The sequence below is a fragment of the Lissotriton helveticus genome, chromosome 9 (assembly GCF_964261635.1).
Source record: "Lissotriton helveticus chromosome 9, aLisHel1.1, whole genome shotgun sequence".
Taxonomy (NCBI): Eukaryota; Metazoa; Chordata; class Amphibia; order Caudata; family Salamandridae; genus Lissotriton; species Lissotriton helveticus.
The window spans coordinates 895,374,102-895,662,459 of record NC_136070.1 but is presented as its reverse complement, the minus strand read 5'-3'; positions in this window follow the sequence as shown (position 1 = coordinate 895,662,459).

Genomic DNA, 288,358 nt, shown 5'->3' with positions numbered 1-288,358 from the left:
GCTCGTGGAGTGGGCACTTGGCCCACGCCACGAGCAAGTTCTCGAAAGCCACCAATTCTATTTTGAGCTTGCCTCGCCCGAAGAAAATAGGTGCCACAAGAGCTATCTTAAAATTTTTTAGATTACAGTGCCTACCAGTAGCCTCATATGGAGCTGAGGTTTGGGGGTTGGGAGGTAGCCCATGCATTCAGCGGGAAAAAAGCCGTTTTTGCAGAAAAATACTGGGCGCCCCAATCTCATCTTCTGATTTTATCTGTCATAATGAACTAAACCTCCCCTATGTATGTGATTTTATCAGAGCCAGACCAGCACTATTTTGGGTTAGGGTTTGGAGGAACAACTCAGCCACCCTGACACAAAATATTATAAAGGACTGCCTAAATTGCGACCGTGGCATGGAGATTCCATGGCTCTCAGGAGTCTCTAAAACACTAAGTGCCGTCGACAGAGGTAATCTTTTCTCCGACCCCACCAAGATTGAGCTCAAGGACAATATTGAGGTTAAACACGCACTGTGTGCACTTTATAAATGGGAAAGGATGGGAAGAGAATTATCAAAATCAACTGTTGTAAAATATATGGGAAACGAACTGTGTAGGCAACCACTCCCACCCTACCTTACTCTACCCACGACCAACTGGGAGAGATCACTTTTGTTTCGTCTAAGAGCGGGCTCAGTGAAATTTTTGTTGTCCTTCCCTTTGGGCTATCGACATAGCACTGACTATAATCCATGCCCGTGTGATGGTGTCAGCACACAGGATGATTTGCACTTCCTATTCTTCTGTAAATTTTATCTAAGATATATTAAATGGTTTTTAACCCCATATTTTAGGAAACAAAGACCCCTCTCGCTGGAGGAGTCTCATTTAATGTTGGTTTCCCTGGACTCAGATAAACTAATCTTTCGCACTAGCACTTTCCTGAGACTGATAACACGAGTGCGCAAAATGATGGAAAATCCTTGAAATTAGCCTCATCAGAACTGTATTACATTTTTAATCATGAATTTTTGTAATGATGTGTTATGTAAATGAATTGTTTATGTGGTACTTTTATGAATTTTATGAAATTCGAATAATGGTCTTTTGAACTTGAACTGAGCCTAACCAGCTCCCTCGAGGGAGGGGCAAGGCCGCTCAGATGTAAATCTAAATAAGCATGCCAGAGGTATCTCCTGAAGGACCCCTTGCACCCTTCAGAGAGATGAGTATTGGCAGCAGGGCTATGGCTTGGTTCCCTGGTGCAGACCGCACCGCTCTCACACCCAGGGGCCACAAGATGGTGCTATCAGCTACTTAGAGTGTCAGAAACAGCCGCTATGCGCCTATCCTCTGGCCCGTGCCAAGAATCAAATCTCAAACATCCCCACAATGTTCAAATATACAGTCAATAGTAAGATGACAAGTTAACCTGTAGTATCGCTACCAACCACGGGCCCACCCCAAGGCTGGCCATGAATCACCTACCATTAGGCCTCCCACAAACTAATGCCAGGTATTGAGATGCAAACACAACAAGCATTTGCAATGCAATAGGTCTCGCATTTACGTGACTTTGAGCTATTGGCATTGTAAATGACAATGCCTTTTTTTATGTTTTGGTTTTAAAAACATAAATTTAAGGCATTGTCCCTTACAATGTCAATAGCTTAAACTCCCAAAAATGCGAGACCTATTGCATTGCAAATGCTTGTTTTTTTTCTCTCTCTCTCTTCCTTGTCCTTCTCTCTCTTTTTCATCTACTTTTAGTATGCTCTAATTTTTTTCTGTCTTAATTACGATGTGACCCAAAGGTGTGTGGGTGGGGGGAGGGGGGGGATGTTGGAAAACAAAAAGTGACGGTAACTTTGTAACTTCTGGCTTTTCTTTGTGACGAAAAAATAAAAACTTACATTTTTTTTTTTTAAAAGGAACTTAATGCACAAAGCACTTTAGTATTGTCTATGTTGCACGTCATCGACTACATTTTACATCCGAGGTATTGTTCGATAGTATTTCACTTCCAAGAAAGACGGCACACTACCGGAGCTAAGGAAGTATCCTTTTAATCCGTGGTGGCTCGCACAGGTGAGAGCAGTGAGGGGGGTAGGTTGGGGTGGGTGTGGGGGTGGGTGGAATTTAACAGATGACGGGATAAGTAATATTAAATAATTAAATAAAACCACTTACTTTGCGCTCGCTGCATCGCAGGCACGGTGATGAGGTGAGTGCAAACTAAGTGGTTGTATTTATTTATTTAATATTACTTATCCTACCGTCTGTCGAATTCCACCACCCCATCCCGCCACGCCATGCACCCCTTGCCTTTGCGAGCTGCTACTGATTTTAATGTGTACATCCATGATGTTTTATATGAAATCTACGGATAGTGAAAGGCAGGCACGGCCCATGACGGGCGTGCCACTGGGCAGTGACGTGGGGCGGGGGAGGGGCAGGGTGGGGAGTTGTAAAATGCAGGAAACGGCCGATTTCAGGTAAGTACTGAAAAAATAAAATAAAAGGAGTTTCGTTGCGCGCGCTGCATTGCCAAATGTGATGCAGCGCGGGCAACATTTTTTTTTCTTCGGTACTTACCTGCGAATCGTTCATTTTCCGTATTTTACAACCCCCCACCCTGCCCCTCCCCCGCCCCACGTCACCGCCCGGTGGCACGCCCGTCACAGGCCATGCCTGGTTAAAGGCCAGGTATGTTCATTGGGTACTTGATTGGGGGAGAGAATCTAGCCTTACTGACTAGAGCGGTCGATGTCGAAGCTGGGAAAAAAGGTTTGCGTGTGTCAACGACGCTCAACATCCTGTGATTCTGGGCAAATCACTTAATATCCCCGTGCGGAACAAAAATGAATGTGTCCTTGTGTACCGAAACTGATGCTATGTAAAGCGCTCTGATACCCGACATCTTTGGTTCTAGTTCGGCATATATAAAACGAAAAAAAGATATGTTTTATTGATTGTACGTTGTATGTTTGTCTTTTTAAAAAAAAAACATTAAGAAAATAAGAATTATTATTATTCTCATACATTTTGAACCAGGGAAGGCCACATGAACCCCTAGTAGTATCATACCACTCCAGTGTGGAAAAGAGGCATAGATAATTAAAAATTTGCTAACATTCGTGCCAAGAATTTTCAATTCTATTAAAGACAGGAGGCGAGGATTATGCTTTTCTCTATTTCTTTACTGAGAAAACAACAGCAGCCAATTAGAACACAGTAAAGACAAAAACTACAATACCCATGAGTCCACTGCTATTATAAATAGGGTCACAGAGGTCATAACTTCCTCTTTCTTGTCCAACAGTTAAGTCATAATGTCAAAAACGAAGAAGGAAAAACCAGGGGTCCATAAAGAACATCCGGCCGCAGGACATCCAGAAGGCGAGCAAGCAGGTAAAGCCAAGAACCAGGGGAACGAGCCACAGCAGTAGTTGCAGACGCCGGATCCAGAGCTCACTTGAGGTCGGAACCTGAAATTGTAAACAAAGTCGTAATATCTACACCCAAATGGAGAAGGATCAAATGCAATAAGGGTGGGAAATAATGCATTACAGTTCATAACAGAGGTATATATAATTCAGCACAGAACAATATATGAATGCATCAACAGGCAGAATAGCAAGGGTGGGATAATCCTCGCCTCCTGTCCTTAATAGAATTGAAAATTCTTGGCACGAATGTTAGCAAATTTTTAATTCTATGGCAGGACGGAGGCTCAGATTATGCTTGTTTAAAGCTGCGCCACCACAACAGATGCAACATTAACTATCGGTTTAAAATAGAAAGTTTTGAACACAGATTCAGAGGACCAATCCGCAGCCTTCATGATGTCGTGAAGGCTAGCACCCATAGAAAAAGCCTTTGAAGCCATCGCTCCTCTAGCGGAATGAGCCCCGAACAAGTTAACATCAATGCCCGCCTCCTTCATGAGCCAACGTACCCAACGTGCCAAAGGTGCAGGAGTAACAGGCTTGAAAGGCTTCTGCAAACCAATAAGAAGTTGACCTTGTAAATCATGTCTTAAAGATGCAGTGCTTACCTCATAATCCTTGAGACATTGGACTACACACAATTGAGGATTGTGGGGAAACAAAGGATAAGAAACAGAAGAGGTATTACACTTCGTTCGTCTGGAAAGAACAAAAGTGACACCTTCCGGCGAAAAAGTTCGGCCGGCGAGATCCAAGGCTCGCACATCAGAAACCCGTTTGCAAGAAATCAAACATAGAAGCATAGTGAGCTTTGCAGAAAGTTGTTTACGGGTCAGGAACAAATTGGAGGGCCAAGACGACAGAAATCTCAGAACCACAGACACATCCCATAAGGCCACATATTTGGGACAAGGAGGTTGTACCATCCGAATGCCTTTAAGTAATTTAGAAATCAAGGGATGTTCACCCGCAGGCTTGCCGTCAATCGGAACATGACCCGCCGAAACGGCTGAGCGGAAATCGTTGACGGTCCGATAAGCCAAACCAGAAGAGGCCAGAGACGCCAAAAAATTACTAATCAGAGGGAGATCCGCTGAAACGGGATCCACTGCCCGTTGTGCGCACCAAGCACGCCATAGTTTCCAACTGGACGCATAACGCTTGCGTGTGTTGGGGGCCCAAGCCTCATTGAGAAATCTGGTAGATTCTCCCGATAATCCCGGGACTTGCCAGCGTCCCCCGAAATCCTCCAAGCCACCAACAGAAGTTGATTCGATAAAATCAGAGGATGAGGATTGTGCAGAGGATCCAAGAGGAGGTTCCACAGAAGTGGAAGGATGAATGGGGTCGAGCAACTCATCTCCAGAAGAAGCGGAAACCACGCTTGGGCCCTCCAAAGAGGGGCGATCAGAATGAGCTCCGAAGAGAACAGACGTGCCCGGGCAAGAACCCTGGGAATTATCATGAAAGGAGGGAAGGCATAGCACAGGGATGGAGGCCAAGGCTGGAGAAAGGCATCCGTCGCCAGGGCCTCCGGATCCGGATGCCAGCTGAAAAATCTGGGAAGCTGGGCGTTGAGACGAGATGCAAAGAGGTCCAGATGACAGGACCCCCAGAGGAGAGTCAATTTTTGAAAGACCCGAGGATGCAGCCTCCAATCGCTGAAGTCCCGGAGGTGACGGGAATTCCAGTCCGCAATCTGATTGCAAGAACCCGGTAAGTATTCTGCAATAATCGTGATCTTGCGTTGCAGACATAGGTGCCAAAAGTCCTTTGCAATCTCTGAAAGCAACTTGGACTTGGTCCCCCCCAGTTTGTTCACATACCGAACCGCAGAGATGTTGTCCATCCTGAGTAGAATGCAGCAATTCGCTTGCTGAGGGGATAGGCATCGAATTGCAAAGGAACCCGCGAGAAGTTCCAGGCAATTGTTGTGGAGGGACAGTTCCTCCTGCGACCAACGACCCCCCGTCGACACAGAACCGCAACGGGCTCCCCAACCCCAGAGGCTGGCATCGGACGCTATCACAACATCGGGGGTCTTCCCAAACAACGCCCTGCCGTTCCAGGCTTCCATGTGGTCCAGCCACCACAACATCTCCGAGCGAGCATCCTCCGAGAGAGGAACATGATCCGAGTAACGCAGACCCTTTTGAAGATGCCGAATCTTGAGACGTTGAAGAGCCCGATAGTGAAGAGGACCTGGAAAAATCGCCTGAATGGAGGAGGACAGAAGACCCACAATGCGGGCCACGGAACGCAAGGAAACAGTCTGTTTGGCAAGAAGGAGACGTAAGTCCCGCTTGATCGCCCTGATTTTCTGTCTGGGAAGAAGGAGCTGACAAGAGACAGAGTCTATCCGAAAGCCCAGGAAATCCATCGACTGAGATGGAACAAAGTCGGATTTCTGAGGATTCACCAGAAAACCCAAAGATTGTAACAGATTGATTGACCATTGCAAATGCGAACGAAGGAGAATGGGACATTGCGCCAAAATAAGGACATCGTCCAAATAAACAATCAGTCGGACTCCACGAGATCTCAGGGACTCCATCACAGGACGGAGAAGCTTCGTGAAGCACCACGGAGCTGAGGAAAGACCGAAGGGGAGAACTTGGTACTCGTACCAAGTCCCCAACCATTGAAACTGAAGATACCGACGATGAGGGGCAAATATTGGCACAGAGAGATAAGCATCTTTGAGATCTAGACGAACCATCCAGTCTCCCTCTTGCAGTAAATCTCGTAGAAGATGAATGCCCTCCATTTTGAAATGGCGATAGACTACTCCGCCGTTGAAGTCTTTCAAGTTGAGGACCAAACGAGACCCCCCCTTTTTTCTGAACCAGAAAAACGTTGCTGACGAAACCGTTGGGGTGAGGAGTCGTCGGGGCAATGGCTCCTCGGGACAGAAGAGAGGTGATCTCTGCGGAGATAAACTCTTGATCTTGTAGGGAAAAAACAAGAGGACGCGGCCGATGATGCTGGAGAGGGCGAGAGTAAAACTCGATCTTGAACCCCTGCACCGTTTCCAGCACCCAGGCATCTTTGGAGATCAACTGCCAATTGTGGAGAAAAAATCGAATTCTGCCGCCCAAAACCACATCTGAGGCTAGAATCAAGCTCACCTGAGGCGGAATCTGGACGACCTCCTTGGTTACCGTTGTAATCACCTTTTCCGAAGTTGCCTCTACCCTTTTTGGAAGGATAGAAAGAAGACTTGGTGTTGGAATAAGACTGGTTGCCACGCTGGGACTTGTTGCCTCTCTGCAAGGCCTGGTCAGCTCCACGGCCGGACGAACGTCCCCTTCGTCCCACGGCCGGACGAACGTCCCCTTCGTCCGGCCCTGCCAAAAAGTGGACGAAAGGCACGTCGGAGATTGGCTTGGGCTTTGTCCAGCCCACTGAAGGTGGAAACGAACTTAGTCAATTCCGTGAGGAAAGGCCCACCGAAAAGCAAGCCTTGCGCCTGAGGACCAGATTCAGAGGAAGCCAGGTCTGTTAATCTGGGATCCAGTTTCATAAGTATAGAACGGCGACGTTCTGAGGAAAGGGCGCAGTTTGCATTACCAAGAATGCAAACGGCACGTTGGGACCACCCAACCAATTCGTCCGGGTCAAGTAAAGCACCAGATTCTTTGGCGCGGAAGGCCATATCCAGGATTTTGGTGAGGGGCCCCAGCAGATCCAAAAGTTTGTCCTGACATGAACGCCAAGAACGATCCAAACCCTTGGTAGGATCCTTCGAATATTTCTTCATGTATGTGATCATAGTGGGATCCACTTCAGGAGTAAAGGCCAACTTGTTAGAAAGATCAGGGCGAGGGCACTCAGAGCGCAAACGCGCTCGCACCTCCTTCTCAAAAGGAGTGCGAATATGATCCTGAATGTAATCAGCAACTTCAGGAGAGGGCAACCAGGATGAAGAATTTGGATATACTATATCCGATGGATCGAAAGTCAACACCAGAGGAGTTGCGGGGACATCCACGTAATGTTCCTTCCTGGATTTCTTGGAAGGAGGTGGCCTCGCCGGTTCAGAAGAGGAAGAGGAAGACGATGAACCATCATCCGACTTCGAAGAAGGGGAATCACGAGAAGGAGCTGAGCGTTTTTTAGCTCTTCGCGCCGATGACAAAGACTTCGCTAATTTTGCAAAATCGGAACGATGTGGATTCTTAGGCGACTTACCACTGCGCCCAGAGGAAGGAGGCAGCCAGCCTTGTTGGGCAGCATAGTCAGATAAATGTTTCTTCAGTGGCGCAATCGCCTGAAACAGAGCTTGTCCCATGAAATCATCCATTGAAGCAGAGGGCTCTTCCTCATCATAATAGCCATATTCATCCTCATCATAGTAATCAGCCATAACTGGGTATGGAATCAAATGGCCCACAATTTGAAGGATCGAAGTTCCAAGTATGAAAGGCTAAAGCCAAATTTGGGGGAGTGGAACCCCTAATGCAAGCAAATATACAAAACCTGACTAGCAGGGCACAATTCAATTGAAAGTGGAGGGAGGGCTTGCACTACAACAATTTAACCACTCTAGGCAGAGCCTATGCGATCATTTTACAACCCCTGTAATTCTGAATGTCAATAGGGGCGTAATAGGGCTCAAGCGGCTGGCGGAATAGGGCACGGCAAACCAGAAACCAGAAATTCCAGAAATGCCTCAGAAAGATTCCAGCGTCACAACGAGCGTCGGAGAAATCAAAACAAATGTTGACGCGCATGCGCGTGCAGCAGCCAGCCGATAGGAGGGACGCGCGACACACGCGCGTCTCTCCAGCCCCAGGAAACCTCCCGCTCCACCAAAAACCAAGACGCAACAGCGCGCGTCTTGCCGAGAGGCGAACACACGCGCTCTCCAAACCAACGCCGAAGCGAGCAAGAAACAGTCGGAAGACCGGGAATAATAAACCAACAACGCGCCGGCAAGACAAAGCGCGAAGGAACCAACGAAGCGCACAAAGCGCGAGCAATAGCACAACAAGCAGCAAAAGTGTACAGCAAACACAATATGAAGGTACACAAGTAACAATGAGTAACAAAAGTAAATGCACTTAACTGGCTGCGAAACAGCAAAGAAAGAGGAAGTTATGACCTCTGTGACCCTATTTATAATAGCAGTGGACTCATGGGTATTGTAGTTTTTGTCTTTACTGTGTTCTAATTGGCTGCTGTTGTTTTCTCAGTAAAGAAATAGAGAAAAGCATAATCTGAGCCTCCGTCCTGCCATAGAATTGGGAATCACCGTGCTTTTTAGGGAGAAAGGGTGGGGACACTACAAGCACTGCTGCATGGTTACTGAATACTGTGCTGAAGTTGGAATGTTTCAGGGGAGAGTTCTACATGTCATTATGTTGAATGGAATTATATACACCACATCCCGTTTAAGAGGGCATTACCTCTACGTCCCTCGTCCTCGACCCAGTCATCACACATGAGGTATTCCACACGACAGGAAACAAAACAGGAAACGCTTTTAGACTCCACCCACCCTCCTGTCAGGTGCTATAACACACCTCACCACCAGAAGCAAATTCTGTTTTGTTTCCTGTCGGTGGTTTACTTGATGGGAGACGCTGGGGTGAGTGCCGGGCGCTTACCTGCTTCGTTTGTCCTGTGGATCCTCCACTGCTGGGCTCTGGGGGGACTCCCATGGACCGTCGTGGGATTCCTTGGAGTGGGGCTGCTGGGCTTCCCTTTCTCCTCCTGGGCTCAGGTGACCTGTGCTGCTTGGCTTCATGGGTCTTCCTGTTTCGTTTCCTGCCCTGGTCTCTGTTCCTGCTGCTGGATGTGCTGTGGATCTTCCGGATTTCCTGCTACTCGATGTCCTTTCCTGCCTGGTTCCTGGATGCAGGTAGGGGTTTGGGGCTGTGAGCGCTGGGCTGTTGTGGAGCGCGCTCCTCCCCTTTGGATTCCCCGTTCTCGCCAGTGCCTCTTTGTTTTGTGGGGGCCCTGGCGTTAGCTCCTGAGTGTGCTTGCGGGACGAGTTGTTCTCCCTGCTGCACTGGGGCGGCCGGCGGCGGTGCTCTGCCGGCTGTCTTGGCGGCGTCCTCCTGGGTTTGCACGCATGCGCTTTGTCCTCTTTTCCACCCGTCGGCAGTGTTCGGTGTGCCGGGTGCTGGTGTGGGCGGCTGCCCGGGTGGGCTCCGGGCGCTCCGGTTCTTGGGGCCTTTCCTCACTGGGCGGTGCCATGCCTGTTCGGTGTTTGTTCACGGTTGTGTGGCTCTGAAGATTTGACATTGCAGAAGCCTCAGCCTTGTGCCTGTACGGAGCCTCCTGGAGCTGCCGGGGATTGCATCCGGGGCCTCTTCCATGCGAAGCCTGCGCTCTTCCGTGGATGTGGATGTGGCCATGCTGTTAGCGCTTCAGACTTTGGTGCTGGGATTCACGGTTCGTTGCTCGCCTGCCCCGCATCCGCATTGTCCCTTGATGGTGCCCTTTTTACTGGAAGTGAGTGGATTTGCACTTTGTTCACTGTGCTACGTACTGCCCTCTGATGTTTTTTACTGGGGTAGTTGCACGCCGGCTGTTTGGAAACCACTCTGCTGTTGGTTCCGCTTGGAACCCTGGTCGTGTGCTTTCTCCGTCATGAGGGAATGTGTTTCTCTCCTGTACCTCCATTTCCCCTTTTTCCGGTGGGGCCCCTCCCCTCTCCTGTGGTGCGTGCCTGGAGGTGTGCTGATGCCCGGATTGGGCGTCTTCTTCTGGGGTCTTTCTGTTGTTGGGGCTCATCTTTTGCTTGAGGGAGGGGTGTGGCGCAGTGGCCTGGGCGCCTGCCTCCGGGCCTGGAGGTTCATGGTTCGTTCCCCGGCGCTGGCCGCAGGTTACTTCAGCGCCATGTGACTCTGGGCTTTTGCTTGCTTACTCTTCCTGCCGAACACCTGCGCCTTGACGCCTATTGCTCATGCTGGATTTATTTCCTTTCTTGTGCTGGGACCGGCTTCTTGTTGTCCTTTTGTTTTCTGTTGGGGTTTCTGCCTTTTCGTCGGATTTCTTCCTCTGATGTATCTAGTGGGTCTTCGCTTCCTACGGTTGCGCTGCCGGGCATGTCCATTTCCGGGGTACACTTGTCTTTCCTCCTTTCCCATGTATGGATTGCCGTGGGGTTTCCTGAGGGTTTTGTGCCCATCTCGTTTCTGGAGATTCTCTTGCCGCACTTCTGGGGGCCTGTTGCCTCTTCTCTGCTGGTGCATCTTTTGTGTCCTTGGTTCTGTTGCAGGTGTGGAAGGACCCGGATCTTTCTCCTTGCCCTGGTTTGTGTTCTTGCTTTCTCCGTTATGGGTTTGGCTGTCGCTTTGCCTTTTCCGTTCCTGTGGACTCTGAGGTGGCCTGTCTTGTGGGTCGTCCTTCCATGGCTGCTGGTCGCATTCTGAGGGACGGTGTGGGCGAGTGGGTGGTTTCTGCCCTGTGGATTTCTTCTGCCGCTTCTCATCTGGCTGTTCGTTCTAGCATTTCTGGGGAGTACGTTGCCCGGTCTTTGCTGGCCGTTTTCGAGTCCCTGTTTTCGTCCATGCAGGCAGGTGCCTGTTGTCCGGAGTTGCTGGAGTCTATGGAGCGCCTGGTGGACTTTCTGTCGGCCGTCGCCTTTGTTTCTGTATGGGAGACTTCTGCTGTGTCCTGTGGTTCCTCTGTTGCTGCCCACCGTGTCCTGTTACTGTGGGATTGGATTTCGGACGCGGCCCCGCGTTCCATGGATTTGCGGCTGCCTTTCGCTGGTGCCCGTCTGTTTGGTGTCTCACTGGATGCCGTTTCTACTCGGATGTCCTCCTTTCGGACTCATCGTGGCGCTGGACATTCTTTCCTCCGGTTTTTCTCTCATGTTCCCAGAGGGGTGCCGGGTCTGGTCCACGGCGTTCCTGCCTGGGCCGCCCTTGAGGACGTTCTCGCTGTTCCCGCCACCTGGCCTTGTTGTACGGGGTCTGGACCTGTTCGTACGGAAGTTCCCGTTCCTGATGGTGGCCCTCCAGATGGTTATTCTGTTGATCCAGTCGGGTTGGGTGTTCTCCGCGCTCGACCCCCAAGATGCGTATCTGCTCGTCCCGATGGCTGTGTCGGATCAGCGTTTCCTGCGGTTCTGCCTGGTGTGTCGGCACTGGTGGTTCTGCGTCCTTCCTTTTGGTCTTCAGTCCGCCCCCGGGTGTTCGCCAAGGTGGTGGCTCCCTTGGTGGCCCATCTCCATCTCCTGGGGGTGTCTGTGTTCCCATTTTTGGACGACTGGATGGTTCGGGCTCCGTCCCTGGAGGTCATGTCTCACCGCCTTCACTTGGCCATGTCTACGCTCAGGGACCATGGGGTTTTGATCTCCTTGGCTCTTGTCTACTGGAGCCTGCGGCCCGGAGGACCTTCTTCGGACCCGTGTTCGATTCTGTGTTGGGCAGGGTGTTCCTGCCGGACGCCCGGAGTCGTCGCCTGCAGTCCTTGCTGGGGTAGTTGTTGTCTCGAGCCTTTGCTCCCCTGCTTCAGTGGCTGGGGGTTCGTGGCCTCATGGCTGCTTCTGTTTTCACCGTGCCCTGAGCCGGGGTTCATCTGGGGCCTCTGCTGTGGCTTGTGCAGCGGTGGGTCCACTTTCCTGTCTGGGATTTTGCGGTTCTTGTTCCTGTGTCTCTGGATGTTGTGTCTGCTCTCCTGTGGTGGCTGGACCCATCCCGCTTTCCGTGGGGGTGTTTCGTCTCCCTCCTCCTCTGGTTATGACAACGGATGCCAGCGCCTCGGGCTGGGGCGCGACTCTGGCCCGTTGGGTGGTGCTGGCGCGTTGGCTCCCATCGGAGTCTCGCAGGTCATCCAACTGGAGGGTGTTGTCTGCGGTGGAGAGGGCGCTTCGCTCTTTCCGTCTTCGTCTGGAGGGTTGCCATGTCCTGGTGTGCTTGGACATCACGGTGACTGTGGCGTATCTGATTCGCCTGGGGGCGGGGGGGGTCCCGCCTTTCATCCCTGATTCTGGTGGCCTGTTCCGTCTCGGCTTGGGCGGTGCTTCATCTTCTAGCCCTGTCTGCTCCACACATTGAGGGTGTGGACTATGTGGTGGTGGACTCCCTGAGTCGGTGGTTTCCCTCTTCTCTGTCCCTGTGTGTGGCTCCCGGGTCTTCCGGATGCTTTGCCTGAGGTTCGGGACTCCGGCTCTGGCCTTGTTTGCCTCGGGGTTCATTGCCCTGGTGCCCCTGTTCTGCTCCAGGTCTCCGGAGGTGGGCGCATGGGGGGTGTTTGCCTTGTCTCTCCTTTGGCCTCCCTGGTTTTTCTTTGCCTTTCCTCCCTTTCCCTTGATTCCTGCTTTTCTGTTGCTGGTTCTGCGGGTGGAGGCTCTGGTGGTGGCAGTGCTGCCTCGCTGGCCGTGGAGGTCCTGGTTTCCTCTGCTGCTGGCCCTGACGGTGGGGCCTCCTTGGCTTCTGCCCCGTCCCCCCTCTCCTCTGAGGTCTCCGTCCCTCTTTCTGGTTCTCCTCTCCTTGGCGGTTTGGGGGTTGTTCGGGTGTCTCTTGGATCCCGTGGTCTGCCCGCCCTCTTGGTTTGGTGTTGCGGGCTTCTCGTAGGTTGTCTGCCTTGTCTTCCTATTCGGAGCGCTGGTCTTCTTTTCGAGGTGGTGTTCCTCCTCTGGTTTCCTTGTTGGGCCTTTAGGCTGCTATCCGTGCCTTCCGGGTCCCGGGTTCCTTTCTTCCGTCTGATGGCTTGTTGGGTTTCTCGCCTTTTTTTTTTTTCGGGGTTTCTCTCTTCTCCTTCTGTTCGCTGCCCCCTTGGGGTCTCTCCTTGGTGTTGGGGGTTTTGCAGTCTTCCCCTTTTGTCACTTTGGAGTCTGTGGGCCTTGCATTTCTGTCATGCCTGGTGGCTTTCTGTTCTTTCTTTTGGCCTCGACCGTGCCTTGTACATTTCTGTGGCTCGTTCTGGGGTGTTTCGCTCTTCTGACTCTCTCTCCGTGTCCTTTGGCTTGGCTGGTTTGGCTGCGGCTGCTTCCTGGCTCTCTTTGGATCGCTGGTTTATGGCGGTCTTTACTCTTGCCTGTCTTGGTGCTGGTTTGCCCTGTCCGACGGGTGTCATGGCACGTTCCGCTCGGGGCGTGTCTGCCTCCTGGGCTGTTTACCTGGGTGTGTCTCTTCGTGGATTTGTCAGGCTGGGTCCTGGGCCTCCGAGTCCGCATTCGTGCGGCACTATTGGTGGGGTTGTGCCTTGTCCGACCGGACCGGTTTTTGGTCGTGGGGTGTTGCTGGCTGTGGGGGGGTTTCCCCTCCGATGTGATTCTGTTGTTTCTTGCAACATTGTCTTGCTGCACTCCTTTGTGTCTGGTCTGTGTCTTGTTGTGTGTGGGTTGCCAAAGGCCTGTTTGGGCGTTGCTTTGGTATGCCTCATGTGTGATGACTGGGTCGAGGACGAGGGACGTAGAGGTAATGCTATGATTACGTATGGTAATCCCCATTACTCTTAGTCCTACTCGTCCTCGACCCAGTCATACAACCCGCCCGCCCTCCCTTTCCAGGCCTTTGGTGCTTGGTACATCAGGATTTGCTTCTGGTGGTGAGGTGTGTTATAGCACCTGACAGGAGGGTGGGTGGAGTCTAAAAGCGTTTCCTGTTTTGTTTCCTGTCGTGTGGAATACCTCATGTGTGATGACTGGGTCGAGGACGAGTAGGACTAAGAGTAATGGGGATTACCATACGTAATCATAGCATTAGAGGGCCTGGGGTCAGTGAACAAACCTATACAGATTACTGTTGAGTACATACACTCTGACTTCCACTCAATGATTACACTTGTTTCACATAACCGGGTAGGGTCTGAACTCTTCTCACCACAAAGTCAGACTCTGAAGTCCTCTCTGGGAAGAGAGATGTGACATTATAACCTTACAAGAGACAACCTTTGGAGGCAAGACAGGCTCCACCACAAGCATAAGCAATAGCAAATAGCTATTAGACCTCCTCACAAACAAAACACTATGGACTCTGTCTCTTATTTCACAAATCCCAGCGGTTTGCACCTATGGTGAGTGAGAAAAATAAAGCGGGGAAGTGGTTTATGTTCGTAGGACACATTTAGTGCAGATGAGTCATTATAGTCATAATGATGACCAGGTCACCTTCTTAGTGGCCTTGTCTAACATCTTGGCTGGCATTGCAGAGCGAGGCATAGAAATAATGGGAAACTGCAGCCCGGTCTGGGACATTTAAAAGGATAGATCAGGTACTTCCATCACACAGTCGGGTGCTTGCTCTAACAATACTTACGAATATGTAAAAAATCCCTGGGCTCGTATTAAGCTTGGAGACAACTGAGGCAAACAGAGAGTATGGTGACATATAACTCCCCATTGGTTCGGTCCTCACATAGTAAGAGGATAAATTAGAAGCTTTTCAAGACTTCAATGGTATGTTATACTCTTCTTGCCCTCTCCCTGAAGAGGAGCAATCCACACCTATCATGTGTCTCTCTCCTGCTCCTAAGCCATGACAAAAGAGATAAGCTTGAGGCTCATCATCAATTCTTAACTGCTGGCAGCTATAAAAACCATCAAGATACACAAAGCACCTGGCCAAGATGGCTTCACTGGAGGCGTTTATAAAATGTTTGTTAACTCCCCAACCATATATTTCATCAACCTTTTTAATAAATTTTTAAAGGAAGGGAAAGTGACCACCACTATGGGTGACGTAAACATTTCCTGAACTCCAAAGCCAAGAAAAAATCTCAATGTGTGTTTTGTAAAGGCAGATGGAGCTGCTAAATGTCAATGCTAAAGTGATTACAAATATTCTTGCAACCATATTGGACTTTCTCTTCCCCGACCTGATACACCCCTACCAATCAAGGTTTATTAAGGGCCAGCAAATGCCTGGTGATATTCACCCATATAGTCCACCTGACCGAAAAAGTCAGAAGCAAAATGATGCCTCCAGTACTAGTTTTGTTGGATGCAGAAGAGGCATTTAGCTAGGTAACGCGGTGATTTTTTTCTCAAAACACTCCTCAAGATTGGATTAGGGTCACCTTTATATTCATGGCAATTGATCAAGTATCCCAAACCTACTTTGAGGTTCTGCATTAATTCCAAACTGTCACTCTCGTTTGAGCTGGGAACAGGTATGTATGCATATAAAGGTTCCCCCTTCTCTCCACTGCTCTTTGCCCTCAGCATTGTGCCTTCCACAGCACACATCAAAACAGATAAGACCATTGAAGGCACCAAACGTGTACAAAATATGGATAGAATCACTGTATTTGTAGGAAGAGTCCTACTAATCCTAACTGTACCAGACACATCCATCTCACAACCTCCTTCCCAGCGTTTGGACTTAAATTCCCTAGTTTTAAGATTATAATGTAATTGGAAATTGTGTACTTGATTTTATCACCAGACAGGGTAAACGCACTGACATCTCAGACTGGGGAGATCCATTTGATCAAATGTTGGACCTCTACAAAGTCAACTTTTTGCATGTTTTGCATCTCTTCATAACAACTTTGGGAGATAGTCAGCTCTCTTTCACTCATGGTTGGGCAGGATAAATACCATCAAAGTAATTGTGCTCACAAACTTTTTTTACATTATTCAAGTCATTGGTCTCTTAGTTAATAGATTGTTCTACAAGGATATTAAAAGAGAACTTTGAAAGTCACATGGCAAAGGACACGAGCCAGTTCAGCTTTTAGAGTTGTACGTCAACCTGAAACCAATCCATTGGTGGGGGGGTGCAGGCTGCTGTTTCACAAACTAATGCGGCATAGCGATCCACTTACTCAGGTTTGTCACTCAAAAAGACTTATAAATCCGCCCCCACATGGATTCGGCAGTGGTAGGCATGACTCTTAGGGACTGGGGTAGAATCCCCTAGGCATTTATATATGCATCTCCACATACACTAACTTACAGTCTGGTACACCTTAGCAAAATGCTTAAACCTAACTACCTTTCCCTCACCACAAATCACTATACTTTACATCCCTGCTCTGAGTACAGCAGCATTGAAATCAGGCCATTTTGATAAATGCAAATAAGGGAATTGCTTCATGATGTCAAATATGTTCCATTGCGGTAACATTTAGTCATTTGAGACATGTAAACAAGTTTTTACATTACAAGAGGTTAAGACACTTGGGGCTGTATTTCCTGACTGCACCGGGGACGCAACAAGCTTTTGCGCCTGCTTTGTGCGGCCCCGGGGCACTTTGGTACTACAGAAGGGGTCGCAGATGCTTGTCCGTCCCCTTCTCTAATACCAATAGGGCTGGCACACATAAAGCGCCATTGCTAACAACAGAGGGCGTCCCCTCATTTGCATGAATGAGGGAATCTCTTTGCTTCTGCGTCCGCACCTTATTATAGATGCGGGCGCAGCAGTAACAAAGCTGTTAGTGCGCCCACCTGATGGCAGCCTTCTGGAGGGGAGGAAAGGGGTCCTATAGACCCCCCAGTTATCCCCTTGCAGGCGGGTGCAGTCTCTCACTGCACCCACCTGCAAGGGGAGCTCTAATTCCCTTTAAAAGTGCAGGAGGGTTATCACCTGTACTGCAAATCATCGAGCGGCTTCAAAGCAGTGGCTCTGTTTTTCACCTGAATGCACTGCCCCCAGGGCAGTGTGAGTTCACATCGCAGTCACTATAATGCGGTGCATTTTCCTGGTTAGCGTTGGTCGCACCTTTTGAGCGGTGCACCCAGCGCTAGCCAGGAAAATGTGCCACATACCTTAATATGGCCTCTGGTGATGAATCTGAGATTTTTTAAGTTAATGAATGTGCTGTAAGCAGAAACCCACAGACCTATTAAAACAATGGGATTATGACACGGCCCCTGTTGCACAAAACATCCAATAACACACGTGTTTTATGCAATGTCGTATTGTGCTCTGTAGTATCGAGTGCTGATCTTCTGAGCCGTGGGCTGCAATTGATAGCCCTTCAAAAAAAAAAAATCTTGGGCCATATGATGAATTAATTCTCTATGCTGCGCCGATGCATAAAGGGTCTGTTAATTTCTTTTTGCTGACTACAGTGCAAAGATTAACTTAAGGAATCTCTGAGTACCTGGACCGCAGACGGCAGAGCTCGGAAACAAACATCAGTGCTTAATCTTTGCATGTTTCCAAGCTTTGCTGTGTCTCTCGCATGCACTAATTCAGGAGATAGTCAAATTAATGTATGCACTAAAAATTTGAAAATGGGGAAACAGCCATTACAATGCAGTCATAGCCACGAATGACCATTACCATGCATCCTTTACAATGATCATGCCTTTAATACAAATGTCCGTTACCACAAATTATCTATCATGAATATGTCTTAACCATGCATGCCTTTACTAAGAAATCAGGCATGCATGGTAAAGGCAAGCGATGACCGCGTTGTAGTGGGGGTGGGTGCCCCGACCTTGACATCCACCCAGGGGCAAAGGGTTTTAGGGTTCAGGGCCGGGCAGACAGCTGTGGAAGTGGGCGGCCAGAGCCAGGAAAAGGGGCAGTTTCAGTGTTCAGGGCTGGGCAGGGGGTGCAGCGGGGGCAGTGGAATTAGGGCTTAGGGCTAGGTAAGGGGTTTTACGATTCAAGGCTGGGCACTGCTGTACCCTGCTTGGCGGCACAGAATCAGGCAGGCCAACTGCTGAAGAGGGAAAAATGCCACACCTGCTGGATTTGGCCAGGCTCTCCTTGATGCGCACCGACCCCTCTGAGCTTCCAATGTAGGGGCATATTATCAAGCGGCAGCGATAATTATCGCTGGCCGCGCTTAGCCTGTAATTTTTTATCGCCGGCTATCGCTGGAAATTATCGCCATGCTAGTGGTGTATTAACAACGCATAGTGCAATGGCGATAATTATTCTAGCGATAGCGGTGTTTTCCATGGAACATCGCTGGTTTTCCAGTGATGTTCCATGGAAAACGGCGATAACCTTGCTGATACGACCCTGTGGTCGTATGAGCATAATCCACCCCAATGGTAAGTATATGTAAGTCAGCGTTTTAGCAGATGTTAGTTTTTGGCGAAAACTGCGGTTTTTGCCAAAAACTAACGTCTGCTAAAATGCGTGGGCCTCCTTATAAATATTGCAATGTGCACGTCAGCGATAATTGACATGCAGTACTGCCCAGTGACGCCCACTTTGCTTCTCATTAGAGATGCAAAGTGAGGCATCGGGAAAACGGGTGCTAACATGTGCTAATACATGTTAGCGCCCACTTGTAAATGGGGCGATAATTTTAACTCTGCTTTTTTGGCTTTTAAAGCCAAAAAAGTGGAGATAAGGACCTTGTTGACATGCCCTGTAGCTGGCTCCCAGCTGTTTCATGCTGGCTCCAAGCTGTTTCGTGCTGTTCGCCAGTTCACCCCGTCCCTTGTGGCATACCACGAACAGGTGTTCCCCAGCAGGCTGAGGAGACCGCTGCTCAGCCTCTCCCTCTGCTTTCAAAGGTCAGAGGCACGTCCTGTTTGAAAGCTGAGCCCCACGACAGTCTTGGCAACAAAAAGTTAAGAAGTGAGGGACATTGAAACACAACAACGTTAAGTAATGACAGCGTGGTTGTATGTGTACTTTTGTAAATATTTACAATGCATATGTTTTTACCAAACATGCCTTTACAACAACATTTTCATAGTGAAGGCATGCGTGGTTAAGCCATATGCATGGTAAAAATGTTTGTTGTAAATGCATGTGTGGTAATGACGCATGCGGTGCACAGTCAAAATATCGATTCCTAATTATCGAATTACATTAATATCGAGTTTAAAATATCGAAGGTCAAGAATATCGAGGTCAATAATATCGTTGGACAGAATATCGACCCTAAGGTAAGTAATATCGATTTTTTTTATATCGATGTAAGTAATATCGAAGTTAGTAATATCGATATCAATTATATCGATGTTACTAATTTCGATGTTACTAATATCGATATTTGTTTGTTACTATGTATTTTATTATGTATTTTAAATGTATGTGTTATATGTTTTTTTAAAGTATTTTATTTGTTTTAAATTATATGTGTACTATTTTTTGTATATTAAAAATGTTATTTTTAATTTAATTTTATGCTTTATTACTGGAGTGGGTTGTGGGTTTATAGGGGAATAGGCTGGGAAGTAATTTAATTATAGTAAATTATGTATTAATTTTTAGTAATTGTAAGTCAATTTTAATTAATTTTTGCGTTTAAGTTCTGTAGCGGGTTGTGGGTTTATAGGGGAATTGGCTGGGAAGTAATTTAATTGTAATTAAGTAATTATTTATTTTTTATTGGTATTGATATTTTTTATTTCTAATTATTTATTAATTGCTAAATAATTATTTTAATTGCTAATTGATTTTTCTATTGGTAATTAAGGTTTGTAATTGGTAATTACATTTTGTAATATGGCAATTAATTTTTTATTTGGTAATTAAGGTTTTTAATTGGAAATTAAATTTTTTAATTTTAATTAATTTTTTTTAATTGGTAATTAATTTTTTACAATTGGTAATTGATATTTGTAATTGTTAAACACTTTTTATTAATTGGAAACCTATTTTATTAATTGGTAATTAATTTTTCATAAAAAATGTTTTTTATTTTAAAAGGGATTTATTGTTTACCATTTTTTAATTGTTAATCAATTTTTAATTATCAATATGTTTTTGAAAAATATTTTAGTGTTCAATATTTATTATTTGGTAATTTATATTTATTAATTCATATTTATTGGTATTTATTGTTAATTTCGTGTTAATTCATTATTCATATATTTTCAGTAATTATTAACGGGTATTTCCAAATGATGTAGAGTTATTTAAAAATTAAATGTTTTAATATTTTATTTACAATTATTTATAAGTATGTTATATTTAACTTCTACGCTATCCAATGCTTTCCCTAATGTTGCACTCTCTGGAGTGGGAATAGTAATTTTTACCCCTACGCTATCCAATGCTTTCCCTACTGTTGCACTCTATGGAGTTGGAATAGTAAATTTTACCCCTACGCTATCCAACACTTTCCCTACTGTTGCACTCTCTGGAGTTGGAATAGTAATTTTTACCCCTACGCTATCCAACGCTTTCCCTACTTGTTGCACTCTCTGGAGTTGGAATAGTAATTTCCCCTCTACGCTATCCAATGTTTTCCCTACTGTTGCACTCTCTGGACTGGGAATAGTAATTTTTACCCCTACGCTATCCAACGCTTTCCCTACTGTTGCACTCTCTGGAGTTGGAATAGTAAATTTTACCTCTACGCTATCCAACGCTTTCCCTACTGTTGCACTCTCTGGAGTGGGAATAGTAATTTTTACCCCTACGCTATCCAACGCTTTCTCTACTGTTGCACTCTCTGGAGTTAGAATAGTTATTTTTACCCCTACGCTATCCAATGTTTTCCCTACTGTTGCACTCTCTGGAGTTGGAATAGTAATTTTTACCCCTATGCTATCAAACACTTTCCCTACTGTTGCACTCTCTGGAGTGGGAATAGTAATTTTTACCCCTACGCTATCCAACGCTTTCCCTACTGTTGCACTCTCTGGAGTTGGAATAGTAATTTTTACCCCTACGCTATCCAATGCTTTCCCTGCTGTTGCACTCTCTGGAGTTGGAATAGTAATTTTTACCCCTACGCAATGCAATGTTTTCCCTACTGTTGCACTCTCTGGAGTGGGAATAGTAATTTTTACCCCTTCGCTATCCAACGCTTTCCCTACTGTTGCACTCTCTGGAGTTGAAATAGTAATTTTTCCCCTACGCTATCCAACGTTTTCCCTACTGTTGCACTTTTTGGAGTTGGAATAGTAATTTTTACCCCTACGCTATCCAATGTTTTCCCTACTGTTGCACTCTCTGGAGTTGGATTAGTAATTTTTACCTCTACGCTATACAACAGTTTCTCTACTGTTGCGCTCTCTGGAGTGGGAATGGTAAGTTTAAGTTCTATGCTATCCAACATTTTTATAACTGTATTTTTTTTACTTATGAATTTTGAATAGTATTTTTATTTATTTAGTTATTTAATTTTTTTTGTATAAATTTAGATAATGTAGTATATTTTATTTATTTATTTATTTATTTATTTATTTAAATTTATATAACAGCGCGCAGCTACCCCAAAGGGTTTCCCGGCGTTGACAGAGGAAGCAAGATGAAAAAAGAAATAAGACTATTGGCTGAAAAGCCAAGTTTTGATGGATCTGCGAAAAGATAGAAGATCAGATTGTAGCCGAAGGGACAGTGGGAGCGAGTTCCAGAGAGTGGGGCCGATATAGGCGAAAGAACGACCTCCCATGCGGGTCAGTTTAATTCTCGGGACTTGGAATTTCGCTTGGGTTGAGGATCTGAGTGTGCGGGCAGGAACATAAGGGGTGGCAAGCTGTTGTACGTATTCGAGAGCCTTGGCATGCTTGATGCAGAACATATACGTGAGGGCTTTGAATTTTACGCGGTTCTCCACTGAAAGCCAGTGGAGATCAGACAGTGACTTGGATGCAGAAATTGTTTTAGGAACTCGAAAGAGTAGTCTCCCAGCAGAATTTTGGACTCGCTGAAGTTTGCGCGTTATTTCCTTTTTGGTACCCAGATAAAGGATATTACCGTAATCCAGCCTGGATGTAACCAGGGCCTGGACCACGGTTCGCTGGGTGTAAGGAGGGAGCATCCACACTATCTTCCTTAACCATTTCAAAATGGTGAAGCAAGTGGCTTCAACCCTAGTCACTTGCTGCCGCATAGAGAGAGACTCATCTATAATAAAACCCAGGTTGCGTACCTGAGTAGCCGGTTGAGGCAGCGAACCCATTTCTGGGGGCCAATGTTGGGGGCCCCAGAGGCTGCGGTCCTTGCCAAGGATCAGTACCTCAATCTTGTCGCCATCAAGTTTTAAAAAATTGGCGCTCATCCATGTCATAACTTTACTGAGGCCGGCTCTAAGTGCTGAGGGCTCGGATGGTTTATCTGATGACAGAGAAAAGAGAATCTGGGTGTCGTCAGCGTATGAAAAAAGCGACAAACCAGATTCTTCCACTAAGATAGCAAGCGGTCGGATGTAAATATTGAACAGCAAAGGGCTGAGAATTGAGCCCTGGGGAACCCCAAAAGGCAAGGGATGGGATTTGGATTTGGAGGTGGATGAAAAAACCTGCAAAGCTCGATCAGAAAGGAACGAGCTAAGCCAGCTCAAGGCTGTCCCTGTAACACCCGAGCACTGAAGGGCCTTAAGGAGTACGGTATGAGAGACCGTATCAAAAGCCGCGCTCAGTTTATAATTAATTTTAAAAATATTAAAGGTATATTTAATTTTTTAGTTTATTAAACGTAATATCGAAACAAGCCAGATTACACCAATTATTCCTCAATCACAATAAGAAAAGATTCATATGAAATTGTAAGATCAAAAAAGATGTATCAGAGAATTTGTTGTGAAATGCGTTACAGCTGCTATCTGATGTTGATGAAATTGACATTTGAGTCCCCTTTCAAGCCAAAGTAATAGGTGAAATCCTCCACAGGCTATCAATTGGCAAATTGTGCACAAGGGTTTGATCCCATCAGAGTTTCTATCTTTTTTTCAAAATTCTTGAGTTCGTTTATATTTTAATTGGCAAATAGGTTGATGACTTGGAAATCTTCCCCATTGTCCTTTAATAAAGGACCAATAGTTTTGTTAAATGGGGAAATAAGCTGCAAACATCAACAGGCCGGCGGAGGCGGGTCCACCGACACCCATTGAAGCGGTCCGGCCACCGGATTGCGATCAGGCCGTCAGAGGCATCTGGGGGAGGGGCTGACCGCTGCTGTTCTGACGGGCTCTTTAGATCATTGTATCATACATTATTTTTCTTCTTTTTCTACACCACGAAATATGTAATTTGTTTGTACAATTCATCCTAATAAAAAAAAATTTTAAACTGATTTAATATGCTAAAGCATGCATACACATGCATGAACAAAGGAATATACCTGTGTTTATATTAAATATAGGGTTTGCCAGTGAGAATGTTTGGGGGTGGGTAACAAAATGTGCAAGCACTGCACCTAGTGACCAAGGAAAAAAGTCCAGAGAACTTCCACAAATGTATCAAGGGTGAATGTGATATTAGCACAAGATAAATTGTGAGATGGTCAAAATAAATAACAAACACGCGTTCTCCTTAATACATGCATGGATAGCACCATTGCATCAATCACATGTTATGTGCATTTATAATCAAAGCCCTGCTACTTTTAATTTTCAATGTGTGTATGTGCTTTCTATCTTTTGGTGGTTTGGGTGTCATTGCTGGCCCAGATTCCAATTATTAAAGAAAGAGAAAGGTTGAGCAGCAAAAGTATTGATGTGTGAAATAAACACGAGGCATCGTTCACAAAGGTAACTTACACTATTGTGTAAGTTTACTACATTTTGGTACTCACAAACTGCATGTGGAATTTTACTTATGTGTGTGGAGTTCTTGGCCGCGACTGCAAAGTTTACCTTTGTGAATGAGGCACCTGAATTGGAACAGTGTCACAGATCCCACTACTAAACTCTCATGTGTATAGGAACACCAAAACCCAGTTAAGCAAAGAAAGATCACATATAAGCTACCCCACAGACAGTGGGGAGGTTAGATGTCTAAACCTTCTGTGTGTTAGGATCCTAATAAGGATATATTACTGTAAGAAAATGGAACCGGGTTTCCAGAAGGGATGGCTAATTATATTGGACACTCCTCAGGGGTGTGCCCATAGCTCTTAATCAGGAAAGAAGGGTCTCAACAACTTGGATTTGGGCAGCGAGATGCACTGTGGGATTGTTTTGTACAAACTCCACAGGAAATTGTCAGAAGTTGTATGGTTGTCCCACGGGAATTGTAGCCCTGTTAGCTAGAGAGTCCTTGCCGTCCACAAACTCTAAATTGGAATAAATGTAGCACCCCCAGCTTACAGCCTTAGAACACCGCTGACCTCAGAAAGGACAGAAGAAGAACTTCACCTGCTGAACCTGTGGTTTTCAGAAAGGAAGGCTGCACCAAGGAAGACTGCACTTGCTGCTTCTTTTGTACCAAGACGGGACTTCTGGAAGAGAAGGGCTGTTCCTGATGTTTTTTGTGGGAAGAGACCCAAAGGGCTGAACTTTCTTCCACTCGTGCCAGGGACCAGACAGTGGGCTCAAAATGCCAATTGGCAAGCCACTTGTTGGGCTTCAGGGGGGAAAAAATGAAGAAGCTAGCACCTGTAAAGTACCAGCTGACCACGAGCCACTGGGCTTACAATGGACTCCACCGCTGTAGCCCATGAGATCCAAGATGTGCCTCCCAGGTCCTAGAACCATGACTGCTAGAGTGCACTCTTTCTTCCCACAGAACTGCAACTTACAAGCCAAAGGCAAAAGAAAACTTTTGGGGGGGACAGAGTCTGAGGCTAATATATGTTCCCTACTTTCCAGTTTGCATGTAGCTTCGCATGTTGTCGAGAACCAAGACTTCACTGGACTTTGACTGTCCCTTGACGTAGAGCCCAACGCCGGCCTCAAGATGCATAGGATGCTACAGACATCACTGTTGACAAGATAAAGAACCAGAAAAATTTCTCAGTGCAAAGGTAGAATTGTGACCGGGACCAATCCGGCTCCCACATCCAACGTGACTTCTATCGTGATTGGCCTCAAACGTCGGCTTTGCCCTGGATCCTTGCATTTGATGCTCATAGACTTAGTGAAAAGAGTGAAAAGCATGCTATATAAGTCTTTCAAAACTTTTAAGAGTGAAAAGCAGTGATTTTTTAAAATCTTGCCATAATCATAACTCCGGTTCCCTTCATCTTATTTTTGTTGTATTTATGTCTATTTGAAGATAACATTAGATACTGTTTTACAAATTGTACTGGGATTTTAATTCTTTTGAGTTTCTTAAATATTTTCTGTTTTGGCACTGATAAATTCTAACATGTGTTTTCCTTTTAGTTAAGGAGACAGCTCTGTGCCACAGCTACCCAGGGCTGAGCTAAGGTTTGATTTATAGAAACCTAAATGAACCTGATACATATTAGTGACATTAGTACTTTGTGAGGTCTCACAATCACCCCAACCAATAATCCACTTTTATCACATCTACACTACGGCAGATGAACTCTACAATGCATGGAAGCTATATTAGAGGACAATGCTGAAAAACGCTAGTGAAACGTTATGAAAAGAATGGGTAGTAAAGTAAAGATTCAATAAAACGCAAATTTAAAGCATCTTCACATTTTCTTAAATGACTAGATGCCTTCTTGAGCATGAAGATTCGCTCTATTCAAAAGCTTATGTTGTCTCATTAAATATGTATACGGCGTGGTTATGCATATACCTGAAAAATGTAAATTGTCCATTTTACATAAAAATATGAGCGTGCACCACCAGAATAAGGAATCCCTCACAACTGGTAAGAGCAGGAGCCTGTCATCAGAGGGAAACGGCCTTTACAACGAAGCCGTTTTCACGAAATCTTTAACCACGCATGCAGTACAACGCCTGCGTGGTTACCACTAAAGCCTTTACCACGCATACCTTTACTACGAGGTTTGTAGTAAAGGTATATGTGGTAAAGGTAAAAAGTAAAAAAAAGGGGGGGTTGGGAGGTCTCCCCCCCAAATAAAAAAACTCACCAGAAGTCACGTCGGGATCGGCACATAATCAGCGTTGTTTAAGAGAAATCAGAAAAAAATCAGTTTTCTCTTAACGACGTATGACGTCACCACGCAAGTAGTCGAAGTAAAGGTTATGTGTGGTAAACGAATTCCGTTGTAACGCATGCGTGGTAAAGGCATGCGTTGCAACGGAATTCGTTGTAACGTCATACATTCGTCATCAGAGTTGATGATGAGCAAACAGCAGCATCGGACAGAGGGGGCAGTCAGGGCACCCGCAAAGGAACCACAAAGGGGCTTATTAATGAGAGCACTGCCTCACTTTAGCACCACTTAAAGCAGTACATGTGTGACGGAGGGCTCTCATTTCGATTTATGAAGCAACGCAAAGTCAATGTGCGTGGCTTTGAGTGGCCTCATAAATCATGAGTAAGGTGACGCAGCACAAACCGCTGCATCAACTAACTCCTATTCCTGGAAGGTGTTCCTTGGGTATTTTGGTGGGTTTTCTGACGCAACACAGATGGAATTTGATGTTGTCCCAGATTTACAAGGTGACGTAAACCTGCAGAAGTGCCAAATCAGTCCGCCTTGCGAGGTGAGGCATAACGAGGAGAAATAGGTTTATTTCTCCTCATTTTTTTCCTCTATTCATGTGTGGTGCATTCTGGAGGACAACATCTCTTAAGATTGTTTTAGTGCCAGGAAGGTGTCCCTTCCTGCCAAAAAACAATCCTGTATGCAACATAGGTACCCTTGCACCATGGTGAAAGGGTACCTACATTGGTGCTCGGCTGCTGAAATGATGCAAGTGCAGAAAGAGTAAACAAGGATGCACCGTACTGTTTAAATACGGTGCATTCTGACGCAGGGTTCGAGCTACAGGTTTCCCGAGGCGAGAGTCATAGATTCACCCATTCTGTTACCTGGATTTAAAAAGCGCATTTTAAGAATATATGAGTGTCTTTCCTAATAGTTATTTTTTAAAAGTTTGAACGAAATTTCTGGGCATGAGGGGAGGAGCAGATCAGGTACAGAGATCTGGATGTGGCCTAAAACCGTTGAATAAATCGAATGCGTTCCGTGTAGACCGTTTGTGAGGAACTTTATGTTGAATATGTCATTAATTTTAAGTGAGAAAAAAAAGTACAATCTAAAATTGATTTGAGAAATCTTTAATATAAATCGAATGTGCTCTGTGCAGAGAGTTTGAGAGGAGGAGCATTATGCTGGATATGTCATTTATTTTAAATTGGAAAATAAAACGTACATTCTAAAATTCTTTTGAAATAATGTCAACCTGTTTTCTTTCTTTAAATGATTTTAATAAAAAGGATTTCAAATTAAATGTTGAAAGCGGCCGTGCCTTCACAGCATCACCAGTAGCTGTACTGAACACGTAAGAGATCACGGCCCTGCAGCGTGATGTCTGGAGACCCTGGTATACGTGCACAGGGGAGGCTTCCACTGCGGCAGAGAGAAAAGCAAACCTCTATGTGGGATATTATATCGGGTAGCATGCTGTCTTTTGTTCTTTGTTTCAGGTTCATGTCTGGATCATTTTTAGTGACAGGGGCGGGGCGGGATCTCGTCAACAAATCGGATTGTGAATTTGCCTGGTCCCCCTTGCTATCATGAAACACGTGGTTTCGCCCACAGTGCTGATCAATGATGACGTGTTGAAGGGGCTTCATTGTGACGTGTCCTTGGAATAAAAGGCTGGTATCCAGGGACCAGCAGCATTACACACAAGAACGCCAGACCGGGGGGGACTATTGCAGATGACTGGAGCTGGGTCACTGAGGAGGAAGCAGCAGAGGCTGAGCAGGTTCCAAAAAGGATGGGGTCGGGGTAGGTTTATGGATAGGGCTAGGGGTGGGGCAATGGTATAAAGTCAGTAAATGAAGCAAATGAAAACTGAACTGAAAACCAAACTAAACTGGAAACCAAACGGAAACCGACTCGAAACCCATTTTATCTACTATACTTTAATCCTTATTTTCTTCACCTCATTCTCTTAACTCGCAGCCATGTCTACCCAGTCCTTCATTTCTCAACCTAATATTTCTTCAATGTATTTCCTTCCTTTCTCTCCTGTTCTCTTGTTCCCCTTCCCTTTATGTCCTCTCTCTCTGCTTCCCTTCTCTCTCCAGCCTACCCCTGCCCTGGTCTCATCCAGTCCCTTGTTCGCTGTTCCCTCCCAATTCCACACATTCTTCTAATTCCTAACTACATCTTGCTCTACTCTCATCTCTTTCCCTCTCCTCTCCCCTTTGTTTTCATTTGACATTAGTTCCATTTACTTTCCACCCCCTCCCATCATTTGCAGTTGTCATCTTTTTTGCCCTCTTTGCCATTTCCTTCACATCTTCCCTTCCTTACCTATTTTCTCCATTTCGTTCACCACAACTTACTTTCAACCTTAACTCTCAAATTCCTTTCCTTTCCTTCCCTCTTTTCATTCAACATCAATGCCCTTTACACTCTTCCATTGTACACTTCCCTTTACCCCCTTCCATTTCCTCATCGAACCCTTCAGTACCCAGCCCATCCATTGCTCTACCTTTTCTTCTCATTATCCTTCCCTTTCATAGCCCAAACTGCCATTACAGGATCCACTTTTTCTTCCTTGCTTCTTACTTACCCATACCTACACCTTCAACCTTTCTACCTTTTCTGCTTTTCTTTTCCTTCTTTCCTTTCCATTACCCACTGCAGTTTACTTTCTCTCCGCATTCTTCTTCTATTCAATTCCCTCTGTCTTACAACCTAACATTCCTTTCTACCTCCATCTATTTTAAGCTCAAACCATCCCCTCCTGTTCCCTAGAAAAGCATTCTCTAACATGCTTTTTCCTGTCCATCATTTACTCTTTTAACTCCTCCACTTCCCTTATGCTCCCCTTCACTACACCTCCCTTCCTTTCTCTTGTATTCCACGTCTTTTACTTTTATATCCTGCCTTCACCCGTTTCTTCTTCCCCTACCCCACCCCTACTCTTGCTTCCTTCCCCTTCGCTGCATACCTCCCTCCCTTATCTCCCCTCCCTTTTCCTCCTCTCTCCTCCTCCTACCATTTTCTCACCCTCTCCTCTTCGCCATTCTCTTTACCTTTTCTCATAGCTTGTCTCAGCTTATCTCCCTCCCATCTTCTCCTTCAACCTACGTTCTCCTGTCCTCTCCTCTCCTCTTGTCTCTCTTCATCTCCTCATTTCCCCTCTGTCATGTCGTAGTAGCAATAACGACTGACAATTCTTTATATTTATAAGAGCTTTATTCTTACATCTTCCTCTGACCCTGTCCCTACTCTAACTGCCCTTTCCTGATCCTGCTCCGCCTCTTCCCTCAACCCCGATGCTCCTCCCATCCCAGCTACTAGACTGCACAACATTACATCTCCCCCTTTGTTAACAAAAAAAACTTGAACCGCTTCTAGTCCATTTCTTCAATTAGTCTCTTTGGTTTGACAATGTCTCTTCGTGGCCTGACACAGGGTCCACTGTCGGTCAGCGCATTTCCCTGCGACTGGCCAAACCTCATCGACGGGCTTGGTTGATTTGCTTCACCAGTGTCTGGTTGCACTGTGTCTTTCTCAAGTATTTCCTTCATACCTGGTGTGCATCTCTGAAAGTGAGATGCATTGCGAGTAATTCTTCTGTGCTCCGACTCAGCCGTAATCATGGTGCCTTTGTGCTGGGTAACGGTGAGGGGTTCATCTTTGAACCTACAGTCTGTCTTCTTGGTCTGTTCCTGTTTGACCACTACACAATCTCCAGTTTGCAAAGAGGTGTCTTGGCATGCCGTCGGGCATCAGCAGATATTTTCATTCTATTCTTCTCCGCAGAGTCAGCCTTGGCAGTTTCGTGATGAATGCGTGTCGGGGACACCGGTGCCAGAGCTCCTTCCCACGTAGGAATCCTTGTCCTGATGGGTCGACCTAACATGAGTGTGGCAGGGCATTTTCCAGTGGTGGCGTGGGGAGTGGTTCGATATGCCCTTAACACTTCATTCAGAGCCACCTGCAGATCTTTCTTCTCTAGCGTAGCCTGTTGGAAAGTCTTTTTCAAAGTGGCCATAAATCTTTCAATGGTGCCATTTGCTTGTGGCCACAAGGGGGTAACCTTCCGATGTCGAAAGTTTAGGTGTTTCGCAAAATCACTGAATTCATGGCTATTGAAAGGAGGGCCATTGTCCGTTTTGAGTTCCTTGGGAACGCCCCACGCAGCAAACACTACTTCATCCAGTACCGCTATTGTACTGGACGCATTGATGGATGGCACAAATTGAGCTATTGGGAATCGCGAGTATTCATCCATGATTGCCACCACATACCGACCAGATTGGAGGGGTCCATAGAAGTCCATGGCGAGTTCTTGCCATACTCCGTCCGGCAGTGGGGTCATCTGAAGGGGAGCTGGAGGCTCGCCTGATTTTACCAGTTGGCATTGTGGACAGTCTTTCAAAGTGGACTCAACTATTTGATCTAGTTGCGGGAACCAAACTCTCTCTCTTAGTGTTCTTTTGGTGGCAACCACTCCTCTATGACCTTCGTGCGCCAGGTTAACTACTCCTTGGCGTAGCTGTCTAGGTATGACAATCCGGTGGTCCCTCAGCAAGAGCCCCTCTGAGGTGGTTGACAGCTCATCCCTGACGTGACGGAAGTCTTGCATCTCATGACGGATCTGTGAGTCTTTCATTTCGTCTTCGCTCTCATGTCTCCATCGATGTGTGCACAACCGGCGCATTACTTTCTGGAGGATGTTGTCTTGGGCCTTCGCCTCCCTGATTGCCTCAAGGGGAACTGCGGGCGGTCGGGCTACACTTACCACAAAATGTATGTATTCTTCGGCCATCGATGAGCGTGATTCATTAGATGTCTGTGGATGTCTGGACATGTAGTCCGCAGGATTCTCACCCTTCCCGGGTTTGTGAATGATTGTGAAGGTGTATTCCTGCAATCTCAGACCCCACCTCTCAATGCGGGGTGGCATCTTGGCCTTGGGGTTACCAAAAATAGTGACAAGAGCTTGGTGGTCCGTGATCGTGGTAAAATGTTTGCCAAAGATGAATACATGGAAATGTTCACATGCCCACACAACCGCTAGGCTCTCTTTCTCGGGCTGCGAGTAGGCTTTCTCAGTGTCTGAGAGGCTGCGGCTGGCGTACACCACAATGTAGCATCTCTCCGTGTCGTTGTCGTATTGAGCCAGAATCCTGCCAAGACCTACTGGACTGGCATCCACAGTTATTTCCGTCTTCCTTTTGGTGTTGAAATAGGCCAGATTATCCGCTGACTCCACTGCTTGCTTGATTTCTTGGAATGCCCTCTCACACGAGGGGCTCCATACAAATGGTTGTCCTTGCTTTGTGAGAGCACGAAGGGGATGACTGATCGTTGCATAGTCTTTGTTGTATCTGGAGCAGTAGCTGGCCATGCCCAGGAATGACCGAACGTCGCTGACATCTTGAGGGCTCTTGGTGGTGTTGAGCGCAGTCACTTTCTCGGGGTCAGGCTTTATCCCAGCTCCTGAAAAGACGTGACCAAAGAATTTGAGTGTTGACTGATGGAACTCGCACTTGTCTTTGTTCAACGTTAGGTTTGCTTCCAGGAGGGCATGACACACGCGGTCCAGGGCCTGATCATGTTCTTGAGTATTTGACCCGTACACCAGTATATCGTCACTGTAGTTCAGTGAATTCGGGATGTGCCTGATGGTTTGACGGATCACTTCTTGAAAGATTTCCGCTGCGGAAGAGATTCCGAAACGTAGTCTTTTATAGCGAAATAGACCCAAATGTGTTGCGAACGTTGTGATGTATCTCGATTTTTCATGTAACTCCAATTGATGATACCCTTTATTGAGATGTAATTTGGAGAAGACCCTGGCTCCATTTAGCGCTACTATCATGTCGCTCAGGTAAGTCCTGGATGTCGTTCCCGTTCAATTGCAGTGTTGGGGAGCCTAATGTCCACACATAATCTTACTTTCTCAGGGGTGCCCTTTTTGTGGACGATCACAACGGGGGACACCCATGGTGTGGGACCGTCTGTTTTCTCAATAATGTCTGCTTGAAGCAGTTCCTGAATCTAGTCCTCCACTGCCTGTTGTAGGTGAAAAGGGACTCGCCTTGGATGTTGAGCAATAGGACGCACCTGGTTATTTATGTGTAGGCGAATCAGGCACTTATTCATTTTGCCAAGTCCCTGGAAGAGCTTGGGAAACTTCCGGACAATGTCTGGATTGTCATGTATTCAGTACAATATTTCGACCAGTTTGAGTCGCTCAGCTGTGGGCAAACTGAGGAGACAATCAGCCTCTGGTCCATGGATGACGTGAATGTAGGCTTGAATTTCCGTGGACTCATGTTTAAGTGTTGTGGCGAACTTGCCCAGACAGTGAAGTTGTTTTTTCGACATCCAGGTGAATACTCTGACATGCGCAGGGCTTAACGTGGGCTGCGGTCTCATCTGGTTGTATTCAGTCACTGGCATTTAGTTTAGTGACGCTCCACTATCAAGTACAAATTTAGTGGCGTGAGTCCCCACTTCGATGTCCAGCGGAGGATATTTTTTTAGTTGATCCGGGTCTGCCACCATGCAGACATATTCGTCGGTGTATTTTGTCTCTCGAGAAGTCGACCTTGAGTCCCTGGACGTTGACCGCCTAGTCCAGTGCGAGCTGTGAGACTCTCTGCTGGAATGTGACGAACCAGAGGACGACACTGCCCTGTCTTGCACAGCCTTTGCATGGTGTCGCCTTTCATCCGTCCGAGATCTAGTTTTCTCACTCTTCCTCTCCGTGTTGTATACTCCACACATGATTTCGAAATGGTTCATGCGTCCACATTTACGGCACTGTTGCCCCATCGCTGGACACGTATCTGTGTGTGGGAAATCATACCCACATCGATAGCACTTCCTTGTACGTTCTGGCTTCCCTGGTGTAGCTCTATCTCTTTCCTCTCCTTCTCGAGTCGTGGCGCTGATGACTTCGACTTGTGTGTCTAGACACTGGGCGAGACTTTCGCTGATGGTCACCCGACCTTCTCTGAGGGCCGGAGTTTTGAGTCCAGTACGCCTGCTCCTTTTTCTCGCCCCGTCCTGTCTCCATGACCTTTGTATGTTCTTCTGCTTGGTCATGCACTCTTGTCATCTCTTCAATCTCATCGAGGTTATGACTCTTTCTCAGCAGTCGCCTGCGAAGGATTTCTGAATGACAACCATCGATGACTTTCAGTCGGATGGCATCGTCAGTTGAAAAGGAGTCAAAATTGCAGTATTGTGACAGTCGACGCAGTCGTGAGATGTAGGTGCTCATCATTTCTTCTTTATCTTGACGGGCCTGATGGAACACATACCTCTTGTAGTCCACATTTCTTTTGTGTACAAACTTTTTGTTAAGTGCATCACGTACTTTATCATAGGTCCCTTTATCATCTGTTGGTAGTTCTTTGATCACTTTCCCAATTTCTTTGCCAACAAGATTGCGGAGTGCAATTAGTTTGTCTCTGTCTCCTGTGACTTTCGACCCTTCTAGGTAGTCCTCAAGGTCCTCCAGCCACTCCTGCCACCGAGGACCCATACTTCCGCCCGCCACCAGGGTTAATGGTTCTGGGGGGCGTAGATGCGAGACGAGGGGCACGACTGGGGCAGTTGCAGCCACTGCTGCCCCACCTCCGTTCCGGGATGGTGAAGTTGACATGGCTGAGTTGATGTCAACGACGCACCGGTCTTCTGGCTCCTTCTCACCTTGGAGAGTTCAATGCTTGTTACTGCACCAGTCACTCTTTTATTATTGCGTTACTTGTCCTCTTCACTTGCATTCGCCAATGCTTATTTGCATCTGTCAATGCTTGTTTGCTTCTCCAATGCTTGTTTTGCCTTGTAACTGTCAATGCCTGACTTCAAAATGGCCGCCCATTCACTTCATAGGGATGTCCTTTACAGTCGCCTGACTTCAAAATGGCCGCCCCCAGTCATCCACGAGGCTTGAGCTCCTCTTCAGCATCAATCACACTCGGTCTCTTTCTGCACTCACCGAGGGTCTCTTCTTCCAGCAGCAGGGATTTTGCAGCTCCACCTCCACTTCTAGGCCACTTCCACCGTTCAGGTAGGCCGGGGCAGGCTCCAACGTCTTGCGATCGCCGCGTGCCGCTCCTCACGCATCGGGGGTGAGAACCGATGTCGGCAAAATCGGCACTTTTGTTCTGGCGCCTCTGCGGGCTTCACTCGCCTCTCGCTGCGCTCCTCACTTGGGCAGGACACTTCGGGAAGGCTGGGGTGGGCTCCAGGTCCCTTCCTTCTTGATTCAGTCTTCGGGACACACTCCCGATTTTGGCGTGAAAATAGCGCCGGACACCGGAGGGGCAGTGCTTCACTTTTCACTGCTCTGGAATGGCCTCACACGATCTCCTGGTCGGCGGACGACTCCTCCACCGCTGGCCTCAGGCTGTAGGCAGCGGCGACCTCAGGGCACAGATGTTGCAAATAGCGATCACGTCTTGCTGGTGTCCGGGACAGGTCATTTCTTTCTCTTGCTCTCCAGCAGGACTAGCAGGTCACTTGGATCCCACCCTCGTCGCCAGTTGTCATGTCGTAGTAGCAATAACGACTGACAATTCTTTATATTTATAAGAGCTTTATTCTTACATCTTCCTCTGACCCTGTCCCTACTCTAACTGCCCTTTCCTGTTCCTGCTCCCCCTCTTCCCTCAACCCCGATGCTCCTCCCATCCCAGCTACTAGACTGCACAACATTACATCCTCCTCCAATCCTCCCCTCCGAATCAGTCTGACCCTGTGCCTCATGGGAACAGTCGAGCCCGAACTGCCAAGCCATGCCTTCCCTGGACCGGAAACAAGCTTCCTAGGACCGGTTTCTGGCATTTCAGCCGTCTTCAGCCAACTTATGGCGAACATAAACTTTGTTTTGTTCGCCATAAGTTGGCAGGGTATGCTCAGATGTGAGTCCCTTGCTCACTTTGCCACTGGATTCAAGCAAGCCTGGCTGAAAACGGCTGAAATGCCAGAAACCGGTCCTAGGAAGCTTGTTTCCGGTCCAGGGAAGGCATGGCTTGCAGTTCGGGCTCAACTGTTCCCATGAGGCACAGGGTCAGACTGATTTGCATATGGGCATGTCTGAACTGGGGTGGCAGAGTGGGCTAAAGAACGGTGATGGATTAAACCCAGATCTGTTGACTGGGTGTGAGTGTTTGATTGGTTCAGATGCTCTGTCCATCACCATCCCCTTTTGTACCGCTTTGTTCGCCATAAGTTGGCAGGGTATGCTCAGACGTGAGTCTCTTGCTCACTTTGCCACTGGATTCAAGCAAGCCTGGCTGAAGACAGCTGAAATGCCAGAAACCGGTCCTAGGAAGCTTGTTTCCGGTCCAGGGAAGGCATAGCTTGGCAGTTCGGGCTGGACTGTTCCCATGAGGCACAGGGTCAGACTGATTTGCAGATGGCCATGTCTGAACTGGGGTGGCAGAGTGGGCTAAAGAACGGTGATGGAATAAACCCAGATCTTTTGACTGGGTGTGAGTGTTTGATTGGTTCAGATGCTCCGTCCATCACCACCCCCTTTTGTATCACATCATGCAATGTCATCATACCATAGTTTTACCAATATACTTTTGGCCATATTTGATCTACATCGAACAAACGTATTTTGTAATTTTTCAACTCACAATTGACCCCAAGTGGGCATTGTTCATAAAACGTTTGGCCCTGTGTGATCAGCATTCTACAAACTTATTCTATCATTTTTCAACTCACAAATGAACCCAAGTGGGTCATGTTCATCCATATTGGTATATTGAACTATATTAAATCAAGAATACTCATTCCATATAAAATGTACATTAATTAAACATGATTCAAACAAAAGCTAAAATAGTATGACTGAACAATCTTATACGAATGCTCTTGATATAATTATATATCTTTCTTCATCCTTCCTGACCACATTATTATAGCCTAAGTGACTTAAGGAAACAGAGAAATTAAACGCTACCCCTACTATAATAATGTGTGTAAAACCTCCCCTAGGTTCAACCCATTGGGTGCTTAAGTGTCTAGACTGATAATGTACTTGGCTTCTGCTTGCTTGAGTACTCGCTCTCGGTTGCCTCCTCTTAGGCTTTTTGGTATCACATCAACTACAAAATAGTAATGCATTGAATGTTATTGTCATGAAAGTATATGGCAGTCAACCAGATATGTTTGATCCTTTTTATTCACTGCCCTCATGTGCTGTAAGATTTTCAGAATGGACTTGCAGTATAGTACTGTTTATATACCTTAGTCTGCAGACACAACTCAGGATATACCTTGCAAATTCAGTTTTGCAATTGAAGCTTTCATCACTCTTGATCAGAGCTTCATTACAAGGAGAATAATACTCAGATGTGTTGATTCCTCCGCTGCAAGCCTTGCAGCCACTGCACCTACGGAAGCCTCTCATTGGTTGCAGCCAACTAGTTTGTTCTATGACTTCCGGGCTTCTCCTGACTAAAGCGTCTTTCATGGAGAAAACCCTCCTGTATTTTATGGCAGGGGATCTATCTCTGATAGGTCCAAGAAGTGCATCTTCCCTATCAAGATGCCAATACTTTTATAAAACAGCTCTGACCTCTCTTTCCTGTCTGTTGTAAGTAGTTATTAACCTGATTGGTTGGTTTTCATTGTCATTTTTTTATGACTGAACAGAATGGACGCTCTGCATCTACTTTATGCAAGGTTTTCACCAGATTTTCTTTATTATTTCTTCTCTCCATGAATCTATGAATAGTTTCTTCCTGACATTTTTAAGTTCACTTGGATTGCTGCAATTCCTTTCCAATCTAAGCATTTCTTCATAGGGACGGTTAGCCATGAGATGTTTAAGGTAGGAACTACTAGCATGTAACATGGGGGTCTCTGCTGTTTTTTTACGATGTAAGTGGTCTGTTTACTGCCCGCTTCTATGTACACCACCAGATCCAGAAAGTTCACCAGCCTCTCATTGATGTGTGTGGTGAACTGTAAGTTGATGTTATTACAATTTATTGCTTCCACGAAAGCTTAGGCTTCCTCTTATGTGCCCTTCCATTCCACAAAAATATCGTCAATGAAATGCAACCAATTTACCACATGATTATTCCACACTTCAACGTGGTTTGTGATGTGCTACAGCTCTTCCCACCAGCTCATGTGCAAGCACGAGTAACTGGGGGCGAAGCAGATGCCCATCGCAGTACCACACATCTGCTTGTTGACCTCTTTGTTTACCAGGAAATAATTATTTTCCAGACACCATTCCACCATACTGATTAAGCATTTTGGTGTGATTGTACAGTCAAAGCGGTCTGCTTCTGAGGAAACGTTGAATAGCATGCAAATCATAAAGAACATATAAAGATTCCCCCGTGGTCAATACATACTTTCTTATGTGGCAAAGCTCATCAGATTAATCATTTAGCCTTCTTATTAGCATAGGTACAACACAGTTAGTACTTTCATTTTGTATATTTTATTGGTTTTTTCTTTTTCTGTAGTATATCAAAAGTATTTTTCTTTTTGGATAATTTCTTATGTATACATTAAATTCATAGCTATTAGTTCTAATTCAATCAATTTTAAAATACAGTGAGACATACCATGATCTTTACAGCATATTTATAATTCAAATGTTTTTACAATACAAGACAGAGCCCTGTCTCTCACACATCAACCAACAGACACGCTTATTCATTCATACAACTTCACACTTATTCCCCTCCCAACAAAAAATATTCCTAAGGTTGAGGTAACACAGATGTTGTTTGTGTGTTTTTCCACGCCAGGTCTAAACGCGTTTCGGTGGGTTAAGACCACCTTCCTCAGGACCAGAACAGAAAGAGTTTTATTCTCTCCTCAGCGTGTGTGTGCAGGGTACCTAAGTTTCGGTGATTGGCAGAAGTATCTGGATTCCTTTATAAATGGAAATTATCTTCTCACTGACATTAGTAAACAAACAAACAAACCCCTAGGTTTATCATAAAAATATCACTTGGGGAGTAATCCTTATCTTGGTTTGTGTAGCGGAGCAAGAGGTTTTCTGGTGTAGTCCTCATAATGATTCGCCCTTTGATTTAGATGGAAGAGTCCGGTCTTTGGTCCTCATTTATGTTCATAGTACGTAATCCATGTCGGCTTTCTTTTGTTTCCTCACTCTCATAATTAGGATGGTCTATTCCTGTTAGTTTAACCGAAGTGCACGGTCGTCTTGCCACGTCTCTCCAGCTTCGATAGATGCAAATCATCACATTGTTTGATGTTCGTGTGCAGAGCGGTTGCATCTAGTGAAATCAAAACCAAGCCATCTTGCCAAGGGATATAATAGATTCTTTTGGGGAAAATACCCTTTGTCTTTTATGAAGAATGGCAAATTCCTGACATGTTCCTGTAAGAAGAAGTCAATGTATCTTGAGGTGTTTTCAAATAAACATTCATTGAACCATATTCTTGGTCTTTCCAGAGACTGTTCCCTATTTTGTGTGTTTTGGACATGAAATATAGTATTGGCATTTTGGAATGATCATTTTTTAAGTACAGATACTCATCTTGAGTTAGCAATCCCTAGCTTTTTTCCATTGTGACAATATGGATATGTAGTTTTTTATAACTGACGCACTTGCTCCCAAATGCTTTTGGTATAGTAGCTGTTGTTGATGAACAGCCTGTTTGCCTCTGCGTTGTACAATTCTGCCGGCCAGATTATGATGTTTCCTCCTTTATCCGCATTGCGGATGACCACCTCTTTGTGCTGTTGTAGTTTCTGCATTCATTACTGAATTTTTTTTCCTTGAGATTGTACTTCTTGTTCCATTCTTGTGTGTTTTTGTAGAGCTTTTTTAGATCATCAATTGCTCTGTCATTAAATTAATCTGTTCCATCTCTAGTGGATATTGGTCAAAAGTTGAGGCATGTTTGAAGTATGTATCCTCTTCTCCAGGCACATTAAGGCACATCCAGACCTAAGGAATCAGTGATGTCTTGCTCGACAGCGGACTGACCAAGGCCTATTTCTTCGCTTTCATTTATTTTAATTTTTGCATCAGCCTCAAATCCGCAATGGAAAGTTTATCATGCTTAGATTTCTAGGTCTGTTTGCTGCTCCTCATTTATTTTTAAGATGGTGGTGCTTGGTCAGTTTTATTTTTCTGATTTACTTGTAACTGTCCACCCTAGTTTGAGTACAGTTAAAAGAGCTTTTAGGGCAAAATCACAGTCCCAATGTTAAATCTGCTATTCTGCTTTGCCTAGCACTATCCCAGAAAGATTGATTATCATATCCGAAGGGTCCTTATTTACTTGTGTTTCCATTTTTGTTTGGGCTTTGTCCCTCCTATTTCATTTTCTTCCTCCTGCTAGCAACATTTTTCTAATGTTGGTGGTAGCCAATCCAAGCACTCGCTCCTGGGGGAGAATGAATTGGCCCAATGGAAAACAAGCTCCCTGGGCCTTTCAGAATGCTCTATTTTTAATTGGCATTCCTGTAACACCCTTAAGAGAGTCCCTCACAGACCTAACCTCCCAGATAAACTATTCTTTTTTAATCTTCATTTCTTAAAAATTACTGTACAGAGTTACACCAAATCACAAAAAGCACAATCTACGGACAGAGATCCACCTTCCTGACAAATTTGGTGTAATTTAGCTCAGAAGATTTTGCAGGAGCACTGCCTAAAGAAGTCTGTGGAAAATGCATAGGAAAATTTGCTTTTAGGACCCACCTTTTTTACGGCCCCAACGTGGAACATCGTTTACAATGAAACTTTTACCCCACACTACCATTACAACGCAGGAATTACAACGAAAGTCGTTACAACGACTTTCGCTGGAGGGCACTGTTGGATAGGAAATAGTTTAATTTTCGATCCAACACCTTCCCTACTATCCACGGGGACTGGAGTTGGAATATAAAATTAAACTATTCCACTATCCATCGCCCCCCAACGCAAGTCGTTGTAACACCTTGTGTTTTAATCCCCGTGTTGTAAAGGCATGCGTGGTAAAAGCATGCGTTGAAACGACATACATCTGACCCCAACTGAATGGATCTCCCTGAAACTTTCCAGGAAGGAGCTGAAGTGAATTTGCTTTTTTGGAAAGTTTTGTGATGGTTCATCAAACTGCGCCAAAGTTATTAGCCCACCAAAAACGCTATGTCAATGGAAATAAAATCCTAACTATAACTAACCCGAGGCAACCGTGCTATATATATATCTAGACAGGTACATCTAGAAATTCTTTACATACTTGCCTGTTGATATTTTTGTCCATGACATTATTCTACAAAATGCCCTACTCAATATGCAGAACCCACACCCTTGCAATCAATCAATCAGGAATTATAGTACGCAACTAATCACTTGATATGGTACCGGGGCACTTGCAAGCCCAGGATGCTCATTCGGACAATCAGGTCTTGAGGTCCCTTCCGAATTCAGGAAATTAGATGATGGTCCAGAATTTTGTGGGGAGACTGTTCCAGGTCTTTGTTCTGCGATGTGGGCGAAGGGGTGTCCCCATTTCTGCTTCAGTAGTAGCAGGGAGTGTGGGCAAGTGATAGGAAGGCACATCCTAGTCTTCTCTGGTTGCTAGAAGTTCAGGCGGTGTTTAATATAGGGTGGTCCTTGCAGTGTAGAGACTTGTGTGTGGCATTGTGTCTTTAATGACCAGGGGGCAAAGGGACTCTTTTGTTGACAACATCTTACTGTCACTGCTTACTCTTTGAACTTAGGAGTGTTAGTGGTTGATCATGTTGTTCACCATAGATGAGTTAAGGTTGAAGGAGGGCCTTCTGTTTTTGCCTATCATTTGTGTAATCACTTATCAGTCTCTCTCCATTCTTTTGGGAATTATGGGTCTTATTTAGCCTTTAGCAGAGACTGTAATCTGTTGCAAGGGCCACAAGTACCCTCTCTACCTGTCTAGTCTGGTGGAACTTCCATACATAGATGTGGAGACTACCCCAACTCCGCTCCCTACATACAGCTCGAGGTCAGACAAAGTAAAGGTCATCAAATATTTCCCTTGTATCCAGTGGCCAGTTTTCACTGTCTGCCACCCCCAGGAAAAGCCTGGCATTAATGGACACTGAAAACTAAAAAATGACACACATGCCATGGGAGAAATCTCCCATGGCTAGAGAGTCTTTGATTTCTTTTCTTTTAAAAAAGAATATCCCTCCTTGGGATATTCTTTTTGGAAAAAAAAATTAAAGTTTCAAGGACGGCTTCGTTAGGTTGACAGAGCCATCCGTCAAACTTTCAAACCATTTACAGGAACAGCCCTGAAGGCGAGAGATGTCTGCCAGGTGGGTGGTTATATCCTAATTTGCTGAGAGAAGTATACTCGCCGTAGTTGGAATAAAAGTACTCCACCATGGCGATAGTACTTAATCCAGTCCCCAACATATATATCATACCTGCCGTTTAGAATTAACCACTTATGTTACTCCTGCACCTGCTTGATGGCAGGTTGACGATGGTCAAGTACAAGCAGTAAGAGCCCTTCAGATGTATGTGTGTTCGAAAATGTCCTCAATTGATTTCTTCATTCAATCAAAATACATGCAATTTAAATTCATTTAAGCTTAAGGTTAGTATAAGGATTAGAGTAAGGCTAATCAATTTAATCTTTAATTCAAATTGATTAAGTTAGCATAGGGTTTATTTAGTTAGTATCAGTGTTAGGTAAGTATAGTTATTTCCTTGCAATTGAACTATTTAAGGGCTATGGTTAGAGTTGGCATCAGGGATGGGATAATTATAAATATTTATTTTATTTTAGTTTACGTTTATTATTTAAATAGGTTCATATTGGAATTAGGGTTAAGTGAAGGATACCTACTTATTTAAAGTTGATGTCATTTAAAATAATTTAGACTTATGGTTAGTATTAGCAACAGGTTATTGATAATCATTTAATAAATTGTAATGTTAATTAAAGTTACTTATATTGCATTAATTAAAGGCTAAGTTCCCTGCTATTGTTATGCTAAGGATGGTTATTCAATTTAATTTCTGTTTAATTGAATCATATTTACATTAAGGATTAGGGTTATTATAAGGAATGCATTAAGGCAAATAATGTATTTTAATTTAAATTAAGTGTTAGATTTGGGATTAGGATTATTGTTAAATTAAGGAGAATTACCTAATTAAATCTAAATTAATTAAAAGTTAGGGTTAGTATTAAGGATATGTTTAGGATCATTATTAAATTAAGTTTAAATAAATATGGGATTATGGTAACGATTCAGATAATTAAATACCATTAATTATACATTATTGAAAATGATTTTAAAAGGTAAAGGCATTAAGGTCAGGGAAGTGGCACCATGGTAGTGGTATAGTTTATGTAAAACGTTTCTTAATGTTGTAGTGGCGTTTCATATAATGGCATTGATACGGTGACATATAAGTGCGGTAACCTATCCATGTAGTGTAATTTATGTAGTAACATACAGTCACCTAACATTGAACTCTGTCCCTGGTGAACCAATTTGACTCATGTATAAAGTTATTTGCCATTTATTTGCCCAAGACTTTGGGCCAGATTTAGAGCTGAATAGTAATGTGCATTTGTCAGATTCACATGAAGGGCACTAAATCCAGAGGAGTATCCACCGTAGGAATTGCTTCCAACATGCAATCCCTAAGAACAGAAAATACACATATAGTATGCTCTCTAAGGGTGAATTACTGTTTTTCTTCTTTGATAAACGAAGTGGATCATGGTGCAAACCAACTCACTACATGGGAAGGTTCAACTGTTTGTGCAGTGTCCTTGCTTCTCTCCGGGCTTCATTTTGCTTATAAAGAAAAACCAAATGAACTGCACACAAATGACTGAAAGACACTAGTTCATCTGGGTTGTCTGCAGAGTAAATTGGTCAGTTTATATAGCCAAATTTTGCAAAAACAAGCAGATTAAAAAAATTGACAAATTTTGTTTTTCACAATTCAACACATTTTTCACCTACCTCTATTCTCAATATATAGATCTTCCTTGAGGATTTTCCATACCTCCCATCGCTAAATCAGGCACTTTGTCTTTTAAACATTAATACCAAATGGTCTAACAAAAGAAAAGACATAGCTCAATTTTGCCTTGAACTTGCACAAACACCTCTTTATTTCCTGCGTGTGGCGATTTCACAAACTATTCAGAATAACAGTAGCTCACTGGTTGGATCTCCCTTTTGCACCTACTGAATTCCCATGTCACCCCTCTATAAAGAGTTCTAGGGTGAATAGCACTAGTGCTTAACCCTTCACAGATGAAAAAGAATGAGCCACACATACATACAGATACTATCAAAGGGAGACAATAAACAGACAAAGAGAGTAGGACCCTTCTTTTCCCTGTAAACAAGTATACAATCAGGGATGGTGTAAGAAACTGAGTTACTGGTTGAGCGGGGTGAGACCCTACTCAAGAAGTAACCACAATTCTTGTCAGGGTGAGGCTGCAAGCAAACTCCTAACTAACCTGTGCCCAACCCTGTGGTAGCTGGGCAGAGAGCAGTCAAGCTTAACTTAGAGGCAATGTGTAAAGTATTTATGCAGTCCTTCAAATGTAATAAAGTAAAACACAACACAAGAACAATCCTACTCTGATATAGAAAGATAGAGTAACATTTAATAAATAAAGCAAGACCAAGACAACAAAAGTCAAATTACGAGGAACTGGAGATATGTAATTTTAAAGATTTAAGTGAAAATAGCACCAGAAGCCCAAAGTGCCATTCCCAGCTTTCTATTTGTGCAAGACTGGTAGAAAGTCACTAGTTCAGGCCGACCATGATGGAGCATAGGTCAAATACAGGCGCAGGTTAATACAGCAGAAATGGTATCTTCTCAGTCCAGTTCATAGAGTCCCATTCGCAGTGGAGGGGCCTGTGAGGAGCAGGGATGTTTTGTGGACAGTCATTAATGTGGCGTGAAGAGCAGGCCTGGTGTCGTGGATGGGTTTTATTGTAGTATGAGGATCCTGTTGTCGTTGCAAATGGTCCGGCCGATGCGATGGCTCTCTCCGCAGCAGTCGATGCTGTAGCATGAAGGGTTGGACTGACGGAACTTCATGTTGGCAGGCTGTGCAAGGGACACGTTTTCGGCACCAACCAACCTGTTTGTGGTAAAGAAAAAAACTTCAATTCAGCCTCTCTGAGGCCACACCAAAGGCCCAGGGCTTGTGGGGGCACCACCTGCGGTTAGTTGCTTGCTCCACCTGGATCTGGGTGCTGATTAAGGTGTTTGGGAGCCTGTTATGTCCCTGTGGCTCTGAACAGGAGGTCAAAAGACTAGCCCTTGGAGTCACTCTGGGAGTACTGGGCTCAGGACAGAATACCCTCTGATTCAGACAGGAGGGCAGCTGGGAAGCAAGGCAGCTGTCCAGGAAGGCAATAATCTAGCAGGGCCACAGTCCAGCAGAGTGGCAGTCCTTTGAGAAGCACAGTAGTCCTTCCTGGCTGGGTCTCCACAGGTCCAGAAGTGTAATGAAGAGCTGGTGTCTCAGATCCAATATGTATACCTGGTTCCTTCTTTGAAGTGGGATAAGCTTCTAGAGGTTTCCCTTCGAAGTCCACATGCTTCTTGCGTTCCCTGCCCTGGCTCCAGATTAACTACGGTGGGCATGTGCCCTTTGGGTGGAGGCAGGACACAGCCTATTCAAGTCTAAGTAGGGCTGTGAAAAAGCTCCCCCACTGATCATGCTAGTCATGGCCCATCCAGACTCACTTTAGCTCTCTATTGTTGTGGCTGTCTAGAACGAATACACAAAGACCATCTCTCAGTTTCATCCAGTCAGCAGGCTACAGGCACCAAATGCCTAAGTATGGAAAATGCCAATTTTCTAAAAGTGGTATTTTCATACTGTAATGCAGAATCTGACTTTACCATAAGATAGAATTTTGCATTACAATTCCAATGACACCAAACATAAATTGGTTAACTGTTCCCCTTTGGAAATACAGTTTATTCAATGTAATGAGATAACCCTCAAGTTATCCTATAAGAGAGGCAGGCCTTGCCATAATGGAAAGCAAATGTGTGTGTTTTCACTACCAGGACATAAAAAATGTAAAGGTTCATGTCCAACTATTTAAATACACTGCACCCTGCCCTTCAGGGCCTACCCTAGGGCTGACGTATATGCATTAAAATGGGAGGTCTGGGTCTGGCAAACGGTTTATTTCACCAGGCCGAAATGGCAGTCTTAAAATGCATACACAGACTTCAGTGGCAGGCCAGAGACATGTTCAAAGGGCTACTTAAGTGGGTGGCACAATCAGTGTTTCAGGCCCACCTGTAGCATTTCATTTACAGGCCCTCTGTACACCTAGCACCACTTTAGTAAGGACTTCTAAGTAAATTAAATATGCCAATTGGGGAGAAGCCAGTGTTACCATGTTTTGAGGAGTGAGCACATGCACTTTTTAGCACTGGTTAGCACTGGTAAAGTGTGCAGAGTTCCAAGGCCAGCAAAACGAGATCAGCAAAAATAGAGGTGGAAGGCAAACGTTTTGCAGGAAGACCACCCTAAGGCTAACAGGTCTAACGGATGGGCAAAAAACAATGAAGTGATCAAAATTAACTGACCGTTCACTGGTACAATAAAACTATGATGGGAAGGTCATGAGTTTGAGATGCAACAAACCTATAATGGTAAGGTAATGAGTTTGAGATGCAACTAAGCTGTGATAGGAAGGTCATGAGTTTGAGACTAGCTCAGTCTTCCTTCCTACTGAAGGTGGGTAAATTGAGTACTATGACTGGGTAATAATAATATCTGTAAGTTACAATGCTTACAAAACGTAGACCAGATATATATATATAAGTTGTTAACAGATGTATGTCGCAGTCAGGCAGAAACGTTTGAGACACAGTCCAAAAAAGGCAATCCTCATTGAAAAACTCCCTACCACAGACACAAGCCGAGATAAGTAAATTACGTAAACAGCCATAGAAAGGCATAATCAGGTACTCTTTGAAGGAAAAAGATATCCAAGGGCATGCAAAAGCATGTATGCATTGCACAGCACAGCACACACACATTGAATTGGATTCTTTTGAGGTTGTGTTGGCATACACATTTGTACTGAAGAGTATGCATTGAGTACACTTTCACACACACTCACCTATGCGCCATGGAGAGGGGCTTTGATTTGCACAAGGCAGACAAATTAGAGCGTCAGCACAGGGGGCGACAGCAACAGCAGACCAGTGTTAGCAGATATGGCTCTGAACTGTGTTTTCACCCTTGTGCAGCACAGCAAATGTGGTTGCTATGCTGCACTGCATGAAAATGTAGTAAATCTTTCTCAAAGTGTCAAGGAAACACAACAATGTAAATATATGAAATATGTAGCACTAGTACTGTCTTCCATCCACCTCACTCACAAACAAGTAGCGAAGCAAACACGCACACACATATTCATACATACAAACACCATACATACAAACACCGCAATGACACACAGAATCAGGCACTCGAATATGACTGGGCACCGACAGACATTTGAATAGATTGCAATGCTACTTCCCATTGCAGGCACACAATACACACCATAGGCATATTCGGGGGTGGCTCCTACGCTAAGGCGGAGGAGCGTTGCCCCACTGCTCTGTGAGCAGTAGTTAAAAGAAAACTAAAATTAAAATAACCAGCGCTATTATAATTTTAGTTTTCCATTTCCTTGTGTAGGTGGGGCTGGACTGCCAGGTAAGGGGACAGGAGGAGGAGTGGCGGGTCCACCCTAAAGTGCACATAACTGTGTGGCAGGCCCTCTCGGGGCGACCATAACAGTCATGCGCAATTTGCATGTTCTCCATGCATTCTGCATTACAGCCTGCCTAGAGAAAATGCCCAGGCCCCGATTCCCCGTCTGAGCGCCAAACCACGGCACTCAGACCAACCACAACGCTGCTTTGTAGCATTGTGATTGGCTAGGGGAGTCAAGAGCCTGGGTGCTTCCTGGTTCCGGCTTCCTGCGAGGGAGGGCAGTGAGCGGACTGAGAGGCGGCCGAACGTGTGGCAGGCCTGAAAGTAAGTGTTTTTTCAAATATTATTTCAAGGTCCCCCCCCTACTACCACCACCCGCCACCCCCACTAATAATGGCCGCCATGTGCATCCTGACAAGAAACTAATGGCTGGGCAGCCCATAAGCCGGCCACCGTAACTTATCATACTCGCACATACTGTAGGCCGACACAGTGGCATACAACTTATACATACTCACAGCCAAGGGCGTTTGTGCAGCTCATACTTTATTTGCACACCACAGGAAACAGCAACAAATATCATGAAACGTCAGGCTGCTAATACGATGGGAAGCCAACAAAGGCGCAGGATTCACCCACAGCCAAAAGAATGTATTGAGCGGGAATTACCTCCGTATCCACGTGCCTCGTTTCAGCCTTACCGGAAAGGTTCCCCTGCACCTCGGGCAGGCACCCATCTGCCTGTGCAAAGGACACGATGGCTGGCCTCTGATACACTGCCAGACCCAATGCCACAGACCATGTCTTGCCTGGGGCGGCGAGTTCTTCATACGCCAATGTTTATTTATTGCTAGGTTCAGGAACATCAGTTTAAAAAAGTGCATTTTGTCTGATGACATCGCTGTAACAGTTTCACTGCTCTCTCGCAGGCGAGATAATACACTGTTTTAACTAAAATGAAATATATTCAAAACCAAATAAAATTAAACAGATTAATTGAAGAAGTTCACCTAACGGAGGCAAATTATGAGCAGTGAGTGTGAGTGAGTGTAAAAATTCATCACAAAGTGTCAAAGTTCAGGACAAAAATTCAGGGCAAAAAGTTCAATTTTGTGGACCCATCTGTGCAGCAAAAACATGATTATTTAAGTATTTTTGTAAATAGACACCTAACAAAAGCCCAACTCCAAACAGGATTTTATTCTTTGGTCTGTATAATACATTACATCATTGAGCAAATATTAATATGTAACTGGGCTAATTTAATGGTTAAAAAAGAAGCAAAAACCCCACTTTCTCAGGGATCATGGGCCACATATTTGGATGCCCCTGCATAACAACCATCCTTTGACTACGCAGCATGAAATGAAATATTGTTGGATTCATAATCAGGCACCATGGAAAACTGCCAGTTAATAGAAACAATTAATACTAGAAAGAGTTGAGTGATAGAAAAGTTGTTGTAGCCAATGGCTACACCCTCAACTAACAAACCTTAAAAAGAATATTTGTGAAAAATGTCCAATTGCATGGCAGATCTGTTCCTATCGTTGAATAGTCATTATCTGGGAGCAACATTTGTACAGGAGTCCTTTTCCCCACTGCATCCATTTATTAAAGAACATAGATGGAGGGCACCCTTTTATTGTCAAGTAAAGAAGGGACGGACAGAGGAAGAGAAAGAGAGATAGAAACATGGCGGCATATTAGCAAGAAGAGGCGATAATAATCGCTAACCCAGGTTTGCGAAATTTTTTTATCACCGTCTATCGCTGGATTTCATCGCCGAGATAGCGCGTTATTAGCAACGCTTATCTCTAAGGCGTTAAAAAAATCCAGTGATAGCGCGAAAACCAAAAATAGCGCGAGAATACCGGCACTAAATTAACTGCGCTAATGAAAAGCTTGTTAATAGGCAAGTGTGTACCTAACCTAACAATCCACCGCCATTGACAAGATGGCTAAGTCAAGTTTTCATCAGGCATTAAAATCAAGCGATAATCTCGGTTAGCGAGACTTTTTTAATCACTTTGTGGGCATTGATAATAGGAGGAAGTTGTGTTTGCGACTGTTTCCCTTTACTTTTAGTGAGGAATGCCTACTTTGCATGTCATTAGCGTTAAATATTGCTGACATGCAAAGCGTCAAAAAAACGGGCGCTATTGCCAGTACACTGTCTCTAACAGCTGTTAGCGACAGCTTGCTAATAGGGCGATAAAAATATCGCTGCTTTAGCAGGCAAAAGTGCCGCTAAAGCGGCGATACAGCCCTTGATAATATGCCCCATAGTTTTGTTTAGCAATGTGCCCTACTCAAATTAATATTGCCTTTATGCAATACCATATATTTTTTAAGCTTTAATCATATGTTGTGCTGCTCTTTAACGCAAAGGATCCAAGTATGTGTTATACAAATCTATGACATTCATTCTGGCTGAATGCTATCTTTTATAAAGGCCTGTTTAAGTGAAGACAGCCAGGAAATTCAACCTCAAAATGTGCTGTGTGAAGCATAATACCTCTTGTTCCCTAACAAGCATCTTCTGACCTGCCAGTGTGTTCAGAGTGCCTACTTAAATGCAAAGTGTCCTGAGAAGTGGTCATGCATCAGAGAGCACTTGACTGGCAGAACACTAAATGATTTTGAAAAGTACATGCCCACACAAGCAAACATGGATGGCACATTAGTGCACTGCATGGCTATGCAAGAGATACCAAGAAGTTAAAGGGGCCATCCAGTGAATAATTTCACAGAATGTCGAAAAACACAAATTGACTCAAGCTAACATAAAATGAAGTTATGTCCTAGAATGCTTATTGTTGGTGATTGTTAGCAATGCCAAACTGAGCAAAGGGAGCTTGATTCCTTTAACTGGGTGGCCCCTGCAACGCATGCTAGGTAGTAACAAATACAAGAACATTGGCAAAACAACTTTTCAACAAGACAAACAACAGGAGGAGGACCGTAAGGGAGTCACCCTCCTAATTAAATACACTTTGGGCCTGATTACTAGTGGGTCAATTAATTCCAACTCATGCATAACACCCTGTTTACGCATGGGTGGGAATTATGAGTAATAAACACATTCAATAATTATCAGAGGCCTTAAATAATTCAACCTTCATTACATTTCAGCAAGTCAAACCTGGTGCATTAAGTATAAAAATCTGCATGTTATTCCCCACAAACTCGTAATAGGTGTTATCACTCCCGATAAATAACATGCCCCCTGGTGTCGTTATCTATCAGTTGCATTGAATAACACTTTAACTTGTAATCAGGCCGGCAATGTGAGCAAATTGTCAAAATTTACCCTCACTGTGGAAGACACACAGTTTAACATCAACATCTGGACAACTAGCTGGGTCTGGTGTCTCAGAGGACTAATGCATCCACTGCAGGGGCCTGTGTTTGACCTCTTGGTCACAGGTTCAAATCCCGGTAGGTCCACTCAGCCTTGCATCCATCTGAGGTTGATAAAATGAGTACCATTGAGTTGGGTAACAATAAACATCTGTCATTTAGCGCCAAGATGCCCCATCAGGGGTGAATGTGCGCTGTACAAATATACATACTGGAGGAGGTGAACGCATTGCTCTGTATACTGATTTACCCTACCCACAATGTTATTTCCTACTTGCAATACCTTCTTGTATTTTTGTGTGGGTCATATGTTTTTCTCTTTTAACAGGGTACAGCGCTGTGGCACCAAGGGTCCAAATGTGTTCTTTACAAAACTGTAAAATAGTTCATTTTATGTCAATCTGCTTCAAGCACATACCCTTGCATCTCCCTTTCCTTTCGCACACAGAAAATCATAAACTGCGGCCCAGAATGAAGAATCATAGAAACACTAAGGTCAGCAGATATATTGGAATTAATTATATTATATGATAGATGGATTTATATATTGTTTCATATCCTTGACGATGCGCGGTATTATGTAGGGAAGTCTGCAGCACAGTCGTACATAAAAATAATTCACTGCAGAGGATGGTGGTACAGAATATCGAGTGAGGTTCCAGACTATCATGGCCAAAATATGGAGGGGCTTATTTATAAGCCCTTGCGTCACTTTTGCTCCGCTGCAACGTCACTTTTTGTGACGCACCAGCAGGATAAAAAATGTGCCACGCTGCGTCATATTTACAAAGTGACACATCTAGGTAGATGCATCACTTTGTAAACCCCTCCGCCACATTATACCTGCGCCAGGTATAATGTATGCAGGGTGGGCGTTTTGACGCAAGTAAGCCTCGTAAAAATGACATAGTGAAATCTATGAGATTTCACTGCCTCACTTCTAGAACGCAAATGCGTCATTATCTTACGCATGCCTCACAGCGGGCGTAAGACTGACGCAGGTACATTGAAATGGGACTTGCCCATGTTAAATGGCCCATTGCTGACGTTGTGTCACTTTTGTGACACACTCCAGCAATGCGTCATTTTTGCGCCTACAGATACATCAGAAATACTGACATATCTGTAACTCCTTGCAACATGATGCGTCATATTGTAAATATGACTCATCCAGCATATCGCAAGGAGGGTGCAATGAAAAGTGGCGCATCGCTGTTTTCACGCAGCGATGCGTCACTTTCCATAAATGAGGCCCGGAGGATCTAAATATTGACAGGTCAGTATTTATAGGTAAACATACATTTACTATACTTAGGGCTAGATGTAGGTAAGTGGTATTTACCGATTCATAAATACCAAAATTTTACCGATTCGGTATTTATGAATCGGTAAATATGAAGGGGGGAGATGTAGGTAATTCCAGATGTTGAAATACAGAATCGGTAATATTCGGTATTTACCGATTCGGTAAATACCGAATCGGTATTTCCTATTGATTCCTATGGGCTGTAAAGCCCATAGGAATCAATGGGAAATACCGATTCGGTAATTACCGAATCGGTAAATACCGAATTCTGCAAGGGTGCAGGGGTGTCACTTTGACATCCTCTGGCACCCCAAAAATAGGCATGTGCGCCATGTGGCACACAGACATGCCCTAAGGGCATGTCTGTCTGTCACATGGCTAGGTGAGCATGCACACATGTGCATGCACACCTGAATTCGGCATTTTAACACCCAATTGGATTGGGTGGTAAAATACCGAACTTGTAGGGCCTTTGGGACTCAGAAGAGTCCCACCTACATCTGAGATTTACCGAATCGGTAAAAATACCGATTTGGTATTTTACAGAATCGGTAAATTTACCGATTCGGTAAATTTACCGATTCTGTAAAAATGTGCCCCTACATCCCAAAAACCCATTTACCGGTCGGAAATGGCCGAAATCGGCCGTTACCGGCCGGTAAATGGCCACCTACATCTGGCCCCTAATTCCAAATACATGTACCTTGACGATATGTATATATCTTCAATGTACATAGACGTGGAGTTATTAGTCATTCTATATCTACCTCTATGTGTTTACCTCCTCAATACTTTGGTCCTCAATATTTTGTCTACGTTATTCTAGTATCTGGATATTCCAAACTCAATATTGAAAACTACACAGCCACGGCCCATGCAGGTAAGAGCGGTGCAGAGGTGGGACCGGGTGGGGGGGATTTCGACAGACAACGACGAGGGAAAAATAAATAAATAAATAATTTTTCCTCATCGTCTTCTGTTGAAATTGCCCCCCCCACGCGGCCCCAGCTCTCCACCGCTCTTACCTGGATTACCCACAGCTGAGACTACAAGCTCTGAGGAGGATTACCCTGATCGATGTAAGACAGCATCTACCTCAAATGCTGGTTTTCCAGTGTATGTTGGAAGGACTGAGACCTTTGTGTGGAGCACGGGGATATTCTTTTGAAGGCAGGCATTGGCCAGCTATCTCAAACAGCACTCAGATGGGGCAGGTGTTTGCAGTGGTCTCTAGGCACCCAATTTTGGGGACCAGGAGTTATTTTTTATTATCAGATTTCAATCCAGAACAAGAGGATGAAAGATCATGGAAGGGAAAATGAATGAAGAGAAAGATAAAAAGCAACGACAAAAAAAGATGTAAAAACAGCCTGCAATAGTGAGATAAAGAGGTAGAAAGGGCAGGTAGTGGATGAATGGTGCATGAGGAGGAAATAGGACTAGGCAGATTGGTATTTGGCACCTTTGGTGTTAGAAATGGGGATCTCTAGTTGGCAGAGGTGGGTACCTTTGTCCAAATAGGGACCATTGCCTCTAGTCAGGGTAAGGGGGATACACTTCTAAAATAACCCCTGCTCACACCCTTGGTAGCTTGGCACGAGCAGACAGGCTTATCTCAGAGGCAGTGTGTTAAGCATTTGTGAACACATACAGTAAAACAGTGAAAACACTACAAATGGACACCACACCAGTTTAGAAAATAATAAATCTTTATCTAAGCCAATAAGATCAAATACAATAACAATCCAATATACAATACTCTTGAAAAATAGTACTTGTGAAAAATAACATTTAAATTGCAGGAAAATCAATAAAACACAGTTCTTCTGACTCAGTAGCTCCTCCTGGGGCTCCCTCAATAGTGAATACTACAGAGTCTAACAATTCCAGCCGACTGCGTCGATGCAGGCCAGCTAAAGCATCAACAGACTCGGACACAGTACCTTTCTCGTTGTGACCAACTGTTAGGAATCAGGCTTCAGATAACGTAGCTGGGGTACACAAAATACTGGAACAATAATGCATGGCCAATGCTTCAGTAGTCCACAGGGCATGTAATTTGATGACGGTCCCTAATGCACATAATAGGCCGTCTCCTCAGTCAGCCGATGATTGGCTTACTGATTTCCTGTTTGGTGACCACGCCCCCTACCTTTGTCAGTCGAGTTCCTGTTTGCTCCCTGATCTCAGTTGATTCTCTTCAGAGCAGTCGAGATACCTTTCCCGTATTCCCTCCAACCTTGTGGCTTTGTTAAGGTATTTTCGTTGCCATCCAGCCCCTTCCATTTTCGTGTTGAATTTACTTCCCGCATTGCCCAGTCTTCTTGTTTTTGGCATCGGGGAGACGGCTCCTCTCCACTGCCTCTCTCGGAGCCGGTCAGCGTGCCACGTTTTGTTTTCCCCCCTTTGCGTGTGCACCGCTGCTCCACTCCACTGGCCCTTTCGGAGCCGGTCAGCGTGCCACATTTTTCCCCCATTGTGTGTGCACCGCTGCTTAGCTCCACTGCCTTTCTCGGCGCCGGTCAGCATGCCACGTTCTTTTTTTTCCAGCGCGTGTGCGCCTCTGCTCCGCGCTTCAGCCTTCGGAGCAGGTCAGCGTGCCACGTTATTTTTTTTTTGCATTTCCTCATTGCGTGTGTACTGCTGCTCCACTCCTCTGCCTTCGGAGCCAGCCAGCGTGCCACTTTTTTATTTCTACCCCCGTGTATAGGTGCTCCGCTCCGCTTCTCCCTCGAGCTGGCCACTCTACCACATTTCTTTTTTGTGTTATGGGAGACACCCACTGTCCAATTATCCCTACAACTACTTGAGTGTGGAAGAGTATATTGTTCTCCTGTCCCTCGTTTACTCAGACTCTTCTTCGCTCCAGGCTTTCAGCAGCCCTTCCAGCATAGATCTTAAAGGCCTGTGATATTCCAAGAGACTTGGGGACAAGTTGCCTGGTAAGTGGACTATAGTTATCGGATATTGGCATGCATTAATGTTCTAGTAGCTGCTATATACTATCTGCACATAGCCAGTAAGAGCACCCTGTATTTTTCTCTTACAGCTCTCTGTCTATTCAGCTCCACACTACTACATTGCCTATTTCAACATCAGGGGAAGAGTGGTGGTCACTCCTGGTTATTCCTCTCACTTTTCGGGAACAAGTTCTCGAGAGGAAGATATATAACTTCATTCCTCTTGGGATTGTTTTCTGGAGGTGTGGGAAACAAGCATCTTCGCTCCCGTGGAATCTTGTGTGGATCTAGTTGGAAAGCTGACTTCAGACCCGACACCAACACATCGATGGGAGTCAGTAGGGTCAAACGTTGTGGTCGCGTTTGAGAAACGGAGCGTTGCGGCAGACGATGTCCTCATCATTCGGTGCAGGCAGCGGCTCGTTGGCGTAGTCGGTGAGACCATGGCTTGTTTTGAAGGGTGAGACGATGCTCACTGCGTTGCTGGCAGGTCATGGTGCGGCAGCGGCGCTGGTCGATGTTCAGGTCAGGCAGCGACGGAGTCGGTGACGTCCTTGAAGCATGAAGCGAAGCATTGCGGAGTGTGATGCCCACAGGACGCGGTGCAAGCAGCAGCTCATTGATAGAGTCGGTGAGACCAGAGTTGCATTGCAAAGCGAGGCGTTCCTCCCGGCGGAGCATTCAGGACACGGAATCCTGAGACGGACTCAATGAAAAAGTCAGTTACCCTTTTCTTCTGCAGAGACGGTGCCCACAGACACGAAGAGGTCTTTGCTGTTCCTGATACCTCGAGAACAGGGGGCAAGCTCAGTTCAAACACTTGGAGCTCTTTTCTTCAAGCAGGGGACAAAGCACGCAGTAAAGTCCTTTTCTCTTTTCCTTGGCAGCAAGTAGCCACTGCAGGCCAACCCCAGACAGCAAACAGCACAGTAGCAGTATTCCTCCTCAGCTTCTCCAGCTCTTCTCCTTGGTAAAGGTTCCTCTTGATTTCCCAGAAATGATCTTAAGTTCTGGGGTCTGGGCCACAATATTTATATCACAAAATCCTTTGTTCTCTGGAGGCAGAGATGCCATGTGCTTAGTCAAAAACGGTTCTGTCCTCCCTGGTGCAGCTTCATGGCAGGAGGTGGAGACAGCATTGTCCTTGGCAGACAAGGCCCATTCAGGTGAAAAGAAATCTCCTCCCCCTACTGTAAATGCAGCCCAGGTCTATTCATCCCAGCCCTGACTCATCAGGCTCTCTGGAGCCACTGCCCCTCTCCAGCCCCTGTCATCCAAAAGCCAGACATGCAATAAACAAACCTAGCAGAGGCACACCGGATGGTTAAGAAAGTAAATGCTTACTTTCTAAAGGTGGTATTTTTAAACACAGAATGTAAAAATCACTCTCACTAAGAGATGCATCTTAACATTCTGAGTTCAGGCACACTGAACCTTATTTTCCTACCTTGTTCCCAGGGGTAGTTATGTTTATAAGATGTTATAAACAAACAACCCATTCTGTCCTATGGGACAGGTAGCCTTGCAATAGTGAAAAACTAATTTGGCAGTAATTCGCTATCAGGACATGCCACACAAATCAGGGCATGTCCTACCTTTCACATACACTACACCCTGTCTACAGAGGTACCGTGGCCTACCTTAGAGGTCACTCACATGTAAGAAAAGGGAAGGGTAGGGCATGGCAAGTGGGGGCACTTGCCAAGTAGACATGGCAGTACCAGACTGCACACAGGGTCTGCAATGGCAGGCCACAATTACATTTACAGGCTGCTTATGTGGTTGTCACAATCAGTGCTGCAAGCCCACTAGCATCATTTGATTTACAGGGCCCGGGTACACACGGTGCACTGTAGTAGGGACTGACTAGTACATCAAAAAGCCAATCAGGAAAACACCAATCCATAACAACAATTTGAAGGGAAAGCATCTGCACTTTAGCGCTGATCAGCAGTGGTAACGTGCCCAGAGTCATAAAACCAACAAAACAGGTCAGAAATAGGAGGGCAAAAAGCAAAAAGTTTGTGGATAAACCCGCTAAAAAAGCCAGGTCTAACACCTGGCATTTGGCTGCACTGGCGAAGGGCCCGTAAGAAAAACTTTTGTCCTGTGCTCTTTCTTTTGTTTACAGCTTAAGTACAGGTCCTCAAGTGCACCTTATGCAGACACAATAAATATATTTATATTTCATCATGTTTGTTTTACCAGCATGCCTGATAGTGGTGAAAATGATTTGGTAGATCCTTAGAAAGCATTGGGTTTGCCTGATAGGAGTAAGAGACACTGATACCAATACACCTTCTCCTGGTTGGTAGCTCAGATGTACATGTGATGCTGCTAAAACAGATAACATTTATATAATATTCTAATTCAATCTCTGGAATATGAATGGCCTCCATAGTCTTGTTAGGACTTTAGCTTATTTAAGATGCTGCCATTCACCCTTTGGAGGCTATTATTCCCAGCAAATGTTGACAGGTCAAATCTGCGGAAAATTACTTTAAGAAAACATGCAGGAAAACGCCAATATTTACAGGATTTGGCACAGGAAATATTGTTTCCACATCTGATAAACACTGCACCCTTGAGTACTGAAGTCTACTGGGTTTGTAAGTATCTCACCCTTTACTAGCCTACTCATAATCAGGTCCTAAGTCAGAAGTCAGTTTCCATTAGGATGCAAAATCTGGAAAGAGCCTAGATTATGAGTAGGCTGGTATTTACATGTATCACTCTCTTATTTGGTTTACATTCATGGATGTCATTGCAAGGAACGCAACATAATGTGGTGTGTGATCCGCCACTCCCTACATCATCCCAGGGATGACTTTTTCCTTCCATGTAAAATCAACAGCCTCCTATTGACTGCTAAGGAGCTGTTGCAATACCCGCATGCTGTCTGTTCCTGTTTCTGCTTTCAAGACCACTATGACCAAGGATAGCGAAGGGCAATGCCAAGGGCTTCAAAGGGCAAGCTAAAGGTAGGAGCTGATAAACCAAGTTACCTTTAATTGACCACCATTTTTACATTTTGTGTGGTCAGTGACTCCATCAACAAGGAAAGCTTCTCTGCTTCTGCAAGGGAACAAAAAGAGTGCAAGCAAGTCTTCTGGGAATGACAGCACCATGGCTAGCTAAGAACCATGGCTGGTTCGAAGATAGACCAAAGCTGTACGCCGACTATGACATCTCCCAGTGGGGTGCATATTTGGCTCTACAAGCAGGGGCACCAACAATGGAGGGGTGGAGTCAGCTAGAGCTCTGCTCAATGAAAATTTCAAGGCGGCTATGCTACCGGCCACAAAGAAGGCCTGACAAAATGAGATGCACATTCATGCACACCTCGATCACTGGCTGCTTCTGGTGTTAATTTATCTCAAGGGCATATCTTCTATTGGTGCAACAGGTGCAGTGGCACTGAGGTCCTGGGGCTGAGGGTCCCACTGTACTCTGATTATTGCTGCATTTTACAGTTTAAACAGAGGCCATAGCTATGTCCTTCCTTGCACCAGGTCAGCAAGGAAAATCGAAACAGACAGCACACTGCTGGGTGCTACTGGTCCTTGTGGGCTCTCTTTTCCAGGTTCATGATCAGGTCTACATAGCACGATTTGTTCCGGAGGAGGAGAAGGTAGCTGACAGGAAGCAGGCAGAATTCAGGTAAGCTATTTTCCCAAGATATCTGATGGCAGCCTACTGCCCAGATCCCAAGTTCTTGTGATCCCTGTGTACTGTATAAAATTTGACTCGCAGACCTTTTTTCTGTGCTGCTTCAAGAGCCATATTTTGATGGGCTTTTCTTGGGAAACATTGTTTACAAAGCGGGGATTACATCGCGATCTCATTACATCGCGGTTTTTACAACGCAAGTCGTTACAACGACTTGCGCTGGATGGCGCTCTAGGACAAGGAATAGTATAATTTACTATCCAACATCTTCCCTACAGAACGTAGTCTGGAGTTGGAATAGTAAATTATACTACTCCTAAGTTCAGCGCACTCCAACGCAAGTCGTTGTAACGGCTTGCGTTGTAAAAACCACGATGTAATGTACAGCGATGTAAATGTGTGCGTTGTAACGTCATGCATCCGCTTTTCATGCACAGCATAGAGCCTGCAGGGCATAAAGTGATTTCATTGAACCCAATATTTCCCTGAGTTGGCATTTCATTTTCAGACAGCACAGCTCAGATGCAGAAAGAGACAAATATTGTTTACGAGCTGTAATATCTGAAAATAAAGCACTGCCTAGAAGAAATATTGAATTAAATGAATTGACTTCATGCCATGGAGGCGCACAAAACAGGTGTTTGACTCTGCGCCAGAAAAGCCCATCACGATCCTATCCTCAATGGCGTTTTGCTGTTTCCATGTATACTGCACAACGCAGCACACATGGAAACAGCAAAAATGAGGAGAAATTAAACATTTCTCCTCGTTGCACCAGGGTGAAACCATGTTTTCTATATGTCTAAATTTTGGTGCTGTCCCATATTTTTGCACTCTTGCAAATATGGGGCAGCATCAAAATCAATGGGTGTTGCAGTGGTACTCCCACCTCAACAACCATTTTCCTCCCCTTTCAAGCTAAGTATAGTGTGAAAGGGTGCCTTATTTACAAGGCAGTGTTAAGCCATGTTAGGTGGCTTAGCGCTGCCTTGTAAATAAGGCAAAGCCCTTATCGCCACCACAACGTTGTGAAAAGTAACATTGTGGTGGCCATAGGGGTTTGTAAATATGCCCCATAGTGTAGAAACACTAGACCGTGATCAGTCGGTCACTACAGTAACCAAGATGTCTAGTTGGCACGCCACAAGGAATAAGTAGATTGTGATTTATGCATACGTAAGGCATACACACCCACACAGGTATAGACATTCATACATATAAAACATTGGATGTATGTTTTGGGATTTCTAATGCACAAACCCAGCTGGTTAGCAAACAAAGGGGCATCTTGACAAGGGCTTTATCTCTGCTTTCTTGGCTTACAAAGCCAAAAAGGCAGAGATAATACCAGAACCCTATTTACAAGAGGGTGCTAACATGCATAATCGCATGTTAGCACCCTTTTTCCCAACGCCTCCCTTTGCATTTCAAATGAGATGCAAAGTGGGCATCACTGGGCGTACACCAGATGGACTACCGTGTAAATATTGCTGATGTTTACATCGCGATATTTACAAGGCAGCCCACTGATTTTAGCACACATTAGATTTTGGCGAAAACTGCAGTTTTTGCCAAAATCTAACGTCTGCTAAAATCCTGACTTAGCCATCCCTAACATAGGGGGTGGATTATGTTATGTTATGTTATGTTAAGCTTTTATTTATATAGCGCACGGCTACTCACCAAGAGTGTCCCGGCGCTTTAAAAGGGCGGCTCAGCAATTAAAAAACATAACAGTAGACAGAAAAGAAAAAAAAAAGAAAAAAAGTAGAATAGAAAAGAAAACAACCTAAAGATTAAAAAGCCACGTCTTCAGGTTTTTCCTGAACAGGAGCAAACTAGGAATGCTGCGTAAAGCAAGGGGCAGCGAGTTCCACAGCTGGGGAGCCTTAAGGCTAAAGGAACGACCCCCGATGCGAGCCTTCCTCACGCGGGGCACCACGGCCATGAACAAAGATTCCGACCGCAGAGAGCGGGCCGGACAGTAGAAGGCCAGTCTGCGCTGCAGATACTTAGCTCCGGAGCCAGAAAGTGCCTTATGCACCAGCGTCAGTGTTTTAAACATTATCCGCTTACGGATGGGGAGCCAGTGAAGTGACTGTAGCACCCCAGATGTTCTTGCCCGCCTGTGAAGGCCGAATATGGCGCGAGCCGCAGAGTTCTGCGCCACTTGCAGCCTTTGGATCAGATACTCCGGAAGCCCTAAGTAAAGAGCATTAGCATAGTCCAGTCTAGATCCTATAAGAGCTTGGACAATGATCTTCCTATGCTCCTCTGTAAGCAGGGGTAGGAACTTCCGGAGCATCTTAAGGATGCCAAAACAGGTGCCCGTCAGACCAAGAATGTGCGATCTGAACGTAAGGCCATTATGCTGATACGACCCTATAGGTCGTATCAGCAAGGTTATCGCCCTTTTGCAGGGAACATCGCTGGAAAACCAGCGATGTTCCCTGCAAAACTGCGATAACCTCGCTATCTCTGGAATTTTTATCGCCCTGGAGTAAGTGTTGTTAATAACGTGCTACCAGGGTGATAAATGCCAGAGATACTTCCTTCATAAATCAATTCTGGGGGGAGAAAGAAAATTGTGATCCGTCCAATTTCCTTTGTATCTAATGTCATAAATCACTAACAGGTGATGTGTACGTGAATGAACAGCGGAGAACCAAGATATACCGCTACTTCGAACAACTTCACACATGCATGAGGGTTTTTTATCTTCGGACATACACATCACCTGTATACCCAGGTTATGCAGGACAAGTGATCCCCCCCCAAGTGATTTATGACAAATGCCAGAGATAGCCTGCGATAATATAATTATTGCTAAGAACGGCCAGCGATGATTATCGCTGGCCGTTGTTAATATGCCCCAAAGCGCTGTACAGAGGCAAGCTCCAGGGAGACACATGAGTGGAGCGGACATGCAACTTTGTGGCTCCAAATGAATGTTTCATTTATGTGTGTGTCTGGACCTCCTTTCAGGCTGCTGGTGTGGCAGCTTTTGGATCTAAGAGGCTGTTTAAGAAATCGCTTTAACTAGGTGATCGAATTGCATTGGGGTGTGGTTCTCCCTTGATATAAAACTTATTCTATGTTAAAATCCTGAATGAGGACTGAATGTGCAAAAATGGACTTCTTCAGGAATTGAAGAAGGGGCACCTGACCAGGGCCGGACTGTGAACAGCATGCAGCCCTGGCAGATTGCTGCTCGACAGGCCCTTGGAGGAGGGGAGTGCTAGCAAGAAGCACCGCCCCTCCTTTTATTACAGGGGGATTATATTGCAGCACTGCTGCAAAACCTGCCCCCGGCGACAAAACTGGCCCCCACTGGCACAAAACAGGCTCCCAACCCTCTGGCCCACTGGGGAAATACCCGGTGCCTGCTACGGCCAGTCAAGCCCTGCATCTTACACCACAAATGAGACTCAAACCCTAGCCCAGCGACCAACCTGTGCCTATATACCTGTTTCCTCCATTCCCCATTACGTTGATCAAATTGAGATAAGTGCAGTTGCATTACACTGCATTGACCTAAATCCAGGTGATGACGGGCTAATTGTTTTATAGTGCAATAAACTATTTACCACACCTTTTTTATCTACCAAGTTGATTTCTCTCAATATAACTAATAAGCCACTTCCGGTGACATCAATTCCTCCTCTGTCATGTCCAGTGATGTTGCAGAGGTCAAAGATCTTGCCTCACAGGTCAGCCAAACTCAGGAAATTAAGAAGTTGTTTTTCCTTCCTATTAGCAGCAGAGATTGCATTGATCCTGGATCAAAAGTGAATGGTGTGTACATGATGAAAGAGACGGAATGTATGGCTACCTCAGGCTAACAGTGTATTCAGTGAAGTACACCCTTGTTTCCCCTACACAGGGTTCAAATATACAATGGGGCAGATTTACAAGAAAGTGCTGCAGCGCGGCAACCCAAGGCCTTTGGCTGCGCCACGCTGCTGCACTTTCAAAGCACAAGAATGTGACATATTTACAATAATATGTTGCATTCCTGTGCTCTCCCCTGCACTGGTGCACAAACAGCTGCAATGTTCCGGCGCAGGCACCCTTGCACCATGGTACAAGGATGCCCGAGACATGGGGAGATTGTTTTTGTGAAGGAAGGGGCACCTTCCTGCACAAAAATAATCACTACAGGAATGTTCTTCTTTCAAGGTGGGGTGCCGCTCGAAGTCGTTTCCAGGCCAAAGCGGGACGTACTTACTGTTTCTGTTACTCCGAGTGCTACTGTGGAACTGTGTGTGACAGCGGGAGCCGGCGTGCTCCACTCCGGGTTTTCCTGACCCCAACCACAGGCAGAGGACTACTCCAGCGTGAGTGGGACTGCGAGGCCCACAGGTGATTGCGCCGGACCAGCGCGCACACCTGCTGCCTCTTCCCGCCCACTCCCCCCCGAAGGCGCTCAAATACGACTCGCAGCCCCCGCTTCCCGGGTGCCGCTCGAAGTCGTTTCCAGGCCAAAGCGGGACTTAATTACTGTTTCTGTTACTCCGAGTGCTACTGTGGAACTGTGTGTGACAGCGGGAGCCGGCGTGCTCCACTCCAGGTTTTCCTGACCCCAACCACAGGCAGAGGACTACTCCAGCGTGAGCGGGACTGCGAGGCCCACAGGTGATTGCGCCGGACCAGCGTGCACACCTGCTGCCTCTTCCCGCCCACTCCTCCTTCCACTAGACCCCGCCCATTAGCGCGAACGCGGGACGCCCGCGGGTGAAGCGCGGGCGAAGACCGGGCAAAGAGCGGGCCGTTTGAGGCCGTTCGAGAACGTTAGAGACCGGACTGGGCCTCCTTCTATATATTCTGCCTGACCCCATTATACGTTTATCTGGCCTTTCCCTGCATCCTCAAGATATATTGCACACCATGAGTAAAATGGAGACGAGGAGCAAAGCGAATCTGGCAGCCACTGGATCTACGACAAACGCTCCTGCCCAAGGTAAAATTGATAAATATTTCCTCAAGGCAGGATCTCTGTTGATCGACGATATCACTCTTTTAGAAAGACGCATTTCGCGAGAAATAGAGTGGGTTCGGAGGTCGTCGATGGGTACCATAGCAATGGCAAAAACTCCTGAGGATAGACGGATTGTAGACGGTTCGCAACTTGGAGCATGCGGAGAGGTCCAGCCAATGACCAGCATAGATCTCTCAGTGGAAACCTTAAGCGACCTTGAAGACATGAGTCTCCTCTCATTGCCACTGACACAAATTACGCAACCACTTAATAAATCAAACACGGGTGAAGATATGGAATTTACTACACATAGCCCTACTCCACCAAGGGAAGAATCTCCACCTATAACAAACACCCCAAATTTAACAGGGCTATTAAACACCGATCGGGGGGTGAGGGAGGGCGCGATCCAAAAAAGAAAAAAAGGGAACCAGACCAACAAGGAAAGGAAGGCAGTAAAATCAAATACAGGGGTAACACACAACATACCCAGCATTGTTAACATTACACAGGTTAGATCGCCATCCGAGACATTGAATCCCCCTCTCATGGAAGCTGGCAGCAATACTACTTCTCTTTTGTCAGATCCTGTACTAGAACATAATAATATCGAGCCACCTGAAGAGGACATAACATTAGCAGACATAGGAAATCTCCTTAAGTCAATTTTAAGTCCCCTAGAAGCCCGTCTTATAAAAATAGAAGCGAGGCTAATTAAATTTGAAAAAACTGCCTCACAGTTCATGGACTGTTGGAAACCTGGGGTTTCTTGTCTCACAGCCCCTATTACGGACTCGAAACACAAAAACAACCCTGACCCTCCGAAAACTGCTAAAGCCAATGAGGCCGTAATAACATCAACTGGCAGCAAAAATTCCAAACAACCCAGTCACCAACCACCGAGCCTGAAAGCCAAACATCTATCTCAACGACCCCAGCAGGTGCCCTAATAACCAACCTTCTAGTGCACAACAGACATCTTCAGCCACCGATATCACGCACTCCCACCCACAGCATAAAAGTTCACCTAAATCTTCATTAACTACTAACCACAATTCCCAGGACCCTAAAAACATTGCGCCAAAATTACAAAAAACAGTTACTGTCAATCTCCCGCCAGAGGTAGCTCCATATACCGTCATCTTAGCTGGAGTACCTGAATTAAAATCGGCTGCAAGCGAGACAGGGGTATCATTGAAAAATAAAGTAATCAATTGGTTATCCACACATAGACCGCTTCCCAGAGGTATGACCAGCGATATTCGCATGGTAAGAAGAGTATCGTGGGTAGGAAAGAGACCTAAAACAATCAGTGATGACTGTATACTGGTGAGCTTCAAAGAACCAGGAACAGTCTTATATATCTGTGGTTCCTTTTTAGAGGATGAGGGGAATAACATTCACCCACTCCCCCTTTCGTTTTTTTATCCAATAAACACCCACATAACCAATGACCAGAGACGAGGGTACCACCAGAACCCACGAGAGAATCAGGGGGGCAACCAGGGTGGGAGGAGAATCCATTATTATAATCAAATGCGAACACCTCTTGATTATCCGACAACTTATGATGATTTCCAGGGGTGGGAGACTGTAAATAGAAGAGGAATGGGACCGGGTGGTTTTGAAAGAGAAGTAACCTGGCCGCCCAGACATTATCAGCCACCGTTTCTATCGCTTTCAAACCGATACGATTGTCTTGAAATGGTGGACTGACAAATGGCCCCTAAAGAAAGGGCACATAGGCAAACATCAGGGCAGGATGTAGGCATTCAAAATATCCACAACCCCACCGATGGGGAGGTGAACTCTCCTGTTAGAAATGTAGGTTCTTCCCAACAGAGAGAAGAAAGGGGAATCACTCTGGAGGGATCCTTCAGGGGTCAAGTGCAAACACAAAGGCTATCCCAAACAGACCATACAATACAAATACCTAATCAAACCACGATGCAGACTGGGCACCACGTCTCTCAAATAATTAAACTGCTTTCATGGAATCTGGCAGGCCTGGCAAACAAAATAGACTCAGACTCATGGGCTGAACTAATAAATTCACAAAGTATCTGTCTCATTCAAGAGACCTGGGCAAGGGAGGAGACCATGTACAGGGGCTTCCAGACATTTTCGATACAAGCTAGCTGGGGAGGGAGAGGCCGACCATCAGGAGGGCTGGCAACCTGGGTGACTTCTGACCTAGGTTGCTCAGCTTCACGATATACCGTGGATTCGGAGGATAAATTGGCTGTTCTACTCGAATGGCCAGGACTTTACAAATTACTTGTAATAAATATTTACTCTAGGCCAGTCCCAATAGCTGCCTCCTCTAAAACCACTGAGGCACTGTCCCGCCTTCTAGAAACCATCTCAGAGGATATACCATACCTAATAGGAGGGGATTTTAATTCACATTTCGAACCGTTACCTGGACTACTTGATGGACCCTCCCTAGAGGAGGATTCAAGTTGGCAGGTTCCCTCCACAGAGGCCCCACCTCCTAGAGCATGGACACCGCTGGCCGTTCAAATAAACACACTAAATCTCACCTATGGTTTGAGAGCTTGTAACGGCCGCACTAGGTCTGATATCCCGAGCAAATGTACGTTCAACAAAGCCGGGAGGGAATCCAGATTAGATTACTTCCTGGTACAGTTGCACGCTTGGAAAAGGGTGATGGATTTCAGAGTAACGCCGAGACAGGACAGTGATCACAATGCATTAATATTAGAGTTTGCTATTCCCTGTCTGGAGGAGAGTGCGTTAAGTGGGCAAGAGCCCAGAGTGGGACACCTCTTGGAAAATAACAAGAGGAGGATAAGATGGGAAAATCTTGTATCCAGCGAAGATAAGTTAGCCTCCCTATATGCTGGAATTATTCCAACCCTAGAGGAGGCCTTCCATCTATGGAACTTAGACTCCACTAAGGAAATTAGTGAGGACCTCGCGCGGGTACATGAACACTTAATTAGGAAGCTTGAAGCTGATCTTTTCAGCATCTGACCACCCAGAACTCAGGGACTGAATAAAGGCACTTGGTTCAACAGTGCTTGCCGAGCTGCAAAACGTGACCTTCTATCTATCATAAAAGCAGGTGGTCCGAGGGAAGAGATCTCCTCTAGAAGAAGGGCCTACAAATCACTTATAGCTAATGCCAAGATAGAGTGGGACATACATCACTGGGAGAATCTATCGGAGTCCCTAGCAACAAGAGACTCCCGTAGATTCTGGAGAATAATTAATCACGGAAGCGGGGATCTTCCCACGGCTATTGAACCTAATATTGCTGCAAATGTCTGGCAAGAACACTTCGAGCAGTTATACTCCCTAGAGAATGAGGGGACAGAAGCAGCACTGCCTATTACCCCTCAGGGACAGACCGCCGAACCCTTCACTATAAAAGTTATTAGGATGGCGATAGCTGGGCTATCCTCTGGGAAGGCACCGGGCTTGGATGGGTTGCCGGGCGACCTTTTTAAGCACGAACCGGGAATCTGGGCACCCTACCTCACTATTGTATTCAATGCAGTGCTGGGGGGAATGAAAATACCAGATACTTGGCTGGGAGCGGAGGTGGTCCCGATATTCAAAAAGGGGTCGCCCCTGCTCCCAGCCAACTATCGCCCAATCAGCCTCATTGATGTGTCCCAAAAGTTGTTTGGCAGATTAATTCTTAACAGGTTGCTGAGCTGGATGGAGGAGACTGACATTTTAAGCCCTCTCCAGGCGGGATTTAGAAAAGGAGTATCAACAGTCGACCAAATACTTAGACTGAATATTATATATTGGAAGACGGTACTCTTAGAAGGTGGGACATTGTATGCGGTATTTGTGGACCTCCGCGCCGCCTTCGATTTAGCTCCCTGGGCTAGATTGTGGGCGGTGCTGGCTGATCTGGGCGTCCCGGGAGACATCCTCCATATCTTAATCAGGCTGCACTCTAACAACTACGCCTGAGTCAGATATGGAAAGGGCGGCAAGCTGACTGATAGATTCCCCGTCCGCAGAGGGGTGAGACAGGGCTGTGTATTGGCCCCGACCCTGTTTTGCTTATTCGTGAACGGGGTGATAGAGTACTTGAACAGGATCATTAACACCGATGCTCCACAATTGAACGGCAGCAGGGTGCCAGCAATTATGTTTGCAGATGACACCCTGCTGCTGTCAAAAACACCGATGGGGCTCCAGAGGGTCCTGAATGGGTTTTTGGGGTTTTGTAACGAAAGAGGTCTAGAAATAAATCCAACCAAGACCAAATTCATGATTCTCAGCCCCAAACCCAAAAGCTGCCCAAATCCTCGCCTGGGACTTACAACCCTAGAAAGAGTCCAAGTAATAGAATATCTTGGCATAACCCTCAACCAGAATTTGACTTGGTTGCCACATAAAACAAAAGCAACGACAAAACTGGTCCAGAGGGCAGGTGCCATTACAAGAATCGCCAAAAAATCACCCTTACGCCCATTGACACATCCATATTTACAAAACCCAAGCCAGGGGGGGCATTATCTATGGGGGTGAGTTATGGGGACATATACCTTTACACACGGTACAGGTCGCAGAAAACAACTTTATAAGACAACTGGCTGCTCTCCCCCCGAGTACTCCACTCCTCCCCCTAAGAATGGACTTGGCTCTACGACCAATCACGGAGGAATTGGGCCTTAAACCTCTGACCTATTGGAGGCGTTTGTGGAGCAGTGAGGACCTGGTACACTACAGAAATGAACTGCAGGAACTCCTTAGATCAACCTATGCCACTAAAATCCCGTGGATAAGTACATCAGGGACATGTGTATCTACCTCGGAGTTCCAGAGTTATGGTCCAACCCGGAAGTAGCGTCCGTAAGGCTCTCTAGAAAAGAACTCTCAAATTTATTTTACAGCGCTATGCTTCAGAAAGCTATGAACTCTCTCCGGGAAGGATCCCTAACCGACACATTCACTAAGATAAAAGATTCTTACAGCCCTGAATATGTTCTGGACGGTATGACACCTGTGTCTGTACGGAAGATCTACATGCAATGGAGGTACGGTTCTCTCCCCCTGAGGTCCCTTACCAAATCTTGGGAAGGTAATCTGGACTCAGGGGCGTGCCCAGCATGTAATTATAAACTGGAAAGTGATCTTCACGTGGTCCTGTTCTGCAGAGCCTACAGCAGAATTAGGAGTTATTGGTTGGTCCCTCACTTAAGGAACTTGGGCTTCCGAACCTTTGCTCCGGCCTACAGAGTCCTCAAGACAGACTTATCGGCTCCAACTGTGTTCGTAATGGCAAAATTCCTGACGGCAATGTGGCGATCACGTGCATTAATTATCAGGGACACTAAAGCTACATGAACACCACCCTTTCTTCCTTTTTCTACACAATAATGTACTTTTTAGCAATCAGACTTTAACTATGAGCCTTTTATAGCATATTTTCATAAGTTTTTAATGACAAAAATTATCTGTATATCTTTTATGATCTTTTATGGTCGAAATAAAGATTATTTGAAATTGAAATTGAATTTGTGCTGTAAAATGCAGCATGCATTGAAAGAGGAAAAAACGAGGAGAAATTAAAACTTTTCACCTTGTTGCGCCTCCCTACGCCTCCCCTGGGGAGGCGTAGCATTCACACGCATTTCCAGATTTACGAGAAAGTAAATCTGGAAATGTGTCTGGTTCCATGAGTGTTGCGTGGGCACACCCACAGCAACACCCATGGAACGCCCCTTTCACGCAAAGAGCTGTGTGTAAAGCGGCCATATTTACATGGACAGGAAAAGCCACGCTGGGTGGCTTTTCCTGTCCTTGTAAATATGGAGCAGTAAAATGTGCCACCAGTGTGTCACTAAAAGTGACGTATTGGTGGCACAGGGGGCTTGTAATCTGCCCATAATTTTACATCACAGTGCTGTTGTAACTAAGACAGTACTATGGTCCTCAAATTAGTGTGAGTGGGCGAACTTTGCGCCTAGATGACTCTGTCATATGTTTCTTTGGCATTGCTGTACTTAAAGAATCCCAGTTCCTCCACGCCTGCATTCAAGCCCATACATCACTGAGGCACAGGAGCAAAAGAGAGAAATATACATCTGCATAATGACTTACTGTTCTGTAATAAGCAATTCCTAGGAAATGATAGCTTTAAGCAGTCCCTTAATATTTCAGTTTTATTGATATAATAAGTAATAAACAGTACATCAGTGTGCATCATCATTATAATTTTTAGCATTTGAACTAAGAGAATAATGCATAGCCCTTCCAGTGTTACACATTAAGGGCCGTCAAATGAATATCCTTGGGGGAAGCATACACCCTTCATTGTAATGCGGCAAAATAGCACATTCTTTCTCGTCATGACAGGAGGGAGGATACTGCTACTGCACGGAAGTATTATGTCCCTACATGGTTTTACTAACCAATTCCAAATTTTGCACCTGAAAATGGGGATAAACAGCCATTTTTGGTTCACAAATTTCCCCCTTATTGGCCAGTTTCCCCCATGCAGAATACCTAAAAAATATCAATTGCTGTTAGAGAGCACCTTGCAACCTATTCGAAATATAAAGGTGGAATCAAACCCTAATATATGTTTACCATGGGACTCAGATTTTGTCCCAAGGGACATTTTTAATGTGATGGCATACTCTTGCGTAATTTACAGCATATTGAGTTACTCAAATTATGAGAAATACCTGAGAATATGCAATTAAGCCACGCACAGTAATTTCAAGTCCGTTTGGCGAAAGCTTATTTCAGGGTCACAGGAATAACGTGAATGAAGAGAGCACGAGCAGCTTTATTTGAGGCCCATGTGTTTCTTTTTTTTTTTTGTAAATTTTTTTTATTGACAACTCGAGAAGAAAGAACAAAGAAATACAATCAAATTTGAGCAATATAGTAGAATGGGAATACAAACAATTACTATACAATTTAGATTAAAGTAATTAATAGCAAATAACAAAACAGAATTAGACACAATAAATACGAAATGTTGCAGGATATTTAACCCAATACTTCTCAAAAATTAAATAAAAACCAAGGAATTTTACATATTTACAATTTTGCCTACCTTCAAGGGTGTCCCAGACTTGCAAAGGGCATGCAAATGGCATGTACACAGTGACTGGGACACACAACATGACATGAAGAGGGTTGTCTGAAAAGTTAGAATGCTGGGGTCTTTGCCCATGCCCGGCGCGTTTCACAGCCCCGTGCTCATGCTACGAAATATATTTATGGAATAAAAAACAATGATTGATGCCGCATGACAGCCATAAAACTAGACAGCGCCAAATGATGCTTGCTGTCTGGTAAAGTTAGTCTTTCCCCAGAAAACATTGTTTTTCTTAGAATAAGGTGACCATTGTCTGAAACAAGAGCGGGGCCTTGCATAAAGTTTTTGGCCGTGGCCCCACATTATCTTTGACATGCCTGGACTGAGCTACTTGCAAAGCATGCCTGGGTAGTAAGGTATTCGAAAGAGCTGAACCCGAGTGAAGGAAGAATCTCCATGTGCAATAGTGAAACAGTGCACAGTTCAATAAAAAATATTATGCAAGGCAAGAAAAATATTGATAGTCTTTAAAAAAAAACGCTGCTACCAACAGCAGCACACATTAAAAAATACAGCAGGGGGGGAGGAGCTACGCTACGAACCAAGATGGCAGCGTAAGCTCCCGGCTCCGCCGACCTCCGCCAGCAGCTCGATTATCCTGTCTTCAATCCTGACCTTACGCCTGATCTCCTTGTTTATGAAGGTCTACTGCTTCTAAAGGTGCAATCCCGAGATTTCTACCTCATCGGCTGACGAAGATACGCCGTGTTTCCATTCTCGGCCTAACACCGTGTGGAAGCCGGGGCCTCGATTTCTGGACTACCCGGGTCAGAGTTGAACAACATCGGCCGTGAGACCTGGACTGAACCTGGTCTCCCGCAGAGTGCCTGAATTGTTGTCTTTTTGTGAAGATCCTTTGAACGATCTACACCGGGGACAGGCCAGCGTGTCACGCCGGCTGCTGTGGTGGGGGCCCGGTGCCCGGAGACCTTGCTGCCTTCCCGGGGTTGACGGGCTGGGGCCCTCTCTGACGGCGAAGGTGTGTTCTGTAAGACGAGGAGCGCCCATTATTTGATACCAGATTTGCGTGGCCTGCGACTCCGGAGTAGCCGGCCTCCGGGGTTCAAGTCCGGCTCTGTCGCCTACTGAGAGGGGATGGAGCGGACCGAAGGCACGCCGTCGCTGCAGGCCGTTGTGGCCGCCATTGGGGTGCTCCATTCGCACACAGTCGCTGTGTTCCGGACACTGATGGTGAAAGTGGACGGTATCCTGGAACCGGAGGACGACACCTCGTTTAGTTTCCAGCTAGAGGTGGTACCAGCGGTGCATTGCCCATCAGAGGTCGAGGTCCCCGTGCATAACCCGGAATTCATGTACCTTGACGGTCCCCTGTTACCGACGAGCCAGCCCGTGCTTCTCGCTAGCGTATCTTGCCTGACCCTGCGGCCGCCCAACGCATCTATAGACGGTCTTCCATGTGGCTACGAGTTCCTTGGTGATGGTTCCGGATACTCGCTGTTCTTGGACACCTTTCCTCGTTCGAGCCGTGAACTTTTATCCTGTATTCGATCCTCCTGTGCTGTCAAGAACTTTTATGGACGCTTTGCCTTTACCATCAAAATGGCGGCTCGAGTGGTAGAGACTTTTCTGACGGACCGTACTGGCCAGGGCTGAACTCTATCGATGGGGTTCGATATAATAGCTTTTGGCAATGCCGGGGTTGTGCCTATATTGTGACGGAAATTGGGTGGTTGTTGTTTATCCTCCCCTGACTGGTTTGTATAATTGCTAAATATTGATTTTACCATGTCTCGGGGTGGTCGCTGTTGGCGGGGGGTATGGGAGACCGGGAGTGTGCTTGCTTTCTCCTCCTCCGCTTTCTCTTTTCCCTTCCTTTAGGGTAGTTCTTGGGCGACAGGCACGCTGCTAGTGGGGTTAGGCCGTAGCCATTGCAGGGGTGCAGGGTGGGGGGTTAGGGGTGGGGTTTTTTATTTTGCCTTTCTTTTGTTCTATGGCCCCTTTTGTCTTTCCCCTTTCCTTCTACGAGAGATGGGCTGTTTATTTTTCACGGATCCTTTATTGTCTGGGTGTGTTCGCTGGCTTAATTATCCTGTAACATTGTGGACGAGGTCGCACGGGTGGGATTGCTTTTTAATGGATTGCTTATTTGCTTATTTCCTTTTTCCGTTATGTGTACCCGTGATGGGCCTTATACTTTTTACAGCGATTCTTGTTTGTATATTTCCCCCGCCTGGCCCTGTACTGTATTTCACTGCGACACACCTGATGTCTGTATTGCCTACTCTTGTCTTACTGTTAAAATAAAAAAATATATATATAAAAAAAAATACAGCAGGAAGAAATGGGGGCATGTTATCAACAAACAGCGATGATTATCGCTAAGCTTGCTTAGCGCGCTTTTCCTTATCGCCGGGCATCGCTTGATTTAATCACCGAGATAGCGCGTTATTATCATCGCTTATCTCCAAGGCGATAATAAATCCAGCGATAGCAGGGAAATGCGGTAATATCGCATGTACTCCAGCAATAATAAGTCAGAGATCGGTAAAATCCTTGCTAATACGACATGGTGCACTTAGCCTGACAATCCACCTCCCATAGGATAATATTGCCAAGTCAGGAATTTTGCAGACGTTAGATTCCAGCGTTAAGGGGAGCGTAGCATGATTTTAATTGTCGCTATGCGGGTCCGGGGCATCATTGTAAATATTGCGATGCTTCGTTGCTGATGTGTTCCCATTGAAGTTATGTGAGGAATGCCTACTTTGCATCTCATTAGCAATGCGATGCAAGGCATTAGTAAAACGGATGCTAGCACAAGGAAACACGCGCTAAAGCATGTTAGCGTGTCCTTGATAATACTGCGATGAAATTATTGCCGCTTTTCGGCCAAAAATGTCCGCTGAATCGGCGAAAATGGGCTTGATAATATGCCCCTCGGCGTTTTCTTGTCTGTAAAAAATGTGAGCTAAACATACTCTGAGGCTTATTTACAAGCCCCTTGTGCCACACGTACGTCACTTTTCCCATATTGAAAGTGACGCACCGGCGACGCAAGGGGCTTGAAATAAGCCCCCAAGGGTTTCCTGCATGCTTTCGAAAGGTCGCTCCCCACGTGGTACATTAAGATGGCTTTTGTCAATCAATGTACTTTATTGATCATGTCTGTGGTCAATATGCGTTACCTGTGTGCGCGTGCTCTTTAACATCTCCATACAGCTCTCTATTGTGCCCAAGAACATGGCTTCCGCTACAGAAAAATAAAAAAAAAACACAAAATGCTGAAATAAATGTAAACATCACAACTCAAGGATACCGAACATTTTTAGTATAAATTTAAGGTTTGAATGCACATTTTTTTCCATCATTGACTCTGCTTCAAAATGACTCCTGCTTAGAAAGGGGGTGGGAAGAACAAAGGCAGATCTGCCCTCAATGATGTAGTAACTAGGGAATACCATCAATGTCCACAAATGAATTCATAGAGTTGGCGCCTCATGCTCTGAAAGCAATCTGTACATTATCAGTAGGCTTTCATATTTTCAGTTTCTATTTTTGGTAAATTCTGGTGGGGTTTTTTCAGTGTTTTCAAGTGATTTTAATACCTTAAGAAAACAGTTGGTATCAGTGGTTACACATTTTTGCGCCACTAAAAACAACAGAAAAAGTGTTTTTCCGGTGTTTATCAAACGTTTTGCTTTTATTATTGCTTGCTTTCTGCTCTGATAGCACATGGTATATAGACAGTGTGCATATAATATATATGAGGTCCAAATAGATTTTTGCAAATTAAAACTTATTGTAGTACACCATGCAATACTTCTTCAGTGAGATTTTGGTCATGTGCGCTCGTTCTTTCTTTCCCATGTAAACTTCTGTGAAAAGGCCCTCTCAACATTGGCACTTGAGACGGGCAACGCCAAAAAAGCCAGTACACAGTTTGTTAACTCTGGCCACTGACATAGCTTTCCATGCCAATACTGGTGCACGTTAAGATTGCGATTCTCTGGGCAGGTTCTGCCACATTTGCGTTGAGCTGGGCGCTTATGGTCTCAGAGTTATTGAAGCGGTCAGAAATTAAGCAGCACTTTTGAAACTACGGAGGAAATTCCCCTTAACTGAAGGGATCTAGAACTTGTACAGAGTACCACAGTGAGGTTTCATTGACTTCAAATGTCATTGGTGGCAAAGGGACATTGCTATGCATCATTGTAAGCCATTTCTCATATATTGTAAAATAAACGTTTCTGAATTGCTCTTCAACATTGCTTTGCTTTCCAAGCGGCAAGCAGTCTAATATGGAACATGTTGCAGTGCCAAAGTCACTAAAGGTGTCGCACAGCCTACTCTCAGGGGGATGTTTCACATCTACACCAATTCTGCTGAACACTTGGCAGACAAGGGTTTTTTTCAGACTCTAGTTTTTTTATAATGTCCACTACAGCAGTTATGTTTTCCTGTAAAAATCTAAGAAAGCAGTAGAGTGTACTTTTTTTCACATCACAATCATTATGGGACCAAAGATCCTCACTTTTCTTGCCTTTGGCATTCTCACTCAGCAAAAATTCTGTAATCGGTTGCCACATGGATAATATAGCATTCATAGCCTCTTGGATCGAGTACTATGAGCTAAGGGACACCATTGGGATGGCTCTTTCCTTGAAGCCACACAAAGCACCAAATGATAAATATTTGCGTTTTAGTTCTGTGCATAAGAAAACAGTGCACCAGAATGGACGAAAAATTCAATAGCATCCCTCATTAACTCGGAAGATTGTAAAGATGCTCTCAGCCTACCATCTTCAAGTGGCAAGGGTCCCTTACAGGGAATCACTTCAGCTCAGGTACTAATGTTGACAGGTCATCACACAACTTTTTCATATACGTAGCTGAATCACTGCAAATACAAACAATATCACTCCAATCTTTGTTGAACTTGGAAAGAACCTTTTTTGCAGAGCATTCCAAGTGACACTGCATTCCATGTTTTGGTGTCCTGTTTTCACCACTATCCTAGTTGCTTGGTGATGGCGCTCTTTTTACATATACTTGTCACTATACCTTGCATTGAATGTTTAAAGCCTGAGGCATTTGCAATTCACCTACTATCAATACTGACCCACTAGATGTATTAAGAGCTTTTACCCATTCTCTGTGGGTAAATGTGATGCCCCATATTATGAAAGATTCTTATGATCCAGCCACTTTACCTATCAGTGAAAGAATCAAACGCAGCCAAAATATCAAATATGATTTTGATATTTCCTGATTCTCTTCAGTTTATAAAATAATTAAACACAACCTAAACCATGCCTCTAAACCCTGCATCTTTAGACCAAAGACCACACAACTGAAAAATGCAAAAAGAAGAAGAAAAAATATTTTAGTGGCATCCCTAAACAGCAAAACTCATGCAGAATAATGTTAGCCCAGGCTTTCTTACTGCTAGCTTGTATAACAAAGTTTCATTGTATTGGCCCCTTCAGGAAGAAACAAATGTCTCTTTCACTCTCTTTTTCCTTTCTTTGAATGGCATTTATTTTGTGGCTGTACTGGTGTTTTTTCAGTGTTTATATGATTTCACGGTTGATGGCCATTCTTCTTTCAGTGGGGTTTTATCAGTTATTATAGGTTTAAACCTAAAACCCCACAGCCTAATTATCAGTTAAGGAGACGGAAACTCCCGACGTGCGCATCGAGACCAGGCTGAACAAAGCAGTTTGCACTGAATGATTCAGGAATGTTCCACACCCCAAGCGTGTGCATTTATCCAGTAAATGCAATGAGGGTGAGGATTTGCCCAATAAGCTGTGCACATTGGTCACCTATGTTCTAGTCACCACATTTAAAGCTCTCCAAACAGTCAGGGGCAGATTTATAAGCCCTTGGGCTGCCAGTGTGTCACTTTTTGTGACAGACTGGTATTGCATTTATCTGCCCCATATTTACAAGGACAGGAAGAGGCCCCCTGCGTGGCTTTGCCTGTCTTTGTAAATGCGGCCCCTTTACACGCAGCACTTTGCGTGAAAGGGGCGGTCCATGGGTGTTGCTGTGGGTGTTCCCACGCAACACCCATGGAACCAGACACATTTCCAGATTTACGAGGATTAGTAAACATAGAAATGCGTCATTATGCTATGCCACCCTAGCGAGGCGCAACGAGGAGAAATGTTTTCATTTCTCCTTGTTTTTTCCTCTTTCAATGCGTGCTGCATTCTACAGCATGCGTTGAAGGTGGAAAATACCTGTAGTGATTGTTTTGTGCACCCTGCACGAAAACAATCTCCGCATGACGCAGGAATCCTTGCACCATAGTGCAAGGGTGCCTGCGACGGCGCATGGCAGCTGTTTGTGCCCCAGCGCAGGAGAGAGCACAGGAATGCAACATATAATTGTAAATATGTTGCATTCCTGTGCTCTGAAAGTGCTGCAGCGTGGCGCAGCCAAAGGGCTTGCGGTGCCGCGCTGTGGCACTTTCTTGTAAATCTGCCCCTCAATGTTGATGAAAACTAGTTATTCTTTGAAATAAAAATCAAGGTTATGTGTAAATATTCTGATTGTACTGTGCCGGATTGGAGATTGAAGGTGTAATGTTCTGAATTCAGGGTTATAAATGTACGTTTCTGAATATAGGATTTTGAGTGTAAGGTTCGGATGCTGAGGATCATGGTTTGAGGTTCTAGTTATAAGGGTCCTCAAGTATGTGCTCCAAAAGAGGTTCTAATTAGAGATTCCTTCTATGGCTTACTGAGTCTAGGGTTTTGAAAGTAAGGTTCTGAATATGTGATTGTGAACGAATATCTAATTCAGCATTTTAAACTATAAGATGCTAGGTTTTTTGAGCTATAGACTTTAAAAAACTTTTCCGATAGGGTTCTGAACGTATGCTTGTAATGAGAGGTTCTGTAAGTGAGGTTCTGAATATAAGGTTCTCAACCTTTAGTGCTAAATGTTAGATTCTTGATAGAAGTTTCTAACTGCAAAGCTCTTTATGGAAGAGTACGTACAGAAAATTCGGATCTTATTGTTTTGATGTAAAGTTCTGTGTCTAAGGTTTTAAAAAATGAAAAGTCTTGCACACAAAACTGTTGGCGAAGGCCTCTTGATGGATGTTATGGTCTTGTTTTAGGTTTTAAGTTGTGACTGCAAGCTTCTGCGCCTCTTAAATCACTTGCCTCATGTTGTTTGTCTGTGATCTTCATACCGGACATTTGTGTGCACCTGATGATCATATGATTAATCTCCAAGGTAATCGATGCAGCCATACTTTTCTAATTATGAACCTGAGTGCGACTTTAAGTTTGTAGACCTGGACCCTCTTATCACAGTGTTTTTAGATGTGGTATTCTTTAGTGAAGCATTACTTCATGTGCTTTCATCTGTTTTGACCAGAGCTCTCAAGGTTCAGGCATGGGCAGTTTATCCAGTTCGGGGTTTTGCTTTGAATTCTGGAACTTGTAGTCCTGTGGATCTCATTCTAAAACAGGACTGGAAGTCCTAGAATGCAAAGCAAAAACCTGTAGTGGATGGGCTATTCATGCATAGACCTGGTATACTTGACAGCTCTGTTTGACTATTACACGTGGTTCACTCTCTACACATTTCATACTTCTCACAGCAAAGGCTAACTTCCATAGGTTGTTTTTCGACCAGTCAAGAGAGAGGACAGAACACATGTTTGTAAAAGGCACATACGTGCTTTTCTACTACAGAGAGATGATGGTCCTGTGAACTGTGCTGCGCCATACAATGAAGTTCTGATAATTTTCATGAGTTTTTCTCCAGGATTCTCTGAGAAATGTGGGTTTTTTGATCCCATCAATTATGGAAACTGCACAATAAAATGAAGACCCAATTTTGCAAAAACAAAATCTTGGGTGGAGAACCCCAACCACCCATGAGTTCCAGACCTGCCAACTTAGGGCCTGATTACGATGGTGGTCGGACGAGCGTCCAACTACCATTGCCTTGGGAATGGAACCACCCAACATGTAGCCTGCAGTTCCACCCGCCTAGTTATGATGTTTTCGTAGAAATGTAATTTTCCATTGCAGCTTGCGCTTCATCCCAAAAAAGAGCAGTAGGACAAGCTTCAATGGAAAATGCCTTTTTGTAAACATCCATGCACTGTGTGCCAGGCACTATGTGATGCCTGGCACGCAGTGCATGTGTATTTGGGGGACACCACATGTGCCCCTATGGGCCCATAGCAGAGGCCCACGGATGACGGGGCCCTGCTAGTGGGCCCCCAAAAGTCCGATGGGTTCCCAGATTGTATTTAGAGGTTGTGCACAGCCGAATTCCATTGTGGGGTATGAGCCCCTCCCCCCCACCCAGAACATGTGCCCCAACATCAGAAGTTGTTGTCTTTTTTCTTGGTGGAGGGTGGATTGGTCATCAGACTGTGCTTTGCACAAAGCTACCCCCCCTCCAAAGCCCTCTCACCTCCTATCACAGGATAGAAAGGTTTAACAAGTTTGCAGGGTTGGAGTCCACCCAAATACATCTTATAGAAGGCTTGGCTTGCTCAATGCACTTACACGAAGCAGTATGAGTCTGTCATAAAACATTAGACCGAGTTGGTTTTGACTCTAGTTCAGCCTCCATGTTTCAGCCAAACAGAACATAGGGGCTCTTTATGATGGTGGGCGAACATCAGTCCGCCCGCCATCATAAAGGTGATGGGACCGCCCGCCAGACATGCGGCGGTTCACCAGCCCAATTAGAATGCACCCGGCACACTAGTGGGCGCATCCTGGGCTTTCAACATTGCGGGTGGTGCTGCTGGCTGCAGCGCCGTCCGCAATGTTGAAAGTGCATGTTCCGCATTTCCCTGCACCGCGTGGCAGGCACCACGCGGTGCCTTCCACTTGGTGCATGGAAATGCAGGGGCGTACCATGGGTACCCCCCAAGTGCAGTCACACACCCCCAACAAGGGGGGCCCGCAACGGGCCCCCAAACCCAATCCCAGCCAGCCTTTCCATGGCGGCATCTACATATTGGTGGCCCTGCTCCGCCCGCCAGGCAATCGTTATGATTGCCACAGGCAGAAAAGTGGTGGATGGACTTTGCGTCCACCACGATACCCACTGCCATCCTCATATAGCGGTGGGTAAATCTCATTACGATGGCGGAACGATCGCCACCGACGGTCCGGCGGTGGCGATCATTCCGCCATCGTAATGAGCCCCTTAATTTGTGATTCCTGCTTAAGTAAAGAGCTGGTCCCAACCTGTAATTTGAATGGCTGTTTGGTAAAAATGAGCTTGGGCACATATAATGTATGAGAATCTCTATTCCCATTACTGGCATGAACTTTTCTTTAAGGAAATTGTGTTCACCAAACAGGAATAATAATATAAAGCCGCAGGAAAATTGAGAATCACCTAAAGCCCGCTAGATTTTCTAGCAAACTCAGGGGTTTAAAGGAATGCAGAATGGATCCTAAGTCATTCAGAGAGGTTTTCGGTTTGTTAAAATTCAATAAAGAAAGAGAGACCGCCTTAGCAGCCCAGAAGAGCTGAAATCTCTTGTCTGTGGACGCCACCTCCTGAGGGACCCAGCGACTCTGTCGGTGCACTCTCAGTGAGGGCTTTCATCTACAAGAAGGCTCTAATTATCTCCCTTGACCCGCTTGTTCTGATTTGTGGTCTCTGAGTAGGCTGTTGCTAGGGCGAAATATCCTACATCCACTTTCAGGAACACACATCGGTAATGAGCAACGTAGAGCCACTCAGAAAGCATGCAGGCATCTGTGTACATGTGTGGGTGGGTGCCTTTCTGGGTCTGTGTGTCCACAAGCTCTTGTCCTTTGCAGAATTAATGTAGCAGAACACCTTGACAACATGGCCGCAGTCCATAACATCATTAGCACTAGTTTCATGCTTATGTGTTCAGATCCCTGAACTGGTGACTCTCTCTGCTTTTTTTTGTTCAAAACATTTTTCAGTGAATATATAGCGTGTAACATAATTAATACAAAATATTTATTTTACATCATAGAATTTTTTAAAAATATTTTAAATGTATCACTAAGAATATGTACACCGACACCGCCAAAAGAGTAAGCAGAATAGCTTAATTGTTGGCTTTGGGACGAGGAGACCCTAGCAGTAATATTTACTCCTCTATTTGACAAGTATGATGCTAGAAATCATGGTTCCTCAGGTCAATATCTGCAAGAATTGTGAACACCCAGAAACGAACATGGTAAAGCATTATGAAAAAACAGTTCAGATCCCGTGTTTTTTTTCATAATGCTTTACCATGTTCGTTTCTGGGTATTCACAATTCTTGCAAATATTGACCTGAGGAACCATGATTTCTAGCATCATACTTGTCAAATAGAGGAGTAAATATTACTGCTAGGGTCTCCTCGTCCCAAAGCCAACAATTGAGCTATTCTGCTTTGTCTTTTGGCGGTGTCGGTGTACATATTCTTAGTGATACATTTAAAATATTTTTAAAAAATTCTATGATGTAAAATAAATATTTTTTATTAATTATGTTACACGCTATATATTCACTGAAAAATGTTTTGAACTAAAAAAAGCAGAGAAAGTCACCAGTTACTGGGCGGCGGGGGGTGGGGGTGTTGGCTGCAGACTCTGCAGCAAGCCCCCCGCCTCCATACAGCCAATCCCACGCTGCGCACTGCTGTACCTGGCCCTGCGGACCCAATCCCCCAGGGCTGTTTGTTTGTTAATTGAAGGAGAGGGGGCCCTCCTCCCTGAGCCTTGTTAAGCCCTGGAATCCCCATCCCGCAGCAACATTTCTAAAAATACTGTTATGGGGGCCTGTGCAGCCCCACTTCCTAGGCCCAGGGCTGTGTATTTTTTTAAGGGGGAGGGGGCCCATACCACCCTCTTCTCCTAGCAGTTATTCCCCCCCAAGCCACTTATATAAATAAAGGGGAAGAAACGCAGAGGCCTCCCTTCCCTGGGCTGATTTCGGCCTTGTCCACCCCATTCCCCGCAGGGCCTGGCATTCATTTGAGGGGTAGAGGAAACACATCCACCTTCCCAGGCCAAAAAGGGGCCCCAGGGACCTCATCCTCCGGGGTCTATTGTTCTTTTGAAGGGGAAGGGGCACTTGTGGCCTCCTTCCTGAGGCATATTTCAGCTCTTGGAACCCCTTCCCCGGGGCCAGGCATACATTTTAGGGGAGGGGGCACATGGACCTCCTCACAGGGCTGATTTTGGCCCCGGGGACCCCAGCCCCTGGGGCTGGTTGTAATTTGCATGTGGAGGTGTGCATGCGGCCCCCCTCCTCAGGCCGACTTTAGCCCCAGGGATCCCATTCCCTGAGGCCCGGGCCACGCAGCTTACCCTCTCCTATATGAACTCAGCTCCAGGCGTAGGCTCCCCGAGCATAAGCTATTTAAATTTTAAATTTGCACACCCATCATTTTTATTTCCCAAGCCCACGAAAGTCTGGCAAGACCGTGGCATTTTTTGCTGATTTTTTTCCTTTTTGTCCCAGTGAGGGTCCCTTTATGGTGCCTAGGGTGTCAAGGTATCCATACCCTAACACCTTATATTATTTATTTTTTTAACTGCAAGACAGGAGACTAAATCCCTGAATTCTGTAATGGATTCCAGCAGCATTCTTCTCATGTTTCTGGCAGCCAATCAGAGCACTCACTCTAACCGCAGTCTCAATCCCATGGGAGCAAGATGGCCCATGAGAAATAAAGCTACTCAGCCAATCAAAATTCTGTATTATTAAATTGGTGCTCCCACAAGAGTCTCTCAAGATTCGCGCTGACCCAACTGCCGACATATACAATTATTTTGTACTCTAAATTTCTACAACCACTGAACTGATATACACCAAATCACAAAAGGTACAATGTGCGAACCAAGATCTTGCTTCCAGTCTAATCGGCTGTAATTCCGTTCAGCAGTTGTACATGTAGCCCTTTTTTGAAAGAAGTCTTTGGAAAATGCATGAAGATTTTGCATTTTGGGACCCCCTTTTCTCTCGATCCTAACTTGACAGATCAACCCAAAACTTCCAGAAAGGAACTGAGGTGGATGAGCAATTTTTCAGTGAAAGTTTTGCGAAGATTCGTCAAACGGGGCCAAAGTTATTAGCAAATCTATAAGCTTGTGTGTATACAAATACTGAACATTACTAAAATGTGTGTAACAAGCGTGCAGCTAATCTCACTTAGAGAGAATATCAATGACACACTATGTAATGGCGCTCGTAAAAGAGTCGGAGTCGTAAGTCCCTGGTTGCACAGCAGACCTTGCCTAATTAATAGGAAGTGAGGACGGGACTGTTCAAATTGTGGCTGGAGGGAATGTAATTATGACTGGCATTGAGAAAGGCTAGGAAGCTGAAACGCGTTTGCCAATAAAATGAAATTCTGACACCGCTGAGTGCTCCAAAGGTTTGATGTGAAAAAACAAGCAAAAATCCATACTAATATAATAAAGAGAGAGACCAAACCTTTGAGGCGGGTAAGCTCTGGAACCACAGCGCCAACCGGAGCGCCGCATGCAGCATTGGAAAGGTGAGTCAAAGCAGATGGACATAGGCTATACACCGGCGCAACATATACTATGGAGGGGACAAAGCACGTTGTGTGACAAAGTAGTCCATTGGAAGTAGCGCCGGCTCTGAGGTGGGCGTGTGCAAACGTTTGGAGCGTGTGAATAGCGTTCTATCGCGGCGGCTGAGTACGCCATCGGGTGACGTTTGGAGCGTGTGAATAGCGTTCTATCGCGGCGGTTGAGTACGAAGTCGGGTGACGTTTGGAGCGTGTGAATAGCGTTCTATCGCGACGGCTGAGTACGCCATCGGGTGACGTTGACACGGCGTGTGGTGTCTCAGTGCATCACGCCGTGTTGTGGATGCAGAGCCCGGGCATGATATGCACGGCAGGACGGCAAGAGGCACATATCGCTGGGGTAGACTGTGAGGCCAGAACTTCAGAGCAGGTACACACGCGTCGGCGCCTGCACATATCGCTGGGGCGCATTCTAATTGCAGACATGTCTGTCATACCCGGACAACGTCGGGTCGGGCCGCTAGTATATATATATAGATATAAGATATATATGTATATTATATATGGATAGATATACATGAAACACACACACACACACACATATATATATATATATATATATATATATATATATATATATATATATATATATATATATATATACATATATATATATATATATCAACAACAAAGATTGCCCAGGTGGAGCAAGCCACACAGGTAAGTTGCAGTTCCAGCGTGAGGGTGCAGCGAATGGGGCAGACACACCCAGCATCATCATCTGCCAAACGTGTTTCGGGCTCCCGCCCGTGGTCACTGGCAATTAGGACTCGCACACATGATTTCTTGCAGTCTACTACTTTATTCGAAATAAGCTCCACCCCTGGCTTCCGGGTAAGGGTGGGCGTAAAATCCGTTTCGCGGGCGAATTTGCGGATTTTCCGTTATTTCGCGATCCGCGAATCTCGCGAAATCGCGGTAAAATACGCGAATCAGCGGGGACGAATTTTCAGCCAAGCAAGGGTTACAGCAGCAGGTGCAAAAGTTGAACGTGTGAATAGGGTTCTATCGCGGCGGCTGAGTACAAAAGGGTTACAAAGAAATTAACTTCAACTTGGACACCTGCTGCTAAGTGCTTCCTGGCGCCTCATTGCCTACTTGCAACTATTCTCTGACCCTGCTCTGACCCTTGAAGCAGGGTCAGAGAATAGTTACAAGTAGGCAACAAGGCACCTGTCCCAGGAATTAAACCTCATCAGGAAGCACTTAGAGATATAAAAAAAAACAGGAAGAAGGGAGAGGATGGCAAATACACCCATTTTGAGTTGTCAGGAGGGGTTAAACTAAAAGAGACCTTTACAGCACAATTTTCATATGCATTTTGCTAAAAATAAAAAGCTGTATGCTCTGTAGGAGCAACTCAGGAATCTGGCCCTTCAGAGATCCGGCCTCTCTTTCTTTCTCTCGTTCTCTCTCTCCCTCTCTTTCTCTCTCTTTCTCTCTATCTCTCTCTTCCTCTCCTTTCTTGCTCTATTTATCTCTTTCTCTCTCTCTTTCAAGTTCTTCCTCTTTCTCTGCTTATCTCTTTCTTTCTCCGTTGTTCTCTCTCTCTCTTTCTCTCTATCTCCCTCTCTTTCTTTCTCTCTCTCACATCCTCTCTTTCTCGCTCTCTCTTTCTTTCTCTCTCTTTCTTTCTCTCTCACTCTCCCTCTTTCTCTCTCTCTTTCTCTCTCTCATCCTCTCTCTCTCTCTCCCTCTCTGTGTGTCTTTCTCTCTTTCTCTCTCTCTTTCCATGTCTCTCTCTCTTTCTCTCTCTTTTACTTTCTTGCTCTTTCTCTGTCTCTTTCTTTCTCTCTCTTTCTCGCTTTCTCTCTGCCTCTCTCCTCTTCTCTCTCCCTCTCTTTCTCTCCCTTTCTCTCTCTCACATCCTCTCTTTCTCACTCTCTCTTTCTCTCTCTTTCTTTTTCTCTCACTCTCCCTCTTTCTCTCTCTTTTTCTCTTTCTCTCTCTCATCCTCTCTCTCTCTCCCTCTCTGTGTGTCTTTCTCTCTTTCTCTCTCTCTTTCCATGTCTCTCTCTCTCTTTCTCTCTCTCTTTCACTTTCTTGCTCTTTCGCTGTCTCTCTCTTTCTTTCTCTCTCATTCTCTCTCTCCCTGTTTCTTTCTTTCTTTCTTTCTTTCCTTCTTTCTCTCCCCTCTCTCTCTTACTCTCTCTTTCTCTTTCTCTACCTCTCTTTCCCACTCTCCCTTTCACTTTCACTTTCTTGCTCTTTCTCTGTCTGTCTCTCTCTTTCTTTCTTTCTCTCTCTCTTTTCTTTCTTTTGTTCTTTCTTTCTTTCTTTCTTTCACTCTCTCTCTCGCTCCCTCTCTCTCTCTATCTCTCTCTCTTTCTCTTTTTTGAAACATTGCAAAGATCTCGTAGATGACAAAGTACAAACAAGCATTTGCAATGCAATAGGCCTCGCATGTTTTGTATTTACGTGACTTAGCTGTATTGATATTACAAATTACAATGGCTTTTAATTTTTAAATAATTAATACTTAAATAAAAGTGATTTTAATTTATAATGGCAATAGCTTAAACTTTTGTAAATAACTTTTGTGAAGAATATGTTCAGTGTATTTTATTGTGACGAAAATCCAAGCACAGAAGTGAAATATTAACATCTTTTTGTGACATTTGTAATAAAGTTTGAAACATTGAGAGAACATATTTGAAACAGTTGTTGTTGAATGGTTGCGCAGATTGATGCTGGGGTGGTGCTGAGTGGTGCTGTGGTGGTGCTGAGTGGTGCTGTGGTGATGCTGAGTGGTGCTGTGGTGGTGCTGAGTGATACTGGGATGGAGCTGAGTGATGCTGGGGTGGTGCTGAGTGGTGCTGTGGTGGTGTTGAGTGATGCTGTGGTGGTGCTGAGTGATGCTGTGGTGGTGCTGAGTGGTGCTGTGGTGGTGCTGAGTGATAATGTGGTGGTGCTGAGTGATGCTGTGGTGGTGCTTAGTGATGCTGTGGTGGCACTGAGTGGTGCTGATTGGTGCTGTGTTGGTGCTGAGTGATGCTGTTGTAGTGCTGAGTGATGCTGTGGTGGTGCTGAGTGGTGCTGTGGTGGTGCTGAGTGATAATGTGGTGGCACTGAGTGATGCTGTGGTGGCGCTGAGTGATGCTGTGGTGGCGCTGAGTGGTGCTGTGGTGGTACTGAGTGGTGCTGTGGTGGTGCTGAGTGATGCTGTGGTGATGCTGAGTGGTGCTGTGGCAGTGCTGAGTGATGGTGTGGTGGTGCTGAGTGATGCTGTGGTGGTGCTGAGTGATGCTGTGGTGGTGCTGAGTGGTGCTGTGGTGGTGCTGAGTGATGCTGTTGTGGTGCTGAGTGATGCTGTGGTGGTGCTGAGTGGTGCTGTGGTGGTGCTGAGTGTTAATGTGGTGGTGCTGAGTGATAAAGTGGTGGAGCTGAGTGATGCTGGGGTAGCGCTGAGTGATGATGTGGTGATGCAGAGGGCAGAAAGGCACAAAAAGCAGTCTAACAAAGGGCAGAAGGGCAGAAAAACAAGGGAAAAACGAGTCTAACAGAGGGCAGAAGGGCACAAAAAACAGTCTAACAGAGGACAGAAGGGCAAAAAAACAAGGGAAAAACGAGTCTAACAGAGGGCAGAAGGGCACAAAAAACGAGTCTAACGGGGCAGAAAGGCACCAAAACGAGTCTAACAGAAGGCAGCAGGGCACAAAAAACTAGTCTAACAGAGGGTAGAAGGGTAGAAAAACAAGGGAATAACAGAGGGCAGAAGGGCACAAAAAAACGAGTCTAACAGGGGGCAGAATGAATCCCGCCCTGCATGTTTGTCCACGAAGATGCCACCTTTTTGTGCAATACCTCTACTCAACTGGAGTACTTTCTACTGTCTAATCAGTAAGTGCTCCCTCGTTGGCTAAATGTATAGGGGCAGATTTACAATAACTGGCGCATCCCCAGGGATGCGCCAGTTATTGTGCGCCGCAGCTCCGCCACCCATGGTGCTGCGCACCATGTCGCAAAAACGGCACAGATGCGTCACGCATCAGTGCCGTAAAAGCAGCGCATTGCTGGAGCTGCGTCGCGCTTGCAACGCAGCTCCAGCAATGCTCTGGGGGTGCACTATCTCCACAATGCTGCATCAAGCCTTGCGCCTGCTTCAAGCAGGCGAAGGGTTTTGACGCAGCATTGGCCTAAAAGTGACTGAGTGAAATCTTGTAGATTTCACTCAGCCACTTTTAGGAGGCTGAGTCGGAACGCCTCCTGATGGCGCAGGGCTTTACAACGTGACGCATCTCACAGAGAGATGCGTCACGTTGTTAATACCCAGCACCATGGCGCATCTTTTGTGCTGCCGCTGCGTCACAAAAGGTCTCGGTAGAGGTGGCAGTGGTGAACCAGAGGGTGGCAGTGATGAACCAGAGGGTGACAGTGATGAACCAGAGGGTGACAATGCTGAACCAGAGGGGGTGGCAGTGCTGAACCAGAGGGTGGCAGGGGTGAACCAGAGGGTGGCAGGGGTGAGTCAGAGGGTGACAGTGCTGAACCAGAGGGTGGCAGTGCTGAACCAGAGGGTTGCAGGGGTGAACCAGAGGGTGGTAGAGGTGAACCAGAGGGTGGCAGTGATGAACCAAATGGTGGCAGGGGTGAACCAGAGGGTGGCAGTGGGGAACCAGAGGGTGGCATGGGTGAACCAGAGGGTGGCAGTGGTGAACCAGAGAGTGGCAGTGGTGAACCAGAGGGTGGCAGTGCTGAACCAGAGGGTGACAGTGGTTAACCAGAGTGTGGCAGTGGTGAACCAGAGGTGCTGTGATGAACCAGAGGGTGGCAGTTGTGAACCAGAGGGTGGCAGTGGTGAACCAGAGGGTGACAGTGCTGATCCAGAGGGTGGCAGGAGTGAACCAGAGGGTGCTGTGATGAACCAGAGGGTGGCAGTGGTGAACCAAAGGGTGGCAGGGGTGAACCAGAGGGTGGCAGCGGTGAACCAGAGGGTGGCAGTGGGGAACCAGAGGGTGGCATGGGTGAACCAGAGGGTGGCAGTGGTGAACCAGAGGGTGGCAGTGGTGAACCAGAGAATGGCAGTGGTGAACCAGAGGGTGGCAGTTCTGAACCAGAGGGTGACAGTGGTGAACCAGAGGGTGGCAGTGCTAAACCAGAGGGTGACAGTGGTGAACCAGAGGATGACAGTGCTGAACCAGAGGGTGGCAGTGGTGAACCAGAGGTGCTGTGATGAACCAGAGGGTGGCAGTCGTGAACCAGAGGGTGGCAGTGGTGAACCAGAGGATGACAGTGCTGAACCAGAGGGTAGCAGTGGTGAACCAGAGGGTGCTGTGATGAACCAGAGGGTGGCTGTGGTGAACCAGAGGATGGCAGGGGTGAATCAGAGGGTGGCAGTGGTGAGCCAGAGGGTGGCAGTGCTGAACCAGAGGGTGACAGTGGTTAACCAGAGGGTGGCAGTGGTGAACCAGAGGTGCTGTGATGAACCAGAGGGTGGCAGTTGTGAACCAGAGTGTGGCAGTGGTGAACCAGAGGGTGACAGTCCTGAACCAGAGGGTGGCAGGGGTGAACCAGAGAGTGACAGTGCTGAACCAGAGGGTGGCAGTGATGAACCAGAGGGTGGAAGGGGTGAACCAGAGGGTGGCAGGGGTGGATCAGAGGGTGGCAGTGGTGAACCAGAGGGTGGCAGTGCTGAACCAGAGGGTGGCAGTGGTGAACCAGAGAGTGGCAGGGGTGAACCAGAGGGTGGCAGGGGTGAACCAGAGGGTGGCAGTGGAGAACCAGAGGGTGGCATGGGTGAACCAGAGTGTGGCAGTGGTGAACCAGAGAATGGCAGTGGTAAACCAGAGGGTGGCAGTGCTGAACCAGAGGGTGACAGTGGTTAACCAGAGGGTGGCAGTGGTGAACCAGAGGTGCTGTGATGAACCAGAGGGTGGCAGTCATGAACCAGAGGGTGGCAGTGGTGAACCAGAGGGTGACAGTGCTGAACCAGAGGGTGCTGTGATGAACCAGAGGGTGGTAGTGGTGAACCAGAGGGTGGCAGGGGTGAACCAGAGGGTGGCAGTGGTGAACCAGAGGGTGGCAGTGCTGAACCTTAGGGTGACAGTGGTTAACCAGAGGGTGGCAGTGGTGAACCGGAGGTGCTGTGATGAACCAGAGGGTGGCAGTCGTGAACCAGAGGGTGGCAGTGGTGAACCACAGGGTGACAGTGTTGAACCAGAGGGTGGCAGGGTTGAACCAGAGAGTTGCAGTGCTGAACCAGAGGGTGGCAGTGGTGAACAAGAGGGTGGCAGGGGTGAACCAGAGGGTGGCAGGGGTGAACCAGAGGGTGGCAGGGGTGAACCAGAGGGTGGCAGTGGTGAACCAGAGGGTGGCAGTGGTGAACCAGAGGGTGCTGTGCCCATACACGACTGCATGGGTAACTTCACCATGCAGGTGGCCCGCGAACACGCAAAAAGCCTTGCGAACATGCAAAAAAACCCACGAACACGCAAAAAAACCAGTGAACGCGCAAAAAAACAAAAATCCGCAAATTCGCACGAATTCGCGGATTTTGCGGATTCGTTTTCGCGTGAATTCGCGGAACGCGAATTCGCAAATTTCGCCCATACCTACTTCCGGGCATCATGGTCATTGTATCAATCAATCAATCAATACACTTGTAGAGCGCGCTACTCACCCGTGAGGGTCTCAAGGCGCCGGGGGGGTGGGGGAGTGCCGCTACTGCTCGAAGAGCCAGGTCTTACGGTGTTTCCTGAATGTGAGGTGGTCCTGGGTCAGACGTAGGTGGGCGGGGAGGGAGTTCCACGTCTTGGCCGCCAGGTAGGAGAATGGTCTTTTCGGGCCGTGGTTCTGCGGATCCGTGGGACAGTGGCGAGAGCGAGGCTGGCGGAGTGGAGTTTGCGTGTTGGAGTGTAGAACGTGAGGCGATTGTTGAGGTATTCGGGGTCTATGTCATGGAGCGCTTTGTGTGCGTGGGTGAGGAGCCTGAACGTGATCCTTTTGCTGACGGGAAGCCAGTGCAGGTCTTTCAGGTGGGCTGATATGTGACTGTGGCGGGGGATGTTGAGAATGAGTCGTTCGGATGCGTTCTGTATGCGTTGTAGTCTTTTCAGAAGTTTTATTGTGGTTCCTGCATATAGGGCGATCCCGTAGTCAAGTCGGCTGGTGACGAGGGCCTGGGTCACCGTTTTTCTAGTTTCGGTAAGGATCCACCGGAAGATCTTACGGAGCATGCGCAGGGTGTTGAAGCATGAAGATGAGATGGCGTTGACTTGCTTGCTCATCGTGAGAGAGGAGTCCAGGATGAACCCCAGGTTACGTGCGTGGTCAGTGGGTGTTGGTGCAGTGCCTAGTTCTGCGGACCACCAGGAGTCGTCCCAGGCGGGTAGTCTTGCATGTATGCCTCAGTGGGATTGCATGTGGCGCCGCTTCATTGAAATCAATACACCCCAGTGGGTTGCTGCGTAGTCTTGTCTCCCACTGCGCTGCCAATACTTAACCCCCGCGGGGAGGATGTATGACATTACAACGCATGCTTTTACAAAGCATGCTTTTACATCGCAGTTTTTACAACGCATACCATTACAATGCATAGCGCTTTGTGGTGCTGGATAGTGAATAGTTTAATTTACTATTCCAACTCCAGTCCCCGTGGATAGTCGGGAAGGTGTTGGATAGTAAATTAAATCTATTCCCTATCCTAGAGCGCCCTCCAGCGCAATGCGTTGTAATGGTTTGCGTTGTAAAAGTTGCGATGTAAAAGCACTGCGTGGTAAAAGTTTTGTTGTTAAGGATGTTTCCCCCGTGGGGAACACTAACCTGCCGTGAATACCAGAGGGTCCAGTGCTCGTGATCCGTCATTACGCGGCGGGCAGTCTCCGTGACCGGGCCGGCCACATTCAATACCAACAACAAGGATTGCCCATGTAGAGAAAGCCTCACAGGTAAGTTGCAGTTCCAGCGAGAGGGTGCACCGAATGGGGCAGACACACCCAACATCATCATCTGCCAAACGTGTTTCGGGCTCCCGCCCTTGATCACTGGCAATTAGGACTCTCACACATGATTTCTTGCAGTTTACTACTGTATTAGAAATAAGCCCCGCCCCTGGCTTCCGGGCATCATGGTAGTTGTAGTCCTGCATGTATGCCTCAGTAGGATTGCATGTGGCGCCGCTTCATTAAAATCAATACACCCCAGTGGGTTGCTGCGTACTCTTGTCTTCCACTGCACTGCCAATACTTAACCCCCGTGGGGAACACTGACCTGCCGTGAACACCAGAGGGTCAGGTGCTCGTGATCCGCCATTACGCGGTGGGCAATCTTGGTGACCTGGCCGGCCACATCCAATACCAACAACAAGGATTGCCCATGTGGAGAAAGCCTCACAGGTAAGTTGCAGTTCCAGCGTGAGGGTGCAGCGAATGGGGTAGACACACCCAGCATCATCATCTGCCAAATGCGTTTCGGGCTCCCGCCCTTGGTCACTGGCAATTAGGACTCGCACACATGATTTCTTGCAGTCTACTACTTTATTCGAAATAAGCTCCACCCATGGCTTCCGGGCATCATGGTCATTGTATCAATCAATCAATCAATACACTTGTAGAGCGCGCTACTCACCCGAGAGGGTCTCAAGGCACCTGGGGGGGGGGGGGAGTGCCGCTACTGCTCGAAGAGCCAGGTCGTAAGGTGTTTCCTGAATGTGAGGTGGTCCTGGGTCAGACGTAGGTGGGCGGGGAGGGAGTTCCACGTCTTGGCCGCCAGGTAGGAGAATGATCTTCCTCCGGCCGTGGTTCTGCGGCTCCGTGGGACAGTGGTGAGGGCGAGGCTGGCGGAGTGGAGTTTGCATGTTGGAGTGTAGAAAATGAGGCGGTTGTTGAGGTATTCGGGGTCTATGTCATGGAGCGCTTTGTGTGCGTGAGTGAGGAGCCTGAACGTGATCCTTTTGCTGACGGGGAGCCAGTGCAGGCCTTTCAGGTGGGCTGATATGTGACTGTGGCGGGGGATGTTGAGAATGAGTCGTGCGGATGCGTTCTGCATGCGTTGGAGTCTTTTTTGAAGTTTTATTGTGGTTCCTGCATATAGGGCGTTCCCGTAGTCAAGTCGGCTGGTGAAGAGGGCCTAGGTGACCGTCTTTCTAGTTTCAGGAGGGATCCACCGGAAGATCTTACGGAGCATGCGCAGGGCGTTGAAGCATGAGGATGAGATGGCGTTGACTTGCTTGCTCTTATCGTGAGAGAGGAGTCCAGGATGAATCCCAGGTTGCGTGCGTGGTCAGTGGGTGTCGGTGCGGTGCCTAGTTCTGCGGACAACCAGGAGTCGTCCCAGGCGGGTAGTCTTGCATGCATGCCCCAGTGGGATTGCATGTGGCAAATCAATACACCCCAGTGGGTTGCTGCGTAGTCTTGTCTCCCACTGCGCTGCCAATACTTAACCCCCGCGCGGAACACTAACCTGCCGTGAATACCAGAGGGTCCAGTGCTCGTGATCTGCCATTACGCGGCGGGCAGTCTCCGTGACCGGGCCGGCCACATTCAATACCAACAACAAGGATTGCCCATGTGGAGAAAGCCTCACAGGTAAGTTGCAGTTCCAGCGAGAGGGTGCAGCGAATGGGGCAGACACACCCAGCATCATCATTTGCCAAACGTGTTTCAGGCTCCCACCCTTGGTCACTGGCAATTAAGACTCGCACACATGATTTCTTGCAGTTTACTACTTTATCCGAAATAAGCCCCACCTCTGGCTTCCAGGCATCATGGTAGTTGTAGTCCTGCATGTATGCCTCAGTGGGATTGCATGTGGCGCCGCTTCATTAAAATCAATACACCCCAATGGGTTGCCGCGTACTCTTGTCTTCCACTGCGCTGCCAATACTTAACCGCCGCGGGGAACACTGACCTGCCGTGAACACCAGAGGGTCAGGTGCTCGTGATCCGCCATTACGCGGCGGGCAGTCTCGGTGACCTGGCCGGCCACATTCAATACCAACAACAAGGATTGCCCATGTGGAGAAAGCCTTACAGGTAAGTTGCAGTTCCAGTGTGAGGGTGCAGCGAATGAGACAGACACACCCAGCATCATCATCTGCCAAACGCGTTTCGGGCTCCCGCCCCTTGGTCACTGGCAATTAGGACTCGCACAGATGATTTCTTGCAGTCTACTAGTTTATTTGAAAAAAGCCCCGCCCCTGGCTTCCGGGCATCATGGTCGTTGTAGTACTGCATGTATGCCTCAGTGGGATTGCATGTTGCGCCGCGTCATTAAAATCAATACACCTTAGTGATCACGAGCACTGGACCGTCTGGTGTTCACGGCAGGTCAGTGTTCCCCGCGGGGGTTAAGTATTGGCCGCGCAGTAGGAGACAAGACTACGCAGCAACCCACTGGGGTGTATTGATTTGCCGATAGTTGGCAAAAACATCAGGGTCTAGAGTAGGTTTCTTAAGAAGAGCTTTGACCATGGCCCGTTTCCAAGAAGAGGGAACGAGCCCAGAGGAAAATGAGATGATGATGACGTCCAGAATGACTGAAGCAACAGAATCGAAAACCTGATTTAGAGTAGTGGAGGGTACAACATAACATGGAGAGCCGGATTTCAGACGGTCAAGGTACATTTTTAAGGATTTCATATCCATGGGAGGGATTGTCTCCATAGAAGGATCCAATAATCGAGGTAGGTCATCTGCAGGGGGGATTTACAGAAACTGATAGAGGGGGAAAAGTGGAGTAGATGTCTTTAATTTTTTTATAAAAGAAATTTACCAAGTTATTGCAGCGACAAAGGAGCAGAGGGGGCGTAAGAAGGGATTTCGCAATTTGAAAATTTACACGGGAGAGTTAGAAGCTGAAATAATCTTATATTCATAGTACCCTGATTCGGTAATTCTAATTTCTGCCTTAGAGGCTTTAATGGCTTTTCTAAATTTTGATTTCTCAATAATAGAGAACTCCTTTCTCCAGCTTCTCTCCAGACGCTTACTTAGTTGTTTCAACTCTCTGAGCTTGGGAGAGTACCAGGCTACACAGTGCCGGTCTTTTTACTGGACATCTATTTTTTGGGAATCAGAGTATCTAACGATTATTCCAGCCATTGATTAACTTTGTTGTTAGCAATTTCGAGGTCACTTCCTAAAACAGGTCCGGTATTATCAAGAGTTGATGCCCAAGCATCAACAGACAATTTAGACCAATTCCGACTCCACATTGTTACCCTTTCCCGTAGCTGGCCGCCCTCCTGTTGGGTCCAGACTATGGCAGGGAAATGTGCTTTTCCACAACAAGGCTGTCAATGTTGGAGAAAAGCGGATGAAGAAGGTGGCCTTTTTGATGGGTGGGGCCGGACACTTTCAACTTCAGTGCCAAAGCACCCAGATTATCAATTACAGTCTCCGCATTATAGTGAACAATTTTTTACCCTGATATTTTTGTACTTACTATTAATCCCTTGGGTTCCTTGGATGTAGTGGTTACACCCAGGCCCCCACTCACGGGAACGTGCTGGCAATCAACCCATGGGCCACTAATTACGGGGCCCCCACCTGAGATGGCAGCAAAAGAGCTTCTGCTGCCACCCCGACCCCCACCATGGCGATCTGATAACGTTGGTGCACGCACAGCACACCAACGTCTTCCGAGCAGGTCAGTCATGCACTGGAAGCAGCACATAGGAGGAATTGGTGGCACCTCACTTGTGTGGGTGGGCCAAGTGCCTGCGACAGGGAAGGGCCAAAACGTGTAGATATTTCTGGGGGAACCAAAGCGAGTTCAAGAGGGCATGTTTTTTAAATATGTTTTGGATTGACTCTGTTTCGGGCACCCTCACATGTGTGGTATCATGTTAATCAGGAGACCAAGGAGAACGCTGGATGGTAGGAAACTTGTGAAGGCATGGCGATCCCATGCAGAAATGTGAGGAAAATGTGATTTGGTAGCTAAATTTGAGATTTGCAGGGGATTCTGGGTAAGAAAACCTTGAGGAATCCATACACAATACCTTCTTGGACTCCCCTGGGTGTCTAGTTTTCAAAGGTATCTGGGTTTAGTGGGTTTCCCTAGATGCCCACCAAGCCCAAGACCAAAAACGCAGGTGAGCCCCTTGCAAAACCAAGTTGTTTTGTGATTGATAATTTTGACGCCTCCACAATACATTATGTGCCCTTTCCTGTTGTGAGTACTTGGTGCACCCACACAAGTGAGGTAGCATTTTTATTGGGAGACCTGGGAGAATGCTTGGTGGGAAGAAATTTGTACCGGCCCAGTAACCCCACTACTTTCCCACACAGAAATGTGAGGAAAACGTGTTTTCTGTGCTAAATTTGACATCTGCAGGGGATTCTGGGTAAGAAAACATTGGGGGATACACACGAGCCACACCTCTTTGGACTTCCCTTTGTATGTAGTTTTCATACATTGTTTGGTTTGGTAGGTTTCCTTATATGGCTGCTGAGCCCGGGCCCAAAAATAGAGGTTACCCCTTTGCAAAACCAGCTCATTTTGTGATAGCTAATTTTGATGCCTGCACAATACATTTTGAGCTGTTTCCCGTCACGGGCACTAGGCCTTCCCACAGAAGTGAGGTACAATTTTTATTGGGAGACATGGGGAAATGCTAGGTTGAAGGAATTGTGTGGCTCCCCTCAGATTCCAGAGCTTTCCACTACAGAAATGTGAGGAAAATGTGTATTTTTCGACACATTTTGAGGTTTGAAACGGATTCTAGGTAACAAAGTCTGGTGAGAGCCACACAAGTCACCCTATACTGGTTTTACCTGGGTGTCTAGTTTTAAAATATGTACAGATTTACTAGATTTCCCTAGCTGCCGACTGAGCTAGGGCCCAAAATCCACAGTGAGCCACATTGCAAAACAAAAAAGGGTCAGTTTTCAGTGGAAAAATGTGATGTGCCCATGTTGCGTTTTGGGGCCTTTCCTGTTGTGGGCACTAGGCCTAGTCACACAAGTGAGTTACCATTTTTATCGGAAGACATAGGGGAACACAGAATAGTAGAACACATGTTAATACAAATTGTCTTTCTATGCATTTTTGCCTTCAAAATGTAAGACTGTGTGTAAAAAAGGAGTCATTTTGAAAAATGCTCTCTAATTCGTATGCAAGTACGGGCAGCCAGAAATTCAGAGATCTGTAAATAACCACTGCTTCTAAACTCTGTGTTTTGTTCCAATTTTGGAAATAAATAGGTTTCCATGACACCTGTTTTTGAATCTTTATATTTTACCAAATGAATTGCTGTATACCCAGTACATAATGAAAAACGGTTGTAAGGTGCAGCTCAGTTATTGTCTATGGGTACTTCAAGTTCTTGGTGAACCATCAAGCCCTTTATATCTTCGCAACCAGAAGGGTCCTATGGACATAATTTTATATTGCTTTTAGAAATGTGCCATAGCTAAGAGGAGTTACAGGTGAAAATGTAGACACAAATAGCTGTTTTTTTCAACTCAATTTCAATATTTTTTTTATTTCAACTGTTACTTTCTATAAGAAATCTTTCAAGATCTACACAAATGACCCCTTGCTATATTTAGAAGTTTGTCTACTTTTCAGAAATATATAGCTTTCCAGGATCCATTATTGGTTTCACACACATTTCTACCACTGACTGGAAGGAGGTTGGAAGCACAAAAAAAGGAAAAATAGGCTAAATCCTAGTAATATGCCAAAACTGTGTGAAAAAAATTGATTTTCTGACAAAAGTCTGCCTACTCCTCGAAGCTTGGAAGATGGTGTTTTAGCACCACAAACCTTCGTTGATACAATTTGCTGGAAAAAAAACAGACCCTTTCTTCTGCAGCACTTTTGTCCAATTTTTCACAAAACCACAAAATGTTGCTGTACTTTGGCTAATTTCTCAGTCCCCTCGAGGGGAATCCACAAACCCTGGGTACCTTTAGAATCCCCAGGAGGTATGAAAAAAGGACTTAAATTTGGCAGGGATACCTTATGAAGACAAAACGTTATAGGGCCTAAGCGCGAACTAACTCAAATAGCCAAAAAACACCTTGGCATGGCGGGTGGTGAGGAGGGTTGACAGCGAAGGGTTATAAGTAGAGGAACACAATATTGTGCTGAAGTATATTTTTGACACTATATTTTTGTTAACAATAATGGTTACCACAATTTTGTGTCAGTGATCTTCTTTTGTCAATACCTTAAGATTTACATAGAGCGGGATATATCTCCACCTCACATGATGTATCTCTCTCAACTGGATTGGCCTTTTAAGTATGTCCTTCCTCTTTACGTTGCAATGAATGAGGACCTATTTTACAATCTGAAAAGTAAACTCAGTCATTACACGTACCATTCCTGTTGTTATACATGTTTTGCATGCATAAAGCAATCAATTGTACTGAAGGCTTCCTGACTAACTGCCTTTCAACAAATGTAGTGAAAACAGGGAAGGCTTGGGTCCTGTACTCCGCCGACTGGACCACCAAAATATTGAAATCACAGAAAGGTGTCAAGGGAGGTTTATTTTAATTATTCGCTTTAAACCTGAGACCACTAATTCTGAGGTTTTTGAGCATTTATTCTGCTTAGTTTTGATACTTCAAAAAGACATTCATAAATCAATTGGACATGTCTTTTAAAAGGAAACACCACATTAGTAAATCACACAATTGCAACACATTTGTATGCGTGATTTAGAACCATTTCTTTTGTGAGAATATATACAACACATACATAATAGAAAAATGTTATTTGTGACAAAAATGTATACAGCAAACCAATAATCACAGGACAAACATCGATAAATTATGTGTGCCAGCTGAAATAAACCAGTCCTGCATTTGGACTGAAAACACGAGGCGGACAATTTAAAAATGGTCCAGGATCTTGAGACTCGTGAATTGTAGTTAGAGCTCAAAAACCCAATGAGAGGAGCGAGATGATTTTCTAATTACTTTGGCATGACGGAAATGAAAGGAAACAGTCAGGATTATTGCAGAAGAAATTCTGCAACACCTTTCTGTGATTTCAACAAATGTATGCAGGACTATAATGGAAGCTAGAGTTCCTCCTACACAGTCCTCCGCCAAATGTTAAATGAAGATCCAAAATACACTACATCAATTCTAGCATTAATGTGTTAATGTGTATAATCACAGCCATGCACAAATGTGCATGTGTATGTCTGTGATTGCACATGTTCCACCTTAAAGTCAGACGTTTCAGTTTTTCCTGGCTTATTTATTTTTATGTACTTTGTTGACAGTAGATGGTGTGCTTCATGTGTTAATGCTTGGTGGTAAATAACTGAAAGCCCCTACTCTGGTACTCTTCCTCCACTTGTGCTCTATTGCTTTGTTAAAAACATGGGTTTCCCAAAGCAAAACCTCTACATTGGATTATGGCCAATAGACAATCATTTTGTTCTACTGCTGAGCTGAAGGCAGAAGTGGACACACTTTCAAAAGAAAAATAATTCTTAAAGCTGTACAAAAATGCAACAGAATCGCTGAGGGTTTATAATTTAGGAGTACAACTGAAAGAGGAGACAGCCAAGCAAGTCTCACTGGGGATCACACATTTGGTATGCTGTGCCGAGATCTGTTCCGCTAAACAGAGGTTAGGGTGAAAGGCTACACATAGGGCTTTTGAGAATGTGACTACCCTTGCCTCGTGACAATTCAATTTTAGGCACAAAAAATTATGGAGATGAAGAAACATTTGCAAACAGACAACACTGTGCCTCAAGCGGGCAGATGATTTGGCAAGCTTGACAAGCAAAATCTGATGGGGTGTCTTCGGCCATATTATTTTGTGGTCTCCACACATGGACCTGGGTGGAAATATAGGTAGAAATAGGCAAAGCAGAGGCGCATGTTTGAAAGAATAAGTGTGGAAGAAATGCAGATCAACGGTGGTGCAGGAAATCAAACAAAGGGTTCAAAGGGAAATGCACAACACTTACTGTGATAAGAGGTTAGTATAGGGTTAAAAGGACTCGAGGGGATCTCTAGCAGGGGGGCCACAAGGATTCCAACCAGAGGCAATTTGAGGCTCCAAAGGGATAAGGGAAGCAGAGTGCTAAAGAAGTTCAGGTGGCACTAAACAGGAATGAAATGATGGTGGAGGTCATGGAAGAAGAATATCCACTGAGCAGCTGTATTGTCTGCATCTGACAAAGATGGAAACAGGCGTGGATTGATGCAGATATCCCTCTCTGCTGAGGGCATGGGTTCTCCACCTGGTCATAGTAAGCGACAGGGCTGAATCAATATAGCCAGCACTACTATCCCTGGATATCGATGCATGCTATAATGAATGCGAAGATGGGAGAGAGAACATAATCTCTAAACAAATTCTCTTATATGTTTTTGTGACACTCAAAACTGCATAGTAATAACATTTTTAAGGGGTAGCAGCTGAAGCATGTTACTTTTTTCTGAAAATGACTGTGCAAATCAGGTTCTTATGTTGTATACATGATTTTCGAAATGTTGTGGTTTTAAAAATATTTTATAACAAATCATGCAAAATAGCTAGTTACTAACACTCCCCGTTAACATTTTAAGTAACTTGCATTGTGTCCTGCGAAATGCTAGTTTTGACAATGGAAGTTTGGGTACATTCCAAGATGGCCGTTGTTCTGATGTGCACTGAGGAGGAGAGCTGCGCTTCCACACCTTGCTTTAGTCATATATTTTTAAAATGTACCGCTGGCCACCTACCACACAGTTACCGCTCTATTGCAGAATGGGCGTGGCTCAGTTGCCAAACCTCTTCTTTGTGAAACGCTTGGATTTTTCACAGTCCCTATGATTTTGGTGAAACATTGATGGCAGCACTCCCAGTCTGAAAATTGTTCCAGCACTACTGGCATCTTTAAGACATCGCTTCCAAATTGAAATACGCAGGGCAAAATATCAATTGTTTTGTGACAATGTTGCAAAACATTGGGAAGCTACAAACTCCTGAATTGGAGTGGTAACCTGTTCCTTTTTGTGTTAGAAAAAAGGATCATCAGCTAGCAGGTGTACCACTGCCTACTCTGAAGCAAACGTTTCAATATCTTTTTTTTAAATGCTGCCAGGTTTTCTCTAAAGAAAATGAGCTGCAGTGAAAAAGATATATATATATTTAAAAAGTGACAACAGACTAGTGGTCTACTGATGCAAGCAGGCCACCTGTGATGGCTGCCAATCAAAGTGAGTTACAATTTGTGAACTACCTCATGAATAGTAATGAGGAAAGTTTGAGTAGGAATTTGTTGAACTGACCTATTATTACATGGATAGTTTGGAAAATTCTATTCCATTTGCCAAATGTCAGTATGCAAATTGGGGATCCACTTTTTGTGATTGGAATTTGCATGTATCTGGTCCATAGCTGTCAATTAGCAAACATATCCATTGGGATCAGCTTATCTGTGAGATCTTGCATATGCCTATCATATATGCAGACTTACAACAACTGATATAAGGCAGTGGTGTGATTTTAACACTCTCACGGGCCATCAGCTAAACCTCATCAAGTGCAAAACTCTCATGCACCTGAGGTGTCTGCAGGGAAATATCAGGTTTGCCATACTAAAATCAAGGGGCGTAGGTTCCACTGGTGCTATACGTGTGTTGGCACTGGGGCGCAGAGGCCTTATGGGTCACTGAACCCTGAACATTGCTGCACTTCGCAATTACGACAGAAGTCAGGGGGTCTATTTCCTTCCTTGCCCTAGGGCCTGAATAGGACACGTTACAATGCAAACATTTACAAAGCATGCCTTTACAACGCAGTTTTTATATCGCAACATCCATTACAACGCATGATTTTACAACGCATGCCATCACAACATTTTTGGAAACAACACTTACAGCGCATTCTGTTTCAACGCATACCATTACAAGACATACTGTTACAATGCATAATACTTTTAGGGCAACAGTAGTGTAAGTATTGGATAGTGTAGGGTAAAAATTACTATTCCCACTCCAGTGAGTGCAACAGTAGGGTAAGTGTTGGATAGTGGAGAGGTAAAAATTACCATTCCCACTCCAGTGAGTGCAACAGTAGGGTAAGTGTTGATAGTGTAGGGGTAAAAATTACTATTTCCCATTACTTAACTTATAATGCTTTGTAATGGCATGCATTGTAGTGGCATGTGTTGTAGTGACATGCGTTGTAGTGACATGCGTTGTAATGGCTGCGTTGTAACTGCATGCGATGTAAAGGATGGTGCGTTGTAACTACTGCGTTGTAAAGGTAGTGCGTTGTAATGACTGCGCTGTAAGAGTTGTTTCCCCTAGAGCCTATGACACACTAGCAACACCACTGCTGAAATATTCCTGAAATCAGGAAGTAGTGTGTCTTAATTTCTAGCAGAATTGCCTAAGCCTCTTTGTGCAGCTATTCTTCCTTTGTCAAATCACATTCTGATTGGAAAATGGTGAGACTCGGAAACATAGTGGTAACCGTGTGCAAATCACTCCATATGGCTGGATCACATCTGTTTCCGCCACAGTCTCTATAAAAATCACTCTGCATGTCTCTAAAGTGCCTGATGAAAGCATAAAAGGGAAAGTTAGGGGCAGATTTACAATAACTGGCGCATCCCTGCATATCAGCAGGGATGCGCCAGTTATTGTGCGCCTCAGCTCCTCCACCCTGGATGCGCCGCATTTACAATGCGGCGCACCACGGGGCAAAAACGGCACAGATGCGTCACGCATCTGTGCCGTAAAAGCGACACATTGCTGGAGTTGTGTCGCAAATGCAATGCATCTCCAGCAATGCTCTGGGGGGGCCATATCTCCACAATGCTGCGTCAATCCTTACGCCTGCTTCAAGCAGGCGCAGGGTTTTGACGCAGCATGGGCCCAAAAGTGACTGAGTGAAATCTTGTCGATTTCAACTCAGCCACTTTTGGGAGGCGTTCCTGTGCCGGAAGGCCCCCCCCCGTGATGGAACGCCTCCTTCTGGTGCAATGCTTTACAACGCAACGCATCTGGGAGATGCGTCACATTGTAAATACCCCACACCATAGCGCATCTTTTACGCCGCTGCTGCATCGCAAAAGTGACGCAACGGCAGCGTAAAAGAGGTGCAGGGGGCTTGTAAATCTGCCCCTTAGTATTTATACGCACACAAGTGCCTTTATCACAGCATTAAATAAACACTACAAATCTGTTAGCCCCCCTTGAAAGGGAAGGACATGAGAGGAACAAAAAAGAAAGGGCATGCTTCACTACCAGATATTACACTCTCAAACAGCTCTGCCATATGAGCTGGCTGGGGTGGGGGGCAAGAGAACCCATCCAGGGTCATCTTCAGCATCTCTGACGACCCAAATTTAAAGGAGAAGGCAGCACGGATCCTGCATGTACAGGTGTGTAGATGTAGGAAACTTGCATGCCCCTGATTTTGTTTGGAAGAACACTGCTGCAGGGTGTTGGCACTAAATGATTGTAGCACACCAGGAATTTAACACCTTCGATGCTCATGACGAGGTTGGCTCGTCATGAGCCACGGTGCTCGTGTGCTCATAACGAGCTGAGCTCCTCATGACCGCTGGAACGCTCGCACGGTGGGCTAATTCCCCTGCTGTGCGAGCATTCTACAGGAACGGAACGACCACCGTGTCTCATGACGAGACGAGCTCATGACGAGCTGAGCTCGTCATGAGCACTGGGGCGCTGTGCGCACCCCCCTCCCCCATCACAGCGGGGGAATCAGCCCCGCATGCAAGGGGTTAATTTCAGGTGTCTGTGGTGCAAAACTACACAGCAAAAGTGTGCACTAAAGTAAAGTCATAGTGTATCCCATTTATATAGTGCTTTATTTGTTAACGAATAAGTGAGGGTCCCAAAGGTTGGCTCAGAAGCCTGTTAATGTTATGCTTACATGGATCATCATTCAAATCATCTCCCATATCAAAGTGTTGCATTTACAAACAGCCGGCGTCTTGCACTCAGTGGCCTACAGGCAGAGTGCCATAGTTATGACAGAAATATACAGCTATTTGTTTAAATGGGAGGAATATAAAGTGAAGAAACATGCTTTATAAAATATTAAGATCCATTTGGCTTAATTGAAAGTAGAGAAAAACATTGATTCAATGTTTCATATAAATATTTTTCTTCACTTCAAATTTCACCAATTTAAAAAAAATGACTATATTTATATATATCATATATAAAAATGAATATATGTCTGTCTGTCTGTCTGTCTGTTTGTCTTTTATGCATTACTACACCATTTATCCGATCGCCATGAAACTTTGGGAAGTTGTTGAGTACACCACCGCAAAGGTTTCTGGCATAAAACATTTTTAAGTATCGAAGCAAGATTAGAAGCTGTTCGAATACAAACTGATCAAGCCCATTTTTCTCAAATTAACGACCATCGAGAATTGCTCCAATGGTGAATTCCTCCAATGTAACCCGGCCCTCCGCGAGCGCAGCTATGCGCGTTGAGGGGGCCGGAGAAGCTGCCCAAACATGTCGAATCAGTCTTCGTTGTGACAAGACGGGGTGTTGGCGAGACGGTGCGGGATCGGGAATGAACCCGAGTCATGATGGGGCCGCAAGTTATGAGCGTATAAGCGCTGTGCTCTCGCGCTCGCGTTCAAAAGTATACCAAATGCGATGAGGCCTAATCCGGTTCGAAATAGAACCGAAGGGGAAGTAGTCTAGGGTGAAAGACACAGGGGCCGATATCGAGTGCGAGACACAAGTATCATTAGAAAGCGTACACAAACCAGAGAAAAAAGTTAAAATTTCACCTTAAAAGGCCATTCAGAGGTATTCATTAGATATAGGCCAATCCCAGAAAACATAGGAAACTGAGATAATTATCTTTCTGAGCAGCAGCAACATTCCTTTCTTCTGAGATCAGCAGCATCGCGCGACGGGTAAGTTAGTATATATATATATATATATATATATATATATATATATATATATATATATATATATATATAACATAGTGTCTATTGGCCACTGAATGCAAGAAGTCGCTGCTTGTAAGACACTTTAAAATGAAAATCATTAAGGTAACTTTTCATTTTCTCCCTTTTACGAGCCTTCAGAAACATAATAATTTTGTTTTCACACTCCGAAACTGAGTTGAGACAGTGCTCCAGTACTTCACCTCTGTGCTGTGGGTCATACATCTGACTCCAGCTCTGCTTATTAGCAGGACCTGCTATCAGAAAACCTGAAGATAATAATGTAAAATAAACACAGCCTTCCCTTATTTGTGAAATGAAAATGTGACCTTGTGCTTATTTAAAAATGAACTCAAGGGGTTGAGCTACTCTGAAGGTGTCCTGTGATCCACTGTTTGAAGACAACTGCATTAGCTCATTATGTTTTTAAAAGTGTATGGGAAAGTGAAACACTGAGCTGGTCTAAAAGAAAGTTAGATAGCACCATCATGTGGCCTACTGTCATGATAAAGTGCCAGTGCTTGTATATGAGTGCCGTGTTGAGCACTGTCAAACATCAGAGTAAATTAAGCCCTGCCTGCAGCTCAGCTCTCTGATTATAAAAAATAGGGAATTTGAGATGCTCATTAGAATGTTGCACGGTCTGCTCCAGATCCCTACATTACCTAATTCGAGTGAAGAATGAGGAAACACCTCTGTGTCATATGCTGAAAGTATGCGTAGCATATCTTGGAAATTATACATGTTTAATGTTGTCGCTGATAGAATGTGTTGGGAGGAAAAAAACAAGTCAGAAAGATTAGAATATTTATCCTTACTTGTATAAGCATGTTACAGGGGAGAGGAATGACTAGGTGCAAATTTGACAGGACAGATGAGAAGGGTCTTCCGTTTTCCAATCTTTATTGTCTGTGGTAAACACACACAATACATGAAAACACTTAAACTGCTTGTTAAAAGCAGGAAATAAAATAATGGTATAAACCTTATGAAATCATAGTATAAATCATTAGCTGATCAACAGAATATCCTTATACTTAACGTTAATACACCCACACCTTAAAACGTGTCCCTTGTTTGTAACCAAGCTACCATGTGGCAAATTCGAGCTGTCAGCCATATTTGTATTTCTTAATTCCATTGTTCTTATACAGGGTAAGAGTATTCTGCCTCAATGACCTCCAATTTTTGTGCCAATAAAATGGAAAAGGTTTTTAGTTCTGGCCAGGGTACAGTCACAATTCCCCTGAGAGTTCTCGTTTGAGCCCATTGTGCCTCAAAGACGCACATTGAAACATCGCCCATTTAATGCCCACCCTAGATGTTATACACCAGATTGGGGTTGCCTTATTCAAATGCCTAAAATCATCCAAGTAAGAATCAGATCCCATTTCAGTCTTAACTATTAAATACTCATATAGAATAGGACCCCTCTTACTAGCTTGAACTAATATTTAATTTTTCCTGCCTGATAACATTCCTTGATCACCTTAACTGTAGTTCTATAAATAGGTTTTGGATTTGCCCAGAGATCCCTGAATCTAACCCCTTTAAGTGTTATCTCTAAACAGCCTAACTCTATCCTCTTTGTTGTGTAACCCTAATGTGAGATTCCCCAGTCTTTCAATACATTCCCCTGTAATGATTGACTTATAGTCCGACCCACAAGACAAGTTTAGGGTAATCACATCTTAGGCGACGTTGAATAAAGAAACTAATTTTTAAGAAAAATCAAGTTGGGGGGAGGTTCTGTGCATTATGTTATCCAAGTGTAATGCAACAGTATAACTGAATTTAATTTACTTTTGCATTATCTTTGACTATTAGTGGGTGCTGAGTCATTTGTCTACATCTGAAATACAATTAATTCCCAGTGCTAGTGTTATCAGATCGAGTGAGGTGCCTGGGCCTAATCTGAGGGGAGTTCTCAAAAATTGATTCTCTATTTTTGTATTATAGGTAGTATTACTGGGGGTTGCTAGTGAGCCCGAAGCAAGATGGTCGCACATTAGTGCAGCTCTGCTGGTCGGGGCCACAATCCGTCATTTATCCTACAGTACCCCATGCCATCTACACTGGAGAGACAGCACATTGAAATCTGCCTAGTTTGCTGCATTGAATTCTGTGTTCTATAGACCTGATACGGCAGGGGCAGTCTACGATACTATAACCTCTGTTGGTAAGCGGTCAAAATGGTGACTGTCGAGAGCTGAGGCTGGTGGCAAGCTATCCTACCTGCGCTGCTCCTACCTGTGATCGGTGAGCAGCCTGTGGTGCAGAAGGTGACTGTTGCCTGAGGGTGATGCTGGTCCATTACCGGAGCGCTTGGACCTGATTTCTGCGTGGCAGCCATCAAACTGCGGGGATCGTGCTGACGGCGGGACAGCAGCAGGGCCTGAGTGAGAGCGGAGGATTGCCGGCTGGAAGGTGCGCGAAGGCCGGGCAGGCCGCTGCAGTGCGGCCCGGCTACACCGCAAGTGGTTGCTGTGTGGGGGGGACCAAACGTCCTGTCAGCCTTGGGGGCGCTGTTGACGGCTTTGGCTGGGGACGCTGCTCGGCTCTGTGGGTGGAGGGTGCTCCCTCGGCTGGTGACGGGCGATTCATCGAAGCGGTGAGTACTGTGCCTGTGACAAGCGGCGGTCATTGAAACTGACGAATTAAACATAGCTGCTGTTCCGCTTGGGAAATGAGAGGACTAGCGGGCCGGAGCTCATAGCAAGGACGGGCTGAGCACGTTCCTTGAGGGAGGAGAGGACCGTGCTGGAGACCCCCTGTGGGGCCCTGCAGGAGTGCACAGGATTGTGCTAACGGTCACCTTTCCTGGCAGACATTAATGGCGGTGCCTGTGCTGCATGCATGGCTGGGGGTTCCAATTTGCTTTGTCTAACTGCCTGCCTGCTATTAGAAGACAGAGTGGACATCGGGGAGTGCTGGATACCCTGAGTCTGGCTGACTTGGTGACATGTGCGGCGTAGACTTACTGCCAGGTAAGGCCATTACCACCATGTGTGTCAACAAACTGTTTTGGGCCTAGACAGCTTGGGGGCCGACTGCTGCCTGTTCTTACTACAGTGCAGTGGTGGCGCTGTGTGGTGTGCTGGTGGCTCTGCCCTTGTGTGTAAACATCCTGGTAAAAGAAGCGGCGCAGGAGAGGTTTGTGGAGTACTGCTGCACTGGTATTGCGGGGGAGTTGCCAGAGACCTGATACCGGGTTGATATGCACTAGTTGCTTTGGGACTGTGCCACAGAGAGTAGCTCCTTGAATGAGCTGTACCTGACTTGGGTGGATTGCTGCATTTCCAGTGAGTTGTGCTGCTGGCTAGCCGGTCAACTGGTGTTCGGGGTGCAGAAGTTACGGATTGTAAATCCTGGAGGGTAAACCGGACAAGCACCTGCAATCTACGCTCTCCTTTGAATCAAAGCGGCTAAAGAAAACTCAAAAGCAAGCAGTGTCTGATACGGAGACAGACATGGAATCTGGCGGTAACTCCAAACTGGAAAAAATGCTGTTGGAAATGCAGCAGAGTCTTCATACTATAGATGGCAAAATAGATAATCTAAATCTGCGTATGGACACCATGTCAGCAAAACTGGACAAGCACGGAGTGCACCTCACGGAGGCGGAGCAGCGCATCTCAAATGCTGAGGACAAGGTGGAACGCGTCACAAAAACATGCACTGAAGTGGAGAAGATACTAGAGGTAATACGGGCTGAGAACGAGGATTTGGAGGCGAGGTCGCGCCGTAACAACTTGCGCGTCACGGGGGTGGCCGAATCCACCGACACTGGCAAATTGGAACTCTATGTGGCGGACATGCTCAAAGCCATGCTGAGTGTGGAACATTTTTCCAATGTGCTGGTAGTGGAGAGAGCTCACCGGTCACTTGCTCCGCGTCCTGTCCCGGGGGCGCCTCCGCGTCCGATCATTGCAAGACTTTTAAATTATTGCAACAGGGATGTGGCCCTCCATCTTGCAAGGGAGCTGGGCACCACTAAATATCAGGGGTTGGAGGTGGCACTGTTCCCAGACTTTACGGTTGCGGTGCAACAAGCATGACGGAAGTTTCAGCAAGTGAAAAATAGATTGCAGGATATGGAAATACCATATGCCATGCTGTATCCTGCTCGTCTTAAGATAATGTATGGGAGCAAGCCGCGGATCTGCATGACTCCGAAAGATGCTGTGCAATACATTAGGCAACTTGAGAAACGTGCTGCGGCTAGACTGGCTGGTGATGATGCAGACAATGAAGATTAGCGTGCCACTACAGGTCATAAGCTGCTCCTGTTTGATGTAGATATGGTCAACCACAATTTGGGTAATTGTTGCTAATGTTGCTTCTTTCCACAGCCAGAATGATGCTTGTCTGTGTCAGTTGTGAAGGACTATACAATATAAAGTTATTACATGAGTAAGGGCGTATTGGAACTGTTGGTCTGGCCAGGATGCATTTACAAACGTGAGTTTTACATGAGATGCTATCTTATTGGTGGTGTCGGTCATATTGTTATGTATGCTCGTAATATGTTCAATATGGGATAAGATGAGGGGATGGGCGGGGTGGGATACTGTGATTCACACAAATGTATTTACCTGTTTCGCGTGCTTCATTCATCCCACTGATCTCTGACACGCACGGGTAGGGCTATTGAGTGATACATTATGTAGTTCTTTTTGCTGGTGTGGCTATGTAATTGAATGCTCAACAATGGCTGCAACTGTCTTGTTTATAAGTATGGAATCTATGTAAGTTGGATGTGCTAGGGGGAAAATACAGACCTGCCCTGACCCCCCTAGGTACCACCATGGGGTCGTTGGGCAGCTGGTGTCCTCCAGGAGGGTACTACCCTCACAGTTTTTTCCAAGAGGGGTGTAGGTTGTGAGAGGGTTAATGTCTCACGACGGAAAGGGAGGGGGGCTTTGGTTCGGACGCTTTTTGTATTGGGGCACCTTAGCATGATTGGGATGCTTACGTGGGTGGGGGGCTTTGTTGGGGAACTGACTCAAGGTTGCGCTTTGCAAAACAGAATGCAGGGGAGGACAGAGTATATCAAACATGACATTGGTACACAGGGTATAACTACTACTGAAGTTCTGGGCATCACGGATGGCACTAGAGGGGGGTAAAGTAACGTGTATAATGTGGAATGTTAGGGGGTTAAACAATCCAAAGAAAACCAGGCAGGTACTAGCGTTCCTAGACCAGCATAAGGCACAGGTGGCATTGCTGCAGGAAACCCACTTAACCAAGCAAGCGACAGATAAAGTGGCCACTAGGTGGGCAGGTGTGAAATTTGAATCGTCTTACTCCTCTTATGCGAGGGGGTTATGATTTTGGTTAAGAAGAACCTCTCATTTGAAACATCACATGTGGATATTGACAATGATGGTCGGTACATAATAGTGCAGGGGAAACTGTGTGGCATGATGGTTACTATCATAAATATTTACGGCCCCAATGTTGATGATCCTGATTTTTACGAGGTGTTATGGCCGAAGGTCTATAGACTGCAGCCAACTGCTATCATTTGTGGCGGAGATTTCAATGTAATTTTGAATCCAGCTCTAGATTGATACACCAGCTCAGACCCCGCTGTCAGGAAGGCTGCTCAAGCTGTTCGGGATGGTATGCACAACCTATCCCTCATAGACATCTGGAGATTGAGACACCCTGGGGCGCGGGAGGGTACTTGTCACTCTTATGCACATCAATCCTGGTCCTGCTTGGACTACTGGTTGACCACTAATGACATAAACTTGTTGGTTACGAGCGCTACCCATTTGCCTTGGACACTTTCTGATCACTCCCCCTCCTTATTCACTATGGTCATTCCTATGTACACACCACCAATGTTTCAGTGGCGATTGCAATCCTCTGCTTTACAGGATCAAGTGTTTCGGGAGGGCGTCAGGGAAGCCATTTTGCAGTACTCTGAATACAACTCAGGCACGGTTGAAAGTCTAGGCACTTTGTGGGAAGCGTTCAAGGTGACAATCCATCGGGCGTGTATAGGGCTCCTGGCTGGGGTCCTGAAATCACTTTGGGGATCTATGAAGGCTCTTGAACGGAAACTACTTGGGCTTGAGAGACAGTATGAAAGTGAGCTGGATGAAGCTACTTTAGCGATTATTTGATCAAAGATCACTGAATATAACGAATTGGCAGACCTGGAAGTGAAACATATGGCAAGGCGCTGGACGGCTAGATACTATGGTGAGGGAGGACGACCAGGAAGAGCGCTGGTGACAAAGATAACTGAACCCTGGGCAAGACACAGTACGGTCTGTTCAATTAGTGTGGATGGGAATAGGCATTGTGATAGCGAGGGCATCATTGACTCATTTATCACGTACTATAAGGGAATGTACAGCAGAAGGCAAACTGCTGAGGAGGCGGAGATAGCGGAATATCTTGCAGATGTGGCTTTAGTATGGCTATCAAAGGGACAGCAGGATTTCCTAATGCATCCGTTGACCCTGGATGAAATACGTGACGCCGTCATTGCACTGCCGAATGGCAAAGCCACAGGTACAGATGGACTCCCTGTGGAGTTTTACAAAGAATATCTCGATGTCTTGGCACCCCATCTTCAGGCCATGTTTGAAGATGCATATGAACAGCAGCGGCTGCCTGATACGCTTCGAGAGGCACTAATTATAGCCCTATATAAGCCAGGGATGGACCCAGATCACTGCGACTCGTATCGGCCGTTGTCTTTAATGAATACAGATGTTAAGATCCTTGAGAAAGTTCTCGCAACTAGACTGTAATTGTTGCTGCCTGTGATGGTCCTGCCTGACCAGTCAGGATTTGTCCCTGCCCGCTCCCCAGCGCTCAATTTAAGAACACTATTTGCAGTAATGCACCTCCTGGAGCTCACTCTGCCTGCAGCGGCAGTCTTATTGGACGCCCCAAAGGCATTCGATTCTATCTCCTGGCGGTATATGCTGGCGGTGCTGCATCGAATGGGGGTACCGTTCATATTTACTAATTAGATCAGGTTGTTATATACGGCTCCAGTGGCCCATGTCCGCATTAATGGTAGAATTTCTGGCACATTCCCGATTGTGCGTGGGACAAGACAAGGATGCCCCCGGTCACCTCTTATATTTGCTATAGTGTTGGAGCCACTGGCCTGCATACTGCAACAACGGCATGCAAAAGCGGCGATACGCTTCTACCAGCGACCATTGGCGGTGTCTATGTACGCCGATGATATGGTCTTGTATCTGCGTGCACCTGAGGCGCATTTAGAGCAGCTTATACGGGAATACGTTAGATTTGAATGGTACTCAGGTTTAGGCATAAATTGGGACAAGTCAGTTGTGTTTGCTTTAACAGCAGCTACGAAACGAGTGCAATTAGAATACCCAGTGGTGTGGAGTGATGAGCCTATCAAATATTTGGGAATCTGGGTTCACAAAGATCCACAAACTGTTATACGCGAGAACTATGGGACTGCGATAACTCGCTTAGAAGACAAGGTTGCTAGATGGATACAGCTTCCGTTAACATTTGCAGATAGAGTGGCAGTGCTAAAAATGGTGGTCCTCCCGAAATTTTTATATTTGTTTGTAAATATCCCTATTATTTTGCGGCAGCATTTTTTTAATACATTGCGTGGGATACTGATCACCTTGGTCTGGGGAGGGAAAAAGCCACGCATTAAGTGGGAAGTGCTGACGCTCCCATATGAGAAAGGTGGGTTCCCTGTGCCAGACATGCAGCTATACTATCTGTGCGCACAGGCGCAATATGCGTCGTATTGGCAGAATGCGCCGCCATACACGCCGCATGTGGCGGTTAAGGCAGGGGTGTACACCCGATACCGCTGAAAGCAATGGTGGTTAATGACACTACTGTCTTTGAGAAAGATGAGGTTGACACTGTGCAATGCACAAACCACGCTTCGAGGGAGCTTGGGAGGCGGGCCGGGCGTCTGCCGCTATATGCGCCAGCAACGCCGCTGCTCCACCACGGGAAGATATCTGTAACGTGTGAAACAGGGGCATTGAAAATGTTGCATGCTGCGGGTAAGCGCACTATGGGTGATGTATTCCCGGGTGGTGCATTCATTGATCTGCAAACCTTCTCAGAAGACGGGGACGGCTCGGTTATGGCCACATTTATATATAGTAGACTGCAGGCAGCGATTAAAGCTTTATATCCCTGCTACCCTGCTGAACTCCCCACCCTTGCGGCGCTGCAGCACGTTTATGCTACTCAATCCAGGGCTAAACTGATTACACGTTTATATAACGCCTCACAGGCAGATGAAGTGGATGGAAGTGTGGGCTTGGTGGGTAAATGGAATGATGTATTGCCACAAGCGCTGACAGAAGATGACTGGGATGCATGTTGTAAACTAACTGGGCAATTCGCTGCGAATGGGAATCTGCGCCTGATTCACTATAATTATAACCATCAAATGTACTATACGCCAGTGCAACTTTATAAATACGGATTAAGGGATTCAGGTAGCTGTCGGCGTTGTGGGGCAGAGGGTGCAGATTTTCATCATCTAGCATGGAGTTGTTGTAAGGTAGTTTTGGGGGAAAGTAACTGAAGCATTAACGGCTATGGTGGGGGAACCTGTGCTTTGTACCATGACTGTTTGCCTTCTAGGCAATATGCTGCACCTTAAAGCGTGTAATCGTAAACTGGTTTCTTTGGCGTTACTACTGGCTAAACGCAGAGTCTCAATGCATTGGAATGGAAGGCCGGCACCAAGATTTTCACACTGGCTGAAAGACATTGCCTACTGCCGTGACCAACTACGTGTTATTGGGAAGAACTACCAAGTGCCTCCAGGCCGAGAGACATTTGGGGGCCATTCACTACGTATGCATTGGCTAAATCATCTGATTGTTTACATCCTCTACAGTATGATTATGGCTTATGATGTAACTGTGACATGGGTGATGTTCTATACCACAATCGTTTATGACGAATCTATACCAATGCATAGTTGAACTAATGTATCATTTTGATGCCTTGTATTCTGTAAGGTAATACTACTGTATGTATTTTTTTCTGCTGTTATATTATGGAAAACTGTCAATAATTTTTTTTTTTTTAAAAAGGTAGTATTACTGAATCCCCACAGATCAGCCCCATAAACAGAATATATGACTGCCTTCATCCTATAAACCTGAATAACTGAACTGAGTCCTCACTGAGTTTATAATTTGATAATTTGTTTGTAGGTTTATTTAATTCAATAACAGTGATGGAGTGTGTTTCATGGGAAAACAGTGCAAGCACACAGACATTCTAAATTAGGGAGTGCTAGAGGAATAGGTGATCAGATCCTGGCCGAAGAAGCAAATTCAAGCCAAGACTTGATCTACCAAGTTTAATGGAAAGATGATCTAGTGGCTAAGGGCAAGGGCCAGAGCCAAGCATAAAAATGAAACAAGGGAGCTCTGAAAGGATTTTCTGAATCTGATGGAGATGGCAACCATTCTATTGGCTCTGAAGACTTCCTAGACAGGGAGGCAGAAGAAATAAGGAGAGGCATGAACAATGTTGTGGATATTAAGAGTAAGGGTGATGGTGTCAGACAGAAATTATCTTGATTGATAAGGTGCAGATAACAAAAGAATGTTTGATTGGAGGACTTGTGTATTGGATTTAAACTCACAGGCATCTGTAAATTAGAAAAGATTAGAGAAAATACACTTTTGCAATCTTTTCATTGAGACTGGAATGTGCAAGCGCTTAAGCATCTATAGTGTCTCTGAAAGCTCCAAAGCAAGAAGCTAGTTTTACAGGATGGGACTAAAGCAACCATTATGTATTCCCACACATATATTCTTGCCCCTTATGAGTTTCAAGATGGTAGAAGAGGGCTCTGAGTCATCAAGCTGCCTACCCACAAGGCATGATATCTTCTTGAAATGCCCAGATCTGTCACCTCTTAACTTTTTTGGAGATGTTACATCTAGACCCAATTATCTCTCTTGCTCTCCCTTCTGTTGGCTGGTTTCTGCTGTGGCAGCCTCTTGGTAATACAATGTCCTCAATTCCAGACAAATTCAATGAGTCAGAGCCTAAAAACGGGCACCTCCGCTATCAGGATCTTATAGCCATCAAGAAAGGCCCAGAAATGCCAATGATTTGACCTGAATGTCCTCTCCCTGGTGCACTTGGGGACAGATTTGGGATCAGTGGCAGCTGCAGCCCCGTACACCATTTCACAATTCAGTCTCTCTCTTTTTTAGGCCTGATCAAAAGGCAGCTTTAGCTGTCTTGCTAGCCTCTTGTTTTAAAACAAAAAGCATAATGAAAAAAAGTGCATATAGAAAACATTTAGTAAATTCTATTTATCCATTGGGATACTCAAATGTCATGCAAATTAAGAGTGACGGCCACTTCAATCATTAAACGCATTCACTTTGAAAACTGAATTGTTCTTGTGCATATCGATGCATCCACCATAACAAATAAAAACCACCCCAATATTAGACATTTCAAGACACTTGTTTTACCAGTGACTAATAGCAGGACTCATACTTAGGGGCCGATTATGATGGCGGACGGACCTGAGTCCGTCCGCCACCATAGAGCAGGAGGGAACCTCCGCATTGCCTGCGGAGTTCCCTCCTGTGCAATTAGGATGTGACCGCCACCCTGGCGGTCACATCCTCTATTTTTACCATTGCGGCGGGTGCGGCTTCAAGCTGCATCCGCCGCAATGGTAAAAATACACACATTGCATTTGTATGCAGAAAGCGGCAGGCACCGTGCGGTGCCTGCCGATTTCTGCATACAAATGCAGGGGGGTACCATAGGTACCGCCCATGTGCACCCGCCACCCCCCTTCACCCAGGGGGCCCGCAACGGGCCCCCGCAGTGAAGTTACACATGCTTTTCCACGGCAGAAAATCCGCCGCGGAAAAGCATTTTTTAAAGCCCTTCCTAATATGGTGGACTGTGTCTGAGAGACACCACCACCATATTAGAGCTTTTCCGCCGCGGTTGTGAGCCAACCGTGGCGGAAAAGCTGCGGACGGAAACCAGGACCCACCAGCCATCCTAATGTGGCGGTGGGTCTTTGGTGGGTCCGCTGCGGTTTTTCCGCATCCTCAGGGCTGGCGGTGGCTTCCGCCGGCCCGGAGGATGCGGAAAAAATGCCATCATAATCGGCCCCTTAGTACGATAAATATCCAAAACTTTGTAGAAATCTGTAATACTCATTATCTTCAATACCTGACATATTTATTTATTGTAAAGAAAACAAGCACAAGCCATTAAAATCTCAAAGGTTTATAAGTATGTTTATATGTTGAAGCCATACACCCTCCGTTTAGTGAAGTTCATTTGAAACACTAGTATATGTTATGTTGTTATGTTATGTTAAAATAATTAATTAAGCTCACGTTCACCGGACGGTTTCTTGGCGCTAAGCGGGATCGGTTACTAGGACAAGGCAGTGGAATTGATTGTACGCCTGGGCAAATACCATGTTTTGAGAGATATCCTGAATTGGGTGTTGGAGGTGGCCAGATGCAATTCAGGAGGGAGGGAGTTCCAGAATTGAGGTGCAAGAGTCGAGAATCTTAGACCATCGTGTTTTTCTGCTTGAATGGGCAGGGGGTCAGTAAGTTCATGTTTGAAGAGCGTAGGTCACGGGAGGGGACATAGCGCTGTATTTTGGTGGCGATAAAGACCGGGCCACGATCCGAAAGGGCTTTGTAGATGGTACAGCCTAGTTTGAAAAGACAGCGATGAGTCACGGGGAGCTAATGGAGGCTCTTCAGCAAGGGTTTAACATGGTGAGATTTTGGCTAACCATAAACAAGCCTTGCGGCTTGGTTCTGCACCAATTGTAGCCAGCGTAATTGGTAGGCTGGAATGCCAGTATACGAAGAGTTTAAAGAACAAAACAGTTGCCAATGCTGAGACTGACTCCTCCTTAGTATACGAAGAGTTAGCTTAATCAATACGCAACATTACCAGGACAAAAATGATCAAGGCCTCAGTGGTTAGATATCTGCTTATTTTCCGAAGTCTTCGCAAGTGGAAGAAACAAGCCGAGACCACTGAGCTTATCTGGGCCTTCATGGTAAGAACATTGCTATCAAGATTTCCAGGCTTTTAACCAAGTGAACTGGGCAGGGGGGCAGCCCAATGGTTGAGGCCAGAAATTGGAATTCCAGGAGTTGGGTGAGCCCCCAATGAGAATCAGCTCGGCTTTATTGGGATTTAGTTTTAGCTGATTAATGTTCATCCAGTTGCTGATGAAATTCATTGTAGACTGAAAGTTCTCCATAAATGAGGGCGATGAATCAATGTTAAACACTAGCTGGAGATCGTCAGCATAGTTAAAGGTAACGACCTCTCTTTTGCGAAGGGCCAGAATCAGTGGGAAGATATACAGATTAAAGAGTCTAGGGGAAAGGGATGAGCCCTGTGGTACCCCGCATGTCAGTCTTCTTTACTCAGCTGAAAAACTGTAGAGGCGGACTGCTTGATAGCGGTCCCTGAGGAAAGAAGAGATCCACTTCAGTGAAAGGCCCCGGATCCCGGCGCCTTCGACCCGGTCGACCAGCACATGGTGGCCAACCGTGTCGAAAGCGGCTGATAGATCCAGGAGCACTAGGGCTTGCGTGGTGTTCTGGTCTGCCCCCCTTCTTAATTCGTCGAGAGCTGCTAAGATGACGGACTCTGTAGAATGTTTGGGTCTAAAGCCTGCTTGGTGTGAATCTAGGTAGTGAGAATGCTCTACAAAGGTGCTAAGGCAGTTAGCAACATGGGCCTCTAGAATTTTTCACAGGAAGGGCAGCAACTCAAGAAAGACACCTCGTAAACACTTGAGGCACTTCAGCTTCATGAAAGAATTTCCAGTCTTTGGCATCTGACTCGAAAGGAGACAGTAACGACGAGGTTTGCCTCTCGTTAGATACAGATATATATAGATAGATATATGTAGATGTAGATATATAGATATACGAACAAAAGATATTTAATCAAATATATTTATCTATTGGTTTGCTCCACTGATATTGACATTTTGTTCTTCCAACCACAGCACACAAAATAGGACCATGCGGTTTAGTACATCTAAATGTAACTATTGCCATACACATATAGTGTCACCTAAAAACTGTTTGCTAAAAAATAATGTTTAAGTAACTTGAACTTAGCAGTGATTTCTTGTAAAGTATATATACTAGAATGTCATCCCGAGTCTTCCTCAATAATCGAGACATTTGTTAAAAGTTGCTAGCGTCAAATATTTTTAAAAATTCATTTTAAAATATATGCTCTTTAGAAGTTTTTAATCAACTCTCTTAAGCCATAGTGTGAGTTAAATATCATTCAACATATGCTCTCTCCCTCCACATTGCACAGGTTAAATGTAGAGCAGCAAGTTTCAAATGTGTCTGGTTGTAGAAAGCATAGGTTTTGTACTAGAAGGAGTCCATGCAAGTACAATAAGTATGCATTATGACATATCCTATTTTAAGCAAGATTTTGGTGAACTTTATACTTTCCCTCAGAGTAACTACATTTTTCATAGATATACCTCTATATCAGCCCTACAATGTTAAACATTTAAAGGCACTTTCATATACCACTGACTAATAGTACCTATGTACTATTATTTCTTCAATAAAAATTAAATTATAAACTATAAAACCCAGCATTATTGACTAAATATCATAAACCACTTAAGCATCTTTATTTACTCTATTGAAAAACTCAAAATAGCAAACGTTTAGATGCAAATGTATATGTTCAAGCCACACACCTCAGTGTTGTGGAGGTAATTTGAAGCACTAGCACCAGACTCAAGAGTGACACCAAGTTGAGGTACATCACCTTTATGAAATAATTATTTTGATAATTCTATTTCCTGTGTGTGAGTGTCTGAGTGGCTCTGTAAGTGGCTTTGTGAGTCTCTTAGTGTGTCTGTGAGTGGGCGAATGGCTCTGTGAGTCTCCTAGTGGGTCTGTGAGCGGATGAATGGGTGCTTGAATGGATCTGTGAGTGGGTGCATGAGTGCATGAGTGAGTCTGTCTATGTGTGTGTGACTCTCTGCGTGGCTCTGTCAGTGGGTGCGTGAGTGGGTCTTTGAGTGGGTACGTGAGTTTATGAGTGGGCCTGTCAGTGGGTGTGCAGTAAAAAGAGAAAGTGGCACACAGGATCAGGTCCTCGGGCCAGTTCCCCTTGTGACGGTCCTCCTTTTCGGCTTGCCTGCGGTCCACTACCATCTGCTGCCTTTGGCTTTGTGCCTGCTCCGCTTGTTTTCGGCTCGTTTTTCTGCCTCTTCTCTTCTTCTTTCTGACCTCTATTTTGCCTCTTCCTGCTTGTTTCTGACCTCGATTTTGCCTCTTTCTGCTCTTTCTACCCGTTAGTTTGCCTCTTTCTGCTCACTCCTGACCTTTATTCTGCCTCCTGCTGCTCGTTTCTGCCCGTTTTTCTGCCTCCTTCTGCTCATTTCTGGCCTTTATTCTGCCTCTACTGAATCAATTCAATCAACCACTGACGTAATGATGACCCGGAGGGAGACCCTCATACACCACAAGACACACAATCGCAGATACAGGCCGCGAACAGGGACGCCAGATCCCTTCTCACAGCACACATTGAAAGTCTTTAGTTTTTAGTGTTATGTGATTCAATTGACAGCCGGACCCCGGAGCTGGACCGACCACGCCCCCCCTTGCCCCTAGAAACACGGGGAACCACCATTCACCGGGGCATATGCCGCCCTAACACCTCAAGGACACCTTACCCAAGATTCCATGAACACCACCCAGGTTTTTTTTCCACCCATGTTATGTTCAGAAATTCCCTAGAAAAACATCAATAGTGACAAGAAACTTGACTAATAACTTTACGAATAACAATGCATTATGCTATAACTGCAAGGATATGTGATTTGATGAATCACTACATGATGCAAAATGTCACTGTAAATACAAAATAACAATAATAATATGTTAAAAAAAAATTGATGACCGTTATTCTGCCTCTTTCTGCTCATTTCTGACCTTTATCTTGTCGCTTTCTGATCATTACTCACCTTTATCTTGCCTCTTTCTTCTCATTTGTAACCTTTATCTTGCCTCTTTCTGCTCATTTCTACCCTTCATTCTGCCTTTTGTGCTCCTTTTTTACATTTATTCTGTCTCTTACTGCTCATTTGTCACCTTTGTCTTGCATGTTTCTGCTCATTGCTGACCTTTATTCTGCCTCTTTTTGCTGGTTTCTGACCTTTTTCTTCCTCTTTCTGTTCGTTTCTCACATGTATTCTGCCTCTTTCATCTTGTTGCTGACCTTTATTCTGCATTGGGAACATCCCAAGCAACCTGGGACATAACAGGAGCCCGCCCTTTTGGGTGGCGGTCCACAGGGCCATCATTGCTCCAGGAGAGGGGTCGTGTGGCCTCCCTCCTTCTCTTTTCACATGCCGGCCCTGGGGAGGTGGTGGTCCCTGGGGCCAAATATATGGCCCAGGAGAGAGGCTGTGTGGCCTCCCCACATGTATTTTACTTGCTGTTCCAGGGAAGTGGTGGTCCCTTGGGCATCTGCGTGGCCCCTGCAAAATTATTCATATTAAGTTCTGGTGAGATAGTGGTCTCCGGGGCTGAAGAGAGCCCATGGAGGGGGATTTACACGCCCCCCCCTGCAATATGAAAAGAAAACCCTGGGGAGGTGGATGTCCCAAGGGCTCTAAAATCCTTAAGAGAGGGGCTCCGTATGGTTGTAATTAGGTCCACGCTTGAAGGTAGTTTTCATGTAGTTTTATTGAGCAGTTAAGTTAAGTCAGGTACAAGCTCAATAGGAGACTTAAGGGACCTAGGGGAGACCCCACCAGGAGCATCTATCCTGGTGCTCAGCCCATCTAACTGTCACTATCCAGTCACAATACTAACATTCTGACTGCTGCATTTATGAACATTCTAAAGATGGTAGAATTGTATCACATTGGGAATAACAGGATATTACATATCCCCTTTTCTTATATAAAATTTAAAAGTTAGAAACATCATTTTAGAAATAGAGAAATGAAAACAAGAAAAGTGAGCACAAGAAGGAAAGAACTAGTGAAAGAGGAATACTTGTCAGAGTAAAACATCAAGAGGAAAGTAACTAGAGAATTAAAGAAATACGCAAGAAATAAGAATTATATGAAGGAACCAAAGAGAAATCCAGAAATAGGAATAGAAGAATAGAAGAAATATGAAAATTAACTCCAACGCACACCTACTGACCAGAACAGGAATGATTGGAGAAAGAAAGAAAATTGAAAATACAGAACACAGAAAAGCAGAAAAGAAGAATAAATAGAAAAGAAGATGAGGAACAAAAAGAAGAAACCTCATCTAAACACTATTAACGAAACATAATACAAATCAGTAATGTAAAGGTAATAGTGTAGAGAAAATAATCAAGATACGATGAAACAGAACATATTTAGCAATAATTGCATGAAGGCACTTAAATAGAACTAAACTTAAGCTAAATATGATTTTAACACCAAATCTCATTTGCTTAGTGCATGAGAATATGAACATAACTTACAAGTGTTGCAAGTATTAATACACAAAACTGTGAATATACACAGCAGAAATGAGTAGAATTTAATACAAGAAAAGTAACATTTTTAAACTTTTCAATAAATTCTAATAAAATAAGCACCAATAAAATCTATGTGAGGTCCATGTGAGGACTAATGTAGTGCTATTAGAAACTGCATTATTATAATCTTTAGTAAAACACAGAATCAAAATTTCGTTTTAATCTGTGTGTATACATTAGATGTGCACTTAAACTAAAGGGAGTATAACCCTATTTAATTACAGACAAACTAAATCCCGTGTGAATAACTGAACTAAAGGGACTGAAACCCTACGTAACATAGAAAGAGTCTGTATATCGAAAACTGTCAAGCAGCACTGAAAACTGAAAGGTACTGAAACCCTAAGCAAATATAACTATTTTTGTAAAGAAAACACACAGCTGTAATAATATGAAGGTTGGATACTAATTTAAGTGTAATGAAAATTAAGTCACTGCAACAACAAAATTACTGCCAAGAAAAAAAAACTCTCTGTGAAATGTATAATTAACAAATATTAGGTACATAAAGAGAGGGATCAGTGAAAAAGTGTGCGCATCACTTAATACTGAAGACAAACTAAGATAAGGAGACCAGCTCCCTCATTCTACTAAATGTGCCTAAATAATACCAAATTGAGACATTTCACATACATATCACGAACATAGGCAGCTAATAGCAGTGAACATTTCAAAAGACATATCATCAACCAGAATGATAATAAATAAGAAAAAGAATGTTGTTAAAATGCACATTACTTTTGATGTATTTATAATAAATGGCTAGAAATATTAATGCGTTTCTAAGAAATGGAAACATGAACCTGGAAGAAAATAATTAGCCTAAAATTGTGCATTCTAAAACTAAAACTTGTCATTATCAATTTGTGAAATGTAAATAAATGTATAAACAACATTGGTTCCGGTGAGTGATGTCTCACCCGAGGTTCCGTGTATACCGTTCTTTGTTGACGCAGATGAGTATCCAGAAGTTGACGTCGACTTTGGTCAGTCGAGTATAAATTAATTGTTTCCATGAGTGAAGATTCTTCTATACCATTGTTCTTCGAATTATTTATGTGAAATTGTATAGTTAGTACCTTTGAAGAAAATTCATAGATTTAAATATACACTGGTGTGTATATCACTGAAAGAAAAGCAAATGTCTTTTGATTTACGCGTAGACTGTAAATATCGTGATTATGTTGTTGTTATGACGACTTTTACATACACAAGATGGCTGCCACGTTGGTCGTAGTAGCGTGAGATGCGTGAAAGACGTGTCTGCCAAGGTCGGCGTTACAGGCGTCACAGGACCTGAGAAGAAGCTGGCTTCACTAACTCCCTGGTGCATTCTACAGACGTCATCAATGGGACGGCAGGTGGGAAGGAGGAAAGATAATTTGTAACTAACTGTCGATCAACAGACATCCAGGAAGGTGAGTAAACAAGTTTCGAGCGGCGCTGGAAATCGAGACCATCCAGAGTTTATACTCAGCCACAACAGTATACCGCTTCCCTGAAAGTGTTAGAAGGCACCTGAATTTTGAGAGTTGAGGATTTCTAGACAGCAACTCTTGTTACAATAGCGCAGCGCTTCTTCTTCTCCTTATGAATGTGTCATGGGGTATTCTTTCAAGGCGTAGCAGACTGTAGAATTTTTCACAATGGAAGAGTAGTAATTGTGCCGATATCAGAACGTGCTCAACTGTACTATATATTTTAAATAGTAAAGAATTTGTATATTACTATAGTTTGTTGAATATATCAAAACGAAACAGTAGAACAGTCAGAGGTTGATGTAATGTGTAGTAAGCTCTTTGTAGGTAGAAAATTATGTCGAGTAAATAGTCAGTATACAAAATTCATAGGTGTACAGGAACACTTCAGAAAGGTGAAATACACGCCTTGACGAGACGGTTGAATGAGCAAGAGTACAGACTTGTAGAGAATGGCTATAGTCAGAGATTTGACTCACCAGACGCTTGTACAACTGGCAGGTTGCTGTGGGCGACCGATGTCAGGTCACTGGTGGGGTCTCGGTGCCAGTTGGGGTGTCTTGAATGAATTTCAGAATAATTTGTTCCTGTAACTTGCTTGTAGTATTCTGTAACTTGCTTGTAGTAACTTGCTTGTAGGTTCTTTTAAGATCGTCGCCAAAATAATGTTGTAATTAGGTCCACGCTTGAAGGTAGTTTTCATGTAGTTTTATTGAGCAGTTAAGTTAAGTCAGGTACAAGCTCAATAGGAGACTTAAGGGACCTAGGGGAGACCCCACCAGGAGCATCTATCCAGGTGCTCAGCCCATCTAACTGTCACTATCCAGTCAGAATACTAACATTCTGACTGCTGCATTTATGAACATTCTAAAGATGGTAGAATTGTATCACATTGGGAATAACAGGATATTACAAGTTCTGGTGAGATAGTGGTCCCCGGGGCTGAAGAGAGCCCATGGAGGGGGGTTTACACGCCCCCCCCCCTGCTATATGAAAAGAAAACCCTGGGGAGGTGGATGTCCCAAGGGCTCTAAAATCCTTAAGAGAGGGGCTCCGTATGCCCCCTCCTGTTTTTTATAAATACCCCCGGAACCTGGCCCACACAGGGGCTCTAATCAAAACAAGCACGGGAACCCATGCTTGTTTTTCTTTTTCTTTTTGCCGTGGATTCGTGGCTCCATCGCTTTCCCTCTGAAATTTTTTTTAAAGTGCTTTTTGGCCCTGTCTGGGTCACAGGGGGACCCCAGGACCACAGTTAGGGAATATGGCAGTGGTTCCCAAATGTTTTCGACCTGTGGCTCCTTTGACCTAATTGGCAGTTGGCCGTGGCTCCCCACCATTTTGTACTGGTGGGGGGCTGTAAGCCCGACCTCGGGACTAGTTCCAGTGTTCTCCCTGAAATTAATTGGGATGAAGCCAATGAAGGTATGTAAAAAGACAAACTACAAGTGCAAGAATGCACTACTAAAAGCTCAAAAAAGAGCCAAATAGCAGCTATAAGGGAAGCTTGCATTGTTGCAACCTCTGTTGTATCTGTTTTATGGTCAGTTAATGACACTTTGTGAAACTTTCAATTATGAAAAAGCCTGCTAAAAGCATCTTCTTGTTGTTGCATTTCCCCTTCAGACATTCTTTTGCTTCTCTCTCTCTGCCTTCATGTCCTACTTAACTTCTCTTCCCCTTTGATTCTTTCACACTTTGTTTTATCCCTGTGTATTCCTTCTTCCACCTGCTGCTTGCCCTCGTTTTCTCAGACTGAAAGTCTTGGTGTCACTTTTAGTTTCCTGTATTTCTCATCCCTCTGCGCACTCATCTTCCCAGAAATAAAACAAATGTGGACCAGTCTCCGGCCCTCCCCTGGCTTGCTGAAAGAAAAATACATTTATATGCAGCTGCTTTTATGTTATGGGCTCATAAATACACAGATACGTGCTACGTTGCTGCGATGCCCCGCTACAATCAGGGTGACTGGAATGATGCAGCCGTGAACCGCCAGATTATAGGACAAGAAAGGGGGCATATGCGGTAAACATGTGGAACATCTTTTCATTACAAACCACCTCTATAGAACATTAAGCACATTTTATATTTATTATGTCTGTCTCTCATTAGGAGGATTGCTGACAATAAAGAAAAAGGGGCATAAAAAGATGCAACATGTTTGAGATTCTTCGATACTCTGAGCGCCTGTTAAGATAAGTGCATTAGTAAGAAGAGTGTCAGGGGGGTAAACATGGGTGTGTGTCAATACTTTAATAAACGTACTAATGATAAAGAGGGAATCACTGACCCGCCTGCCCCTCGCCCGCCCCTCACATCTTCCATTGAAGTGTTTCAGGTTTTTGTTTCCTGGTGCAGACAAAAGCCCTCCCACAGTACATCAGGTGGGAACGGTCACATCCTTTGGACAACATTTTCAGCTCTTTAAAATACAAATTACAGCAATCAGCAGCACCCCTGGCTACTCTTAATGGTGCACTAGGGCGCCGTGGCGCACAGTTTGGGAACCACTGGGATATGGGTATTCCTACCCTGCCTCCTTTTCTTTTGTAACAACATTTTTTATGGGACTCAACTGAAGCTGAGTGCCAAGATGTTTGTCAATACTTCCTGTTTGAAGTGTTGACAGTCATCCAGATTTCAGCATGGGGACTGTCGGATCCTTGGAGGATCTGCGTCCCTATATAAACTTTTTAAAAAAAATTCCCACACTACTGAACAGATTTACACCAAATAAAAAAAGGGTTCTTTCTAGACCAAGAGCTACCTTTCTGCCAAATTTGGTGTAATTTCGTCTAGTGCTTCTGGTTCTAGTTGCAACGAAAATCTATATGGAAATGAAGTTTGGAAAAAACATATTTTCTTTTATCCACATACCACCAGTAGCATCGGTAACTTTCAAAACCGATCGATCTATCCGCCCGCTGTCACTACATTTGTCCTGATAGAAACCAAAACAGACCTACGCCATTGTCGGTGCCTTGGTGTAATCATTGGAAGACATGTACAATTCCTAAATTTCTGCACCACCTCGAAATATCAGTCCCTAGATATAGGGGTGGCTCATTTTGACCCCAGATCCGCGCACCATATCGAAATTGACGCCCTAACCCAGTCTTCTACATTCGGGGGGATGGGTCTGACCACTTCTTGCAAATTTCTCTTGCAATTAAAATCAGATAGAAGAGCAGCCCTCTCTGCTTCCATAAGAGGTTACTCATTATCTTGTCCACACCCAGGAGGGCAAGCATCAAGCTCATACTAATTTCTGTACAAAAGATGTCTTTCAAGGTGAATTCTGTACCTCCCCAGTACTTCTTTAGCCTAGGACATTCGAAAAAGATATGAACATCGTTTGCCAAAAAAGATATGAACATCATTGCTTTGGCACAGCTGCACCTTTTACACTTGGACGTAGACATTGGGGCAAATTTAGCGATTTTTTGTGGAGTCCAATAGAGCCGATTAACAGTAAAAAAGTGGTTCCTCTTTAAATTGGCTTGCTTGACGACTGTATAGAGGAGCCTCAGGGATTTATCCCATATATGTGTCAAATCCATCTCCTGGAACACTTACGTCCAGACTAAGTGAGGGTAATTTGATCTTTTCTCTTTGGCTTCCAGGAGTTTCCCATACCACCTTGCCACCTCCTTACTTCTAGGGCTTACATCCTGCAAGAATGCCTCTAACTCCCAATCCCCCCCTATCTCACATTTAGATGCAGCAAACAAGGAGGATAATTTAATACATTTAAACTTAGAGCGGTCATTCCCCACTTTTGCTTTTAGAACTTCCCTGGGGTGTAACCCCTCACTCGTCATCAAATCTTCCCATATTGCAATACCTGCCCTCCTTATTGCGAGACTTAATCTACATTTCATACACATCGGGGTGCCGGAAGAATCCCATACCAGGGCAAAATCGGAATAATAACGTAAGCCCAACATTCTCCTGATCTTCTACCACACATTTGCCGCAGATCTCAAGACTTTTAAGCTGACTTTTTTTGAAAAATCTGGGGCCCCCAAATTTATATTGAAAACCCTCCCTGCTCAGATCTCTCACCATTTCTCAGAGTAGCTTCCCCCAAGTGGTACTCTTTGGCTTCCCTAACAACATCGTGCATTTTTAAACTGGAATGCTACAACGTACAGATTAAAATCGGGGAAAGTCAGACCTCCCTTATCAAGCCTACGTCAAAGCTTTTTCCATGCTAACTTAGGCCCCTTATTGGCCCAAATAAAACTAACTGCCTTCCCCTGAATTTTATCTATACTAGCTTTTGGGAACACAAGAGGGACAGATTTAAAAAGATAAGTCAACTTAGGGAGGATCACCATCTTTATTAGATTCACTCACCCGAAGATTGTTAATGGTAGGCTTTTCCACCTAGCAAGAAGACAATCAATCTCTCTAGTTACCCTTTCAAGGTTGCACTGTGGAATTTCCTCCACTTTGTTTATGATTGAAATCCCTAGATATCTGAGATCTGAACTGACTCTCCCAGACAGCCTTGGATATTCCAACACATTACCTCAGTTTTAGAGGAATTGACAACATATCCCGAGAGCTCACCTAATTCTGCTAACAGATGTTCCACTCGCAGGAGAGTTACAGCAGGTTCAGATGTGTAGATCAAAAATCATCTGCATAAAGTGCCACCTTACTGCTATAGAAGGGAGAGCTAAAGGGGACGACCTGTTCATCTAATCTTAAACGTTGTGCCAATAGTTCTATGTAGATGTCAAACAGAAAGGGTGACAGTGGGCAACCCCACCTTGTTCCTCCTAATATATTAAAGCTAGGAGCCAACACTCTATTTGGCAAAATCTTTGCTGATGCCCCCTCATAGAACATCTGAAGTGCATGTAAAAAGCCTGGGCTGAATCCCATAGCTCTCAAAAACCTCCCAGAGATACACCCAGCACACTCAGTCAAATGCCCTGGCTGCGTCTATAGCGATCACAGCCAGGGCGACCGTGCGCATTGTGGCAAGGTCTAGTGTGCCGATAAGTTGTTGCGTCAATTCCTGTATCTGCATCCTGGGAAAAAGCCCTTCTGATCTGAGTTAATCAGCTGCGGGGCCAGCTTGGCCAATCTCCCTGCTAAAATACTCGTAATATTTTATAATCTGCATTAAGCAGGGAGAATGGATGATAAGAGTCTCCTCTACTAGGATCCCTAGAGGGTTTTAGGATTAAAACTATAGTGGACTTCTTGAATTAAATAGGTTTTCCAAGATTGGAAGAAGTTCCTCTTATAAAAGTTTAAAAACTTAATTCGGCAGCAGCCTTACTGTTCCTACTCTTTGCTAAACATAAACAGATCTCTTCCTTAGTTATAGGGGCATCAAGATCCTCCCCACTGTCCACTGTGAAACTTGGTAGTTGTACTGTACTCAACCATGTTTTAAGATAAACTTGATTAGGGGAGACCTCCTCCATGTATAGATCTGAAAACAAGGATACAAGATAGTCTCTAATTTCTTCTAACTTATCTGAAACATCACCCTTCAAGTTTATTACTGACTGTCTAATAACATTTCTCTGTCTGTCTGTTCTAGCTTTCCACACCAATAGTGCTCCTGCTCCTGCTTTCTCCCCATATTCAAAGTTCTCAATACAGCCGGCTAGCCACTGCACTCTACATTTTTTATCCAATTTAATCCTACAATTTTGCCTTGCCTCTTCTAATAACCTCTGTATCTGTTCCTTCTCAGAACTTGGCCCAGAACCAGACCAAAGATGGTCAGCCTCCAATGCTCAGACTATATCCTCCAGACTCTTCAGGCTTAAGCTTTCAGAGTTCGTTTCATAACATGCCAGATTTTGCAAAACCCCTCTTATATATGCGTTAAAGGTATCCCAAACCACATCTCGGGTGGTAGACCCAATATTATCGGTAAAATAAGCCGTGCCAGCCTGTTTTAGCACCTCTGCGATCTTAGGGTCCAATAGATTGGCCCTTTTAAATGTCCATCTTGCCCTCTGCGTTCTACCATGCCCGACTAAGGACATGATGATCGGAGAATGATCTGATATATGGGCAGGTAAACTACTCAGTGTTGTTATTGTGTCTATAATGGCCCTGTCTGTGAAAAAATAATCAAGCCTAGAAAAGTGGCCTTACTTTTTACTGTGAAACGTGAAGCCTTGTCTAGCACCCATCTTATGCCTTCAGGCGTCCACTAATGCCAGATCGTACAACATATCTTCAAGGGCCTTCCGCAACAGAGGGACATAATCATGGATCCTCATATTAGATCTATCCTGTGTTGGATTAAGTAAAACATTGAGTCACCCCGATTACTATTGGGGATACAGCCTCCATTAAATTCCATTCTAGTTTAGGTATATGGGATGGGTCATCAATATTAGGCCCGTAAAAAACAGCACACGGTAGGTCCACCCCTCCACAGCCCAGGGCTGCTATTATCCACCTTCCAGATTTATCAGATTTTGATGATTTAATATCACATCCAGCCCCCCTCCTTATTACGACTGCCACACCTGTACAGTGCTCAGTCTGCTCTGACACTGAAAAACAGTATATCCACCGGTGTTTTGAAAAGAGGGCCTAACTTTCACAGGCGTATAGGTGGGTTTCCTGTATCAAGCTTACATGTGCTTTGCTTTCCGTTTAGCTGATGGCTGCCATGTTCCCCCCTTCCATGTTCTACATGATGTTGCCAGAAAAACTTTTTTTGACCCCCTCCTCCTTTTTCTCTGGAGCATTTTGCAAACATTCGTCAAACGGCACCAAAGATATAGGCAACTCAAAAAACTATTTTTCTATGGAAACATGGTCCTCACTATACCTACCTACTGACCGCGGTTGTATGTCAATACAACGCGGTGTTTACACCGCACTACCATTACAACGCTGGTTTTACAACGGAAGTCGTTACCACGACTTGCGCTGTAGGGTGCTGGACTTAGGAATAGTAGGATTTACTATTTCAACACCAGCCTACGTACAGTAGGGAAGGTGTTGGAATAGTAAATCTACTATTCCTTAGCCTAGAGCGCCCTCCAGCGCAAGTCGTGGTAACGACATGCATTGTAAAACCAGCGTTGTAATGGTAGTGCGGTGTAAACACCGTGTCGTAATGAATGTTCCCCACTGACCGCCAGTAGGTTATATATATATATATAAAACATCGTGAACATGCAGGGACGGGAACCTTTTTTGAAAGAGAGGGAAAGGGATAACAGATGCCATCCATTCATAAGTGAAGATACAGTTGTATAAAATGAAAGACATGATTTCATTTGCTGCCTTTCTCATGATCATATAGTGGAAAGTTTAAGAGGTTGCCATTTTATAGTTGCTTTCTATGACAGTGGTGTACCATTCTTGTGCTTAGTTTTCACAAATTTAACAGTGTCAAAACTATCCTGAAAGAGCTAAAAAAACAATATATTCTCTGAACTCAATTCATTGGTATGTATATAACTTTGTAATTATTTAAAAAAAAATTAGAAATGAAGATGTATATGGGAGTTTGATAAAAAAAAGAGTATCACAGTGAAAAAATATATATCAGATGAAGTGTATCCGGCAGCGAGTATATGTTTACGATGTTAGTACTGTTGAAGGTTTCCACGAGCAATGCCTTTAAAAATGACAATGTGTTATATGTCTAAGCATCATGTGCAGAACAGACAGATCTATATTATTTGCATTCTGGGAACTGTGGTACTTTAGTCACAATATTAAACAGGAGTAGTGAAGTCATGAATAAAACATAAGAAAAAGTGCTGCGCCTGTATATGAATTATAACGTAGTAATACTTGTTAGGTATGTATTTGGAAGTGTTTGCCAAAGTGGTTTTTAACTTATATGACCGGTTTGCATATGTTTAGATCGTGATATGTTTAGGGGGTGAGAAATGTTTTTTCTGGTTGCAGATAGTTATATGTACGATGAGACTCTTGAGTTTACTTAAAGATGTACAGGACTATAGCTTTTTGGAAAGATGGCCTGAAGCAGTGGTGGCCGGCACAGGAAAGCACAGTGAGGCAGTGGGGTGGAGCAGGGCGGTGCGCGGTGAGGCGGGGGGAAGTCGACAAATGACGGAATATGTATTATTAACCATTCACTTATACAATCACCAAGGCTGTACTTATGCCGCTATTTAAACACCCAAGCACAACCCATACACTTATCCAAGCACCCACTTACAACCTATGCACTTATCAAAATACTGAGGAACAACCCATGCATTCATCCAATTACGTAGGCAGTACCATTGCAGTGAACCTATCACCCATCCAGTACCTATGCACTCATTCAAGTACTGAGACCATAATGTTGCACTAATACAATCACCCCAGTAGTACACTTGCTTTCATGCAATCAGTCAAACTTTAACAATGGACTCATGCAATCGTTCAGACACCAGTCATGCACTCTAATCAGCCAGGCACTACTGATGCACGTATTCAATTATCCAGGAGCTACCCATGTACTTATCTAAACACCCAGGTACTACCCGTTCGCTCAACCAAAAACACATCGGCAGCAGCCATGTACTCATCTAGTCACTGAAACACTACTCATGCACTTAGCCAATCTGCTAGGTGCTATGTATGCACTTAAACAATCACATTTGCACTATCCATACACTCTATAAATCACCTATATAGGCGTCGATTCCGATCCGGTAAAATATTCCACCGTACGAATCGCATTCGTATCCGAATCCGTGCGAATGGGAACTTTACGTCCGACCTGCGAATTCGAATCCGTTCCCTTCGATTTCCGTACGAATATCATCGAACCGTCCGAATCACAGTCGATGATCCGTACAAATATGCATCAGGAATCCTACTGTACGATTCGTAACCAGCCCTTACAAACACACAAGTACGATCCTGTACGAGAAGCCTGACAGCGATTCGGACGGAACAAAGTTATCACACTTGAATAATGATTCGTACGGCAAAATTCGGCTCGCATCAAGCAGCGTCTACACATACCACACGCGTACCCCTCGCTCACGCACAAGGAGGACATGCACCACCCCCAAACAAGCCCACGCGAACACCCCCACCCGCCAACGGCCCGTACCTGTCAATCGCACGTACAAGTACGACACGCACACCCCCCCAACAAGCCCACGTGAACACCCCCACCCGCCAATGGCCCGTACCACTCAATCGCATGCACAAGTACAACACGCACACCCCCCTACGCGAACACCCCCACCCGCCAACGGCCCGTACCAGTCAATCGCACGCACAAGTACGACACGCACACCCCCCTACGCGAACACCCCCACCCGCCAACGGCCCGTACCACTCAATCGCACACACAAGTATGACATGCACACCCCCCCAACAAACCCACGGGAACACCCCCACCCGCCAACGGCCTGTACCAGTCAATCGCACGCACAAGTACGACACGCACACCCCCCTACGCGAACACCCCCACCCGCCAACGGCCCATACCAGTCAATCGCACGCACAAGTACGACACATACACCCCCACAACAAGCCCACGCGAACACCCCCACCCGCCACAGGCCCGTACCAGTCAATCGCACGCACAAGTATGACACGCACACCCCCCTACGCGAACACCCCCAACGGCCCATACCAGTCAATCGCATGCACAAGTATGACACGCACACCCTCCCAACAAGCCCACGCGAACACCCCCACCCGCCAATGGCCCGTACCACTCAATCGCACGCACCAGTACGACACGCACACCCCCCTCAACAAGCCCACGTGAACACCCCTACCCGCCAACGGCCCGTACCAGTCAATCGCACGCACAAGTACGACACGCACACCCCCCTATGCGAACACCCCCACCCGCCAATGGCCCGTACCAGTCAATCGCACGCACAAGTACGACACGAACACCTCCACAACAAGCCCACGCAAACACCCCCACCCGCCAACGGGCCGTACCAGTCAATCGCACGCACAAGTACGACACGCACACCCCCCTACGCGAACACCCCCACCCGCCAACGGCCCGTACCAGTCAATCGCACGCACAAGTATGACACGCACACCCCCCCAACAAGCCCACGCGAACACCCCCACCCGCCAACGGCCTGTACCACTCAATCGCACGCACAAGTACGACACGCACACCCCCTCAACAAGCCCACGCGAACACCCCCACCCGCCAACGGCCCGTACCAGTGAATCGCACGCACAAGTACGACACACACACCCCCCAACAAGCCCACGCAAACACCCCCACCCGCCAACGGCCCGTAACAGTCAATCGCACGCACAAGTACGACACGCACCCCCCCACAACAAGCCCACGCGAACACCCCCACCCGCCAACGGCCCGTACCAGTCAATCGCACGCACAAGTACGACACGCACACCCCCCTACGCGAACACCCCCACCCGCCAACGGCCCGTACCAGTCAATCGCACGCACAAGTACGACACGCACACCCCCACAACAAGCCCACGCGAACACCCCCACCCACCAACGGCCCGTACCAGTCAATCGCATGCACTAGTATGACACGCACACACCCCTACGCGAACACCCCCACCCACCAACGGCCCGTACCAGTCAATCATACGCACAAGTACGACAGGCACACCCCCCCAACAAGCCCACGCATACACCACCACCCGCCAACGGCCTGTACCACTCAATCGCACGCACAAGCACGACATGCACACCCCCCCAACAAGCCCACGCGAACACCCCCACCCACCAACGGCCCGTACCAGTCAATCGCACGCACAAGTACGACACGCACACACCCCTACACGAACACCCCCACCCGCCAACGGCCCGTACCAGTCAATCGCACGCACAAGTACGACACGCACACCCCCACAACAAGCCCAGGGGAACACCCCCACCCGCCAACGGCCCGTACCAGTCAATCGCATGCACAAGTACGACGCGCACACCCCCCTACGCGAACACCCCCACCCGCCAACGGCCCGTACCAGTCAATCGCACGCACAAGTATGACACGCACACCCCCCCAACAAGCCCACGCGAACACCCCCACCTGCCAACGGCCCGTACCTCTCAATCACACGCACAAGTACGACACGCACCCCCCCCCAACAAGCCCACGCGAACAACCCCCCCCGCCAACGGCCCGTAACAGTCAATCGCACGCACAAGTACGACACGCACACCCCCCAACAAGCCTACGCGAACACCCCCACCCGCCAACGGCCCGTAACAGTCAATCGCACGCACAAGTACGACACTCACACCCCCCCAACAAGCCCACGTGAACACCCCCACCCGCCAACGGCCCGTACCAGTCAATCGCACGCACAAGTACGACACGCACACATAACGCCAACACCCTAACCAGCACAAGGATTTTGCAAACAAGTCGCACAACAAGACTGAACATGTCTCCTGTCTACACACCCTAGAGAATCAATGTCCTGGTCACAGCCAAACAGAGGTCAACACTAACACCCACCCCATATAACACACACGCAACCAATTCAAATTAGGCCACACCCACTATTTGACCAATAAAAGGGTCCACACATACAACCCATCATCCTTTGCAACATACCCATTCTTGCGAAGAAACAGAGAGCACACCAATAATTCCAGCCACATACCTTCACACATACACCCTATCACATCTACACCCACACCACCCACTTCACAATCACAACCACACACCCTCATCCATACACACCATCACCCCCTCAATCACATACACCCCACACCATGACCACACCCAAGAATCCAAAGTTCACTAACCCGGAGAATGAGATACTTACAGATGAAGTCATCAGAGTCGAGCCACAGCTGTTTGGCGCATTGGTCAGACAGACCAGCCTGGCCGAAAAAACACGCCTGTGGGAGAGGATCGCACTAGGGGGGAATGCCAGTCGAGGTGGTATGAGCTGCGGAGGATGGTCAAGAAGAAAATGGACCAGGACTACTCCTCTGCACACCACACTGGAGGTGGTGGTCCCCGCAGACCTCCTGTATACCATCCCTGGGAGGAGAGTGTCATGGCCCTGCTGCCACCGGTGGGAGTACATGGAATAGAAGGAGCCGTTGAGTCTGGTGAGTGTACAAAAAATACATGTTACATGGGTGGACTTACAGCAGTGCCCAGCAGCATGGGGTGGGTGGCCATGAGTCCTAGTAGGACACAACTAAAAGTGGTTTGTTGCAAGTGGGAGCCACAAAGGGTGGAAGGTGGAGGGTAGGAGGCTGCTTTCATCCCATATGTCCCAGGGCCTCACCCAGGCACCATGCCCAATGTACAGGGATAGGGAAATATCACACAAGATAGTAGACCACAGCTCCTAAACAATTTCATGTTGCGGACACACCTTCCAAGTATGCTATATTTTGTGTCACAGTAAGGCAGTGTAGCAAGCGAGCAAGCACAAACAACCTGTCTCCATCCCTGTCATCCTCTCCCACAGTCGCCATCTCCTACTGTCGCCCTCTCCCTCTGTCGCCCTCTCCCTCTGTCGCCCTCTCCCACAGTCGCCCTCTCCCTCTGTCGCCCTCTCCCACTGTCGCCCTCTCCCACTGTCGCCCTCTCCCACTGTCGCCCTCTCCCTCTGTCGCCCTCTCCCACAGTCGCCCTCTCCCACTGTCGCCCTCTCCCACTGTTGCCCTCTCCCACAGTCACCCTCTCCCTCTGTCGCCCTCTCCCACTGTCGCCCTCTCCAACTGTCGCCCTCTCCCTCTGTCGCCCTCTCCCACAGTCGCCTCCTCCCTCTGTCGCCCTTTCCCACTGTCGCCCTCTCCCACTGTCGCCCTCTCCCTCTGTCGCCCTCTCCCACTGTCGCCCTCTCCCACTGTCGCCCTCTCCCACTGTCGCCCTCTCCCTCTGTCGCCCTCTCCCACAGTCGCCCTCTCCCTCTGTCGCCCTCTCCCACTGTCGCCCTCTCCCACAGTCGCCCTCTCCCTCTGTCGCCCTCTCCCACTGTCACCCTCTCCCTCTGTCGCCCTCTCCCTCTGTCGCCTTCCTCTGTAGCCCTCTCCCTCTGTCGCCCTCTCCCACTGTCGCCCTCTCCCACTGTCGCCCTCTCCCACTGTCGCCCTCTCCCTCTGTTGCCCTCTCCCTCTGTCACCCTCTTCCACAGTCGCCCTCTCCCACAGTCGCCCTCTCCCTCTGTCGCCCTCTCCCACAGTCGCCCTCTCCCTCTGTCGCCCTCTCCCACAGTCGCCCTCTCCCTCTGTCACCCTCTCCCACTGTCGCCCTCTCCCACTGTCACCCTCTCCCACTGTCGCCCTCTCCCTCTGTCGCCCTCTCCCACAGTCGCCCTCTCCCTCTGTCGCCCTCTCCCACTGTCGCCCTCTCCCTCTGTCGCCCTCTCCCACTGTCGCCCTCTCCCACAGTCGCCCTCTCCCTCTGTCGCCCTCTCCCTCTGTCGCCCTCTCCCTCTGTCGCCCTCTCCCACTGTCGCCCTCTCCCTCTGTCGCCCTCTCCCACTGTCGCCCTCTCCCACAGTCGCCCTCTCCCACTGTCGCCCTCTCCCTCTGTCGCCCTCTCCCACTGTCGCCCTCTCCCACAGTCGCCCTCTCCCTCTGTCGCACTCTCCCACTGTCGCCCTCTCCCACTGTCGCCCTCTCCCACTGTTGCACTCTCTCCCTCTGTCTGCCTGCCTCCCTCTGTATCCATCCCTCAGTGTTCCTCCCTCTGTCACCTCAACGCAGCTCCCTGGGCACACACACAGTTGAACACAAGCACTGCACAGGCCTTACAAACACCATAGAGCAGAATGTTTAGGGATGTCTCCTAAGTACCAGCAGTCATCTACTAAGTGCCTGCAACACACCCACCATTTGCAGTCAACACTGTACTGTGTCAGGACACACATCTCGGAAAGCTCTGTAGTACACAATGGGCACAGGTGTAGGCAGCACAAGTCTCTCCTGTGATCACTGCAAACACAAACACCAGGACAAGGTCACACATCCTGTGCATGAACACAAAACCACGAATATGCCAGCATGCTACATCAGGGGGCAGCCAAATAATGAACGATGGACGCTTGCAATTCACACGCAAACTACTAGCATGGCCTGTCATACACCCCCCTTACAGAAACTCATCCCCTGGGGACAGGCATTGGAGTGCAACACTGTCCCAATTGTCATGTACCACAACAAAACACTCACTCATATGAATACGCATACAACTCATACATGCACATTGCAGATGCTCCAGTCCATTGTGCCTCTCAAACAATGCACGTGCCCCATCTCATGAACGTTGTGGATGCACTTAAGTACCAACATGGACATGGGTATTGACAAGGTGATGCATCTCTGAGAAGTGCCAACTTATAAAAGCATGATCTATAACTGTGTGTGTACAGGTCCAGGGGTGTTGGCATTGTTTGGCCATCACGGAACAGCAAAAGACATCCAAAGTAGTAGATGACATGCAAATCAATGATGCTCTGTCTCTTACATCAACATGCTGCATCTGAACTCTGTGCATGCTTGACGCAGACATAAGGATTTACACCGTATCCTGGATGTTGCGTGAACCTGAGCAATGCTTCACACGTGTTTTGCCGGCAGACAAGACACAGCAATGGCTGTGTCAGTCATTGTCAAGAGAATGGAAGAATGAAAATACCCCAGAGTACATGTCAATTTACTACCACTACATACACAACTGAACAATGTAAAGCTTGTGGAACTGTGATGCTCATAATGGATAACTAAACAAGATGTCACTTGATAGTGCCTTAACAGAGTCTGTCTCTCCCACAAACAGGGGAACGTGTGGATCCCCCCCCAACCAGGGGGAGAAGGATCCCAGTCCCAGGCTCAGCAGGACCCAGACCCCACCGACAGCGCCGCCCCTCAACGCACTGTGGATGACCCCAATCAACCTGGCTCCTCTGGTTCCCAAACCCCTGCACCAACTGTACCAGCTACATCTCAGCCAACCACCGGACCCATTCCCACCACATCCCAGCAGACAGGTCAGAGCCCTGCCCATGATCCACGAGAGAGCCAGTCTGAAAATGAGGGACACCCTTTGTCGGGCGCCCCTGAGGATGCTGACGACCTCCACCCTGGCAGCACAGCGTCAGCAGGTGTAGACTACAGCTACTGTGTTCTAAGCTAAACAGCAGCTACAAAGCCATCTACCTCACCCACAACATAGTATTCTAGCCTTCCCCAACACCATGCGTGTGGTCACTCTACAGGTAAACACATAATAAGCATAAGCTAACTTCATGCCAAATAGTATACATGCACATTAGAAGGACATGTGCGTTGACATCAAGGCGGCACAATATTCTGTAGAAGTCAGACGTCATGCACAACATGATTATTTACATTGTGAGCCCATAGAGCATTATCAAACATACATGTGCATTGGCAAGAAATCCAAATAACACTTAATGATGTCACCTGTAATGCAGCAGTACTATTGGCTACAAGCCTGTCAAGGACTGGCCGTACCTTTCTTCATCAGAGTGGTGTGATGCTCAAAAGGTTCCACCTCCAAATAGCCCCTTGGTCTGAGTACAAACGACAGACACAAAAGGGTGATCAGGTGAGGGAAGGAGAGGATGGGAACTGCTGGGAGGGAGACCTGAAACAGAGGCAAATAACCATTAGGAGTACATTCTCATGTCACTGACACTTCAAAAACATCATTTGCTACACTGTACCAGTCACACCTGTGAAGTGTACTGACTGGACAAAATTTTAGATGAGTAATCATGTTATCACATGAGATCCGATGCTATGACACAGACACATAAACCTAGGACAGTCTGTCATCCATTAGAGTCATGTGTAACGCTCACAAGTGAGCTACCATGCAATGAGATCTATGTTGTTAAAACTCATTCACTGGCTCAGATGAGGTGGACCTTACCAACAAATGGAAACATATGGCAATGCTACTTACGCTAACTGTAATGTCTGTATGTGATTATGGGTACCCATAAGGGCCATGTAGCCAAACTTGACTTCACCCACAACAGCTGTAAGTATCACATATGATGAGGAAGCTAATGACCTACATGCAACGAAGGCACTCTGTAGCCAGTCTTTTGATCTGTCAAGTTTGCATTACTATGCTAAACATGATATGCAGGTTGAAGAAATATAAAGTGCAAGTGATGTTGATCCAAGCCACATTATGAGACCCTACCATTGCACAGTAATGCTGCACGGGACTAGAGATACATGTGAATGACCGCACTCCACTGGTGCAACACAATAAATCACATATGCATCATCCCAACATTGTCATTTCTCATGCTAAACATTCATGGCATCATGTGAATCAAAACAGAACTGCTACTCACTGTGAAGGCTGGCGTAGCAGTATTTTCAACCTGCACTGAGGTAACGACATGACAGTGACATGATATACTGCAACAAGGGGCAATGCATCCATGTAAACAGAATCACAGGACAGTTATCTTAACATGTGGAACATAGACTGGGCCACACCTACACCACATGGTTTGATGGTAATCAAACTGGACTGGCCCACAAGCTGGAGGTGAGGATCCACTCACATTCTAATGCACACAGTGAGGCTGCAATCCCCCACAGAGTCCGTGGTTGTGACCTCTGACACAATGTAAAGCCATGGTATATGCAATGTTGCAGTGTCAATGTCTACACACATTGATGCATTCACCAGAGTCTCAAACTACAACAGATGACAGTCAGATGGGGTGACTATCCTGTCATGGGAGTGGGCATACATGTAATAAGTAACATAATGTTGTTGCATGTATGCATGGTCTCACTACATGCACATGAACATGTACCACACGTTTCAAAACATACCAACGCTAAACAGCCTCATATGAGTCCTTACCCAAATTGACTTCTCCACATGTCCATGCATGCTCCGTTGATTTGGCTGACGTTGCAATCATTATGAGCAATAGCAGGATGACCATGATGACCCCAACGGACAACAGGCAGGGCGAGCTGTGGATGAGAGTGGCACACAAGGGGTCAAGTTCTGCATAATGTCATTTTGACAATGTCCTGTTGAATATCCAGATGTTGTAGTACACCTGTACATTCCAAACACACACATAGCACGTATGTGTGTTGCATTACATCTGCACCTGTGTGACACTGCACAACAAACATCCAAGTGGCCTTGCATACAGTCTGTTGCATACACAGCATGCTACCCATGCAACTCTATAGTACATGTTTCACATTACAGCTGCTATGACTCACCATTATGAAAAAAAGTTGCGGATGAGGTGACTCCGGATATCATCTTCACCCTCCTCGTCGCTGGCATCCTGGGCAAGGCCTTCATCCTCAACGGGCGGATGTTCCAACTCATCAGGATCAAGGTAGAGTGGCACGGCCTTCTCCACTGCCATGTTGTGTAGCATGCAGCACACGGTGAAGATGTCACACACCTTGCGTGGGCTGTATTAGAGGGCTCCACCTGTCTTGTCCAGGCACCTGAACCGGCTCTTCAGGAGTCCAAAAGTTCGCTCGATCGCCTGCCTGGTCTTCCCATGAGCATTGTTGTACTGCAGCTGTCCTGGGGTTGCGTAGTGGAGTCATTAACCACGGCATGTTTGGATAACCAGCGTCTCCTGCAAATTGACATCATGGAAATGAGTGTGTGATATGATGCAGATCATGAAGTTGTGACATACTGACATACATAGCTGACAGGGTATACTCACCAACAAGACATGCCCGGTGGTTGTGCAGCTGCAGCATCATCTGTGGTACCCTGCTGCGCCTCATGATGAAAGCATCGTGGCACGATCCTGGAAAACGTGCACAAACATGTGAGATAATCATGTTGGCAAGACACACCCCCAGGGCATTTATCGAGTGGTAGTGTTTCCTGTTGCAATACGCTTGCTCCTGAGCCTGTGGTGGCACCAGAGTAACACGTGTACCATCAATTGCACCAATTACATGTGGCATGCGGCCCAGGGCATAGAATTCCCCCTTGACATCTGTCAACTCTTCTTCAGTAGGGAATGTAATGAATTCATCTATGTGCAGCAACATTGCTGCCAATACATCGCCCAATACCCGGCTAAACATTGTCTGAGACATCCCTCCCACAACAGCTATGGTGAATTGGAACGTATCTGTGGCAAAGAAATGGAGGGCTGCCATCACCTTTACCTTGGGTGTCAGCGCTGTTGGATACCTGTGGCGTGGTTGTAGGTGAGCCTCCAGCCTGTCCGTCAGGTCCTTGATCATCTGTCGGTTGAAGCGATAACGACGGATGCAATTGCGCTCCCTCATGGCTTCCAAGTCAGGCAACGACCTTTCCAGAGGGGGTGCCCTGTAATACACAATTTATCGAAAATGTCTTCAACTGTCTGACTAAGACAATAACAATGTACATGGCACAAGCAACACTGCTACAAATTATCTAGACAATTTGGAGTGTGGCGTGGGATACACACTGATGTAACATGTGCCAGCTCCCAGCCACTCCTCCGTGAAAAGTAAAAGACCTGTGGTGTGTGGAGTGGATATGACATGCATACAAATGATCTGATGGAAATGTCTTAGTGAGCATTGACAATGTATCATGTCAGTGACACACATCATGTGAATGTCAGTAGGAGGTTGTCTGCACATCCAGACAGCTGACAGCAATACACACACACACACCACATGTGCCATCATTTGCACAGTTCTGCCTTAGTCATGTTGCGGTGTGTACTTTCCCTAACTATTACATGACCATCATCATACAGCATAAATCTTTGATTTGTGACAAATGGTCTGTGATGCCATCACACATATGAGCGGGTAATTAACACACGTGGCATGGTGTGCGTACATTAGAAACGCACCTACAACGCACACTCTGCCAGCAGTTACACAACCATGTCCCACAGAGAGTGTGGGTAGCGGACAAAGAGGCATGTGATGTTGGAAGACCCCACTCCCAGACTCAGGGAGGATGATGACATGTTTCCGTAGTGCTCATACCTCTTGGATACCCTCTACAGCGGGGCTAACGGGAATGTGGTCTGTGATTTGGAGGCCTTGATGCCCATGCTCTCTGGGGTGGGGTGGGAGGACAGGGAACATGGTCAGTCCGGGGAGGGGTGTGGGCGTCTAACAACGTGCCTAATACAGCCAAACATGCTGCGTGCCTGTACATGCTGGCCAATATAGATACAGTACATTCCTCAAGATAGGCCTGCAGAGGCTCAGCGGAGCGTGAGTGGAGTTGAAGGACCTCAGTGAGGAGGTTGGTCCTCACGGCGGCAACGGGGAGATGAAGGGGCAAGGCTCTGGCCGGCCACCTAAACACTACACTGTACGTTGCCCACTCATCCAAAAACACGTTTGGAGTAGAGACATCACCAGTGTCAGGCTAGGTGTCCAGACCACTCACATCCCCAGTGCACCTGTCCTGTCGTCTTGGGACTGACACTCACGTGCCAGTGGGTCTTCATGACCCTCCCAATACTCAATAACACCCATTGTAATGAGCTGTGCCCGGCTCATTGAAGTTTAACTCCCCATGCAGCATTAATAGCGGTGTTCTGCCACACAGTTTCCACGCTGGAGCCGTACAGTGTGTGGTATCGGGGAAAACACCACCCGAGAAAGGCACCAAGACTGACACCTGGGGGACAGTTGCCAGTGAGGTTGTGAGGTGAACCAGCGAGGACCAGGATGACCATTCAGATCCTGTCTGTCCCAGCGGTTCCGGGACGTATGCTCCGCCTGCGTCAGGGACAAAGCGAGTGATGGCGTCAGGGGCAATTCACCAGACGCGCTCGTGCCCCCAGACGGGTCCGCTGGGCCAGAAGCCGCCGTGTAGGCCGTTGGTGGGGTGCGGGACATCATGGACATGAGGAAGTGCACTTACTCCTCCTGCCTCACATGCAGGGCAGGGCCCGGAGGTCGTGGTGCAGGCTACGACGGCTGCAAATCTGACGGAGCCGCGTGGGCGGTGTCACCTGAATCCCATGCAGCATTGCACGTGCATTGTGGTGATTTGGAAGTGCAATGACATCTTTGACTTATTTGGGATACCTGACGACTCAGCCCTGGAGGACTGATGTCAAATTCAGGGGCTCTGATGTCTCAACACCCACGCCCAGGGACTCGTCCTACGTCCAGACCATGAGTTATAGTGGTGCAGGGCCAACTGCTGGAGTCTGAGCGGCTTGTGGGTCCAATCACACCTGGATTCATATGTGTGTTCCCGGCATTCGGAGCAGCTCTTGTTGTTGTGCTTGACGTGAAAACAGTGGAGACACCAACGGTGAGGGTCAGTCACCAAAATGAGTCGTTTGCATTCGTCACAGACTTTGAAACGGACATCCATATTGGCACCGTCCGGAGTCACACAATCCAAGTGAAATGGTCAGAAGTGAACGTACTATGATTTTGGGGCAAAAATTAGTAAGCTTACACTCATACGGGACCAGCGCTTGTGTTGTGAAAAAAAGAGTACCTGACGTGTGCACGCAGAGGTGACGTCTGAGTACTCAGACAACGTCATCACGGCACAGACAACGCCAACAACACATGCTGAGCCGCAGGACATGCCTACCGACACACAAGTGTACTGCTGAGCGGAAATTGCTATATCCAGGATGACACGTGGGGATTTTCAAAGGTGAGTAGTATGATACTGACCTGTTAATTTCATATGCAAACAGCATGCACAATGTTGCACATGGCACACACATGACGTGGTCACACAGGGTCATGCTGTATGGCTATTACACCTCTGTGACAGTGGGCATGTTGCTGTCATCATGTGCCAGTTCACTGTACTGAATGGTGTGCCATTCCAGTGTTGATGTGCATCACAATATGTTGCAGACGTTACTCCGGTGTGAAGTGTTGAATGCATGTGATGCACATGTGCAATATGGTTGATGACATGTCTCGCCAGCTCTTCACACATCAACTGAGGCACAAGGTAACAGTCCCTGCGCTTCTTCTATGTCTGCCACCCCTGGGGCATGCTGATGTATGGATGCCATGCTGATGTATGCATCCACATCCTCGAAATGAGTGTACACTACATCCCTGCTATGTGATTTCCTGGAGTCACTCTCCCAATGGTGACATGGAGGAGGACAGGGACGCAGCCTACACAATCGTTCACTTGAGCATGTCTGACGCACTCTACCCCAATGGTACGCGCGTGTGTACGCCTCGTTTCCCTATTGCATTTCAGCCATACGCGAGCCAAGCGTACCCCAATGGTATGTGCGTGTGTGCGCCTCGTTTCCCTATTGCATTTCAGCCATACGCGAGCCAAGCATACCCCAATGGTACGTGCGTGTGTACGCCTCGTTTCACTATTGCATTTCAGCCATACACGAGCCAAGCGTACCCCAATGGTACGTGCCTGTGTTCGCCTCGTTTCCCTATTGCATTTCGGCCATACGCGAGCCAAGCGCACCACAATGGTACGTGTGTGTGTTCGCCTCGTTTCCCTATTGCATTTCAGCCATACGCGAGCCAAGCGTACCCCAATGGTACGTGCATGTGTACGCCTCGTTTCACTATTGCATTTCAGCCATACGCGAGACAAGCGTACCCCAATGGTAGGTGCGTGTGTACGCCTCGTTACACCATTGAATGGGATGCATAAGCAACGGCAATGTCACCGTACTTGTGTGGGTATTTGAATAAATACATAGGCAACTTCTAGGGGAACAGTGTACTGATCAAAATGCAACCAGGTTGTCATGGATACAGAGTTTTTTGAGCCTCCTACAGGTGTTCTAGTAAATTCAGTTGGGCAAAAGTATACAATGTTGCAAATGTTGTTGTTCAGCTCAGGCTCAGTTTTCAAACCATGCATATGTGTGTAATGGCCTTATGTGTGATGTGATTGGATGGAACATGGGATGCTAACTATGGTGGCCTATCACACACTACTCCTTGGACTCACAGACCCTCTGCAGCACAGATATAAGGCAGCATGTGGCTGTGGGACATTGGTGTGGTAACCACAGCTGCTGTCTCTGAATCCTCTGGACCCTGATTAGCTGAGCATGGAGAGGGCACCTGCATTCACTGATGCTGAGAACAAGGCCCTGCTGGATGCCCTCCTGCCAAACTACAGCAAGCTGTATGGGAGACCAGGGGATCAGGTGAGTGATGTGTGCAATACCTTGGAGTGTGCACCTGTTGTGTGTGTGACATTTTAGCCACTGTGTATGTATAGTGTATAGATGCAAAGTTGTTAGGAGTGAGTGCCAGGGTGTACAGTGTTGTTTCAAGAGGGTTCTTTGTTGTAGTGGGGTGTGTGACAGCGTGTCACGTGCTGCAGTGCACCCAGATTTAGCATACATTGCTCTGTTAGCACCCGTTATGTCATCTGTAGCCTTTCAATGGCATGTAATGCAGTAGTGTTTGCTCACAGGCCACATACTCCTGGACAATGATGCTAATGTGTGGAGCCTACGATGCCCTGTTGTCATCAAGCTTTTTGTGCACATATGTGTGTCTTTAGAACATGGACCAGGTGTGCTGATGCTCTTTTACTTTACATTAGTGACAGGTATCTGCCTATGAGAAGGGTGAAATCTGGGTGGACATCGCCAGGGCTGTCAGGAGTGAGGGGGGGCCTCGCAGGAGGCTCAGAAATATCAAGAAGAGGTGGCATGACATCCGGTGCTGGACCCGCCGCATCGCCAGAGTACAGCTGGGGTTGGAAGCTCCACACCGGCATGGCGGCACCCGCCACCTCACCCCCCACATGCTCCGGGTCCTGGAAGTGGTGTTCCCAGACCTCCATAGGCAGTTGCAGGAGGGACAGCAGCAAGAAGGGGGTAGGTACATGTATGTTTGTTGTCATGTGTGTCACATGCTCCCTGCAGTGCTCCAAGGCATGGTAACACTTCCATAGTTTGAGTGGTGTGGTCAGGCAGGCACTCCATGCATTGGCATAAGAATGTCCCAGTTTCTGCAGCTGCTACTTTACATGCCTTGCCCTACTCCACATTAGCCCTGCGCTTTGGCTGATATTTGTTTTTCACATGTACTCCTATGGTGCAATGTCTCAGTATGCATATTCCTTTGCACATCATCATGTTGGAGGGGGGTCTGTGACACCTGTTGGCACATTACATGTAGCACCACATGTGCACTGTGTCTGCCATTCTTAATATTTTGGTACGGATCCTGAGTGTCAACATGTGTTTTCTGCACGAGTCAGCCTCAGTGGCCTTTGTCCATGGTACTCTTTAGAATTGTCATGTGTTGGCTACAGGTGCACAATGTTCATGTGCAACATTTTGGGCTTATGCATACTCACACTTGGCAGTGCGTGTGTGCATATTCGCCAAATAAGTAGAATGTTGTTTCTAACTAATAATGATGGTCAGCCACACAATTAGGCCTTGGGTGTCAACAGCTGTGATGCCAGTGTGAGGTGTTGTTACACTTGGTTCAGGTCCAAGGATGGCATCACATTTCAGTTCAGGCAGGACTTTCCCATGTGGCACAAGTTCTAAGCAAATCAAACATGTCCAGGTCTGGGTTTGGGTGGCAGGGTGGGTAAATGAGCATGTGATGCATCATCAGCTATCCTGTTGTCAGCCAGTGGATCATCATTGTGTCTCTGATACAAGTTTTTGCCTTGCCTGATGCTTGTATCCTAGTATACATTGAGTGGTGTGTCTCTCACAATTGGCCAAAACTAGACTTATCATTGTGCAGAGTTCAGTGTCATGTGACTCATGATGCATGCCATGTTTAGAAATGAGCCCTAATGATTTGTAGCTGATATGTCTGATGTGTACAGGTGACTGATATGTTTTTATTCTTCTCCTTGCCCACAGCATCATCATCTGAATCTGGAGGAGACACAGGCGCGGACCAGGCAGAGGGACCCAGCGACAGTGCCACCTGCTTTGAGGAGTCAGAGGGAGGCAGTGGCACGGAGGGTGAGGAGAGTCTGCAGGCCGGACGACATGTGACTGACACATCTTACCATGCCGACAACTCCGAGTCAGACTCTCAGGAGGAGGGGGAATATGCAGCAATGGTCACTTCTTCATCTTTGTCTGGCCGCCCCTCCTCCAGTACCATCTCCACCCTCCCAGTCGTTAGTCTCCCTAGGGTCCATGCTAGCCCCCGTGTCTCCTTTGTTCCCGGCACCGCAGCCCCTGCCCCTGTGTCCCCTGCTGCCCTCAGTGCTGAGACTGTGGACCTACTCCGGCAGATAGCAGTAGGTCAGACATCCATGCTGACTGTCCTCCATGGACATACACAACTAATTACACAGTTGGTGTCGTTCATGGAGGGCATGTCATCAGCCATGTCTGATCTACGTCGGAGTGTGGCTGCCATAGAGTCAACACTGACGGCAGCTCGGTACACCCAGCAGCATCTGTCCCCCCATCTTTCAGACCCATCCACCTCTGCCTCTCACATACCTACACAGCATACACGCACACGCCACAGGTCAGACACACCCAGCACACACACACACCATAAGAAGCTCAAAGCTCCACGCACCCAATCTCAAGGGGATGTAGGCACACCCACAGGGAGAGGGGAGACACCTCACACACACGTCCACACACCCAGGGGAACAGACTCACAGCCCTCTACCTCCACCCCCAATGTGTCCCCGGGTTCAGGTGGTAGTTTTTCCACACTGGCTGAGGTGTGCAGCCTGGTTTTTGAGGCTACTTTCGGCGATGCACCAACCAGTGTGGATGAATCCACTACACCTGCACCCACTCCACCTGTCCTTCCCTCTCCTGTCCATGCGGTGCCGGGGGATTCCACAGATGGTGCCCCCATAGTTTCCACAGCGGATTAAACGCCATGTGCAGGCAAGTTTGGGTGTGATCACACCCATGGAGGCACAAACTGTTGCTCAGACTTTTTTGGACTGGCCATTAGCCTTTAATGAGCAAGGACTCTTATTTGGATTTCTATTTTGAACCAGCTGAATAAAGCAATTCTTTTCTTTTTCTGAACTTTAGTTTGTGTGATAATGTCTGTGTCTGCTGTGTGCCTGGGAGCTGGTGTGATGTTCAAATATAGTTATGTTGACATGTGTCATTCTCCTGATGGTAATGTGGTTAACAATGCTATGTTTATGATGTGAGTGGTGGGCAGTGGTGGGGGTGTTGTCCACACACACACTCTGATGCTGGGCACTGGTGGGCACTGGTGGGCAGTGGTGGGGGTGTTGTCCACACACGCACTCTGATGCTGGGCACTGGTGGGCAGTGGTGGGGGTGTTGTCCACACACACACTCTGATGCTGGGCACTGGTGGGCACTGGTGGGCAGTGGTGGGGGTCTCAGCCACACACACACTCTGATGCTGGGCACTGGTGGGCAGTGGTGGGGGTCTCAGCACTGGTGGGCACTGGTGGACAGTGGTGGGGGTGTTGTACACACACACACTCAGATACTTACACTTACAATGACATAGCAGACGTATGTCCCACACGTCTATTACACTGGTGAAGTGCGGTGACGTACTTCGATAACGTAGGTGTGGCACGTCTCCGTATTACACTGGTGTTGTGCGGTGACGTACCGTACCCCGAACTCGATGGCGTACCGTACCCCGAGCTGGATGACGTACATGCGGCACGTATTACACTGGTGGAGTGCGGTGACGTACTTCGATGACGTAGGTGCGGTACGTCTCCGTATTGCAGTGGTGTGGTGCGGTGACGTACAGTACCCCGAGGTCGATGATGTAGGTGCAGTACGTCTCCGTATTACACTGGTGTTGTGCAGTGACGTACCGTACCCCGAGCTGGATGACGTACATGCGGCACGTATTACACTGGTGGAGTGCGGTGATGTACTTCGATGACGTAGGTGCGGTACGTCTCCGTATTACATTGGTGAGGTGCGGGAGTGTGTGGACCAATGTACCCAGACATTACAGTCATGCAATGGAGATGTGCGCGTGTGGCAACACGTACAGGTATGTTGGACTTCGTTGTACTCACCTTCTGCGCCGTCGTCGGTTTCTAAGTACGAGGTGGTGGCCATACAGGATAGGAATGAGACGGACGATGGCGTTCATGTCCTGCTTGTCGCGTACCGGGGTGCGATTCGTGCCGGAGTGTGGTTTTACGGTAGTTTCCGTACTTCCTGGTTCGGGAGACGCGCTCTTTTTACGTTCGGACGTGGCGTCGAGCAAAAGCCGACTGCAATTCGTATGGACTTTCGATTCGTACGGCGTTTTTTACGAGCCGTACGGAGTGACGCTTTAGATTGTGATCGTACTTGCTGATTCGTACGGGGCGCCTACGGGTATGATTCGTACGGGGAAAAACGCTCCAAACCGCAATTCGGAGCGCTTTTTACCGGATCGGAATCGACCCCATAGTATGCATGTAGTTCTGCAATCATCCGGGTGCTAGGGTTGCACTAATTTAATCATCCAACCACTATCTAAGCATGTTTTGAATTATTAAGGCATTGGTTATGCACTTATCTAATGGGAAGGCATACAATTTCGCCAGGAAAAACCACAAGAAAGAAATTAAAGAACAAGCTTGGAACAACCTTTATGAAGCATCCCTGCACAGTGATTGTACTTCCTTCTGGAAGGCAGTAAAGGATCCGTTTTTTGCTAACAATGAGGGGGCAAAGATAGAGGTAGCTATTGACGAGCAATCATGGATTGATTTTTTTCTCGAAGGTTTATAGCTATAAGGGGAACAAGGATATTATCATAGACCCCAATTTACAACTATGTGGAGACCCCAATGATTTTTGGCCTATTGATATCTATTTCACTCATGGTGAAGTTTTGGCGGCCATTAACGCAAGCAAAGGAGGTAATGCTCCAGGTCCTGATGGGGATCCGATAGATTTGTTTAAATGCACGACAGAGCTCTGGTCCCCTTTGTTAACCCGATTCTTAGAAGCATGTTGTGCAAAAAGTTTTATTAAATCCTGGTCTGAGTCTGTGATAATTCCCATCTTTAAAAAGGGAGACCGTGAAAACCCTGCTTGCTATCAACCCATATCCCTCTTAGACTTGCTTATGAAAATTTCAGGAAGGATCGTTTTTAATAAACTTCAATTGTGGGCAGAAGACAATAACATCCTAAGCCCGGTCCAATATGGCTTTAGGGAGGGGATGGGCACAATAAAGCAGGTTTTAAACTTTTCTATTTTACTGGAGAAGTAAACCCAAGCAAAGGTTGGGAAGGTATTTGTGGTATTTGCTGACCTTACCGCCGCCTTTGATTGCGTTGATCATAGTTGATTGTGGAAAAAACTTGAGCCCACATTGGTGCAATTTTTGAGGCAACTATATGCGGGGGCCTCAGCTAAGGTGAGTGCACAAAGCCTTTCCGCGTGGAAAGGGGTGTTAGACAAGGTTAAGTTCTGGTCTCTTTCCTTTTCTCATTATATACCAACGCACTGGAAGAGGAGCTGGTGGCCAGGGCGAGAGATCCCCCACAAATTAATAACAAGCAGATTGTCTCCCTGCTTTATGCGGATGATGCAGTTTTAATGGCTAGAACCCAGCTCGGATTGCAGTGTGCAACTCGTCACTTACATTGATTTTATGGATAACCGGGGCCTTAAACTCAATGTAAAAAAAGACATTTATGATATCATGTGTGAAGGGGAAGAACAAATGTAGCAGTTTGCCAGCCGGGAGTGGAAGAATAGAATCAATCAAAACGTTCTCTTACCTTGGCGTCTCTTACCTTGAGGATCCAGGTTCCTGGGGACCGGCGGTCAAGAGTAGGACCCTTTTGTTTAAGAGATCGACCGCAGCGCTGATGAATTTCTCGAAAAAAATGGGGAAAAGCCCCCCGGGGATCCTCCTAAAAATTTACCAAGCAAAATGTTTAAGCATCGCAATTTATGGGGTGGGAGTCTGGGGCTTTTATGATGTTTCCCCAATTCAGGTTGTAGAAAATGCCTTTTTAAGGTTCATTTGAGCTGTTCCCCAGAGCTCATCTGTATTAAATTGCCACAGTGAACTGGGGATCTCCCATATCACCGATGTAATTAAAATGGAACCAATTTTGCTCTGGCATAGAGTTTGGACCTCTTCCAGTTTAGGGCTGAACCGTGAAATTATCAAGGATTCGATGAGATTGGATCAGGTTAAAAAAATTCCCTAGCTGAACTATGTAAGAACATTTTTAAACGATCTGAGTAGACCAGATTTTTATATTAACCCAGAAACCATGTGCTCCATATCCAGGAAAGAATTCAAAGTCGCATGTCTGACACACCTTAAGTGTTTAAGAATCGCAGTGGATTTAAGAAAAGCTTGGTGATCCAGCACCAAACGACCCTGGTCAGCTACTATATTTAACCCTACCTAGTGTGGTGCAAAGGGGGATACGATAGATACATACTGACTAGGTTTAGGTTAGATAACTTTCATCGTTTGGATACATTTCCAGCTGTCAATGACTGGTCCAGGGACCTCTGTCACTGCCCATGCGATAACATATCCTTACAATCAACTATGCATGTGATCCTTTTTTGTAAATTTTATTCTAAAGAACGTGCTAGATGGATTATGCCTTTTCTGAAGCAGGAAGCGTGGCGGCAATGTCGCCCGGTCTTCCTATTTTTACAATTACTGGACAATCTGTATTGTATAGGCATAGTGACTGGACTTTTGAAAAGTATTTTGAGGAAAAGGAAAAGCATGACTGGTTAGATTTTAACTTGTAAATCATGTATTATCAGGTCCGCTGTTTTTATATTGTATTGTTAATCATTATTTGTATGAATTGTTTTTTAAACTCTGCTTTTATGATTTTATCAACTGTCTAAAATCGAATAAAACATTTTCTGATTCTGATTCTGATTCACTTATCTAATCATACAGACATTACTCATGCACTCTTCCAAACACCCAGATAGCAGTGATATACTTAAGCAAGCACACAAGCAGTAACAAAGCAGATATGGAATGACCCATGGAGTTCTCATATAGTCAGGGAATCATTCAGGCATTGCCTATATCCTCAAGGACTCAGCAAAGCACTGCCTATGCACCCAATCAATCATCCAGGGAGTATTGCTGTATTCAAACACATGTAGGTCATAGCACATACTCGCTTCCGTGAGCAGTTTGGACACGACTGCGCCTTTGTCACGTTATTGAACTTTCTGCCGGTTGTTTGTTTTGCACAAAAGCGGACCTGGACCTGGTCCCGCAGCGTGGAAGCCCGTTATTGAACTTTCTGCCGGTTGTTTGTTTTGCACGAAAGAGGACCACAAGCCCCAAGCTGCCACGCGGCCACCAGCATCACCATCAGCGCCCGGAGGCGCATTTAAGGCAGACGCGGCTATCGCAGCACGGGAGCCCGTTATTGAACATTCTGCCAGTTGTTTGTTTTGCACGATAGTGGACCGGGGCGAGAGAGGACCACAAGCCCCAAGCTGCCATGCGGCCACCAGCGTCACCTTCAGCGCCCGGAGGCGCATTTAAGGCGGGAGCCCGTTATTGAACTTTCTGCCGGTTGTTTGTTTTGCACGAAAGCGGACCGGGGCGAGAGAGGACCAGAAGCCCCCAGCTGCCACGCGGCCACCAGCGTCACCATCAGCGCCCGGAGGCGCATTTAAGGCCCAGCGGCTCCCGCAGTGCCAAGTGTGGCCCGTCCGAGCCCGTTACAGCCCCGGAAGAGGCTGGGCTGGGTCCGGTCTCTTGGTCTCCTGATCTGAGGAAGTTGGGAACAATACCAATTAGAAGGTGCGAACCTTGGCAAACAGACTTAATCGATCAGAGATTTGTATATTATATTGACTGACAGGAGAAGTCATTGCAGAAGATGGGAAAGAGGAAGCTAAATAAAGCAAACCCGGGACAGATGACTCATAAGTCAAAACCAGATAATATGTCGTTAATGAACTATCTGAAAGGGGCGGTGGGGGCCATTGAAAAACAAATTTTGAGTGTGGAAGATGCACTGACCAAGGATAAAGAGGCATTGATATCAACGGAGGCTAGTAGGGCTCTTAGCCCTCCTTTGGTAATGACCCTGAGATTAATAATACCTGTAACATGCCTACTGAGCCCCTAAATGGCTGTATACTTATAGGAGGTCAGGACACTGCCATATTTCCTCGCTCAAAAAGATCTTATTTTATGAAAAAGAAAGCTTACACTATTAGTCTTCCACCTTTGATCCACAAAACTGCTGTATCTCTTAAAGGTACTGTCCCTGTACCTAAATTAAATCAGAGCAAGGAATCCTCAGGGCTAACCAAGGCTAAGAAAAGGGTGAATCAAACAAAGAGTGTAAAAAATGCAAAAGACCTACATAGTAATCTATCCTCTGAAATTAAGAGTTCCCTCATTGAATTAACTTCTACTATAAAAGCGTTAATTGGACCACTTGAGACTAGATTAAATCAATTAGAAGCAGGTCAAGCTTCAATAATGGTTAGAATAAATGAAGTTGCATCTAGACTACCCTTGTTAGGCGGGGATGAGGGCGGAGATAAAACCTGTGGGCAGATCCCACGTAGTCTTAATCAAGGCGAAAGTAATAACTTCAGTAATTTGAAGGAAAATACAACCAGTATAAAAGGTATATCCCCAAGGGGTTTGGAATTAAATAGTGAAGATGCTAAAGGCGGTGTAGCCTGCAGCGATAAAGACAAACGGGGCCTGTTACCCATTGCAAAAGTTCATTTACCTTAGATGCCCGTAGGATCTTCCAACCAGGAGGCTCCCCTTGAACTTATTACTTTAAACCTCCTCCCTGCTACGGCCCCTTACATCATTGTTCTAGCAAAATATCCCTCCGACAAAAGAGCTTGATAAAGAAACTTGGGCTGTCTTACGAAATAAGACCATACACCACCTGGGCACTAAGACAGGATTAACGAAGGAGATGTTCAATACATTTAAGATGGTGAGACTCGTTTCATGGATTGGTAATGATAGGAAAACCCTAGGGGGGGACTGCGTGGTTCTGACTCTGAGTTCCCCAGTGTTGGTTCGCGAAATGTTACTTTGCTTTAGCACTGTAGAGGTGTGAAAGGATAGCATTAATGTTCTCCCCCTGGGCTTTTTTTACCGTCTGTGTCTGCCAGGAAAGCAATATTCATTCCATGGCATTACTTGAACCACAAATAATTTGAGTTATAACCTAGGGGTAAGAAACATGTTTGAACCTTTACAATATCTTGAGGATGTGGATTGACATCATGCTCCTTGTCACATTAAGGGGAAACCTGCGACGAAATGGAACACGGGAAACCTGGGGAGGGTGTATAATAATGACCGATGTCCATGTATTGGGGTTCTCACTAAGGTAACTCCTCAAAACCCTGGAGATCCGATGAGTAGAAAAGCACCAAGTGTAGTACCCCCTAAACAGCAAAAATTAAATAGTCACCTAGAACCCCAGAGCGACACTGACCCATCCCCTATAGCAACTTTGGTAGCTACCCTGCATGAATTGAGTAATAGCGGGACAAGGGAATCTGTTGACCCATTATTTGTAGTTGAAGATCGTGTGGAAATTCCATCACAGACGATGGCACCCATTGCCTTGTTAGACAAAGTGTGTGAGCCAGCCTGTCAATCAGCTTTAGTGGCTGGAGTGGTTAGAATTGCTTCCTGGAATATTTGTGGCCTTGATTCGAAGGTTACAGAAGAAACCTGGGGCGATTTTATCCATAACTTTGACATACTCTGTCTTCAAGACGTGGTTAATAAATGAGACACACCTGGAGGGTTATAAAGCATTCCACATCCCTGCATTGCGGTCAGCATATGGGAGACACAAGGGGGGGAATTTGTGTATACATATCTAATATGCTGAGGGTAATGGATATTAAGATGTTGAAAAGCACTGCCTATTACCAAATGGTTACCATTTGTTTGCCCTCATTGGTAAAGATGCTGGTTTTAAATCTTTACAATAATATTGATAAAGTTAACTTTGTGGATGTTACAGTTTTATTGCGGATTTAAACAGTCAGAGTTTTTCTAAAGGGAGTGATGTGATTTTGATATGGGGAGGGGATTTTTAACACCAGGGTCTGTAATATTAATGATTGTGGCTATGGGGACAATGAACGAGAAGAAAACGGCCACAGAGGGGAAAAGTTTAATGATATCATGGCCATGTATGACTTGGGTTTCGCAAATTTGTTGTGTTCCCCAATGGTGAACTTTGATCCAACATTCATAGGACGAGGATTTAAATCAGTGATTGATTTCATCATTATTCCTACCCGATACGCTGATAGGGTGACAAAGTTTATGATTCATCCTAATGGCCTCAGTGACCATTTACCACTCAGTATGAATTTAACTGTATTTGATCAAAATGCTCCTACCGCCATAGAGAGCCTGGCATGGACTCAAGATATTGTGTTGGCCTGCCGAAACGGCTATTTCTTGCGGTGGGGGAAAAAAGATCCGAGGGCTTAGAATAGCAAAATTATATCAAGGGCCCTAACCCCGATTTAAATGTGTCTAAAAGAAGATACTCCCCATGATGTCATTTTAAATGCTTTTACGCAGATTACACATAAGGTACAGAATATATTGTCCTTCCCAAATAAGAAGCCGCCGAATAGCAGCAATGGGTGGTTTGACGGCCAATGCACAAAGACCTATTCCCGACTTAAGGTCGCCCTCAGCGAGCCATCAAGGGATTAAGTAGAAATTAAAGTTTGTGGGAAGGCTTATAACCTAGCCAGGAAAAAACTCAAAAAAGAAATAAAAAAGAAATAAAGGAGCAGGCATGGGAAAATCTCTATGAGGCCGCTCAGCGTAGAGACTCACAGTCTTTCTGTCAGGCAGTGAATGCGGATCACTGACATAATACCGACTACAAAAATATAGGCATTTAAAATATCGACTCCAAAATATCGACTACAAAAATATCGAAGTCCTATCTACAAACAGGTAAGTACAAAAATATCGAATCAAAAATATCGTTTAAAAATATGAACTTTGTAAAAATATCGAATTTATTAAAATTAATGTAAAATTAAAAAAATACTACAAATAAATAACTAAAATATACTTAAAATACTTAAATAACCTTAAAATTATTAATTAATTTAAGTTATAAAGAAATACAATTTTATTTGTTAAAACATATATATATATATATATATATTAACATAATATTATTAAAAAATATACAATATGATTACCGTAGCATAGCAAGAGTGTTAAAATGACTATTCCCACTCCAATGAGTGCAACAGTAGGGAAAGCGTTGGATAGCGTAGCGGTAAAAATTACTATTTCGACTCCAAAGAGTTCAACAGTAGGAAAAGCGTTGAATAGCGTAGGGGTAAAAATTACTATTTCCACTCCAAAGAGTGCAACAGTAGGGAAAGCGTTGGATAGCATAGGGGTAAAAATTACTATTCCCACTCCAGTGAGTGCAACAGTAGGGAAAGCGTTGGATAGCATAGGGGTAAAAATTACTATTCCCACTCCAGTGAGTGCAACAGTAGGGAAAGCGTTGGATAGCGTAGGGGTAAAAATTACTATTCCCACTCCAAAGAGTGCAACAGTAGGGAAAGCGTTGGATAGCGTAGGGGTTAAAATTACTATTCCCACTCCAAAAAGTGCAACAGTAGAGAAAATGCTGGATAGCGTAGGAGTAAAAATTACTATTCCCACTACAGTGGGTGCAACAGTAGGGAAAGCGTTGGATAGCGTAGAGGTAAAAATTACAATTCCCACTCCAGTGGGTGCAACAGCAGGGAAAGCGTTGGATAGCGTAGGGGTAAAAATTACTTTTCCCACGCCAGTGAGTGCAACAGTAGGGAAAGCGTTGGATAGCGTAGGGGTAAAAATTACTATTCCCACTCCAAAGAGTGCAACAGTAGGGAAAGCGTTGGATAGCGTAGGGGTTAAAATTACTATTCCCACTCCAGAGTGCAACAGTAGGGAAAGCGTTGGATAGCGTAGGGGTAAAAATTACTTTTCCCATGCCAGTGAGTGCAACAGTAGGGAAAGCGTTGGATAGCGTAGGGGTAAAAATTACTATTCCCACTCCAAAGAGTGCAACAGTAGGGAAAGCGTTATATAGCGTAGGGGTTAAAATTACTATTCCCACTCCAGAGTGCAACAGTAGGGAAAGCGTTGGATAGCGTAGGGGTAAAAATTACTATTCGCACTCCAGTGGGTGCAACAGTATGGAAAGCGTTGGATAGCGTAGGGGTAAAAATTACTATTCCCACTCCAGTGAGTGCAACAGTAGGGAAAGCGTTGGATAGCGTTGAGGTAAGAATTACTATTCCCACTCCAGTGGGTGCAACAGTAGGGAAAGGGTTGGAAAGCGTAGGGGTAAAAATTACTATTCGCACTCCAGTGGGTGCAACAGTAGGGAAAGCGTTGGATAGCGTAGGGGTAAAAATTACTATTCCCACTCCAGTGAGTGCAACAGTAGGGAAAGCGTTGGATAGCGTTGAGGTAAAAATTACTATTCCCACTCCAGTGGGTGCAACAGTAGGGAAAGCGTTGGAAAGCGTAGGGGTAAAAATTACTATTCCCACTCCAGTGAGTGCAACAGTAGGGAAAGCGTTGGATAGCGTAGAGGTAAAAATTACTATTCCCACTCCAAAGATTGCAACAGTAGGGAAAGCGTTGGATAGCGTAGGGGTTAAAATTACTATTCCCACTCCAAAAAGTGCAACAGTAGAGAAAATGCTGGATAGCGTAGGAGTAAAAATTACTATTCCCACTACAGTGGGTGCAACAGTAGGGAAAGCGTTGGATAGCGTAGGGGTAAAAATTACTATTCCCACTCCAGTGAGTGCAACAGTAGGGAAAGCGTTGGATAGCGTAGAGGTAAAAATTACTATTCCCACTCCAGTGGGTGCAACAGCAGGGAAAGCGTTGGATAGCGTAGGGGTAAAAATTACTTTTCCCACGCCAGTGAGTGCAACAGTAGGGAAAGCGTTGGATAGCGTAGGGGTAAAAATTACTATTCCCACTCCAAAGAGTGCAACAGTAGGGAACGCGTTGGATAGCGTAGGGGTTAAAATTACTATTCCCACTCCAGAGTGCAACAGTAGGGAAAGCGTTGGATAGCGTAGGGGTAAAAATTACTTTTCCCACGCCAGTGAGTGCAACAGTAGGGAAAGCGTTGGATAGCGTAGGGGTAAAAATTACTATTCCCACTCCAAAGAGTGCAACAGTAGGGAAAGCGTTAGATAGCGTAGGGGTTAAAATTACTATTCCCACTTCAGAGTGCAACAGTAGGGAAAGCGTTGGATAGCGTAGGGGTAAAAATTACTATTCGCACTCCAGTGGGTGCAACAGTAGGGAAAGCGTTGGATAGCGTAGGGGTAAAAATTACTATTCCCACTCCAGTGAGTGCAACAGTAGGGAAAGCGTTGGATAGCGTTGAGGTAAAAATTACTATTCCCACTCCAGTGGGTGCAACAGTAGGGAAAGCGTTGGAAAGCGTAGGGGTAAAAATTACTATTCTCACTCCAGTGAGTGCAACAGTAGGGAAAGCATTGAATAGCGTAGGGGTAAAAATTACTATTCCCACTCCAAAGAGCGCAACAGTAGGGAAAGCGTTGGATAGCGTAGGGGTTAAAATTACTATTCCCACTCCAAGAGTGCAACAGTAGGGAAAGTGTTGGATAGCGTAGGGGTTAAAATTACTATTCCCACTCCAAAGAGTGCAACAGTAGGCAAAGCGTTGGATAGCGTAGGGGTAAAAATTACTATTCCCACTCCAGAGACTGCAACAGTAGGGAAAGTAAATACTTCATATATTATTTAAAAATATATAAATTAATATCTATAAAAAATTTATTAAAAGTAATTACCAATTTACTATAATATAAAAATTCATCAATTAAAATTACAAATTAAAATGAATTATTACAATTAGTTACCTATGAATACAAATTAATTACAAATTAACAATTAATTCAAATTAAATACAATTAAATAAATTGAAATATTTAATTAATTATAAATAAATTACTTCCCACCCTATTCCCCTATAAACCCACAACCCGCTACAGAAAATAAATTAGTAAAATTAACATAATTAGCAATTAATCAATTAAATAAAATTAATTGGCAATTAAAATGTAATTATTTACCCATAAAAAATTAATTAACAATTATTTCGAAATAAATACCAATAAATAATTTTACATATTTAATTAATTATAAATAAATTACTTCCCACCCAATTCCCCTATAAACCCACAACCCGCAACAGAAAATAAATTAGTAAAATTAACATAATTAGCAATTAATCAATTAATTAAAATTAATTGCCAATTAAAATTTATTTAATTACCAAATATAAATTAATTAACAATTAATAAAAAATTAATACCAATATATAAATTTACATATTTAATTAATTATAATTAAATTACTTCCCATCCTATTCCCTTATAAACCCACAACCCGCTACAGAATTAAATTATGCAAAAATTAAAAAAATTAAATTCTGTAATTAATATAAATTATAACATAAATGCACACTTTTCACACATATAATAACATCAAAAATACTATAAAAAATGTGATATTATAAAAAATTCGATAATTTTAATAACCTATATTATATACTTATTAACTTTCTATATTTTTAACATTCGATATTACATTACTTACCTTAAAAACGATATTTTTGATGTCTATATTCTGTCCATTCGATATTTTGTCCATTCTATATTTTAAACTCGATATTATGTCCATTCGATATTTTTTACTCGATATTTTGACTGTTTACCAGTGAATGCCTCTTTCTTTGTCAACAAGGAGAGGGAGAGGGTAGAAGTTGTGATTGATGATAATACATGGGTCAACTTCGTCTTTAAAGTCTATAGTATCGAGGAGGATGATCCTATAAGCGATCCAGACCCAGTGGAGGAGCAGGGAGGCCCACTAGCTCAATTCCCGATCCACATCGAGATCTCCTATGAGGAAGTGCTGATGGTTATTAATTTGAGTAAAGAAAGTAAAGCCCCGGATGGGATTCCCATTGATCTATTTAAATTGACTACTGATCTCTGGGCCCCTCTCCTCACTCCTGTTTTAGAGGCATTCTGTTCAATGGGATTTATAAAAACCTGGTCGGAATCAATTATTATACCGATTTTTAAAAAAGGTGACCGGGACAGCCCCTCTAGTTATAGACCGATATCGCTTTTGGACTCCTTAATGAAAGTTGCAGGAAGGGTGGTGTTAAACAGACTCCACACTTGGGCAGAGGACAATAACATTTTGCGCCCTGTCCTGTACGGTTTCAGGGAAGGGATGGGTACTGTAGAACAGGTTTTAAATTTTATTTTAATACAAGGAAAATATACCCAAGCAAAACCAGGGCGCTTGTATGCAGTATTCGTTGACCTTACGGCCACCTTCGATTCCGTAGATCATGATAAGCTATTGAAAACTCTGGAGGAGATAAGGATAGAACCCGCAATTGTGCAATTTTTAAAACAATTATATATGGGAGCCACCGCGAAGGTACGATATGGCCTAAGGGAGAGTGCACCAAGTCATTCCGCGTGGAGGAGGGTGTAAGGCAAGGCTGTGTTTTGGCCCCGTTCCTCTTCTCCATATATACCAACGCTTTGAAGGAGGAACTGAGGGCCAAAGTAAGAGACTCACCAGGATACAACAGTAAGCAGATTGTCTCCCTTCTCTACGCGGATGACACAATGCTAATGGCCAGAACCAAGATAGGTCTACAGAGAGCACTTTCTACCTACATAGAGTTTATGGCTAGTTGGGGCCTAAAGCTCAATGCTAGGAAAACCGTTGTGATGACGTGTGGGAAAGGCGGGAATAAATGTCAAAAATTGGTAGTAGGGGATGACAGAATTGGATCCACTAATACATTTTCTTATCTTGGAATACTTATCAAGGAATCAGGATCGTGTGCCCCCGCGGTCAAGAGTAGGACTCTCTTGTTTAAACGTTCGACCGCTGCGTTAATTAATTTTGCTCAAAAGCTCAGAAAAAGACCTCCAGAGGTTCTACTAAAAATGTACAAGCAAAATGTAGAAGTATAGCAATTTATGGGGCAGGCATTTGGTTTTTTTATAATGTAGGTCCTTTACAAGTTGTTGAAAACGCCTTTTTACGGTTTATTTTAGTGGTCCCCCAGAGTACCTCAGTTTTTAACTGTCATAGCGAACTGGGACTTGAGTATATTACAGACCTCATTAAAATACAACCAATATTACTCTGGCACAGAGTCTGTCTTCGCTCACTTTGGGCTTAAACCGAGAAATTATCAAGGATATAATGTTTCTGTATTCTGTTAGAAACATTCCGTGGTTAAATTATATAAAAAACTTGGTAAACGACCTAAATAGACCAGAATTTTATGAAAATCCAGAGACGATTTCTTCTTTATCCAGAAAAGAATTGAAAACATTATGTATTAATCATTTTGAACTGCTTAGATTATCTGGGGAAATCAATAAGAAAAATGTGATTCAGCATCAAATGACGTGTTATACCATCCAATCCTATCTGGCTTTTTGTTTAAGGGGCTTTGATAGATATGTTTTAACCAGGTTGAAATTTGAGACCTTTCATCACCTGTTAACATTTTCAAACATAAATGACTGGTCGAGAAATTTGGTGCTATGCCCATGTGATAATCTTTCCCTGCAAACCACCATTCACGTGGTATTATTTTGTAAATACTATGGGGTCCATTATGATGATGGGCGGACTTAGTCCGCCCGCCATCACATCGGGACTCGGGACCGCCCGCCTCAAGGGCGGGGGTCCCGACCAGGGCATTAGGATGCGCCCGCCACACAGGCGGGCGCATCCTGTATGGGTGCTATTGCGGCGGGCGGAGAAGAAATCTCCGCCTGCTGCCATGTGTAAAGTGCACGTTGTGCATTTCAATGCACAATATGACAGGCACCGCGAGGTGCCTGTTATGTTGTGCATTGAAATGCAGGGGGGTACCATAGGTACCCCCCATGTGCACCCCCCACCCCCACGGAGTCCCTGGGGGCCCGCAACGGGCCCCTGCAGGGGGACTCCGCCTGCCTTTCCGTGGCGGCATTGCCGCCATGGAAAGGCGTGCCAGAATGCGCATTGTAATATGGCTGGCGGTGTCTAACAGACACCGCCACCATAATAAACATATTCCGCCCTGGCCGCAAGGCCACCGGGGCGGAAAACAGGCGGGCGGTGATTTTCACCGCTGCGGTCCCCCCCGCCATCCTAATATGGCGGGGGGGAATTTGGCAATGGATGTCGGGCGGATTGCCTCCGCCAGGCCGGCGGTGGCTACCGCCAGCCTGGCGGAGGCAATCCGCCCGACATCATAATGGACCCCTATGTAAGGGAATGCAGAAGATGGATTAAGCCGCTTCTGAAACAGGGAGCATGGCGGCAATATTGCCCAGCTTTTTTATTCTTGCAACAGTTGGATAATGAATATTGTATTGGTATCATGATCGGTTTTTTAAAGAGCATTATGAGGAAACGGAACGCTATAACACGCTAGTTACTGTTGAGGGGAAACGTATTATTAATATACGGAATAATTCTTAAAAATGTGATTAAGTATGAATTTGCTTATTTTTAAATGCTGCTTTTATGATTTTTATTTGTATGCTAAAATCGAATAAATCAATTTTCTGATTCTGATTCAAACACATGCATTTACAAGTTTTAGTGAGGAATATGTAGCCTTTTAGAACCATCTGGTGAATTATATATTCAACCTGTCACACACTCTTTGCACATACTCAGAAGAATTAGTGAGCTATATGTTGTGATAGAGATTAAATTGCGGATCTTTATATGCATCATTTCCCAAAAAGAAAATTTGACAAATTTAAGTAGAAAAGTACTGAGATACTGTGGTAAAGAGCCACATAAATACCTCTTGCCTTGTGTTTTCGGATTTACAGTGCTGAGACACTGTATTTACTTCTACACTTTGATTAATGTTAATTTAAAACATTTCTACAGAAGGGATAAACTGGTCTTTCACCACGTATAAGTTAGAAATAAGCTATGGTGCAGCTGGGCCGTAGGAGAGGGTGGTATAACATTAAAAGGTAACTTATAAAGTTTGGTGTTTTGCTTTGGGTTTGGTATATTGTAGTGAGTACATGTAGTTATATGGCTATGTTCATCTGAAAACGTAACATAAAAACTGTTTTTACCTTGTGTGTAAGACACTAGTAAAGAAGTTGGTACGCTGGCTGGAGTTTAAAATATACCATTTTTTACAGCTCAATACATACATAACTACAGACAGTTAGAATGCCTACTAAAGTTTGGAGGAAAAAGCAACAAAAGCAACTATAGTATCTCTGCAGAACTGACACACAAAAGGGGAAAAATACAGAAAAAGTGGTGAAAGAAAAAAGAACTGCTGGTAAGAGGACAAAATCATTTCTTAAAAATATATCTGTACACCTGCAAAGATTAGAAAATAAAGTAAATGAAAACCAAAGTATGAGAAGCAGTAAGAGTGAACAAAATATCTATTAGAAGAACAGGAAATAATGTAACAAAGATGGACACACCCTAACCAGGAGACAGAAGCAGTTTAAGGTTCAAAGTAGATTGGTTGTAAATGTATTGAAAAATATGAAGAACTATAGAAGACGGAGAGAGGCACTGACTAAGAAAGAACAAGTCGAGGGAGCAGTTGATAAGGCCTTTGCTTTTAAGAGGAAGCTTTTCATTTTAATTAGAAATAGAATGAAGACTCTTCACAAAATAGTATTGAGGAGACAAACCCAGAAGAAAAGATTAGGCAATAGATTTTTTTAGTGTAGTACAGAGCCTTTCTTTAATGAAAAAAGCCATCTGCAGGATAGCACATTAGTTGATGCTACGGATGAAAGAGGCCATTGTTATGAAATGAAGAATGGCATTCCTTTAGTGAAAGAGGTGATGGTCTCTACAAATATAGTACAAGTTACTGCAGAAGAGGTATAGGGAAGGTGTAGTTAGGCCCTGTATACAAACTGTATCATAGTAGTGTTTGTAGTATTTGACAGCATTCCATTAACATACTTAGAAAATGTGTACATATCTTTCCAAGGCAAAGTGTAAAACACAAAATAAGTACTTTACAGCGATTGGATACTTGCAAGGTTAGAAAGCATACAAATTTGGAGGGACACTCAGTACCTTGTTTATCAAAGATAGTGTGCAAAGCACCTTTCATCATTTCAGCATATAAGCAGTACACCTCTCAACAATGCGAAGTTTAGTTAGGAGGTTGTACTATGTAAAAATTCCTGCTTTATGTTTAGGAGAAATGAATGGAGCACTTGTGGAGGTTTTTGTGGCAGAGGTAGAAAAGGTTTGTGCTGATGTGCAGTTTCACTTATTTTGTCCAGAACACGACTCTATGGAAAATGAACAGTTGATGACAGGAGGAGTTGCAGAACAGGACATCGGTATTATAGTTGTTAGCTTAGAAGAACAGATTACAAAATCTAACACAATGTGCTCTAAAAATCCAGAGTATGTTTGTATATGCTGTCAACACACTCACTCCAAGATTTTTTTTTTTAATACACGTTTTATTCAGCATTTATGATACGTTTTACAGGTACAAGCCTTTGAGCAATTGTGTATGGATATTTTACATATGACTCACGTGACAATATATTTCTTCATCAAGGTACACTGCTACAATGGTTTACAATGCACTGTGGATAGAATTACAGCATCTCCACTCGTGGGGTCTCTCTTACCCTGGCTTTAGTGTAAGCATATATGATTCGAAATCACAAAGGCATGTAGATTATAAAACAGAACAAAACCATTACAGTAACTAATTGCCCCCCTCACTGATGAGCAGTGTCTTAAAAGTGTCATGCTGGTGGGCCAATTCTGTGTGACGAGTCTAATATCATGGGTGAGGGTGAGCATGCCCTTTCAAGTAAAGGTCAGGGAGCCTGAAGAGCTGAATTGGGTGGCAAGAACTATTGGTCTCTATGCTTAAAGTAGAGTCTATGAGGAAAGAGTATTTGTTTCTTACTGGAAGAACGATGCCTCTTGTGTTATCTAGGTGCAGTCTATGGTGGTGAGAGGTCATCCAATGTTTTAATACTTAATGATCGAGTATGTTTAATGCTTTAAATGATGCTAATATTTGGTCCCATTGCATTGCTATGGGTCTTTTTCGGATGCCCTTGTGTTCCTCTCATTGACGGGCTACACTTTCTGCTAGTCCCCATATCTCAACCTCTTCTTTCCATGCTTGCACCTCGGGGCAGTGGCTTATTCCCACCTCCTTGTGATGCATCACTTTGCCAAGATGAGAGCTAAGTCTGTAAACTTAGTCTGTACACCCCGCCCCTTCCGCCAAGCGTAGAGTCCAAGTATACATGTTTCAGCAGAATGCCAATCCATTTAGCCACTACTTCCTTTAAGGCGGTTGTGACCGAGTCCCAGTAGTTGCACAGGCTGGGACATGACCAAATCATGTGTAGGAGGTCTGCATTTTGACCCGTGCAACGGGGACATGTTGTTGTAATGTTGTGGGAGATAGCGTGTAGATTGTGTGGCGTTAAGTAGGCACCTTGTGTCAACATATACTGTATACACTTGAAACGTGTGTTTTGAGACACTCATTTGGGATACTCAAGTATTGTTTTCCATTCCTTCTCTGTGAATTGTCTCTGTATATCTTTTTCCCACTTGCAACACAACGTTACTGAAGGAGTTGGTTGATGTGATCTAATTCCTTGATAGAACCATCTGACTAAGTGGCGTATGAAGTATATTAAGTGTACAAATTCTTTTGAGCCAAGTTCAAGCCCCTGAGGTGCCCAGTGTTGTTTGATGAAGCATGTCAGATTGGCATGCACTAAAAAAAGTGACCCAAAACTCCCTGTTCATGAACAAAGTCAACATGGGTTTGTACAATTTCATCCCCAAACAGATCTCAGATTTCGGAAACCCCTTCTTACATCCACGGTGAGATTCTGTGCTTTGTGAGAGTCCCTGTGTTAGTTGGTATTCCTAAAATAGGAATATTCAGAGCATATCTAAAGGTGTGTGCTGTGTATTTAATTGCTCGCTTCCAGTAATCTAGTGCAGTTATGAGAAGGAGGGGTGCTGTTGCTGGGGTTGTACTGCCTGGACACAAAAGGGCTTGTAATTTACCTCGGTCGAGCATTTAGGTTGTTTACTCTATTTCATGCAGATTTCAGTCCGCTAACCAGTAAGAAAGCCATGGGAATTTGCCTGCTAAGCAGTGGGTGTGAACGTCGGGCACTCCCATTCCCCCGGCATCCGTTGGGAGCTGTAATTTCAGAAGGCTAATTCGTCGGCGGCCTGCTACCCATATTAAGTCAGTTAGCAGTGGATTCAGCATCTTAAAGACTGATCTGGGGATTGTTACTGTCAGATTTGTGGAATAATAGAAAAGGTGGGGTAGCATCACCACATTCAAAATTGCTGTGATCGAAATAGGTAGGGACATCCAGAAAATGACCTGTGTGCGTAGTGAGTTTATTATCTTTTGTATATTTCCTTCCAGAAGGTTTTGTATATTTCTATGTACTTATATTCCTAGATAACGGAAAGTGGTCGGGACTACTGTGTCAATCCCCAAAGCGAATCATATGATTGTTTAGCTCCGTTTTAAAAGAAAAAGCATAAGATTTTTAATACTTGATGGTAAACCCTGCTACGGGTTCAAACTGCGTGAAAATTTGTGCCACTGTGTGTAGGTTGTTTCGTAGGTCTTTGGAGTACCGAATGTTGTCATCAGCATAAAGTTATATCACATGGAGCGTGCGGTTGATTTCAGTTCCCCAATTGCTGGAGTAGGTGTGCAATTTCTGGGCTAGAGGTTCGAGTGCTAGTAAAAACAGCATGGGTGAAAGGGGGCAGCCCTTCTCGTTCCTCGCTGTATGGAATATGCTGGTGATATGTGTATCCCTGTCCTTACTCGGGCTGTGGTAGATTGATAGAGTATCCTAATCCAGTGTATGTACTCAGGTGGTATTCCACATTTCTTAAGGGTGGTTAGCATGTATTCCCAATCCAGAGTGTCAAATGCTTGACAAATGTCGAGTGAGACACATCCCGCAACAACCAAGTTTTCAGGGCAAGAAAATATGACACTGCACAAACAGCGAAAGTTGAGAGACGTATTGCGTGCAGGTTTGAACCCACATTGGTCAATATGGTTTTGTTTTGGGAGTAAAGGTTGTAGACGGCTGGCCAAGATTTTTCCAAGTATTTTGTACTCTGTATTTAATAACGAGAGTGGGCGGTAGGTAGAGACGTTAGTGTGGTCCCTGTCGGGTTTAGGTAGGGAGGTTATCAGAGCCTGCACTGTGGTAGGGTGTAGGGCTCTTGTCAAGAACGCCTCTAAATATAGTTTTTCCAGTCTAGGGACTAACAACTGGGCATCTGTGGTGTATAGTGCCACCGGTAATCCGTCCAAGCCTGGAGTTTTGTGTTTGGGTAGATCTTTTATTACCGCGATTATCTCATTCAGTAGAGATTGGTGCAGCTAGCATCTCCTGTGTATCTGCTGAAACCTGTGGTAGCCAAATCGATTGTAGAAAATCACCTATCTCCTGTGGCTCCACCCGCTGTGGGGCGGTGTAGAGCTCTTTATAGTGTGCCTAAAAAGCTTCATTAATTTCTCTGTGTGTTATTCCGCAGTTTTGTTGGGGGTGAATATTTCCAGTATTGGTGCCTACTGAGGGGCATCTCTGAGTATCCGCACCAATAGGGTGCATGACCTATCTGCTTCCGTGTGTATTTTTTGTGTATATGATAGTCAATTGTCTGCAGTTGTTCTAAGAGTACTGCGTTTTTGAAATGGGCCTCTTGAAGATCTGTGTTTTTGCCTCTTCATTTTGGATTGCTTCTCGATCCATTGTGGCTAGTGTGTCTTCTCCCTGCTTGAGCTCCTTATTTACAGCCTGGCAGACCCCTACCACTGAATTGATTGCGGTTTCATGTACATTGAACGCCTCCCACTCTTTCCCTACTGAGAAGGCCATTCCTGCATTATTGGTAAAGTATGTGCCAATGGTGGAGGCTATAGTGGTGTGGAATACACCATCTTCCACAAGGCGAGGGTTAAGCCTCCAAGTGGGTACCGGTGTGGGGACCCGTCCCCAGGTAATAGGGCCTTCTAATAAGCTGTGATCTGATGTTGCTTTCCCGATGTATGTTGTATGTGTTACTTGTGTTAGCAGTTGCGGACTACAGAAAATATGACCTATTTGAGTATGTAATTCGTGTGTGGGTGAATAGAATGAGTATTCCAGACCAGCATTCCCTCGTTGTGACTGCGCCAAATCTCACTCAGTGACCAACCCTGTGCCCTACTCTGTAATGACTGCTGATCTTATTGAGGCCGCTCCCGGAAGAGGGGAGTGAGATCTGTCCAATGTGGTGTTTAAAACTGCCACCTAATATCCAGGGAAAGAAGGTTCAATCAGCCAGTACATTTCCCACCTGTGTGTCGAATGTTGATTGATTCACATTGGGAGCAAATAAACTTCCCAGTACCAGTGGGTTGCTGTCTAGGTTACCCTCCACTAATATATATCTGCCCTCCTTATCGGTGTGTGTCTCGAGTGCAAGAAATGGAATCGTGGCTCTTATCGATATTGCTATCCCTCGCACAAAGTAGGTCATGCTAAATAATTATCCCCTCCCCTTCCTCTGCATTCTGAGGGCTTCAGTCGAGGATAGTGGGTTTCCTGTAAGAACACTGTTTGCGCTTTGTGCCTAGCTAAATGTGCACAAATTCTATGCCTTTTGTTAATGATCCCATGCCCCTTATGTTCCATGTGCTGTAGTTATACTGGTTGTTTGTCACCATGAATCTCCTCTTTGCTTGGTCTAGCAAGTGCACTACTGTGTTGGTCCACTCTGTTTAAGTACACTCTGTTACCCATCAGCTTCCCTATTAAACAACCCAATACTTGGTCCAGCTGTCGAATTATGTTCAACCAAACATTTTTAACAACTTTAGGCAGCCAGGGACTGCAACTCGTGAAACTGCAATATGGGTCATGATGGCATAAAAGACAGGGAGAGATCTCCGACAATCGTGGGTGACTCTTCGTTCAGGGGTGTGTGTAACCCACCAGGGCCCGGCCTCCCCCATCTCCAGCCCTTAGGAAAACAGACTAAGAGTGATCACATTCTATCAGTCCCGATCCTTCTGTTTCTTTTCCATATAGAGTCCATTTTGTGTGAGTTAAGAGGCTGCTGGGGTATCAGGAGTGGATCCGTATGATCCTCCTCCATACCTCTATCGGGCAGCCTGTGCCATATACGGACCTTAGTAAAACAAACTAGGTTTCTCACCTCTGAATGAATTAACCAGCACGTTGTGGGTCACCTACATGTCCATAGGGGTGTCTTCACTGTATCATACTGTGGAGTGGAGACAGTAATTTGGGGTGGATTGCGACTGAGCTATCTGTTGGCACCACTACTTATTAGTTCAATAAGTCATATACAGTTTGTGCTTTTATTGATGGGAAGAGCAGTTGACTACTGTCCGACTCTGAGTGAGCCCTGTCCCCAATTAAGGATCCATCACTGTACTCATCTGTGGTTCCTGAAGTGTGGTGGCTTACTGTATGGCTGACCTTTGCTCCTCTAGCATTTGTGCGTGTGTGGGTGCTAGGTCTTCTTCCTTCCTTTGTAGTTTTGGGTGCCGAATTTCCAGTGGACATTTCGCGTTTCTAGTTTCCATGTCTCGTTTGAGGGCCGCTTCTATTGTCAGGTCTGGGAAGATGTGTTCCAACTATTCCCAGGCTTCTGCTGTACTGTCAAAGACGTGACTTCTTTGGTCTTGGATGATCTTGAGCTTGGCGGGAAAAAGGAGGGTGTATTTCAGATTAAGAGATTGGAGATGATGCTTGATTTTCTGGTAGGAAGCCTGCTTCTTTTGGACATAGAGGGTGCAATCTGGAAACAGCGAGACTCTCATATTGTCATGTGTGATCTGTGCCTTTTCTCGAGCCGCTTGTAGGATTCGGTCCTGGTCCCTGTAGTTGAATTTACAAGCAACTATAGGCTGCGGAGGCAACCCAGGCGCGCTTCTTCGGGTGGGAACTTGTGTGCTCTTTCAACGCAGAAATATTCCAAGAGTTCCAGAGGACCCATTATTGTTCAGAATCAGGATTCTATGTATTCAGTGGTATTTTGGCCCACGCTGTGTTCCGGGTGCCCAATTATTCGAATATTATTGCAGCGTTAATGACCTTCAGCATCTTCCATTCTTTCCTCCACCAGCGTGCTTGTTCCTCTAGGGTCACCTCCGAGAGCTGTAGCTACTTTGTGGAGTTATTGCCTCCGCTGTCAGAGATGTCGTCTCTCAAAGGGCCCCGCCTTTGGAAACCTCCTTCTTCCCAGTGTTATGGCCACCCACTCCCTAGGGTATTGTGTATGCCTAGCTCCAGTCTTGAGGGTGAAAATCAGGTTTGGTTCCCTTGTGGTTCCAGTTCTTCCTTTATGCTGATGGCAGAGGGACAGACAGTGTTCCGTTGGGTGGTTCGCCCCGATCAGCGAGTGGCTAGTGATTTGGGTCGATTCAGAGTGGGCGCCCAGGCAAATGCATCTGCCCCCCCAGAGTATGGTCTCCCACCTGGGGCCTCACACCTTATTGTTCCGAGTAAAACCAGTCTTGTGGCATGCCTAGGGCTTCCCTTTGTAATGTGGTGGTATCTGGTTCCCGGGTTATTGTGTGCGCCGGATTCCGGTATGGCGACCGAGAGTCCAGATTGGGGCCATTATTATCTTTGATACATCTTTTATGGCCTTGAGATCCGTAGAGATCTTCAAAGTGAAGGATCCCCTTAGGGGATCCGCGAGTCAGGTGAGACTTCACAGTGCCTGCAATCTGCTGTGCCATGCATGCGTTGGTTGTAGGATCTACTCAGAGCTGGTGCCTCAGCGGACGTGATTCTCCCTTGGGGACTCCTCACCTTTTCATCTTGTGTGACTTACTGTTCAGCGGAGCTGAGCAGGACATGCCACACTGCTGAACATGGATGTCAGGCCCCTCCGTGGATGCGCCGGATGAAATGACGGTAGGGCTGTATCGTCACACAGTCGTAATGGCAGACTGTATTGCTTGCCACGTCCTCGGAGCAGATGCGGCAGCTCGCTTTAGCAGAGGCCTCGGCCCGCCCTCCTCCACCCTGGGATCTTCGCGTCCATTACTGCTTACCAGAGGCCTTGCTGTGCAGGACGTCCCAGGCGCCTGCACCATTTCGGTTGTCAGCGTGGATTGGGTGCAAGGGGACCCGCCATTTTGTGATGACTTTCTTCATTCCCAAGTATCTGTTTACAGCACCGGATGCACCCCTATCTCCACCATATGCGCCCCTGGATATTGTAATAAGTCGACCACGGGGAAAAGGGATGATGATTCATGCAATGGGGTGATATGGAAGAAATGCCAGGCCCCAGGTCCGGAGCTGCTTGTCTATGCAACCGCCATCTTTGGTGGTCAGCCACGCCCCCCACCCACACTCACTGCAAGATTGAAACACAGCCTGTTAACTTGTATTTAAAAAGTGAAAAATAAAATAATATCTGGCAAAAGTTTGCTGTGTATTTATTTGTAGGGAAATGCTTTGTCTTGTCCACACAGTAAATGTACAGGAATTTATATAGCGCAAATCACCAAGCGGTTTCTAAGCGCGTGCTTAGGGAACCCGTCCTGGTATTCCCCTGTGAGATAACCCCGGCAGGGTATCCGCAAGGTGAAAGCCTGGCATCCCGCCGCGAGGGGCCGTTGTGGAGATTAAGCAAGCTATTGCCCAGAGTCGCAGAGGGTGCACCCGTGAATCGAGTAGGCACCGGAGAGAGAATTGTCGAGTCCATGGACATTTTTTAGGACTCGAGACCCCGCCGAGCCGGGAGCACAGTAAGTTATATGCTAAACAAGAGAATAATAAAATGCTGGCTAAAGCTGTAAAAAATAAGTCAATACTGGTCCTTATTCCAGAACCCCTTCAAGGTTTTAAATATTTAGGAGTCAATTGTTTTCCAAAGTATGCTTCCATTTCAGTCTATAGTCTGTATGGAGCCAAAGACAGACAAGTTAATACCAACAGATCTGCAGAAAGGTTTAGAAGAGAGAGTACTGTACTCGATTAGTAGTATTTTATCAAAATATTCAGCAGGATGCTCAAGAATTATTAATGGAAATGATAGGACTATTAGAGGAAGAAGAAGTGAATATCAGTTAATTATTTAGTTAAAGTTATAAGTGGAGCAACAATTGTGAACATTGTGAATTCACCTGTAGCAATTTGATGCTACCAAATTGTAAAGCTTTGGCTTTTGAAAGTTGAACCAAAAACGCCCATCAAGATATGACCTGTCCGAACTGCAGATTAGAACTTAGATGTGCATTGTTATTACAAATTTATGGGAAATATGTTGTAGTCCTGCTACAATGATGCAGGGTGGATGGTAATAAATTAGAAACCTAAATTACTAACTTTGTAGCTGGACAAATTTCCATGTCAAAAAGAAGTTTCACAACTATAGCACACGTATTTCATGGAGGAGTTAATATAACCCCTACACACTACATTAAAGATGTCAAACAGGATGGGCAGAGTGCAATGACATAAATATGTCATTCAAATCAAGACTATGTAAAAAGCTAACAAACTTATATCTGCTATTTCTAGAACCGAAGTTCTTCGGACAATTTACAATACCAAAATGTGGTATTGTGTTGAAATGTATATGAATTATGAGTTTCTGAGACATTATTCAACCTATTAAGGAGATTGTCTTCAGCATGTTGTTAGAATTGAAAGACTGTTTTAACTGAAGGAAATGAATTTATAAAACAGTACAGGACTACATTATGTTACTATAGATAAATACTAAACTGAGGTACTATAATACCAGTGACCTTAAGTTACATCTAAGAGTCTCTTTTCCACTTCACCATTGTAACTTGTTTTGTTTGCCTAACATTCAAAATGAAATCCTAATACATTTTTCTTTGTTTACATTTTTTCACAGTGCTTGAACTGCTGCAATAAAAGAAGAATAAAACTTAACAACTGTGGTTTTTCACATTCAGGAAAATTAGATCCACAGACTGCTTCCAAGCTGTTACTATGGTGATAAAATTCATGCAGAAGGTAGCAAAATGCTTTAGTTCTGTTGAAATTTCACTGCATCTTCTCTCCACTTAAACTGGAACTTTGTTCACAGGAGCAGGGGCTGGAGGTCTGGTGGTGGATGATCCCTTTCCTCTGTTTTCTCTGTGGAATTTTAAGTTGCTTCTTGTGGTATGTTTTCAAGTGGTACAACATACTTGTTGTACCACATGAATATTTATATTTGCTTTGCCCTGAGATAATGTCTTATCGCATATGCTACACTTCACCAATACAGCTGTAAATCTGAATAAATCAATGAAATGTCTTTGTTTGGTAGTTATATTCTATTCATGAGTTCCAACATTGAAAGTTATTTTTTGAAACTGTTGTTGTTTACAAATGTGTTGTTAAAATAAAGTTAAACCATTGTGTTTCTAAACACTTAGACTCAAAGTTTCTGTAAAATATGTCTATATATCTGTTTTACACTTTGTCATTTGTATTTCCTGACTACTGACATCATTGCGACATCCGGTGTTACTGTGAATAAGGAAAATGCATTTTTGATGTATACAAAGGGAGAGATAAATTAGTATCCTACGAAATAGCAAGACATAGGAACTTTATGTAAAATATACCTATATATGTTTTACACTGTGTTAAAAAACACAAGGTATTCACAGTGTGTCCTTGTCAATTGCACTCATAGAATCACACCGGCACTACCTATGTACTCATACAATCACCCAGTTACTACTCATGCATAATTACCCAGACTTACACACTCATTCACAGCCCCATACAGCCACTCACATACCTAGTCACTGACCGATATAGCCACTCACACACCCACTCTTGAAGTTTACAGGTTACAGTTAGGAAATACAATTAAAAATACCTTCGAAATCCACTGAATAAACCAAAGGTTACAGGGATGTTATAGTTAGGAAACAGAATTTAAAAAATGTAGTAATTCATTGGAAAAAAAACCACCAAAGGTGACAGGCATGTCATAGTTAGGAAATAGAATTTTGAAAATCTTGCAAATTCCCTGAAAAAAACAAAGGCTACATGGATGTTATGGTTAGGCTGACATTTCACTCATACAAATCCAGAGAAATTAACTATATCTCACGTCCCGCAATGCGCTGCTTATGACCTCACATGTTACTTCACTCATGAAATGGTCAGTGACATCACTGATGACATCTCAAATGACATCACTGATGGCATTCCCTGATGACATCATCCACATAATCTCTGACGCACCCACTCACACCCCAATAGAACCATTAATACACCATTCCACCTTCCACACTACCATTGACAAAACCATTGATACCCCCATACTAGTACTTACACACCCACTCAATGATTCATAGGCCTACACACACATCCATTGATGTGAGGTAGCCAATCAAATCAAATCTTATGATCTCCTGGACCCATGGTACTACTGCATCTCTATATATACATACCTTTTTAACCTTAATTTGACATAAAAAACTACTGGACTGGATTACCTTGTCAAAAAAGCACCCTTTCTGGATAAAGATCTAGCTTTTCTGTCAAATGTGGTGTAATTCCATTCGACAGTTTTTCCTGTATCACTGTTCAATTTTCCTATGGAACATTACATGAGGAAAACGCGTTTTGGAACACCCCCCTCTTTTCTCCACACCTGCTTGACAGATCACCCCAAACCTTTCCAGAAAAGAGCTAAGTTGCCTAAACCTTTTTTTCAAACGTTTTGTAAAGATCCATTTCACAATTTTGTTTTCTTTTTTTACAAAGTTTTATATAGTGCAAACTTGACCGAAGAGAACCGGGTATCAGAACGCTTTACATGAGCACCAGTTGTGTTACATGAGGACACATTCTTCTTTGTTAGGCACAGGGAGATTAAGTGATTTGCCCAGAATCACAGGATGTTGCGTGTCCTTGCCGAGACTCAAACCCAGTTCCCCAGATTTGAGGTCGACCGCCCTAGTCATTAGGCCAACTCCTCTTCCCAAATCTTCATGAAACTATCCCAAAAATGGTAGAGGATGTGGCCTAATGGCTAGAGTGGCTGACCTTGAAGCTGGAGAACCAAGTTCAAGCCTCAGTAGGGACGCTCAACATCCTGTGATTCTGGGCAAATCACTGAATCTCCCCTTGCCTATAAATGAATGTGTCCGTCTGTAACGCAACTGACTTCATATGACCTTACCATATACACTGTATTGTTCACTTTGTGATATATAAGAATGTCGATTCTGGTAGCAAGTGGTGGCAACTGTGTTTTTTGCACTTCCTAATGTCTTTAAATATGATGCCAAAACCCTGGTGGCAAGTGGTTGGCCAACACATTAATAATTGCTGTCTCTGCACGTGCTGTCTACGTGCCACATGTGCGGGAAGAACTGTCATCTCTTACATGCCTGTCTAATGGCAGACACAAGCACCTGCAACCCCACCCACCACATTTTTCCATTGCGTACTGGGACATGGCTATTTAAGATGGCTGATTCCAACGTGCATCGCTTGGCTTCAGTTCTTCTCCTCTTACCTGATCTCCAGCTTTGGCTTTGGCGTCTTCCAGCACCAGCAACTTCTGTATTCCTTCCACCGACCATGCCCCCCTTCTCTGGCAGTCTCTCCTCATGGGCTGGAGCCCTCACAGTGCAAGTTGTCAATTCATGCGAAAAAAGAAAACAAAGAACAGAAAGAAAGACTTCACTCAGGTAGCAAGTAGTCTGCAGTGCTTGCAACGCACGAGACTAGTTCTTCCCGCAAACAGGTACTTACCTTCTTTGACTCACAATTACAATATAGGACAAAGAGTAAGCCACATTTTGGCATGTAGGCATGATAACTGTTATTGGGATTAAGAAAGTGAACTCACGCTCTGGCATACAAGAAAACTGATGGTGTCCTCTTGTTAATGAGGCATGTCATTGGAGCAGCAAGTTGTGCAGAGACATTAGTTTTATTTATTTATTTATTTAAAGAGTTTTGTATAGCGCGAACAAGACCCATGGGTATCAGAGCGCTTTACATATCATGAAGTAGTAAGGAGATACATCTTGTACAGAAGAGTTAAAGAGATATGACATATAAAAAACATTAAACACCATATCTACAGATGTTTTAAGTGTTCTTTCCATTGCATGAGGTAGATAAGGTTTTCGGTATTTAAGTTCACTTGTCCTGTTTCTTGACCTGTGATTTCCATCTTCTCCATCCGTGGAGTATAACTCTGCCGCTATGTTAAAGAGGATCCAACTAGAGCTATGGTAGGAATTTGCTCATTAAAAATATTTTCTTTCCCTCTTAAATGTTACTGTGTTTGTTATCTTTCAGATGTTTGGTGGAAGAGAGTTCCAGATTCTAGGGGCTGCTCCAGAGAACGCTCTATCATAAGTACTTTTCTTCCGGAACATGGGTGGTCTCAGTACCAGCTCCTTGGCACTCCTAGCAGGTCTATTTCGCCCCAAGTGAACACTGCACAAAGCGTGTTGTGACCTTTGGATAATACACAGCGTTTGGGCTTGAACTTTGTTGTTTGCATACTCTGCTTTGTTTTGAAACTTTTATATATAAATGTTAACTTTGAACTGGCATACAGTGCTCTCTTGGAACTGTGAAATAGCACTCTGTGCTTTGTGACTATTGAGATATTTGCACAACATATCTGTTTGTATTTCTTGACCTGATTAGAACATCTTGTTTTCAATCCAGTATGACATGTGCCCTTAACCAGGTAATATCCTTGCAGTGTAGTACCAATTACGAGAGTGTGGTATAGTGTCTGTCATCGAATAATGTTTTGCTTTTTTTATACACAGATCATGTTGCGATGTTGCACAAAAGTGCCTGTACATTCTGTTCCGCACATCTAAGACGCAGCCCATACCAATTCAGACTCCAGCAGGGCGCATCCGTCTGACGCAAGACGCCCAGTCCCGCAGAGTCATCTGTTCTGTTTTCTCTTCTCTCTCCCAACACCTTTCCCCTTGGGGTCTCCCTTGGTACAGTGATTCTTTAAGGCACTGCTAACGAGTTAAACTCAAGGGATGGGTTGTGTTCTGTCGTCTCCCCAGAGGAACATCCTGGATTTCGGGTGAGTGCCATGGCCGAAAGCCAAGCCACAAAAACATAAGTTCCTTTTGGGAGAATATAGATCCAGAACCCATAGACACTAGCGATTTGGCTCAGGCCCTCTCAGGTGATGCTACAAGGACCCTAGGCAAGACCTTGCATGATTTACAGAAAGAAATGCATAAATTAACTAAGTTAAATTGGGACTTGTGGAGTGAGTCAGTGCTATACAAAACAAGGAGCAATCCCTGGTATTATCCATCAGGAAAGTCCACCAGACACCTGTTCGATAAAAAACATTAAAACAGGGGGGCAGATTTATGTTGGCAATGCGCCACGTTTGCGTCACACAACTGCGGCGTAAACGTGGCGCATCCCTACAACCCATTTACAACGTGACGCACCTAGGCAGATGCATCACGTTGTAAAGCCCTGCGCCACTTGTGGGCGTTCCGGCGCAGGGTGGGCGTTCCGGGGCAGTTGCGCCTCGCAAAAGTGGCTGAGTGAAATCTATAAGATTTCACTCAGTCACTTTCAGGCCAATGCTGCGTCAAAAACCTGCGCCTGCTTGAAGCAGGAGTAGGTCTTGACGCAGCATTGGTCAGATAGGGCACCCCCGAGCCTTGCTGGAGCTGCGTCACGCTTGCGACGCAACTCCAGCAATGTGCCACCTTTACGGCACAGATGCGTCACGCATCTGTGCTGTTTTTGCCCCATGGTGTGCCGCATTGTAAATGCGGCGCACCATGGGTGGCGGAGCAGCGGCGCAAAATAACTGGCGCATCCCTGGGGATGCGCCTGTTATCATAAATCTGCCCCTAAGTCTCCACCACGCTCTATTCAGGAGCCCACCACTCCTTTCCAGGTCACCCTGGCCATGCCTACTACTGTGCCCCTGGCTGCCTCTGAACGTTTCTTTTGGGACAGTGCCAAATTTGCTGTATTTGTTAGTCAGTGTCAATTACATTTCATATGTAAGTCTCAAGCCTTCCCTAAAGATGGTTTCAAGGTGGCTTTTGTTTTGTCTGATATAGGGGAAGTGGCAGCAAATTGGTCCATACCGTTGATTGATAATGACGACCCTATCCTATATATTTTCCTGCTTTAAAAGCAGCAATAATGTGTCTTTTCGCTAAACATGTCTTTGCTCAATTAAGCGGATGTAAACTACTAAATCTATGCCAGGGATCAAAGGATTACTATCATACGTAACCACATTTAATTGTCTCCTTGCTGAGACTAGGTGGCCTGAGGAAAAGAAGACCTATATTGACTATTGTGCACTCAAGAAAGCCACCATCAAAAATAAGTGCCCACTACCCATAGTTCCAGTCCTTTTGGACAAGATACGAGAGTCCTCTATTTACATAAAGATGGACCACCATGGGGCATATCACCTGGTGTGGGTCAAAAGAGGGTAACGGTTGGAAGACGGCCTTTTGCACCACAATTTGGCTTGTTTGAATACACTGGCATGTCCTTTGGCCTAAGCAACGCCCCAGAGGTGTTTAAATTTTTTATTAATGAGGTTCTTCAGGATTTTCTCAACATGTGTGTAATTGTCTACATAATCAATATCCTGTTTTATTCCAAAAATGAAGAAGAACATGTACAACATGTTCGAGCAGTCCTCCAGGGATTATGTGAAGACACACTTTTGCAAAACTAGAAAAAATGTACCTTCCACAATAATACTGTGGAATTCCTTGGTTACCTCCTCTCACCAGCAGATATAACAATGGACCTTAAAAAGGGTACTGCTGTTCTTGACTGGCCCGAACCCACTAGCATGAAAGAAGTGCAAAGGGTGCTGTGGTTTGCAAATTTGTATCGGCGGTTCATTCTGAATTTTTCAGACATTGTAACACCAGTCACACAACTCTCACGCAAGGGGCAATCCTTCATTTGGTCCCAGGTGACTGCACAGGCTTGTGAGCAACTGAAAGAACAATTCACTACTGCACCTGCTCTGTGCCACCCAGACCTTGACCAACCCTTCTTTGTCAAAGCAGGTGCCTCACAGGTGGCGTTGGCGGGGGTGGGGGTGTTATCCCAGAAGGACCCTACCACTGGACATGTATATCCTGTGGCTTATTTTTCTAAAAGCTCTTGCCAGCAGAGCAACATTATACAGCGGCAGAGCAAGAACTGCTTGCTATTAAGTTGGTTTTCACGGAATGGCGGCATCACCTCATGGGAGCTAAACATGTGGTTAATATTTTTATGAATCATAACTTCCAGATTTTCAGCTCAGTCAAAGCCTTTACATCACACCAAATGTGGTGGTTACATTTCTTCAGAGGGTTTGATTTTGTCATTTACTATCACCCTGGTAGGAAACAACTGGCGAGTTAGGCAAGAGGTGTGGCGAAGTTGCCAGAGCGGCTGACTCCGGAGCACGGGGCTCACGGTTCGATCCCCGGTGCTGGCGGCAGCTCAGCGCAGCATCATGTGGCTCTGGGCAATAGCTCACTTAATCTCCCCAACTGCCCCCAGTGCCTTGAAACCCTTAAGGGATGATATGTTTGCGCTTTACAAATAGGACTGACTGAATGAACTGCAATCAGATGGCCTCTCCCTCTCTTTCTGGTGAACTTGTATGGCTGAAGCTGGAGAGGGAGAGGCCATCTGATTGCAGAAAATGTTAGAGAACTGTGAAAATAATTTCTGGTGGGAAAAACATAGGCACAGAAATTGCCAATTATTTAGCCACCTGTCCCAAGTGCGCACAGTAGAAATTTTGTCACCAAACCCCAGCAGGTTTTTTACAACCACTGCCCATACACCCCAGGCCATGGCATACAGTGAGTGTAGATTTCTTCACTGACCTACCTCCAGTGCATGGTAATACCACAGTCCTTGTCATCATGGATCAACTATCCAAAATGGCACATTTTGTTCCCCATGAAAAGTACAGTTGGCCAGTGAATTTACCCCCAGGCCATGGCATACAGTGAGTGTAGATTTCCCCACTGACCTATCTCCACTGCATAGCAATACCACAATCCTTGTCGTAGTGGATCAACTATCCAAAATGGCGCATTTTGTCCCCCTAGCAAAACTACAAACGGCCAGTGAATTTAACATCTTTTTTTATAACTCGTGGTGCGTTTACATGGTCTTGCCTCTTAGCTCATCTCAGATCATGGCAGTCAGTTTAGCTCCCATTTTATGTGATCCCTTTGCAACAATATCATCAGCCTATCATCCAGAAAAAGACGGTCAAACAGAGAGTGTTAACTAATTATTAGAACAAATCCTTCGATGTCTTTTGATGCCACGGTTACAAGTCACTGGGAAGTGGCCTTACCCCTTGCCAAAATAGTGTACAACAGCACACATTCAGCTACACAGTGCACTCCCTACTATCTTACCACTCGGTACCATCCTAGAGCCTTACCAGTCCCACTAGACACATCTCTGGTCCCAGCAGTCACAAAATGTTTACTACAATTGTATGACATTCAGGAATGGGCAAAACCTTGTCTAAGTAAGTGCAAGGCCTTAATGGAAAAGGAAACTGGTAAACATAGAATACCAGCACCACTCTATAAACCTGGGGCCTTATTTATGAAGGCCTTGAGCCGCCGGTGCGCCACTTTTAAAATGGGAAAAAGTGACGCACCGGCGGCGCAGGGCCTTCATAAATAAGGCCCCTGGTGATTACATTTAGGCCTGGGTGTGAAGTTCCACTCTTCTTGTGAAGTTTGCAGAGTTTTTCCCACTCCGCGTAAAGTGAAAAGTTATTTCATTGCTCAGGTTTGCCAACGTTAAGTTGGTGGGCCAGAGCAAGAAAAATATTACTCCAGGCCTCCTCTGGGTGAGGTTTCTCAACGCGGGCAGTTGCGAATGGCCACTACAGCTCCTGTTGGGAACCTTCTGTTCGCGTTGAAGAAGCTGCCACTCGAGTAGAACATCTACTAGAGCAGCAGAAAGAAGCAGTGCCATCTTGCGCTGCGCACAGTGCTGTTCTCGCTGATTTTCAAGCGTGGAAAAAGACACCGGCGCTAAATATGAGCAGGAACGGTGCAACCAAACACTTGCGGAACTCCATGTGGTGCGGTGGAGTTTTTTGGTCACTTCCCAGAGTTCCGTGTAGCAGAACTCCACGAACTCCATCCATGCCTAATTACGTTTGGCTGTCTACAAGCAACCTACTGGTAGATGGGCCCTGAAAATTGCAACCCTGATTTATTGGTCCCTTACTCATTACCCAGATCATAAACCCTGTCTCACTTTAGTTAGATTTGCCCCTGAATATCCCATTCATGTAGTTTCCATGTGTTCCTAGTGAAAACATAACCTGGCCTCACGTAAGTACACTCCACCACCTCCCATTCCTGTACAAGGGCACCTGGAGTATGAAGTACAACGTATTCTAGTCTCCAAACGCGTATGAGGTTGTTCATATTACCTGGTGGGGTGGCTTGGCTTGGAAAGGCTTTGATTCTGCTCCGGGAACCTGCTTTCTTTGGTCATGCTCCCCGTCTAACACAAAGATTCCATGATCTGCACCCCGTTAAGCATGTCCAGTTTGGTGGTTTTTGGGAGGGGCATCTGTCACAACCTCGCGTGCCACGGCGCACTTAAGCTCAAAGCAAAGGTGTGGCCCCCCGCCCCGATGCTATTGTAAAGTCCTCATTTGATATGTCCCCACCTGATATGTCCTTATCGCTCACTTGTTATATATAAGATTGTCCATCTCTGGTAGCAAGTGGTGCCAACTGTGTGTTTGGCACTTCCTAATGTTCTTTACTATGATGCCAAAACCCTGGTGGCAAGTGGTAGGCCAACAAGTTCAGAATTGCTGTCTTTGCATGTGCTGTCCACATGCCACACGTGCAGGAAGAACTGTCATCAGTCACGTGCCTGTCTAACGGCAGACACGAGCACCTGCAACTGCACCCACCATGTGTTGTTCCAGCACGTTCTGGGACACAGCTATTTAAGAGAGCCAATTCCAACGTGCACTGCATGGCTTCACAGTGGCATAGCTGGGGGGGGGGGCGGTCTGCCCCAAGCGGCACTATTTTGGGGGTGGCGGCCTTTGTAGTTTATTTGGGGACCGGGACACTCACTAACACTACTGTCAGTCAGTCTAGCTACGCCTCTAATTCCCTCTCTTTCTGCCTTGCCCCTCACTTACTGAAAACCGTGAATTGAAGAAACGGTTCATAACCTCTCTTTTCTTCTTTCATTTAGTTGCTTCCCTGTGAAATGGATCCAAAAAAGAAAAACACACTTGCGGGAAATGCCCTGTTTCTGACATTTTTCTAATCCAAAGTACAGCCTCGGGATGGAGAGAAATAAAAGGTTTTAAATATGAAAAATAAATACATAACTAAATAAAGCAAGACAGAGTGGTTGCAAAGTGGCCAGATTGGTTTCATTCACTTCCAAACACAACAGCCTCACTTTACAGACTTTGCAATGAAGCGCTACTTTTGTTTTCTCGTCTTTCTTTGAACAGCATTGTTGCCCCCAGGTGGGGAAGTGCACCATTCCTGGATGTATTGCAATACCTGGTTGATGGGAAAAAAAAGTGTGTACCATCGCTCTGTGTTTATGGATATGGTCTTTTTAAACCATACTGCGTACGTTTTGTAAGGATATAAGCAATGGACATCGAAACGGTTCCCTTCAGGGCCCTGTAGTCATGTCCTTAACTTTTCAGGTAAAACCACTTGCTGATTTCTGAATAGTGAGTGAGAGATTGTTAAGATAACCATGTTGTTTCTGCTTACATTTCACATGCTTTACTTAATCTTGCATTCCCTATGAGTGTTTGCTTTGACTTTTTTTTTTTAGGCAGCATATTACTCATATCAAGTGCATAATTTGAATTGAGCCACATCCAAGTGTTTATAGCGGACACAATTAGGTTGTAGCTGAAGGCAGTGCGAGTTTCTCTCAGTGGGGCAGTATGGTGTTCAGTGGGGGAGAGGATGTTGCACTATGGCCAGAGCTGTCGAATTTGGAACTGGGAACTGGGTTCAGCCTTCATGACCAGTCCACCAGACCCCTCTACTGAGGTAGCATATACTCCCATGCTAGACCTTAGAAGGCCCCACTAGACCTTAGAAGGCCTGATGTCTTAACCACAAGCAGGTGTACCCTAGTGGTGTCAATTGTGGGTTAACCGTGAAGGCCTGTCCACCACAATCCATACTGAAGTTCATCTCTAGTGTTGCGGGCAGGCCTACGAAGCAGCACACCCTAGAGCAACAGTGATCCCGCCGTCACTGTGACTCTGTCACTGAGGTCACATGAACCTTGAGCAGGTTAGGGCGGTGCGAACGGTGTGACTGCACTGGGTTCCTATTTCGGGTGGGTGTGTAGTGTTTGCAAGTATATTATGCTTTTAAAAAAACTTGCTGCCTCCTTCCTGGCCTCCACCAATTTTCAGCAACAATAAAAATGACATGATAACTTTGGTGATTAACGTTCTTCCTAGAGAGAGATCAGAGTTTTGTCTAGTGGAAAGGTTGACTCCTGGAAAAGTAGCACAGAGGGTTAATGTGCCTGCTGCAAAGAACATGTACCATGCAGATCACAAAGTGCACATAATGTTAACTAGGTTAGTAGGTGGGGCGTGGCCAAGCAGCATGGCCGACAGGACGTGAGCTCCTTCGGCTCCCTGCCGGCGGCCGCTATTATCCTGATCAAGGGATCTTTTTAGTGCCCTCCGGTGAGTGAACAGAGCGCTTACGAATCCGGAGTACACAGGGCTCTCCTCTGCCCTGTTTTCAGCCAGCTGCCGTCCGAGCTGGGAGTGCCCTGAGCCCAGCCTGCCTGGCGCCGCTCCCGTGTGCGCTCGAGGCCGGGGACGGCGGGCTAGTTCCGGACGTCGGGCCTCCCCGGGCGCGGAAGAACCTGCTGACACCAGGGGCCTCCCCATGTAACTAGAGCTCTGGAGTGGCGTTGGGGCCTTCAATCAACAGGGGGCCCATGAGTTTGTCCCAACTTCGCCGGCCCTGACCTGTAGTGGAGGAGGCGTCCGGCCTGCATTGCGGCGGGGCCCCTGCCACCTGAGACCGGGGATTGGGCCTACTGTATCTGCCCACGAGGTGGAACTGCCTGAGGTCCCGCTGCCACCGGGGACCCCAGAGTGGAGTGCGCAACAATTTGGGGCCTGATTGGCGTGCACCTTCCCCCGGGCCGCCCTGGAGAGCACCGCCTGAACAGGGAGCTGAACCCGGGAGCTGAGGCTTGGCCCGTGGGGGAGAGGGTCGACTGGCGAGGAGGGGCCGAAGAGAACGAGCACCGGAGTGTGCAGAGGGCCCTCTGGCTATCGGGGGCCCGTCCCACATCCATTGACCTGGAAGGCTGGATCCAGAGGTGAGGTGGCCGCCTGCCCACTCGGGTCGGGCCTCTTCCACTTGAGGCCGGGGATTGGGCCTACAACCAAGGACTGCCTGTGGAGGGAGTGCTGAGGGCTCACGGCCATCGGGCCTCACCCTTCAAAGCGACAGAGCTGACTGAGGACGACAGATCTGCGAGGACCGGTTGCACGGAGGAGGTACAACCCAATGCCCGGCCCGGAACCACAACGGAGGTCGATGTGACGTGTCTCTGCAGGCACGAGCGGCGGAGACCCCCTGGGACTGGTGCAGAGATCTTGGGCCCGCAGCACATACCCCTGTGAGTAGTACCCTGTGGTGGAGTGGTGGCAGTGGCAGCCGGCCCCTGGGGTACCGTGTAGTGTCCCACATATAGAAGTGCTGAGAGCTGGACCCGGAGCCTGGGCCTAGTGGTTCCTCAAATCCCTCTGGTCACTGAGACGCTACCATCAGTCAGTCTACACGTGTGGGGAGTGCTTGAGTTAGGGACCGCTTTCCAGCGGACCGGTGCTTGCGGGACGGCGTCCCGGGTGGGCCACGGGCCGGCGTTGGTTCTGTGGCACCCTTAGACTGCGGGGAGCCCGGACTTGAATGCTGTGGACCGGGGTGCCTGGTGACTGACGAGGATGGAACATCCAACTGCGTTGTTGACCCGGGGGTCTAGGAGAGATGGTGGGGCCTCCTGGGTGTGACACTGTCGGATTATATGATGCGTAAGGACAAAACGCCTCGGGAGGCACAGCCCAACACCATAACCCAGTACACTACACAGAGGCTCCCCTTGCAAAGACTCACGCATCAGTCGGGGCAGGAGGAGGGGGACCCGGCGGCCAAAGGTGCCTCGAGTGCGGAATTGTTGAAATCCATACAGGGGTCCCACTCGCCCTTGGAGAGACACATCGAGATAGTGCCCATTGACGTAAATCTCCTGCGGACTGACCTGCGCAAAGTAGCGGACAAAGTTACGGATGCGGAGGGGAATATCACTCAATTGCAGGGGGAGGTGGCATCCCTCAAGAAAACAGTCTCTCAGCGTTCTGCCACGATGGAGGCCCTAGAGCGGAGAGCGGAAGATGCGGAAGGGAGGGCGCGCCACAGTAACATACGCGTGCTGGGTATTCCTGAACGGACGGAGGCTGGCCACCCGGAGCGCTTCCTTGTGCACTGGATCCTTACTGTATTGTGCCCTGAAGGTCTATCAGATGTCTTTGTGATAGAAAGAGCCCATAGGGCGTTGGTCCCACCCCCAAGGCCTGGAGCACCTCCGCAAGCCCTTATTGCTAAAGTCCTAAATTACCGCGGCAGAGACTGCATCCTTAGAGCGGCAAGGGAGTCTAAGGACCTTATGTTTGAAAATGCACGGGTGTCCATTTTCCCAGACTACACACAATGGGTTCAGGAGCAGCGCAAGTCCTTTCTGGCAGTCAAAAAAAGCTCAGAGAGATGCATCTGCAGTATATGCTGCTCTACCCAGCGAAATTGAAGGTCTTATCCCAAGGGAAGGCACACTTTTTTGAAACTCCTGCGGAAGTTTGGGAGTGGCTTGAGATTCGGGGGGATGCCCTACCTCCTGGAGAGCGGGGGGGGGGAAACAGTAGCACGTGGGGTACCAGCCTGAGGAGACAACGCAGTCGGGGAAGACGTCGAGGGCCCCGGGTGGATGAGAGTGCGGAGGGGAACCGTGTCACGGTGGGAGAAGATGGTTCCCTGCGCATGGACTCGGCAGAATCAAACCAAGTGCCTGCGGAATCTCGACCCGCCTCCCCTGGGGGGATTCTTGTACCGGACACGTTGCAACACACTGAGGAGGTGATCTCCCCAACTAACGCGACGATCCCGGAGACGGCTGGAGCACAAGGGCAGGTGCCGGTCGGCATATCGTGAGAAGGACCCTGGCGCTATATTACTTGCTGGACTCTGGACATGGTGCTTGACCATTGGTGGACAGTAAGGGGGCTCTTGTCGATGGGGGGGTTCTGTGTGGTGCTGAAGCTGGGGGGCGGGGAGAGCGGGTGGGGGTCCGGGTGCGGAGTGACTGATGGACTCTTTCATTGTTAGGGCCGGAGGGATGTCTTTTTGCAGGTCCTGGTGGGCGGCCTGGTGGGGAGTCGAATGGGGGGGGGGGGGTGGTTGTATTTTTCCCTTTTTTCTTATTTTACAAGTTTCTGTGGGAGGGTGTAGTGTGAGTGACTGATGGGGAAGCTGTGTACGTCCTGGCACCAGCGTGGGAAGGGCATATCGGTAGGTTTGGTTGTTGCTAGAATATTGCTCGTGGGTGGGGTTGGGGTTGGAGGGGGGTTGTTGTTCGGGGTAGTTGTAGGCATTGCACATATGGCACGTCGGTCATGTGACTGGAGGTGCGCTGAGTGTGCCGTGTGGGGAGGGGGTGGGACTCATGGATGATGATGGGATACAAACTTGTGAGTTGGAATGTACGGGGGCTGGGTACTTGTCTTGGCTCCGTAGGGATAGTGTTGCGATTGCTTGCCTTCAGGAGACCCAACTAACTGAGGAGGGGGTGCAGAAGCTGGGTAAGAAATGGCGAGGCCAGCTGTTCCACTCCTATTATTCTTCATATGCTAGAGGGGTCCTGATTTGGGTAGCGCCCGGGATCCCTTTCGCAGTACAATATGTTGAGGCAGACATTCAAGGTAGATATTTATTTATTAGGGCTAAGCTGGATGGTAAGGATGTTACCCTTCTGAACACATACGCCCCGATTGTGGACGATCTGGGCTTTCTTCTGTCTTTGCAGTATGTGCTGGTTGATGATTTGGGTGCACCGCTTTTTTTGGTTGGGGGATTTTAACTGTGTGCTGGACGTGGTCCTTGATAGGTCCCCGCCGCGGGAGGGTACGAAACCCCGAATGACGGAAAAGCTTTGCGAGGTCATGGAAAATGTAGGAGCTGCCGATATCTGGCGGCTGACCAATCCGACACTGCAGGTATACACCTGCTTCTCTCCCACTCACAACACACAAAGTCGCCGTGACCGAGTGCTGGTGGTTAACGCGGAGAGTGGCATAACTATGGAGGTGACGCACCAGGCGCGCATTCTGTCTGACCACTCCCCGGTGGTTTGTCTAGTGCGATGGGGAGCTTCGGTTTCCCGTCCCCATTGTTAGAGGTTCCCGGTAGACATACTCAGGGACTCCGTGGGTAAGGCGCATGTCGAAAAGACCTTAACAGACTACATAGACCTTAATTGGGAGGTGGGAGACCAATCGTTGGCTACTAAATGGGAGGCACTGAAGGCAGTGGTGAGGGGGGCATGTATGGGATTGACATATGGAGTCCGGAAGCAGCTCCTTGGGGACTTGCGGACGGCTGAGGAGGAACTCTTGAGTGTTCAGACTGCAGGGTCTCCCGACGACCTACAGAGGACGGACGAACGGGTGGCCCAAGGGAAAGTACATGACATTTTAGACCGCCTCGATAAGTACACCCTTGGCCAATACCGACAGAGGCTCCATAGGGAAGGTGACAAATCGGGGAGACTGCTGGCCTGGATCCTCCGTAGAGAACAAACCCCGGAACGCATTGTGGCTATGCGGGTTGATCATGGGACAGTGGTCCACTCGGTGGAGGCGATTCTTGAGGCTCTTAGATCACACCTGCAACAGGTGTATACGGCGGACCCGGAAGTGTCCGAGGCCTCTTATTCCCCCTACTTGCAGGGGCTGACCCTCCCATCTCTCTCTACTGACGCACAGAAAGACTTAGCTGTGGCTCTGACAGTGGACGAGGTGCGGGCAGCACTGGTCCGCCTGCCGCGTGCAAAGGCGACGGGCAGTGACGGGTTCCCGCCGGAGTTTTACCAGGAATTCGGAGACACGGTAGCGCGTCTTTTGGTGCAGGTGTATGCCGAGAGTTTTGAGGCCGGCTCTGTCCCGCGGAGCATGTCCAGTGGAGAGATTTGTATGATCCTTAAACCTGGGGGGGACAAGCTCGACCCCTCCGCTTATCGTCCTATTACCATGATCAATACTGATGTAAACATTTTGACTAAGGTCTTGGTGACACGGTTGGCCCCGCATATGGTGCACTTGGTCCACCCGGACCAATGCGGCTTTATACCTGGGCGTAACACCGCCATGAATCTGCGACGATTGAACCATATCATGCATGAGGTTCAGGGACTGGATGAACAGATGGTGCTCATGTCGGTTGACTTGGCCAAGGCGTTCGACACCGTGGACTGGGCTTACATGCAAGAGGTTCTCCGAGTAGTGGGCCTGGGCCCGCAATTCTGCCGTTGGGTCCGTATTTTATACAGCTCCCCCAGGGCTCGGGTGAAGCTGGGAACAGCGCGTTCGGAGGAGTGGCAGCTGGGAAGGGGGACACGACAGGGGTTCCCCCTTTCACCACTCCTCTTTGCTCCAGCTATAGAGCCCTTGGCGGTTCGACTCCGGCTGGAAATGCCGCGATGGGGCATACAGGTGGGTGACACGTGTAACATTGTCTCCTTGTATGCAGATGATGCCTTGTTTTATCTGAAGGCCCCGAGTGAGGCGCTTCCTGTGTTGCTCAGTCATTTGGACCAGTTTGGGATGGCGTCGGGGCTGCATCTCAACAGACGTAAGTCTCTGATTTATCCATTGTCGGGGTTCGGGTCGAGACCTGGGGACGATTTGCCGGAGCTCGGACTACGTTGGGAGCTGGATAGTTTCCGTTACTTGGGAATTCAAGTGACGCCTACGGAGGCGGGTTCCTTGGCCTGTAATATCGATAAGGTCCTGCAGTCCCTGCAGCGCTCCATGACCTTTTGGAACACCCTCCCGCTGTCTCTAATGGGCCGCCTTGCGGTTGCTAAGATGGTGATCTGCCCCGCACACTTTATGTATTACAAAATACGCTGTGTCCCCTCCCTCCTAGGGTCTTTCGTACTCTGAACATGCTCCTCACGTCCCTACATTGGGCGAACCAGCGTACTCGGGTAGCCCTCCGCACAATGGTGCGGTCCTATGCTGAGGGTGGCCTAGAAGCCCCATGCTTTGACCTGTAGTATTATGCTGCACAGCTGCTACCGGCAATTTTTTGAAAACTGACCTATACACCGGGTTGTGTGTGTGTTTCTTATACTCTATCACACATTGTTAAAAAATAGATTGAAATGCCGTGATGTGTGTGTTTATAAAACTTCTTTTTAATGATTGTTTTTTGCTTTTTCCACACTTTTTATATCATTTTTTATCACTTTTTTATATATATAAATAACAGTTAGTATACTTATTTTACAATTCATGTAGATTTCTGAGCATCGATATATATCTAATCACAGTGATTTATCATACATATAATAATCCATAAATCAACAACTGATTATCATTGCCCATTACAAAACTAGATCCTACCGGCAGCCAGGTGGTTCGCGGGCTCGGAGGTCTGGGAGACGCAGTTGTTGGCGGGTAGAGCGACGGTGCAGGAGCTTCAAGTGGCATTGTTGAGAGGTAGAGGAGCGAGCGGGACTCTACCCTACGTCGTGCGGAACACGGCAAATGTTTGGCATCGCTTCGCCAAAAGGGTACTCCGGGCAGCGCCCTTCCACAGGGACTTGCCACTTTGGATCCTGGCGCCGGTGGTGATGATGGAACAACAGATGTCCTTCCGTGCTTGGCGGGAGGGCGGCTGTGACACACTGGCAGACCTATACCCGGCTGACACCTTTCTGACATTTGAATGGACGAAACACGTGTCGGCTGGCTACTTCCTTACTGTACTGTCCATTGTTTGACTTATAAAAACTTTATTCACACGAATCTTGACATTTCACGCTTCTTTTTTCAAGCATTTACTCTGCATGAGTAGAAAACTTAGTCCTTACACTCAGGACTATCAACCACACGTGCGTGTGCACAGGATCTGTTCACATCACCTAATAGTGATTTGCAATTTTCGAATCGCTATTAGATAATGTTAAGGAATTGCACATTTTTTTGCGATTCCTACATGCATAGCATTTTGCGATTCCCAAACAGCGATTAGGTAAAATTAGCTATTTGGAAATCGTAAAATGCAAGCTTGATGCATGTCCCCCCTTGTTTTCTACCCAGTAAGGTATGTGCCCTTAACCTGGTATTATGCTTACAGTGTAGTCCCCATTAGAGAGTGTGGTGTAGTGTCTCTCACCTAATAGTGTTTTGTTTGTTTTATGCACAAATCATGTTGCGCTGTTGCACACTTGTGCCTGTACATTCTGTTTCACACTTCTAAGACACAGTCCACAGCAATGTAGACTCCAGCAGGGCACACCCTTCTGATGCAAGACGCCCAGTCCCCAAGAGTGGTCTGTTCTCTTTTCTCTTCTCACTCCAAAACCCCTTCCCCTTGGTGCCTCCCTCGCTATTTTAAGGCGCTGCTAACAAGTTGGACTCCAGGGGGTGTAGGGTCCTGTTTCCTCCCCAGAAGAACATCCTGGATTTTAGGTGAGTGGCAGACTAGCGCGAGTAGCTAAGCTCTTCTGGAGTAGATATGTCCAGTCCAGGTGCACACCAATGCCATACACCCCACAACTATCACTTTTGGGCACACCTGCTGCAATAGCCCTATTGGTGGCGCATGATCCGGCTCCGTGGCAGGAAACTGGGGTGTCCCGATTGAAGGGATCTATATAATGGATCACTGCCATAATATCGACAGTCACAATATCGAGATAACAAAATATCGAGGTAAAAATATCGACTGACAAAATATCGACTTCCTATCTTCAAACAGGTAAGTACAAAAATATCGACTCCAAAATATCGAGTGTAAAAAATATAGACTGTCAAAATATCGATGTTTTTAAATGTCTTAAAAGTAATTTTAAAGTAATATAATAATAAATAAAATTATTTTTAACTTATTTAAAATACTTAAATAAACATAACATTAAAAAATAATTAATATAACTTTAAAAAAAGTAATTTATTTTTAATACATATATATATATATATATATATATATATATACACATATTATTAACAAAACACATACAATATTTTTACCGTAGGATAGCAAGAGGTTTAAACTCACTGTAACGACTCCAGTGAGTGCAACAGAAGGGAAAGCGTTGGATAGCGTAGAGGTAAAAATTACTATTCCCACTCCAGAGAGTGCAACAGTAGGGAAAGCATTGGATAGCGAAGGGGTAAAAATTACTATTCCCACTCCAAAGAGTGCAACAGTAGGAAAAGCGTTGGATAGCGTAGGGGTTAAAATTACTATTCCAACTCCAGAGAGTGCAACAGTAGGGAAAGAGTTGGATAGCGTAGGGGTAAAAATTACTATTCCCACTCCAAAGAGTGCAACAGTAGGGAAAGCGTTGGATAGCGTAGGGGTTAAAGTTACTATTCCCACTCCAGAGAGTGCAACAGTAGTGAAAGAGTTGGATAGCGTAGGGGTAAAAATTACTATTCCCACTCCAGCGAGTGCAACAGTAGGGAAAGCATTGGATAGGGTCGGGGTAAAAATTACTTTTCCCACTCCAGAGAGTGCAACAGTAGGGAAAGCGTTGGATAGCGTAGGGGTAAAAATTACTATTCCCACTCCAGAGAGTGCAACAGTAGGGAAAGCGTTGGATAGGGTAGGGGTAAAAATTACTATTCCCACTCCAGAGAGTGCAACAGTAGGGAAAGCGTTGGATAGCGTAGGTGTAAAAATTACTATTCCCAGTCCAGAGAGTGCAACAGTAGGGAAAGCGTTGGATAGCGTAGGGGTTAAAATTACTATTCCAACTCCAGAGAGTGCAACAGTAGGGAAAGCGTTGGATAGCGTAGGGGTAAAAATTACTATTCCCACTCCAGAGAATGCAACAGTAGGGAATGCGTTGGATAGTGTAGGGGTAAAAATTACTTTTCCCACTCCAGAGAGTGCAACAGTAGGGAAAGTATTGGATAGCGTAGGGGTAAACATTACTATTCCCTCTCCAGTGAGTGCAACAGTAGGGAAAGCGTTGGATAGCGTAGGGGTTAAAATTACTATTCCAACTCCAGAGAGTGTAACAGTAGGGAAAGAGTTGGATAGCGTAGGGGTTAAACTTACTATTCCAGTTTCAGAGAGTGCAATAGTAGGGAAAGTAAATACTTCATATATAAATATAAATAACATAAATAGTAATACCAATTACAAATTAATTAAAATATTTTACAATTGTATAAAATATATTAAATAATTATTTATAAATACAAATTAAAATTATTTAATTATAAAAATTACCTACTATACTAATTAATTACCTATTAACAATAAATTAATTTACAATTTAAAAATTAATCAATTAATTTTAATTACCAATTATATTTTAATTAATTACCTATTAATAATTAATTAACAATTAATTCTAAATAAATACCAATAAATTAAATGACATATTTAATTAATTATATTTAAATTACTTCCCACCCTATTCCCCTATAAACCCACAACCCGCTACAAAAATAATTTAATAAAATTAACATATGTATCAATTAATCAATTATAATTAATTACCAATTATATTTTAATTAATTACCAATTAATAATTAATTAACAATTAATTCTAAATAAATATCAATAAATACATTAACATATTTAATTAATTATAATCAAATCACTTCCCACCCTATTCCCCTATAAACCCACAATCCGCTACAGAATTATATTACACAAAAAATAAAAAATAATATTAATTTACCTTAAATTCGATATTTTTGTTGTCTATATTATGTCTAGTCGATGTTATGTCCATTCTATATTTTTGATTCGATATTATGTCCATTCTATTCGATATTAATTTTTTCTAGTCGCTATTTTTGTTGTCTATATTATGTCTAGTCGATATTATGTCCATTCTATATTTTTTACTCGATATTGTGTCTAGTCGATATTAAAAACTCGATATTTTGACTCTATACCCTATATAATGAGGGCTCTTTGTGCTCCTTTCAGGATATGCATTACGTATACAAACTAGAACCTTGTCTTTTCCTGGCCTACAATTCTTTGATCCTAGCAATTAGGGGTAACTGGACGGTAGGACAGTAGGAACCAGGGCTCCACCATGGGCCTTGGTGCTTCCTCACGCATGGGCTGGCTCACGATGCTCAGCAATACACTACAAGCTGCTGATGCTATACGTAGTAAGCCCTGGTGGGATGAGTGCCTGAGGACAGCACTGTTGGCTAAACAATGAGGGATGGTGCTGCAGCAAGTGAAGTGATTTTTTCATAATGCTCGCCTGAAGTTTACACAATTGAATTACCGGCATAAAACGTATTTTACATCACACTGGCTACACAACATTTTTCAAGGCGTGACCCCAGTTTTTCTGCGCTGCACCCACCTGGATGCCACCTTTATATACATATGGTGTGGGGGTGCCCCCTGTTGGTGTGAGTATGGCTGCAGGTAATTGAGCATGTTTCTGATGTGGTTGATATACAGATGCCCCATGATCCTTTACTGTGCCTGCTAGGAGTTACCAAACGGAGGAAACACATCAAACACTATATGAAACTTGTTGACCTGGCCTTAGTTCTGTTTAAGTGCTTAATTGCAATGTCTCGAAAGGCATACTAGCCCCCCTCCATCCCCCCACTGTTGCCTGTTGGTTCATATATGGGCGGTGGCTGATACGAATGATATATATCATGATCAACTGCTTAGAGGGGGTGTGGGTGCTGCCACACTTTGGGATACATATGTACTCAAGTTATTTGACAAGTTGGACCCACCCCCCACTAAGTTGCCTGAATTATTAAAGTAAGATGTATCCCGGCATTGGGTGTAGATTCGCTGGGAGCTATGGATGGACTGATGTCCCCTCCACCATGCCCCCCTTACCTTGAGGAAGGTCTCGGGATGGGCCACTTTGGGTCCACGATGCTCCCTGCACTTCCCCCCTAGGATGTCCATACTATGGGCCTCATGTATGAAAGAAAAGGGCAGGAGTGCGCCATATCAATGAGATACAGTGCATTTGTGTCCTTTTCCCCAGGGCTGGCACGCAATGGGCTGCCATGTGCCATTGCAGGCACCCATGCGCCATGGTGGAAGGGTGCCTGCATTGCGGGCTGATTAATTTTGTGCCGGAAGGGATACCTTTCTGCACAAAATCAGTAATTTGGGGCCATTTCTTCTTTCTATGTGTGCTGTACAATGCAGCACGCTTAAAAAGAGGAAAAAACTAGGAGAAATTAAAAGATTTCTCTTCGTTGCAGCTCCTAACACTACCCCTGGGGTGGTGTTAGAATCTAACGCATTCCCAAATTTACGATTCCTCGTAAATCTGAGAATGCTTCAGATTCCATGAGTGTTGCGTGGGAGCACCCCCAGCAGCACCCATGGAATGCCCCTTTTCAGGAAAGCAAAAATGAAGTACATTTTTTTGTACAATCGAAGTGTGATGGAAGCCAGGATTTTGAAAGGATCAAAACAAATCACGAAATGTTTTCTTAGTGGTGCATAACTGATGATAAATATTCACTGAAACTCGATTTCCACACGTTATTATTTGTGTGCTATATAGTTTTATCAGTAAAATGGGATGTCTGTACAAATTTAGTAGCCATTTCAACAAACAATGTGCTGTCTATAAATGAAAGGTAGCTTCTGCAAGATGCTTTAGATATATAATTGCAACAGTGTGCTCCAAAATGCACCACCGACTACATTTTACGCCATTACCACTCTCCTGCTGAATACCTTTGCTGCACTTTGTGAGAACCTGGAATTTTTCATAATCGTTATGACTTCTGAGATGCAATACTGATGTCAGCACCCTACTCTGAAAAGTGTTACAGTGCAGTACACCATCTATCACTTTTATGGGCAGATCAATAGCTTTCCAGAGTCCAATAAAGACATATCGAAGGTCATCGTCAAGGTTGTGACATTTACAAGCAATTTCTATTAGAGGGGATTACAAAAGGTTAAGGGCCTGATTATGATGTCGGGTGGATCGCCACCGACTGGCCACTGGTGGTGGTCCATCCGACATCTCAGGCTGCGGTCGGACCGCAGCCTGAGGCAGTCGGTCTGAGCACAGCAGGTGAAGGGGCCAACCAACGTCTCCAACAGGCTCAAGGAGCCCATTGGGTTTGCGGTCGGGGCGTAATTTATGATGACCCTCTGCCTCCACTATGGGCCCAGGGGTGAACATGTGGTGCCCCCCAAACACCTATGCACCATTATCTCTTTAGCTTCTACAGTGTTAAATCAGTATTTGAAATTGTCGTTAAACCTTATCTTTCAATCCCAGTTACCCAACTAATCGCGTGTGTGCTTCCGGTCTTGTGGGTGGTCTTGTGGGTGGGCCCACCAATTGAAAACCTTGATTGTGACTGGTTAGTGTTGGTGTTATTGCGCTTTGAAATGTTCTTCTGAAGGGAACATGCTTTGCTTTGTTACACTAAAACAAAAATATCCTGTGTTGAACTGTATGAAACCAGTTTAGAAACTGATTTCCTCCTTGTTAGACCTGGCCCTCTCCACAGGGTCACCCCCAAACCTTTTGCCGTTACCCTCCATTTTTTGCTGAATTTTGTTTGCTAGCCTTAGGACTCTGTGCACTTTAATACTCCCAACTAGTACTAAAGTGCTTGGGCCCTCCCCTCTAAACATGGTTAAATTGGCTTATACATAATTGGCTTATTTAATTTACTTGTAAGTCCCTTTTAGAGTGGTATACCAAATACCTAGAGCCTGGAAATTAAAGGCTACTAGTAGGCTTGCAGTACGTATTGTGTCACCCACTTAAAGTAGCCCTTCAAAACATGTTCTAGGCCTGCTATTGCAGCCTAAATGCATTGTTAAACCACCATGTCTACTTGCCATTTAAACCCCCTAGCCAAGCCATAAACTCCCCTTTTATTACACATAAGTAACCCCCAAGGTAGGCCCAAAGTAGCCCATAGGGCAGGGTGCTTTTTAATTTAGAGGTAGGGCTCATACATTTATGTTTTACATGTTCTAGTCGTGGAAAACTCCTAAATTCGTTTTTCACTACTGTGAGGCCAACTCCTCCCATAGGATAACATTGGGGATTCCGTAATACAGTTAATCCTCTGTAATTTCCAATTGGGAGCAGGTAGCTGTATTATGTTTGGTGTATATGAAATTGTTGTAATGATAAACCCCTTTTAATGCTAAAGTCAGATTTTTCTTTACAAGTTTGAAAATGCCGATTTTAGAAAGTTGGTATTTGCTTGTCATTAGTCCTTTTGTGCCTGTAGCATGTCTTGGGTCATATGAATGGATGTAACTGACAGTTACACTTTGTGTATTCCTCCTAGTCAGTCACACAAAATAGAGGGCTTAGATGTGCCTGGATGGCCATCTCTGGCAGGTTGGGAGGGAGGAGCGGGCATGGCCTACTTACACTTGAGGCTGTGTCCTGCCTCCACACCAAGAGCCGCAAGGCCCCTGTAGTTAGCCCGGAGCCAGGACAGGGACGACAGGATGCCTGGAGACTTCAGAGGGTTTTCTAGGAATTTCTTTCACTTTCCAGAGGAAGGGCACCAGGTATAAATACTGGACCTCAGAAACCAGCTTTTCAGTACACTTCTGAACTCTGGATGTTCTACCAGTAGGAAGGACTGCTGTGCTGCTGAAAGGTCTACCACTCTGCTTGACTGCTGCTCTGAAGGACTGCTGTGCTGAAGGTTTGCTACCCTGCTGTGCTGGCCTGCTGCCTTCTTGCCTGGGTGAGAAGGACTGGGCCTGCAACTCTGAACCGAGAACCCCAGAGTGACTCCAAGGGCTATTTGGCTGGCCTCATGATCAGAAGCATCAGGGACAAAACAGTCTTCTAACAACCTTGAACCCAGCACCTGGACTCTACCACCTGTGAGGCATGCCCTCCTAAGAGGTGCCACCTCAGCCCTGGGTCCTTATAAGTGGGTCTGTAGGTGCTTCTGCTAAGCCCAGCTTTAGTCCGCCTTGGAAACGACGCAAAGTGGCGCCAATCCCCCAAAGTCTTGCTGCACAGCTGCCAGCCTCATAGGAATTGATTTTAAACAATGCCAAGCCTGCAAGCCTCACAATACAGTTGCCAGCTCATCGGAACTGACGCAAAGCAATGTCAAGGCCCCACCAAACTTCCATGCCCAGCTTCCTCAGAACCAACCCCAGGAAATGCGCAGTCTTGCAAATCAATGCCTCGCAAGGTACTGTGTTCAGCTTACCTTGGTGGGCCCCTGTAGCCGCCACACACTTCGTCGCGTTCAGCCTGATCAAGTCTGGTGGGACCAGATAACCACAGTTAGCGCTTTGTGCTTTTATGGACTATTTTCACTAAAATCTTTAAATGTGCAAACCTCTGGTTCTACTGATTGGATCTTTGTAGCTTTTGTCTTGTTTTATTTATTAAAAGTAACTATATTTTTCTAATTTAATGTGAGATAATTTTAGGATGGTGTTTTGCATTTTATTACTGTTTGAAATGTTGCACAAATACTTTACACATTGCCTCTTAGTTAAGTCTGACTGCTCTGTACAAGGCTACCAGAGGGTTGAGCACAGGTTAAATTAAGATTGGCTTGTGCCTCACCCCAATAAGGATTGTGGTTTCTGCTTGAGTAGGGTTTCACCCCTCCTCAACCAGTAATCCAATTTCTCACATTACTGAACGGTGAAGATCGGTGAATACCGGTCACTTGTCCTGTTAGCCCATTAACAAGTGGGCAACTGGCACCCTATTCAAATGTGGTAGGACACTTGTTCATTGTGGGTGGTGGGATTTTGTTTTCCTTTGAATCTGTGCCATTGTACTAGTTACCCAGCTTCCAAAGCTCAAATACACTGAGTAGCCTGGCTTGCATATGGTGCCACTGAAAAACAAGAGTAGAGAGCAGAGGTATCATAGGCAACTTAGTACATTAAAATAAACTGTCCAACACCTTTGCCCCTTTGACTAGCTCTAGCAAACAGAATCCTGTAAACCAGAGGCTTGACAATGAAAATCTGTCGAGGATACCAAATACTTTCTCTATAGGACAGAGCTAACCATAACCCCTTATATTTGATTTCAAGTGCCTTCCTACGTAAGCAATACATTTGTGTTTAATATTGCACCTCGGCTGGCAGATTAAGATATTTTATGTTGTTCGTTATTTGTAACTTTCTGATACTAAATATGGGTGGTGAACTCTGCTTCGCTGGTGGAGCTTGCAAAGTTTTTTAGACTCCGCACTTTGCTTGGAATGCGAGTTGGTGGAAAAAGTATAACTCTGCCTCCCCGTAGCGTAGCGGAGTTTAGCGGCCCACATACAGGCTCTCAGTCCCAGTCTAGGCTCCCTTGTGTCACTCTCTCATTAACGCCCACCTCCCCATGCTCTCGTCCCTTCACCACCCCACACGCGGTGACATCACAGTCAGCTGTCAGCGGGAGGAAGGGAGCCGAGGCCCGAGACACGATTCAGCAGAGAGGCAGAGTGAGACGAGGTGGTGGAGACACCAGGAGCAGCAGAGACAGACACGACCAATAGATGGGAGGTAAGAGGGGCAGAAGAGACTGGGGGTTGGAGCACAGCCTGCAAATGATGGGGGGGGGGGACTCTTGGGAGCAATAACTGCATGCTTTTGAGAGGCTGAAAGCCTCACACAGGGAGATGCACAATGAATTACAAAATGGAAATTAATTTACAATCACTTTGTTTTTTTAAATAAAAAATCCGTATTACTACTGCCCGTATTTCAATCGTACTCTGGTCACCCCCTGGATGCCAACAGATATATCTGAATATATTTAATTGAATTACCAAATATATGATTGTACATTACTGTAGGAAGTGCAGGAAAGGCTCTGGTGGCGTAATCTCCCAGCTCCTCGATCTCATGTGGAGCTCCCTAGCAACCACTAATTAACAAATCTCTGATAACCCAGCAGTGGCTTCACAGACCCACGGTGCAGGCTCTTTTAAAGCACCTGGGGGCATATTATCAAGACTCGGCGATAAAATTATCACCACTTTATCGGCAGTTTCCTGCGATAATGGGCTTGATAATATGCTCTAGGTAATTCCAATCGAAGCACATGTTAAATGTCCTTCACATCTAACATGAGCTTCGATTGGAATTCCATAGAGCATATTATCAAGCCAAATATCGCCACTTTATCGGCAGTTTCCTGCCGAAAAAGCGGCGATAATTTTATCGCAGTCTTGATAATATGCCCCCTGTTTTTTTTTTTATTTCCAGGGTACGAGTTGGTCAAGAAATCTCAAAACCGAAGGGGAAGTCTCTGGATTGTTAAAACGCAGTGGGGCATATTACCAAGGAATAGCGATATTTATCGCAAAATGCGCTTAGCGCATTTATTGTTATCGCTACCTATTGGTGGATATGTTAGCGGAGAAAACATGCTATTAGCAACGTTTTTCTCCATTGTGCTAAAATATCCAGCGATAGCGGCGAAATGCGTGAATATCGCTGAGAATACAGCGATATTCACGCATTAGCGACGAAATGCTCTAGCCATGTTATCCACTCCCATTGGATAACATGGCTAAGAACTGGTCTGGGCAGGTGTTAGTATTTGGAGATATTCACGCCTAGCGCGAATATTTCCTTTTTTAAAAATTTTTATTATGAATTATTTTATTTCAGCAATCAGTTGAATATTGACAAAATACAGAAAAGAAATCAAGAGCAGAGAAAAAGAAAGAAAGTATTGGGGTTGAGTGGTAAGGAACAGTATATACAACAGGATATTGCCAAGTAACAACAACCTGTCCCAGGATACAAGGAAAAGGCCACATAAGAAATAGTGTCAGAAAGGGCACGAGAATTACAGCAATATTGTAACAGGAAACAAGAGTTATTGAGCAAGAGAATGTGCCAGATGAAAGGAAAGCACCAGAGTAGTAATAAGAGGGGACAATAATCAAATACATATGTATTGACAGGGAAAAAGAATGATGAGATAGTGAGTGACAAGGAGGAAGGCAAAGTGACTGAAATATTGTGACTATGGCAACTACCATCCGTGTAATTTGGCACACCCAAACATTTATCTGGGGCCGTAAGAAATAAGTGGCTTCAAATCTTCTCATCCAAGGAAAATATTTAATCCCAACTTGAGTATTTTACTGCCAGGTTGTCTGCTTCCAAAGGCCATGTAAAAGACTGCTACTGAGACCCATACATTGTTGTCACCCTCTCTTGATGCACAAACCATTACATTTTTAGAAAAATTCAGTCAGTAAATTGTATTTACTTGTTGTCAGTGAAATGTACGCTTTCAACGAAGATACCCTGCTTTTGCAAATGTTGTCAAACGATACCTTGAACTGTAGAGACTTGGAGTATTCACGCTATGAAGATGAATTGCAGAAGTGCTCTCTAAACTCGATTGGTACTGGTGAGCCTTGTTTGATTGCATGAAGCAGAGCTGGCACAGATAGTGATGTCATGACGTCTATGTGACTACATTTGCAGTGCTTTTCTGTTACCTGGCTTGACTACAGGGAATACAAATCGGCAAGTGCACACACTTCGTAAGGCCCACATGAAGACAATCAAAAGGTATGCATGCAGAAAGCCTGATAAGTAAGACCAATATGTCTTGAGTACAGCATGTTATTCAGTTCAGCTCAAAAAGGATTGTTGGTATATCATTCAAATGGATATGACCCAACGTCCGTGAATTTACAAAAAGAGCCTATAATCAATACTACAGGTTTGTACTTTAATATGTGGACACTTGCCACAAAGGCACTAATCGTTATTGGACATCACACCATGGGTGAGCACTCAGTTTTGGGTATCCACAATTATGACCGTTGTGTACCATTTTTTAAATATACATATTGACACTGAGATAACACAAAGTTCTGTGCGGCAGTGAAGCACATGCTGATGAAGAGAACCAAATATCCCCATTATACAAGCCCTGCCCAGCAATTATTGAGGGCTCCATCTTTAAAAATAGGTGGTTTTCATGGAACAGGTCAAGATGATCAATGCAGCCCTGAGGAGGACCTCTTCATAATACACTCTACCATATGAGGTTAAAATGCATTGCCACAACGCTGAAGAGTGTAGAGACCCTGCATTTGAATCATAGGGGGAACTCCTAGGAAGACTACAAGGTCAATTAAAGTTGAATGACAGGGATTCTCACCCACCATAAGAAGGAGTAAAATGTTCACAGTGTGCCTTCCAAAAAGATCCTCATAGTGTTAACAAATACCAATGCAAAGGGTAATTGCTGCTGAGAGTAAGTGTTCATGTTATGCTGTTTCCAAATTGTGGCACAAATGTGGTGTACAGTATCATTCGTAAGACCCAGGGAGAAGATGATGAATTGATTTCTAATTGTTCTAGGAAGTTCATTATTGAACAAAAAAAAACCTTTACAATGCGATCATTGCCATGCATCCATTACACTCATATGCCTTTACCATGCATGACTTTATCAAACAAGTCTTTACCACGCAAATGCCTTTAGCAAGCATGCCTTTACAACAAAATAGTAAGTATATGTCAAGTAAGTGTAGATGTGTGTGTCGGCCTCGACCCAGTCCACAGGAGCGAAGATGAAGGTTCCACACACCTCTAGACAATAACACCTGGAGCCCTATTGCACATACTCACAAGTAATTATTAACTCAAAAGTGTGGGGAATAAATCACAGAGTGACCACCACTCTTCCCCAGGTGACGTGGCTGCAGTATTCTGTAGTGAGCAAGTCAAGATGAGGTACGCTGTAGGAAAAACAAGAAGTAGTAATATATCTAAGATACTATGGGCCATATGTATCATTGATATTCGCATTCGCAAAGGCCGAAATTCGCAGAATTTCGGCCTTTGCGAATGCGAATTCTCAATATGGTATGTATTAAGCAAATGTGGTTCAAAATAAGGAATCGCACAATTTGCGATTCCTTATTTTGCGATTGCATTTAAGGAATCGCAAAATTTGCAATTCCTTAAATGCAATGTATGATGCAAAAAAATATTGCTAATTGTACCTAAGGAATCGCAAATTACCACCAACTTAAAGTTGGTGGTAAGTTGCGAATTCCTTTAAAAAAACATTTTTTTTTAAAACAAAAATGTGCCATGTGACGCTCATACATGCCCTTAGGGCATGTATGTGAGCCATATGCGCACACGTCATTTTCAGGGGTGCAGCAGGGTGTCCTTTGGACACCCCTGCACCCTTGAAAATATTCTCAATTTGCGATTAGCTAATTGCTAATCGCACATTTCCCCTTCATTCCTATGGGCCTCCTGACCCATAGAAATGAATGGGAAATTATTCCTTAATTGCGATTAGCAATTTGCTAATCGCAATTAAGGAATTTTAAGAAATCGCTAAAAAGAAGCTAATTTCTACATACATACCATTTTGCGATTTCTAAATAGCGATTCCTTAAAAATCGCTATTTAGGAATCGCAAAAGGGAATGTTGATACATATGGCCCTATGTTTAGAGAGACCCCCCAGACACATTGATGCATACTGAGATTTGTGTTTTCTTTCACATACCCCGCATTAGCGTTTGGTGCTCTTCATATAACAGTCTTCCCTTGATGATAGCCTTTAGTATAGAAGTTTCTGGAGTCAGGAAGTTCTATTGAAAGACTTGGATGGGGCTATGACAGCAAGACTTTGAAAGGAACCACTCAAACTCAGAAAACGAAGGGGAAGGAGATCAGGGAAACTTCCCTTGACAGGTGGGAGAGAATCAGTACTAAAGTAATCTAAAGTGGCAATTTACAGACCACTATTACCTTTCAACAGAAAGACCTGTTCAGAGACGAAGTGGAACCGCTCCTTCCCTTGACAAACAAAAATTAACACTGAACCGTGTAGGGAGTCGTAAAAGGGAGGAATAGGACAAACACGCCTGAGGAGGTATAGAAAGTGCTGTCAGCGAGGTGCGTTGTCCGGCTCGGGGTATGAGAGCGGAACAACCGCGTCCTCAGGGAACAAATAGCAGCACAGAGGGTTAGGCGCGTTGTCCGGCTCGGGGAATGAGAGCGGAACAACCGCGTCCTCGGGAAACAAAAAAAGAAACAGCACAGAGGGAGAGGCGCATTAGTGTAGCTCCTATTTTCCCAATAGGCTCTGCGCATTGGAATAATACCTACAGCAGTAAAGGCCTAGGCCAGACGTTAACTAGGTCTACTACTGTCGATACTAGACTTAATTTTTGGGTTTGCCAGCTAAGCTCAGAGTTCGCTAGAAACTTTCTCGAATGTTCAAGGAAGGAATTAACTCCCCTGATTAGACAAGAAGGGATTTAATTTCTGACAACCATAGAACATGACAACTTTGCTCTCCCCTAATCAAGAGTCAATCTCAAGAGTCGTGTGAGCACAAGGCAATTATTTTACTCAGTCAGTACGTGCATTCTTAGTCTCATCAGAATGTAGAGAAAAGGAAGAGACGGGCGTGTTCAATAAAAAGGTGTTATTTATTGATCAGTCTCTTTTCTCGTACAAGAGAAATGGATCGATATTATTGCAATACTTATAGTTAAGTAAAGTGCATACATTAAAAGCAATAGTATAAAATAATACTGTAAAAACATTGATATGGTTTCTGAGCCATATGATGTTTAAAATGACTAAAATATATTTACATACACATATACATTTGACTAAACGTGCTCAACTGGTGTTTCTAAATACGCCTACCCCGTGTACCTGACCTAAGTCTAATGCGTGGGCGGGAATAGAAAGTTACAGTTTAAGTTAAGTTTGTTTTTGCCAAGTGAATAACTAAAGAATTCTCTGTGAGGGGTTATTCAGTTCTGTACCTGGAAGTTAGGATGAATGAGGAATGGTATCTCGTTCTCTGGTCTCGATATTCCAGGCTGCCTGCGAGGGCTGCCCAGAAGCGCCGGTGCTGGGTCTCTCGGCTTGAGATAGCAGCGCGTCTCTCAGCGCGTCAGGAAGGCGGGGCTGCGCCAGCGGGGTCTGCTTCTGCTCTCGGCTTCGGCAAGGATGGCTGCTCCGTCTTGTCACCACGCGTGTGTTTGCATAGGGCAAGGTCGGCAATATTTATACCTTTAAGGTGCCGAGATTGACGTAAGGATGGACATAGATACGTCAATAAAGATGTCATACGACTTGCTCGTTAGCACATTCTTTACTAAAGTTCTCTGTGAAATCAAAACAATGGCCGCACGGATTTTCCAGGTTGTCATAGGTTTGATTTGTTATGAGAACGTCGTATGCCTTATCAGGGGCTGGAGGAATGTCGCTTGTCTAATTAGATCTCAAGCGTTATGACCTAATCAGATAACACGTTCCTGTGCCGTAGTGTGACTGCGTCAGATAACGGTATCTGCATCATGGGGGCTTTCTTGCCTCATGGGCTGACTGTTAGTTAACTTGATAGTTAGTTTAACCAGAATAGGGTCAGGAATAGGGGGACTGATTCAGAACCTATAGAAATACACGACACCCACTCCACGCTAACTATGGTCATATCTACTAATCTATGCATAGTATAACATAGTACAACATACTATAGAGTATAGTGTATACCTTACCACCCCAAAATACATAAATGCATTTCGAAATTTTCAAATATACTGAAAAATTGCAGTCATATATATTGTATGCACTTAAGCTATGAATTAAATGCAAAAGTAAACACGCATTTTTATGCATTATTGCTTATTGGTATATGAGAAATACACATGAAATGGCTCTTAATATGGCTATACAGAAAGGAAGTTCGAGACCATTTCATCACATAATAAAATATTTGTGAACGTACCAGCGGGCAGCTAAAGTCTATAAAGTATCTAAAAATAGAAATTTTAGTTCTCTAGGAATAGTTCCTTACTTTAAGCAGAAGATCAGTGTCCCGGGAAAAAATATGTAGAAAAATATTTTAAGGGGCTTGCTGAAAAAATTGCTGTCCGTGAACTGGAGTGAAATTGCTCATGTGACTTTATTTTTAAAGTTGAAGGCCGAATTCAGGGAACGCCGTGTGCGAGTTTACTCAAAAGTCTCTATTTCTGTTCTGGCGAGAACATCATTTCATTCAGGCTTTCGAAAAAACTGTCAACAGCTTCATGGGAAAGTTCCACTAAGTCGGAAATAGGGGTAACCATGCATTCGTGCGCATGATTGTCTGCATTGACATTCTGATTCGCATTGCTGACAGAAGGTCGTACCTGTTCGATGCTGCTTTCATCTTGAACTTCACTACTCTTCAATCGTAGTGGTGAAGATTCCAGGAATGCCGTCATCAGGATTGGCAGCCTTTGAGGGCAGCACAAAGCGTGAACCTTGGTAGGAACCAACAGTGTATCTGCATCCACTGGCGCATCCGATTGTAGCGTCAGACAGGTGTCTAACACGCATTCTTCTCCGCATAGCAGACACCTTAGTACAGGTAAAACACACCTTTGCCACATTGGTCGAAATGATAGAAACCAAGTCATGTTCAGGTCTCTAAGCCGGGAGAGTCCCAGGATTTTTGATATCCGGTCCCGGTATCCAATGGCTAGGATCGTATCTTCCATTGTCGCGAGAGTTTGATCTGTGACATGGGTTGCCATAACGAAAAATAAGGACTAGGAATAGGATTCCTGCAATTAGTCCCAGGATCAGGGGAAGTCCGCCAAAAATCGAATGAACGAAATCTGGAAAAATACCCAGTATGGCTTTGAATGGTGTTAATGCCATCGAAAATACTGTCTTAAATACCTTTGAGACCCCAGTGGTATCAGAAATATTTAAGATTTCGCTTAGGATTTCCGCGAAATGTACGGGGGAATTAGTTGATAATAATGTATGTATCTCTGCAGTCGTCCTTGCGACTTGTAGATCATACGTTTCTTTTGATGACGTGAGCCTTGTAGGCGTCTGAAGAAGCACTGTTTTCATTCTGCTTAAAGTGTCTATTCGAATAGAAGTAATTTTCAAACTGGGCCATGCCCTTGCCTTCCTGTCTGGAAAGGAGCTGGGGAACAAAGAACGTCCACAGCACTTGACCTTCGCCGTTGTAGTTACTAGATAAGGAGTCCCGGGCATAAGACTACAACATCTGCGGTCTACAATAAGAATGTAACTCCCATTATAGAGTCTTTGAAAGAATGGTTCTATTTCAGTTGCAGGTGCGCCTTGCTGGTGACATGAAAGGTTGTATGAATTCCCTTCACAGGCTCCATGCAAACTAATTCCGTTACACAGAAGCGTGCCGCTTAGTGACATAGCACAATTGTTGCCACTAAGAAACACTTTCTGTCCTTTATTACTGACACATGCATGTGAATAGGGCAGGTTCCAAGTTGTTTTAAGGTACCCCTTTCCCAATTTCTCGTATATGCCAGCCTGTATACATTTTTGGCAGTATTGAAACCTGAAGGTTGAGATTGGAATATTTATGATTCCGTGGATTATCCATTCACTGACAGGTCGTTCTGACATTGTCATTGGTAATCTTTCTAGTTTTTCAATGCTCAAGATTGTATAATCAGCACCCTTTTGCGCCATACCGATTTGTCTATCAGTAAGGTTAAAGATTTGGAATAGTGACGTTGTGTTGATTAAACGCCAAGGCACATAGCCTGAACGCAGATTTTGTAACGTCCAGCCAAGCTGTACAATAGAACGCAATTGTGACTGACCATGTTGTAATAACAGTAAGTCTTGCGATAATATATCGATTGCTGAAGACACAATGCTGTCCAATGAAAAAATTCTGGAGGACAGAGTCATTAACCCATTGTCCACTACAGAAAGTGATTTTTCCAAATTGATACGGTCAATTTCCCGTATTCTTTCTGCTGTCTCAATTTGAGTAACCTTCCAGGCCTCATTGTATGCTGCATATACAGAGGCTGCTATGAAACGCTTTTGACGCTGTTTGCGTGGTCCCAGTATGAAATCACGCAAGTCAGCACCATCAGTAAGTAAAGTTAGGTGTTGCTTAATTTCAGGCAGTGTGGAAGTCTGTAGCCATTGAAGGCATAATTTGCCCACACTGTATGTTGTTATTATCCCTGGGTGATGTCTTTGGGGATATCTAGGGTCTGGCCTGGTCATTTTAAAACCCTGTGTTTTATTCAGGAATCTATCTTGACAGTGATTTGTATCTGTGGGCCAGATCAACCATTGTTTCCAATCAGAATGTGTTCTGTTTTGGTTTAATATATGGTTTACGTCTATCTCTTCATCTTTAGAAGTGTTGCTAAACCGTGTTGGCTTTGGAATAGACGGGTTATTTAAATCTTTGATTTTGGCTAAGCCAAGACAGGTGGTTTGCTGAACAGTGTCATTTAAAAATATCATTTGTTCTGGGATCATGCAGGCTCTAAACAAAGCTTCTAAACCCTGTACATGCCATTCTTTTGTACCCCAAACACTTTTCAAATCAACATTTTTGTCCCAATAATCAAATCCAAAAGTATTCATTTTTTCAAAGAATGAATCTGAATATATCAATTTTGTGTTGGTTATCATGGTTTTCATCCCTGTCTTGTTTGACAATTTAAAATAAAATGTTTCAGCATTACTTGTGTTAAAACCTGAAAAATATGAATATTTGTCATAAACGGTTCTAGAGCTCCCTTTTGGAGGTGTAGCACAATGTTCCCATTGATTATAATTTAAAACATTTCTAGGTTGTGCAGATTTATGCAAGAAATGGTTACCATAATGGTTATAGCAATACATACTATCATAATTTGTAGAACCTTGCAAATAATCATGTTTTGTAAATTTAGCAGACATTACTAAGTCAGACATCATGTTGTTAATGCTTTCGAAGTCCCAATCATCAGCAAATGAGTTTGGTTTTGCAAAGTCACTCAAGGAGATCTTGATTTGGTGTGGATACTTAAGGATCTCGACCGGACCATAAATTTCATAGTCAGTGTTGTCCCAGGCTACCCCACCAGGTATCGGATTGGCTGTGAAGTTGGCTGAAGAAAGTTCTCTTTTCTCGACGTGTGAAGATGTGTGTGGTTTGAGGACCAAGTTGATGTTCTGACTTGCTGTGTCCATTTTATCATATTTTCCCTCAATGAAGCGTCCCAAAGTAAATACCATGATGAGCCAAAGTATGAGGATAAATGCACCAAAACCCACCCAAAATTCAATCCATGGAGAAACCAGATATGTTTCTTTCAGATGTTTCAAAAGTTCCTTAGCTTTGTCTTTAAAGGATTTTGATGATGGCTTTGTTTTTGATTCACTGAGGCTTTCAGAGGAATCATCGAAGTTGATGAAGTACCCGAATGCAGTTCTGTCAATTGTTCCAATTGCTTCAGGATTTTTGTTTCTTGCATTGTCACTTGGTACTTCATTGTAGATTGGTGTGTCTCTGCTAAATGTTTCTATTTGGGTTTTCAGAGGTCTTAGTTCTATTGCATTGTTGCATAGTCCTTGTTGTTCTTCTGTAGGCGTTTCGAATGTGATGAGCCTCTTTGTTAGGACCTCTGTGCTGGTAGCAAACCTTGGTGTTCTGCTACTTATTGGGAGTCCACTTGGCCTACTGTTTGTTATCGGCCACATGTTGTGGTTTTACCAGGTCGATGGATACAACTCGGTTCTCCTTTTTTCCAGCAAGTGGCGGTAGTACAACTGATCTTGTCCCGTTGACAGACAAGACAGGAACTGCTTTTCTGTAAGAAGGCCCAAATTCCTTCTTTACCACGATCTTCTCCCTGACTAGATCCCCGACTTTTGGAATCCAGACAGGTCTTGCTGGGACAGGTGGTGATTCTTCAGTGGTTGTTGGCTGTTGTTTCAACTGTATGTTGCTCAGGTCTTTTCTTGTTTTGTTTAAGTCCTGCAAAATAGCCAAACGGTCTTTGACATCAAAGGTTTTATCTATTACCACTGAAGTCTGACTATCAAGGTCAGAGATCAACATCCTAGTTCCGAATAATAATTCGTACGGACTGAATCCCTTCAGAGAATTTCTTGGCAAGTTATTTAGACTACGTTGGACACTTATTAGATGTTTGACCCACCCAGTTCCCGAACCTAATATCCTTTCTATTATAGATTGCTTTCTGCCTTGGTTTTTTCTTTACACCATCCCGTACCCTCAGGAAGGAAGTGAGAAGATTCCCGCTGGGCTGTGCTCATTTGGCCATGTTTCCCCCCAGGCTGGTGTGCCTGAGTGAAAACAATGGTCGAACGTAGCATGCTCTTAGCGTATATGCCATTTAGACTCGCAAATCTTTGTATAACAGTCCGGACGTCAGCCGAGTGCTGAGGATCTACATTATAAGTGGAAACTAGCCTGTATATGTTAATCGCAAGCCATTCTTCTTACTGGTGATGTTATCTGCAGTCAGATTCCACCGTATTTTTATTTTCTCTCCCCACTGCGATTTCTGTTGCAGTTTGGGCAGTTTTTTACAAACATGGTATGATGTAGGCTCATGCCTGGCCACCAGTACCGTGATTGTAAATCTTCCAAAGAATCTTTTAGTTTGAGGTGTCCAAGACCCTCACCCATATGTGCGTCTGCGATTAACATGCTTCTCCTGTCCATGTTTGGAATCACTCTATCCCCCACTCCAGGGATTCGAGCAAAAGGGACGGAGTTTGCATCGATTATGTATGTATAATTGAGTGGATAGTTGATCGGTAACGCTGAGCAGTCGCCTTTTGATGACGTTTTCACCGCCAGCAATGTTTCACCGTCAATGTATTTTAATGTACGCTTTTTTCGAACTACGGGAGCCGATTTAGTGGCTGCCGCTGCGGCTGTTTCAGCCAATGAATTCCCTACAACGTGAACGCCATCACGTTGATGACTCAGTGAGTGAGTCACGTGAGTCTTTGGTAGTTCTTTTTGTAAAAGAGCTATTTGTTCCCAGAGCAGTCTCTGCTTTATTGGTGCATCTGTGTCATCTTTGTAACCGTTCTGAATCCATGTCTGCAAATCGCTGTTATATGATTTGACGCAGTAATATGAATCTGACACTATAAGTGTCGGGAATTCGCGATCCGCATTATCTAGCGCCATTTTCAATGCGATTATTTCAGTTTGTTGTTCTGAATTAGTTTCTACTGAGTGTGATTTTGTTAATAGAGGTTTTAATATACCTCCGCGCCACACTTCTTTTGTAATCTCACATGTGGGGTTGTATGCTTGTTCTCCCCAAACGGAGGGTTGAGCATGTCCGTCTGTATAGATTACACAGGCGTAATGTCGTAGAGGCAGAATGTCGATTGGCAGAGGATACGTCTTTTCATATTTTAGATTTTTTAATTCTTCTAGTTCTGGATCAAAGTAGTAGTATACTTTGTCCGTTGTGATTGAATTCACCCATTGTATCCATTCCGGATTCAATGTTATTGTTGGTAAATTACACGGTGTTGTTAGTGCCTCAAAGGCTGATTCTGCTGTTCTGACTGCGATATGTCTACCGTCAGCTATGTCTTTTTCTCTAGCTATTGCGGTTTGAACTGCACGAATGATTTTTTCTGTATTACTGAATTTCTGTTCAGCTTCTGTGTACAAGTGTGAATTGAATGCAATTGGTACCTTTTCTCCCTCATTAGAGGTCAGGTATGTGAATCCGCATCTCCCTGGGATGACTCGAATCACAAGGTTGCGTGTGTTATCACGTGTTTCTAATTTTGTTTTAATTAGCATATCTGTTTGTAAGGATCTCAAAATTTCTGTGTGTGTTTGAGTCCAATTGGATCTTTTAAAGTCTGGTTTAATTAGATCATAAAGGGGTTTGACCCTTTCTGCGTAATTTGCAATGTATGTTCTTCCGAAATTTAGGAAGCCTAGAATTGACTGTAGGTTTTTTAGTGTTTTAGGAGCTTGGATTACGGCACATTTCTCTAGGAAATTGTCTGCCAGGCTTTTACCTTCACTTGATAACTCATATCCTAAGAATAGGACTGTCAGATGGGCAATTCTGGACTTTTTAAAGTTGAATTTGTAACCCTCTGCAGCGAACCCAAGTATTATGGTGTTCACTCTTTTCAAGTGAGTCTCCAAGTCATCGTCTGTTAAGTAAATGTCATCAACATAAGATAATGCCTCATCATCATATAGTTGTAGTAATTCTGTTACTCTCGCTGAGAATACCCCCGGGCTGTTCTTGTACCCCTGGGCTAACCGACAGAATTGTTTTTGAGTGCCATTTACTGAGAATGCAGTTAAATATCTGCTCTCTGGTGCTATATTTTGCACCCTATGTTGTTCATTAGTGCAGCACTGTGTGAGTTTTGCACTGCAAAAGTTTTGCAACATGTGTTAAGGTGTCGGTAATCCAAAACTAGACGATATGAATTGTCTGGTTTGGAGACCGGAAACAAAGGATTGTTCATTTGTGAGGTGCAAGTTTCAATCACCCCCTGGTATTCTAGCTGATCTAGTATTTCATTTACCTGTTTTTTAGCTTCTTGCTTAATTGGGTACTGCCTTTGTGCAGTAGGTTGTGATTTTAACTGGATTTTGTGAGGAGGAGAATCCTCATCCCATCCTACATGATTCTTATATAAAGCAGGTGCTAGAGCCACTGCCCACTTTCTAGCAAGTGTGTATTTTTTATGAATCGGGATTTGATTCGAGAAGGCAGGCATAATTACTTCTTCGCCATGAGGGCACTCCCTGACAAACTCTGGTGGCCAGTCTTTTTCAGCTAGAAGGATATCATAGCCCTTGGAGAGATTATCCCAAAATAGTCCCCTTATTTTCCTAGTCTTATCTCCCTCTATACGTAATGTTATCTCGTATATCTTGTGGGGTTTGCTAACTCTGGTGTCTGCAGTTTCCACTTGAAGATATTCATTCGTGTCCACTGTCTCCAGATGATTCATAAGGACTTTGCGAGCTATGCTCACCTCTGCTGCGCTGTCTAGCATTGTCTGAGCCCACTCTCCGTTTTTCAGTTGTGTCCTCAGTATTCTCGGCATTGTTAACTACCTTGATACTGGCTACCTTCTTTTTTGGAAATTGTAATTTCTTTTTTTGCTGAGCAGGTTCCTTGTCTTTGGACTTGGCGTGCTCTTCTGATCGTCCTCTTCTTTCCGATTTCTGCGAGGAAGTCTGAAAAGATTGAGAGGGACGTGTATCAATGTCTTGATATCTATCAGGTTTTTTAATATTATCCCTATTTCTAAGGTTATATCTATTCCCAGAGGGGTCACTCTGCGGTGACCTCTGTCTTTGGTTTGGAGATTTCTCTCTTCGCCTGGGAGACCTTCCTCTGGACTGGAATTTCTTTTCTTTAGGATTGGATTGTTTGTTTCCATCCCAGTTCTTTTTTGGTGAATTATTATTATTAAAAAATATTTTTTCTGGACTTGTAGTCAGTTGCGGTTTTACTGGTATTCCACCTAGACTATCTCTGCCTAGTTCTTCATAAGATTTTTCTATGATTCTGGCAATTTCAGCTGGTTGGTCTGCTATATCTGTCTCTTTTAACCTCTGGCGGATCGCCACGTTTGCTGCTTCACCTTTTATGTTGGCTAGTAATATAGCCGAGACCTGCTTGAAGTCTTTTAGTAATTTCATACCAAGAGTTAAAGCAGGTTCTGGACCGTATTCATCTTGAATTTGTTTTAGCACATCTGGTATTACCGAAATGGATGGAACACCGTGCGTTTTTGTGTAGATGGAAGCAAAGACTGTACCCCAAGTGTCACAGTCCTCAATGTGTGGTGCGATTCCCATTGGGAGACATATAGTCAGAATCCTGTGTTTTTCTAGCGAGGTGGTGTCAGGAAACACCGCCTCTATTTGGGTGATTTTCTGTGCCAACCAGAATGGTATTTGTTCCCGTTTAGCTGGAACTTTACCTAGGCAGGATTGGATGTTCTGTGGTGTAATTTTATTTGTGTTCCCCTGGTGCGGGGTCAGTTGTGGAAGTTTAATCGCTGGCTGAATTGTTGAAGTCCGCATTACATACTGAACTAATTGTCTATGAATTTTTAGTAGTTGTTTTAGCTGTATTAACAGCTCTGCTGCAGGCATTCTATCGATGTCTGGATGTGGTGTGTATCCGGCTAAGACCGGCCACGTTGCTCCTGGTCTACCTAAAGGACCGAGCCTTGTAATGTGATTATTGTGTTTTAGGGCGCCATCAAATAAGAGCAAATGCTCTTGGAATTTGAGTGGTACTTCCACCTCCTCCAAAGGAGTGTACGTTTCAGGAGGTTCCTCTACTTTGTAATAGTGGAAGTACTTTGTTACAGCATTTGCTACTGGAAAATGTATCCATGAATAGTATACCTCTGTCTGCCGATATTCGTGTGCCTCAATTACGAATATGACTGTGCCACCTCTAGGTGTCAGTCCATTTTCTATAAGTTTTAAGGTTATAGATCTCCTTTTTATGACCGGAATGAGTGTTATATTCGGGTCTGCTGCTTGCATGGTAGCATCAGCATCTGCGAGTTCAGTAGCTAATCTAACTGCCTCTCTTTCGTCATCACTCTCTGCCATTTTAGAGACAGGATGGTATTATGTCTATTTGCAGATCAGGTTTCTTTATGGAAACAGAGATTAGATGCACAATATTTTGGAACTGTTTATCCTTCAACGTTGACTATACCAAAAACCATACATAGGAGTTCCCTCCTGCGAGGTTTTGGAGGATATAACCTTTCACCCACTCCAGACGTCTTTGGAGTATTTGGGAAAAGGGGTCTGAGTGAGAAAGCACGACTGAGTTACTCTAAATGTCTTACGTTAGTTTTATCGCCCTTTCCAAACGCGTTGGGCGCCATGTAGTGTAGCTCCTATTTTCCCAATAGGCTCTGCGCATTGGAATAATACCTACAGCAGTAAAGGCCTAGGCCAGACGTTAACTAGGTCTACTACTGTCGATACTAGACTTAATTTTTGGGTTTGCCAGCTAAGCTCAGAGTTCGCTAGAAACTTTCTCGAATGTTCAAGGAAGGAATTAACTCCCCTGATTAGACAAGAAGGGATTTAGTTTCTGACAACCATAGAACATGACAACTTTGCTCTCCCCTAATCAAGAGTCAATCTCAAGAGTCGTGTGAGCACAAGGCAATTATTTTACTCAGTCAGTACGTGCATTCTTAGTCTCATCAGAATGTAGAGAAAAGGAAGAGACGGGCGTGTTCAATAAAAAGGTGTAATTTATTGATCAGTCTCTTTTCTCGTACAAGAGAAATGGATCGATATTATTGCAATACTTATAGTTAAGTAAAGTGCATACATTAAAAGCAATAGTATAAAATAATACTGTAAAAACATTGATATGGTTTCTGAGCCATATGATGTTTAAAATGACTAAAATATATTTACATACACATATACATTTGACTAAACGTGCTCAACTGGTGTTTCTAAATACGCCTACCCCGTGTACCTGACCTAAGTCTAATGCGTGGGCGGGAATAGAAAGTTACAGTTTAAGTTAAGTTTGTTTTTGCCAAGTGAATAACTAAAGAATTCTCTGTGAGGGGTTATTCAGTTCTGTACCTGGAAGTTAGGATGAATGAGGAATGGTATCTCGTTCTCTGGTCTCGATATTCCAGGCTGCCTGCGAGGGCTGCCCAGAAGCGCCGGTGCTGGGTCTCTCGGCTTGAGATAGCAGCGCGTCTCTCAGCGCGTCAGGAAGGCGGGGCTGCGCCAGCGGGGTCTGCTTCTGCTCTCGGCTTCGGCAAGGATGGCTGCTCCATCTTGTCACCACGCGTGTGTTTGCATAGGGCAAGGTCGGCAATATTTATACCTTTAAGGTGCCGAGATTGACGTAAGGATGGACATAGATACGTCAATAAAGATGTCATACGACTTGCTCGTTAGCACATTCTTTACTAAAGTTCTCTGTGAAATCAAAACAATGGCCGCACGGATTTTCCAGGTTGTCATAGGTTTGATTTGTTATGAGAACGTCGTATGCCTTATCAGGGGCTGGAGGAATGTCGCTTGTCTAATTAGATCTCAAGCGTTATGACCTAATCAGATAACACGTTCCTGTGCCGTAGTGTGACTGCGTCAGATAACGGTATCTGCATCATGGGGGCTTTCTTGCCTCATGGCCTGACTGTTAGTTAACTTGATAGTTAGTTTAACCAGAATAGGGTCAGGAATAGGGGGACTGATTCAGAACCTATAGAAATACACGACAGTCCGGCTCGGGGAACGAGAGCGGAACAACAGCGTCCTCGAGTAGCAATCAGATTAAGTAAAAAATAAACTAAATGGGAATCTGAAACTGCCGGGCACAGTCTAGGGATAGACGTAGTCTCTGATACAGTTTGCAGTTTAAAGACAAACGTAAATGCAAACACGTACCAAGCATAAATGAAAGTCGGGAAAACACAGACTGATTCCACCAGGGAACCAAACTCCAAACGAGCAGGAACAAGGAACGCCAAGAATCGGGAACAGGAAATGAAGAGAGGGGCGTGGTCACGACTAGGGAAGCAGTAAGCCAAGCGAGGCATTACTGCAGAGACGCCTCTTACGTGCTTCAGGGATCGTCTCTCAATTCCAATTCTGTAAACGGGAGTGAAAACAATATCTCAATGCATCAATACGGTTTTCTTACCCAATCCTACTTCCTTTTCCTAACAGTTCTCCCGCCAAAAGGCCTCTTCATAGGTCTAGGTTTTGTAGGGTGTAGGGCATGAAATCTACAAAGTAATCTAGGTGCATGAAGGTTTTCTACTGGTTCCCATGATCTGTCTTCTGGAGCATAACCCTCCCAATCAATGAGGTATTGCAATTTCCGTTTATGCATGCGAGAATCAAGAATTTTTTTACTTCGTATTCTCTTTCACCTTCTACTACTATTGGTGGTGGGATTTCATTTTCAGACACAGGAGAAGGTGTATATTTCTCGAGCAATGAACAGTGAAATACAGGATGAATTTTTATGTGAGGAGGCAACTGCAATTTCAGTGTTACAGGAGTTATGACCTTTTGAATAACAAATGAACCTATGAAACGGGGTTGTAATTTTATGGATCCTTCTAACTTTAGATTTCTGGTGGACACCCATACTTTTTCACCGACCTCGTAACTGGGTTCAGGTCTATGGTGTTTATCTGCTTGTTTTATCATCACTACTTTACTCTTGACTAACTCTGAAGCAGCTTGTTTCCATATCGATTTGAGATTTTAATGATGTTCCTTTAATGCCGGAATGCTATTCAATTCTATAGGGAGATCTATAGGCAGAAGTCATAGTCCCAATATTTAAAAATGGCTCAAGAGAAGACCCCGCCTGTTACAGGCCCATCTCTCTCTTGGTCTCTGCTGCCAAGATTATGGGAAAAGCCGTGCTAGCCCGCCTTACAGACTGGCTGGGTAAAAATTGCATCGTCTTGGACCTACAGTATGGGTTCAGACAGGGAAAGGGCACAACGGGTCAATGCTTTAACTTACATCTTGTTATAGGGAAGTACACGGTCGCAAAGCAAGGGGACATCCATCTAGCTTTTATGGATTTGTCCACGGCTTTCAACCTTGTAAATAGGCAAAAGCTATGGGCTTCCCTCCATAGTATTGGGCTGGAACCTGCACTGATATCTTTCCTGGCTGATATGCATGACAATACCACATCAGCGGTCCGTTATAATGAGAATGGGAGTCTAACAGAAGCTTGGCCAGTTAAGTGAGGGGTGCGACAGGGATGCATCCTTGCCCTCTTGCTGTTCACGCTCTACATTAATAACTTGGGAGACGCATCAATTTCATCTTGTAAGGATATCCCAAGAGCTGGGTCAAAAATGATCCCTGCATTATTATATGCAGACGATGCAGTTTTAGTGACAAGGACGGCAAGAGGGCTACAATTCCTTTTAGATTGTTTTATTGATTTTATGGACTCTCTAGATTTAATAACCAATTTTAAAAAGTCACACTCTATGTCAATAGGTGGGGGACAGGCAAAAAAGGCAAAAATTTTCTGTAAAGGGCTGGAGCTCATTAAAGTCCCAGCCTTCCCATTCCTAGGGATTCTTTTTGATGATAGAAGGTCATGGGTCACGCAGCGTGCTCATAAAAAGAATACCTTTGCCAGGGCGACTGGGGCTCTGTTAGGGTTTGCAAAACAGTTAGGTTCTAAGCCGCTCTTGGCCCTCATGAAAATTTATAACGCCAAGTGTGTCCCAATGGTGCTATATGGGAGCGAGGTATGGGGCTACACAGACGTTAACGAAATCCAAATAGCAGAAAACGTCTTCTTTCGCAAGCTGTTGTCACTCCCAGCTTCCACTGCAACTTTTAATATTCATGAGGACCTTGGTGCTGGTTATATTGTAGATCAGATTGCTGTGGCCCCATTATTATGTTGGTTGAGAATCTGGGAACAGCAGCCACCTAACCTAAACCAATTGATTATCCAAGACTGTATGTCTTTAGACAGAGCCCTTGATATCCCGTGGATCCGTTATATTAAAACTCAAATGGATTCACTGGGCAGCCCTGATTTGTTCTCGAACCCTAGTGCGTTAGGCAAGATGGCTATTAAAGCTGTAAAGTCTCAGTTTCTGAGCAGGGCAATGCTGATGAGGGAAGAAAGGGAATTGGTAAAACCTTTAGTCAGGAGTTTTGTAATGCTGAGTATAGGGAGAGAAATCCAGCCGTACTTGACCTACATAAACAAGCCATATCATCTGTTTGTGTTAATAAGGTTCAAGTATAACATGCTCCCATGGCAATTATCATTCCCAAAAGGTTTTTCCAAGGAAGGGGCTTTGGGGCCCTGTCCCTGTGACAATTCTTCTGAGCAGAAAACCTTACATATGGTCTTTTTCTGCGATTTTTATGTTTCATTACGCAAGAAATTCATTTTGTCATTGTTAAGGGGCTATAACGTTGAGCAAGTTAGGCCGGCTATGGCCTACTTGCTATCGCTTGGGTCCTCAGTGGTGTGTTTCGGGGTAGCTAGCTACATCTCAGGGGCCATTAGGCGAAGAAACAAAGTACAGCTATAGCGGTAACTGTCCTCTACCTTTTTACCCATAGTGACTTCTTAAATAGAAAATCTGTGGTGTGACGATTTAGCTGATGAATTATTGATTTTTAAGTGAAAAACTCAATGTGTGACAAACTTTTTAATCTATTTACTTGAACGCCAAGTGTTTTTTTTTGATGGTGCTATGTGATATATTTGGCTCATGCTTCATTTATAGTATTTGTTTATTTTTAATGTGTTATTGATACCATTTGGTTATTTGTAATGTGTTATTGACATCATGAAATATTGTCCTGTGCTTTGATGGTTTTAAATTTTAACCGAATAAAGCAAATCTTTGACTTTGACTTTGACTATAGGCAGAAACTTGGGATGTTGTGCAAATGCAAAGAAAAAAGGAGAAACCCCAGTAGAGGAATGAGTGCTGTTATTGTAGGCAAATTCTGCTAGGGGAAGTGCTTGCACCCAAGTGCCGGTAATCTTAGGAAGAAGACACCGTAGATATTGTTCTAGGGTTTGATTGGTTCGTTCGGTTTGTCCATCCGTTTGGGGATGGCAGGCCGTAGAAAGACGGTGCTCTATCCCCAAAGTGGAACACATACCTTGCCAAAATCTGGAAACAAACTGGGCCCCCCTGTCTGAAATGATGATGGATGGTAGTCCATGTAAACGTACTATGTGTTCAATAAAGATCTGAACAAGATCCTTAGAGGAAGGTAACTTCTTTAAAGGTATAAAGTGAGCCATCTTTGTCAGCATGTCTACCACAATGTATATAGTATTGAATCCTTGACAGTTGGGAAGGTCGATGATAAAATCCATGCTGATGGAATGCCAAGGTGATGGGGGTATGGCTGTAGGCTTTAATAAATCAGTGGGTGCACAATGAGAAGCCTATTGTCTGGCACAAGTTGTACATGAGTTCACAAAATTGGCTATGTCTTTTGTCCTCTCTTTCCACCAAAACCATTGCTGGCATGATTTCAGAGTCTTTTGACTTCCTGGGTGCCCTGCCATAAGACTATTGTGACACCATTGAATAAGTTGTTGTTGCAACGGCACAGTGGGTATAAACAACTTATTGTCATGTTAATACAGTCCTTCCTTAATGGAGTGCAAGGGTGTTTGCGCCCATTCTTCACTAGAAAGGTTGACATATGAATCCTTGAGTTGATCAATGAATTCTTTGGATTCCTTTGTCCCATGTTCTTCAACTCCTATAAACTTGTTTTCCGGAATGATTGGAGGATAGAACTCGCATGTTTCTGGAGGGTATGGACCCAATCTTGACAAGGCATCCGCTTTACCATGTTGTGGTCCAGGACAATATGTAATAATGAAATCATATTCACTAAAGAAAATGACCCATCTCATCTGCCGAGGAGTGAGGGCTCGAGCTGATTTAAAAAATTGAAGGTTTCGGTGGTCCGAGTAAATAGTGATGACATGAGGAGACCCCAATAAATAATGCCGCCATTCCTGAAAGGCTAACTTGATCGCCAATAATGCCCTTTCTCCGATAGTGTAGTTCTGTTCCGCCGGTAACAATGTCTTGGAAAAGTAGGAAATGGGGTGCAGACGACCAGTATTTTTGTCCCTCTGCGACAAGACTCCCCCGACTGCATATTGTGAGGCATCGACTTCCACAAAATAGGGTTGTGTATTGTCTGCATGTTTAATGAGGGGTGCTGTGGTGAATTCTTCTTTTATTTTCTGAAACGCTCTTTCAGCTTCTTCGGTCCAAGAAAATTTAACCCCCTTTCTAAGAAGACGAGTTATGGGAGAGATTAGCTCCGAGAAATGGTCTATGAATCTTCTATAGAAGTTAGCAAATCCTATGAAGGATTGGATTTCCTTCACCGAGCTAGGACTGGGCCAATCGACTATGGATTTGATTTTTTGGGGATCCATTTTTATACCTTTTGGAGAAACCACGAAACCCAGGAATTCCACTTGAGTGGTGTGAAAGTTACTTTTATCCAACTTGGCATATAGATGATTTTCTTGTAATTTGTGCAGGATCTTTTTCACATGAATAACGTGTTCTTGTTTGGATTGAGAATAAATGAGTATGTCATCAATGTATATAATTACAAAGAGGTCAAGATATTCTCTGAAGATGTCGTTGACAAAGAATTGAAAAGCCGCAGGGGCATTACAAAGCCCAAACGGCATTACACAGTACTCATAGAGCCCAAATTTAGTACGTAATGCCGTCTTACACTCATCCCCCTCCTTTATGCATATTAAATGATAGGCTCCGCGCAAATCAATCTTGGTAAAGATTTTAGCCCCTCGTATCTGATCAAACAATACCGAGATAAGTGGGAGTGGGTACTTGTTCTTGATGGTATTTTTGTTTAATGAGCGATAGTCCAAGCATGCCCTTAAACCTCCTTCTCTTTTAGGAATAAAAAAAAGAGGGGAGGATACTGGTGAGGTGGAAGGTCAGATAAAGCCCTTCTTTGTCATCTCTTCCAGATATTGTTTGAGATATTCAGTCTCAGGAACAGTAAGAGCGTATACACGACTGACTGGTAAGTCCGCCCCGGGTATAAGATCTATGCGGCAGTCATAGCTGCGATGAGGAGGCAGCTTGGTGGCTTCTTTCTCGTCAAACACAGACTTGTATTCTTCATATATATCAGGCAAGCAAGAGGTCGCTGCTACAGAATGAACAGTACAACATAAAGGATAAATATTGTCACTAGCCTCCTGATAACAGTGTAATAGGCAAAACTGAGATTTCAAAGTCACTGTTCTCGCTATCCAATCTATTTGCGTATTGTGGATTTGCAGCCAAGGAATCCCTAGTATGGCACCAAAGTTAGGAGCATCAATGAGATCGAAAGTAATGTACTCAGAATGTCCATTCCCACATTCCATAATCATTTCAGAGGTTTGATAAGTTATTAACCCCGAAGACAATTCAGTGCCATCCACCGCTCTCACCGGTTCAGGATGGGTTTTTGGTATGAAAGGAATTCCGAGGTTCTTAGCAAGTTGGATGTCCAGAAAATTTCCAGTAGCTCCTGAGTCTAGGAGGATATTAAAGTTCTGTCTGTTTTGTGAGGATATTATGAGGGTGATGGACAGTGTGAAGTGTTTTGGAACCAAAGGCACGCATCTTCTGGCTATTGAGACCTCAAAGTCCCGTGTTCTTGAAGAGTCGGTCTCTTCACTCTTCAAGAATTCTAGTTTTCCGCTACGTAGGGCAGGTTTTGACTGCTCGCCACATTCTTAGAAGACACACGAGGTCGTATTGGGCAACCCTTGGCATAATGACCCCCTTTTCCAAAATAAAGACAAAGATTGTTTTAGCGACGTTTGTCTCTTTCTTCGGCCGATAGAGGTCCTCTCACTCCTCCAATTTGCATGGGCTCCGATATATCCTTGGTTTCTTTCTTTTCAGTTCGAATCATGAGATATCGAGGAGAACTGAGATGGGTCTTCTCTCCTTTACGCTCCTGTATTCTATGATCCAACTTAACTGTTAGATCGATGAACTCTGCACAATCTTCTGGCAGGTTCACGACCTGAGATAAAAGATCTTTTAATTCATCATTCAATCCCCGATAAAATAATTAAGTTCTCTTGTCCTCAGGCCAATGGGTTTCTGTGATCAATCTATTGAAGGTAGTAATATAAGATAAAAGGTCCTTAGTTCCTTGTTTAAGATTTAGTAAGGCATTATCGCTGGCTTGCATGAACGTATGCTTAGAAAAAAGACCTTTCATCTTTTCTTAGAATTCATTAAAGTTATATAGTAAGGGATCATTGTTTTCCACTAAAGGTACCGCCCATTCTGCAGCGTTTCCAGACAAATATGAAATTACAAAAGCGACTTTAGCCGCATCGTCCGGGAAAGCCGCCGCTTTACATTAGAATTGTAATTGACATTGATTCATGAAAATATTGAACTTGGAGCTGTCTCCATGAAATCTCTCGGGCATGGCTAAGGGAACTGGGCTAGGTGTGTGTACTGTAACCTGAACTGAAGGTAGGTCTTCTCCTCGTGAAGAGGAGGCAGTGGTTTGTGAGGGTACAGTGAAATGAGCTGGTTGGATGTAACTCTTTCTACTTCTAGGGATAGCACCCTTCCTATCTATGGTCTCTAAAGTCTGAAGGTGCATTACTTCTGCCTGCAATCTCTGATTTTCTGTTCTTAATCTTCCTACTTCAGATTGAAGGTCTACTAATGCTGCGGCTAACTCTTCTACCGAAGGGCTGCGGAGTGCATGGTGTAGAGCTGGATCTACTGGGGCACCAGCATCATCAGGATTCATGTTCGCTCGGGTGGAGTGTATTCGTGGGCTTGGCTTTCTGTCGGCCTCGACCCAGTCCACAGGAGCGAAGATGAACGTTCCACACACTTCTAGACAATAACACCTGGAGACCTATTGCACATACTCACAAGTAATTATTAACCCAAAAGTGTGGGGAATAACTCATAGAGTGACCACCACTCTTCCCCAGGTGATGTGGCTGCAGAATTCTGTAGTGAGCAAGTCAAGATGAGGTATGCTGTAGGAAAAATAAGAAGTAGTAATATATCTAAGATACTATGTTTAGAGAGACCCCCGAGACACATTGATGCATACTGAGATTTGTGTTTTCTTTCACTTACCCCGCATTAGCGTCTGGTGCTCTTTAAATAACAGTCTTCACTGGATGATAGCCTTTAGTATACAAGTTTCTGGAGTCAGGTAGTTCTATTGAAAGACTTGGATGGGGCTATGACAGCAAGACTTGAAAGGAACCACTCTCACTCAGAAAACGAAGGGGAAGGAGATCAGGGAAACTCCCCTTGACAGGTGGGAGAGAATCAGGACCAAAGTAATCTAAAGTGGCAATTTACAGACCACTATTACCTTTCAAACAGAAAGACCGGTTCAGAGACGAAGCGGAACCGCTCCTTCCCTTGACAAACAAAAATTAACACTGAACCGTGTAGGTAGTCGTAAAAGAGAGGAATAGGACAAACACGCCTGAGGAGGTATAGAAAGTGCTGTCAGCGAGGTGCGTTGTCCGGCTCGGGGTATGAGAGCGGAACAACCGCGTCCTCAGGGAACAAATAGCAGCACAGAGGGTTAGGCGCGTTGTCCGGCTCGGAGAATGAGAGCGGAACAACCGCGCCCTCGGGAAACAAAAAAAGAAACAGTACAGAGGGAGAGCCGCGTTGTCCGGCTCGGGGAACGAGAGCGGAACAACAGCGTCCTCGAGTAGCAATCAGATTAAGTAAAAAATAAACTAAATGGGAATCTGAAACTGCCGGGCACAGTCTAGGGATAGACGTAGTCTCTGATATGGTTTGCAGTTTAAAGACAAACGTAAATGCAAACACGTACCAAGCATAAATGAAAGTCGGGAAAACACAGACTGATTCCACCGGGGAACCAAACTCCAAATGAGCAGGAACAAGGAACGCCAAGAATCGGGAACAGGAAATGAAGAGAGGGGCGTGGTCACGACTAGGGAAGCAGTAAGCCAAGTGAGGCATTACTGCAGAGACGGCCTCTTACGTGCTTCAGGAATCATCTCTCAATTCCAATTCTGTAAACGGGAGTGAAAACAAGATATCCATGCGGTTTTCTTACCCAATCCTACTTCCTTTTCCTAACAGTGTGTGTGTGTAAGTATATATACCTATATGTATATTTATATATATATGGTGGTCGCCAGTAGGTAGTTATAGTTAGGACCTGGTTTCCATAGGAGAAGTGTTTTTTGCCATTTGGCGAATCATGAGCTTTTCCAAAATAAGTGTCCTCCTGATTCTAGTTGTGCATTGAAAGGTTCAGGATGATGCGTCAAACAGGGGCCACGAAAAATGGGGGGGGTCATAAAAAGTGAATTTCCCATGTTATTTCCCATAGAGATTTTGAACACGATTCCAGGCCAAACCGCTAGACGGAATTGCATCAGATTTGGCAGAAAGCCAGCTCTTGGTGTAAATCCGTTTAGTAGTATTTGAGATATTAAAAGAAAACCAAATTTGTATATCTAGAGGCGTGGACCCTTCTTAAATCCTTTACTGTGCTTCGCAAATTAATACACCAACAGCAATGCTGTGATTGGCTTGCCGCAACCTGGGTAGATAGTTGCTGCTGCTATTTCATATGAAGGGACACGTTCCCCGGGGGCTGAAAATAAAGCTTGGAACTAATTTAAGGGGTCAGATTAAAGGTACTCTGACACCCTGGGTACAATGTAGGGGTCTCGGAGGGACCCCTAATTGGTTTGAAAATTCCCCAAACTGTTTTTTCCCACACGAGTGGGAAATCATGAATCCGTTGCAATGTTCAGTGCAGACCCCTGTGTACCGTCGCAGTGGATCCAAGAATTTAGCTGAAGTATAAAAAATATACATTCACACACTCACTCGCACAGTAATGCACCCACTCACAGACCCTTTCAGAGATTCTCACACCCACTCTCAGACATACTCAGACACTTACGCACACACTCGCAGGCCCACACAGGCACTGATTCACCCACTCACAGACCCCCTCAGAAACTCACGCACCCATTCAGTTACTTATGTCCACTCACTGAGCACTCAGACACTGATGCACCCACAGACCCAATCAGACATTCATACACCCACTTACAGACCCAAACAGAGACTGACGCATCCACTCACAGACCCACTCTGACACTCATGCACCCACTCACAGACCAACAGAGAGACTCATTCACTCACTCACAGACCCACTCAGACACTCATTCACCCACTCACAGACCTACACAGGCACTGAGGCACCTACTCACAGACCCACTCACACACTCATGCACCCAATCATAGACCTACTCAGACACTCATACATCCAGTCACAGACCCACACAGGCACTGATGCACCCACTCAGACATTCATGTATCCACTCACACATCTATTTAGACACTCATGCCCACTCAGAGACCCACTTAGACATACATGCTCTGACTCACACACCCACTTAGACATACATGCATCCTCACAGATCCTCTCATGCATTGAAGCACCTCTAACAGACCCATTCAGAGACTCATGCACCCATTCACAGACCCACTTAGACACTGACACACTCACACAAAGACCACTCACAGACCCACACAGAGACTCATGCACTCGCTCACAGACCCACTCAGACACTCACACACTGATTCACAGACCCACATAGGCACTGATGCACCTACTCATAGACCCATTTATACACATGCACCCACTCACAGACCTACTGAAAGTGGGTGCATTAGTGTCTAAGTGGGTCTAAGACTGGGTGCATCAGTGTCTGAGTGGGTCTGTCAATCAATCAAACATTCAGCATTTGTATAGCACAGCACTGTCACCCCTAGTGGTATCTGGGGGTGCTGTGTCACCACTGAAAAGCAAGGTCTTGCCTTTCTTTATGAAATCAACCAGGGAGGGTGCTGTTCAGAGGTGGAGGGGCAGGCAATTCCAGGACTTTGCGGTGTTGTAGGAGAAGAAGCGGCCCACGCTGTAGCTATGGCACATGCAGGGTGGTGTGTAAAGGCAAGTGAGGTGGAGCACAGGTGTCTTGGAGGCAGGTGAAAGTTCATTTGATGATTGATGTAGGATGGTCCTTGGTCATGTAGGGCTTTCTATGCGTGTGTGAGGATCTTGAAATGCCATGTTTTCTGAATAGGGAGCAAGTGGAGGTTTCTGGAGTGGGTTGTGATGTGGGTCTATTTGGGGAGGCAGAGAAGTAGTCTGGCTACGGAGTTCTGTGTGGTCCGGAGTTTTCAGATACGCCTAGAGGTGAAACTGCTCCACTACACAAATGCTGATTGATTGATTGATTTATTGATTGACAGACCCACTCAGACACTGGTGCACCCACTCACAGACACACTCAAAAACTAGTGCACATACTCTCAGACCCCCTCAGACGCTCTTGCACTCACTCACAGACCCAATCAGAGGCTCACGCACACACCCACTTAGGGGCATATTTACAATAAACTGGTGGTGCACAGTTTTAAAATGCATGGATGAAGCGTATTTACCAAAATACGATGAACCCCTGCATTTCCCCTAGCGCTGGCGCAGAAAAAGCTGGCTTGCACCAGAACACGTACCCTAGCACCATTTTGTTAGGGTACCTGTGCTGCACAGGTGGTTGTTTATGTGCAGGAAAGGACACTTTTCTGCACATAAACAATCTTAACAGGCAATTTGCTCTATCTATGTGTGCTGCAGAACGCAGCACAGATGGAAAGAGCAATATACAAGAAGAAATAAAACATTTTTCCTGGTAGCGCTTGTTTAAGACCAGGTTTTTTTTTGCGCTGCTCCATACCTGGTAAATATGGGGCAGTGTCAAAAACCAATGGGTGTTGTAGTAGAAAGCCCACTGCAACATCCATTGCACGCTCCATTTACTCTACGTGTAGCGTGAATAGGGGCATTATTTACAAGGCGCGTTAAGCCACAAAAAGTGGCTTAACGCTGCCTTGTAAATAAAGTGAAGGCATTAACGCTACCGGAACTTCAAAATAAGTGAAGTTTTGGTGTAGTTAACTCTTTGTACAAATGCCCCTCGAGACACTCAGACAGGGCTGGCTTTAGCGCTGGTGGCGTCCAGTGAGACAACGTTTGTTGGCGTCTCCAATGAACACCTCTGTCATGAACTCCCTCACTACCACCCTTTATCAGTGCCTCTCAAATCTCCATAACCACTCACTCTCAAATGCATTTAATTTGTTTTACAGCACCATTCATATCAGTGTAGGGTGTCAGAGCACTTTACATCACACACACTCCACAGGAACAATCAATCATAGGTGTGTAAATCAATGTATGGGAAATGCTACATAAGACTGAGGACTACAACGTGTAGAAGTCACATGTCACCCATAATGGTAAGCAGTATAGTTTATGTTTAAAGTATTTTTATTTTTGGAAAACAACATATTAAAAAAAACATACAGGGTACATGCGGTATCAGGCCCAGGCGAAGAAGGCTGTGTCCCTTACGGTGTGTCTGCATAGTCCAGTGCATTCGTGGGATCATCAGTAGCGGAACAGGAGGATAGCCCTCGTGGTGAAAATAACGCAACTGTCCCTCCCCAAACTTCCCCCCAAACCCCCCAACTCCCGGATCCCCAATCCCCCCTGCCCCCCCCCCACATCGTCGAGTGCGCAGATCCGTTCCTAGCCGTACACCTCGATGCCCATAGCGAGGGAGGCTAGACCCTCATCCCTTCAGGTGGCTGGGTTCGTAGGGCTCGTGAGTCGTAACAGGCGGAGATATTTGGGAGAGGTGAGTTCCTTAAATTCCGTGAGCAGCAGGGAGTGGAACGGTTGCCATAAGTCGTTAAATTGCTCCACATCTCCTGCTACTGTGAGCGATAATTTCTCCATGCCTAGCACATGCCATAATCTATGGAGGCAGCCCGTGATGGAGGGTAATGTGGCGGTCCTCCAGTGTAGCAGGATGTTTTGCACTGCAGAACCCAGCGCGATAGCTATCTGTCTGCCCCTACGGGATCTGAGGGGATACATTAAACGGTTTGGGAGCCCCAACAGGATGTATGCAGGGAAGCGAGGCAGTTCAATATCAAAATTGGAATCAATTTCATCTAGCACTTCTTTCCAATAGGGCTCTAGGAACGGGCAGTCCCACAGAATGTGTGTCAGTGTGCCCTGCCGCCCGCACCCCCTCCAGCAGGTGTCGTCCCCGCTACGGTCCATTTCGTGAACCCGCTCCAGTGTGTAGTACCAGTATGTAGAGACCTTGGTCAGTGTTTCGGTGAGGCCCATGTGGTGTGCCGAGTGCCGAGCTCTGTAAAATATCTGTTCCCATTCTGTATGGCTTAGTGTTCTGCCCAACTCCCGCTCCCAGCGTTCCCTCCCGGGGTTGTAAAAGTGTGTGGAAAGTGGTTGTAGTAGCTTATAAAGATCGGTGATCAGTTTTGCATCAGAGGAGCGTGTCATGAGCCATCTCTCATAAGGGAGGAATTGTCTATCAGCCGACCCCCTAACATCCGTATGCAGTGCCCAGTGTCGCGCTTGCATATAACGGAGCCTTTCAGACTCCGGGAGGGAAAACTCCTGTCTGAAGTGCAGGAAGGGGATGACCCCCTCAGGGCCGTACATGTGACACAGAGCGCGACTGCCGGCCGCTCTCCAGTGGGCGAAAGCCCCTCTCTCCATCCCCGGGGTAAAGCCCGGGTTGTCCACCAAGGGTGTGAGTGGAGATGGGAAGGAGGTGAGGTTGTGTGTAATATTAGTGGCATCCCAGATCCGCAACGGAACTCTGGTGACAAAGGAGGCATAGAGATTCGCGGGGCGATGAGTTCGGCGCAGAAATGGCACCTCCTGCAGAGGCCGTCCTGCCACCGCCTGGTCCTGAAAGAGCCAGTGCTTATCTGACTCCCATCTACTCCATTCCATGAGGTAACGCAGTTGTGCTGCTTGAAAGTATTTGCGCAGGTCCGGTATCCCCAGCCCTCCGGCCTCAGGGGCTAACATGGAGAGTGCCCTGCGCATCCTAGGCTTCTTGCCCTGCCAGATGAAGCGTGAGAGATCTGTTTGTGTCTGTTGGATCCACCCAACTGGCGGCTGGAGCGGCAAGGCCCGAAACAGGTAAAGAACCTGGGGAGGACCGTCATTTTGACCGCAGCTATCCTGGCTAGCCAGGAAACAGTGCTGCGGTTCCAGCGCCCGAGTTCCTCCCGGATCTTTTTGCCCAATGCGGCGTAGTTAGCCTTCACCATAGCCGGCAAGGTGGGGGCCAGTTGGATTCCTAAATAAGGCACCAGATCCGATGACCAGAGCAAGGGGAGCAGGCGTTGTAGGTGAGATCTGGTGGCGGGCGCAAGGGAGATGTCCAAGGCCACGGACTTCCCCATATTCATTTTAAAACCTGCGGCAGCAGCAAAGAGATCCAGCTCTTCAATGCATGCCAGGAGGGCCGTCTGGGGTTTATCTAAGGAAAGTATAACGTCATCCGCATAAAGGCTGATGGTATGAGTAAAGCCCCCAAACCGAATCCCAGTCACCGCCGGGTTGGTACGCACCCGCTGGGCGAACGGTTTCATATGCAGCGCGAAGAGCAGGGGTGAAAGCGGGCATCCCTGCCGAGTACCTCTCTCTAAGTTAAAGCTACTCGAACTATGCCCGTTCACCCGCACCACCGCCGTCGGCAGAGTGTAGCAATTAAGGATCATGGAGCGAAACTTGTCTCCTATGCCCGCCTTCAGCAAGACTCGTTCGAGATAAGGCCAATGCACTCGGTCAAACGCCTTCTCGGCGTCCACCTCCAGCATTATTCTCTCCCCCGGGATCCGGGAGGCCTTCTCCAGAAGGTGGACAATACTTTTAGTGTTATCCACAGTTTGTCTCCCTGGAACGAATCCCGCCTGGTCCGGGTCTATAAGGCCCGGTAGGAGGGGGCCCAATCACGCCGCAAGGATCCCCCTATACAGTTTTAGATCCACATTCAAAAGGGAGATCGGCCTATAAGAGCCGCATTGCGTCCGATCCTTCCCGGGCTTGGGAATAACTGTCAGGGAGGCTCGCAGGAGATCAGGTGGAATGGCTCCCGGAGGAGCGAATGAATTGAATAGGCGGGTAAGGAGCGGAGCCAGCGTCGTGCAAAACGTTTTATAAAAAAGCGAAGTGTAGCCATCCGGCCCCGGGGCCTTGCCGTGCTTAAGTTTAGCGATGGCAGAGATTACTTCTTCTATCCGAATGTCCCGTTCCAGGGTTCCGACTGCAAGGGGTCGAGGGAGGGGAGGGAGACCGCATCTAAGTATTCTGACGTCGCGGATTCGTCTGGTGGGTCTCCCGTATATAGGTCTGTGTAAAACCTAAGGAACGTATCGGCTATATTGGCGTCCTCCGTGACCGCCACCCCAGGGGAGTCGGAGATCTCTTTCACCTGCCGGTTCTGATGCGCCACTCGGAGCCCATTAGCCAGCAGTCGACCGCAGCGGTCCCCTCCGGTGTAGTAGGCATGGCGCAAGTGAAGCGCGGCAAATTCCGCTCGGTCAAGGTCTAGGGCCGCCAATAATTTCCTGGCTTCCTTGAGTTGTTTCCAGATCCTGGGGGCTCCCGTCCGACAGTGCATCTGTTCGAGCTCGCGGACCCGCAGGGTAAGTTCCTCCCTCTTAACCTGCCGTTCTTTATTTTCAGCAGAGGAGATGGCTAAAAATTCCCCCCGCAGGACTGCCTTCAAGGCTGCCCACTGCATTGCTAGGGAAGTATCGGAATTATAGTTATGGGACAAGTACTCCCGTATTGTACCCTCGATGCGGTCAATGACTACCTACCTGTGTAGCAGGGTATCGCGAAGGCGCCATATTTTCGGAGGGTGAGATACCGGCGGAAGGCACAGTGTGGCGGAGACCGGGGCATGGTCCGATAAGGATAGCACTCCCATATCCGACTCCGAGACCAAGGCCCGTACCGGAGTCGTGACCAGAAGATGGTCCAGTCTCGCATAAGTCTTGTGGGCGTGAGAGTAATATGAATACTCCCTATCGGCGGGATGCATATAACGCCAGAGATCGTGTAGGTCCACCTCTGACAAATGCGTCCTACACCCGGCCGAGAACTCCCCGACCTGCGGGGAGCGTTGCACGGATCTATCCAGGGCCGAGTCAAAGACCAGATTAAAATCTCCTCCGATAATAACATGTCTATCCTGCGAAGCAGTAATATCCTCCAACGCCAACCGCAAAAAGTGCTCTTGTTGTTCATTAGGGCTGTACAAGGACCCGACTGTGAAAGCGACCCCTCCGATCCTAAACCGGTAGGCTAGCAGCCGGCCTCTGTGCTCTGCCTGTTTGTGAAGAATTTCTCCCCTGAAGTGTCTGGCCACCAAGATTGCCACCCCCGCAGTCTTAGTGTTACTGGAAGAGAAGAATTGTATCGGGAATTTGTGTGAGCGCAGTCTGTGGGTTTCTTGGGAAAGTAGGTGTGTCTCTTGAAGGAGACAAATGTCTGCCCGTGTGGCTTCTAGGAGAGATAGGACTGCCCTCCTCTTAACCGGGTTGTTGAGGCCCCTGACATTGAGAGTCACTATCCTAAAAGACCCAGGAGGCATAGGGAAAGGTGTAGATAAAAGCGTAACATCCTTTTCTGGGCAAATCAAGGTTCCTGCAGGCCACGAACCGCGTTCGGGTCAGTAGAGCGCACTGGACGGTCCCTTCCCCTCCCTCCAACTCCCCAACCCCTTCCCAAACCACCCCCTCCCCCACCAACCTTCCCTCCCCAACCAAACACTCAAAACATCCCGCCAACCCCCCTCCCCTCCACCCCATCCCACCAACTGTTTCAGAAACCCCAGTGTCCCAGTCCGGTCCTCAGTGGACAAGTCTGTGGAAAGTTACTCAAGTGGACGTCCAGCCACTACCCACCCACCCGCCGCCCCCCTCCCCCGAACCCCCAAACCTGCATCATCGAGAAAGCTGTGTCGATCTCCCCCCGGAGTTTGTTCATGCTGTCAGGGCCACACCACCAGATGCCGTGTCTCTGGCCACTTCTTGGACAGCGTCGGCCATGTCCGCTCGGATAGTGGGTGAGTCCGGTCGTGCAGAAGACGCAGAGGATCGCCGTGCCGGGACTGTTTGCCAGCCGTCTCGGGTGACGCGTCGCCGGCGGGGGGTGGGCGCATCGTCGTCTGCCGCGGTGATTCCGAGCACTCCGCAGGTAACCTGGAGGGAGCGAAGCTGATGCAAAGTCCCATTCCACCTAAAAATAAGGCGGAAGGGATGGCCCCAAGAGTACTGCGTGTTGTGCTCTCTCAGGAAGTCCATCGCTATTTTGAACGCTTTCCGCTTCTGGAGCTGGACAGATCTTGAAAAAGGGCAACTTGTTGCCCCCGGAAACGCAGGGACTGCTTCTGTCTTGCCTCACAAAGGATCCGTTCCTTCAGGGAAGTTCGACGTGCCAGGCCCACTCTGTGCGCTCTGTCTATCCTGATAGGAAAATCATCCGGTTCCCCTAGTATCTCCCTAAAGAGGTCTCTCAGATACCCAGCAACATCTTCACCCTCTTCCTGAGATGGAATTCCTCGGACCCAGATGTTGTTGCGACGGGACCGATTCTCGAGGTCTTCGTTGTGCGCTTGGAGGTCAAGTTGTTGCTCCCTTAACCGCAGTACCTCTTGTTGCAGCTGTGCAATCTCCTTGTCTCGCGTGTGGCCCGCTTCCTCCACCGTAGTCACCCTTTCACCCAGGCCATCGACCTCACTAGGCACCTCCCGAACCTCTCCAGCTACTTCTTGCTTCAGTGCGTGGAAGTCCTCCCTAAGCGAGCTGAAGAGAGACTCCAGGAAAGATCTAGTTACTGGAGTTCCCCCCCCACAGCCCCCTGGGAGCCGCGCGAGGGGCCCGGTGAATGCTGACCCCTATCTTGCCTCGCTGGGCCCCTACTCAGCATTTCTGGTAATGTCCGGTCTCCTTTATTGCCCCCTCTGTTTCCAGCCATATTGCCCGCGGGGGTTGTACCCCGAATGGCGTGCTACTCAGTAGATTAAAGCTCTCTCTTGTATCACGCAGTAGATCAGGCAGTCCGAGCAAACACAGTCCCTGGACCTCCACCTGTCTGGTGGGCCGGACACTCGCAGCGCCCAGATCCGCAGCACTCCCCAGGTCACTCCTGTTGTCCACAGACCCTGGGTCTCCTGGCTCAGAGGGCCGGTGCGATGCGAGACACCAAGGCCTCAGGCTCTCGTGGGAGGCAGCGCCACTACCTCCGACTGGCAGGCGTCGTCCACCAGTGTTGTCAGGGCGCCCCACGCCCTCAGCTGCACCGCCTCTACGAACGGGGACAGCGGGCCGATTCTGGCAGGGTCAGGTCCGGCCCGTGCGTTCAATCCGGGCCCGCCGCGGCGGCCCCACAGTGTGCTGGTATGGCACCCGGGGCCACTATTCTCTGTGGGCCTCCTCGCTGTCCATCCACGCACCGCGGCCGGAGCCGCTCCTCCTGTGAGCCCGGTACTCGGCCTCGTGTGTTTCACCAGTGCGGGGATCTGCGCCTGGATCGCCGACTCCCACTCCCCGTCGATCGCTCACCTCCGGTGCCCCCCTGCGCAGCGATAGGATCCGGCCTCTCCACAGGGCCCGCCTCACAGCTCAGGGCCCGAAGTGAGTCTCTCCGCCTATGTCCGGCACCGCCGCAGTGCCGCCTCCACTCACCGCTGCCATCTCGGGCTTCACTGCCGCGGGTCCTGGGCTCCCAGATGGGGCAGGCGAGCAGTCCTGCGCGCCCCCGCCCGGACCACTACCAGCGGCAAGCCGGAAAAAGTCCGCGCAGGGTGGGCCCCACCTCCAGGCCGCGTCCCCGGTCTCGCGTAGCTGACCGCGCCGGGGCTCTCGATCCGAGTCCTCCGCCTTCAGGTTCCGGGTGCTCGTACCCCGCTGCCCAGCGTCGGAATCCGCAAGAAGGGGGGTTCTGCTCCACACTTCCGGACAGGCTGCCCCTCTGCAGGACGGCTCCGGGCCGAATCGACCCTCGCGGCCTCGATGCGAGATCGTTGCGCCTTGCCGCTACTGCCTCCGGTCGCACTCCTGGGGACTCCCTCGCAGCATCCCCGGGAGCATTCAGCACTTCAGTCGGCATCGCTGGGCGTCTTCCCAACCACCGTCCAGACCCTCAGCCGTTTTGGGGAGAGATCTACAAATAGTGGCAGTGCGGGGGTTCGGGATCACGGGAGCTCGCAGTGAATGCGACCGCTCACTCCGCCATCTTGGCCACGCCCCAGCAGTATAGTTTAATAGTACTTGATCTGGAGAAGCACCAACGCAAGAATGTAATACTTAACACCATGGTTGGGGTTCTCTTTAATAATCAGAATTAATTTCTATCCAAATGAACCCTTTTTCTAACATTAGGATGATGAATGACAGGGGAGGGAAAAATCAGGCGCTCTAATCTATACTTTGTAGTTTTCATGTAGCTCTTTGATAATAGTTAATAGTTCACTGTTCTATGTTAGGATTGTAACTGCAAGTAACAAAAGTTCTCTCAGACGAAAGCAGTAACAGACTGACCTATTTACATTACATGCACTTTGTGATCTTCATGGTACACGTTCTTTACAGGAGGCATTATAACCTACTGCTCTACCTTACCGTGAGTCAAAACGTGCACTAGACAAACCTTTGATCTCTCTCTAGGAAGAGCATTAATCACAGGAGTTATCTTGACATTTTTATTGTTGCCTGAAAATTGCTGGAGGCCAGGAACGTGGCAGCAGGTGCTTCTCAAACCATAATATGCTTACAAATATGATGCCCCACCCGAAGTAAGCACCCAGTGCGGTCACACCGGTCGCACCGCCCTGCTCTCAGACAACTACTCACGGAGCCATTTAATTATGCACAGAGTCAAAACAGAGTTACAAATCCTAACTGTGCTGTTGTGTATTGAATGGGTGCTTTTGGTTTAGGAATTTATGACAGATTTGCGTATTTAAATAATTATTAAAAAAATGGATTTAGAAAGAAAATAAAACAGTGTTTGGGAAAGGGGCAGCTCTGAAATGAGCCTTTGTGTTTATTGTGTGTAGATTATACCTACACATAAAACAGGATGCAGTCTTTCAAGCTGTTAAGGAGCACCCTATTACCTTACTCTGTGAAGTGAACTCCATCACTCCTATATATGCCTTTCATGTCAAAACGTAAATTGTTGTTCTAGATGGAGCCCATGTTAATGTCTCTGTGGAATACAGAAACCGTTATATTCTTGTTTCCTGGCTTTGTCTATTGGTGGACAGAATTTATTAGACCTCTTTAATTTCTACCTTTGGCAAATGTTGGAGAACACCAAGGCAGTATGAGGGCAAAGTTCCATTTATTCACCAAAGGTATCCTTCATTAGGATTTTCAGTCCTACCCCAGTAAGTGTGTCTAGGTCATTGCCGCCATAGTGCACAATCATGAGGTCTGGATGTGGCAATCAACAATGCCACTCTTTCTAGCACATTATCTCACCCAAAACACAAAGCTATGACCCACAATCCAGACTCTAACCATTTTAAAGGCAAGGAGGAGTAGTGCACTGGAGAAGTCTGGAGCTGAATGGCACAATTTAAAAAATGAAAGGCAGTTAGAATGTCGGACAAACCTAGTTTTGAAAAAAGGACATATTTGATTGGATGGCGTAAATATGGCGGCAGCTAAAATTAGGTAGTGACTTTAACGGGTAAAGTAAGTTAATCTCCGATTTTGGCACTGGATAAAACTAATATAAAAGTTATGCTATTTTGGATATGGCAAACAGACAACCACACCTGTTACAGTTCAACTTGAAGCTAATATACTGCTGCCAGAAAGTGCTCTGAACTTTTGACCTTCTTCTTACAATAGAGTGTTCCAAGGGAGGTTGCTATGGAAACTGAGCTAATACGGTGACGGGAAAGGTTCTAAATAGACTGTACTTTCAAAGTTGAAACGAGGGTCGAATTAGACATATTACGTATTTTTAAATACTTTGCGGCAGATTCACAGTACTAAGCTGCGATAAAATCCTAAACTTACTACTTTTGGTATTCAAAGAAGGCATTTAGTAGTAGTAAAGTTAGGACTCGTAACTTTACTGCTACTAAATGCCTTCTGTGAATACCAAAAGTAGGACGTTTAGGATTTTATCTCAGTTTAGTAGTAGTCTGGGTGGGAACATAATAGATGTTTAGTTGTGTTTTATATGTGTACTATGTTCAGATGTATAAGACATACCACAATAAATGTACAAGATCAGACATATCTTAAACAGAAGACCACAAAGACATTATAAGTTGAGAGAGTACACTTCATATTTCAAAGAGACACTTAGATTTATTTAGTGCACTTCAAGTGAAGTTTTACAGAGTCTTACAAAGTTTAATTATCACTAATTTGTCATGTAACATATGTTAAACATTACTCTCCTGGTGCTGCTGCTGCTGCTTTATCATTTTACTAGTAGTTAAGTATTGAAAATAGTCAAAATAAATAAGTAAGAAGCATGAGAAGTGCAGACAGAAGCAACAGAGGTGCAGAAGGAGGAAAGAGAAGTGCACAAACAGGTAAAAGTAATGGAAAAGTATCGAAGGGAAGTGAAAAAGGAACCAACAGAGGTATAGAAGAAGGCAAGAGGGGTGCAGAAGGAACCAAGAGAGGTGCAAACATTTACAAGAGAGGTGTAGAAAGAAGCATCAGAGGTGCAGAAGGAGATAAGACACTGTAGAAAGAGGCAAGACAGTTGCATAAATATGCAAGAGATGTGCAGAAAAAGGGAACAGGGATGCAGAAAAAGGCAAGATAAGTGCAGACAGAGGGAAGAAGGATGTAGGAAGATGTAAGAGGATTGCAGAAAGTGTAATAGAAGTACGGAAAGAAGCAAAAATAGTGGAGCAAAAACTAAGATAGATTTAGAAAAAGGGAAATGGGATAGCAAAAGAGCAAGAGAAGTGCAGTAAGAAGCAAGAGAGGCGTAGAAAGAGATAAGAGAGGTACAGAAAGAGGGGTACACAAAGAGGCAACAGAGGTGCGCAAAATGGGAAGAAAGGTGCAGAAAGAGGTAACAAGGGTACAGAAAAAAAGCAATAGAGTTGCAGAAAGAAGCAAGAAAAGTTGAGAAGGAAGCAACAGAGATACAAACAGAGGAAACTCTGGTGCAGAAAGAGGTAACAGAGATGCAGAAAGATGGAAGAAGGGTGCAGAAAGAGGTAATAGCAGTACAGAAAGAGGCAACAGGGATGCAGAAAGAAGTCAGAGAGGTGCAGAAAGAAGTCAGAGAGGTGCAGAAAGAAGCATTAGAGGTGCACTAAGAGGCACAATGGGTGCACAAAGATAAAGAGAGTTGTAGACACAGATTTAAGTAGTGCAAAAACATTCAAGAGGGGTGTAGAAACAGTGAAGAAAAGTACAGAAAGAGAGTACATGGGTAAAGAGAGAAGAGAGGTGTAGAAAGAAAGAAGAAGAATATAGAAAGGAGTAATAGTTAGGTATTGAGTATAGGTAAAAACAAAGCAGCAAACGTGTACATGTTTGTGCTGTAAATTGTATTCTTTTTTTGAAACCATGCATGTATGAGTCTGTGCTTTTTGCTAGTGTACTATGTATAAAAAGCATACAAATATATGTATACTTCTGTTTTATATGTAAAACATGTTCAAATGTATAACACATATGAGAATACATGTGCAAGTAGAGACATACCCCAATCACATTATGCAGGCCTTAAAAGTTGACAGACTGCAATTTAGATTTGATTTGGGTAGCAGTAGAGAAATCCTTTAGTTGTGCTCTTTGATTTCTTTGTATAGCTTGTGATTTGTTATAATTGTAGGAATTATGCAGTGCCTCATGTAGGTTTGGAGTGCAATTAAAAATATTTCTTTATCTATACATAAGAATATTTGCTTATCATTATTTTAATAATAGTGACTTATTTAACAGAACTATGTAAGCTTTTCTTTTTTTGGATATTCTCCATAATTATTAGGAAAAATTCAGTATGACAGGAAATGTGCGAAAGAAAAGACAACAAAAAACAGTACTATTTAAAGGAGAGAGAAAAGCAGACATTAGATGAAGTACAGCATGTGACATTTAAGGAAAAAACATCTGATAAGAGAACTAAAGAATTTGTTAAAAGAGTTTTTAAGTATGCAATACATTTTCAATATGGGGAAATCATCATTTAAGAATGTTAGCGGTACATCTCTCAGAAATGCGGAAGTTAGTAAGAAGATTGTACTATGTAAAAAGTCCTGCATTATCTTTAAGTGAAATAAACACAGCTATTTTGCATGGTTCAGTATTTGTTGTAAAAATGTTCTGATGATAAAGAGTTTGGTTTCTTTGGTCTTCAAGAGGAGTGTAGAGAAAGGGAGAGATTGAAGTATAGGTGTTGAAGAAGAGGTGAAAGATAGTACTACTGAGAAGTTTGCAGAATACATTACAAAGTTTAAGGTAATTTCTTGTGAGAAACCAAACAATGTTTGTATTTGTTGTCGACGTACTTACTATAGAAGTCAAACTAGGAATGTTGATGTGTATTTAAAAAGTGAAAAGGAAAACAATGATAAGTGGGAGCAATGTGGTGCTTATTTGTTGGTGGAAGGTCATTTTGAGTTGGGTAGTGATCAACGTATTTGTAAATATTGTTACAACAAATTAGAAGAGAACAAAATGCCAGCTAGAGCTGTACATAATAACCTAGAGTTGATAGCTATTCCTCCGGAACTGGTAGATTTAAATACATATGAGTCCATTCTTATTCAATCTGTGCACCCGTTTCAGGCTATAGTTCGTATGGAGCCTAAAATAGGTAAGCTGCCTCCCGCAGATTAACCAAGAGGTTTAAAAGGAAGAGTTGTGTATTTACCTCAAGATTTTAAGAAACATATTGTAACTGATGGTGTAGAGAGAGAGGAAAGTGAACCTGTAGTTATTCTAGTTAATGGTGTACAAACAAAGAGTCGGAAAATATGGCAACAGTTAGTAGATGTCACCAAAGTTCAAAAGGCTATGTTATATCTTATAGAAAACAATATTTATTATAAAAATGTATATCTGGAAGAACAAGAAATATCTTTAGAAGATGATAGAGAAATTTCAACTGGGCAAATTGAAAAACTCCAGGACTTAATACATTTATGAACATTATAGTATACATTCTTTACATTCAAAAGAAGTGATTGGAAATACAATTTAATTATTTCACATGAAGAGAGCAAAGGAAACTCCCATGAGTGTTTGGGAAAAAAGTTTAGAAGCTTGTTGTTTTCCACAGCTCTTCCCCACTGGAAGTTCTAGTTCATCAATGTCTCTCCTCCGTCTTTAGTTGGCTCAACTAAATGTAACGAGGAGAAGTCAGAGATTTCGCTTTTGGGCAAATTCCCTCCTAGGTTTAAAAAGATGTCGTGGCCACCTGACCTTCCCCTGCCATCCTCTGATGGGAAGCAGAAGAAGAACTTGGGGGTCTGGTTTGATGAGGGTCTTTCCTTCTCGGTCCACATCTCGAAGCTGTCTGGCACCTGCTTTGGCCTGCTCAAGACTTTGAGGAAAGGCTTTCCTCTCTTGCCACAGGCAGCAAGAGAAACGGTTACGTGTGCTTTCATCTTGTCTCAGTTGGACTATGCCAATGCTCTCTTCATTGGTATTCCTTCCTACTTGATAAAAAAGTTGCAGGTTGTCCAGAACCCGGCAGCTAGACTTCTGTTGGGCATCTCCGCCAGACAGAGCGTACAGCACCATCTGCGCTCACTTCACTGGCTTCCCGTGGCTTAACGGGTTAAGTTCAAATTGCTGGTCCTAGCCCATTGTGCCCTTCATGGCTCTGGCCCTTCCTATTAGCAACGGTTCCCTGTTTTCAATTTCAGAGGCTGGGCGGCAGGTCTCTGTCCCGGAGGGCAGGGGCAGCATGGAATGCCCTTCCTCTGGCTCTTGGCACTATTGAAGATCTGGCTGCTTTTAATAAAAATCTCAAAACGCATCTTTTCATCTGTTAGTTCTCTGCTCCACTTTAAGTTATCATGCCGGGACACTCATGAGTAGCCGTGCGCGGTAAAAGTACAATTAACATTAACATAACTGGCAAAACCAGTACAGATTCTGGCTTCAGAATACCGTTCAACAAGATTGTACTCAGAAGATCCAAGAATTCAACAGTGTGCCCCATGTTTATTTCATCTTCTATTTAAAAGTGACTTGTCTGGACTATCATATGCAGTGAACCACATATTAAAAACAGGAGTTCATCTTACACATCTTTCTGCAAAGGAATTTTTGGACAAAGTTCAACAAAGATACGATCATTTAGAATCTCAGTTAATAAATTTGATGGCATGTCAACGTGGTGCTAAAGAGTATTGGTATCATCGTCATAGGGAACCTAAATGCATGTTAGGGAACTTAAGAACCCCTACATGGTTTTTTATGCTTAGCTGTGCCGAGTACACATGGGACAATTTACTTGTATTTCTAAGAGAAGCAAATTCAAATGTAAAAAACATTGAATTGTAAACAGCTGGAGAACTGTGTTCCTTGGATCCTGTAAATGTGTGCAAATATTTTAATCATAGGTTTCAAGCTATGTCTTTTATCTGCAATAAAAATAATCCACCTCTTGGAGAAGTTATTGATTTCTTTTGGTGAAAGGAGTACCAAGCCAGAGGTGCACCTCCTATTTACATGCTGTTACGGATCAAGAATGCACCAAAATTTGGAACTGATACTGATGAAAGTGTTTTGTCTTCCATTGAAAAATATGTAACCTGTGCCATACCAAAAGAAGGAACAGAAAACAACTTGAGACAGCAAGTTTTACAGTTTCAAAGTCATCGATGTGGGAAATATTGTCAACGGAAATACAAATCAGAGGGAAAACTTTACGCAAAATATCGTTTTGGATTCCCACGTCCAGTAATTTTGAAAGGAAGAGTCAACACTTTCATGTCAGCAGTAAGGCATACTATAACTCGTAAATCTCTGGAAAATACTTACAACATGAAAACAACTAATGATTCAAAGTATATTAATGACTACAATCCAGTGATTTTTATGATGTGGAATGCAAATTTGGATATCCAATATATTGCAGATAATTCAATTGTTCTTGCTTGCTATTTTACATCATACATAACCAAATCTGAAAAGATGGAGTTGAAAGAAATGTGGGGAGAAATTTCACAAGAGAAGACTCTTAGTAACAAATTGTACAGCTTTAGTTTGAAGATGCTTTCACATCGAGAGATTGGATTGTACGAACATTCGGTTGGTTGAACTCTGCAAGTATATATTCAAAGTCAAGAGGAATCATTTGGGTAAGTCCAGGTATTGCTGCAACACGAAATCGAGTATTGAAATCTGTACAAGAAATTAAATGCTTAGCATTAAATTAACCGGAAAGTACAAATATTGTTGAAACAAATATGTTGGATACATACTATCCTAAAAGAAGTCCACATCTGGAAAACATATCTCTCTATGAAGTACTGCAACATTACAGCTTTAGGAGAAATGTTACAGAGTATATAAATGAAGAACAATATGCAGTAATTGGATGCGATAGATGTTTGGTAAAACATGCCAAAGGAAACTTCTGATCATTAATGAGGTGAGCATGGTCTCAAACTTAATGCTTGCTGTTGTACATTTAAGAATGCAAAAGGTTTTAAAAACAGATTATGATGTTTCATTTGGGAGAAAACATGTAATTGTATTCAGCGATCTACTAGAACTTACTCCTGTGAAAAGACAACCAGTTTTTACAACACTTGTCCATGAAGGCACTAAAATCTTCGGGAAGTATTGGAAAAGTGAAAATTTGGTCTCTTTTTGAATATAAAGAACGTATTAAGAATATGTGACAAGCAAGTGATCAACATTATGGAAACATTCTTTAAGATAAAGAAGCTTTACAAAGTTGGTTACTAACAAACTTGTCTCCAAATGAAAATATTGCACCTGAAATAATGTACAAGGAAATTGTAGAAAAGAAGTCTATAGTTTGTCTACTGCCAACACTACAAGAGTATTCTACATTCAATCAAGAACCTAAGAAACTCGACGAACAACCAATAGTGAAGCCATTGATAAAATGGAACATGAAGGATTTACTATTCTTTTCTCAGAGAAATTACAGTCAAAATTGGATTCTTTGGAAAAGTCTGTATCTACAACTGATGGTTTAGAAAAGACTTTAAATGTATGTGTAAACTGTTGGGTAATATTACAGCGTAATTTGGATGTAGAAAAAGTTCAGTAAATGGAGCAATGGGAAAAGTTGTTGACTATATACATTTTCAGCACAGAGATGGAATTGAATTTTTGAAGATTAAATTTGATCTGATTGAAGAGGTAAAACAGATTGGACATTGTGCTATTCGTTTTTTGCTTGCAAAAGACTTGTATGTTCGTAGAAAACAGTTACCTCTTTCTTTAGCATAGGCAGTGACCATTTATGAATCTCAAGGTTCAAGTGTAGATTATGCTTTGGTAAATATTGAAAGTACAGTGTTTAAAGAGGGTATGGCATATGTTGCATTGTCTCGAGTAAGAACATTAGCTGGTTTGTATTTGATTGATTTTGATGAAAAACAGGTTAGTGCTGATACAAATTGTGTAAGAGAGTATATTCGGTTAAGAAGACTGTATGCTCCTAACTTAGAAGGATATACCGTATATGAAAACTTGTAGTGTGCCCAAAACGGAAATATGACAAATATTATTGTGAGGTTCAAAAAAAGAAAAACATTCAAGAGAACGATCAAGCTGCAAAGGTAATAAAAATGGACACTGTTCATGATATTGTAGGATACCAGTTAGAAACAAATTTCAGGTATCAACTGCTATGCTAATGTAATTGTAAATGTTGTCATTTATCTATAGGATCTTCATCATGAAATTATGGAAAATTGACAAAAAAGTTTCTGTACTTTACTGCATTATATTTTTCAAAAGTTGGTAACTGATAGGACTACAATCCATACTGCTTCTGGCATTTGGCATCTTTTGGATATCTGTAGTGGTTCTTCGCAATTTACACTTAATATACAACAAGATGCACAATAATTTCTTATGTTTATGCTTGCAGTATTGGAAGATGAAGGAATAGAAATGTAAAATTTGTTTGGACTAAGTTACAGATGGGATCATGAATGTGAAGAGTATTCCGTTTGTTCTACCACTCAAATAGACACTGAACAATTCATATATTTGACGATACCAGATTGCAAATCAGTATCTTTTAACAAATTAATAAAAACAGTTAATCAATATATATGCCATTTTCTCATGGTAAATCAGAAATGTTGTCAACATTATTTATAGAAAGATTTGGAAAATATGTAATTTTAATGACACAGCGTTGTAGAGGAATTGGAAGAAAAGTGGAAACTAAAATGAAAAAGTTTGTGGCAAGTCAAGTGTCAATTTCAGGAAGAACTTTTATAGCAGTGGCTATTATATTCCATGATGGAGCTACTGCAACATCTAGTCAATATACTGTGTATCTAAAGTGCAATAAAGGATGGACACATTGCAATGATGCCTATTTGGAAATCGAATGTAGGTTGCCTTACGAATTACCAAAATCATATCTAATATTTTTGGTGCCAAAATTTTGAAAACATCATTTGGTCTATTGGGAAGATGTGAACACAAAATAATGAGTTTATTTATGATATTATCAATGCAAATGGATTTGGAAACATTATTCTTCCTATTGGGAAGATGTGAACAAATACTGTTTGAATTATTATTTGTGCTATTTTTTATTGCATTTGCAAAATTGTGTTTCAAGGAACTAGTTTATATATTTGATCTTTATATTATATGTAATGTAAATGAGGGTGTATATTTTAGAAAATGTACTTCAGAAACGTAAATAATTTAATGTAGTTGAAGAATATCATTTAGAAACTGTAGATAGGTAAACAGATAGTTGAATTAGTTGTAAATATTTTCAACACAGATTTGTTTATTTTTTTACAATCACATTGATTGTAGTTTGTTCCCTGCTATTATATGATGATCTACGTTGAAATGAAATTAAATGAAAAAGAAATTTATAAAGTGCAAAACATTCACCCAAGAGTGTCAAGGCGCTAGCTCATCAAACAGGACCTAGTGGACTATTTCAGAACCTCATTAGAGATTAAAAGGCCAAGTCTTCAACACCTTCCTAAAGGCCAACAAGTGACTTTCTTCTTTCAACCTCAGTGGAAGAGAGTTCCACAGAGTGGTCCTATCAACCAAATAACTCCTACCACCCCAGGAACAATTTTTGAACCTGGGGACTATCAGATTATGGGCACGAGATGAACAAAGATGGTGAGCAGGGATGTAAGGCTGTAAATTATGTTTAAAAAAGGCAGGCCTATGTCATGCGTGGCCTTAAAAGCGATACAAAGAGCCTTAAACTCAATTTGTCTCTTCACTAGCAGCCAGTATAAATCTTTAAGCACCTGTGAAACAAAATAAATTGTAAATAATAAAAAGATTTATATCTCAGAATGTTCAACAAAAGACGTGCGGCAGCATTTTGCACAATCTGTAGCTTGGTCAGGCACTTCTTCCGAAGGTTAATGAACAAGCCATTACTGTATTCACTGTGTATAGTGAGATTCACTAGAATCTGAAAACAGCAAAAAAGGGAAACTGAATATGTTATGTAATTGTAAAATTATGTTGTGTTCTAAAAACCATAATATTATATGTAATAACAGTTTTCCTCCTTTTTTTTATTACAGAAAGTAATAGTAAACATTGAAAAGATTTTAAATTCAATTTACAACAAAACAACTGTACAATAGTTTCACTGAGTTTGGTATGTATTTGAATAAAGAAGGTAAGGTAAAATAATGTAAAAAGCATAATAATACGAAGTATTGTTTACAGTCATTTTTATTGCATTGATCAATTTTTTCGAATACTTCCCATGCACTGATCTATATAATTAGACACTATTCTCATACTCCTACCATCACCCACGCACTATCCAAGCATTTCTCCATTCACCTAGCCTGAATCAAATATACTTATAATATCACCCAGAGACTACTTATGTACTCATCCAATCACCAAGGCACTACCCATGCAGTCTTCCAATCATCCACACACTACTCCTGCACTCATGCAATCACCCAGGCACTACCCTTGCACTCCTCCAGTCATACAGGCACTATCCATGCACTCCTCCAATCACCAAGGCACTACCTATACACTCATTTAATCACTCAGGCACTGCCCATGCACTCCTTTATTCACCCAGACATTACCCCTGCATCCAAGCAATTACCCAGATATTACCCATGCACTACTTCAATCACTCAGGCACTGACCATGCAGTCATACATGTGCTCAGGCACTTCTGCAGCACTCATGGAATCAATCAAGCACTACTCATGTAGTCTTCAAATCATCTATGCACTACTCCTGCACGCATGCAATCACCCTGCTACTACTTATGCACTCCTCCAAACACCCATGAACTACCCAGGCAGTCCTATATGCAGCCAGTCCCTACTCATGCACTCTTCCATGCACCCAAGCATTACTCATGTACTCCTTCACTCACCCAGACATTACTCCTGCACTCATGTGATAACCCAGACATTAACCATGCACTCCTTTGATAACTCAGGCACTACCCAATGCAGTCATGCAATTACCCAGGCACTAGTTATGTACTACTTCGGCAGTCATGCATGCACTACGAATAGACTCATGCAATGACCCAGGCACTACCCTTGCACTCCTCCAGTCATCCAGGCAATATCCATGCACTTCTCCAATCACACAGGCACTACCTATGCACTTATAAAATCACCAAGGCACTGCCTATACACTCATCTAATCACTCAGGCACTTCCCACGCTCTCCTTTAATCACACAGACATTATCCCTGCATTCATACAATCACCCAACCATTACCCATGCACTACTTCAATCTCTCAGGCACTGTTCATGCAGTCATACATGTGCTCAGGCACTTCTGCAGCACTCATGGAATCAACCAAGCACTACCCATGCAGGCTTCTAATCATCCACACACTACTCCAGCACTCCTGCAATCAATTAGGCACTATCTATGCACTCATGCAATAACCCAGGCACTACCCTTGCACTCCTCCAATCACCCAGGCACTACCCATGCACTCATGCAATAACCCAGGCACTACCAATGCACTCCTCCAATCACCCAGCCACTACCCATACACTCTTGCAATCACACAAGCACTACCTATGCACTCATGGAATAACCCAGGCACTACCCTTGTACTCCTCCACTCATCCAGGCACTATCCATACACTCCTCCAATTGACCTGGCACTACCCATGCACTTATAAAATCACTGAGGCACTGCCTATGCACTCGTCTAATCACTCAGGCACTACCCATGGATTCCTCCTTTCACCCAGACATTGCATTTGCATTCATGCAATTACCCAGGCCTTAGTCATGCACTCCTTCAAACACTGAGGCAGTACCAATGCACTCCTCCAATCACGCAGCCTTAGCCCTGCGCTTATGCAATAACCCAGGCACTCCCCATGTACTTTTTCAATCACTCAGGCAGTACCCATGCACTCCTCCAATCACCCAAGCAATATCCATGCACTTACAAAATCACCCATGCATTACCCATACACTCCTCCAATCACACCGGCATATTTCATGTACTTATACAATTATCCAGGCACACTTCATGCATGTATACAATAACCCAGGCACTACCCATGCACTCATCCAATCACCCAGGCACTACCCATGCACTCCTCCAATTACCCAGCCAGTACCCATGCACTCCACCAATCACCCTGCTACTACTCATGCACTTATAAAATCACCATGCATTACTTTGCACATCTCCAATCACCCAGGCATTACCCATGCCCTCATGCAATCACTGCGGCATTACCCATAAACTCATGCAATCATTCAGGCATTATCCATACACTCTTTCAATCGCCCATACATTACCTCTGCAGTCATGCAATCACCCACGCATTACCCATGCACTTACAAATCCCCAAGCAATACCCATGCACTTACAAAATCACCCAAGCAATACCCATGCACTTCTTCAATCACTCAGGCATTACCAATCCACTCCTCTAATCACCCAGGCTCTACTCATGCATTCATGCAATAACCCACACACTACCCATGCACTCATCCAATCACCCATGCACTACCCATGCACTCCTCCTTTCACCTAGATACTTCCCATGTACTCCTCCAATTACCCAGCCAGTAGCCATGCACTCCTCCAATCACCCAGCCTCTACCCATGTACTTATAAAATCACCATGGACTATCCTTGCACTCTGCCAATCATACAGGCACTACCCTCGCAGTTATACAATCACTCAGGCATTACCCATGTACTCCTTCAATCACTCAGGCACTACCCTGGCACTAATGCAATCCCTCAGGCATTAGGCATGCAGTCCTGAAATCACCCACACATTACCTCTGCACTCATGCAATCACCAGACATAACACTTGCACTCATGCAATCACAGAGACATAACCCTTGCACTCATGCAATCACTCAGGCATTACCTCTGCACTCATGCAATCACCCAGGCACTACCCTTGCAATCATGCAATCAGTCAGGCATTACCCATGCCCTCCGCCAATCACTTGCACATTACCTCTGCAGTCATGCAATCACCCAGGCATAATCCTTGCACTCATGCAAACACCCAGGAATACCCCTGGCACTCATGCAATCACTCAGGCATTACCCATGCACTCCTCCAATCACACACATTAGCTCTGCACTGGTGCAATCACCCAGACATAACCCATGCACTTACAAAATCACCATTCACTACCCTTGCACTCCTCCAATCACCCAGGCACTACTCTTGCAATCATGAAATCACTCAGACATTATCCATGCACTTCTCCAATCATATACACATTACCTCTCCACTCATGCAATCACTCAGGCAACACTCATGCACTCCTGCAATCACCCAGACATTTCTCTTGCAATCACCCTGGCATTACCCATGCACTCCTTCAATCATATATGCACTAACCATACACTTCTCCATATATTCCACTTACCATAATTCATACAACACTTACCTATTTTTTTTAAACCAAATAGGCGGTTCTGAAAAGAACCATTTTTTTCTTTCTTTGTTTTTTAATTTTTTTGTATTTTTTGAACTTTTTTCCATTCTTTTATTTTTTTTCTTTTATTTTATTTTTTTTTAATTTTTTTTCTTAAAAAAAAATAACACAGAACCAACAAGAAAAACATTGAAAAATGTATGCAATTAAAACTCATTGCAGAAACAAAAAAAAGTAACACTTGTGGTTCTGAATGGCAACCAGGATAGCATTCACTGATTGCTCATCAACACATAGGGCTCCATTAGGATATCGGGTGGATTGCCTCCGCCAGGGTGGCGGTGGCCACTGCCACCCTGGCGGAGGCAATCCGCCCGACAACCACTCTCGTTTTCCCCTCCGCCTGATTAGGATGGCGGAGGGGACAATGGCGGACGGAAAGACCGTCCGCCGCTTTACCGCCGCGGTCGCCCTGCGACCGCAGCGGTAATAGATTAATATGGTGGCGGTGTCCAATGGACACCGCCAGCCATATTACGATGGCTTACATTAGGGGCCTTTCTGCGGCGGCAATGCCGCCACGGAAAGGCATGCGGCGATTGCTGCGGGGGCCCCCTGCAGGGCCCCCAGGTTGGCGCCACTGTCAGGGGGGCACATGGGGGGTACCTATGGTACCCCCCCACATTTGCATATGCAAAGCGGCAGGCACCGCGCGGTGCCTGCCGCTTTGCATATGCAAATGCGAAAAAGCATTTTTAGCATTGTGGCGGGCGGTGCAGAGTGCACCGCCCGCCACAATGCTAAAACTACAGGATGTGCCCGCCACTGTGGCGGGCACATCCTAATTCCCCCCACGGGACCCCCGCCCTTATGGCGGGCGGTCCCGTTCTCCGATAGGGTGGCGGGCGGACAATGTCCGCCCGTCATCCTAATGGGGCCCATAATGTCTTTCTCATTTTCAAACAACGCTGTTCTACTCGAGCTAAGCCAGGGTAAAAGTTGGTTGCAGCAGTTGTTGGGTCAGCAGAAGAGATACTGGGTCCAGCAGTGTTGTCATCGGTTGAATCTTTTTGCTGTTGAGAATGCATTTGTTCCCTTGCGATACGTTGAGGGTGCATTGTCTGCAAATGCTTGAGCATAGAAGACGTCCCGCAAGAATATTTTTTGTCAGACCCTCAAGACATATTTTTTCACAAATGGTGCATGTCACCTTCCTGGCATTCACCTTTTTTCACCAGGTGGTATAGTGAAAAAAGCCCACACAATACTTTCAGACCGCATTTTGATAGGTTCCTCCAAATCTTCTTCGTCTTCTGGTGGAAGCTGCTGTGTTGGATTTCCAGCTGCCATTTTTCTATGGAACAAAAAAACACCAGAAATATACAAAGGAGAGATCCAAAAGATAAGAGGTGTGTCTTCTGAGATGGTCTTGAAAGAATGAAAAAAAATGGGTGGGGTCCTTCAAGTTCTGGAATCAAAAACCTCTAAACCGAAGAAAGTCTTTCCTTTGAAGTCACATGGGATTCGAGCAACCGGCGCGCAACCAGCACGCACCTGATGCGATTTACGAAAAATATATTTAACAATAATATATCTTTGTTCCAGTTTCAAATATATTATATTTACAGTTATATTAAGTAACCTCTTGGTATAATATATATAATAAAGTTATATACGTATACTTTTAAAACCTAAAGATTTGGAAATAGATTCTCACACCCAGCGCGACCGCCGGAAATACGTTTGTGACATTACACCCTAATAAAACATTGATACGCCCACTCTAAAATACAGACTACCAATATCAAAACCATAGACAGAGCAATAGCAGTTAGTACATACCCGCTCTGTGATTCATACGTCTTCACACACATCCACTCAATAACCAATACAGTAACTCATACTCACAGTCATTCATCAATACAGCCACTGATATAACCACTCATACACCCATATAGACATTTACACACTGCCACTCACCCAAAGAGTTACTCAAACACCTAATCATTCAACCCAAGAATTAACACTTCTGTTTACTCACCTATACAGTTATATACACACACCTCACTTATTCATACGTACCATATACATACTCTCTTCAACGATTACTGACATAAGCACACACTTATCCATACAGCCACTGTCACAATCTCTCACTGTCACATAAACTCACTTATATAATCCAACACTCACATATACTGACTTTCACATATGTAGTTACTTACACATATACCACTGAGACATCCATTCATCACCAACACAGCTATACGTACACTCACTCACCCATAAAGTCCCTAACACACAAATTCATAAACCCATTCACCCAGTGACTCACCCACTCACATATCCATGCAGGGAGTCACACACATCCCCTCCCTCCCACACAGACACTCAGGCACCCATACAGGTACTCAGACAACCAATCAATAACCCATATAGACACTTATGTAGCTACTCACCAACCCATGCAGCCACTTACACATCAACGGACAGACTGATACAGACATTTACACAGTTTAGTCACTAACCCATGCATTCAGTAAGACACGATTAATCACTCACTTATACAGCCAGTCACACATCTACTACGTCATCAATTCAGACACTTATACACCCACTCATTCTTCAATACACCTTTGCATATATATATATATATATAGTGGCTCCTTTGTCACGTCCCTGGTTACCCCCTGCCATACCTAGTAATCCTGGTACCAATTTTAACAATCATTACATGTCTTCATTGCCCTACTCCATGGCCCCAAAGAATGCTTTTGGGTGGGAAACGGTCCCCCTTAGGGGCTATGGTAGTAACTCTGGGGGATTGGCTCATACGTTTGAAACAAGGGGGGATGGAGCATCTGATCCCCTTTACACCTCTGGAACACAACAATAGATTCGAGGCCCTGTCAGGCCTCGACGACTGCGAATGACGGTTGGATTTTTATACCAGCCCTTCGCTATCCTCGATGAGTAGTAGGAAAAACAAGAAGCTAAATGGTGGTAAACAGACCAGTTCAACTACTACTGTGTACTTTGACCAGGGGAAGGCAGGAGGAACTGTTGCCAGTAATTGCTGTGGAAACGATAGGCTACAATTCGACTACCCAACTCTTGGTAGTGTGTGGGGTTTATATAATATCTTGCCTAATGATATACAAGCTCATGTACAGATCTATAGTGACCAGCCTGGCACGACCCTACTATTTTCTGTTCCCCCTAATCAGGATTTGACATCTGCACCTGGGCCCCCTGTTTTGCAAAAGGCAAATGATTCCACTTATACCAGGGCTCTGGATCCTATATCCAAACATCAATCAGGAATTTTGAAGGTCTTGTCATGGAATGTTGCAGGCATTGCCAACAAAATTCACACTGACGACTGGGATTCCATAGTGACCAACAGTGATGTCTGTCTCTTCCAAGAGACCTGGGCTAGGGAATCCTTGCTCCGCACGGGGTATGCAATTTTTGAAATTAAGGCCAGCTGGACTGGTAAGGGGAGGCCCTCAGGTGGCTTGGCGGTGTGGGCAGCCTGTCACATTGGCTGTACTGCAGAGAATATAGAAACTTCTTCGCAGGACATACAGTGTGTTATATTGAAGTGGCCTAACGCCCTTAAGTTAGCAATTATTAATGTTTACTCCCGTCCTGTTGGTCCAACTATGGAGTCTCCTACATTGGAGGAACTCTCGTCCTTTTTGGGCCAGTTACCAGCAGATTGCAAGATTGTGATGGGTGGTGACTTTAATTGTCACTTTGAACCCTTAGAAGGGCTGAGGGAGGGAGCTCTTACTGCAGAAGACGACTTCTGGGGCGTCCCGGTGTGCCAATCTCCCCATCCGAAATCATGGTCTCCACTGGCGGTACAAATCATGTCTTTGACGCTTAATTCAGCGATAAGGGCGTGTAATGGACGAACAATCTCAGATACCCCTTCTCATTGTACCTTTAACAGGAAAGACCATGAGTCGCGCCTGGACTACATTTTTGTAGATATTAGTTTGTGGCCCAAGGTCGAGGACTTCAAAATAATTCCACGTGCAGACAGTGACCATAATGCACTCTTACTACACTTGAAGCACTTTGTTTTAGCACCCGGCCCCCAGCCTTCTGAGATCAGGGAGGATCCATGTAATTTGGTACTCACTTCAAATAGGCGTAGGGTTAAATGGGAGAAACTGGCAAACTCAAAAGAGAGTATTAGGAAATTGTATGAGCTAGCTCTCCCCAAGTTAGAAGAGCTGGACAAATTAATTAATCACTCTAGCTCCCAGGACTTTAAAAAGAGATTAACCCAAATCCATGAGGAACTGGTGGGTGTCATGGGTGAGGTCCTCTACCCGGAGGCAGCGCGGCGCAAGCAAAAGACTCAGGCCTCTTCCTGGTATAACTCAGCCTGTAAAAAGGCCAAGACTGAGTTAATATCAGCAGTAAAAGCAGGTACAAATAGGACTAGGGTGGCCGAGCTTAGGCGTGAATACAAGGATGCAATGGCTCGGGCAAGGTCTGATTGGGACTGGGATAGATGGCAGGAACTCTCTGGTGCCCTTGAAATGAGGGATTCAAGGAGATTTTGGTCACTGGTAAACATTGGTTCAGGTGATCCAAAAGCTGCAGTAGAGCCCAACATTGCAGCCTCAGCGTGGGAAGCCCACTTTGGTAAACTCTACGGAGAGAGCTCTGATGATACCAGTGGTGTGGTTGAGGCCTTCCTGGCCCAGCCTAGTGACAAGTTGGAGTTCAGTCTTGGGGAGGTAGCCAGTGCAATAGATAGGCTGGCGATGGGGAAAGCACCGGGACTTGACAAGCTGCCCGGAGACCTCTTTAGGTCTCACCCTGAAATCTGGGCCCCGTACCTCCACATTCTTTTCAATTCTATTGCAGGTGGCATGGAGATCCCCTGTACTTGGCTGGGGGCGGAGATCGTACCTATTTTTAAGAAGGGCTGTCCCCTTCTCCCAGCCAATTACAGGCCAATCAGCCTCATAGATGTGCCTCAAAAGCTCTTTTCCCGCCTCATATTGGACCATCTCCTGGACTGGATGGAGGATAGAGATATTCTAAGTCCCCTTCAGGCCGGCTTCAGGAAAAAAACGTCCACCATGGACCAGATCTTCCGCCTTGTTCTCCTTTATTGGAAAACTGTGAGGATTGAGGGCGGGAGGCTGTACATGGTGTTCGTAGACCTGAGGTCAGCATTCGACCTCTTCCCCCGAAAAAAACTCTGGGAGGTCTTAAATGAGATGGGAGTCCCGGCGCATCTCTTGCAGGCCATAATCAGACTTCATGAGGGTAATTTTGCCCAGGTCCGGTGTGGGAGGGGTGGACTTTTGTCAAACAAATTTCCTGTCCTTAGGGGGGTAAGGCAGGGTTGCGTTTTGGCGCCAACCCTGTTTTGCCTCTATGTTAATAACGTTCTATCTCATCTTAGTAATGTTAAGGACAATGATGCCCCCTTTTTGGCAGGCAGGAGGGTGCCGGCTATCATGTTTGCCGACGACACCCTTCTGCTTTCCAAATCTCCGATGGGGATATAGCGGACTTTGGATGGATTTGGTCTCTTCTGTAGACAGTATGGTCTTGAGATCAATACAGGGAAGACCAAATTCATGATTTTTAACCCTTCCCCCAAGACAAGATCAAATCCTTCACTAAGTTCTGTAAGCCTGGAAAGGGTAAAAACGTTTCAATACTTAGGGGTGACCTTGCATGAGAACCTAGCCTGGGAACATCAGATAGCAAGCTCTCGGATTAGGTTGTCTCAACTGTCCGGGGCGATTTTGAAGGTTACGAACACCTCCACCTTCAAACCAATCGCCCCGGCAATTGAAATGTATAAAACGCAAGCTAAGGCGGCTGCAGTATATGGCAGCGAGCTGTGGGGGCATAAGGCCGGGAAAGCGCTGACGAGCGTAGAAAATAATTTTATGAGACCACTTCTGGGCCTCCCCCGTGGCACACCCCTGACTCCTCTAAGATTAGACATGGGACTTTCACCTATAGGCGAAGACCTAGAACTGAAGCCACTAAGATTTTGGCACAGGCTTTGGACCACCAATGAGCTTAAACATTATAGGCAAGATCTTATTCATGTACTGAATTTAAATCAATGTGGCAAAATTCCATGGCAAGCCTTTGTAAAAAAAGAACTGTATCGCTTGAGTCTCCACGAGCTCTGGGAGGCTCCTGAGATAGGTTGCCATAAAGTCTCTCGTAAAAGACTCATAGAAATCCATAAAGAAAGTAGTCTTGCTTCCATTGTCCTTGCACCCCACAATGGGATTTTAACCCAACGTTTCCTGGAATCCAAAAATTCTTATTGTTTTGAAAATTTTATGGACATTATTTTCCCATTAGTGGCTAGAAAGTTATTCATTCAATGGAGGCTTGGTACTTTGCCACTTAAATCCTTTCCGTGCAAATGGGCCAAGGGGGAAGATAAAACATGTCTCGGTTGTGATCTTTGTGACGAGGAGGAAATTCATGTTCTGTTCTTCTGCCCAGCCTACAACAGACCCAGGAAACATTGGCTAGTGCCTCTGTGTAGGAATTTGGGCATAAGGAGCCATGTAAATTCATACAGAATATTGAAAACCGATACTTCCCCTCACATAGTATTTGCGATTGCAAAATTTCTAATGGCCATGTGGCATACCAGGAGGAAATTAGTAAAATACTGATCATCTAAGGATGGTTATGTTATATATACAGTGTTGTTTATGTATTTCTGGCATAACATCTGCGAATTGATTGTCGCTCTTAGTATTTATTTCTTATAAGTATGTTTTTATTTAATGTTTTATTAACACGTATTCTTGTAATAAATGATCATATGTATCTTTTATGGCCTAAATGGCCGAAATAAAGAATTTTTGGATTGGATTGGATATATATATATATACATAAAACATATTTAAACTTTACAGAGACACACAATCATTAGAGGATGTCATCAGTGATGTCATTTGAGATGTCATCAGTGATGTCATTGACCATGTCATGAGTGATGTAATATGTGACATCATCAGCAGTCCATTGCGTGGGTGTGAGTTATAGTTAGCTCAACTAACTATAACGACTGAATTTCTCTGGTTTTGTACGAGTGAAAAGTCCAACTAACTATTACGTCCCTGAAACCTGTGTTTTTTTCTGTTAAAATATATGTATGTATGCATATCTATATCTATTCTATATATATATATATATATTCACTGAAAAAAACATAGGTTTCACACCAGTTATAGTTAGCTGGAAGTTTTACTCGCATAAAACCATTGAAATTCCCACGTTATAGTTAGTTGGACTCACTATAACTTGCGCGTGCAATGCACTGCTGATGACGTCACATATTTCATGAGCATTTTTTGTAACGTGACATTGTTTACTTGAAATGTTATGTTATCATTTACTATATATCTTTTCTTTTAAACCAAACATTTGGGAAAATGCATTAACTAAGATACTCTTCGAGTTTCTGTTTCTGCTGAGATAAAATGCATTGCTTTTAAAGGGATCTCCGTGTGATGTTTGTAAACATGGAGATCTTTCTTCCCTTTCCATGATAATACAACAGTATATATACATGAGTGAAAAAATACTGGTCATGTGACCAAGAGCCCGTGAGCTCGAAACGCGTCGTTTATGCCCAAATAAACAACCTTCTGAAGTACCTGATGGTGTGGCTTGTCATCCTTGATCGAAAACGAGAGGATTCTTTGGATGTTCGTGAGCGGTGGCGCCCGCTCGAGTGACCAGCCCCTACCCGCTTGGAAGGGTGAGGAATAGCGCAAAATCTTCATTTTTGACGTGGAGTCAATATCCTCGCCCGCCGGCTGCACTGAGAACTGAAACCCGCTGGGAGAAGACACAACGCGAGTATTTGCACTTAAGACGCCGGGGAGCCGCCGTGGTAACGTGGAGCCGCAGAACCGTGGTGTCAATCACGGAGCGGATCGCACTGACCGCGGGGAAAGCGGTACGAGGCAAAGTGCAGTAGACACAGCGGAGACGGCAGCCAGGGTACGCGAGACAACAATTGTCAGACGCGCATTCAGGCACTGGAACGGTCGGAGGACCGAATTGCATTGTGGGCGATGGAGTACCTTAAGGGGCGGGAAGCCTCTGCAGAAAATGTGTTTAAAAAACAAAAGGGACCCGATGGAAACACAACAGCCGGGTCAGCAGAAACCACTCCCCCTGGCGTGGTTACATTGAAACAAAAAGGATTCACCCTGGAACGTCTAAGAAAGAAAGAACTGAGCCGATGGTGGGAAGCCACATCCCTACAAAACTACATAGAAGTGGATCGTGTCCCCCGTGGCTTGCGTATCTTCATTGTTCCTACCCTGAACAAACCAAAACCGGAAGTATTAAAAGCATGGCGAGAGAACACTAATGCCTGCTCCAAAACGATGATGCAGATCTTGGTTAAAAATGCCTGGGAGGAACATGAGGACCTAGTGAAAGAAATACAAACACTCTTAGATGAGCTAGCCACTGAGAAGGAACAAACAGAGGTATCAAAGATGTTAAAGAATGTGGATGAAAAAATAAACAAATTTGAGAAGGATCTTATTGCAAGGAAGCAACGCAAATTTGAACGCGATGAGAGAGACTACAAGCTTGGAAGAATTTTAACATTCGCAAAGAAATTTGACAAAGCACGTTCAACCCTATTAAGGGACAAGTCATTGGGAATGGCGGATAAAGATCGGTGGCAATCTAGGACCAGCCTGAGCTCCGAAGCAAGCTTAACTGATGCCAATACAGCAGAAAATTTAGGGGTAACGGTTTTTTCCGACGAACTGCTCCTGGTAACAGAGGCCAACGAACAATCTATACGGGGAAGAACCCGTTATCAAGGCCGAGGAGGCAAAGTAAAAGCAAAAAGCGGCGGCAGCGACGCAACAACCTCAGGAACTACTGGTGTGGGAAACAAAGGCCAGACACAGAAGGGCAAATAATGGATGAACAGACTCCAGAACTTACGGTAATGAACCTGTCTAATAGACCCTTAACTGAAGATGAAGAAAAAGTTCTTAAACTTGGTTTAACATTTTGTCCTGATCTGAATTTTGATTATACTCAAACACGTATTGATATGTATATGTTTGTGAGAAAGCTCAAATTGCATAAAATACACACTCACAAAAAGATTAACACGGAACTACCCAACGTTGCCACTGATTCCCCTGACAATATCAGAAATCTGCATGATGCTTTAGTCTCCTTGCATGAAGAAGGTATGGTTGATCTAACTCAATCTCAGGTCCCTACCACACAAGAGGTTGTAGATAATATCCCCGTACTTATTGATACATCTAGTGATATTGAACCTAATTCTTACACTGTGACCACGCCCTTCAAACCCAAATCCAGATACAGACCCCAGCTACCTAGAGACAATATAGATGTATTCCATGATCTTGTAAATAATGACATGTTGAAACTATTGAATAGACCTCAGGAAAGACAGAACCTAACAGCGGGGATGAGGTTGGCACTTAATCAGCTTAAGGATGACGACTCGATCATCATAAAACCCTCCGACAAGGGAGGAAATGTAGTTTTGTGGGACAAGAAACTGTATATCAGTGAAGCGATGAGACAACTGTCTGACACCACATGCTACACAAAGGTAGATCACTCCTATCTGGGCAAACTACTAAATAGGGTTCACCAAAACATTCGAGAGTGGGAAAAAATGAAATTACTCAGTTGGGATGAGACTAAATTCCTCATCAATGAGAATCCCACCACCCCCACATTCTACCTACTCCCTAAAGTGCACAAGAATCAGACCCAACCCCCAGGAAGGCCTATTGTATCTTCTATAAACAGCCTTTTAGAGAACATCTCACACTATGTCGATCATTTTTTAAAATGTTATGTCAAAGACCTAACTTCACATCTAGAAGATACTAAAGACTTTTTGCAAAAAGTTGAAAATTTAAATTGGGAGGCACATTTTTGGCTAGTATGTCTAGATGTTGAAAGTTTATACACCTCTATTCGACACAGAGACGGTCTGAAGGCCTGTGAATACTTTCTGAAGACAAGGAGCAGACATTTGGAAGCACATTCTAAAATGCTGCTTCAAATGATTGAACTGTGCCTAGATGAAAATGTCTTCCTCTTCAATGGGTCTCTATACAAACAAATCCAGGGGACTTCTATGGGCACCTGCTTTGCCCCCAGCTACGCCAATCTCTTGGTGGGCTGGTGGGAGGAGCAGGTGCTCAGGAACGACGAACTGGAACATTGGACCAAATGCGTAAATGTCTGGCTCCGCTACATAGATGATGTCTTTTTTGTGTGGGAGGGGAGCGAGAGAGACTTAATTGATTTTGTAGGAGCACTTAATACGAACAACCTGAATCTAAGATTTACTATGCAGCATAGTCAACAGACGATCGATTTCCTAGATATCAGACTAGTGATTAAGAACAAAACGATCGAAACAGAAATCTTTAGAAAAACAACAGCAGGGAACTCAATGCTCCATTCGAATAGCTGCCACCCTCCTAGCTTTAGGTGGGCAATCCCCTTTGGCGAGTTTTTACGCGCCAGGAGGAACTGCAGCACCGAAGAGAAGTACCAGGAACACAAGAAAATAATGCATGACAGGTTCAAAGTGAGAGGTTACCACGCCAATATGTTGAAAAAAGGCGAAGATAGAGTAGCCCTCATCCAGAGAAACGAGGCATTATTTAAAGACTCCAGAGCCAGTCCCCACAACGCAAAAGCCCCTATAAGACTGATAACCACCTACAATACCCAGTCCTCAGCTTTCAGCCAGATCATAAGGAAAAGATGGGACATCCTCTTACAAGACAAGGTACTAAAAGAAAGGCTAGATCCACATCCCTCTATCACCTATAGGAGAGGAAAGTCTATCAAAGATTTAATAGTACAGAGTCACCTAGAAAGAAAGAAGACCTGGCTGTCAGCAAAAGGTGGGTTCTTCAAGTGTGGGAAGTGCAAGGCCTGCAGCCACAGCTCTAACGTAAGGGAGGTCGAGCTCAAAAGAATAAAAAGGAAATGGAAAATAACTAAAAACATCCAGTGTACCACTGACCATGTCATTTATGTTGTGACCTGCCCTTGCGGCAAATGGTACATAGGCTCAACCACTTTCCCCGTGAAAAAGCGAATTTTGGAGCACTGGCGTGCAATCACCAACAAGGACTTTGCATACAGTACGGCCAAACACTTCCACCAATACCATGATGGAGATTGGACCAAGGCGAAATTTTTCGCACTGGATTCTATCCCCAAACATATCAGAGGAGGGGATCGTCTGACAGCGTTACGCAGAGCAGAGTCCAAATTCATTTTACAGGCAGGGTGTATCTTTCCTTTTGGGATGAATATTGACGAAGAAATGTATGTACATTTATAAACTACTGTTCGGCAGGCTTCCCAGCCTCCCTCTTAAGGTACTCTGATTTCATGACATATCTCTTTAATTATGTCTTTTTAACCGATATTGTTTGTTTTTCAGTATTTGTTTGGTTCCTTGCTGAATATAGGTTTTATTATCTTTAAAAATTCTAAACAGGTTGTAAGTTTGGAAAGTTATGACTTCGTGAAGATCGCTATGCTGTCTCTTAAATGTAAATGTACAGTTGATTTCAATGTACTAATATGTTCGGTTTTCACTTTTTCCTCTCCCTAGAGTATAAGACCTCGTCTTGATATGAAGCGACAAACCACTGATAGAAAGTATTGCTATGAGCACCACTGCTTCACTTGGATATAGATACAACTATGAGCACGAGGTCCTTCTCCCATTTCTCCTTCTAGGGGAGGGTAGAGTTAAATCACCTTTGTTTTCACTATATGACATTGTTGACTAGACATAGAACATAGCTCCTTTTTTCACTTACTTTAACATGAATGAAATGAGATTGGAATACACCAGATTTTGTTACAGAGGGTACTATACCCAAATGATCTTAGTCTTTATAGATATATTTACATCCTCTCTCTAACTATAATTTTTTCATCCCTCCCTGTTTAATTTCTCCTAGCTTTATAACCTGTTTTTTTTTGTAAACATACCATGGGTACTACACCCTTAATGAGCATTTTTTGTAACGTGACATTGTTTACTTGAAATGTTATGTTATCATTTACTATATATCTTTTCTTTTAAACCAAACATTTGGGAAAATGCATTAACTAAGATACTCTTCGAGTTTCTGTTTCTGCTGAGATAAAATGCATTGCTTTTAAAGGGATCTCCGTGTGATGTTTGTAAACATGGAGATCTTTCTTCCCTTTCCATGATAATACAACAGTATATATACATGAGTGAAAAAATACTGGTCATGTGACCAAGAGCCCGTGAGCTCGAAACGCGTCGTTTATGCCCAAATAAACAACCTTCTGAAGTACCTGATGGTGTGGCTTGTCATCCTTGATCGAAAACGAGAGGATTCTTTGGATATATATATATATATATATATATATTACCTACTGGCGGTCGCCAGTAGGTAGTTATAGTTAGGACCTTGTTTCTATTCAAAAAACGTTTTTTCTTTTCCGAATATCTTTGGCGCCATTTAACGAATCTTCATGAAATTTTCAAATCTAATGACCAGCTCAGGTAAGCTCCTTTCTTGAAAGTTTGGTGGTGATTCGTCAAGCAAGGGCTGAGAAAAAAAGGGGGACCAAAAACGCATTTTTCCCATGTTAATTTCCATAGGAATTTTGGAACAGGCTACATCCCGAACTGCTGAACGGAATTACACCAAATTTGGCAAAAAGGTAGCTCTTGGTTCAGAAAGCGCTCTTTTCTTTTATTGTGTAAATCTATTTGGTAGTTGCTGAGAAATTACAAAAACGAAAATATCGATATCTGAGCACAAAGGAGGATTTGAGCACCCTCCCAAGCATGAGCTTCATTTTGATTGGCTGCCAACACTCCAAACCAGGAAGTGTTGGCAGCCATCTTGTGACTCGGTAACCGAGTCACAAAAAAACTGTTAAAAAAATGATTAAAGAACAAGAAAAGGGGGCAGAGTAGAAACACCCTGACCCCATATTCCTGCTGAGGGACTCCCATAAGGACACCCAGGGCCAAAAAAGGCATTTAGAAAAAATCAGCCAAATTCGCACTCTGCACCCTTCCCCTTTAATTACTTTTTTTTAATGGAAGGCCGGCCCCGGGGGATAGGGGTCCGGGGCCATACCTGGCCTGAGGAGGGGGGCCACGCGGCCCCCTCTCCCAAAATTGTATTTTTTTGAAAAATAAGGCTGGCCAGGACCCGGGGGCTAGGATCCCCACGGCCATAATTGGCCTCAGAAGGGGGACCACGTGGCCCCCCTCCAAAATAAAAAATATATAAAGGCTGGCCAGGCCCCGGGGGATGGGGTCCCCGGGCCAGAAGTGGCCTAGGGAAGGTAGGCCATGCGGCCCCCTTCTGAATATTTAATTATTTTTTTAAAAAAAAGAAAAGCTGGCATCGTGCTGGAGGCCCTGCCCCCTCCCAGTACCACTCTGCAAACGCGCCTCAATGGGGATTAAGGGAATTAAGTCCCCTTGAATCCATCCTGACAGTCCCTGGGGGCCAACTAGCCCACCAGGCACTTCCAGTAAGCCCCACACAGCTGGATTGCTGAGAGTGGTCCGAGGCCACACACCCTTTTTACAACACTCTGCAAACGTGCTGCCTGGCGCACTGCTGCTCGGAGGATGAAGTCCACTTTAGTCCTGAGGTCCTCAGGACACAAGAGGACCTCATTGCTCCACCAGCAGTGTGCCAGGAGGCATGTTTGCAGAGTGGTGTAAAAAAGGAACATGGTCTCAGACCACTCTCAGCAATCCAGCTGTGTGGGACTTACTGGAGGTACCTGGTGGGCTAGTTGGCCCCTAGGGACCCTCAGAAATCAAGGGGATGCCCCAAACCAGAACACGCCATGAGGCACGTTTGCAGAGTGGTGAAGAAATAGGATGTGGCCTCTGTCCACCTTTCAGCAATCCCACAATGTCGGAGAAACTGGAGGTATCAGGTAGGCTAGTTGGTCCCTAAGGACCCTCAGCAGCGAAGGGGACTTTATTACCCATCCAAGAGCGCGGCAGGAAGTGCATTTGAAGAGTGGTGGGGAAAGTGGGCATGGCCTGCTATGAGAATGTAGCATTCCTGCTGTGTGGGGCTATCTGGAGGTAATAGGAGGGGTAGTTGTCTCCCAAGGTTCACCTTGGGGGCCAACTACCCCTCCTGTTACCACCAGTAAGTCCTACACAGTGCAATTGCTGAGAGGTCTTCAGAGGCCACGCTCACCTTTCTCCACCACTCTGTAAATGCACCTTCTGGCACAGTACTGGTTGGGGGATGAAGTCCAATTTACTCCAGAGGGACTTTGGCAGCCAAGTAGACCTTCTGGTACATCCTGTAAGTCCTACGCAGCAGATTAGCGCTGGTTGCAGGCCCAGCCCCCTTTCTCCACCATTCTGCAAACATGACTAAGAGTTAAAGAAGCATTTGTAATGGAATAGGTCTCTCATTTGCAAGAGTTAGAGCTATTGGCGTTGTAAATCTAAACGTTTTTACACATTTCTTTTGCAGTGGGATGGATGTACTTTGTGTGTAGTGGAATTATGTGATATGTTGTACAGTGAAATTATGTGGATAGAAAGTATGTGGTAATTAATGTGTAGAAAGTATGTAGAGTGGGATTATGTGTTATGGAGAGTAACTATGTGGTATGGTAGTCTTTGTTGTTGAGTGGTAACCTCAGGTTAATTCTTCCTCAATCCCATAGAAGCTAAATTATGAACTCAATGAGACAAAAAGAAGAAGGGATCACTGAGGAATACTTCTAGACCTAGTCAGAGGTATGAGCAGGGCCACTGGAATTATGCGACTTTCTGCACGGCTTTTGCCCAGTTATACATTTTCCGCATTAGCCACATAATCTATCATCTGTTACCTAATCGGCAGATTTTAACAAAAAAAGTCTTGTTTCTAGCTCAAACACCTCAAATGATATAAAAAATGCAGCGATCAGTGTTACAGCATGTTGGAAGGCCCTTTGCAAACCTAGAATGGTCACCTGTTACTTATTGCTAAATGTGGGTGTTAAATTGGTACTAATGGTGTGCAAATCACTCTTGCTTCTTTCTACGTCTCTCTTGCCACTTTCCCTTTTATCTGCACTTCTTTTGCCTCCTTCTGCTCATCTTTTCTACTTTCTGTACCTCTCTTGCCTCTTTCTGCACCTCTCTTGCCTTTTTCTGCACCTCTCTTGCCTATTTCTGTACCTCACTTGCTTCTTCCCATACCCCTCTTGCCGCACCCCTGTTCCCTCTTTCTGCACCTCTTCTGCTTGTTTCTGCATTTCTCTTGCCTATTGCTTCTTTCTGCACCTGTCTTGCTTCTTTCTGCACCTCTGATGTGTCTTTCTGAAATTGTTTTCTCTATTTCTGCACCTCTTTGGCCTCTTTCTGCATCTCACTTGCCTCTTTCTGCAATTCTTTTGTTTCTTTCTGCACTTCTCTTGCTTCTTTCTACGCCTCTGTTGCTTTTTTCAAAATTCTCTTGCCTCTTTCTGTACATCTCTTGCCTCTTTCTGCACCCTTCTACCCTTTTCCTGCACGTCTCTTGGTTCTTTTGCACTGTTCTTGCTTCTTTCTGCACCCCTCTTCCCTCCTTCTGTATCTCTGTTGTTTCTTACTGCATTGCTTCTTTCTGTACCTCTCTTGGGAATCTCTGCACCCCTCTTGCCTCTTTTGGCACCCCCCTTCTCTCTTTCTGCACCCCTGTTCCCTCTTTCTGCACCTCTTCTGCCTGTTTCTGTACATCTGCTACCTCTTTCTGAACTTCTCCTGACACTTTCTGTACCTTTTTTGCTTCTTTCTGCACTTCTCTTGCTTCTTTCTGTACCCCTCTTGCTTCTTTCTGCACCCAACTTGCCTCTTTTTGCACCCGTATTCCCTCTTTGTGCATCTCTCTTGCCTCTTTCTGTACCTCTCTTGCATTTTTGCACCCCTCTAGTCTCCTTCTGCATCTCCTTTGCTTGTTTCTACTCTTCTTTTGCCTCTTTCTGTACCCTTCTTGCGTCCTTCTGCAACTCTGTTGTTTTTTACTGCACTGCTCTCGCTTCTTTCTGTTCCTCTCTTGTAAATTTCTACACCGCTCTTGCCTTTCTCGGCATGCCTCTTCTTTCTTTCTGTAACCCTGTTCCCTCTTTCTGTACTTCTGCCTGTTTCTGCACCTCTGTTTCCTCTTTCTGAACTTCTCTTGTCTCTTTCTGCACACCTGTTGCTTCTTTCTGTACTTCTCTTGCCTTTCTGCAACCATCTTCCCTCTTGCTGCACCTCTGTTGCTTCTGTCAGTACTTCTCTTGCCTCTTTATGTACCTCTCTTGGCTATTTCTGCACACACAGGGCTACTTTTAAACTGACCTCAGGCTAAGCAGTGCACACATGCAAGTGCAGAAAAGAGCTGCTGGCCTCTAAAATGCAATGCCCTATTATATGCTAGGGATTTACAGGTAGTTTTAATCCACCTGCCCTATTATGTATTAGGGCCTTACTGGAGAGGTCATGCCAATCATAGGGGTACCACAAAAAATAGTGTACCCTGGTGTATGTAGGTGTTTTCACTGTATTTTAAGTGTCTTTCAGCATAGCACTGGCTCCGGGCCTGGTTAGGCACAACCCAGGGTCAGTCAGTTACCACCAGTACCAGTCAGCAAAATGTGGATGATGCCCAGGCCACAGGATGACTTTGCAACAAGGCCTCTTTCTGCACCTCAGTGGGTTCTTTCTGCACATCTCTTGCTTCTTTCTGCACCTTTCTTCATCTTTCTGGACTTCTGTTGCCTTTTTCAGCATTTCTCTTGCTTCTTTCTGCACCTTTCTTCCTCTTTCTGCACATGTCCTACCTATGTAGGCATAGTTAGAAATTAGCATTTACAAAACCTTTGAAATTCACTGAAAAAAACATAGGTTTCAGGGACGTTATAGATAGAAATTAGCATTTAAAAAACCTTTGAAATCCACTGGAAAAAACAGGTTTCAGGGACATTATAGTTAAAAATTAGCATTTAATAAACCTTAGAAATTCACTGAAAAAACCATAGGTTTCTGGGACGTTACAGTTAGTTGGACATTTCACTCGTACAAAACCAGAGAAAGTCGGCCGTTATAGTGAGTTGAGCTAAGTATAACTCGCTCCCCTGCAATGCACTGCTTAAGACATCACATATTCATGACATGGTCAGTGGCATCACTGATGACATCTCAAATGACATCACTGATGACATCATCCATGTGATAATATTATGCAGCTCCTCACACCCGAATATATTCTTTGATACACCCACTATAAAATACAGACTACCATTTTTGAAACCAAAGAAACACCAATACCAGTTACTACATACCAACTCACTGATTCCTAGGTCTACACACGCACCTACTCATTCACCAATACAGTCCCTCATACATGCAGTTACTCATCAATACAGCACTATCATATGCACTCATATACCTATACAAACACTCACACACCGCCACTCTCCCACAGAGTTAGTCACACACATAGTCAGTCATGCAAAGAATAAATCATACTCCCATTTACTCACCTATGCAATTATACTTACACCATCTCACTTATTCACCTTATTCATACAGATACTAACACATACTTACTCTCTTATACAATCACTGACACACGCACACACTCATCCATACAGCCAATCTAACAATCACTCACTCTCACATATAGTCATTTATATAGTCCAACACTCAAATATACTGCCTTTCGCGCATGTAGTTACTCACACATGTACCACTGAGACATCTAAACACTCACCAACACACCCAAACAAATACTCACCCACCCATACAGCCCTTCACAGACACACTATTTAACCCATACATGTGTGCAGGACTGTAAGGGTGGATGAATGTGTGTATGGGTGTGTTACTAACTGAATGACTGCCTCAATAGTGTCTTTATGAGAAAGTACATATGTTTTAAACTAGTATATGTGAGTAATGATGTATATAGGTAAGGATATATGACAGTGACAGATTGAAAAAGTTCCTGTATAAATAAGTATGTGTTTCTATAACTGATTGTTTAAGAGAGTAAGTATGTATACGTTTCTGTAAAACTAAGTGTAGTGGTGTGTGTATAGCTGTATATGCAAACAAATGGATGTTTGATAGTTTATTTGCATGTGTGAGTATGTGTGTGAGTAACTGTATGGATGAGTATCGGTGTGTAACAGGATGTATAGGTGTATGAGTACATATGATGAGTGAGTACATGTTTAAGTGACTATATAGAACTGTTAAAGGATGAGTGGATGTGTATGTAGATGTTGGAATTACTGAATAGGTTGTTGTAACTGGTATTGGTATCTCCATTTTTTTGAAAATTTTTGTATCTATTTTTGAATGTGTGTATTATAGGTTATATTAGGGTGAGAGGAGGACTGCCACTCTTTCACATGGATGATTTCATCAGTGATGTCATCAGTGATGTCATTTGAGATGTCATCAGTAATGTCATCAGTGATGTCACTGACCATGTGATGAGTGATGTAATATGTGATGTCATCAGCAGTGCATTGCGGGCGCGCGAGTTATAGTTAGCTGAACTAACAATAACGGGGGAATTTCAATGGTTTTGTATGAGAGAAATGTCCAGCTAACTATAACATGGGTGAAACCTATGTTTTTTCAGTGAATTTCTAAGGTTTTTTTAAATGCTAATTCCTAACTATAACGTGGCTGAAACCTATGGTTTTTTTCAGTGAATTTCTAAGGTTTTTTAAATGCTAATTCCTAACTATAACGTGGCTGAAACCTATGGTTTTTTCAGTGAATTTCTAAGGTTTTTTAAATGCCAATTCCTAACTATAACATGGCTGAAACCTATGGTTTTTTCAGTGAATATAGATATGCACTGGAAAACTAAACACCCACTTCCTTTACAAAGAAATGGAAAGTTTGCATCTCTGCAACCGCTCTAATTTTTCACCTTAGTCATCTTCCACTCAATCAACACAACAACCACAAATACACACACCTACTTGCTACCCTTCTTGCCTAAGCTTATCAATTATTCTTCTTTCATTCAAATTCAAAGTGCAGGCCCTTTATTCAGCCTTCTTGGTAACTACTACCCGTGAATATCAGTGGGTAACTTGCACACTTCTGTCCTTTCTTGCGTCTTTTCTACCACACACTGCGACAGGTTTACAAGCCCCTTGCACCAGTTTTGCATCATTTTTCCCACGACCTTGTAAATCTGCCCAACTGTGTGTACTTTATGCACTAGCTTTCTTCCTTAGTTGTTGTATTAGTTTCTCTTGCTCCCACTTCAGAATCCAACACCATATCTGTGTAATGACCTGGAAATCCAAAGATCCACTTCACTGACAATGCAGTGGGTAGTTTGCGTCTCTCCAACCTTTCTTATTTTTCACGTTTTTCATCTTCCACTCAATCTACACATCATCCACACATACACACATCTAATTGCTGCATTCCTTAGCTGTGATTATCAACTATTCTTATATTTTATATTCATTTTCAAAGTGCAGGTCCTTTATCGAGCCTTTTTGTTCTAACTACTATTCCAGTAATTCGGCTCATACACAGAACTGTGCATAAAGACTTAGGACCTCAGTAAATTATGGTGTACCAAAACCCACCTTACTACACAAACCCCCTACCAAACTAGCAATCAGTGACTCATTGATTGTTCGCCCTAGAGCAAAAACACCAATGACTAGTCAACCCAGAACATGCGACTTAGATTACATGAAGTAAAGTGGATAACAAAAACACTCTTTCAATATAGTCTTACACCAGTCCAAAACAAGATGTAAATAAAGACACGTGCAACTTTGAAATGTTTATTTCTAATGCCATAATCTCATGCACAGTACCTTAGACAATACAACCAAACATATTATCAGAAACAAGGTTGTCAGCATTGTTACTATTCTATGAAATAGAAACGGAAAATGCATCCTATAATGCTAAAGGTAAACAAATTTAAAATATACGTACATTTCACCCTCCCTACCTAGCAGATTAGTTTATAACTACAGAAAGTCTCATAGGATTACATGGGCAGACCCATACCTCTGGTACTCAGCAGTAGTGGATCACATTCAGTGCTCCACAAACTGTCAAGATACGAATGTTCTCCAACTGTGTGTAACTTTGCCTCCACAATGGATTATGAAACGCACAAGTATCAGAGGTGGCCACAGCTCCACATGTATTATGGCTCGAACGTGCGAGGATCATTCTGAATAACAGACATAGTATTCAAGATAACCTTGATGTTCCATGCTCTCACTATACACACAAAACTAGTGAGGCAGTTTACAAATCTAGCATGCCAAATTATTCTCATATAAAGCAAAATACTCAGCCTTCTCTAAACAATATCACAAGTACGTGTCGTGTGCAAAACAGAGCAGGAAAGCAAAAATAGCTTGTAAGCTTCTAATAAACCCATGCTAACTTAACAGGGTGTGAGTGCAACGCTCAGCCCCACGGCACCCTTTCTTAATCAAAGCACGTGATATAAACGTGGCCGAATTAGGAACGCAGAGTCCAAGCCTAAAAAGCAGAGTCCAGTTCACATTTCCAAAAAAAAGTTATTCGCTCTTTGATAGAAAGCAGTAATTAATTAATAAAGAATACCTGGAAAAATCAAAGAGTCTTAATCCAACAGCGTGTAAGCACAGTATGTAGCAACAGCCTCCAACAGGAAGTCATTGTTCTCATCTGAAAACATTTAAGCCATCCAATTCAATAGTGGGAATGAACATAAATGTTCCTCAACGACCGGAGCAGCTATCACCATCGGAGGAAAACTCATGTCATCTTCAATGTAACTGCATGCCAAGAACTCAAGCGCCGCTGAAAAACCATTCCAACGTCTCATTATTCCATGCGTCGCTGCTAAGGCCATAATCCCGCCGCCAGAACAGAGCACGTCATGAACCAGTAAGGGGCTCATCAGCTGGTCATAATCCGCATTGGGAGACACCGTACTGCAGAGACACAAATCCAGGGCCCAGTCGAAATCACAGCTCAGGCAATGGAAAACAGGTTGAACGCATGTGAAAAAGGAAAATCGAAACGATAATCCATAAGCTGCACTCAATGTAGCCAAAGGCAGCGCTCCGTAATAACTAATCATTCGGTTGGGAAGCAGCAAGAGCCAGGACATATTATCGTCTGCTGCAGGATGTGCATCCATATTTATGTGAACAAATTAATAAAAGCACACCGGCAACTAATGCGAGTATTAAGAACAAACCACCAAAGATGCTGGAAAAAATTGAATGAAAAAATCCCCAAAAGACACCAAATATACTTTCTACAGAAGTCACAAGGCCACTGCTTCTAACTTTAAAAAAGTAAGGTAACCCCGTAGTCAAGGACACATTAAAAATACTCTAAATTAACTCCCCAAAATTCATGAGCACGTCTGTATTTAATAAATCATGCACTTCTGTGCGGGTGTTTGCTACATGAAGGACAAATGTTTGTGTACCAGATATAACAGCTACCTCTTTTTGAGAGAATAGCGCTCTTTAACGACTCATTTGGGTGACTCTGCTTTCAAGGTCGAAATCGACAGCCAGATGGAAACATCCAGCTTCCCATGCATAGGAGTTAACACAACTTTTTTTAATCAAACCGCACGCTCAGTTATTGTAATCATGTAAGCGATGCCTTCTAACATTGCACAACAATCTCCATTATTTCATAGTAAATAACTCCAGTTTCCAGTAAACTGAACGTTGTTATGATAGCAGGTGTCGGACTACCTTGCAAAACTCAGTCCAAATTAGGCGCATCTTGTATACAAGAGCCATGCAATTGTATGTGTCTACAAATTAAGGAGTGATCTGGTACTATTGTGCAATCCTCGCCATTCACATAGACTTCTTTTCCCTCCCTCAGACATCTATATGTAAATGGTAATAACCAAGCTTCATGCAGATAAGCGCTCCCTAAACATCCATATCCGCCTATAGCATAGTATTTCATGCAAACCTCAAACATAACCAGGTTAAAAAATAATGTTATGATACTGTGGATAAGCCACACACCTGAATAAGATCTCCAATGATTCAGCACTTCTAACCATTCTCATAGCGCACTCTGTGCTTTGATTTGACAGTGAGAGAGTGATCGCACCATAGTTTGTACTGCTATTCATTCTCAGCATACGCTACGAATACCCTTTGACGTTACACGTCGCATCAAAGCTTCTGTGTGACGTCATGTACGGCGCCCCGTACAAAAAAGACGCAAATGTTTTTAATTGTTTAAAAACATATATTCATGTATTTAATGAACATACTAACAGAAGACTTAATCTAGGATAATTATGAAATAATTTTTTTTAAGTTTTAAAAATCCTATATTACTTCTATATTGTATGCGTGCAGCTGCGTGCCCCTCCGCCTGGTACCCTAGACTTCACCACGCCCAGACCCGGTTCATAAGCACGCGTGATCGTCACCACAAAACCATTAGCACGCATATCGCTTTTCCACACATGCTTTTACAACTAGTATGCATTTACCACACATGATAAATGCATAATCTTAATAATGTTTTTTTGTTGACCAACACGTGTTGTAATGCCTGTGCCTTACGTTCTTCAAATTAGTTTCTAGGTATACATGTGACCAAGTCTGATAAGATCGGAGACCAAGGACAAACACCGTGGTATCTGTGGCACGAAATCTCATCGATCACAGAGAAAATATGCGCAGGGTAAAATGAAAGTAACAGGTATAATAAAAATAACGGAGGAAAACTACTAAAATGGCGGTTGGATGGAGTATGTAATCAACGTTTGGCGCCTCAACACTACATTTCAAATAAATATACATACAATATGTTTATTAATATATTACAAAAGTATAGCACTGGATGACACACATGACCCGGGAAAAGAAAGAGGCAAATTTAATATCTAAAATCAGGAGAGGTTTGCTTGGCGAACTTGAAGAAAAAGAAAAAAAAGTGCCCTTGCAAACAAGGCTGCGCATGCGTAGAGAGTACAACTGATGCAGGGAAAAAAACGGAAAGTGTTACATACTGTCATAGAAATATAGCTCTAAAAATTGCCCTCGTAATTTGCCCCCCCCCCCCGGGACCTAATAAACAAAACGGACTTCTAGTTTTTTTTCACCTTTTCCACCGCGTACAAGTTCTGCATGAGTACCCCGCCATTTTTTATTTTGTTTAAAATAAAAATTGAGCCTAAAGTTCCATGTACCATCCCACTGACCAAGACTATAGGGTCACTATGTTTCTACCCTGCCCCCTTTCCTTATTTCTCAACTTTGTTTTACTGTTTTCTTGTGACTCGGCTCTCGCGACAAAAAAGATGGTTGCCAACATTTCCTGTTTTGGAGTATTGACAACCAATCAGCATGCAGCTCTTGCTCGTAATTGTACGTTTTTCCATACGCGTACGCCGCGATTTTCTTTAAAAAAAAAATAGAGCCTAAACATCCATGTACGACCCCCTGAGCAAGCCTAGAGGGTCAGAATGTTTCTAGCCTACCCCCTTCCCTTATTTCTCAACTTTGCTTTACTGTTTGCTTGTGACTCGGTTCTAGCGAGGCACAAGATGGCCGCCAACACTTCCTGGTTTCGAGTGTTGACAGACAGTTCACAGCCAATCAGCATGCAGCTCGCGCTCGTAATTGAACAGATTTCCGTACGCGTGCTGAACTCTGTCTCTAGATATCGCTATGATTTTACTTGCAATTTTCTCAGAAACTACTGAACGGATTTACACCATTTCACAAAAAGCACAATCTGCGAACAGAACTCTACCTCTCTGCCAAATTTGTGTAATTCCGTTCAGCTGTTCGGTCCCTAAGGAAAATTGCATGGGGAAAACATGTTTTGGGACCCCCTTTTTTCTCGGCCCCCACTTGACGAATCACTCCCAAACTTCCAGAGAAGGAGCGGAACCAAGGAGGCCATTTTCTTGGAGAAATCCAGGAAGATTCGTCCACCGGCGCCAAAGTTATTCCAAATAGAATGTTGTGGATTTCCTATGGAAACTAGGTCCTAACTATAACTACCTACTGGCGACCGCCAGTAGGTAATATATATATATATATATATATATATATATATATATATATATATATATATATATATATATATATATATATATATATATATATATATATATTCGCTCCAAATCCCGTAACTGTGGATTTCCATCCTACGGTGAAAAGAAGCACTCACGGGGGTCGTTTGGGTTATTTAATGTTCACCAGCAAACAGACACTTCATCAACAGACGCGTTTCGGTACAAAACCTTCATCTATGTTTACCGAAGCCCCATCTTGGACACAGTTTTATCCTCATGTGCAAAAATCGCAATCAAAGAAGGACTCAGAAATACAAAGAGTCACAACAAATAGGCGCCATCTTTAAACATGTAACGTAAGAAAATCCCAAGGCGCTGAGGAAGGCAGAGAATACGCCGAAATGCATTCGCCGAGTGGGGATGATGGAGGACCGAGACTTACCCATGTGTGTGAATAAAGCCGTTTCCAAACTGTTCCCCTTCTGTGGCCTCTTCACTTTTGCTTCGGTTGAGGTGTGGAGTCGGATATTTCAGCGCGGGTTCCAGTAACGCGCTAGGAGGCCCCCGCTTTGAAAAGTTGGTTCTGGACAGCTGGAGAAAACGGATTCAATCCGGGCTACCGGAATTACCAGAGCCCCCCTGCCAGTTCGGGACATGTTATGGCGGTGTTGGGGTCATTCAGCCTCACGTTGGGCGAGGTTTGATTCCAGCCTTGCCCCCGTCCAATCAGTTCCCGATGTCAGCAGGGTTTAAGCGGTTTGGGGACATGAGGAGGCGGCATGTTCCATCAACATGGGAACAAGGAAGGTTCCCCTCAGCAATTCTGTGGACCCGCCCCACGCAACAGCCTCCAGACACTAACATGAACAATGCATCCTGGGACTGGTAGGCGTATAGACATTTAACGAACTACCAGGGCTGCTAGCGTTTAGGTATATACCTTTAAGGAGCGGGACACTGAGCGACCTATCAGGAAGGGCTAGAATATTATTCTGTGCCACACGAACCTTCCTGCATCATTTACATCCCAGGCGCTGAGGAAGGCAGAGAATACGCCGAAATGCATTCGCTGAGTGGGGATGATGGAGGACCGAGACTTACCCATGTGTGTGAATAAAGCCGTTTCCAAACTGTTCCCCTGCTGTGGCCTCTTCACTTTTGCTTCGGTTGAGGTGTGGAGTCGGATATTTCAGCGCGGATTCCAGTAATGCGCTAGGAGGGCCCGCTTTGAAAAGTTGGTTCTGGACAGCTGGAGAAAACGGATTCAATCCGGGCTACCGGAATTACCAGAGCCCCCCTGCCAGTTCGGGACATGTTATGGCGGTGTTGGGGTCATTCAGCCCACGTTGGGCGAGGTTTGATTTCAGCCTTGCCCCCGTCCAATCAGTTCCCGATGTCAGCAGGGTTTAAGCGGTTTGGGGACATGAGGAGGCGGCGTGTTCCATCAACATGGGAACAAGGAAGGTTCCCCTCAGCAATTCTGTGGACCCGCCCCACGCAACAGCCTCCAGACACTAACATGAACAATGCATCCTGGGACTGGTAGGCGTATAGACATTTAACGAACTAACAGGGCTGCTAGCGTTTAGGTATATACCTTTAAGGAGCGGGACACTGAGCGACCTATCAGGAAGGGCTAGAATATTATTCTGTGCCACACGAACCTTCCTGCATCATTTACATCCCAGGCACTGAGGAAGGCAGAGAATACGCCGAAATGCATTCGCCGAGTGGGGATGATGGAGGACCGAGACTTACCCATGTGTGTGAATAAAGCCGTTTCCAAACTGTTCCCCTGCTGTGGCCTCTTCACTTTTGCTTCGGTTGAGGTGTGGAGTCGGATATATATATATATATTCACTGAAAAAACCATAGGTTTCACACCAGTTATAGTTAGCTGGAAATTTTACTTGCATAAAACCATTGAAATTCCCATGTTATAGTTAGTTGGACTCACTATAACTTGCACGTCTGCAATGCACTGCTGATGACGTCACATATTACATCACTCATGACGTTTTTTTTAAAAAAATGGATTGGTTAACTGGCTTATTAAGTGTATCTAAACCATTATTTAAAAATATAACAAATTTTATATTATGTATTTTACACTTGCTATCTAATTTAGAAACGCTGTTAGTTTGGTACATGTATTATACAAGAATGTAAAATGAGAAAATACTGACAGTATTTCTTCTATGCCTATTGTTGCACTGTCACTTTAAATGGAGGTGTATCTCACGACACTGTTGTCATGTGATCAAGGCAGGGATCTGCCGAAACGCGTCGTGACGATATGGCAAGCCCTGAAATAAATATTTAAAAATGTGCACCAAATTTGGGTCTTCCTCGTCTTTTCGTCTTGTTGAAGGCGAGCCTTGCAGAATATAGCGCTGGACAGCTTTCCCCATCGACGAAGACCCCCTCCTCAATAAGTTGGCTCTGGAGACAGATGGAAGGTTGCTGGTACGGACGTTCTACAAACTGCTTTTGCGGAACTGAGGTGCCTTGCTTTGAAACGCGCTGGAAAACGGAAACCTTCGGAGCCCCATGCTGTGGTGGAAATTTTGCTGAGACCAGGAAGAAGGAGTCGCCCATTTCCGGTAGCCAGGCGAAGCTCGGAGGAGCGGGAGCTCGGCAGCTGGAGTAAGCGGCAACGGACCCTGGGGGTGAGGCAAGTCCGAAACAAACAGCAGGTGAGTAGGTGTGCGCCCAAGTAGCTACGGGCAAAAGAAAAGAAGCCCGATATCTGTGTGCAAAAACATACAGTGGCGAAAAGCGGCAAAGACCAATACGTGCAATTTTGCCATGTCGGCGGCAGCAGTAAAGAACCGCGAACATGCAGCGGCAGGAATGTTCTCGGACGAGGCAGTGCAGCCAAAGCAGACAGAGACAGTTACCGGCTTAAACATTGCTGCCGGGGGGACAGGAATAAAAGACAAATATAAAGCGCTAGAAAAACTAATGCGCAGAGAAACAGCCAAATGGTGGGAGGCCAAATCTTTACGTGGCTATCTGGAGGTTAATTGCATACCCCGAGGGCTTAGGATAATGATAGCCCCTAACTACGATACACCAAACCCCCGCCTAATGGCTGAATGGGCAGAATGTAATTTAGATAACTCCAGGAGGTTGGTGGAGATTCTAGTAAGGCACGCGGAAACTGACCGCGATGAAATTCTGCCGAACATTGATCTGCTGCGCAGAGAAATAGAGGGGCTAAGTGACTCACAAGAAACCAAAGCCAAGTTTGAGCAAGAAATAGAACAATGCTTACAAAAAGAGGAAGAAAAAATAAAAGTGCGCAAAACGTACAAATTCAGACGAGACAAGGAGGACTACGAAAATGGAAGGATTTTCACGTTTTCTAGAAAATATGATGTGGTGAGGCAGAATGCAGGTAAAATGCCTAATCAACCTAGTGGCGGAGTCCAGCAAGCAGCGAGCTCTGCACCTGAAACCTCCTCAATCTCGGGGTCAAGTGTATATACAGAAAGTGGCTCAGATGAAGGAGAGGGAAATAGCAATGCCATTAAACCCACAATGGGGGAGGAATTGGAGTATATACGGCAGAGCAGGCGGGAGACTCTACGATCTGCAACCACAGTGCAGCCGGAAAAAACGGCGCACCAGGAGCAGGAGGGAGAGGAGGACCGCTCAGAGGAAACGCGACAGTGCGAGGAAGTTGGAATCGGGGCTCATGGAAAAAGAAAAACAAAAATCAAAATCAATGAGAGGAGAGGAGAAAGAGACAATATGGTGGAAGTGGGAACAAATGCCAATACCATCATCAATTTGTCCGAAGTAACCCTCACAGTGGCGGAGAAGCAATTGCTGTCACTAGGTCTATCATATTGCCCAGAATCCAACTTCCAATATACACGGACTAGAGCTGACATTTACCAGTTTATTCGCAAACTAAAGCTCCAGAAATTTCACAAGCTGCAAACGAGGGGCAAATCAAAAAATACCGCCATGGTTGAGACAGGAAGCAAGAATTCTAATTTGTCGTCCAGTGATTTTGAGACTTTGGCTGCGGCCCAAAGTATCATCAACTTACCAGATTCGGCGCCGCAATGTGAAATGTCACAGGAAAGAGAGATCTTTGGAGAACCTTTCCCAATCCTGACTTCACAAGAAGTACGTAGCCTTGGTAACACCAAACCGGAAACACCGTTCAAAATCAAGTCTAAATTTGTGCCAGTCATGATGAAAGACTCGATAGATGTCTTCAATGAAATTGTAGTGGCACAAGTGAAAAAATTAAATAGGAGAATCCAATCCGCAAAAAGACAACGTTCAAATGATGAAATTAAATATGGTCTATTAGTTGACAAACTGAAAAAAGAAGAGAAGGTGGTAATAAGAAATTCGGACAAAGGAGGGAATATTGTGTTGTGGCCCCTTTCTGAATACCTTATCGAAGCAAATAAACATCTAGGAGATAACCAATGCTATGTCACCAGTACACCACTGAATTACAAACGTATGCAAGATGACCTCTGTACTAAATTACTGGCTTGGAAAAGTTTGGGGTTGTTAAATAATGACGAGTTTAAGTACTTGAAAAAAGAATTCCCCAAAACACCTGTAATTTACTTTATTCCAAAGATTCATAAGGACCGTGCAAAGCCTCCTGGTCGTCCAATAATTGCAGCCTGTGATGGCCCACTTGAAAATCTATCCAGGTACATCGACTATTTTTTACAGGAGCATGTGGTGAAATTGGAATCTTTTATAAAAGACATAGGAGATTTTTTATTCAAGATTAACAAAATCGATTGGCAAGATGGATACTATCTCATTACCTTAGATGTGTCATCACTATATACCTGTATTAGAAATCAAGACGGGTTAAGGGCAGTGAAACACTTTCTAAATAAAAGAAATATGGAGTTTGCAGAACATGACAGAATGCTTATAGACCTATTGACTTTCTGTTTGGAACATAATTACTTTTTGTTTAACAAGCAAATGTATCGCCAAGTCCAAGGGGTAGCTATGGGGACCAGTTTTTCCCCCAGCTACGCCTGCTTATTTATGGGCTGGTGGGAAGAACTGGTCCTCAAAAGGCAATACTCCGATATATATACAGAAAAAGTTGTATCTTGGCTAAGGTACATAGACGATCTGATAATTGTGTGGAAAGGTACAAGAGAAGAAGCCATGGATTTCACTAGAGAGATTAACATCAATGACATTAATTTACAATTGACGCACAATATAAGCAATTGTCAGGTATCATTTTTGGATGTGTCAGTAAATATAGTTGACAACAAGATATGTACAACCCTGTTTAGAAAGGAGACAGCAGGGAACACGTTGCTACATGCAACTAGCGCACACCCCAGACACCTCATACACAGCATCCCGTACGGGAAAATGCTTAGGCTACGCAGGATATGCAGCAAGGAGGAGGAACTCAAAAAGCATCAGCAGGATAGCAAGGCCAGGTTTTTAGAACGGGGCTATGGTGCAAAAGTGATTGATGCCGCAATTGCCAAATCCATTGTAAGACCAAGGGAGGAACTGATTGAAAATACGGTCAATCGTAGGCAGTCAGCCATTGCTGATGCCCAAACAATGCAAACACCCCCTAGGCTGATTCTAACTTACAACAGACAGCATAAGGATTTACGTAAAATCATTCAGCGTAATTGGAATGTGGTGAGGGATGACCCTGTGATAGGTGGTTATCTTCCAGAGTTCCCGGCAATCACATATCGTAAGGCCACCTCCATGGCTGACGTACTGGTTAAAAGCAGTCCTGAGTATAAGGATTCCACAGGTCTATCTTTGGCACGAAAGGGATTTTATAAATGCCCTCAGTGCAAAGCCTGCACATATGGAGTAAACAGGACCACTTATCTCACTGCCTTTAACATGATACCACAAAGTATTAAACATCACCTTACTTGCAAAAGTGAGTATGTGGTATCCGTGTTAGAATGTAGCTGTAATTTGAAATACGTCGGAAGTTCTAAGTTACCGGGCCATAGACGTATATTACAGCACATAAGGGCAATCAATAATAACGATCAGAGCTATCCGGTGGCCTGTCATTTTCACGATGTGCATGGGGGAAAACCTAAAGATCTAAGATATTTCCTGATAGATACGGTACCGATGCAAAGAAGAGGAGGGGATAGAGAGGGGATGTTACGCAAATTGGAGACTCACTATATTCTCCTATTAGACACAAAACAACCAAATGGTCTAAATATGAGTGATGATCTGTACACCTATCTAGATTAATAGATCAAACATATACTGACACAAACGATTCGGGTACCAAGGCGTTCCATTTCTATCACATAGAAAAACATGCCTTCAGGACCATAACATCATCAAACTTTGTATATAAGAAATGAAATAGGCAACTATGTTTAACATTTTTTACATTGTACATAGAAGAGATATATATATTTTTGATACTATAGCTTAATATTATATTGAGATTTTTTTAACAAAGATTTGTATTATATTTATGGATGAATTAATTGATGGAGTACTGATTGGCAACATTGATTAATTGTGGGAATCGTTCATGATTATGAATATGAAAATTTGTCGTTCAAATTAAGGAAATCCTGTTTTCATAGTTGACAAATTTAATTCAAGCTATAGTGGTCTCTGCAGTGAATTACATGTATATATAATTCTTTTATTAATAATCTTTGGCTGCAAGTAAGTGCCTTGATGACTTTTTTTGTCTTATTCACTTGTTTAGGGAGCACTTTTCTGTTCGTTGGTTTTAATTTAAAAAAAAACAAAATATGAAAAATATGCACAAAAAAATAACATGAGAAATAATTCGTTCAAGGGTTAGGTTCTGGGGATGCACTGTGTATATTTTATAGGCATTTAGATCAAACGTATACAATGATGGTTTAGATATCAAATGTGGTATTAGATTCATAATTTGATATTGACATAGGTGAAGTGTCAAAAAGTTGTAAGTAATTTTGCCAAATTAACTGTATACTATTAGGAGTTTGGCCATTCGATATACAGAAGCCAAAAAGTTACTGCATTTAAGCACGGATGTCACTTTAAACCATTATTTAAAAATATAACAAATTTTATATAATGTATTTTACACTTGCTATCTAATTTAGAAACGGTGTTAGTTTGGTACATGTATTATACAAGAATGTAAAATGAGAAAATACTGACAGTATTTCTTCTATGCCTATTGTTGCACTGTCACTTTAAATGTAGGTGTATCTCACGACACTGTTGTCATGTGATCAAGGCAGGGATCTGCCGAAAAGCGTCGTGACGATATGGCAAGCACTGAAATAAATATTTAAAAACTTGCACCAAATTTGGGTCTTCCTCGTCTTTTCGTCTTGTTGAAGGCGAGCCTTGCAGAATATATATATATATATATATATATCTACCCAAAAAAGATCGCTTCACTAGAAAGTAACCGGAGGACCCAGCAGGGACTAGTGAAGCGATCTTTTTTGGGTAGATATATATATATATATATATATATAAGCTCCAAGTTGCCCCCTAGGCATAGACGCACTCCACACCAGTTTGCTGTAAGCCCTTTATTGGTATGGAACAGCGACGGCATACCGGTACATATTACAGCTTCTTGTCGAATTGGCCTGACGCGTTTCAGTGACGAAATCACCTTCCTCAGAGGCTCGACAAAGACAAGGCTTATCTGGACCACTCCTCTTAAATACACAGTTCAAGCCCTCCAATGGGCTGCTCGAATGAGCAAAGTGGCTTTATGGGTCTTGTAGTCCAATTTAAGATCCCAAATTACTGCCTGAATAAAACGCTGCTGAAAACAGTTCTAAGCCCATGGATGGGCCCCAGCATGTCGGGCTGCTCCTCAATCCACACCTGTTGTTCCACGAACAGCTTCGCATGATTCAAAGCTTGCGGCCCCCACTTCTTTGCAGGGAGGTGCGTCTATCGCGGCTGGGCTGCCGCGTAGTAATACAAGCTCCAAGTTGCCCCCTAGGCATAGACGCACTCCACACCAGTTTGCTGTAAGCCCTTTATTGGTATGGAACAGCGACGGCATACCGGTACATATTACAGCTTCTTGTCGAATTGGCCTGACGCGTTTCAGTGACGAAATCACCTTCCTCAGAGGCTCGACAAAGACAAGGCTTATCTGGACCACTCCTCTTAAATACACAGTTCAAGCCCTCCAATGGGCTGCTCGAATGAGCAAAGTGGCTTTATGGGTCTTGTAGTCCAATTTAAGATCCCAAATGGGTGCCTGAATAAAACGCTGCTGAAAACAGTTCTAAGCCCATGGATGGGCCCCAGCATGTCGGGCTGCTCCTCAATCCACACCTGTTGTTCCACGAACAGCTTCGCATGATTCAAAGCTTGCGGCACATTTTGTTTCTGAGCAGCCCTTGAAAATTTGGGGGGGGGTTCGTCAAGGGGGGGCCGAGAAAAAAGGGGGGTCCCAAAACGTGTTTTTAACATTGAGTTTTCCATAGGGCGGTTGGCCTCACTTTTAGCCCGAACGGCTGAATGGATTTGCACGAAACTTGGCAAAATTGTAGGGACTGGTAGCCCGATGTGCCTTTGCTAGGTCTCAATATATGTGCTCCAGTGGATTTTGAGAAATTAACGTTCAAAAAAAGATATATATCTGTAACAGCGGCCCGGGCAGCGCTCCGGTTCGCGGACTTTTCGCGGTACGGAGCTTTGTGAAGCGAAGCTGATTGGTTCTCCGGCGTCTGTGAACATTCCAAACAGTCCGTAGCGGCCGCCATCTTGTCTCTCGGTAGGATCGAGAGACAAGAGGAGGCCAAAGCGAAGGGGCAAATGACCATAAGGGGGCATAGTAGATCCTCGCTGACCCCCTAGGTTTGATGTGGAGGTTTTAAAAGGGCCCCGCGGGGCAAAAAAAAAAATAATAATAATAATCGAACGGCTGAATGGATTTGCACGAAACTTGGTAAAATATTAGGGACTGGTAGCCCGATGTGCCTTTGCTAGGTCTCAATATATGTGCTCCAGTGGATTTTGAGAAATTAACGTTCAAAAAAAGATATATATCTGTAACAGCGCTCCGCTTCGCGTAACGGAGGTTTGCGAAGCTGATTGGTTCTCCGGCGTCTGTAAACATTGCAAACAGTCCGTAGCGGCCGCCATCTTGTCTCTCGGTAGGATCGAGAGACAAGAGGAGGCCAAAGCGAAGGGGCAAATGACCATAAGGGGGCATAGTAGATCCTCCTTGACCTCTTAGGTTTGATGTGGAGGTTTTAAAAGGGCCCCGCGGGGCAAAAAAAATAATAATAATAATAATCGAACGGCTGAATGGATTTGCACGAAACTTGGCAAAATTGTAGGGACTGGTAGCTCGATGTGCCTTTGCTAGGTCTCAATATATGTGCTTCAGTGGATTTTGAGAAATTAACGTTCAAAAACAAGATATATATCTGTAACAGCGCTCCGCTTCGCGGAGATAAAATTATATCTGTATTACCTAGCTGTTGCTAACACCAGTTAGCGACGGCTAGTAGGAGATGGCGACCATCTTGGGCCCCACTTTGCATGTGAGTGATATTTATCACTAATGACATGCAAAGTGGGCATGCCAAGATGTTAGCGACTGGAAACAGTCGCTAACATCGCTATCTCCTATTATCAACTTTTGGAAATATTCGCGATAAGCGTGAATATCTCCAAAAGCTAGCACCTGCCCTGAGCAGTTCTTAGGCATGTTATCCAATGGGAGGTGGATAACATGGCTAAGAGCATTAGCTCGGTAATGCATGAATATCGCTGAGTTTTCAGTGATATTAATGCATTGCGGTCGTTTTTTATCGTATTTGCGATAAACCTTGATAATAGCAAGGTTTATCTGCGATAATTTCTGACGATGCTTAGCGGTAAAAAAATCGTTGTTAAGCATCGTTAGGGATAAATATCGCTTAACTTTGGTAATATGCCCCAACGTCTGTTAACGTTCGATTCGAAGGAAATCAGGAAGTGTTGAAAAACATTGTCTGCGCCATCTTGCCTTTTTTCAAATGCCACACTTTTGTCGTGCACGGCAGTCATTTTAGATGCCTTGACCAGACCCACTCTGTGCACGCTGTCGATCCTTAGCATGGCTCCCCACCCTCGCAAGCATCTCCCCCAGGCAGTGGTCACCCCCGCTCTCTGTCTTATGCATGGGTAATAAACCACCCCCCATCTGCGCTGCTCTTCCCTGAGAATCACACCCTGTGCCCGCCCGACACCTCCCTTTCGCCCTATTCACTACCGCACCCTCTGACACTCCTTTTCCTCTGTGTCCGATTGTCCAGGCCGGTCCTAGGGTATCAGCTAGCCCTGCAGATGTAGTTTATGGCCCCAGCTGTAAAGAATCACCCCTCTTCAAAGGAGTTATAGTAGATCAAGGCCCACACTCGATGAGATCCGTCACAGCAGACGCGTTCCTATTATCTGAAAACCATCCTGTATTGTGATTGGGGAGGGGACCGAGCCTGAAGCGGAAGATTCCAGGGATGACTCTTTGTACATCAAAGTTTTTACAATTATGTGTCACTTTAAAAATATATAGCACTCCAACAAAGTAGTAAGATTATAAAACTTTAATAACTTATAAATATATACAAGAAAACAAAAACAGTAATAACATATAAACATTTTTAGGGAAAAACAACGAAGTAGCGGTCGGCTGTGCGAATAGTCCCAACGCAGCACAACGTCCAGATTTCTGGCGTGGGGCGTCGCGGGGGGTGGGTCATCAGTAGCAAACTGTTGTGCGAATAGTTCCAAGGCAGCAGAACGGTGGCACCAAGGTGATGTCCAGTAAGTTGCCGCACTGGTTTTGGTATCCTACCATGCTGCTCCGAATAACGGCGTGGGGCGCCCCGGGGGAGGCGGCGTGAACGGGCCTCTCCAGATGGAGTCTCATCTGTTGTAGTGGGGCGTCCCTTTACCGTTTCAGTTGCCATTCCGTCCGCTTTTGGTCCACTGTGTCAAAAGCCGCAATTCAGCTGAGTTGCGCCCACTCTTGCGGTGCAGCGATAGGCGGCTGTCACAGGACTCTCAAAATGGTGGCAGGCTGTTTCCTTTTTGGGCCTGGTCCACTGAAATGGCCCTGGGACACCTTGGAAATCGGACGCTTGTCTGCTAGGTCTTGGACCCCATTCTCGAAAGCGTCCCCTCCGCCTTGAGGATTCATCAAAAGTTTTGGGGGCCCCCGACTCCTGTAGGCTTCTGGTGGGGAGCGGCTGCCATGATTGCTCGCGGAATGACCACGACGGAGCTACGAGATGGTGGTGCTCTCATGCTGACGCCAGCTTCAGTCTGAAACATCCAGAAACAAGGTGGGGCTTTCATCGTTTGGGAAAAAAAAAAAGTTTTCATCCAATGAAAAGTGTTGTTTTTAGGTCATATGATCAAGCCTTCCATCATTAGGAAACCAAAAGTAAAATGAACCAATGAAAAGTTTTATAAACAAGTCACATGACCTGTTATGCGGCATAGGGTATAAAATGCGGAGAAAATACGTTGGCACGTGAGGCGGCGTCAGTAGCGGACCGATGTGCGAATAGGCCGAAGGCAACACAACGCGCCAAGATCCGGATGGCACCGAGGTGGTGTCCAGCAAGTTGCAGCACTGGTGTGGCCATCCTACAATGCTGAAAGTCGGCGTGGGGCGCCCCGTTGGCCTGTGAGTTTGCGTCAGTAGCGGACCAATGTGCGAATAGGCCGAAGGCAGCACAACGCGCCAAGATCCGGATGGCACCGAGGTGGTGTCTAGTAAGTTGCCGCACTGGTGTGGCCATCGTACAATGTTGAAAGTCGGCGTGGGGCGCCCCGTTGGCCTGTGAGATGGCGTCAGTAGCGGACCGATGTGCGAATGGGGCCAAAGGCAGCGCAACAATATTTTCTGAATATTAGACACCACAAGGCGCTGAGATGCCAAGATTCGGATGGCACCGAGGTGGTGTCTAGCAAGTTGTGGTACTGGTGTGGCCATCCTACAATGGTAAAAGTCGGCGTGGGGCGCCCTGTTGGCCTGTGAGATGGTGTCAGTAGCGGACCGATGTGCGAATGGGGCCAAAGGCAGCGCAACAATATTTTCTGACTGACACCACAAGGCGCTGAGATGCCAAGATCCGGATGGCACCGAGGTGATGTCTAGCAAGTTGCAGCACTGGTGTGGCCATCCTACAATGCTGAAAGTCGGCGTGGGGCACCCCGTTGGCCTGTGAGTTTGCGTCAGTAGCGGACCGATGTGCGAATAGGCCGAAGGCAGCACAACGCGCCAAGATCCGGATGGCACCGAGGTGGTGTCTAGTAAGTTGCCGCACTGGTGTGGCCATCGTACAATGTTGAAAGTCGGCGTGGGGCGCCCCGTTGGCCTGTGAGATGGCGTCAGTAGCGGACCGATGTGCGAATGGGGCCAAAGGCAGCGCAACAATATTTTCTGAATAGAAGACACCACAAGGCGCTGAGATGCCAAGATTCGGATGGCACCGAGGTGGTGTCTAGCAAGTTGTGGTACTGGTGTGGCCATCCTACAATGGTAAAAGTCGGCGTGGGGCGCCCTGTTGGCCTGTGAGATGGTGTCAGTAGCGGACCGATGTGCGAATGGGGCCAAAGGCAGCGCAACAATATTTTCTGACTGACACCACAAGGCGCTGAGATGCCAAGATCCGGATGGCACCGAGGTGATGTCTAGCAAGTTGCAGCACTGGTGTGGCCATCCTACAATGCTGGAAGTCGGCGTGGGGTGCCCCGTTGGCCTGTGAGTTTGCGTCAGTAGCGGACCGATGTGCGAATAGGCCGAAGGCAGCACAACGCGCCAAGATCCGGATGGCACCGAGGTGGTGTCTAGTAAGTTGCCGCACTGGTGTGGCCATCGTACAATGTTGAAAGTCGGCGTGGGGCGCCCTGTTGGCCTGTGAGATGGTGTCAGTAGCGGACCGATGTGCGAATGGGGCCAAAGGCAGCGCAACAATATTTTCTGACTGACACCACAAGGCGCTGAGATGCCAAGATCCGGATGGCACCGAGGTGATGTCTAGCAAGTTGCTGTACTGGTGTGGTCATCCTACAATGCTGAAACTCGGCGTGGGGCGCCCCATTAGCCTGTGAGATGGCGTCAGTAGCGGACCGATGTGTGAATAGGCCGGAACCAGCACAAGGCGCCAAGATCCGGATGTCACCGTGGTGGTTTCATAGTTGAGAGGCACTTCATCTGCAGTGGGGCGCCGAGATCCGGATGGCACCGAGGGGATGTCTAGCAAGTTGCTGTACTGGTGTGGTCATCCTACAATGCTGAAACTCGGCGTGGGGCGCCCCATTAGCCTGTGAGATGGCGTCAGTAGCGGACCGATGTGTGAATGGGGCAAAGGTAGCGCAAGAATATTTTCTGAAGAGGAGACACCACAAGGCGCTGAGATTCGGTTACCACCGAGGTGATGTCTAGCAAGTTGCCGCACTGGTGTGGCCATCCTACAATACTGCTCCGAATAACGGCGTGGGGTGCCCGAAGGGGGGGGGGGAGGCGGCGTGAACGGGCCTTCCTAGGTGGAGGCTCGTCTACTGTAGTGGGGCGCCCCTTTACCGTTTCAGTTGCCATTCAGCTGAGTTTCGGCTGCTCTTGATGCTACAGCGACAGGCGGCTGCAACAGGACTCTCAAAATGGCGGCCTGTTCTTTGGATTTGGGCCTGGTCCACTAAAATGGCCCTGGGACACCTTAGAACTCGGACGCTCGATTTTTTTTTCCTTTCCTGTACATGCAAAAAAAGGTAAATGCCCGGTACGTTACACGCTTCATCTGCCACGATGAACTCTCCAGAGGAACCGAAAAAAAATATAGTTATGGTAACTATACCATGCATCGTCATATGGAGAGGTGGCACCAATTAATTATAGTGCTGCATAAAAGAGAGATTTGGAGGAGAACCCCTGACCTGCTAGTACATTCATCAAAGAAGTGGCACTGACAGCATCAGAGGCAAGGGAAACGGTCCCAAATATTTAGAAGAACTTTGGAAAGATTAAAATGACATGTTTAGATTGTGGCAAATTAATTTCATGTGGACATTTTCATATGAACATCATCATAGTCGATGGTTGGTAGAGACATTTTGACTATATCCTGGACCTGCCCGTCCTCGCCCAAAATGGCGCCGGAATAAATGGGACTCGTAACTCCTTGTTGTGTACTGGTTGCAGAACCTTGAAATCACGAGATACGTATGCAGTTTTGAAGCACATGGCGGGCGGGGACGAGAATTGATTGAATATTTCGACATCCCTATTGATATTAAGTTCTGATGTGTTATTGATTACTGTACTATTGAAAGTTCGAATTAACGTCACCCATGGTACTTGCCCGCAAATGTATATCTAGATAATTTTATTGTAACTGGCCCTGTCGTATTTTAATTATAAAATGTACGTCCACCGATTCCGCAACGGTTAGACACCTTAGTTCTTGCAACCTAATGGCCCGCCCGTTACGTTCCTCTACAGTGTAAATGTCTACTCATCATATACGATTACAGTTTGCTCCGTGGCCGGCCCACGTGGTTATAGGCTCGTATTTGTATAATGAAATTTTCACAATAAAGGTTTTTAAAAGAAAACATGGTAGTAGTATATACATTGGTAAATTTTTTATAATAGTCACTGTTTTAGAATCATTAAAAGGCAAGTGAAATAAAGCAGACCAATTACATGAAGGGTAAAAGGTATAATACGAAGGAACGCAGTAAAGATAAATGGTCAAGGGCTGTTGTGTTTTCTATTCCTGCAACATAAAGTGATCGATAAGAATCTCATATTCAGGCGTATCGGCGACTAAGACAGCAGGTCGACCCTCTTTTGCTCAACGGCTCCGTCATGGGACGAAGAAACGCTCTTTTTCTCGAAAAAAGAATATATTTTACTTGCAGGACAGTTGTAAATTTTCCGGGAAAGTACATTAGCCTGGAACATTATAACATATATTTAAGAAAAAATAATGTTCGGAAGTAATAAAAAGCGTAATTTTTAGGTCATATGACCAAGCCTTTCATCATTAGAATAAGAAAAGTAAAATGAACCAATGAAAAGTTTTATTAACAAGTCACATGACCTGTTATGCTTACGTTACGCGCTGCGCGTCGCGCCCCGGATGACTTCCGGATGCGCTAACGCGGCGCGTCATATGACGCATTACGCGACAACGCAGGTCCAGAATATAGTCAAAATGTCTCCACCAACCAGCGGTCGGAACACAACCCCTTTCAGCAGGCTAAATAGTTCTGTTAAATGACAACAGAAGGGACAGGCAACAAGAACCATTAGTCAAAGAGGGGAGGGCTAGTTCTTCTCTACCGGGTTACATTGGGGCGCTACCGGAACTGATCGAATTGGTAGTCTACAGTGTTTCTGGATGTTTCAGACTGAAGCTGGGGTTAGCATGAGAGCAGCACCATTTCGTAGCTCCGTCGTGGCCATTCCGCAACCAATCATGGCAGCCGCTCTTTATCGTTATTTTGGGCGGGGTGGGTGGCGGAGCCGAGCTGTTTTGCAGCCATCATTGTGTGGAGTTCAGTTCATTTCACTAGTTTTGTATTTGTCATGAGGGGTTGTTCCTAATGTTTCTATTTTAGCGAGGTCAAAAAGAGATCCCATTAGTGGCCTACTGATTTTGCTCGATTCCTTTTCTTTTTTTTTTACACGATTTTTCGTTATCTGCAAAGACTAAACAGAGTATTGCGACTCTGTGTTTGTTTGTAAATAGAGAATGAACCAAAGAGAACCAATTCTAAAACAGTAAATACTTGGATAACAATCAATCAAATGGAGAGAGAAGCAGGCATGACGTATTACAACGGGGGCAAAGGCCTGCGTTAACTACCCTTCACTATGTGCAAAGAGAGAGTACTCCTAATAGAAATGAGGGGGGGGGGGCACCATTCAAAGCAGATCAGTGTGCATAAACACGAAAATGTTTTCACTTACCACGTACTTGACATTCGACAGCTTATGATATTTGCTATTAAAAAACCATTGAAATTCACTGAAAAAACCATAGGTTATAGACCATATATAGTTAGGAATTAGCATTTACAAAACCTTGAAAATTCACTGAAAAAACCATAGGTTATAGACCATATATAGTTAGGAATTAGCATTTAAAAAACCTTATTTTACTCACACAAAACCATTGAAATTCCATATATAGTTAGTTGCACTAACTATATATCGCGCACCCGCAATCCACTGCTGATGATGTCACATATTACATCATTCATGACATGGTCAGTGACATCACTGATGACATCACTGATGACATCTCAAATGACATCACTGATGAGATCACTGATGACATCTCATTTGACATCAATGACCACATCACTGATGATATCATTCATGTGACAATACAATGCATCTCCTCACATTTTAATATAACCTCTGTTTCACCCAGTGTTAAATACAGAGTATAATTTTTGAAACCATTGACACACCAATACTAGTTACTACATACGTACTCACTGATTCCTACGTCTACACACACATTCACTCATTCACCCATACAATCATTCATACATACAATCACTCATCTTTACAACACTATCATATGCACTCATACACCTATCCACTCATTCTTCAATATGTAAGACATATTTAAACTTTACAGAAACAAAAAATCACTGGATGTTGTTATCAGTGATGTCATTTGAGATGTCATCAGTGATGTCATCAGTGATGTCACTGACCATGTCATGAATGATGTAATATGTGACATCATCAGCAGTGGATTGCGGGTGCGCGATATATAGTTAGTGCAACTAACTATATATGGAATTTCAATGGTTTTGTGTGAGTAAAATAAGGTTTTTTAAATGCTAATTCCTAACTATATATGGTCTATAACCTATGGTTTTTTCAGTGAATTTTCAAGGTTTTGTAAATGCTAATTCCTAACTATATATGGTCTATAACCTATGGTTTTTTCAGTGAATTTCATTGGTTTTTTAACAGCTAATATCTGTAGCTGTAAAATGTATTCTTCTTTAAATCCCAAAATATATTTTATATGTTTATTAATAACTTTTTTTTTAAATATTTTTTTTCTTCGTTCCCGCTTCGCGAATCGGGAAGCTTCCCGTTAGCTGACCTTGATGCCGCGAAATAGACCGCGAGCCGGTAAACGTTTCTTTACCGCAACTGCCGCGTTAGAAAACAACATCGTGACGCCTCCCGTCCGCATGACGTTTCGCGTTGTCGCGTGATACGTCATATGACGTGCTACGTTAGCGAACTCGTACGCTTACCGAGTCGCAAAGCACAGGTTTCTGGAAGCAAACCGGGAGGCCCTGCAAAGCGCGTAACATACACACAGCAGGTCATGTGACTTGGTAATAACACTTTTCATTGGTTCATTTCACTTTCGGTTTCCTAATGATGTAAGACTAGGTCATATGATCTAAAATGAACACTTTTCATTGGTTGAGAACTATTTTTTTTCCCAAATGGTGAAAATCCCTCCTTCTTTCCTCACTCTGACTTTCATCATTGTGAGAGAAAGACCCTTTGTTACCAGTGAGCAATGGCTTCTTTACTAGCTTCAGCTGGTGCTTCCCCACCACCTCCACCACATCCAAGGAAGAGTGGACCACCTGCTAAAGTTATAATTCAGCAAGAAGACGAAGAAGAGGAACAGGACGACCTAGATAATCTCCCTATTATGGCCAGAAGATCTGTTGTACCGGAAGTAACGGGACCAGAGGGCAGGGAGATGGTGCCAAATATACAAACGAGATTTCGTGAAGTAAAACAAGTCTGCCTACATTGCAGTGGATTCATTTGCTACGCAGAAAGTAGCATCACTCTGATCAACAGAGCTATTGACAATCATGCTCATGTTTGTCCGAAACTCCCCAAACAATAAGTTCTTTTTTT